This window comes from Pezoporus occidentalis, unplaced genomic scaffold (genome assembly GCF_034315485.1).
Source record: "Pezoporus occidentalis ecotype Australia unplaced genomic scaffold, CSIRO_AGI_Poc_V1 ctg35, whole genome shotgun sequence".
In the NCBI taxonomy this organism is placed as follows: domain Eukaryota; kingdom Metazoa; phylum Chordata; class Aves; order Psittaciformes; family Psittacidae; genus Pezoporus; species Pezoporus occidentalis.
In genome coordinates, this window is record NW_026915483.1 from 2,962,606 (window position 1) to 3,250,963 (window position 288,358).

Genomic DNA, 288,358 nt, shown 5'->3' on the forward strand with positions numbered 1-288,358 from the left:
ATGAGAGCAGCTCTCCAGAGACAGGAGTGTTCCCTTTCTCCTCTAGCACATTGATCAAGTCCAGCATGTGCTTTTGGGTTAGTTTCAGAGAGGAGGGATGGTTCCCCTGGCCATAACGAACATTCCTGTGTCCTTCACTCACATAGAGGCTCAGGCTGGCCAACCTCACTCTATCAAGGTCCCGCTGGAGGAAACAGAAATGCATTAACTCACTGCCTGGCAGTTTCCAGCCCTTCATAAGACCAGGTTTCTGCTTCAAATAATGTCAAGGACTAATTACAATAAATCCATAAACAATATTTTCTCCCTTTCATGTATATTTCAAAAGCCCTTCCTGAATTTAGGGTTCAATCCAGCAAGTTCCTGAAGGGTAAACAAAGTCCTAGGAGGGTAAACTATTTATCTAAGGTCACCCATAGTGGCACTCACAGAATGAGAGATAAAACAAAGCGGTTCAGACCACCCGTATACCCCCACTGAAAGAAAACTGCAGTAACTCTGTTTTATCATTCATCAACTCAAAAAGCTATAAACACAAACTCATCCAAGGCATCAGCTCCTTTTGACTGATTCCAGCCCAGTGCCATTTCACATAGCTGCAGTGTGAAATCTAGTGATTTCATATTGGCTATGCCGCACTTGGGAAGACAATAACATTAATTTTTATTGTAACAAACAGTCTTAATTAAACTTGCAAAATAAATACATAGTAGTGCAGCCCTTTTCTGTGCTGGAGCTTGGCATTCATCTTTATTATTGTTATTAAGTGCTAGGAGATGAGAACATTTTGATGAGTAATAACGGCGCATACCCAATCAATGCATATCTAAAATATATGTTTACAAAAGGCAGTGGCACGAAAGTATGACTTGTGTTGTTATGGCCAGCTAGATTAATGCCAGTAATTCATCATGTGCCGTGGGGATTAGAGAGATGAATAAGAATACTTGTCATGGCTCTCTGGCAAGCAGGCAGCAGTGCCTGGTCTGTATCCCAACCTCTCTGCTCCCACATTTCATCCTCAGAGTCATGAGGCGACGTTCAAAGATGAAATATGCCCCAAACTTTGCTGTTTATGGTCACTTACAGTAATTGTTTCACAGGGAATAAAAAACAGGAATAAATCCTACATTCTTTTTCCTGTTTCTCAGAAGAGATGAAGTCTTAGAAAGTTTCAGCTTTCTCTCCTTTTCCAGTGATTTACAATTGGACAAATGGGAGTTTATATCCCTTTAGTCCAAGTTATTACTGTTAGCAACAGCTCTGAACTTAAGTTAAAGATCTTTAAAATGGAAGTTCAGACAGCCCATGGTGGAGGTCTTGCTCAGAGCTCTGAAGATTCCCCAGGTCCATACATCTGGGGTACATACATCAGTGAGGTACCATCACTGTCACCCAGCTCAAGCTCTTATGTAACAAAGACCTCTGAAACATACCCAGCACTTCCAAGCTTTAACCCAGGGATCTGTGAATGATGCAAAGCATGTCTGAGAAAGAAATCCAGCCTTAACTGAGAGATTACAATGAGCACAGAATTTACCACATACCCCCATAAGCTGCTCCGGAGCTTAATTAACTGTTCATTTACCACAGCCATTGAAGATTGTTCAAATGATTCATTTTAGGCTCAGCTTCACTCAGTTGAACAACCTTGCTGTCCTTAAGATCTGATTTCAGTACTCAGCTCTGCCACCAAATGACTCCTTCCCTGTATGCCTCCATTCCCATCTGCCCCTAACAACACATCCTTTGTCCATCTTGTCTGGTTTGATTATGTCTCACTTCCAGCTAGGGGTTTTCCTGCAGACACACAGCATTAGCATGCTAGCAATCTGCTATCAGGTATGGCTTCTACTTGCTATACAAATATTTGATAACAACTAAAATGCTGGACTTTACGCTAAATTTATTCTCCCCAATAGGCTGGATCATATCCACCCAGCTGTGAGATAACTCAAATCTGGTATGTTAGTTCAGACATATATATTTGACAACTAAAAATATCAATCACAATACATTTGCATTCAAAATTATTTTCATTTCAGTTAACTAATTCAAGAGTCAACCCTCTGAATTTTATTACATACCATCTGAAAGGGCTGGGAGATGGCTATATGCCCTATTAGCTCTACACAAATACTCACCAGCACTTCCCAGCAGCTAAAGGTAGGAGGAGGAGGTGTATGGGAGCTCAAGCTGTGCACACCCAGCACTTCCGAATTTCCATGCTGCCCATGGCTTACACCAAATTTATACAACCATAGCACAGGAAAGTAAGTATCTCCTCTGCAGTCACTCAGTGTATTTTATGTGTATACACTTGCCAGCACCCAGGACTCTGATGAGGGCTTCACCTCACATTGCAACTGGGCTCCCAAACACAAATTCAATTTCAAACCACTAGCAGGAAGTGCCTGTGGCATGTGGTGAGTGGTGGCACAGAGAGAGGTGACCTGTAGGCTTTTCCAAACCCACTGCAAACTGCTCCTGTGTATATGGAGAACATCGTTTAATTATACACAGGTCGCATTGGGTTCAGTGCATGTGTGACACTGCTGGAGACGAGGAGCAAGACCCTCAGGAGTACAGGCTGATGAGGTGTCCTCATGCTGCCCTTCTGAACCCTCACGCACAAGTACAACACACTGACTGATGAGAGCATCTCTTTTTCCTAGTTCTCTGACCTTCCTGCTCAGCAGTGAACTTTCTCCACACATGGGGCTCAATTTAAGGTACAAAAAGGATGTTATCTTTTTCCTCCTCTTCCCTTTATCATAGCCTATTTGGCTTTGCAGTATTGTCATTCAAACACTTGGGCAGTTGGGTCAAGCTATGAGCATACTTAGGCACATCAACCCATGAAACACCTCCTGCAGCTGAAACCTATGGTAGTCATACCATTGCCTGCTCTTTTGAAAAGGAATTAAATCCCCTCATACAAGGGATAAACTGACCTGGCCAACAAGGGTCCTAAAAACATAGCTAAATGTGCTTCTAATGCAGAATGTGTCTCTCAGTGAGAAGACCCACTGCCTGGAAACAGTGATTCATAGTGAAGTTAAAGTCACTGTGCGTTTTATTCTCCCTTGTACCAGTTAATATGAAGCGGTTACACTGATGAATCTCACAAAGAATCTCCTAGCCATGATATTAATCAGTGTAGTTCCATTGAAATGATGGAACTGCACATACTTCTATCAGCTGTGGAGCCAGCCCTATATATTTTCTGGAGAAACAGCAGGATTTAAGACAATAAAGTGGTGTCTAAATGACTGAACCAGAACCAAACCCCAAAATGTAGGGGAAAGGAACGTAAAAACCATGAATCTAAGAATAAAATCATACTTTTTGATACAAACAGGTAATTTCCACTAATTTATGACACTCTTCACTCACTGATATATATGGGAATTTTGCCACAGATATCACTGTCGTCAACCCAGTATGATTGAGTCTCAGAAGAAAACATCAAATCCAACTCAGTCACACCTACATTTTCTTATGGGATCTGTGCATGTATTTTACCCCCCACAGGCATCCTCCCCTAGAAATACACAGTTTACCTGCCTTTGGTATTTTTCATGGTTCATTACTCAGGGTAATTTATGACAAGTTTATGCTGCTACAGTACATCATTTTGTAATTTTCTGCAATAAAACCATTGCACTGACTAGTCTTGATTCTTTATTACATTTGAGGTCACTTGAAAGGGTAATTTCATCTACTGAACATTAAATCCTGCAATAATTCAATACTTTCAAGTTATTTGAAAGCAGGACTCTCCTTCTCTTCTGCTGGATCATGCGGTTAGCTCTGAGTAGCCATTGCTGGAAGAAAATACTGTCATGGTTGCAAAACACACCTTGGTGGCAAAACACACCTTGGTGGCCATCTCTGAAATGCTTAATATAGTTGAAGTAGCTTGTATGGATATGCTGAATGCCTGATCTTTTATAAACAGTGGACAGACTCACATTTATAGAAGGGGCTTTGGGAAGAATGGACCAGACCATGGTCCAATCTCAATGGAATTTCCTTCAGTGGGAGCTAACCAGGATTTTAAGCATTTTTCCGTCATTGTTTGCACAGCTAAACCATTGGAATCCCTTGAGATTCTTTAAACCTGATGAATTTGCTGCTAAAATACTCAAGGAAATGTAGCTGCACAGGAACTGGTTAAGTAATAACACTAGAACAGCTTTAATATTGCACCATATCAGTCACAGAATCACAGAATCACAGAATGGTTTGTGCTGGAAGGAACTTTAAAGCTTATCCAGTTCCAGCCCCCTGCCACAGGCAGGGACACCTTCCACTAGGGCAGGTAGCTCCAAACCCTGTGTAACCTGGCCTTGAGCACTCCCAGGGATGGGGCAGCCACAGCTTCTCTGAGCACCCTGTGCCAGCACCTCAGCACCGTCACAGTAATCAATTTCTTCCCTGTATCTCAGTCTCTCCTCTGTCAGGTTAAAGCCATTCCCCCTTGTCCTGTCCCTACAGGCCCTTGTAAAAAGCCCCTCTCCAGATTTCTTGTCAGTTCCTTTGGGCACTAGAAGGCTGCTATGGCCTAGAATGGATGGTGGAGGCAGTGCCACAGGCTGGCATGCAGCAGGAAAGAGAAGAGGCTCCAGCAGAGACTCCCTGTCCTTTATTGTGCACATCCTAAACAAGAGCTAGTGAGATATTTCTGCCCATCCCTACCTGTTGGCACAGCTTTTCACTACCCTGTGCTGAGAAACCGAGGCTACTTTATTTCAGAGTTCAGCCACATCCAGTTGAGGGAGGAAGATGATAATGAACAGAAAGCTGGAATATCTCCAGTGACTTGCAGAAGAAGCTGTAATACACAGAAACACACTGATTGCAAGGGCTGATGTCTGGCACATGCTGAGGCTGGAAGCTGCCTTATTAAGGAGGTATTTTTTCCCAGTTAGAACCCAGAAGTGGTCTCTCCTCATGCCCTCCTCTAATTCTTCTGTCCTCTAGGATTTTCCACTGCCTGCATTTCTCCATCATTTCTCTTTTTCTTTCTCTACAGTTTAACTCTTTCATTTTCCTACTAACACCTGTAATTCAGTGCCATATCTCTCCAGCCTTTCTTTAGCACAGAGTGAGAGAAGAGAAAGCAGGGTTTTGGCAGGGAATATTTTGGTAGCTCACCTTAGCTGTTTCGTTCCCTGGGTACTTAGCTGTAGAGCTTTTAACAAGGGGCAGGGGTAATTGCAGCAGCTTTCCTATTCAGTAACTTGGGTAGCAAAGAGGTTGGAATAAACAGATGACTTGGATGCTCTGAGAAGTAACAGGCATGACCTCTTCTCTTTGTTTTAACCAGTGCTTTGCTATTTCATCCCTGCACTTGCCCCAGCTGTCAGCCTGTGGCCTCCTGTAGTCTCTGCACAGGAGAACGTGGATGCAAGATTTCATGGGTGATCTTCACTTCTCACCCACAGCTCCTCACTTCAGGGGGAAAAATAGCCTTGAACATGAACTTTTGATTAATGAAAGAAAGAACCCAGGCACTCTCTGCTTGTTTCAGCTGAGTTGTTAGTTATCAAAATAATTTGTGCTCAGTCTAGAGTGATTCTCAGCTTGCTGTAGAAGTCTGCATTGCCGTTTCCTTCTGAATTTCAATTAGGTGTCATTTCCGTGTATTGCCCAATTTTTGCTCAGGATAGATGCCTCTCATAACATACTGAAATTGCTCAATGCAGTGAACTTACTCTCTTTAAGAACTTGAATCATACTAAGTGGCTTTACTTACCATCTGCTTTTTTGAGTTACTTACTCTTCTGCTCATGCTGCCTGCAAGAGCCATTTGTTTCCTTGCCTATAAATTAGTGGTCCAGAAGAAACTGCAGTGTTGTCAACAGATTACTGAAATACAGTTCTGAGAACGGACCTACAAAAGAGGTTGGAAGCAAAACTTAGCACAGAGCCAAACTGTCTGTAATTGGATTTGGAGACCAAAAACATTATAATGAATAGAGTGAAAGAAACAAACAGGATCATTTATTTTACTTGATTATTAACAAAACTCCTCAGTTACATGTGATAATTACTGGCAAAGATTTACATACAGCAAGTGTGCCTGAAAATGTGTAAGCCCATTTCTTTTTAGCAGATCCACTACCCGCATACCAATTACATGACATAAAATGCATTGAGCTTGGAGAAATCCCACAAGGCTTTCAACAGCAAAACCTGCTAGCCTTTCCCTGCTCTGTGCTTGGGATTTCTTGCCGGATGTCCTGATTTAAGCAATGAATACATATTCTCATCAATCTGTCATGTATGTTTACAAAATTATCTCTAGAGAAGCTTATAGGTTAGCCTGGAAATGAGAAGTGACACGAGATCAAGATCTTCAGTCCTCACCCTGGTAACATACTAATGGATCATAATGGGGGATTTTGTGTAAGCAAGGTATGTGGGTACATCTCCATTAAGAGCCTTTCTTATCATCCTGCATTTTAAAAAAGCAAAGTTTAGAGATTTGCTAGAGTTTTCATCCATTAAAATAAAGAATGAAACTCCAGCTTGTTCCTCCGAGACTATACCATCCTAGGGGTTGATTCAAAGGCTACTTATAGAATAGAATTTGCTGAATTCAGAGTTGGACTCCAGTAGGTGAAAAGCCAAAATGCAATAAGGTAGATGCAGGGATGGAAGGAAACAGCCATGCCCGTACGTATATAGAGATTCAACTTTGGAGGAAGTAGGAAGGTGTTTGGTGGGCTGGGTGTTGATATTAAGAGGTTCAGATACAGGAAAATACACATGCTTTGTACTGGCCTCACCTGTTTCTAGGCTGGCCTGACTACCTTATGTAGAAAAAAGCATTAGGACTTTGGCTGTGCAGCACCTGCCAAAAATCCTTTGAGCACCCCTGGTTCTCCTGCAGAGCAGGGAAATGGAGCGGCAAGAGGAAGATGGACATGACAGATGTCCAAGCTTGAGCCACTCAACTCAGCTTTCACATGAAGTATCTGGGTTAGAGAGCCCGTTGCCCAGTTTGCAGCTCTGGGTGTTGCTCCAGCTCCCGAGGCAGTTTGCAGTGACCCAGAAAAGGAAGGTGTTAAGGATACCAGTCCATCTCCTTTCCTCCAGACAGGCATGGCGGGAGAGAACCCCACCGAGCTGTACGTCTAATGCCAATGGGGCTAGGATAGGGGTGGTGAGGGGTAGAGACAGGGTGGTCAATGCTGAAGTTTAAGGGTAGCAGGGAAGTACCTCTTCCTGGAGTGGCAGAGGGCAATACAAGTCAGAAATTGCCCAGTATTTACAATTCCAATACCAGATAGCAAAGGAGATGGCCAGACAAGCAAATCAAAGGAAAATCTTGTCCAATTTTCCTCTTGTTACCTCACTGAATTTAGTGGACTTGCACTAGCTGAGGGGGCAGAACAAGGGAGAGAGCAGCAGGAGAGGAGGATAAAGAGCCACTGTCCCCACTTCTGGAGGTCTTTTCATCTCCAGGGCTAAAGATCACAACCCACTCACAGAAGAACATATGGCCCAAAATTGGATCTGATGCTGTAATTTAGGACTGCCCCCACACAAGTTTCTCAGCCACGTTTATCTCTAGGTCAGGTATTGTGTGTTGCAATGCAACAGCATTACTCATTGTCTGTTACAGAGGGTGTTTTTTACCTACAAATATAGCATAACAATCTATTACTTGACAGCAACATCGTTCCCTCATTACTGTTTATAAAAGCAGAGGAGATAGACATGTATACTGCAGTGTGACTGACTGCATGGACACAAATATCTTCAGAGGGAAGTGAGTCTTTTACTGTTTAGGATGTTAGAGTCCATACCTTAACTCTTCCTAGACCTCAGGAGGGGGACCTAAGATCTCCTGGATCACATATCATTTGGTATGAGCCCTAAGGCTTAAAGCCCTGCCTTCTTTGAAAGTTTACAGTCTCCCTATGTATTAGAATCAACATTTTATGTATTTAGAGGAATGTACTTCAGAGAAGCGATCTGTGAAATCAGAAAGATGAGAACTGGGTACCATCAGGAAGCTAATGCGACAGGCTTGTAACAGCTGAATGACATTTTATAGTTCCAAGACTCTTTGCTGCAGACTTCACTCTTGTGCTGACAACAGTTGACGTGTCCTGCTCTGCCTGAATCTTATCCCAGCCCCTGCAGACAGCCAGTTCTAGTCAGCCTGTAGAACACACGTCTGACCTTTCTGGAGCAGGTATAAAGGCAGATGGACGTGACGTTTGCTGATGATGCTTTTGTCTACTTCATCTAAGTGCCTTAAACATACTGGGCTCGTGTAGCACCTAACTGGAGCTGCTGGCTGAAATGTTTCTTGTGTTGCAGAGATGCTACACTTTCATGCCATACTTTCTTATGATACCCTGGAAGAGATGGAAGTGAAGAAACACAGATAACCTTGGCAACAGAAGGTCCATGCTGGAAAAGGGGAAGGAAGGACACAGTCTACAGTTGCACATCCTCCAAACCTTGCTATGAGGCATTTTACAGCCCCACTGAGTCACAGGCATACCTGCTTAGATGTATTAGCCTGAATCTATTTTCAGCATTTACAGTGCAGTTGCACCTTGGACTGGTGCCTCATGGTGTTCGACATGATATAGGAAACACACAGCCAAGGCTCCAAATGATGGACCCAAACAGCACAGCTATAGGTGGACACAGCATGGTATGGATTGCATGGATTTCACCTCCCAGCCAAACTTTGCTTCTTTTCGAGTTGTTCCATTCCCTCATGCTGCTATCTTTGTCTGTTGGAGAGGCACATCTTGTGCCTTTTCCCCCATCCCATTTTAGTGCTAATACTGCCAGTGGACTGGATTAATGGCACACTATTTTCAAGCCTAGTAGTCCTTGTCACAAAAGTGAGTGAAAGCATACGGTGAAAATGAAGATCTATCAGCCCTGCTGTCTGACTGATGGCTCACTGTGATAGCTAATGCAAAGAAGAGGACAAAAAAAAAAAAAGAAGAAATCCCTTTCTTATTTTAATACCAAGAGCAGTACACAGCCCCTGTATCCATGTTTTTGACACACACTACAGTGAAAATGGCAGCATGCTGGAATGTTATTGTGACTCCATGATGGGCTGTAATTTCACAGCCCTCCGTGGGCACAGCAGACAGTCAGCACTCTGTCTGCAGCTACTTGGGTTAAAAATGCTTGTCACTCATTCTGTATGCTGTATTGTGGCATCACCTAGATGGTATTTCAAGCTCTTTATGCCACACAAGCTATTGTGTATCCAGTTTTCCACTAGTCAATTGGGCAGAAACTCAAAGTGCAGCATGACTTGTTTTCTCAGTCAGTAACTAGCCACACTTGACACATTTATATCTAACACTAGCTGGAAAACAATGCATTGAAATGAAATTCATTGCACGCATCTTCAGCTGCCACACTGCAAGCATGCTCTTCACTGACCTTTTCCTCTGTACCACCTTTCAGGCACACCACAAGGCTCCCTGAGCCTTCACAGGAGCAAAAAGAAGAGTGTACTTGTTTTCTGTACCCCCTGTCAAATCTCGTCTTACTATTTCCTTTTTTTCAAGCCAAAGGCACAGCTGGATACTACACAGTTAAGATGTTGTTATCCTAGGAATCACCTAGGAAAACTTGGTTTATACTTTAGCCCTGCTGGTTCAACTTTTTGTGCATCTTGAACATATTGCCTGTGTGCAGATCCATCCTGGGAGCGGGAACAGCCTTCATGTGAAAAAGGAGCTGTGTGACTAATGTTATACAGGAACAAATACGGCTGTGTGATGCTGGGGTGAAGGATACAGTGCTCTGCTTCCATCCCTCCAGTAAACCAGCTTTGCTCATTAGTGGGAGCCCTTTCCTTGATGGATTTCAGGCCAAGCCTCATGAGCTAAGCACTTTTCCTTTCTACCAACATGTGGAGGAGGAATCATATTCCCCTTCTTTCCAGGGGAATGTCATGGTTACACCTTGGCCCTGCCAAAGCATTGGATACAGGCAGGAGGAGGAGGTGGGGAGTCCAGGGGTTGCCCTCCTGACTTCTGAACTCAGCAGTTTTAGCCCGGGACAAGGCTGGCCCAAGACATCTCCTCCTCCAGCTTTGGCAAAGGCAGTATGAGCCCATCAAGAGTCTGGCCTGATGGGCAGCTATGTAGGACTCACTCTTTCCAATAGGATGGGGCATGAAGCACGAAGCAGCAGTTTGGGTCCCTTTCCAAGGTGGCTGCCCTAACCTTTCAAAGGGATTGCTAATCCTCACTTGATTGTTTCCTGCTTTGAGCAATTTACATAGTTATTAAGTCCAGCCCTCATTCTCTTCACTAAAACATGCAGAGGACAGGGCTGAATAAGAGGTGAAATTTCATTGCTTTGTATTTTGTCTGCCTGTTCCTATCGGTAGGGAGCAGCTACAAAGCCTGGCAACAGTCTGCAGAGAGCCTGAAATGCTCCAAAATTAAAAAGACCCAGGTTCACACTTCTCCTGACTCCTCATTCTCACAGAGAAAATGGGAAAAAAAGAAAGAAGGAAAAGAGAAGATCATTTGTTTGCAGAATATTTCTGTATGTGTGTGTTTTGCAGGTTAATTGGAAAGGGTGTTTCTATGCCAACAAGGGCTGAGAACAGACGGCCAAACTTGGAGAAGCATCCACCCCCAAGCAGGCATTTTGGATGCACAGATCATGTGGGCCAGTGGCTAGCATAGGGAGCAGCCCAGCAAGAGATGGGACCTCTTGACCACAAGTCTCCCTGTCTGCAAGGCTTGTACTTCAGTCTATCCCTGCTCTTATTCATCCTGGCAGATCCAACAAGAAGGTGATCTGAATGCTGACCAGAACAGGCTGCAGAGCAGCTCAACAGCCAAGTCACCAGCAGCTGGAATGGCTGCTCCTCCTCTCCAGCAATAGGAAGGCACCAAGTGTCACTCAGCTGTGTAGCTCTCAGGGACTGTTGTGATGTTTGCCTTGCATAGTGGGTTTTGACTTTAGGATTTAGAAGCAAATGCCATATAAAGGCCTCAAGTCAGTAACACTTTATTAACCTGTGAGGTATTCATATCAAAAGTTATCTGCTCCAACTCTCTGCCTCCAAAGATATTTAAAGTTTGGGGGTGAGCACAGCGTTTTAAAGGGAAATAATTTTAATAAGTGCATATCAAATTTCCAGATAAAGTTAAAAAGAAAACTATGAAAACTTGGCTTCAAACTACTCAAAGAAGGCAGAGAATGTTGAGGTTCTTCGTGACTCATTTTTCACGCAAGAACTATAATTTAAGATGGCTTTCAGGACTGTCTTGGGAGGAAGATCCTGCTCCACACACTTTTGCATTCCGAGACATTTGAAGTGCAGATGGGAAAGGAGGCGGCTTAGGCATGCCTCTGGATGAGAAGCTACAAATAGGCTCTAAATGGAAGCCAAATCATTTCTTACGGATTTCTGGGGTGAGCAACATACTCATGGTGGTAAATGGGTCTCTAGGACATTCAGGACAATCTCTCCTGGCTGAGTTCAGCACCTTTGCACAGGTTTTCAAAGCCAAAAAAGAAGTGTCCTACAAGACCAGCTGAGGTCTTGCAGCTGGACTGACCAACATCTCTTGGATCAGCACCCATTTCCAAACTGTAAGTTGTATGTTAGTGGGAAAAAGAATAACCTTCCTCACTGCAAATTCAGGTGGTGAAAACAGCTTAGAAACGTGCATCGAGTGGGTCCTGTTATAATGCCAGAAAGAAAATCAAACCTTTAGAGTTGCTGAGTGACACATATCCCAGCTAACTACAACCTCACTGCAGCACCACATCACAGCGGCTTGTAGCTGAATTCATTTGAATCATCAAATGAACAGGTTTCACTGTTTGCTTATCCAGGTTTTCCCACACGAACAGGGAAACGGAGTGGGTAGGATCAGGCCATCATAACCTGCAGCCAGCCCCTGCCTTGTATCTGTGCTTCTCAGGCTGCTTTTGGAGCTTGACAATGCTGTGCTTTGCTCAAAGCCATTTCTGTCTTAGCCCATGTTTGCAGTGACTACATCAATTTTTGGTTTTCCCAAGTTAAGATCAAAAGATATCACTTCAGTAAGCTATTTCTTTAAACTAACCTTGGAAATCATTACCAAGAGACAGAACAACTACAAATCTGTACCTTGTTTAACAGCCGAGCCACTTTTCATATGGGGCAATGCAGCACTTTGCTGCTTGCCATGGTCAGTAATGGAAGCCACCGAACAACTCTGCTCCTTCCTTTGATCTGCTGAGGTGCACACGAGCAGGGTCAGCACATTTCACAGCTTTAACACTTGCCAGCAGAGAGTTAATCGGTGCCTTTAATGTTCGTCACAAAACCACCTTTCTAATGCTTGTGTTGTGTGCCTGTGTATCTGTTATTAATCAACACACCTGTGCTGTCTGCACCAAAAAGCTTTGCTAAGGTAACTTTAAAATCATAGTTTCGTTTATTCAAAGCAATGACATAAGCGACACCAGCAAAAACACACTGACTCTATTACAGCCACAAATTATCTCCAGGACCGAGTTAGAGATAAAAGCTTTGCCAGGACAGCAATGCTCCTTAGGGATCCCATTTTTTCATGACATTTCCACGCCAGCAGAAGTCATGTGAAGGAAGCTATGCCAGCATAAAGTTTCTTTTGCCAGCAAAGAAGTGTTGGCCAAAAAAATTAAACACTTCACTCTTACTGCTTTCCCAGGAAGAATTTCTGGTTTAGGCTCAGACGTAACTTGAGCACTGGGGACAGAGTAATCCACTACATTTGAAAAGTCTTCTCTGAAGAAGCAAGGTAGGCAAGGCACCTCCAAGAGCTTTTATTGTGGGCAAGTATGTTCTCTTCACAGTGCCCTGACATCAGGTAGTTTTCTTCTTTGCTTATATAGCCAGAGCCTCTCCACCAGAGCTCTGGACCAAAGAAAATGTTCCCAACAAATAATCCAGGCAATAAGCAACTTGATTTGTGCTTAAGGAAATCACTTGCCAGAGAGCTGTGAGGCAGCTAACACCACCAGCCTCCTCTGGAGCTTTGCTGGCCTTGTTCCCTGCAGTGCGATGGTGCTTAGTGCTGGTTCATAAGCAGCACTGCAGCCAGACTCGGGAGCTGCAGTATCAGCTACAGCAGAGACGAATACAAGAGACACCCTGCCCTACTGCCATAACCTGGACCCTAAGCAAGTGCTGTAGGAACTTCCAAACAATACCTTAACTATGGGATCACACCAGCCAAGATGACCAATTCTTCATCACTGTTTACTTCCAACTTAACACTGTGAGCTCTGCTCGCCTCCATCAGCTCCAGAGCACTGACCAGGGAGGGAGGAGGCAGCCCTCATGTCCTGCTTGAAATTCCTCAGAAACACCGTGGATGTGGTGTCTGTGCTATCTGGATTGTAACTTTTTTGGTTTTGCTATCCTCTAGATGCAGAGCAATAAAATTAGCATTCACATTCAGATTTATAACTCAGTAAAGGCAAGTTTCCTCTAATAAAAACAAGCTCATTTATGAGACCAGATTTCAGGCATGACTTGCAAAAGGGAAAATAACATCCTGTGTAATTCTAATGGCTCACACCTCAGTGGGCAGACACGGCAGATATTTTCCTGCAGCTCTGCTTCTGCTCTGAGCCTTCCCTAATCCGCACAGTGCCTGTGGGTCATTCACAAAGTCCTCTGGTGCCACTCTGAGCTGCTGGCTTGGATCTGCAGGGATCCTAGTCCCACAGTCTCTGCCTATGCACCCTGGGGAAGGGGAACAACTACAGACCCTCCCTCTGCTTCCCATCACACACTGCTAAGCACCCTGGTGCAAGCTTTATGGTTGAGGTGTCAAACAATGACCGCAGAGGCTGAGCAGGGATAAAGCCCCTTATGCTGCTGCATTGTTGTTAGGCCCTCACAGTCATTTAATATTACCAGGCATCACTCCTGGGACTGTGTGTGATGCACACTTGCTGTGGTACATTGTGCCTGGGTACCTCCCCATGAAGTGAGGCATCTTCTTGGCCCCTGTGGGCAAACAAAGTGGAAGGACTGATCCATAACCCACTCATCAAGCAAAATGAAGCAAGAAGAGATGAGTTTAAGCCCTGCTGTTGCACATGTACTCTCTAGAGGCACTAGGGAAAGGGTCGCCTCTGCCTGTTACTGCAGCATTCCTCATGCTCCCTCTGGCTCCCATCGAACAGATCACTCTGAGAGACTTCACCGTTTCACTTCCCATCAAAGTCCTTCTGCTCTCACAATTCTCCCACCCTTCAGCCAGAAGCAGGAGATTCGGGAAGCAGGTGGGAAGGAAGCACCTAAGGGTGGTTGTGGTCTGGCAAGTTGGGGGAACAAGGGGATACCTTAAAGTGTACACCAGGATAGATTTTAGCCTTTGACACAAAGGGTTGTGAATTCTGCATCAGGAAAGCCCAAGACTAAAAGTCTTCCTCTTGCTGTATTTACTCTACCAATAAAATATCTTTATAGCAGCTGGCTGTAATGTAAATCCTCTTTAAGAACTAATGGCTGTTCAGGGGACCATTAACGAAACAGCTCCATTACTAAGGCTTTTGGTCAGAGACTGCTTGTACTTGTACTCCTTACTCTGCAGGGAGGACCGCTCTGTGAGGCTGCATGGAGCTGCTCAGAGACTGCTTTGCTCAGGGCTTTACTGCTGCGCGGCACACTGGCTCCCTGCCCCACACACCAGATAATGGCTGGATTTCAGGGGGGTTCTCTCTCCAAATCAATGTTGCTCATTAGAAAACAGCTGAATTAGGGCCACAGGCTGGTTGCTGGCCATGGAGCTGATTTAGGTCTACCAATAAACCTGACCCCACTGCAGACCATGAGGAAGCTCAGGGCATATGTATGTGTCTAAGCACTGCTCTGAGCCCAAATTCCTTCTTGTGCTGCATCACAGTGCCCTGCTGCATTTATGTGCAGTGGTTGTGATACACTGCTCATCAGCAAACCCCACCTTGGGCAGCCTTTTTATCTGTCAGTTCATGAACCCTGGATGTATTTGCAGGGTCTTTGCAATGTAACACTTTCATGGATGCATTTAAAAGAAAACCCCAAAAATCAGCTATCACCTGAAAGACAGCAATTATTTGCAAAATTATCTCCTTTTGAAGTAGTAATATAATCATTTGCCTCTCTCTGTCCCTGAGGCATCTGCCTTTAATCTAAGACCTTGCAGGCCTTCCAAACAGTGCCTGGCTCTGTGATGCTAAATTCCCAGGATGCTGCACTTGGTGGATGCTCTTTCACACTGACAGAAATGGAGAGGCCCCGCTCCACCTCACCATATTCTGGGATACAACTCAGCTTCTTAGTGCCATATGTGTTGAAAGGTGTGAAAGTGTAAGCACAGGGCAGGCCGAGGAGCATGACAGAAGTGATCAGAGCAGAGAGCCAAACAGTGACCTGCTTGATGTCCTCTGTCTGATTTTGCCCATGTAGGAGGATATAGGGAAAAACAGCCAAAGCACACTGCAGTGACAAGAACCTAGGCCGTTGCACTGATCAAACAGCATTTGCCTCTTTCTTCCAGCACAGCATCATTCCTCAGCCTTTCCTCTGAGCAAGGGATTACCTTGTTGCACACTGGGCCATGCAGCACATTGGCATGGACCTTACCCAAGCCCTCATGTGCATCAGCCCACAAGCATCACCCCTTGATACGGAGAAAACTCCAGGAACAAACTTGCCAACAAAGTTTTCAAGCTGACAAGCAGGCACCCACACCGATCCGCTTCCACAGAAGAGCCCACTCCCCCGACCTCTGCCCCTCGTCCCTCCTCCCACGCTCAAACACAGGAGCTGCCCGAGCTCCCCCTCTTTCCCCCTTGGTTTTCCCCTTTTTTTTTTTTTCACAGCTGCTCACCCTGCTCTGCAGGGGCTGCAGATGCCTGCCTCTGCAACAGCACTTCTGGTTTAACCCCTTCGTAACTCTGAATGTGAATGTGCCACTTGTTGCCAGTGACAGCAATCTCTTCCTCCTTATCAATATCAAATAGGACGGATACAGAGGCTGCTTCTCTCGGGGGTACCTGTGATTCATAATTTTCAACCTATCTTCCTGATTACTGTTTTTTGAACTTTCAACATCTTTCCCCAATATCACAGGCTGAACAACATCTCTTCAGCTTAACTTTCAGTTTTTCCCCGTCCTTTTCCAAAGCCGAAATTAAGGAATCTGGCGGAGCTATATTAATTTTGCATTCAGTCTGTCACTCCGTGTGATTTCTTAAAGTGAAAAACGTATCTGCATACATTACTTCAAGCCATTTTCCTTGCCCCCTCAAAACAACATTAATTGTAACAATGTATTATAGTTCAGAGTTCCATTTTTAGGCCATTTTTCCTGATCTTCCAAAGTATACAAAGGCCACCATCGGTTACAATATTTTACCAATGTTTTCTTATTTACCGAGCCCTCAGGAGACTCTCCAAGCTCTTTCCAGTGTGCCAAAATGCACCCAAAGGACTCTTTTCCAAGATGTCTTCACTCTGCTGATTTTCCATTATCAATCTCACATTCACACAAACACGGGATCCCACAGACACACTCCACACAGTTACAACGCTTGAGACAAAGACAGAAACTAAAATTCAACCAACCAAACAACAGTTAATAACACAGTTATAACATCTTGTCACCAGTACCAAAATCACAAAACCAAGATCATTACTGTAAAAAGCCACAAAATAAGACGAATACCAGTAGAATCAAAAGCAATACACCCTAACCCCTATGACTCAGACCACATTGTAATATTAATAGGGGGTTTCCTTGAACCCTTTATAGTTGACCAGCCTGTCAGTGTCCCAAGAAGAACAAGACCCTTGTGCCCGACCAGCCTGTCTGCGTCCCACTGTGGGACGTACTGGACAGCGCACTGTACTGGAGGGTGATTCGACCAACCTATTCAGGGACCCACGCTGACAGCATCACTGAATCAAATCCCTTATAGGCTGTTGATAGCACACTGGACCCAAAACCATTTCCACAAGACACCCCCTGTGTCTTGTAGGACCCAAACCACAAGATGCCCCCTGCTTAGTTATAACAGTCTGTCACCGATACCAACATCAAAAGACCAAAATCATTAATGTAACAAGCCACAAAATAAATAACAAGAAGAGCCAAAAGCATTTCCACAAGACACCCCCTGCGTCTTGTAGGACCCAAACCACAAGATGCCCCCTGCTTCTTGTGGGTGTATACCAAACAGACGCTAGCAGCCGGGTATACGCCTTTACCTATGAGATTTCCTATATCGATTTACAGAAGGCTTCCAAACCATGCGTACGCTTACCAAACCAATTTACCAAGCCGAGATGCCCCCTGCACCTTACACACTATATAAAAGAATACCTTTTACGAGATGGTCCTTGTCTGCTCCCGCAGCAACCCAAATGAGTCAAGGGGTCCCTCCGGAAAAAATTCCCGAGGGCCCTAGGGAGCCCTGTCCTCAGCGGGTCCTGCAGCCGAGCAGAGAGGGTCCCACCTGGGGTGCCAAACTGATACGGAGAAAACTCCAGGAACAAACTTGCCAACAAAGTTTTCAAGCTGACAAGCAGGTATTCTTTATTGTTGTGCCAGGAGACACAGGGAATAGCTCCTTCTAACGTGTGTCACCCCATTGCCACACAAGCCGTCCTTTTATAGCCACTGGGCATACATACATATTCATGAGGCTACGTATGGATTACATAATTTTCCAGAAAGTTCCCCGCATGTGTACAGAATTGTGGTGGTGGTCTCTGAGGGTCGTTTACTTCTTCCAACAATCTTCACCACTTCTGGCAGCCTTTGAAGCATGCGCAGTAGATGCTCATAGCAGTTTAATTGGTTCGTTAGCACCAGAGGCATAATAATCCTCCTATTCTCCTACTTATCAGTGAGTTTAACTGCAGCCCATCCTGGACACCTGTGGTTCCCAGATACTCCTTATCCCTGTATCCTGGTCTTCTAGACTATTTTTCTTAAACTGTGTCAACTATAACGATTCATCTTGTGAGAATTCTCAGTATGTTCTCTAGCTGTACTCTATTTTTTTTTCTCTATGTATCATGCACCTCAGTAATTTTCCATTGCTACTGTTACAAAGCCATCAAACTTAACATTACTTAAATCTAATTCTAAAGGTTTCTATATTCCATTTTGTGATTTTGTGCCCCCTTGTTTCACCCTGCACAATGCTCACCCTCAGCTCCCCCATCAACATCCAACGGTTTGGGCTGTGCCGGCTGTGCCACGCTCCCTGCCTGGCCGGCAGCCCATACTCATTTGCTTGTGCTAAGCCAAATTAAGCAGATAACTTCTGGCCTTCCACGCTGGTTGCTCCTGTTGCAGTAGTCTGGGTCACTCTGTTCTGCCTAAGGCTTAAATTCTTCAATACCTTTGAGGTCTCCTCACTGGTCTTCAACTCGGCTGGTGCTGGCCAGTGGGTTCAGCAGGTACTGGGAAGGACAGGGGAGGGACAAGATACAGTACAGTCCCCTCAGTTTTTATTTCTATCTTCAGCAGCCACAGATGAGGCTCCCATCACAAGGGTATGGAAGTTTTGGAGCTGTGGGCTGCCAGCCTTTGCAATGCCATGGGCTCCACAAGTAACAGTGGGTTATTTTCCTGGCAACAGCACAGACCGTAAGCCCAGCACCCTGTGATTGCAACCTTTTTCAGAGGCTGGAACCCCATGAAATGGGCTGAGTCTATCACAGAGCTGTGGCTTCAGATTTATGTTTCACAATCTGCTTTCAAGCAGAGACGTTGGCAAAAGGAGCATCCTCCTGCAGGATTCTGGCTGCCTGGCAGGATTTAATCAGTTACGTTCATGAAATCTGCCCCAGCCTGCACCTGCTGACCTTGTCCCCAAGGCTTGCAGCATGTCAGATGAATGCAGGCTCGCAGATCCATCACTATCTTTTCCTAAGAACTGGTATATCATCCATCCAATGAACTCTGATGATCTTCCTCCAATCAGCATGCAGATTCCTGTTAGCATTTCTTAGATAGTCAAAGAGTGTTTTGTGCAAAACCAGAGAAAAGATCTCCCATGGAAGAGGTAAATGAAAAATAGCTGCACCTTTGCACAAAAGCTCTCCTCCACTCCTTGTCTGGTCATTTAAATGGGTAATTACTGTATAGTTTCGACCTTCCTGCTCCTCCATAGGTGTAAAGGAGAAGATGAAAGCCTAGGTTACCCATTATGAACCAACAAGGTCCTTGCTCTGAAGCCTGATGGCCTCACTCCTCCAAGGCCAAATCATCTCAGTGACCACATCAAAAGAAAGAATTGTAATGATGAGCTCAGCCCCAGTGAGAAGACACAGTAAGAGCAACCGCTTTGAAATGGAGCTCTTTCTTTGTGAACAAAAAACATCTTCTGATTTGGCACAAGTGACAAGGAAAATATCCTCTAGGAGAAAAAGTAGAGAAAACATTTCCCTTTAAGCCTGTTAAAATACGAGCGTAAAGGTGGCCATCCAAAGAGTTTTCACTGACTCTTAATCAGATGAGGAGTTTCATGGTCTCATCCGTATTATTCTGTTATTGAGGTATCCGAGATAATTAAAATGAGCCAGCAAAGGGTGGATGGTCACATAAAAGACCTGCTCCAAATGAAAGTCCATTTACTAATGTACGTAAAGATTAGCAGAAAGCACATGGCAAAGCATGCTCCAGGGCTCTGTGGGGTTATTCAGAGGAGGACAGTTTTCACACTAATGCTGGCAATTCTCCCTTTCCAAAACTCATCAGATCTTCACTACAGATCCCTACTTGGTGCATCTACAAATTATCGTGTCTCCTGGCTGAATGTCCCTCCTTGGCTATCAGTGTTTAGGTTTGCTCATGATATGGCTGAACACAGTTGTAATTCCAGCCTGTATTATCTCACGTTGACTGTACTTTAAGTGTTTACTGTAGGGAGTTGTTATTTCCCGTTTTTACAGCCTACCAAAGTTTTCACCTTGATCATTAGAAACCACAGTACACAACAGATGGCTGATTGATGCCAGATCATTTGGCTTTATCACAGCAATCTTTCTGTCTCTCTTTTTTTTTGGGGGGGGGGGGGGGGGGTGGGAGAGTATGTGTGAATTTTTAGCATTTCAAAGGTAAAATTAATTATAAATCCCGCAGTAATTTTGTGACTGAAAATCCCCAACCCCATCGTCAGGAACTGACCTTGGAATTAAACATGTTCCTCCAAAGTTCTGACGTGATAAAATGTTCCTGCATTTCCAGGCTTGGTGAAACTCATCATGTGAGTAGGCAGCCGTGAGATTTTCTGGGTCTGCTTTCCAGGCTTGGCTAATCACATAGCTTTCATAGCAATAAATCACTATTTCAACAAAGGGCGGTCTCTTCGGCAGAGACGTGCGACTTTTACTTACAAAGGTATGGATTATTGTGTTTATTAATAGACATATTCTGCAGCTTTGTCTTGCTTTGTGTACTGCAAGCGGTGACTTGGCCCCATGCCATCAGCACACAAACATTATTAATGAAACCTTATTCTGCCACATCTAGACAGATTATGAACAAACGATGAGGAGGGATTTGCATACAAGCAACTCCATCAGGAGCATGTGAGAGAGGATCATAGCTTCTGGTAAATTAGATATGCCATTTCCTTTGGGGAAAAGATCTGAAATTCAGGTCTAAACTTCAGATCTAAAATACCAGAAATTGTATTATAGACTCAAATGCGGCATGCACTAGCTGCTGGCATTCACCTGGCACTTCATTTTGTCAATGACTGGGGAATGCCAAATTACTTCCAGAGGAGGATTTGAAGGGCTGAGAGAGCCATGCCCACTACAAGGGATGCGCTGGGTTACATTATCGGTGAGCAGGGCCATCCGTGACAGGAGCTGTGCTCTGTCTAGTCCCAAGATACAGAAGTATAGTCTGCAGGACACAGAGAGCAGGGATACAGAGAGCTCACCAGTTTGGTGCTGAAAATACATACAACTGCAGCTATTGATTACAGGCAGTAAATTACTTACTGGAATTAAACCACAATCATTCGTGAGTATCTCCTGATCTCCTAAGGGATAAGGTCTCTGCTTTTCCCAGGTCTCTGGCTTTTCCCAGGGCACTTGTATAAGGGTGGCAGTAGGGTTTATTCACTGCACAGCAAAGCATTCCACTTTGAAGCTTTTGTCTGTGTTTCATGTCAACAGGACATCCCTCACCCACCCTCAAATCTCACTCCTGGTATGGTAACCCCATGTGAAGACATCTGTCTCCACCAGTATTTCTATACTCCAATGCTCTGCTGCAAAAGGGAAACCAGCCAGCATGGCTGATGGTTGTCAGATCCCCCAGATATCTCCATATAGGGGTGCTCTCGGTACCTGTCTCTTTGCAAACACCACCAGTATAAGAAGAACCACTGAATAATTGAATTGTCAGATAATGGTACTCAGCCATGGAAAGGGCTGTACTGAGACTGTGGTTCTGCAGAATAGTCTAAGTGGGAACACAAGCCACATAGAAGATCTTTGTAGCATTGGCCACGTAGGTTTTTCAACGAGATAAGCCTTCTGCGTAGACTAATATGATCCCATTACAGTATCAGGAGGTTTGTATGAACTTACACAGCAAGATGCTGCAATTTCTTTTTAAAAAAGGTTTGAGATATCTTGAAATGCTCAAGTACAGGGAAAGAGGAGCAGCTCAGAGGCACATAATTCAGCTGCAGCATCTCACCTGCCAGAGGCAGAGAACAGCAGTCGAGCAAACACATAACACAGCAGAACCCAGCTTCTGGGGTGGCCACCCCGAAGTGCAGAGCGTGGTCTGATCAATCTTTGAAACACCATTCTCATCATATCTATTATTCATTAGACACCACAGAAAGGGGACTTGCAGTTCTCTGTGGAGCTTAGATTGGCTGACACCATCTCCTAGTACATTACATGAGCACCATCCCCGCCAGGCACACTGCCATGTATCTGATCCCCAACACAGGAGCAGAAAGAAGCATTATGGCTGCAAAAGGATGACACGCTGGGAGGTTTCATTATGCCACATTTGACCTTCCAGGCTTTCCTAATAGATTGTTCTTGTCATCAGGGCCTAACAAAATGCATTGCCTTGCTGGCATTTGCTGCTAGCAGCAATACAAATCTTAGCTCCGCTAGCTTTGTTTGGAGGTCCAGCACTCTGATTTAGAAAGTAACTTCAGAGACCAAAAAGCTTATTTTTTTTTTCCTCCAAAAGATTAGATTTTAAATCCCTTTGCAAGAAGACATTTGCAGCTGAGCAGTCCTTTCAAACTACATTTCTTTCTAGATAGGGAAGAAATTGAAGTGCATTAGAAAATGTCCAACCAGATCAGTATTCTTAAATATTGGTATGCAGGAGGCTGGAAAAGTGCCTTTTCTTCTCTGTGCAGTCCAAGAGAGGCCCTCCAAGGACTTTTGAAGCCCTTGCCCTGCACCTATTGTGTGCTTGTGCATCCAAAACATCCTCTTCATTATTCATCGAAGACTCTCAGCTTTATGTTTTAATTTTCAATTCCATGCCACAGCTAGCTGCTGTTTGTGTCCTGTCTCACCAAAGTTCAGTAGTCAGCAAGAGAGGTCACTTTTTCAATGATGTACTTTAAGTACTATATCACTTCTTGATGCTCCTATTGCTCACAGTTTAATTACACTGAAGATAGCTGTGATAATCTTGAACTAATTCTGTTTTCTGAAGGTCACACAACCCTGTCCTCCTCTCAGTCTCTCATAAACTCTGTCAGACATAAGATCATCCTTGGTTTCCCTCTGAGGTGGCTACATTTCAGAGAAGAGCATATGAGCACCAATATCACTGACAATGATGGAGAATTATCTTTAGTCCAATTATTAAGCCACTGTCTTAAATCCACTCGTCTTTGATCACGTGCAAGCAGAAGCATTGCTGGGGGAATGTCTCTAAAGGCTCTGCAAATATTCATCTTCACCTCCTTCATAAATATATACATATTCTTTCACTCTCAGCCCCTCATTCAAGACCTGGCATGCCATTGAGTAAAAACGCTGTATTTCCTTTACTAGGAAAATCATCTTGGAAGAAATATTGCATCAACTGTGGTTCACTAATGCACAGCCAAAAGCTGTCATTAAGTGATACATCATGCATTAAAAGGTAAAGTTATGGGTTCTAAAACAGTTTTGGTAAAGGAAAATTAAACTTACACTAAATTACCTATGGAAATCACTCACCTAAACACTGACTTAATTCATTACAATTGGTGCCATTGTAGTAAGTACCAGATATATTCATAACTACATGGCATTTATCTTCAGTTAATGACCTGTAGGAAGGTTATTACATAGGTTTCATCCTTTGGTTGCTGTAAATGGAAGTATTCATGGAGCTGGCTTGCAATCTCACTCTCCACCCTGAAGAACAGGTATTGCTGAGCCCTCTTGCAGTGAGACTAAGGTGTGGACCAGCCGGTAGCTCAGCATCCACCCTGTGCTGACATACCCTGCCCAAGGGAATAAGCACCTCATTTCGGTTGCTCTGGCCAGAAGCTATAAGGAGAGGCCAGGAGCTATAAGGCGAGGCTATGACTACTCCACCCTCCTGGTACTGCTGGTATGGGTCCCTTCAGCATGGTGTACTTGGGAAGAGCAGGCCAGGAGCAAGCTTTATCTCAGGTTCATTGATATAACACAAGATTTCTGAGCTATCTGTGAGAAATACAGGACAAACACGTCCTACCCCTAATTAATGGCTAGCTGTAAGTCTACTTCTACTTCCAGAAACAGGAATTAATGCTGACTCTGGTCGCAAATGGGTCCATGAAGGGTCAGAGCAGTGAATAATCAGCCCTTCTCTCTGTTTACAGGCTGGACAAAATAATAACAAGTTAGTAGATTACAGCAGCCCATCCACTTCCCTTGTGGGCATTAGGTTTTACACACAAGTCACTAATCTGGTGCTTTTTACCCATGTTGCTTGTACTGGAGGCAGCTGCATTGCCAAATCCTAGAAGTGTGGTCTTTACTCATAGCCAGGTTTTGGGAGTCATGGTCCAAGAGGTACTGGGCTGAATGCTGTGCAAAACAGCTCATCTTCCATGGCTGCTGCTTTATTCTTGATAGTTAAGTGTTCATGGTTTTCCTAAGCCTCATCAAGGCAGTAGGTGACCCAACAGGCTGAAAGACCTGTTGTTGCTATTCGTTCACCCCCAGGTCTTTCGGTTCTCCTGGGATCTCAGTTCAAGGATGGTGGTTCACATCACCTCTGGTTCCCTTAATCCAATTCTTCCTGTCTCTAACCACAGTTAATGCTTGTAAAGCAGAGAAAGCAGCTGCCTGTCCTGGCAATTAATGGGTTTTCTTTGGCTGGTGTTTTATCTATTGGTCTTTCCTCTCTGGACTAATTTTAGAAGTTGGATTCAGTGCCAGCTTCACAAATGGTCTTTTCATTTTGTAGAGGTGCTTGGCTTTGTTCACCAATAACTTCATTAGAGGTACTCTCCAAATTCCATCTCTGCTTACACAGCCCTCACAATTTTCCTTGTTTTCTCTTTCCATGAGTATATCAGAGCTCAGAGGACCCATGGTGATGGAATGTGGGAACACTGACGAGTCCGTAGGAGGAACAAGGGCTGCAGCACCTGGGAAATTGTTTGCTGAAAGCCTCTTCCAATTGCAGCCACATTAAGAATGTCACCCCTTGATGAAAAATGAGGGTGTTTGGGATGCTGGGAGCTGAGAGGAAGAGAGGGGACAGACGTTTCACAGGCAATACACAACTGGGAGGAGTGGCAGTACACCAGATGGTTGTGCTGCTCTTCAGAGACACCTTGGCAGGCTGCAGAAATGGGCCAACAAATGCAAAGACCCATGCCTGGGAGGAATAACCCCAGGCAGCCAGACATGCTGGGTGCTGACCGGGTGGAAAGCAGCTCTGCAGAGAAGGTCTTGAGGGTCCTGGTGGACACCAAGTTGAACGTGAGCCAGCAGTGTGGCCCTTGGATGATGGACCGAAGCATGTGATACATGAGAATACGTTGAGAGCTGGGACTACTCAGCCTGCAGAAGAGGAGGCTCAGGGGGATCCTATCAGTGTATATAAACACTTAATGGGGAAAGTAAGGAAGACACAACCAGACTCTTCTCAGTAGTGCCTCGTGAAGGAACAAGAGGAAATGGGCCCAGACTGAAATACTGGAAATTCCACTTAAACATAAGAAACAACTTACTGTGAGGGGTGGTTGAACACTGACACAGGTTGCCCAAGGAGACTGTGGTGTCTCCATCCTTGCAGATGTTCAAAGCCCAATGAGACACAGTCCTAGGCAAGCTGCTTTGAGTAGATACTAAGGGGTCTCCAGAGCTGCCTCCCAGCCTCAGCCACTCTAGTTCTGTGACTTGTGCTGTCTCTAAGGCAAAACTTCAACTATTTTCAGCAGGGTAAATTTTGTCTGCAAATGTTTCTGACATTATCTGAATTTCTACTGGTGTTCCTTCTTTCTTTTTAGGAGCAATAACCATCTGTTCCAATCCCCTGAATGAAAGCTTTTACCTCCTATCAGCAGGCATGGTAGGAAAGAAGCAGCAAAGACTGAAAACAGCTTATTGTTTATTAAAGTTTGACTGAGTTTATATCCTTTCTGGAAGTCTGCAGTCTTGTGTATGCTGACTATTCTCCTGGATATCCTTCCTACGGGTTTAAATGGCTCGTTTATTTTTTAACTCCTTAATAAATTCTTGGTCTCAACAAAAACTCGTGGGGGCAAGAAGTACCTGAAAACGTGTTGCATTAATACGGAATATATTCCCTAGAAAAAGTCTGAGTCCTGGTGTGATGGATTGTGCAAAGATTTGCTTGCATTTATCAAAATCTGTGACCTGAGGCCTGGGAATGGAGGAGGGCTGGGATTTGACCAGAATGGTTCTGACCCTTGACAGAAGAGTGAGATCCATAGGGACAGGAGCAGCATTTCATTCCAGCGTCGCTGTTGTTCTGGTTTTATTTAAATTGGAAAGGTGAGAGGGCTTGGAAAGCTGCCAGTGTTCATGCTGTAGTCACTGGTAAAGTAAAATGTGCCTCAAAAAGATATACAGCTCTTCTTCCACAGCTGCATTTGCTTTAAATCTGGAGCTAAACCTCTCCATAGAACAGATACAGGGAGCATGGATTGCACTGATTCCTGCCCTACGTGGTTGGGAGGAGTTTTGGCATCTAACACCAGGCCCAGCCCTGATGCAGGAAGGGGTGGTGAAGGGACTGACTGCTTTGCATGGCTTAATTGCCCAGGGTACTGCAATATGCAGCAGTTTGTTAAATTATGGCTGATGTTCAGCTTTATTTCTTTGTGAGAAATGGCAGCCAGTAATGAAGGAGAGCATTTAGTCAATGGTAATAAATAAAAATAATTTCTCTCTTAAGAAAGAAAAAAACAGGAAAAACAAAGGAGCCAGAGCTGGGCAATCAGCTCTTCTTTTCTTCTTGGATAACATCACCAACAAAAATATCCAGGAGCTTTAAGGAACCACATGCCCACACAGAAGTTTATTGGTGTGACAGAGCAGATTCTTCCTTGACTTGGCTCTTCCATCTTATGCTTAAACCTTAAGCCTATCCTCTGTCAGGCATGCATTATAAAAGAGATTTTAGTTCTCTGCCCACGTAACACTTTCTTCCCTCTTGCTTGAGCCTCCTGCTCTTGGCAAGAGCAGAGTCTCCTACAGAAACAGATGTTTCCTTCTTGCCTATCAAGGACACACCACTGAGGCTGAGGCTTTGCATCCATTCGCTCATACTTCCAAGCCCCACAGATAACCTCTGCATCCTATGGGAGCTCCCTTCTTTCCCTTGGGAAACCCCTGCCCCTTCTGAGCAGCACTGGGAGAAGATGCTAAAGCGAGCAAAGTTTTCCCGGAGTGTACTCAATAGCTTCAAGGCCAGGTTGGACGGGGCTTGGAGCAACCTGCTGCAGTGGAAGGTGTCCCTACCCATGGCAGGGGGTTGGAATTGGATGAGCTTTGAGGTCCCTTCCAGTAGAAACCATTCTGTGATTCTATCTCAAGGCTTTTGCTGTATGTCTGCTCCCATGAAAATCAAACCAGGTTACTGAGATGCCATATGAGCTCTTACTGACTGTACAACAGCAACTTGCAGGGTCTGTTAAGAATAGACCAAATGTCTAGGGATGTTGCTGGCTCTGCCTGGTCCCTGTGTATTTGCTCATTAGTTCGTGTGCTCTTCCCTGCAAGGTTCTGCTATCAGTGTTCGGAAAGATGGTATGTACTAGTTACTACACTTGCCTTCCTCTGTTCTGTGCCTCATTAGTTGCAGCTTTTGGCATGCTGATAAAATGTTATCTCCCAGATAAGCTGAACACACTGTGTGGTTGTCTTGACTAGTGCAGTAACGCTTGGCCTCTGTTTCTATGGGAAATAACAGAGTGGAAAGGATACCTTCTGAGACATGATTAAATTATGTCCTTGGAGTATTGCCTCCACAAGCAGTGGTGTCTGAGTGGGGATCGGAGAATGAGCATCCCACTGCTGCCCTCTTCCCTGCTGGGTACCATCAGCACGTGGCCATCTGATGCAGAAGCACACGTGTGGTGTCCTGACCTGACAGCTGAGCAATGGCAGGGACAGCAGGAGACCTGATTTAATAACCAGGTGTGCTGCCTAAGACTGCAAAAGGCAGGGATCAGCTTGGAAAGGTCATGCTGCAGTGAGCTGTAAGAGACTGACATGGAATGAAGGATCTCCCCCATGCCAAAAGCACAATCATACTTTTGTGACTTGGGGGAATTAAGTTCTCCCTGGGGGCAGCTAATCTTTCTGTGACACTGGGCCACAGCCCACCTTGCATTTGAAAGGATGCCTAGGACTACATGTGGGTTTGTCCAGTACCTGAGAAGTGGGAGTGCCTGGAGTCAGTGAGGATCCAAGCACATCATGGGACACGCTGAGGCTCACCATCCAGCTTTGAAACTATGTTCTTGGTATCTGTATGTACCTGTATGCCAGTAGAGCAGCATAAACCATTTCCTATGAACCCATCATGTGTTTTCTCTGCTGTTCTTGCACGGATTCCCCGGTGCACACACACAACACGTGGGATCTTTTCTGCAAGCCCCTCATACCTGACTGTCAGCATTAATATAGTAGGAAAAGCACCATAACGCTTTTCAGCACTGACAGGAACCAGGCTTGATCCAAGAGAGCACTGTATATATTCAGCAAGGAATTCAGAAAACCAGCTTACCAAGGAGTAAACCAAAAAAGCTCAACATTTAATACCCTTGTCTTTTTGCCTTCTCTCCAGGATATGAATCTAGACCCTTTTGATGTTCTGGGTTTTATTTCATTCAGCTCTCTAGATGATGAAGTGACTGAGATCATCACTCCAACAAGACAAAAATGGCTAATACACAGGTAATGCTACTGCCAGCAAAGGGCCCAACTTGCTCTAAGGCCTCTGAGCAATCTGTGCTTGGTGATCTCTGCAGATGGTTGAAGTGGCTCATCTCCTCTCTAGCAGAAGTGTTTTGTGTTCTCTGTGGGGAGGGTCGGGGAAGAAGAATAACTGCATAAATTACCAGTGGAAGCAATCTCTTCCCTGACAATCTTCCCTGTCTGCTGTGCTCCTAAAGGACCAGTATATGCTGAGTCTGATCAGGCCTGTCTGTTCGTGTCGGGAATTTCAACAAGAGGAGGGAGAGGAGAGACTCTGCTTTCCAACCAGCATAAAAATCTCCTGCAGCAGAGATTGCTTCCAGTGGGCTTAGGCCCTTTACCCCCATTAATCAGAGGAAAAAGTTGCTCCTAGGCATTACCTAGTTACCTTGGACTTTGTTTTCAGAAGTAACAAGACCACAACTACCTCCTGCTGAGCATCTGGCTTATGTTTGAACAAGGCTGATTTTCAGCTGGGACATGCCTGGTTCTGCCTGGATATTGTCTTGCTTTTCCCATGGCCCAGGCAGGGCTAAGTGTGACCATCTTCATATCACACAACCGATGCAACCACAGCACAGCTTCACTCTATTTTCAGTGCATGGGAACAGGCTTATGAAAGCGCCCTTTACAGGTTTCCTGTCCTAATCCAGGGAGAAATCACTCTCATTGTTCACTGAGTTTAAGGAATTGCAGGGGTTTGTACATTCCTCTAAAGAGCTTGCAAGCCCTGCAGAAGCAGTGCCTGTGTTCTCTGCTTTAGCACCTGCAAAAACCACTCAGATCAGCAACTTGCCAGAGCCACAGAATACATAAACCTGGTATTTTTGCATCTGCTTAGTGTGTGCTGTTAGTGGGAACAAGCTGAGTAGGTTCATGTCTTTTTTGCAGGAGAAAGTGGATGACTCAAAATCCTTTCCCTTGTATTTTTAAAAGGAAGCCAAGAGAAGCCATTTCTCTCCCCTGCATAAAAAACATTTGACAGGACCCAAGCTCATTGTTTTCCACATTTTGGGTATAAATCTCTAGAAGCAGTGATTGCAGCTGAGATAAACTACAGCCTATCAACTATTTGGACTGAACTGTGTCCTCCCACAGTGTCAGCTCAGGTAGGACCAAGCATCCTCTTTGGGCTGGGTGTACATGTAAAGCTGTTTTCCTTGGTTCTGATTGGTATTTCCCAGCCCTCACAAGCCATATGGATTTGGGGACTGCCTGGAGAGATGGGATGAGGCAGAAAGGGAGAAAACACCAACGTGGAGTTGTTAACTGTTGTCTGAACGGCTGGAGTATGACTCGAGGTGGGAATGAAACGCCACTCACAACTGCACATGGAGTGAGAAGAGTGTATTAAATCGTCTCCTTTTCCTACTTGGGCACCACCTGCTGGCATGTAATTAAATTAGCATCACCAGGCAGAGAGAAAACTGCACTCCCTGGGAATATGCCAGGGTTTTTCCAGATTATTAAGCAAGGTGGAGAGGAAAGGTTCTGTAATCCCCTTGTGCACTCCCTGTACCGGCATGTAGTCACTGTAAATACATCTCCCTGTACATCCCTTGTGTCTTTAAGAGTGTGGTGGAACACTTTCATGGTGTTTTAATAGAATCATAGAACCACAGAATGGTTTGGGTTGGAAAGGCCTTTAAGATCATCCAGTTGCACCCCCCTGGCTGAGAAATACTGGAGCAGCATACTTGGGCATCCCAGAAGGAGCTGCAGCAAGAGCACAGCCCAGGAGCCAGTGAGTTGATCCCAGCAGGGATCTGCAAGGGGGATATCAGGAGAGGACTGTGGTCACATCCCAAGAGCTGCTGATAGGTTTCTGGGAGCTTTGACTTCACATCTGACACAGATCCAGCTTGCTTTGCAACCCTCAAGCAGCATAAGCTGCCAGAAGGGAAAGGAGATGGGGTGGAAGGAAGGGTGAGAGAGAATGCACATAGGGAGCGAAGCACTAAATAACCATGTCAAGGGTTCAGCCTGGCCAGCTACAGTAATCCAGGGCACTGCAGGACATAGTGTTGGCCCACAGATGAAGACAGGGATGTATCCACAACATGGGGACTAGCAAGCCTTCCTCTTCAGAAGTGTGCTGCTCCCTTTCCCTTGCAGAAAAGGAGGAACAAGTTTGCTGGCTCAGGACTCTTCCCAGGGCAGGTAATACAGCCAATTTATTCCTCCCAGGCACCCAGAGTCATCTGCTGGTGCATATACTGGTAACAGGGTAAGAGACAGCCCGTCGTAGGAAGTGATCATCCCAAGATATTTCCTACTCAGCTTTTGGCTGAGAGCTTCACAGCTGGTCCCAAACATGCTGTTCTGTTCCTCCACATTGACAGAAAAAGGATAACCAGGTCTTGGACTGGGAAGGCTGAGGGGAAATGAGAAGTGACATCCAAAATTCCTCATTGCTTGCAAGATATGTGTACACCACAGGAGAAAACAAGCCAAGAAGAAATCAAATTAAAACCCATGCTTGTGAGAAACTGCCGAGAGTGAAAAACCTCCAAACTATCATTTTTGTTGCAATCTGCTGTTGAAGGCTTGTGGTCTCACTGGACCCCTGGTACTGTGGGAGAGCTGTGTCAGGGGGCTCTCAAAAGGGATGGGGAAAGCCCTGTGAGACATATGGGCAGTTATGGGCATATTTATACAGTATCTGCCCTTATCTGGCTGCAGAAATATGTAACCTCATAAACAGCAGTGGTTTGGGGAGCCTCAGACCTGCTGCAGGTCAGATCTCAGTCCACTTCCTTGGCTACGAGCTGAGAGAGACACAGGAGTAACTTCCCTGAACACAACATGCATATGAAGCTGTCCAGGACAGCAGGAACAAGCTCCCATGGGCCGAGGCAAAGTAAAGACCTCACCCCAGGGTAAAACCCAAGCCTGTCTGCCCAGCCAGCTCCATGGGAGCATGCAGGGGATGCATGCAGAGAGCACACAAAGTAATGATGCTAAGGGTGTAGGGTCAAGCACATCCCTGGCACATGCCAGCCCCATGGTGTGTGTGTTGGGTCCACATCTACGGGGGTCCTGGGCCAAACACAGCCCCTTCCCCAGCGAGCAGGAAGCACTTAGGAGAACTGGAGTCGGTGGAAAAACAACTTGTGGAACTTGGGTTGCTGGCGTTGCATGCTGTTGGGGTGGCCATGGAGAGAAAGGCTATCCTGGACATCAACTTCTTATCCCCAATGCTCCAGCTGGGGTATTCTGGACACAGGGCTCTCAGCAGAGTGTACAGTGCTTTACTCAATTCATTTACTCATCAACTCATTGATAAAGAGCTTGAACAAAAGTTCTGCTTATCAGGGCTTGTTGGCCTTCCCAGACGAGAGAGGAAAACAGCAGCTTCCCCCACATGGAGAGGTGTCACCCTGGACATGGGATTTCCTCAGTGGGCTTCAAAAGCAGCATGGCCTGAGCTAAGCAACTTTGTCTTCCTCATCATATCCAGGGCTCCAGCGCATCGGCTGCCTGGCAAGACCCAGCTGCGTGGGGAAGCAATCATGTCCCATGAGGATGCATGGGGACATGAGCTGCGCCCCATGAAAAGCTTCTCCTCACATCAGATGCTGAGAGATGAAATGTAGTGAGAGATTATGGATGGAATTTCTGTTATTAAAGAATAAAGGTAACTTTGCCAAAAATACTATTTCCTGGAGAATTCTTTGCAAGAAGTAGCAGGTAATAAAGTAAAAATGTTTCCTCCTTATCAGACACAGGAAGGGAAAATCAGGCATTTAAAAGCAACTTCTGGAAAGGCCCCTGCAATGTATAGGATGTGTGGAGCTGCAGGTGGGATTTGTGCAGAGGGAACAGAGTGATCTGAAGTTGAGGAAAGAACTTCCTACAGCTCTGCTTGTGGACAGTGATGGGGCTTTCACTTGGCAGCCCTCTGCCTACTCGGTCATTCCAAGCTGTTTCAGATCCCCATATGGGTAGGAGAAAAATTCTCAAAAGGGTCAGAAAAAGGATTTTTTTCAAACAAACTGGGAATATTTCCTAGATTTCTTCAGCATTCAGAGAAATGTGTGTTTTCATGTGCTCCCTGCAGTAACAACAGCTCTTACAGACACAAAACAACCCTCCCAAAATGCAGCTGTACCAGCATTTAGGATGAAAACTGCACTCACATCCAGAGGAATGTGGAATTCCCCTGGTCACCATAATTTCCTGTGGATCTGAAGGAGATGGTTAAAAAAAAACAAGCAGATGGAAGCACTAAGATGCCATACCCGATAGAGCTGCAATTTCCCTGCCGGATTTGGCTGATGGGGAGTAGTGGGGCTGCCAGTGGGCACTATGTAGAGCTCAGCACTGCCTGACCTGCAGCCCTAGCAGGGGAGCAAACCTTCCTTGCTTTGCATGTAATGACCAGTGCAAGCAGGGGCTGAATGAGCCTCCAAGGCAGCATAGGGAAAAAAATAAGTAAGAAATAAGTGAAAAGGACTTTAAATGTGTTGTGTGAGCAATGAGGCTTTCCCCTGTGCTGGCTCGGTCTGACAATCTCTCCTAGTCCAAGTTTCAAAGAGAGCTTTACACTAGCAAAAATATAGTGAAAGGCTCTCTTTTATATGTTTTTCAAAGCCTATGAAATCAAAAAGCTCTTTGAAGCTCCAGGAGCTCTAGACATTGTCAAAAAACATCTGCTTCTATTTTCCTGCTGTATTTCTCCTTGATGGGAAATTAAACCAATCAAACTTCGGTCATGGAGGAGAGGCAGGATAGCCCTGTGCTGATAGCCCGCGTGCTGGGCTGGGACCCAGCTCTGCAAGTAGGGATTTGTGGCACCTGCACAGACCAACACTGCTGGAATTCCAGAAGCCAGGCTTTGCATCCCCTGCTGCGATGGATGGGGTTTGGTCCAGCTTGCTCAGGATACCTGCTCCAGTTATGTGCTGTCCCCAGGCCCAAAGCCCAGCTCCCCAAAGCCAGCAGCATTTGCTCATCATCCTCCTTCTCTGCATAGAGAAGTCTTTCTGGATAGCTAATGCTGGAGGACACCTTTGCCTTCTCCTTCCCACAGCTCAGTCTCAGGAAGCTTTTCCCTTAATTCAGCCCCATCTGTGATTGAAATGAGAGCTCGATGAACAGCAATGGTGGCCTCAGAGAGGCCACAAAGAGTTGCCTCCATGTCCCTAGCAAGGGAGGAAAATGCTGGCCAGCCCCCAGCCATCACATAGCTCACTTGGAGTTTACAGTGTTGAAGCAAGCTGGAGAGAACATCTGTGGATGTGTCATCTGAAAGCACTTTAATGAGAGGAAGCCCATTTTTCAGTGCTAAAGCAGAAGCTGAGAGGAATATTACAAACTGTGAGCATTGCTTTCTGCTTCTTTCACAGCATGTCTGAACCATCTCATCTGGTGCACTAAGAAGTTAGTTTAGATTTCCTGAAAAACAACCCCAACAACCCCAGGAGTAAGAGCACATCTCCCTTGCTGCTTCTCCTGCAGGTAACTGCTTAATAGGAACATCTCACTGCTGTCAAAGAGAAATAAACCAACCAGGCCTGGAGGTCTTCCTCCCCAACTGTTATCTGCAAGTGCCCACAGCTGCTGCATGTAATTTCTAGCACCCTGACTGCTTATATGACACAGCTACAAAAATATCATCATTGTGAACAACCTCATTGTGTAAGAAAAGAGTATTTACTAAGCTGGAATTGATCCTATAGGGACAGCCAGGGTAGTGCTCTCTGTGCCCCAGGACAGTCAGAGCTCATCCAGCTTCAGTGGTGGCCAGGGCTGGCACCCCTCCATCACCTGGGGTGATGGGGTTCCTTCTGTGCAGATCCTGTTCAATTAAATACCCAGCAAACTGGGCTCAGATGTGCAAGGGGAGAGAGTGCGTAGCTCCTCAAGCTGTTGTTTCTCCACCCACATACTGGGATGAGTAGAAGATGTAATGGAAGGAATTTGCGTCCAGACTGAGAGGGTATGGAGGAGAAGCAAAGAACATCCTCTAGAAGGAAACCATGTTTCAGCAGAGGATAATAGGGAATACCTTATGTAATTCTGGCAAATCTGCTCAGAGGCAATGCTTGGGAAGGCGAGGGGCAAAGCTGGTGTTTCATAGCCTCAGCCAGCCTTCGACCACATGTGAATCCTGAGCTTAATAGCTATTGGAAGGGAAGGGACCACTACAGCTTCACAACTACTGTTCCTCAGCCCTTTTGTCTTTCTGACATCCAGCCCCAGCTTTCAGTGATTCTGATTTCTCAGTGGCAGCCTGATTTTTACTCTTCTCAGAAAACTTCAAATAGCTTCTAACTACAGCTCCAACTGCTGCAGCTGCTGGCTGTGAACTCCCTGGTTCTCCAAGGATACTCGCTCTCATCCTGCTGTGATAGGCAGGGTGGGACTTAAAACCAGAACAGAGCTCTTAGTTCTTCCCTGTGGCTCTTGTGTGCTCCCAGACCCTACACTCGGGTTTCCCTCCTATTGGAGATGGGAGCTGGAGGCTCCTTTCCCAACCAACAGGCAGCACTGATATGCAATACCTGCAGCATAAAAAAATATTTGGGAAATTGGAATGCAGGGGGTGAAAAGACCAGCGTAAAAGTCTGTACTCAGCTTGAGGCTGAAAATCAGTGTGTACCCCATTCACTCACCTGATTTCTCCCCTCCCCATTAGCTCTGAAAGGGTCACCAAACAGCCGCGGCTGAATATTATTTCTGTATGGAGACAGGAAGAGTGACGAATTGGCATTCAAAATGGACACAGCTTTTGGAGCAGGGAAGAAATTTGAGGGAGAGAGACTCGGCTGTGAAAAAGAGAGGTTATAAGATAAAGATTCAACCCCCAAACACACACAGAAACACAAGGGAAATGATTTTAATAGTAAGGCCCAGCAAAAACCAGGATGCCAAATGGGCTGCAATGCAGTGTGAGCTGCATCTAGTGGCCAAGGAAAGTAGTGCTTTTCTTTGAAGGAGCAGTTCAGCTTGGTAGGAAAAGTAATGACCAAGTCTAGAAGTAGAACTAGCACTTCTCTCCTGAGCAGCAAGGACTGGACCCAAGCTACAATCGTCCTGCCTTAGCAGAAATATCAGCTCCCATAACAAGTCTCAGCATTTCAAACAGCACTCGTTTGGAAGGCAACATAGGTGGTCCTCCTGCTGGAGGCAGCAGCTCTTGGAGCCTGAGACCACTGCAGCCACCTTTTGGGGATCGGTCCCAATAAAAACAGGCTGCTGCTGCTGCTGCTGCCTGCACCACTCACAAACAAGGTGTCATAGGCAAAGGATTTGGGGCAGACAGGTAGCAAACACAGTACAAAGCAGAAGAACACATTAGCCAAGACAGCCTGAAGGCCGAAAGCACCAAGTGAGTCTCTGCAGCTTCGTATTCTTCTCAGGCATATATAATCCCTGGTTCACATTATTAGGATCCTGAGTGCTTCCTCCCATAAATCTTGACAGTCTACTGACAACTCAATTTGAAAGCCAAGGTGCTTCCTTGATGCAGAGCTTCTTTCTAAACAGGAGGCAGAGTACATCAACCCACACCACGATTCATTACCCTCAACTCAGAACACACGGCAAGTCAGGGATAAAGCCATGACGTTTTGATTTACACAGTCTAATCAAGGAAAAGGCTATTAACCGAGGGGCAATGGATTGTTAAATAAAATGACAGAAGGAACAATGTCAAAACACTTAGTTCTGACTCCTGGAACACATAATTGCTCTTCTTATCTACCCCAAGTCTTTGCTATGAAAGTTAAAGCAATCCCTCCAGCTCAGATACAACTATAAACACACTGAGGACCTGATCTGGCTACCATTTAAGCATTTAGAGCATGGCAAAGTACCTGAAACTCTGAATAAAGGACTTTCTCAAGAGTACTCAGTAATAGTGAGCTCAGAATTCAAGACCTGGGCACTACCTGCAGCACTATTGCTGCAAAACTTGCAATAAATTGTCCTTGACTGAGAGCAGAGTTAGCCTGGGGGGGGGCACAGACTGGAGGGATGTGCCACAGCAAGTTGCCAGAGTGCAAGAGCAATATCTGTGGTTGTAAATATTACACTTCTGGCACCTCCATCCATTCAAAAGACCATCTGAAAGCTGTGCATCATTGTGAAGAGAAGGGGAGCTGAAACTGAAAAAGCAAGAGAGAAATTCACAGCAGCACGGAAAGCCGTCAAGAGCCATATATCTCTCTATAAATCCACTATAACAACTATATCCCTCTTATAGCACAAATAGAGCAAATGCAGAAAAATCCCAACCCATGGAAAACTTCTTTCGCCACAGCCCCTATTAGGGCTAGCTGTAGGTTGTCCTCCTCTCTCCAGGGCCACCTAACACCTTTCACTACCACCTCTTAGCCCTCATCCCTAATAGAACGATGTTCTCCCTGTGCTGCTCCATCTCAATCCGTGAAGTCCCTTCCCACTCTGGTCCCATCCTGCCTAATATCATTAAAGCCCCTATGCCTCCTCCACAGCATGTGCCCAATTCCTCCCCACCATGACCAAGACAGCATGTGCTGGTACTTGATTTTCCCAGCCTACTACACTCAGGGCAGGAGCTTTCCAAGTGGAGCCAGAAGCTGCCTGCCTAAGCAGTTTTATTTGGCAGGGATCTAATTAAAAGACATGGGGATGGAGATTCAGACAGAGTTCATTGTTCTCTTTGTGCTGGTTTTGGTTGGGGTAGAGTTTGTAGCCCTATAGAGCTTCTAGAAGCACAACAGATCCTCCCTCAGTCCCAATTAACATGGCTTGCTATAACTATTTGTCCAGGCCTTCCCCGCCCCCCCCCCTCCAGTTTTGTGCTTAGCTTACCTGCTTTGCCTTTCCATATTTGTTCCTTATATATGAGGCAGATAGACAGCAGTGCCAAAGAGACCGGGGAGCACTCAACACCAAAGGAATAAATGTGAACACACAGCCCAGAGATGCACACTCACAGAGAGGCATTTCTGAATACCACTTGGCTCTTAAATAACTCACAAGGCTTATCCTGAACTATACTTGCAGCATGGTGAGCAACAGTACATGGAGCAGAAATGGTGCACCTTGTATTTATCTTCTCATGAGCTCTGAGGGCAGGGATTTCAGGCTATCCTGACTCCAGTCTTCACCCCCTGGGTGTTATCTCAGGCTGAAATAGCTCCTATGGCTCTGAACATTCTACACCACCAGCATCTTTTCTTTGAGAACTTGCAAATGATATTACAGTTTCTCCTCTCATTCCTTTTATCAGCTCTCCTACTGGCTGTCTACCTGGCTGCACATCACCTAAGCACTCTGTTGAAGTCCAAACAGGCTCTTTCAGTGCTCTTCTTGCCTAGGCTGGGTTCTAATTGAGCACAGATTACATAAAGAGTCCCTACAATCTGGCCCATTTCACTTAAGGCAATTCTAACCAAGCAATAATTTATGGCATTTTCAAATACAAAATTTAACCATAAAGCAAAAATTTGACAAAACTTTACCATAAACCAAAAAAAACCTCCTGTTTTCCTGCTCTATCCCTTCATCCACTTCTCACCAGCCTGGATCATATTGCTTTCTGAAATCAACAACCATTCCCATTAGTAAGCAGCTAATGTCTGACTCTCTTCTCTTCTACCCTGCCCCCTCCCAGAAAAAATAAGAGCACCCTCTCCTGCCTGCCTTTTAAAGGGATTGTCTTCCCAGGCAAGCCAGTGACTGACTGTTTCCTGGATGATTTGGATCAGCTGAAGAAGGGGGCATCACAGATAAAGCAGAGACTAGTTGCATAAGGAAGGTTTACTAGCCTGAGGGTATAGCAGTTCCTGTTCCAAACTAAAAGCTTTTTGAGTTGAGGAGCTGATGTTACACTATGCTGCTCCTAGAGCACAGCAATGGGATAAGCTGGAAATAAATAGGTGAGCTTTTGTTTTATTTTTGCTCTCAAAGGTCAAATTACAGCAAAGCTCTGTTTGTTGCAGTGATTAGTTTTCAGGATGAAGGAGCTGTTGCTCCTTGCACAGTAAGTTGATTTTATGCCTTTTCTGAGTACTTTTGTTTTATTTGAAAGACTGTCCCTGCTCCAATAGGCTGCTAAAAGCCATGCCTGCAATTTAAGTTGTGGGTTGTGAATGATTGATTATGCAAGGCAATTTTGTTTCCTAGTTTTTATGGACTTTTGCACACAAAAATCAACACAAATACTGGTCCTGGTGACTTTGGAGTGACCCTGAAACATGAATCCTGGTCATGCCAGACATCCTGCATTGTGTTCAAGGCTCTGAATACAACTCTCTAGGAACTATTTCTGTATCAAGGGAAGCAGGTTTGAGTTAATATAGCAAATGTACATTTGTTTCCTTTGCTTCACAGAGGGATTCTGCTGTCACAGATGGATTAGTGCTCTCTTTCCCCTCGGTATTAGTTCTCTTAAATTATCAGCCCAAGATCTCCCGTTGGTTTTAAGCTCTGAAGTAATCTTCTACTGTACCTAACCTAAACTGCTGTGTGGTTTCTGGGGTCATAGGAAGTGCAGGAGCGGGGACTTGTTTGGGCCTGTGTAACAAGAGCACCAGCAAGTAGAAGAAAGTAGAGGAAAAAAGTCTGCTGATATCAATCCTAGGCTGGGGGAAACAGTCTTTGATTGGCCTCTGGGGTTCCTCTGGTTGCTGAATGTCTATGGCATGGGAAAATGTTGGTGAGAAATCTGTCAAATAAGCTTTTCCCTTGAATCAATAAAACTCCTTTCCTCTGAAAGGGATTTCTTGGCTATTGCCATACAACTAGCATTGAGAGAGAAAAGAGCCATCAAGTTTAGATGCCAACAGTGTCAGTTTAATGCTAGAGGGAAGGACTTGCCTACATGTCAGTCCTGAGCCATTTCTCCCTGTTGTCACATTTCTGGGCTTACCAGAAGTGGCCATTGCTTCTGCCTCTCTTTGCTCAGAAAAGTCTCTTTAACATTGGCTTATGGGAGAGTTTTGCTGCTGTCTGATGCTGCTGTCTTGGCTGCCAATTGGCTTTCTCAGGCCTGAGGTGAGATCTGAGTTCTGCCCCAATTTCCTGCTTACATGCACAGGGAACAGGCAGGGGAATGATCTCCATCCTCTCCCTCACTGCAAAGGAGCAGAGGACTCTGCAACCCAGTAACCTGTCCCTTCCCTGTATTCCTACATCTTTATTGCAGGAGCATTTCAGCTCTTGTCCTGGGGTAGCAAAATTTTTGGCTGATATTACTGAGTAGTTTTAATTTTAAAATGACTTTATCATTTTGAGAAGGGTGATGAGATGTGCTGAGGGTTAGTTTGGATGTCTGAGCTGCAAGAGGAATTTTGAGATTTGATCAGAGTCCACTGGAGAATCTATTTTAAGTATGCTGAAAATGAAAGACAAGTACACCAAAAAGGGTTCAAGAGCATTAATACTTTCAGCCTGAGGCTGTCCAGAGCCCTTAAAATACATTGTGTCGGTTTGAAGAAATAAGGCACCATTATGGCTTTGGCATCAAAAGCAATGTAATGGCTCTTCTTTGCTGTCAGTGGGTTAAAGGCTTTCTCTGAACTTCAGTGTTTTCAGTGGAAGATGTGTATAATGAGCCTGGGATGGGGCAGTCTGTCACAGATCATTCAATATCTGCAACAAAGCAGAGCTGCTTCAACAGTCCCTGAAACAATATTTTTCTAGTTGAAAACGATGTTAACAGCATGTTGAAACTCTTAAGTAGGGGAATGGGAGGATTTTAAGGTGACTTCTCTTGGAAAGGCCAAGAGTTTTCATACGCTTCTCTTTCAAAAGGCAGATCAAAGGAGAGCTGCTCATTGTGTTTTTTTGAAATCGTTTTGGAAAGTGTAATAGAAAGGGAATGGTAATTCAATAGAAGTAAAGAGCTGGAAAAGGTATTTTAGAGGAAAACTAACTTTTTTTTTTGGCACCCTGGAGAGGTTCTACACATGCTCATCACCCTCACACATGGGAAGTATGAAGTGTCTTGAAGCATGGCTGGTTCAGCAGAGCTGTCCCATGAGCCTCTCCAAGGAGAGGTGAAGATGCCCCCAAGGCAGGGAGATTCCATGCCTGATCTGTGCCAGTTCTGTTGAGTATCCCAGGTGTGCTAAGAGCAGAATTAATGTATTACCAATTTTACTGTCTCTCTGGAAGAAAAACACGGAAACCAAACGTATCACTTGAGCTTCCTGTGAGAGCGATTATTAAACCAGCTCAGGGCTTTTCTTCCAAGGTCATAAGCCTAGCTGACTTTCTTATTCTAATTCAAATGGGAAAGTAAGATAGCATGTGGCCTTCAGTCTCTTCTATTTGTACATGTTTCTCAGAAGATTAATTATTTATGATAATGTAATTATAGAAGTGAACAAACAAGTGCATTGTCCATTCTCCTTCCCCCGCAAAGAAGCTGCAGTCTGTCAACAGGACACTAGATGGTAGTCTCGGTTTAGAAACATCTCCACGGGTGTCCAGCATTGCGTTGCAGTGACAGTAAATCGCGGCTGTTTCAGCGGGGTTTGCTCTTTGCAACACGAGATTTGAGGTGAAGCAGTTGTGATGTTGAAACGTTATTGAAAGCAGTTCTTTGCAGTTAGGTTCAGAGGCTGGTAAGCAATTCGCAGCTGATCTCCAGAGAAAGAGATTTCTCCTCTGATAATTTTGCAATTAACCACTACTGATCTACCTGAAAGCCAGTGAAATCTCTATGATGGTGTGAGCACAAGTTGTGATCAAAAGCGAAACTCGGTCTCTAGGGTATCTCAACGACTGGAGTAAATTGAACATGGAAAACATTTTCCCCCTTATCCCCCTTACTTTGGAGCAGATGTGTGAGCAAGTGTCACCTGAGACCATGGAATTGTGCTACCTTGCACGCTATTACATGAAGTTGTCCTAATTCACTTTTGGGGTGGACAGACTGTGACCCATGAAGTCATGCAAATTTTATCCTAAATTACTATGTTGTTATCTTCTACTTTGCATAAACCATGAAATACTGACTTGCATTCTTTGCTAGGGCTCCAATATGCTTTTAGATCAAGCCTGTTCTTTGAAGGAGGTGGGCTAGAAACTTTAATTTGTATCTTCCCCAGTCAAGCCCCAACACCCTGTAATACACTCCCCTTTACCTGCTTCTCTTCCCTGAGAAGTCAGAATTGTTAAGGCTTATTTTACAGTTACTGCAGATACATTTATAAAAAATAAAATCCACATATGCCATCAAACTGTCAAGAATAGAATACGAAAGAATTCAATAGCAGCACTGAAGCAGAAGATACTTAGTTGGCTTCATTTCCCACTGACCAATATTCAGGCTATTTTAGAAGTGCCAGCTGGGGATGGAGATTCTTCCAGCTTTCCCTGAATCAAAGGAAGGATTCCCTTTGGCACCAGTGAGGTTAAGACTCTCAGCCATGTTCCTGCTTGCTTTGTTCGTTTATGTTTCAGTGTGAGATTAATAAAAAATGCATGTGGGATGTGGAAATAGCAGGTTTTAATTATTAGGTATCACAGATTGAGAAATTAATTCAATTCTCACTGCTGAGGGACTGGGAATGGAATGCAAGAAAAAATCAGGCATATGTTACTCCTGATACAACCCTTTTGGTTTCTACAAATTGCAAACTAGTATTGATTTTTATATATAAGCTATGAACAAAAAGGAATTACAAAACTCCTCAGCAGCCTGAAAAGCCAATATCGACCAAGCTCAAATGGCATTTCGGAGAGCGATGCTTAGCTGATGAAAATAAATAGCACTAAAATAGCTTCTCACTTGTAATTTTTATCTAATATTGTATCAGGTCTGTAATCCTTTGGAAGTGTCATCTAATGCATCACTGGTGACTGCAGAGATGTGTGCAATTAATAAAGAAGATGCCTGGATGTGGAATAGCTATCCACCTCCAATCTTCTTGATAGGTTTCAGTTTGATGTATGATATTCTTCTGATGAAAGTACAAAATCTATTAGCTCACAAAGTGAGTCTCATTCTTGAGTTCCAGCAAAAGAAGTCCTTTGCTCAAGGCCCACTTTCATACCATCAATTTGTCTTTGTCCCAGCATGCATCTTCAGCTGTGAAACTATGTGGTCATGCCATAATTCTTCTAACAAGAGTGGACGTGGGGTTGAAAATGTGGATTAGAATCAAATCTGGCTTAGTATTTTGCTACCTTTTAATACCTGCAGCAGAGGAAGGGAGTAACACGAAGCAGAGGGGTGTGAATGGACAGGCTGCACATGAAGGGAATTCTAGCAGGAAGGAGAGTAGCGCATGGGTATGGGATGACTCAGATCCTGTGGGATCAGTCTGTTCAAACATGCAGATACGACTTCCTACTATCATCCTGGTGCCAGTAGAAAAGAGCCTGTGGAGTAGGCATTAGGTCTCTGAATGCATCTAATGTTCTGCTTAAACCAGTCCCAGGTCTCCCTCAGGTTCAGCAGAAAGTGAGACCCAGATCCTTGCCTTCCCAGAGCACTCTTCAAAATGCTGGATTCTTTCCTTTCACGGGAATTTCAAGTAATCCTCAGTTCCTTCAGTAACCTCCAGTACTGAGATGAGAGATCCTACTAGGCAAGTGCTGATGTCATTTTTAGGCTCAAGAGGATATCTGTTTGTACAACCTCTCCAAGTATATAAGCTCCTACTAAGTACGGAAGGTTGTTGCTTGCAGTAGGACATGGGTGTTTCAAGTTCAACACACACTTTGTCAGTCTGAAGCTTGAATCTACCTGTGGCCAATGGCAACAAGAGCAGCCCCATCCCTTAGGTTAGAAATATAACTGTTTGACTGGTTTGAAATTAAACTGAGAAGCAGGAGTTGTATATGACCAGATAAGGAAGGACTTCAGGAAGCCTTTCTCTTTATCTTCATATCCAAGATGAACTTTGATAAACTTGGATTAAAAAAAAAACAAGCAAAATTTTCCTTCCTCTTTGGACTTGCAAATGAAGCTAAACTTTTACAATCAAATCTGATTTGAGTTTGCTTTCAGCTGAAAAGTTCACCACAGACTTAAAAGACTAAAGCCAGGATTGTAATTGCATATTGTGGACTGCCCCTGCTGAAAAAGTTTTCCTGATTTCAGAGCAAAATCCTACTTAGTGAGAGGGGGTTTTGTACTAAATGAATGGTTAGAAATGCAAAAGTTGATGTTTCTCATTCAAATGCAGGAAGGATATTGGTTCAGATCCCTCCTCCCTCCTTTGAAATACTATTTACCTACATCAGAGCTAATAAGGTTAATGTGTTAGATATTCCCTCCAGTGTAAATTGTATTGGTGGGAAGAATACTGCCTGAATAGAGTCCTCCAGCTCTCTTCAGTTGCTTTCAATGTGTCAAATTAATTTTGCCACATGGGTAATAAAAGCTGTGCTTCTGTGTATTTCTGTAAACATCGTATGATTTAGAAAGTGTTTATAATTTCTTTCAACAATGAAACTTAAACTGTGCACAGTCCAATACCAGCGAGTAATTTCAGAAGCGACTGAGGCATGTAATTGAGTTTGTCAGAGTAATTGTATTTTGGAATAGATAGTGGTGTGGGGATTTTTTAGTAGTTAGACTCTTGTATTTAGTATGCTGATTAATTCTATTAGAGGAGTTAATTAGACTTAGAAGGTGGGGGTGTGAAGGGATACAAATCACTTTAAGGCTCTGCATTTAACTCAGAGTTGATGACTCTGTGCATAGGGAAGGGCTGCCTCTCCCTGCTTTGGACTCAAGTGTGTGATTAGAGCTCATCAGTGCAGCCCCGCGCCTGCTGACAAGGACGGGCGATGATTATGGATGCAATTCTCTTTCAAGTGTGAACCTCCGAACTGAGGTACTGCCAGGGTACCTGCAGAGTTGACCAGACCAAAAAATAAGCTCCTGTGCATACTCCATAATAATAATTACAATATCTGTGTTTCTGGCACAGCCTTCCCATATTGTTTCCTGTAAAGAATAAAAGGCAATAAGGAATAAACAGGCACCGCTTAAGGGCACTCTCTGGCTTTGCAGACTTCAGAAGAACTTGGGCCCAAGTCTTAGCATGAGAGATTGATTTTTCTCCTGTGAAAAAAAGAAAGACTTGGATGCTGGAGGTGCGGCAGCTGCAATATCAGCCCTGGAAGCACTTGAGCTGGGAGCTGAATGCAGGTCTGCTGACATCTCCCAGCAGGAGCTGGCACATCTTGCTCACAGGCAGCTGCACGGCCCCTGCCTGCACCAGAACAGTAGATGATCTGTAGAGGAGCTGGCTTGTCTAGAAGAGGCAGATGACCTTGCAGCTACACTAAAGAGAATCTGTAGCTCTGACCCAGAGCCTGTGCTCATGGAAGTTATGAACTATTTTAGCAGAGCATCACTAGCCCTGGGATGCAAATGGAGGACTGAAAGACAGTAATTCTTCCTATCTGTTAGCTGGGTGCTGTGCACAAAGAAGTAAAGCCGTAAGAGTGACTGTGGAAGACCTGACATGGCTCTTAGTCTTCTGCATCTTGGTCCATGTACTTCTGGAAAAGGAGTCTCAGTCTGAATAGACATGAATGAACATGAGCCAGCAGTGTGCAGTCGCAGCCCAGAAAGCCAACCGTATCAAAAGGAGCGTGACCATCAGGCCGAAGGAGGTGATCCTGCCCCTCTACTCTGCTCTCGTGAGACCTCACTTGGAGTATTGTGTGCAGTTTTGGTGTACTCAACACAAAAAGGACATGGAACTGTTGGAGCAAGTCCAGCGAAGGGCCACGAGGATGATCAGGGGACTGGAGCACCTCCCATATGAAGACAGGCTGAGGAAGTTGGGGCTGTTCAGCCTGGAGAAGGCTGCGTGGAGACCTCATAGCAGCCTTCCAGTATCTGAAGGGGACCTATAAGAATGCTGGGAATGGACTCTTCATTAGGGACTGTAGTAACAGGACAAGGGGTAACGGGTTAAAACTTAAAAAGGGGAAGTTTAGATTGGATATAAGGAAGAAATTCTTTCCTGTTAGGGTGGTGAGGCACTGGAATGGGTTGCCCAGGGAAGTTGTGAATACTCCATCCCTGGCAGTGCTCAAGGCCAGGTTGAACAGAGCCTTGGACAGCATTGTCTAATGTGAGGTGTCCCTGCCCATGGCAGGGGGGGTGGGACTAGATGATCTTAAGGTCCTTTCCAACCCTAACTATTCTCCGATTCTATGATTCTAAGGAAGGATATTGCAAAAGGGAGCAGCAGTCAGGACTACACACAGTCCACGTCAACAGGATGAAGGAATCACGATGCTGTCAGGGAATTGTTCCCAGGCTGCCTGGTCAGGCCACTATAGCACTCTCAGTAAAAATTCCTCTTATCTTCCAACTTCTTCCATGTACAGATAAAGTAGCCTGGTCAGTACAGGGAATATTTTAATAAGATTCAGAGTGGTAACATCTGGCAAATTCGCATGTCATATGCTTCTTATTCTCTGCACACAAACAGCCTATGTTCTCATGCTTTTGTGTTTCTCTTGGATAATGCCTTTTCTGCAAGAGAATACAAATGATAGGTTATCTGCTGGGAATGGCAATGGGGCTCACGATGGCATGATGCAAAGAAATGAACAGAAACTTTCACTGTTGGGAAACTTCACATCGGAAACCAGCTCCGATAAACCCACTGACAAGAGAAGAGCTGGAAATTCTCTCTTGCTGCAAAACAGAAGGAAAAGGAAAAGGGCCCTGGAAAGTCACAGGAAGGTGAACAAGAATTTCTTGTCATCAGTCCCCTTCCGCTGTTCCTGGGAAAGACCTCTCTGCTGCCTCTCAACGAAGGGTTGTGCTCCACAGTGTCAAAACAGAGAAGATGTCTTGCAGCCAGGAGAAGAGACTGAAGTATCTGGGTATTCAGTGGCTATTAAAGCAATAGTTCAAGGCTTTGGGTGTCTACAGATGCAAATACATGCCTCCAGGGATAGTCTAAAATGCCAAAAAAAAGTTAAGTCTCTGTAGCTGACAGGATTTATGAACCTGAAAATGTTTAGGTGGGTGCAAAGCCCCAGTCCCATTCCCTCCTCTTCTGGAGCTGCTCTTTCACCTCCCTCCAGGAGCATCCCTGTGGGTTAGACCTGTAATTGGTGACTCAAATACTAGAAACTGGAAAAGGAAGACTGAGGTTAGGCAGCCTTCCTCCCTTGCTGTTGACCTCCACTTTAGGGATAGGGCAGCACACACATCCTGTCTCTGGTATGGATTTAGGGATGGGACTCTTTGTGGAGCAGTTGCCTCCATCCATTCTATTGCTGTCCCTGGCCCTGCAGAAGGGGAAAATGAAGCTCGACTTGATGTGATCTTACAGGACACAGGCAGCATTCTGAAGCGGTTCCAAAAAGGGGTGTGCAGGAGCTTTGGGGCAGGCAAAGTATCCCAGCGGAAAGTCCTTACGCAAGTCTGTACTCCCTTTGGCTCTTTGCTCCCTCTCCCTACTCTGTCATAAATGTACTTTGGTTTCTCTGTCCATCTCCGAGTAGCCAAAACAGACTGAAAAAGACTTTTCTTTGAATTAAATGATACTAAAAATGAATTATATGAAGTACAGAGTGCCAAACACATAGCATGCTTTTTTAAAGCAAGCTATTATTTGCACAGTTTACACTTAGAGAATAGCTGTAGTTTACATGCTAAAGTTCAGCAGTTCAAAGAGCCCTTGAGCTCCTTTCTTCAGTAGCACCTCCCAATAGGTGGATCGTTTTGGCCACAGTGGCTGCTCTATATGTCAATGCAAGCACTTCCTATCAGCCATTGCTCCCTGGGAGCTAGAGAGGGAATTTAGCTGATAAAAACTCTGAGCTGAGCAAACAGTTGGCAACGAACTGATTTCTCTAAAATATTGCTCCTTGTCTGTACAAAACCAATTGCAATTTATTTCTGCCAAGAGGCTGCTGGAGTTGAGCAGCAGATCTTGGGTCATTCTTGAGCTGGAGCCACACACCTCTCCCAGGAGCCAAGGCTACTGCATGGCACTGCTGGACCACAGCATTGGGATAAAGGATCCATCCATCCCGATGGAACAAGAAGGGGTCCAAAAGCTGTCCAAAACCATGAAATTCAAGGAAATCCAATTTTAATTGAGTCTTTTCCTTAGAAAGGTCCAGCAAAACAGTCCAAGGGGTCATGCTAGGCCTCCACCAGGATGACCTTGGTGTACTAATGGTCTGTACTGGTTAGAAGGGGAGGGTCAGAGGATTCAGCACTGATGTCCATTCCTTCTCCTAGGAGAGGACAGCCCACCCCATGTTTCATTAACACTGGCTGCAGCCTTTGGAAGAGACCAGATCTGTTAATCCTCTCCTATAAAAAGGAAGGCACTAAATCACCAGAATGACTCAAGCAATTCAGTGGCTGAAGGAACCCAGTGTCCTGCTTCCAGGCACTCTGGAAACGTCAGGGACGTTCCACTGGGACCATTTGGAAAGGCACAACTGTTTAGGAGTTTAGGACCATCCTGTTGCAAAGTTTTTCTTAATTCTGCTTCCTGAGTCAACTAAGTCATTGCAGCAGCCCATAAAATGAGCTGAGAACAGATGTGAGTGATTCCAGTGTCAGGGGATTGGACTGTAACCACAAATGCAGGCATAATTAAGATTTTCCTCCATTTCTCTTATGTGCTAAATGGGAAGATTAGATTAACTCAGCTGTGCTGTAGGACTAAGTGCAGGGAGTCTCTGGAACACGTGCTCACATGGAAAAGATCACTATGTTGCCACTGGATCATTATTTCACTTATTTTACCCAGAAGTTAAAATATATGTTCTCTGTCCTCCCCAGCCCTTTCATCTTCAGTAGTCCAGGCAGCCAATAAGGCACAATAAATGAGGAGCATCAGAAAGTTGTACAGTTTAAGGCTTTCTATCATTATTCAAAATCCATATCATCATTAATCACTTCTTTTTCTTAATGAATTTGGGGACTGGTGTTTCTGCTGCTAAGTACTCAGAGGAGTTATTAAATTTCTGGCTGTCTGGTTCCCCCATCTGTTTCCATAAAAATTTACTGCAATTAGTATTTCAGCAAAGTTTCTAAAACCTGCCAGATTTCCTAAGAACAGAGAACACTACTGTAAATGTGAGGGGGAGCTTCTGGTGTCTGAGGAGCAAAAAATGATCTAAAATGCATATTAAACAACCCTTCCCTGTAGTTTGCAGGAGGGTTAAAGCAGGAAAAAAGGGAGACAGACAAAATGAGGAGAGGCTGGAAAAACTGTTGCCTGTCCAGATCCAGCTGTCCACTGCTGGCTTGATATCAGGGTAATATTTAATTCTTTTTCATCCTTCTGAAGTAGGCAGCTCTAGAAGCACATGCAGCAGCCAGGGAAGTGGGCAGAGGGCTGCAGCAGAGCTGCTGAGTATGCAGAGGTGGGGCACCAGGCAATGGGGGGGCTGCTGAAGCTGAGTACCAGTCCTGGGCACAGGACTCTGCTTCCTTGAGTAAGGGCCTTGAATTTTACCATAATGAAGCTGTGGCCAAGAGCATTGTGCCTTATTCCTGGCAGAAATAAACTGCAGAACATAAGCCTGTGCTTCCCCAAGAATATGGCAGGAGTATGCGAGTATCAAATGTTCAAGGAGGCTGGTGATGACCTGCAGAAGGACCATTGTCACACCTATCTAATGCATGGAAACCACACTGCTCTCTGATGCACTGGTGTGATCTCAAGGAAGTCCCTTTGCTCTGCATTAATTTCACAGCTCTGCATCTGTTTGCAATAAAATGGGATAAACAAGATTTGGATGGACAAAGGGCTGTGTTTTGTTCCTATTCTTTCAATTAACAGGCCCCTCCTGCCACAATAGGCTCCTATGGTGCATCACAGACTCTCGGGTGCCATGTGCCCACAGAACTGAAATTCCCCCTCCGGATGGCCTCCCTGACCCCACTATGTACCTGCTTAGGCACAAATTACAGAGATTCCCGAGTATTTATTTTCACTGTATTGATGCCAGGGTAATTTTTTGCAGCTGATAAATTTCAATCTGCTTTTAAGAACAGTGGGATGGGCTGGTTGTTTCTCAGGAAGAGCTGTAGGGTGTTGTCCGAGCTGAAGCAAAATTCACATCCAAGGAGAGCTGACTGACTGGAAAGGGTTGGTTTGGATGTGCCTGAATTGCCCAGGAGAAAGATGATAAACAGAATGAAGAGAGCAATGGCTTTAATAAATAAACTGGAACATGTGTGCAACTGATACCACCAGGGGCTGATACATGCCAAGAAGTCTGTTTTTAACATCTGCTCTTCAGCAGCCTTAATTTGTTATGACCAGATCAATACATCTTCTGCTGCTGGTGTCAGACATCCTTTAGCAGCTAGAGACTGGGAGAGGAAATACACACAAACATTTAGACATGTCTACAGATACACAGATATACAGCTAGAGGCATTTTTGTACATGTGCATTGTACCAGTGGAAGGTTTAATAATATGAAATCGATTCAAAATACTGCTTAAGTAGCCCTGACAAAGAGGACCTACAGTGGCTGATACTCATTCCCTATGATCTCTCTTTTGTTGCAGAGTATAAACTAGAGGATTGCTGTGTTGTTGGCAGCTCATATCCCACTCAGTGCATCCAAAGATGCAATATGTTCTTTATCATACTGTAATTCAAAAACTTCTCATCTTTTGCCAAGGCACTGCAAATGCTGAGGGAAGCAAGTGAGGTGCTGTAGGCATAATGGTCATTTTTAAAAGTACTCTTGCTACTCTTTACAGAGAAAGAGAGAAGGGAACAATTAAGGAGATAGAAACAGCTGAATAAAAACCCAGTGGCTAACAACCTGCTCTGGAGCTGGCAGAGTCAGTATGGACACAACTATCTATTCTCCTCTGGTATAGGGTATTGCACCAGTAGTGCTTGGGAAAAGCAGAGTGTGGCTTGTTCCTCAGCTTCCCCAGCTCGCCCTTCAGCCACAGCAGAAACCAGGCTTGGGAGAAGGTACAAGACCACAAACAAGCTGGAAACAGGGTTGAATTAAGGGATGGGACCACAGACACCCATTGTTCGGGTGCAGTCAGATGCTTCATCTGCCTGTGCTATGTTTTTCTGCTAAGCCCACCTTTTTCACTTGCAGTGGAGATGCTGGGGAGCACCTGCAGTGTTTTCTGGCAAGAAAGAAAGGACACAAGAAAACAAATCTCTTTTTTTCACTCAACTTACTCTGCAAGCTCAGGGGGACTTCACTGAAGGACGTAGCATGAAGATTAATGTTTGGCTTGCGGCATTAAGCAGAACTTGTTCATTTAAGACGGGACAGTGGCTTGGAACAATAGGAGGTTGTGACCTCTATGATGCAGGAGCAGTTCTTCTGGCAGAAGGTGATAAATAAGAGTCGCAGAGTGTATTTGAAAGCTTTGCACTGCACAATACGAAAAATGCTTGCTATGACCCCAAGAACCTTTACATCCAGAGACCTCTTGGGCACACGTGGGAAATGAGGTCTCGTTATAAATGCTGCCATCAGTAGGTTGTATGGGGATAGCAGTAACTCTAAAGGCATGCCTCATTTACTGCAGATGTCAGATTTTTCCCTCAGGATTGTTCCAAAGCACCTGATTTAATGATGCACCTAATTCAGTGATGGACATGGACTTGGAAAATGAGGAACTTCCTCCTTTTGTGTTTGTTTAGCCAATTACCAGAACATCAGCTGGAAATGGTGGATTTCAAATCACTTTTGTTTCTGTCTAGACAGCAGGGTTCTTTTGGAAACCCAGGTACTCTGCTGGGTATAACTGCTCACAGTCCAGTCTTTGCTATATTACAGCTGAAATATGTAGCCATGGCTCCTGCTTCTTCCAGGAATCAGAATCAAAGTTTTCAGGATCAGTTCCTAGGACAGCAAACTGGCTTGCTTTTGGCTTCATGAACATCACAGGCTTTGGAGGAAAGGTGGTCAGCCAGCTCTGGTGGGGACATTATTATCACCAGCTGTCAAAAGACTCCACTTATGTGATCATGTCCTGATCTGAAACAAGAAGTGATCCTTGATGAGCACAACAAAAATTAAAACTCAGGACTGATAACCCAACAGATTATTGTAAAAATCATTAAGTTAGGACCAGGAAACCACGGAGCTGCCTTAAAATCAAAGGAGGCTGAGAAATATAATACATCCAGCTTCTTTCTATTTTTGCCTGCAGAGCTCTGAGCTTTTCACTTAAATGAAAACTAAATGAAATGAAGGCTACTCTGACATTGCTTATACCTGGGGACTGAGGCAGTTCAGAACACAATCTGCAACAATTGGTGTTGCATAAGATCTGTAATAAATTTGCTGGAGTTGGGATCTCCACTTTGATCTCAGTCACTATGCTGCTGTGGGCAGAGGTGTGGGAATGGGCAGGTGGGTGCTTCCCACCTGCAACCACCACTGGCAGTCTGATGAAGGGGAGCTGAGCACCTGAAGGCAGTCACTGATGCTGAGCCATTGTCACATCCTCAGCTGCAACACCCAAACCTCACCCCAAGTGATGTACTTGCAGCCAAGGAAACTTTGACTTGAAGCCTGGTGATGTTCTGGTTCCACATGCACTGCAGTGCTCTCCAACATTTATCCCTTCTCCCTCCCCTGGAATCGCACTTCCTGTAAGCTCGAGTGTGCTTTCCTGCTGGTGAGGGTTACGTGAGGACTTTGTGCCTTCCAGCGAGAGCCAACACACCTCCTGAGAGCAGGCAGGAAAAGATGTCCCTGGCCAGGAAGCTTTACTCATGACTTGATGCCCTTAAGTGGCTTCTCCAACCTAGCTGATTCGATGATTCTATGTCCCTCTGATCTGTTTGCACGAACAGGGAGCCTGCACAGGACAGCACCAGGACCATGCTGCAGACGTGGGTTGAGGAAACACCCCCCCAAGCGACTTCACGAATGTTTTTCCCTCAGAAATGCCTTTTTTTCCTCAGTGGACGTAGGTTTGCTCTGAGAGGCCGCGAGAACAGAAAAAGCCATGGGAGCAACTGCCTCCAAGAGCCCCTCGGGGGCAGCTCTCTTCCCGCCTCTCCCGGAGCGGCACAGCTGCTACTGTTCAGCGATTTACCCACTAATCAACGCTCAGCAACAACGTATTAACTGATTAACGCCGACTGCTAATTAACGCGCGGTTTCCACACCGCTCTACAGCGAGGCTGAAGGAACCGCCCCCACTCACGTTAGCGGTGCCGCTTTCCGCCGCGCGCAAGCGCCGTGACGACACGGTCCCGCCTGACCGCGGGTCAGGGGCAGCAACATGGCTGCGCCCGTGTGCGCGTCCGGGGCGCGTCCGGAGCAGGGGATCTAGCCCCGTTCCGCGGCGGGGGGGTAGCCGGTTCGTGCTGCGCTGTGTGCCCGCCCCGTACCGCCACCCCTGCATGGAGCCGCGGGAGTCCTGGGCGGCCTTGGCGGTGAGTGAGCGGGGTCCGGGCCTGCCCGTTGCCAAGGAGACGCGGCGGCCTCAGGTGCCGGTGCCTTGGTTCGTCTCGGCTGTCTGCGTGCACGGTCCTTTGTGAATCATTTCTCCCCCTAAAAGTTACTTCTCGATGTTTTCACCCGGTAGCATCACATGTAAGGGGTCCCCATAGGTAAGGACCTCCTTGGAATTACCCAGTGACTGCTGTGGGTTCTGTGTGGAAAATCATGGGTGGGGTGCCCTTAGCTAGTGTGAGGAGAGCTGCTGACCTGTGCCTGTTGGGAGGGTTCAGATCCCTGCCAGCTGCAAGGCTCAATGCATTTGAATTAGGTCCTGGTCTTGCTTAATTGCTTTGATGGAGTTAAGTTTAAGGGTATGTTCAACTCCTGGTAAAGGTTTTTCAGCTGTTCTATGTTTAATAATGCTGCTGTTACAGAAAGGTGGGGGAAAAGGTGCATTCAGCTGTCTTGCTATCTAAAAATCTTTACTGTTTTCTCCAGATGGTGTAAGCCCCCAGGTATTGCTGGCCTCTGGTAGGGGCTCTATTACCTGTTTCATGAATTTAAATAACATTTGAGATACAGAACTTTGAAAATGAAAGAAGTGATTAGTAATTTTTGATTCGTGTTTTAACAGATGGCTAGATTAAATCTGATCAATGTTATTTTGAGCAGATAAGGATTTTGATGACAAAAATGCGAAAAAAAAATCAATGCATGTAAAGTAGCCAACTAGATTAAAAGAGTAATTAACTTATTGATTCAAAGTTTAGTAGTGAATAGTGAGCATCTCTGTGAATCTTCTGTTGGTCCTGAAGAGAACCCAATCAAACACATGTGATTTGTTTTCAGGCAGTTAAAAACCTGCACAGCTGTTTCTTGTGTGCTGCTCTATATGGGGTAGACTTCAGACTCTGTTTTCTGTTCTGAATTATAATCATTAATCATAATAGGTTAATGGTAACTGTTCATACTTTTTTCTTTTGAAATGAGTTTTCATACTTCTTTTAGTCTCCTCCTCCTGTTTTTGACAAATAGGTTTTTTCTATAGCTATGTCCTGGGGAAACTAAAGAAAGTCAACTAGAAACAGAGACAATGGAAAAGGATGGCTTTAGCTGAAACTGATTTTTTAGGGTTTGGTTATAAGAGTTGCTGTGGGTGAAAACTTTCCATTTTTTCTTAGACCTTTGAAAACATCTTTTTTTTAATACGACTTTTTTCCTCTATGGACTTTTGACAGCAAAAGAAAAATAAAGCAGTTTTACTTCAGGCTTTGCTCAACAAATGAAATGAGGCCTGATAGTTTAAATGAAGAAGTTTGCTAGAAAAAATGGGAAAGTGCTTTCTAGAGATGCTTAGGGTGAAGCAGAATTGCTTCTGTATTTCCCTGATCTTATCACGCAACTTCATAGAGGTTTTGATCATTCTGTGCTGTCCTATATTGGTAAGTGGCATTCACTGTCTTGTTTCTATGTTTAAGGTGTTAAGTGTTACTTTGTACTATCTGAAACACTGAAATTGTTTTGAAAATACCTTAAAAATGGTTTTTAAAGCTGTAATATCTATTACTTTCTCTCTTGTTGAAGCCTCCTTGTTATAGCTATAAAGCTATTGAGATCTGTGTAAGTCTGTCAGTTTATAAATTGACCTCAGAAGGGATCCAGTCAGTTGTGCTTTGCTTTAGGCTTGCCTCAGTTATCACATAAGCACCACAGCTTCACACCTATGAATATTAATGCACTTTACTCTATGGTTTTGTCTTGAAGGCTGGTGGAGTTGCTGGTGTCTGTGTTGACTTGATCCTTTTTCCTTTGGATACTGTAAAAACAAGACTGCAGAGTCCTCAAGGCTTTAGGAAGGCTGGTGGTTTTCGTGGCATCTATGCTGGTGTTCCTTCTACTGCTATAGGATCATTTCCAAATGGTAAATTTTCTTTGGCTTATTCTTTGTTGTCCTTAAGTAGGAACTGTTATAGTTTAGGACATTTGTGCTCATTGCTTCCTCTCCTGCAGGTGATTTTTAGATTCTGTGAGTCCACGTCCACCTGTGAAGAGCAGTTGCTAGAATTGCACAGTTGAACAAGCTCTTTCAGCAAGCCTGGAATGAAGGTTGCTGCATGTTTAGTCAGAAAAGCAACCCTTACTCCTTGGAATCATTCCTTACTATCCTTACTTACAGGGGTACCCTGAAGCATTTTTGGGTGTCAAAGAGGGCTTGAGTCTTGATAGCCCTTTTGTCATGACCCGCTCTGTCAGACCATTTGGAATGATTCGAAATTCAAAGTGTTTGAGTACTGGAGGTCTTTGAGCTCATTGCCCTGGGGATGCTCTGCTTGTCTTTTTCTCCTGGAAACAACTACACCACTTAAAATGATAAGACATCAGGAAAACTTTTGAAAATGAAGCTTTTAAAAAAGTAAATGCTTGTAGTCCCTGCAGAGAAAAAAGCATCTAAGTCTTTGTAGGGAGGGATAAATGAACAACAGGCTATGCTGTCAGTAGTGAATGTTAGGAAAACTTTGCTAACAAATCCACTGATACCTTCAGATGTTTGATGTCCTTCATAAGGTGATACAAAAAAATTCAGTTCTTTATCTTGTCTGCTCTGTTATCTCCTTCTGAGGTGATAAGCATCTTTTGATTAACCGAAAGCAATTCACAGAGCCCTTCTTCACAATTAAAATCTGTTCCCCTGCAAGACATGTCAGTTTTCTCATGATTTACATCTTCAGAATCTGAACTGTGGTTTTATCTTTCCAAGTATGAGTGAGAACTTATCTTTTGGAGCAGGAGTAACCCTTAAGGTGCAAATGCCTTTGTAGCTGACTTTTGCAGTGAATAAACATGGCTGGTATTGCTGTGCTCTATTTATTTTTGTATGTTTCTTGTTCACTGAACAGGACTTTTACAAGTCCTTCAGAAACTTGGAAGAATGGGTTTTTTGGAGCTAGGGTGCGAAATATGAAACTGACAATAGCTAGGAAGAAGTTATTAATAACTGCTACTGAAACAGTTTTACACATTGCAGGGTAGAGACTTATGTCATGTGCCATGATGATTTTTGGGTTAGTTATTTTTTTCCCCCTTTTCAATTTACTGATTGTTCCCCTTCACATACATAAAGACCATCTAATTCAATCTAACAATCTCCTCTCTACCCTTCCTACCTAGGAATGGTACCTTCCCCTGCCCCCCCCCAACCTACTGGACATTCATGACTAATTCATAACACATCTTTCCTTATCTCTGTACTAAGAATGGCCTTAAAGTCCTGGCATCTTTGATATTAATAGGAGATTTTCCAGTGATAACCAGAAGCTTAAACTTCTGCAGGAATTATCCTATAGACTTCATTGGTACCATTTTGGGGGAAGAAATCCTGCTTTGAACTACATGTGCAGAATAATGAGTGACAAAATCCAGCTCTAAATGTTTTTTGTGTTGTTTTTTTTTTTGTGCTAGTTTGGTGCTGGAAGAGCAGTTGAATGACTGCATGTGTTCTTGAATTTCAGCTGCTGCGTTTTTTGTCACCTATGAGAATGTGAAATCCATGCTGCACCATGGCTCTGCATCCTGCTTGGCTCCAGCAACACACATGGTGGCTGCCTCCCTCGCAGAAGTGGTAAGAAAGGTCATATATTGTGTCTGTGGGAAGAAGGTCCTATATTGTGTCTGTGGGAGGAGATGAAATCATTCAGTTATGAAACCTCAGGTTTCGTGTCATATCTTACTTTTTGAGTGTTGACCATCTTTATACTCGTGAAAGTCCTCGTAAAAATTACTTATGTTTTTTAATGAAGTGTTGGCACTTGTAAGGATTGTTTCAAAGTGAATAAATGAGTTAGTAGCACTTCTAACAAGAGCCAGTATGTGACACTCCATTTTGTGTTCTAGAATTTGGTGTTCTAGCAAAGTCTATTTGGATTGTAGCAAGTGTTGAAAGAGAGCACTTCTCAATGTCATCAAATGATGATGGTTCCTGTGTGATCCAGACCCAAACATATCTGTAGGTGAATAGTGAAGGTGCTTTATCTTAGAAGCTTGTATATGGTGTTTTTAATAACTGTTCCTGAGGTTATTTGCAAACAGAAAGAGCATGGTTGCTTTGGATTATCTGAATAAAATATATTCCAGGTTCACCAAAATCCCTCAGAGGGATCTGTGCCATTTTAACTTAGCACAAGGTGACTTGTTATAGCAGCATGGCCTAGCCACTTCCCACAGGAAGCAGTTCAGCTCTCCTTGCTCTCTGTGGGTTCAGCTTTGATTCCCAAGTAATTTTTATTCTTCTGTGGAAATGAAATGATTCTGATTAAATTGAATGGGACTTAGCCACGGAACTTAATTTAACACACCAAGCACATGAAGATAGGTGAATATAGCACCCTGTAACCACTCTGGTAGTGGTTATAGGTGGGAGTAGATAGAAGGTGATTTAAGGCTGTGTGGAATATGTTTTGTGTTGCTGCCTCAGATAGGGTTTTTTTTTCTATCTTGGTTAGAGCCTGTGCTGTCAGGCCATGATTTCTAACTTCAAGCAATGCACAGAACTTGCTTCCGTAGAAATTCTCTAAAAGCTGTTAGAAATAAGTGTGAAGTTCTTCATCACTATGGCAATGCATAGCCCTGATAAATTTGTTAGCCTGATATCTCATGGACCAGCAGATCCAAGAGGGGTTCTAAGCTTCTCAAGTGCTGTTTCAGAATCAAGTGAAATAACAGATGGGCTCATAACGAGGTACCAGTGCTCTGTGATAAAATCCACTGAAAAACAAGTCTCTTCTTTCACAAGTGGGTTATTTATAATATACTGCCTCTGCCTGTGAGGTTTTGGTGGGAAAATTATAACTGGATGTGACTTATCAGCAGTTGGCTGCAGATGACTCCTCACATGATTACAGAACCTGTTGCCTGTTTTCTTCCAAGGTGGTCTGTGGTCCTGTGAGCATCACAGCTCAGGCACTTACTCCTTTCATTTTCAAGCTGATAAATGGAGATGCAGCAGAGTTAAAGGAGTTGGTCAGAGCTGTCTTAGATGCTTGGCTCTTGCTACTGTATGGCCAGGGAAATTCATAGTGATAGCCATTGAAATGACTTTATGGTATGGAAACTGCAATGCCGTAACAGCTATTATTCAGTTAATAAGATTTTGCTTTTTGCTAGGTTTTCTGCTCCTCTTGGTGTGATGGGAGAACTAAGCTGTAAAATAATTGAGATGGGGATTTAGAGATTTGCTACAATAAACCTGTAATAAAAATAGCATAAAGCAAGATCTTCTCACATTTGTTTTATATGAAATCTTAGATGACTCATATAAATAAACCGTTCCAAATTGGATCAGGGTGAAAGTTATAACTATGGTTTTATTGATTAGTTATTAAGTTTTAATCAGGGCATAACCTCTGGGACTATTTTGTCAGTAGTTTCTTTTAAGATGTACTCTTCCTCTTTTGTACACTTTACTAATTACAATGATATAAACTGCTGTTAAATAATAAGCCAAAGACTGTGTCATGTTAGGATTCTCAAGGCATCCCTTTGCATTTCCAAACCGTCCTTTTACAAAAAAGGAGAAATTAAGATTTGGGGCGAGAAACTGATGTTTGATTTCCAGGTTTGCTGTTCCTTCACTGGTGAGCATAAATGAGTTAGGTTTTTGTGCATCAATAAAATGTGGGTATTACTAACCTTAGAGGTATGTTCATGCTGACTAATCTGTGTTTTGAATGTGGCTCAGTAAAAATAATAGGTGAAAAGGAAACAATACAAAGGTTGCATCAAGATGTATTAAAATACATGGGAGGAATCAGTAAAATGGCAGCTCTTAGTTTTTGTTACAGCCACTTTTCTGTGTTGTTTACAGCCTGTGTAAAATCATGGAAAACATGCATTTGATGCAATTTCTGAGTTCTAGGCTAGGAGGCACAAAACCAAGCCATAAAAAGCAGTGCCTGCAGTGGGCTTTTTTCCCCCCCTTCTAGGCAAGGGGAACATAGAAGGTGAATCTCATCTCCCAGAATGAGATAAGGAGAAGTACATGCAAAGTCTGACCCTGTTAAACATGATTTTTTTTTTTTTTCCCCTATAACTGAATCTTGCTGTATAGGGACTCTGAATATCCCATAATGCGTGAAAGCTTATTTACAAAGGCACAGAAACTGTGGAGGGCAGTTATATGGTATCTCATCAAGGAAGAAGGTTGAAGTATACATGAGTTATTAAGGGTGGGGAAAACCCTTATTTACCACTTGTGTAACTGAAATCTGGAGATAGGAAACACACTTGCTGCATCCAGGGCTTTGGATTTTCATCTTGACTCTACATTACCCTGCATGTTTAGTCTGCCTGTATCTTTACTGTGAGCTGCCAAGTGTGCATGGAAAACATGATATCATAGGGAGTGGAAAGGAAAACCAGATGTTCTAAAACTTTACTTTTAATATTCTAAGGCAGTGTAAGTAACTCTGAGAAGGAGCAGTGTATTTAACCTCCTGGTGTGCATTTTAATAGGAACTGGGTGCGTCTTGCAGATCCAGAGTTAACTGTACAGCTCCAGATTGATTTATATGGAATTTATATCAGCTTAATATGACAGTGTATACTATTAATTAAAAGAAACCTTGATAAAGAGAAGTCTCCCTCAGGGCCTTTCCACCAGCCTCCCGCAGACATGGTTTCATGGGAGAAGTTTAGGATTGTCCCAGTTTGACCGATGAGGTTTCCTTCATAAGTGCCAAAGTGGTTGGATTCAGCACAGTTAATTTTATATCCCACTGGCTTTTCCATGGAGGTGAGAATAAAGTCGTTTGGATCATGTCCTAGAGAAGGCTGACAACAGCATTTTCCAGTTAATGTTTAGGTATTGTTATGGTTACGATCTGAGCTTTGCAAGATATTTAGTGAAAGTTTCGAGCTGTTGCTTGTAAATATCAGGATCGCTCTTAACTTTCTGATGAAAAAAGTTTCTTTTTGATTGGCTATATTTGGTGATTTTTGTCTTGTTTTACTTTGACCTCCAGCTCAACTTGTGAGGGAAGGTTGGGGAGAATTGAAAACCAGGATGTGAGGTAGATGTCCTGTCCCTTTGGCAGCTAGTGGTGATGATCAGGTTCTTGAAGTTGATTATGTGAAGTTGTTGAGCTGCTTTTGTCCTTGGGTAAAACTCCAGAGTACATTAGGAATACAGCAGTAGGGATGTGTTGACGCTGTGCAGAGCATCCCCAAGGCTGCCAGATCCCAGGTTGCTTGTAGTAAAGCGTTGTGTCTACAGAGCATGCCGTAGTACCAGAGAGAGTAACTCAAATCCTGAAAGCTGCCTGGTCATATTAGTGCCACGATGCCTGCATTTGTCCTGTTACGTTTTTAAGATCATGTAGCCATGACACTTTAAGTTCCTCACCTGGCTTGTGTTCGTTCTGTTTCAGTGTCTCAGCAGTGTGGTCTCTTGAGTTGTAGAAATGCTGGACAAGCTCATGAGTCTAGAAAGGTGTTTCTGGTCTGACTGCAAGAATGCCAAAACTTGGGCTTTGCTGGAGCACGAAGATTATGAGAAAGGATGGAACCCTTGTCTGTGTTCTGAGAGAGCTCTCAAGGGTTAGCTAGGGACTGCTCCCTTAGAAGATGATGGGTTTGGTTTTCCTCAGCAAGAAGGAGTTTGGCATAGCCTCACGCTGTTCTTCACAATTTGAGGAAGGATGGATGGTGAAACAGTTTAACTTGAAACTCCCAACCGTTTGTCACTTAAATGGGGAGAGGGGATGATGCAGCTCCGCAGGGCAAGGTGAGGACAGGTATTTCAAGGTGAAATTCCAAGCTCACTTGTGTATTCCTGTGTGTTGCCACTTAAGATACTTTAGTGATACGAGCAAAGTGTGTGGTTCATCTGTGATTAGCATCTGACCGTCAGTATTAATAACTTGGGAATTTTTTTATCTGCTGTTGCGATGTGTCGAGTAAGAAAGCTTCTTAATGCAGGAATTATCTTTCTGGTGAATTCAGCTAGATTTCTCTACTAGTCCTAACTTGATTTTTAGAAGCAAGCCTAAATGCAAGCAAGTTTACAAATCATGGTTCTGTAGAATGACATTTTGAGTGTGCTTTTAATTCAAATAAAGTGCATGTAGTCTATTAGATACGATGGGCAACGTTGCATTTTCTATCGCTCTCTGTTTAAGAATGATCCCCTTCCCTCTGCCTTGGCAATATCTTTTTGAAGCTGTTAACTAGTTTTGCTTTAATAGAACAAAAAAACTCTCCAGAGTTGTATTGGTATGAATTCTGTGAGTAACTGGCTAGATCAGAGAAGGAAGTTGCTATTAATGCCCATTCTGAGGACAAGGCAGTAGCATGAGTTGGGCAAATTCAGAGTAATATCCTGAGGGAATCTCCAGCAGGATAATTGGTCAGGGCTTTACAGCATTGTAAGCCCAAGAAGATCGTGTGCTGCAACAAAGAAATGATTTAGTACTTGCAGTGTCTAGACTTTGCAATAATGGCTTTGAATTTTTCACTATCCTTTTTCTAAGAACTGAACTAATAAATAGACAAAACTGTTTAAAACCAAAAGCTGTGTTTTCTACTTTGCATCTTACCTGCTTTCAACCAGTGGGCTGACGATAGTATTCGAAGTAGTGTCCAAAGTCTGACGCAGTCAAAGTTTGTAAGCTCTTTTATAGTACTTCATCTCTTTTCTTGCTGTTTACCTTGATCAGTGTCTGTCATTTTTCTGTGACTGTGTCTTCTGTGCTGTGTGTGCCTCGGTACCTATAGGCACCGGGAAGAGGAACATGCTGACCCTAGCAAGATGAGCAGTGGTGGGGAGTTGCAGCAGTGTAGGTGGTCTTTTGAATACATCATGGTGATTTGAACTATTCATAAATGAAGGTAGGTGAGGTGAGGTCTGCAGTACAGATGCTGTAGGATGTTTGCCAAATCCTTGTGCAGAAGCATAGTTGAGCAGTGGTTGGAAGATGGTTGTGAAGGTGTGACTGCTGTCATTAAGAGCTAGTGAAGAAGGAGCATAGTTAGAGTGAGTGGAAACTCCAGTCAGAGCTGCAGCTGAAAATTGGTTGTAAATAAAGATGAATGGAACCATGAATCCACAAATACTGCCAACAAAGTCATCATACAATTAAAGGCTGAAACAGCAAATTAAGAACTGTCAAACACCTCACCAGCCAGCCACACCGAGCTTCTCTTTATGCTCCATGTTATCTGCATATATTGAATATTCTTCATCAGCTGCTTTTGTGTTACCTGCTCAGTTCAGGGCTTAGAGGACATGCTATTCTGCAGTAAAGAGTAGAAGCTTGATGGTTGCCACCTCTCTTCTTTTGACCCTAGAGCTGATATCCTTCAGCTGATACAGAAATATCTGCATGTATGTATGTCTGTAGAGGAGCTAATTTGGGTTAAAGAGTGTAAGTGAGGAAAAAAAAATAATGTAGAAGTGTTTCCTGCTGGGTTTCCTGGCTTGCAACACACTCTGCCAGAGTCAGCTTTGGAAATGTCTGAGATAGCTTAAGGTAAATTTATTCGAAAGTAAGGTTCTGCAGAAGGTTTGTTGGGAATAACAGTTTCTGAATAGCTCCATATGTGGACAAGCCTGTAATTCTTTAAGTCAAAAGGCTGTAGGAAAGAGTAAGGGATCAATTAGAGGAAAATACTTGATAAAAAACAATGTAGTTGAAATTTCCGTGTTCTGGGCCAATGTAACCCCAAGAGACTGAGCAAATAGTAAAATACCAGTCATCTTTCAACAGGAGACTTAATGTGTTTGCAAAAAATATTGCCTGTGTTCTCTTGCCTGGAGTCTCATTAATGTTTGTGCTCTTGTAACACAGCCTGACCCCACTTGGCTCCTTGGAAGCAGTTTTATGCTGGATGGGCTGCACCATGCTACTTTTGCTGAAAGAACAGTTTGGCTGGTGGATATGATTAGTTTCTTAAGCCTTTAAAAATAAGTTTAACAGACTCTCAGCAGTGAAAGAGTTGCTGGGAGAGATTGGATTGGGCAGAAAATTCTGGAGATTGAATTAAGAGTCTGCTCTTTGGCTTTAAGCCTTTCTGTGTTTAAATGTAGTAGTAATTTATGATTCAAGCATCGACCAGGTTATGGAAGACTTTTTACGGAAGACTTACAAAGCTATTCAACTGTCTGATTTTTGCAACTTGAGTTTAAACCAATGCTTGTGACTGTACCAAGGAACTTCAGAATCTGTGGGACACTTATTTTGTGCTGGTGTACAAAAGAGATGTGCACAACGGTAGGTCTCTTTAGGTAAGTTTTAGATTGTAAAACTCTACATGGATTAAACTTTGAAAGACCAATTTAGTTATTCAAAGCGCAGAAACTTGCAAAACACTTGCAGTGAGAAGGACTTCTATAAAGAAGTGTTTAGTGTCAGCTTTGTCACCTTCAGAAACTTTCCCTGTTCTTTGCCTGTTACCTGATGTAATTGGGGTAGTAGTTTCTCCTTTCTGTAAGAAGAACCCGGCACAAATACCCACTGCTTGAGGACTGGAGTTTTCCAAGGCGTATCTGATGTGGCTAATGGAGAGGTAGGCAGGAAACCCACAGCAGGAGTTGTAGAGCACGTAGCTGGGCGATTAAAGAGCCACACACGTGAAAGGAATTGGAGAGGGGCAGAAGCCCATGCTGAGAGGGCTGCTGAAGTGATGGACAAGGAGCCAGCTGAGCACTTCTGTGGGGTGCATATGTTCAGACAAGATGGTCATGTGAAGGGAGAAGTGTATGGTGGTGCAGGTGATGCTCTGGAGCAGGAAGAAGGGAGCCCTGGAAAGCAGTAATAAGGAGTTAAGTTTGACAATGACAGGATGAGCTGGCACTCTACAAGACAATTCTGCAGATGCCAGGTAAATACATCTAAGGTGGAAACTTAGAGGAGGTTGAAAATGTTTGTGCAGGAGCTCTGGTTTTCTGAGTGCTTGCAACATTTCAGTCCCTGTGAATGGTCTCATCTCTGAAATAGTATGTTTTCAGGTTCTAGGAAATGCTGAGATCTGAGGGATCTTGCTGGCTGAGATTATTCTTTGAAGAATGTTTCCTGCCAGCATACAGGAGAACTGCAGCTAAATTAATGAAGGACCTATTGTGCCCATCAGAAGAAAAGATGGGACAAGGAGCCTGGCATTGTTCAGACTTTCCCATCCAGAGCCCATTAATCAAAACTTATTCTCTCCATGGGTCTTACATTAGGAGTGGAGTCACCTGTTCATGACCCCAGCAGCTTTGCACAGGACTGAATTTAACTGTGATGTGCGTAAGTGTGGGAGGGGAAAATAAGATTAGCATATTCAGAGGTTTTATTTGGAACATGAACTCTTTTTCTGGGGCTGGCACTTAAAGCAGAAACAGATAGTGGACAGTGCATATACTGGGCAGTTTCTGTCCTCTCTGGAGACAATTTCCTCCTTAAAGTAGGTGTTAATGCTTCAATTCTCCACTTTGGTTGTGCTTTACCAGGTAGTACAACCTGATGACAAGCACAAGTGAAAGGACTTGTTCACAATTTAATTTGTGACCCACAGCAAACTACAGACTGCAGAAACTTATGCTTTTATTCTGTTTTGGTCAAAAGGGCAGCAGTTATTTAGGTGAAGGTTTACTGGTGTTTGAACTGATAATGGTCTGGACTGAAGCAGTTCAGGCTTCTCTGTTTAAAAAAAATATGAAACCAAATGACAGATGTATTTCATGTTTCTCCACTGTTCTGTTAGTATTCCTGGTAATGGAAAGGGTGAAGCCATTCATCTACAGCTCCATCCCATGTTCCTCACCCGCCACACTGTCTAATAGTCTCAATCCAAGAGTTGTGACCAGAGTTTAGAAACAGTTATTGGGAGGATGAAATACTTTGCTAATCTCATAAAATTGCATTAAAGAAGTTCTTTCCCCCCACTTCTCTGAGAGGGGAATCTCAGTAAGATCTGAAGTACTGAAGAGATCTCCAAACAGAGCTTAGAGAGGCATGGAAAGCTGCAGTACTGAATTCTAAGTTTGTTGAGAGCCTCTGACTTGAAGGGAAATTTCCCATTCTTTTTCAGGATCCAAAGGAAATCAGTGCAGTTTAAGATCTCTTAATTTTAGACACACCTATTGTTTTAATCATTCACTTATCTGAGGAATGGAAAAGGACATTTTTCATGGTTTAGATTAAAAACAGTAACTTCCTACTTGGAAGGGAGTATCTGACGAGAAAATTGAGATGCTCAGACAGTCATTTATTAACCTATTCTGGGAAGAAGCATTTTTTAATATAAAAAGCTGCAGCCAAACAGAAAACCACCTAACCAAACCTGAGCTATAAGGTAGCTTTTGTCTGCAGGAGTATGACTAATAATATCTTGGTTGCATCTTCTCTTTGAATGGGGTTTTAGAGTTACTCTGTTTTTCTTGCTCTTTCTACATTATCTTGGAGCAGAAAATCCTGACCTTCAGGAATGGGGTGAGCAATTAGATGTTTGTTACCAGATTGACTGCAGCCTAAAGATGCATCCTTTGGTAAGTCATAGCCTCTTTGGTGTAATTTTTCTGCAGCAGCTTTTTCTCCCAAGTGGTTACTGCTTATCTTGCACAGGTATTGCGAGGTTTAGCTCCCTGGATACAAAGTCATATAGTGTCATAAACTAGATTCTTACTTGATTAAGAAAAAACTTACACAAATGACATTTAAGAGTAACTTTCCCCAGGTATGTTCCTTTAGTTCTGTATTAAGTATTAAATTATATGGCGAACATCAGTTAAAGCTTCCCAGCCTGCTTAGACAGATAAAGTCATTAAAACTAACCTCCTGCTTGGGAAATTTAAAATTTAAGTCCTTTAGAAGGTATTCTGAAGGGTTTAAAGCTGTAACAGAGAAGTTTCCTGGAGCTTAACACATTTCTGTACCTAGTTTCCAAAGTAGGCTTAGCAGTGCAAGCCAGAGATTTGCTCAGAGTCACCAAATGCAGGTTCCTAAATCACCAGCCACTAATGTATTTCGGAACCATTCTTTGTCCCCAGACTCTACTCTCTTGCTTTTAGCAGAATGGCTAATGACTAAGTGGGGAAAAAACCTTGGTCTTGATCCTCACCCAAACCCAGGCTAGTGCAAAGAACAGATCAGCTCATCAGCCAGGAGCATCAGGTGCCAGCATCTTAACAAAGTGGCTTCTTAATATTTGCCCTTCAGTGGTGTGTCTTAAAAGCATGGGTAATATCTCTCTTACTAAAGGTAAGTGTTTAGACCATATGATTATGGGAGCTTTTAAGATCTATGGGTCAAATCATTAACTGTGCAAGGTGCTGCTAGTCTGCATAAGGAAATGCTTTCTCAAGCTGCTTTTGGAGGTCCAAAGCTGTCAATAGTGTTGTACCAGCTGTGTACCCAGTGCTGAGAACTTGCTGTGCATCAACCCAAGTTAAGTACCCAACATAAACCCTTAACAGCAACTAGAACACCTCCTCTGTTGTTTTTCAAGTGCTTCTGGATACAGCTCATGTGTAGATCATGCCTGCAAGGTTAGTGCTTGAACTGTGGTGTAGGTGCCTAAAAACAGATGCACGTTATCTTTGATTCTCTACTAAATCCTACAAAACCAGTCATGTAGGGAATGGTTAGCCTGGAGCACAAAGGGTGGAATCTGAATGGGGTATGTTAACATTTAGATAATAATACAGCTTTGAAGACCAGGAGGTATTGTGCTCCTTTCTGAAGATGTTGTCTTACGTTTGTCTTTGCCTAAAGGACAGCATATATTGGATAGGGGAGCAAGGACCTGCTGGTGAGCTACAAGTGGTGTCATGGTGGCTTGTAGATAAGTTCTTACTCCAGAATTTGCAGTGGCAATGCAATGGGATCTTCCTAGTCCAACCAGACTGTGTCTTGTGTTATTGTCTAAAGGAAGATGTTTGGTAGCCTTGTGCTGATGGCTTACGTGAGTATTGCCTCCTTCTGAACAGCTGCTCTAGCTTTAAGTAGGATTGGCAGCTATCATAAGGTAGTGGTTGAAGATAAGGTGTTTCCAATAAACTTAGATGAGCCCATGCAAGAGGCTTTGTGCAGGTTCCTGGTGCTGTTTGCAGCAGGTCTTGTTTTCTGTTAGCTGTGGCCACATAGGAACAGGTTACAGATATACTGAAACAGTTTAAATCGCTATATATGAAGAGTATTTGTGTTGCCTTAAAGGCACTGGTCACTCATCACAGCGAGTCAAGAAAGACATTGGTCAGAACAACCAGGAAAATCTAGTCTCAGTATGAATCCAACCAGGAGATGGCAGCATTGATGCATGCAAAGAGTATTTCAAAGTTAAAATGCTTCCCTGAACCAACAGGAAAAATTAGTATCCTTCAGTTGGAAGATGTGCTGGTTTAGCATTACATAGGTAAATATTAATAAAATAGGCCTAGTTTTAGCTTTTGTCCCTAATGGGCTAATGCAAGTCAGTAAATTAAAAATGCACTTCAGTTGGCATCTAAATACTGGAGCCACATTTGAGCTGGTAATGATTTAACACAGGATTTTGAAATTCAATGCTCATGATCAGAAGTGGTTATGGCATTAAAAGGCTGGAAAGTTAACAGATGCTAGTGTTGTCATTTCTGCATACCTGCTCTGTAAAGTAATTGTAGATTTGCTTAAAGCTGTAAAATTGGCTTTTGTTAAAGCTTAAATCTAAAAATCCTTGAGCCTTTTGTTTCAGTGTTACTATTTTCCTGACCTTATGGCATGTATACATGTGCACTGACATGGGGAGAGTCTGATAACTGGTATATTGGGTTACCTGACCTGGTAAATAAGGAAAGAGCTTGGCCCGGGGGGTCTTGATTCTGTCTTTCTGCTCCCATTAACAGAAGGGAATGAGCATGGTCCCTATCAACAGGGTGCTGTTGTCTGATGCTTTCATGTCAGGCAAGGTAGCTGAGGGCACACTGCTGTGCCCTCTCCATGGCTGGCTCTACAGATGTTTGACAGAGCTAATTTGTCACAGGGTCATCCCCGGATCTGGTGGGATGCGCCAGGAATGGCCTGAGTTTGAGAGGCTGTATTGTGCTCTCCTGTGGCAAGCAACAGGCTGCATTTATGTGAAGAGCCAAGAGATATAAAAGCAATTTCTTCCTGGGCTTTTGGTGACCAGGGAGGTGAATGGGCCTCCACTGTGCAAGGTCGCATTATTGTCTGTCCTCCACATCTATTTGTCCAGTAGTTGATGCAGCTAAAAAGCATGTATGTGGTTGGTGACTGCAGAGCATCTGCACAATTACATTTCACCCTCGCTTGTTCAATTTACTTATAGCTTCCAGATTAAGTATGAATTCTCTTGGTGCAGTGTTATCATACTGGTGCTGCTTGACCGTATTTAGCTAAGAAATCAAACTGTGGAGACGTGTATTATGTTCTAACTTTGTCAGCATTGCCTGGAAGGTGCTGCAGTGATTGAGATCTGGGCACAATGAATTTGAGACTTTTCTGAACCCATCTGTCCCAGGTTGTTACTGTCTTTAAAATCTTGTGGGCTAATAGATAGGTGTGAACCTAATCTTGCATGCTTCCCTTTAGAGACCTGTGTTCGACATCAAAAGACTGCTGGGATTGTTAGTGATGGTAAGGTATGAATGTAGGAACAAATCAGGTAACACATTGTACATTCAGGTGCACAGTGAAAATGTCACTGTTCTGTCTGATGTTAGCAGTTGCAGCTTGTGGCTTTTTGTGTACCAGAAGTGCCCCATGGAGCCAATCTGACAGCGCAGCCCGGGTGACACGAGCCTCTATTTCCTTTCATAACAGCACAATGTAATCACTCTTTTTGTTCTTGTGCAGCCACAGGCTCCCTTGTAAGCACAAATTCAAATGGGAGAAACATCAAAGTTAATTTGAAATGAAATGCACCCCAAGTAGTCTGGGGGAAATGGAGACATTACTTTGAGGCCACCCTTCTCCTGCCAAAACTGCAGCACCCCAGATGTCAGAAAGCCATGCTGCGCTCTTTGTCTGGTCTTGATTGACTGGATTGTTTTCATCCGAGCCTTTTTAAAGCTTTCCTCCTGCCTCCATGTTTTTTAAGGAATAAAAAGCTAATATAAGGACATGGAGTGTTATGAAGCATGAAGTTCTATAAATATTTATGCTGAACTATCAAAAAAACTTGACAGTTCTTATTTTCTTGACAGATTGGGGTCACTTGTTATTTTTGACCCTGAGAATTGAAGAGCACATGGAGTTAGATCTGTTTGTAATGACTTTGGATATTGTTGTCTGGTAAACTTGTAGGAATGTAACAGGATAACAGACTTTTTTTTTTGTGGTCTGTCTGTGAAAATGGAACTTAAGCCTTGGGCTGTGTTACCCACAAATCATTGCTCAAATTACTGTTTCTGTGCAATGTGGCAGTGAATTCCTGAACTTCCTTTGGCACATGCGAGTTTGAGGTAGCAGATGGGTTTATCACTTCACATGGACAGCTTTCACTTGGGTTGCCCTTGGCTTGAAGTACTCGGTGATCATCTTTGTCTCTAGGAACCACAGTGTGTTCCTGAGGCCAGCACAGGATGGGAACAAGGAAGGCTAAATATCTGGCTTATAGTGTCCCCAGTGTTTTGCCACCAGTCCCAGCACTGCTTTAAGTATTTCTCAGGCCAACTGAAGACAAACTCCTGTTAAAAGTGCCAGTAAACAGGTCTTTCCTGGAAAGAGGAGAGGTTTGTAACTCTTGAGGATCCTTATTGAACATTATGCGCACACAAGCTTAATTCCTGCCTGAAGCTGAAGTGGCAGGTGAACATTTTAAAGCCAGGTCTGGCTTTTTCAGCAAAGCTGGAGCTTTGTGGCAACAGCCATGTTATTACATCCAGCTGCAGGGGCCTTTCTTGCCTGCAAATCCCTTGTGTAGGAAAGGATCACTCCGATGGTTCACACTGAATGAAATCTAATGTGTTTTAAGGTAAATCTTGAATATATTGTGTGCGTCCGTGTCTCTTGAGGTCAGTCACTAGGGGGCACAAAGGAACTACCTAGGAAAGAAGTTTATTCTTCCAAGTCCTGCGTTTCCAGTTTACCTCTCTGAAAGGGGGGCGGGTGGGGGGGAATTCCTGTGGCAGCCAAAAGACAGGATAGCTTCAAAATTCTGGTTTCATTGTTATTTTTTCCCCACTCAAATCTATTTCTGGTTTGGAAGTTAAAATCTTCAAGGGGACTTCCACTTTTCTATAAGCACATTTTGTGTTCAGAAGGTACGTAGCTCTCAGAGCAAACGCGTGAGCTGCTCATCAAGAGCTGTTAAGTACAGCTGGTGTAATTCCTTGAAGTTATTTCCTCGTTTCTCAGTTTTCTGTGCTTGGAACCATCTCCAAATGTGTTGGCTATATAAAGAGTAAGGCAGCAAAAGGAATTGTTCTCTGAACTTGTGGGTCTTTTGCAGGTTGCCTGCCTCATACGGGTTCCATCCGAGGTAGTCAAACAAAGGGCCCAGGTTTCTCCTTCCTCGAGTACCCTCCAGATTCTCTCCCGCACCTTGTATCATGAGGTGAGTTCAGAGCAAGTCACTTCATTCTTTCCACTCAGTTCCATACATGTCCAGAACCATTCCTGCAACTTTATTCCAGTTCTGTGTTCTCCCAGCACTTTCCTATCTCTTCTTCTGTTAAAAGTGATTGGCATGTTAAGTTGAAGGAAACCAAACCCCCACCTTCCCCATGTGCATGCACTTACATGCACACTCTAAACAACTCTTTCCCCTTCTTTTTATATGAAATATCTACACTAAAAAATAAATTTAAAAAGGGGATTTAGCTTTCCTGTTTCCAAAGCTCTGCATGTGTTTATCATGGAATGGTTTGGGTTGGAAGGGACCTTAAAGCTCATCCAATTCCAACCCCCTGCCACAGGCAGGGATGCCTTCCACTAGACCAGGTTGCTTCAAACCCCGTCCAACCTGGTCTTGAGCACTGCCAGGGATGGGGCAGCCACAGCTTCTTTGGGCACCCTGTGCCAGTGCCTCAGCACCCTCACAGGGAAGAACCTCTTCCTTATGTCTAATCTAAATCTACCCTCTACATGTCCTTGTAAAAAGTCCCTCTCCAGATTTCTTGGATGCCCCCTTGTATTTATGCCATGTTATGGGAAAACAGAAGATCAAGTCTCTGTATCTAGAGTTTGCTGAATGGTTTCCAGTTTTTGTAGCTGGCTTTAGAGGGGGTGTCCTCAAGGCACCATTTCAGAGAGGCTCTGTAGGAGCTCTGGAAATGAGTGCTTATCCAGTATTTGTAGCTTTTGAAAAATAAGGGCTTTTGTTATCTTTTCTGTAGTTATACTGATCCTTCCTGTAGAAACTGTTCACCATTGTTTTTACTGAGTCTCACAAGGGGTATTTTTCAAGTTTATTCCGTAAGAGAAAGTGGCTCCTGAAAATACTGTGGGGAAAATATTATACATATTTCTGTGTGTAAAGGCCAGGAAAAGGAAGCCATAAATATGACCTTTAAATGATCCACTTGATTTTTATTTGCTTGTAAATAAAAACTGTTGTGATAACCCTGCACAAGAGGGTCACTGAAACTTCTTGCTTGAAGAATGGATTGGTCATTCTGCTCTAAAAGCTGGTGCTCTCAAAACTGTATGGTTTTCCCCTTCTTTATAGCTGGCAGAGAGCCTTAGGTTTTGCCAAACACTTGAATAAACTGCCCTATAAGATAATTAATATAATCTTACATACTTATAAAATTGTAATGGTTTTTAATGTTATCAGCTAGTTAAAAATATAAAATGTCTCAATAAAAGCTCTGAATCAAGACTAAATGTGGTCAGGGAAAGTTGTCATCCAATGAGTTCATTTTTGCATGGGCTATTCAAACAGAATGGGGATAGTGCATACTTTTAGACCAAAGTTTTGGGCAAGTAGAGTTTGAAGTAATGTATTTCTGTATCTTCTTGTCATTTTAATTTTAAATGTAAGGCATATCCTCTTTTCCATAACTGTTTATTATGAACAGTGGCTAAATGATCTTTGAAATGAACATAAACCCCTCTGGTACTGTGAGTCATGGAATGCGGTATGCAATGCTATAATCAATATAGTCAATTTGCAAGAAGTTCAGGTCTGACATTCAGGCTACAATGTTTGCGTCATAATTACTGATAAACTGTGGTCTTTGGCAAACTAATTCCCTATAGCTAATGCTTTCTTTTGTTGGCTTACAGGGTATTCAAGGACTTTATCGGGGTTACAAAAGCACAGTATTAAGAGAGGTAAAACACTTATTTTTCTCTTTTAATTGATTCCTTTGTGTCACTTTGTTTTCTAACACCAGATAGTACGATTGAGATCAGCTGCTCTAACCATAAGCTCTAAATCCTAGGGTGTTTCATTCTAGGTAAGTTACTAGTTTGTGATCGAAATAGAATACTGATAATGTGCACTAAGAAAACTTATGATACATGCAAAAAGTTGTCTACCACCCTGTGTCTCAGTTCTATTGCTGAATTGTGAAAGGATGGAAATGTGTATGTTAACATGATGAAAACCATGAAGTAAAATACTGGAAACTTCCTCCAGTGCTGTGATTGCATCATTTGCAGTATGCATGCCAACAACGGTGAACTGGTGGCATCAGGCCAAGTTTGGCACAGACAGATTTAGGCATTCTTTAAATATATTTGTCAGCAGATGCCAAAAGATTATCTGTCCTCTGCTATACAGAGAGGATTGTGCTCTCTTTTTAAATGGGTGAAAGCAATGCATTTAGTCATCCAGGCTGTGGATGTGATACGGCATTACTTAACTCTAAATCAGAATACTTCACTGCTGGAAAAAAAACGATGGAGCTAAAAATATTTTGGCCTGCTTGGCAGAAAATAGCTCCTAAACTAAAGTCTCTTCATAAATGTACTGTGAATTACAGGATTAGTGTCATGGAAGTGTTTGATGTGCTGTGTAAACTGGGGGCAGATTATAAGAGGTTGAAAAACACACTGATGAGCTCCTAGTCTAAAACTGCTTCAGAATTGCAGCCCATTTGGTGCACCATTAGCACCTCAAATAAAGAGATAAGGTTCAATTCCTATGAAAACATAAGAGCTTTTGTCCAGGAAGGTTCTTAAGTACTCTGTTCCATGTGCTGTGTGTGGGTTTGTCCTCTCCTTATGTAACTTGCTGAATAAACGTTTGGATCTTTGTTGCTTTCCTGTTTTAAACACAGGATCAGGTCTTTTGGCTGTGTTGCATTGATATTAAAGCCAATTGCAGAGGCTTTTCAAGCCTCCATTCAATAGCTCTGCTTTTAAAAGCCTTTCTTCAAGCTGAAAGCTGCTTTTAGGACAGTTACGCTAGCCGGCTCTTGTTACAGTTGTGGTATAAGAATGGGTATTACCTAAAATAAATACCAAATATAGAGTTCCTTAAAATGCTGACACATAATAATGGACTGAGTCTAATTTTGGCAGGTCTGAGTGTTTAAAAAATCACTTATTTGTGCAGAGATGATACCTGCTTTTCTGAAATGCAAACCCCACCATAGCTTTGTCCTGTACTGATTTTCTGGCTCACTAAACATGGTATTCACTCAGATGTCATTTGCAGACGGGCAAAAAAAGGCCAACAAATGATTTTGATTTCTCTGAGGGTTTCTGAATAAATGAATAAATTTGGATCCCATTGCATACAGATTTTGCATACTAACAGGTAGATAAAACACATGGTTACCACTGGGTGCTGTTCTCCTTAAAATCTGTTTTGACACATGTCGGGGTGGTAATTCGTTTGCAGACCATATTCATGGCACAGTGTATGACCCTGCTGAGAGAACTTTGTTTACTCAAAATGGCAGCACTTTGCTGGAAATTTAATGGGCGTCCTCTCCATTATGTATATTCATAAAAGATCTTTCAGAACTGATTTCAGTTGAAATATTGCTTTTTGGGAGAAACTGTCCAATCAAATGAGAAGTAAATGAAATGTGCTTTCTCTTCCAAATGAATCAAATCAATGGTGATGTTTAAAAGAAAAACATCATCTTTGAATTTAACACTGTCAAGGCTGTTGTCTTTTTCTGACACTAAATGTTGTAAAGTAATGTCCACTTGAGTCAGAACCTGCACCTGGAACTGTTGTAAAGCCTGACACTTAAACTTGGTGTTTTCCCTTCTCTTTAGGGACACTTCTTCCTTTAAGGAAAGTCTTTATTTTCAGATAAAAATCTGTATTAATTCATTATTGGACACATCCAGGTGGCTGCATAGTGTATATAAACTGATACTTAATTCCAGCTGACTTCTATACGTATGGACTTTGTTCACATGCTTTGGTTCTTCACTTACACAAACCCCTTTGTTTAGTTACACAGGAGTGGGGTTTTTGAATAGAGGGGCTTCAATGCATAATTTCTCATGGAAGAGGCTGGGAATATTGATGCTTTTCAGATGATGATATTCTTGCACTGCCAAAATTCTTGAGCCAGAATTTGAGGAAGGTTAATTTTAGTTGCTGCTTTGAGATAAAATTTTGCATATTACCTAAAGCAGTGCCTGGCCAGAGATGTGCTTGCCAATTGTTTGGGCTTAAGTGAAAGTCAGTCTCTTATAAATGGAGTGAATGTTGAAACCTTGTCTTTATAGCATAGCAGATCTTTTCAAGACAGCCTTATTCTGCTCCATGTAATTTGCATTAGCTGCTGTGCTGCTTCTGTTCTGGTGCAAGGTAGTTGCTTCATCCTCACTCTTTCACTTATCCTTCTGTTTTCTCATCAGAATAATCTCTGTACAGATGAATACTGGAAGAAAAAGAAAATGGGTATATGTGTAATGTTTTTGGAAATAGCTTGGTTAACCTCAGTGCTTGGAAGTTTTGCCTGACTCTTTCAGCTACCTCCTTTTTGGTGCTTCTTCTCTCACATTGCCATTACATTTTGGTCTTTACATCTTTCTTTGATGCAGTTACACTAAACTAATCTGAAAATCAAAGGGGAAGTGAGGTACAGTGCCTCGCTCTGTTGGCAGTAGTAGCCCAAAAGAGACATCTGTGCTCCAAGAGGAAAGCTTTTGTGATAAAGCACAAAGCGGGAGCGTGGTTATTAGGTTGCTAAATGAGACTTTGAATAAATCGGAGGCTGTGAAATGATGTGGAATTCCCATGATGTCATTTCCAAAGCAAATCCAAGTGAGAATTATCCTTCCCTATGGGTGTAGTGTACCAGTGTGCATTGGTGTGGAAACTGCTTCCTGCTACTAAAAGCTGTCAATGAACAGGTAAATTTATTCATTTTTTCCACAAAAGAGACAAGTTCATTTGTAAAATCTCATAACAAGGCAGGAGCAGCCTATAAATCCATTATAAATCCTCTAGTATTTCTTAATAGGAACACAGCTCTGCTGCTGAGGTCTTGTATAAGCAAGTGGAGCCAGATTTTTAATTCCTGCATAATTCATTTTATTAACTATGACCAAGTAGAACATCTGTTAAAATTCCATAATGTTCAGTTCATGGGAAAAAGAGAGAAACCCCTGAGTTCCCATTGGAGCATTTCCATTCCCATTAATGCTACAGGACTCTAGCAGATGTCTTAAAAGATGTTATGAATGACAGGACAACATAAAAGAAAAGGAAATGCCTTGTCCAGTTTTCCTGTGTAAACTAGCTTGCTGTAGAATGAGTTATTTCACCCTCTGCGTGTCTGTGTGCAGGTTGTGGCTTTGCACAAGAAGTGCCACGTTTAGCTGTAGTGTCCCTTCTGTTGGGAGTTACCATAGTGAGTGAGTCCTGAGTGGGTGTTCTGTGTGGTTTTAATCTGATTTGTTACTTTTGTAAAGTACTGCAAATGGACTGGGCCCTAACCCAGAAATAGGTTGAAAAGGAGCTAAAATTAATATTGAACCCTTCCTTAAAGACAAAGGGGATGGAAGATGACTGGCTCTTTATACTTCACAGATGTCTTGAAATGAGACTAAGACTTCTACAAACATGGAATAGTTTGGGTTGGGAGGGACCTTAAGGATCATCCAGTTCAAGCCCCCATGGACAGGGACACCTCACACTAGATCAAGTTGCTCAAAGCCCCATCCAACCTGGCTTTCAAATCACAGTCCAGTGTCAGTCTTTGTGCAGGTAGCCCTAAGTAAGCCTGTCCTCTATGTTGCCTCATGGACTGTTTGGAGGCAGTTCAGGCTCTATGTGCAATGGCCTCTGTTCAGGTAGAGGTGGTATTGATGCTTTACTTGACAATGTTTTTTCAGAGCTCTGAACTTGAAAGGAACTACCGATAAATCTGAAGCCACTCTTTTACAGCATGCTGGTGCTCTTACTTGCAGAGAGGTAACCTAGTTATCACTTTGGGAGTCCTAGTGTTTTAAGTTAGTACAGTTGTGGGTAGCTTTGGGTTTTTCCTATTGGTTTGGGTGTTTTTTTTCCCCTTCAGTGTATGCATGTTAGAGCCCTAAGTGGATAAAGGCAGCTGCTGCTACCCTGGGGTGGAGAGAGCACTCCATGCTACATTAATTTTGGGGAGGAGAAGGACAGCTAGTTAAAAGTATGTTGTGGCATTCATGAGTGGCAGCAGTGTGATGAGCAGGCAACAAATTCGGGCTCTTGCCATTCTCAGAAAGCCAGGAATTAATAATGCCTCTGAGGAGGCGGAGATACTGTTTGTTGTATGGATGCCTGACTAGTGTCCTGACATAATGTGTCTATCAAAAGGGGTATGGAGGATATGCAGTGCAGCCTGTGCAGGAAAAAATACCTACAAAAAAACCTTCTTAAATGACTTACTAGCTGGGAGATGGAATCTAAAGCAACTAGCAGCCAAATGGGCCTTAAAGGCTCACCTGCTGCTTATTCCTAAATGTAAAGGGTCAGTGCACAAAGGATGCTGAGAAGGTTTAGTGTAAAACTGAAACCCAGCTGAGACCTGTTGCCCCTGCTGAGGGAGGGAGGGGATGTGTGAGCTTGAGGAGGAACAGTCTGCAAACAAGGAGCCTCACTTGTTTATCCACCAGAGGTAGTTCTGCATGCTTTCCTTTTGTTAGGACATCTTCACATAAATATCCTGTTCTCCTAGCTGTTAGAGCCTTTTATTAAGTTTATCTCTGTTGCTGTAGGACAGAAAGAATGTTATTAATACATTCTTTTACTTACGCAATTAAAACTTTGATCTCCTAGTTGCCTCTATTACAGAGCAGATGTCGATAGAAACAGGCAAATGGGACACTATGTTAATACAGTACTTGAAAAAAGAAACTTCCTCTTCAATGAAATATGTGCAGGAGCTGTGTTTTGTTACATTCTGGAAAACTGAGCTGGTTTTATTTTGTGATTCTAGATAGGTTTAACCAGGAATTTGCCGTGCAGGATTGTAGCTCTGGGGTGTTGACTTGTATTGAGCAACCAGCATTTCTCTGGCTTGGGTGTTTCCACGTAGAACAAGTCTCATGAAAGGGATAGGGACTGTAAAATGAATTAACTAGCTAGTCCCTGCCATGTGGAAGGTTGTGCAGAAGTTACGTGACATGATTAATGGAAGGGAAGTTAAAAAATAAGTCTCTGCTTCCCCCTACTCCTAACCACTACTCTGTCTTGGAAACCTTGTATCAGCTCTTGTAGCGCTTGTGCGCTTGTATCCTTCTGGTTATCTACATTCAAGAAATTTGAATCTTGAAAGGTGTATAAGGGTTCACAGTAGTTCTTGTGGGATAAAAACAGGAGACAAGTCTGTGCTCTGGGATAAGGGCTCAGGCACAGCCTAACTCATGAGCTGGAATGCTGAAAAATGGACAAAAGGAATAACTGTCCTTTGCTGTTGCAGGTTATGCTTATTACTATCCCAGCATCTGTATGGAGAAGGTACTTGGAAATTGGACATCTCAAAAAGCACTTAGAAATGGCTTTTGCAGACCACAAAACACTCTGGGTTTTCTAATATACCAGCTGTGGGAAACAGGTTTTGTGAAATGCTTGAGTAGCAAATAAACTGGCCAGGGTGGACAGAGACCTAAAGCAAATTCCTTGCTTGGGAAGTTTGTGGAGTTGGTGGTGTCTTCATTTATTTACTTTATCAAGCATGTGCAATGATCTCAGACTTTTCCAGCTGAATTACCTCTCTGAGGCTAGGTGCAGTACCATATATACTGGTTAGAAGCAGAATGCAGCCATCCTTGCTGCCATCGATTTGCAGTTTACCGATGGAGCATACAATTATTGCATCTGTCTGATATCAGTGATCTCTTCAGATGAAAAGAATTTCCTATAGGCAGAGTGTTTCTGTAGTTTGAAAACTCCAGCCTTGCATGTAAGGTCTTTGAACAGAAAAAAAAACACTTTGAAAACTATGTGTGCTAAAAACAGCCTCTGTGATTTGATAATACAGATTCTTTCCAAATGAATGTGTGTGCAAGCAGAGTCTTGCAGGAAGTGTATTCTACCACATGCTTGAAATAGAGACACTATTTCCATACATTCTCTAAGCAGCTTACTAAAGCATTTTTGCAAGTGATGTTTTCTGCAGCATTCATAGTGTAGGAATGTGTTTTGTGGGTCAGTAGCAACACTGTGGGCAAGGACAAGTTGGGAAGAAGAAAATGCTTAATTTTGTTCTGGTTTTCTTCATGCTGTGATAATTGTGTTTTTGTTGGTTTGCTTGTTTGCTGCTTTTTATAATCTTAATAACATAACTCTGTTCTTTACATTGCTTCACAATGGTGTGAAGAGCACACTCCATGTGCTCTCTCCAGTGGAGAATGAATTTCTTCACTTTCTTTCCCCATGCAAATAGAATTATCTGGGACAAAGGATCAGGAAGTGTTTGCAAACACATAAAAGCATCCCTTTCCCTGATGAGAAGGTGGGACTGTACCAAGAGGGAGGACAGGCACCAAGAGATGAGTCCTCATTGTAAAAGGAGGAGAAAAGGCTTAAAATATTAAAAGTAGTAAGTACCACATAAGTGATTATAAGGTGTATTAAAAAAGCTATCTGGTAGTGTCATGCAATAAATAACAGCTTTAAAGCTTTCCAGGGCAAACTGAGGATATTAGAGTTAATGGAATAACTTTGAATCTTCAGTCATTGCAGCCTGAGAGCATGACAGTGAAGTCACTAATGGGATAAGACAGTTGTGCCTACTTCTGTAAAATTTAGCTGACCTGAATACTTGAGACTTGTTGAAAAGCAAAACTGAAAGAATCAAACAAAAATTTGTGGGATCTTTGGCTGAGTGGTGGCTTTTACTTTTAATTCCCCAGCCACATTCCACTATGGGCAACTGTATTTTGTCTGTCCCAACTCTTCCTGTAGTTCTCAGTGGGAGACAAGATTTCCTGTTAGTAAGCTGTGGTCATCCTGCTGATGGCTGCAATGTTGCTGGGCTCTATCTGGTGGAGACTGTGTTTCATATGTGGGTGAAGCAATTTCTGTGTGTCTGTGCTGAAGTAGGTGGGTTTCTAATGCTAAAACCTGATGTGCATGCCGCTTACCTGCTTACATAAAATCTCTACAAAGACATAGGGATGTATGTACATGTAAAATATGGTATTGTTTTAATAATACTTTGTCAAGGGGTTAGGACTCTGAAGCAACTAGTCTTATAAATGTGATTGATCTGGAAGAACAAGCAATTTAGCAATTTCTTCAAGTACAGGACTGTCTTTCAAGGATGAAATTCTTGTGTGAAGTAGTCCAAACATTGATTTTTACAGTGAAATACTTCCACCAGCAGAATCACACTGCTGTCAGTCTTAATGGCAATTATCTCAAGCTGCTATTACCCAGTTTCTCTATGTCTGCTAAAAACCAGAAGCACAGTTAAAAGAATCAGCAATCCAAAATCAAAAGCTGTTTGCCAAAATTCCTTGTATGATGTTATCTCGACCAGCAGTTCTGCTTTAACACAAAGACCCCAGTGTCTGCTCTGTCTGCTCAAGAGAAGATGCACTTCAGAACCCAAGGACATAATGGGAGTTCTGGGGAGCAGGGCTGGCATGGGACCAGGAGCCTGGGTTGTCTGCTTCCTGCTTGTCCTTGAACTTGGCAGTGACCAAGAGCCTTTACCACTTGTGAGTCTCTGGCTACTGACTGAGTGGTGGCTTGCTTTATCTTTTATCAGAAAGATGGTGTTTTCAGAAAGATGTTTTTGTGTTCTGTAGCTTGTTGCAACAGTTCAGCAAGAGGGAGGTCTGAGGGCACAGACATGAGTTCTAGTGATTTGCTTGGGGGAATTCTCGCCTTTCTGTTGCAGGGTCAGCCCCTCTGTAGCTTAAAGTAGCAGGAAGCAGTGAGCTTTGAGCTGGAGTTCAAAGGAGGCCCTGATGTGTACCAGCTTCTGGTTCTGGTACAGGGTGAAGAACCTCTGGCAGTGGGGTGAGGCAGGCAGCCAAGGAAAATCTCTTCTTATATTATCGCAGCGCTGATTGTAAGGATCTGTTGCCCATACTCTCGATATGAAGTTTCAGGCACATACCCATAATCATAGAATTGTAGAATAATTAGGGTTGGATAATAACGTGCCCGTCAGCAGTGCTAGTTTTAATGGACATCTTAGTGCTTGAATTGCTGCTTGTTCAGGTTTTTGAAGGCAGTAGTGATCATGATCTTCCATCTGCAGGTACAACAGCAGATCTGGAGGGATGTAGCTAAAGCACGTAGGAAAAAAGAAACAGATTTTAGTCTAGGCTGTTGCTGCTGAAACTATGCCTTAATTTGACCATAAATAATTCCACCCAACCCTAACATGTCACTAGATTTTTTTATATATATGTCTGTATATTTACTCATGTATATACTTTCTTTTTTACTTGCTTACATTACATATAATGTTTATATATGAAAGTAGGCATCTGAGAAATATGAAACTGAAAAGTTGAATCTCTAATTCAAAGTTTATGGTGAAGGTGTGAAAAAGAAAACAGATCTGTGGCAGAGAGCTTGTGTAATTTATCGCAGTTATGTTGATGTTTGGAAGCATGGCTAGAGAGGCACTTGGGAGACTTTGCTACAAGAACAGTTCTTCCAAGTGCTCAATACAGGTAATCATTTTTCTTGAAACACTATCTTACCATGATTTTATGGGAAGTAGGAATCGATTCCACTGCTTTGAATGTAGAAGTGATTAACCAAAACGGGCATGTAGGTCTTCAGAATATTTTACTGGCTGGTTAAGGGAAAAGAAGTTAATTTTGGGCACGGGAACTCTAGTTTCTAATTTAAAACAAAACTGAATCGGAGCACAGTGACCTTCCGTTTCTTCCTTGCTGTGGGCATACAAACTTGAGTACTGCAAGCTGTTATACACTAGAGGGCACACCATGCCTGCACTTGCTGCAATACCAGCCCAAGAAAATGCCTATCACAAGGGATCTAATCTCAGGATGACCTGTGGATGTTGAAATTGACTTTGCTTTGCAACTGGGTTGAGAGGCAGGATTAAAGGAAACATCAAATTTGAAATGTTATTAATTTTGACTCTGGGGACTAGTCCCATTGAATTTCCTGGGACTAACTTGTATGAGTAAATGGAGTGGATTTAGTATGTATGATTTTAGGTGTTCCTATCTTTTGACTTTGATATGAGTTGATTAAGGTCTATAGGTCTAGCATTCCCCTTGTATTCCTGCCCAGTGGAATAATGCCTGTGTGATCATAAAGAGAAAGGAGGAGATTGTATGATCATGACACCCTAGTGCCCATACTGAGATATGAAGTTACTTAAGTAAGTTTTATGAGTTCTGAGGTTATGCAGTAAGCTATTTTACATTTTATCATCAGGTTTTGCTGAGATTACATATTTTCTTTGTTTATCTATTGTTAACAAGAATATAATAAGATTTATAATCTTTGGGATAATCCCCATGTGGTGTGCACCTTAATTTTAGAACCCCGTGTTGCTTTGTATGCTGTTAGAAATACATGGTGGGGGATGGAGCAAGAGGGACTGATGGCAACATGATTTTCATTATGTTTACAGAAATGTAGGCAAAGCAGGTCTGGTGTGTATGCTGCAGATGGAAATGGTGTTATTAAACCAGGCTCTTATCTCATTTTTAGTTTTCTGTTAATTTTATAGAAGCCAGTAAAGTTTAAGCTCTGCAGATTTTCTTTTTATGCTGCTTGAATATGTGAAAACTGTGTTCTTGCTTTTCAAAGCCAGCAGGTCCAGCTACAATAAAGTAGAGCTTGGCCTGAACATTTTGGCATCACAGCACAGATACAGCAATGCCAAGGCCGCTCTGCCAGATCCAACTATCCCAGGCTTGAATCTTTCCCAGTTAAGGATGCTAGTGATGCACACTATGTGACAGGGATTAATTTGTTGTGAGTAAACTGAGGCATCGCAATGCTCTTTCAGACAGAACAAACCCCCCAAAAAGAGAAACAAGAAAGAAATAAGGCAGGATGCTACCCGTGCTTTCCCATGGGAAAAGTACCTTGTGTTCCGTGTTTACATTTGACATTGTACAGTCTCTTCACATGAAAGAGAAGAGCAAATAAAGAAGTATCCATGCATATCCGAATAAATAATGTGCTCACACCTCAGTGGGAGGTTATCTGCTCCCTTCTTGCTTTTGCTGATATGAACTCCTGAAGTGCAGTAAAACATTTTAGGAGTCTCATGAAATACAAGGCCATAAGGTGCTTAACTGAGACATGTCTTGCTGACTTTAATGTACTGAATGCCAAATAAAGCAAAACTTGGCCCAGTATGAATTTTGCCACTGGCTACATACCTCACAAGGTTGGGGTGGACGGTTATTGCCCTTCTCCAGCCCTCCCAGCATTTTGCCTTCTGGCCTGTACAGCTGCGCTGCTGCTATGCTTTCTATTTCTGGAAATGACCCATGCAGTTAGGTCAGTTTGTTTTAGCCTTGCTCCTTGTTGCTGAAGTAGAATAGCACATTTTCCTTAACTGCATGAAAGCTGGGGTAGACAATCGTGATAAATATGATTAATGGGCCTCTCTGCTCTGCAGCTGAAGGCTTCCTGAGATTCTGTGTCAACTGCGCTACAGCTCCCCAAACCAATCTTTAGATAGAAAGTGTTCCTCAGCTTCAATTATCTTGATGGTAGTTTTAGTAAGGCTCTTGTTACAGGAAAGTCTTTGCAATTGAAGTAGGAGGCTGCAGAGGTAATATTGACAAGAAAAGCAATAAATATGGGTGAATTTGGATTTTTTTCCATTCTGCTCTGTTACCTTGAAGTTTCTTAGCTATGTTTCCGAGGACTGAAGTTAACTCTGAGTTTAGGCTAGGTTAATTCCATGCCCTGCTCAGCAGTATAGTAGCTATGCTAGGGGCTAGTAGCAAGTGATGGTGACTTTGAGTCAATTATAACTTGTCAGTACATGGGATATATTTGTAGGTTACTATTCTTTTTGTTTCTGGTTAAGTGACTCAAATACAGTATTCATAGAACTCGACAGAAAATATCTTGTGTTGTCACATTTTTCAGAAGGAAAAACAAATATTATCTTGATGAAAAGCGTTATTTGGAAGCTCCAACAATTACCCGACTGCTCCCTTCAGAAATGGAATTAAAGAATATGGGGGGGGAGGAAATCCCCACATCGATGGGAGTGATAATAAGATGTGATTGGCATCAGAGAACATTAAGTTGCACCTTTCTGTTAATCAGGAAACATATTTGTGAGGGTAGTCTGAATTGTCCTCCAAACTGAGAGGCCAGGCTTCTGCCCTGCTGTGGGAATTGCTGCTGCAGCACGGGCTGCTGAATCTATCCGGCTTTCCTGGGGAGTGCTCCGCAGTTGTCATGGCAGGAGCACATCAGCATTCTCAATAATTGAGTACAAGTCTTAATAGCAAATAATCCTCTTGAAGTTGTTCCTCCCTCCACTGCAATCAAAGGAGAGCTTTGTTAAGGCATTAACTAGCAAATGAGCTGCTAAATACTGGTAATAACCTATTTCCCATAGATTGCTTTTTAATTATAGCCTAAGCTGTGTCCTGAAATCACTGCTTAGGCAAACCAATGTTTATGGTCACTTCCAACCACTGTGTGTAATTGGCAGCAAAGTGACTTTTAAAGTCTTTACTGATATTAGAACACTCTTTGCTTATATATTTCTGCCTGCAGACATAATTCTGTCAGTGTTTCTCTTCTTTGTTGTTGGAGTTTAGTTTAAATGTGCTATGAAATTGTTTTAGTTCTACTTCCATGTACAATATGTCCTCATTAGATTTTTAGATAGCATAGATATTTTTCCACTTAATTGTTACAAGAAACTTCCTATGAAGGAGGAGGAATTAACCACTTTATTTTTATATCTATTGGTTACTGCAAACTATTTATTTTGCTAATCTGTTGCAGCAGCCATTTAGAAAACTAAATTATGTTTGTTTTTTTCAGGAAGTGAGTATTTTTTTGTCTATTCATTGCTTTTTTTCCTCCCCAGACTTCAATAAAGGCTGCATGTCTTCCAATATATCATTCTGCTTCCCTTCAAACCTGACTTTTTTATAAGGCAGCACAGCCGTCGCCATTGGCAAGCATTAAGCTTGATAATTAGTTCAATATAGTGACCAATCCTGTGAATTATGAGTTCAAAGCAACATATGGACATGGATGAAATCAGATTTTGGCATTTCTCACTTAGATTGTTTCAGGACACTGCTGGAGCTTCTTTGATCTGTAAATAACAACTGCAGTTCAGGGCCTTACTTAAAATACATCAAACGCATTCATGACTTGTGCTTTTACATGTAGACATCGCTTCTAGTTACGATTTTGAATCAGATTAATAAAGCTCTTCATGTTTTGAGTTCTTGTGGAGAAAGCTTCCAAAGATAGTTCTTTTCATTCTTCACATTTTAGGAGAAGCAGCATACATTTCTCTGTCTTAATGTGCACCCCAGACTGAATCAACAGATGCTTTATGAAGCCAAAAGTCACTACCTCCTGTGTTGCAGATCCTCTACATGATGGCAGTGGGTGTCTTCCTTGACTCTTTTAGCAGTATAAAACAAGTGAACCGAAGGTATATTTTCACTACACTGTGCAGTAACTTCAGTAACTCCTTTCCTTGCTGTAGCTTGCCCATAGCAGCCTTTTTCCTAGTTCTGACGTTTGCCATGCTTTGAATTATGCTGTGCCGTATACCAGACAGTAGCTGGAGATAGCCAGGCAAGCTCTATTTGCTGCTCCTTAAAGATATACACAGGTGCTGACCTAGTTCAAGAAGCATCATTGCTTTTCAGTAGCTCACTACCCTGGGCTTATCAGTTAGTTATAAAAGGACTATATGATTTCTTGGTAGCAAAGGAGTGTGGGTGTTTTACCATCAGCTTTCCAGCTGGGTAACTCCATTGCTTCTAATTTAACTCCCAGTGTTTTGCTTATTCAGCATTCAGCAGTAGCGCAGTGGGGTTTTTCTGGTGTATAGTGTAATTACCCGAGTTCTGCACAACCACTTAAGAGCTGTTTTCATAGTGTTCTTGGGTCTACTGAGTTAAAGTTCTTGCCCTATACAACCTCTAATATACAGCTATGAACTTGGTGAAAATTCACAGGAACTCTCCACCACCCACAAAAACCCTATCAGCTTGAAAGTCAGCTGAAAGAAAAGCTTCTTTTCCAAGCAGCCCTGTCCCGTTTCTGTCTGTAGTCCCTTGATAAGATGCCAGATACCTCACACTTGGAGCACTTATTTGTGGGTGGCATATTGGAGAACACGAGCAGGCATGTTAGATTTTATCTGACAGGATCAGACCTATGTCCTGTCCAGTATGTTGTCTGTCCTTGGGACTGGATGTGAAATCCTCAGGGAAGTTGGGAGGTAGGAAAGGTGCCCTGTTGTGTTTCAGGCTCACAGCTGGTAGCTGTTGAAAGGCAAGCATTCAACCTTCCTCAGTGAGTCCTTGTCCAGGACCCCTAACAACAATGACTGTAGAAGTAGGTACTACAAATCCTAAACCTTTACATTAACCCTCTTAAATGCATGTAGCTGGCTTAGATTTCTTTCACCACTGACAGATATTTTTTTGGGGGGCAGCTTCTATTTGCCTAGAAAAACAAATACTTCTTACTTATTCCCCATTTATCTTTTCTTTCAAGAATTTCCTCCACAGCACCTTTCTTTATTTCAGTATCCTGCTGTAAAACATCATCTTACACAGATAAACTTTTACCTCTGTGGGCCGAATCATGCTCCTGTTGGTGTTTTCTGATGCTGACTTCCCTCTCAACAGAATTGTGGGCTGATAAGTTGGGCCTCAGTGCAAGTCCATGTATCTCCCAGACCGGTGTGGCAGAGGCTTCTCCAGAGTGGTTGCATGGTGGTCCCTTACCTTTGTTGCAAGATCTTTTGAAGGCTGCCATTTGTTGTCTGGAAAGTAATAACCAGAAGAAGAGCTAACAAAACTATGGGCTTTGTTAGATAGTTCAGAAAGAGTAATTCTCACCATGAGGATTCTTTGCAGCTTTGGAACAACTTCTTCCGACACCTGCCATGCTTGGAAGAGGATTTCAGTTCTGTGTTGGAGTAGGTAAAAAAGCTGTATGCATCCAAAGAACCCTGAGGTGTGTAGATGTAGTGTAATAAGAGAGAAAGAGTTGACGTCAAAATGTAACTGGAGCTGTTGTGAAAAAGAAACCAGTAGAGGACAAGGAAAGGCTGAGGAGTGGCAACAGCAAAAACACTGAGGTGTAATGAAAGGACTTGTATTTAGGTCCAGATTTGGACAAAACCTGACAATGGGAGGAAGAGTTTTCAACCGATTTGGTGCTTTCTTATCTTGACTGATTTCCCAGTGCTCATGGGGAAAGGGGCATACTCATTGAAATGGAGTGTACTCATGGACACCTGAGGGGTTTTGTCACATACTCTGCCTGGCTGGAAGGCCTTGTGTTTTGCATAGGGAACACCCTGCAGAAAGGAAATGGGTAGAGCATGTCTTTTTCAACGTGAGAAACACTGGGGGATGCTTTCAGGGGGATGTCTTTTTCTTGCTGGTTCTAAAGGCCTTTGGTTTCTTTACTGGCTTTTGAAACTGAAGAGAGAATGCTACTGCAGGGACCATCTGTCTTTGTGGTTTTAATTATGTCAGAAGGTTTGAAAGGCTCTGCCTCTTGGAAGATAAATGATTCAGTGAATTTTTATTCTTTAGCTTGAGTAGTTTGTATCATTGAGCTACTTAATTTGTACTTTGCTCAGCTTGTTTGTTTAATCTGAATTCTGGCTTGACCAGTTGGGAAGGGACGGGCCCACAGGGCTTGGAATTGGCTAAAAAGGATAGGATGAAGAGCAAAAGGACAGTGAGGTCTGCTCTGAGAAGGTGAAAGAGTTGCCTCTGTGAGGGCTTTGGGACTGAATCTCAGCAGGATTTTTATTGTAAATTAATATCTGAAGCTTCTGGGATTTGTTAGATTCTGAAGAACATTATTCCTTTTTCATTTGTCTCTAGTATTTGTATCAAAACTGTATCCCATAAGATTATATTTTATGAATGTTTTTAGTTATTCTTTTTTTATCCTCAATTTATTTACCCATTTTGGTGCTCTGAAACACATGTGTGTTTGCTATGAGTGCTAATCCTTCATCTTAATGAGCAGGAATTTTGTTTTGGATTCTTAGCTCTTTCACCAGTGCTCTTGATTGTTTTTTTGCTCTGGTTGTAGATCTAGCGATGTGTTTAATGTGTTCATTTTGAGTTTTAGATAGTTTAGAAATGCCTATTCTGAATATTTAATGGTACTAAAATGTAGTTTGTGAAAGAATGTAATTAGAAACTAAGCCCAGGAATTTCTGTGGCAGGGCAGGCACTTCTGGCCTCAACTGTCCTTGACTGGAAGAAGAATAAAACGGTGCCTCTACAAATCACTGAAGCATTCCCTACCCTGATGTTATGATACATGTCTTATGGTCTGTTGAGAGACAATATGAATGTGCCTGGTGGAGAAATGTTCTCTGGATAAACTTGGATGTTACTGTGTCTTCTCCCTGTGCCTTTTATGATCCGCATCTCTCAGACTGATGTGAATATGTCAAATATGAGCTGCTTTTGAAAAAAACAGACGTATGTCTACATCTAATGAGCATGGAAAAAATGTGAAGTAAATGCTATGGAGAAGTTTCAAATGCTAGCCAGCAAAAGAGCTCTGATGGGTTTGTTTTCATTCCCCTACTTTTTTGAGCCTATTTCAGGATTGTTGATGTTTCATTTGGAATTTTAGATGGGCGTTTGAAGGAGGCAGTGTATTTGTGTGATTTAAGATGGCCTCTGTGCATGGTGACTGAGAGCAAACTTTGCCTAGATATTCCAGATGTCTGGAAGAGAAAGTAAATGAGGGAAAACAATTTGAGTCAGGAAGAAATAGTTAAACATTTGGGGTTGGCAAACCATGGGGAGAGAACTCTGCCCATGATCCTATAGTGCCATGCTGTGTTCAGAGTAGTGAAAAGCAAGATGCGAAAGATCTTTCATCCTTTGTTTTACTCTGAAGCAATATGTTGCACAGATCCACGGGTGAGGTGAACATAAATTGTGCTCTTGGAAGTTATCCGACCAGTAACTTAACCTCTGACTCATGGCCGCATGGTACAATATTACAAATGTAGTCTCCAAGGAAGGATGAACACATTTCCTAAGCCATTGGGCACAAACAAAACCTTCAAAATCAGTCAAGGATACCTCCTTGTTCCACCGCTCCCTCACCCCTCATGCCATGGGATGTATTTATTGTGGCTATTGCAAGGAGAATTCAATCTGTCCATTTTGTTCTGTTCTCAGAGTGACTAAAAGCACCCTTCCTTGTTTTATCTAGGTTGTGTTTAGTTCTGTGTCCTTTTAAAACTTTCCAGACCACCAAGTGTGATGACTCTCAGTAAGCGTATGAATATCCATGGCTTGACAAACTCACCTCTTTGGTTAATTTACTTCAACAGAAGGGAATATAAAGAAGGAAAATCAAAAGCATGGTTTTCTTGACAGTCCCAGCAGTTTAGGAATTAACTAATTCAGGCCACAGGAATCCTGTGTATTATGAAGGGACCAGGAAGGAATGTGTCCTCTCACCTATAAATTCACTTTATCTTCATGCTCCCCAAAACCCACCAGCCATGCAGAGCTCCCACTAACAGTGAGGAAGGAGCTTACTACTTCCAGAAACTAATAAGGCTGCTTAAGTGCTTAAATCTGGTTTAGCTCTTTAACTGTGAAGTATGTTAGCTGGAAATGTCTCTTGTGTGTGGAAGGGAACTATTCCCATTACTAAATTTCCTTTCTCTGGAATTTCCCCCCCATTTTTAATTAAAAAAGGGAGCAGAGCTGGGTAATACTGGTAGGAAGAAGCCAACTCAAGAACCCAATAGCAATTTTGTCCTAAGTAGCTGGAATATCTTGCTTGGGTACTGGGGCAGACACTGAAACGTGCTACCACTTGCTGAGGTTAATGTTTGATCTCTCAGTCCCCTTGGAAATGATGATCTTAAACTGGGATGGCCTAGAACAACTTGAAGTATTTATTTTCCCAAGGCCCCTGAACTGCCAACACAGGGAATACTTTTACTGTAACAAAATACTGTGTATTTAAAAAGAATTCCTTCTTTCTGTGGAGAAATGTGACCTTGATTAAATTATTTCTATTTTTAATCAACTTGAAGGTCCCTGGAACTTCTAAAGTGCTCAGCAGCTGTTCCTCAGATGTCTGCTGGCCTGTTGGCCTCACAGATTTCCCCATCTCCTCGGGAGCACTAAGGACTCCGAACACATCCTAAACAGGCAGAGATAATGTTTTGTTGCCAAAAAAGACTTAAGTGATGCCCTGAGCTTGGGAAGGGACTCTTTAAATGGTCTCCAGAGCTTCCTCACAGGGGTTGTATGTTGGAGAACCCTCTTAAAGAGCGCTTCAGTTTCAATAGCTGTATACTGATCCCCAAACACTGGATCTTCTTTCTGCTGCCAATCTTTCTTTTGTGCACTGTATTTCCTTTGGGAGCAGAATACAGGCAGAATCTCTTAGGCTCTTGCTTTTCTCTTTAATCCAGCACCACAAATCAGAAATCCTTGGGTTTTAAGCGGCTTCACCATTTATTTACACAGGTCTGCGGTGGCTTTTTGTTTTCTTTGTTGTTTCATTTGTGGTTCCCCCCTTGCTGTGTTTTGGATGGTTCTGTTTTCTGTAGGGTATTCTGACGTGCTGTTTAGCTGCCTGTGTACTGCTTTCTCTTGCATTCACCTCGTCATGTCTGAGCATGATGCAACGCATGACCGGTATCCTGTGCTCAAGGCCATAGTGCGTTTTCTTTACCATCCAGACATTGTGTAGTTGCAGCTGCTGGAAGGCAAAACCCAACGATGCCAGTGAAGTCTGGATCAGAACCATGGTATTAATAATTGGCAAAGGTACCGAGTTTTACTGTACTAACCAACTATTGTCATTTATCATGTCTTAGGTACCCATTGAAAACACATGGGCTGCAGTCCAAATACCTGTGGAGATTAACAAGTTGAAGGTTTAGTTCAGGGCACTTCTGAAACCACTCAGGTATTAAAAATGAGGAATTCTTCTTGGTACAAAATGTTCTCAAACTTCCTCAGCACAGATGTCCTTTCAGTAGTTGTTATGGATAGTCTGTAAGTAACCAAAGCATGATGCAGGTCAGAGGTACCACTTTCCTTTTCCTGGTAGATATGAGACTTTAATTGGAGATTTAGGCATGGAATTTTGTTTCTGTGATCAGAATTCCATAGTTTATTATAGTGAAATTCCTGAAATAGCAAATAAATTAAAAGAAAGAAAGAACTCTGTAAGGGAGGATCAGGGAAATCAGGGAGTTTAAAACCAAGATATTAGAATTGCATGGTGTTGTATGTGCATTGGGTTGTAATGGCCTTTACCCGTCATGAATCGGACTTGCAAATGCTCTGTGCAGAGGTGGAGTTTTGCTGTTTGTGGTTTGTTTTCAGTTAGTTGTATCCATACTAGATAACTGTTACAGGTACCTGAACAGTCTTAGAAATCATTTGAGATGTCTGGTACTTGGACGCTTTTCAGGTTTTATGTAGCTCTATCAATGTTATTTCTACCAGGTGATCTTATTTCTCACCACAAGCACTAATATTCAACTCTCTCAAAGGTGTTTCTGTAATTAAATTTATAGTGCAGCTTAATAACAGTTCAGAGAGCATTACACTCCCTATGTATCTGAGTTCTATTTGAAAATGGATACCCAGCTACCGTCTGGATTGAAACAGTAAAACTGGATAGCATTTTGTGACCCTACAGCTTTTCTCTTCAATCACATCTTAACGTTCCATTCTACTGGAACAGAAAAGATTTTGTACAAGAGTGATTTGAAGTATTTTAGTGCAGTAAAGACATATCACAGTAAAATAGAACTGTTGGCATTTCTGTGTATTAAGAGCTGTTCTGCTCTCCAAGCTCCTGTTAACTTAAGTGTGAACTGCTTGAACAAGATGCTTGCGGGGTCAGGCTGCTTCCAGTCATCTAGATGAAAGATATCCTGGTTTCTTTACTTGATGAAGCATGTTGCATTAACAGGAAGTTACTAGTACCTTGTCTCTCCGCTTCTTGTATTTTTCCATGAGAATGATCAGGAGATAAAAGAAGTTTGTTGCCTAACAGAGAAATGATCAAATGGTCCTTTGACAGTAAAGAAATGACATTAGAAAATCCTATTGACCAAAAGGATTTTGCAGATTTTGATAACTGAAATGTCATGAATATGGGCACAGTGCAGATGCCACAGCTTGAATAAACTTTCTGATCCAGGATACAGGTGTACCTTTGGATGAAAGAATGCAGAATTGAGATTACTTCCGTTTTAGCATGAGCTATACCCCAATATATCCTTTAATGCCTGTGCTTACTCTAACAGAAAACTTAATTACTAGTGCCTATAAAGAGCAGGTGGTATCTCCTGAATGTGTTTTAATATGAGAAGGTATTGAGCATAGATTGAGACTGTGTATATTTTAAATCAGCTGTGTCTGTAAATTCCATTTCAGTGTTACTTGTGCTTTGAAGAACTTAAGATATTTAATATGTCTGCAGACATCCCATAAATTCTTATTCGCCCCACCTGCCTCCCAGTGCTAAGTTCCTGCTGTTACGAGTAGAGCTTTGATGAATATTTAGATTGCACTATAAAGTTCTTTCCTTCAAAGGTATGGCTTTTCCTCATGGAGAAAGCTTTGTTTCTGTTCAGAAACACACAGGACAACAGGATTGTTTTATGTCCACAGTTCAACAGTGTTGCAAGTGGGGTGGGAAGGAATGGCTCTTCCTAGAGCGGCACAGAGATGCAAATACAGTTTCCTGTTATCCCACAAGCTTGCTCAAGTTTGGTATATCCTTAGGATTTTTGGTACTAAAGCCATCTCTTTCCCTAGTTCTGAAATGATTGTAATAGTCATCATCTTGATGGGTATTATTCTGTGCTTGCTACATGCTTCTTCATCTTGAGACCTTCCTTCCCATGCCCCCTCCACGTTTCCAACCGTACATCAGAAGTATCACAAGTCTCACTCATAGGAACCTGGCTGGGCTGTCTTTGATTCTCTCTTCAAGAATCAGCTATTTAGAGTGAGATAAAGGTTTACATGTGCAGCTGTATGAAATTACAGCTCCCTTTTCTGAAAGGGGATGTTTACTGCCTCATTAATACCAGTTAAAAGTCCTGCTTTTATAGCAATATATTAATAGGAGCAAGGTGGAAATGTTAGTGGAAAGCTGAGGTCTGAGGTTTTCATTAGTGCTTTTGAGTGTTGTTACTGTCCTTATAAAGCTACAAATAAGCCAGTGTTCTTGTGAGAAATGTGTGCCCCTTATCTGGCCAGATGGTTTATAGAGCATTAGATTTATCATTTATCATTTTCCTTGTCTTTATTCATAAATGACCTCATTGTGAAGCTGTCTGGTAGACAGTTGTTTGATCAGAGTTGGCTTTGAGAGGTTTTCCCTAGAACTTCCTGGAAGACCTCATCATTTAATGGTTTAATTTTATCTTGAAACATTTGGGTTCTGTGGAAAATCTCCTGTGTGTCCTCTTTAAGAGGAAAGTCAGGATCTTGCAGCTACTAAAAATGTTTGTGTTACAGTGTCAGGATCTGACTTTATACAGTCCTGACAGAGGACTCAACAACAAACCTGGATCATGTACATGCTGTGTTTGGCTTCAAAGCAAAATTGGAGATCTATGGACATAATATGAACGCCCCTTGTGTTGCTGGGGAATAAGATCCATAGGTGACATGTATTTTGATGGAAAACGCTTATCCAGAAGTTTTTCCCTTCAGGGTATTTGTGCTTCTGAATGCAACAGTAATCATTAATGGGAAGAGGTTGTGCGTTCAGGTCGGTGTCACATGTGTTATCATTGCACATCTGAGCTGGCACGTTATGTTTGGGTCCTTCAGCCACAGCTGTAATATGAATAATCCTCACAAACCCAAAGCAAAGCCTTACTGTTTTACTGGCTGTCCTCTCAGCAAAGGTCATCTTTGAGCTGATGACCTCTTGGTCCAGTGGACAAGATGAAGGGCTACCATTTTTTCCAGATGTCAGATCCAGAAAGATTGAGTGCGGTGCCTGAGGTTATGTTCCTAACTTCCTATGCAGTTGGGGAATTCTCCTTATTACTGGAGCAGTTTCAGAAGTGGAAGACTACCCTACTGCTTCACTTAAGGGCTTTTTGTTATGAACTAACAGTCGAGCACACATGTGGCATTTTGCAAGGTGCTGAGGGCTGAAACTGCCACACTGGTTGACTTTGCTATTGATCTACTTGGAAATTCAGTGTACATATGTGGTGACTTCTCTCCTGCTCACTTTAGAGCTCCAGAATAACATAGGCCTGTAGCTCAAGCTTCTGCACCACAGCCTGCCTCAGACTACAGAGGCTTGCACAGACTCTTAGGGTTGTACTTGTTTCCCACAATTTTCTGCGTGTTTGTCTCTAAACGAACCATGAAATGATTCAGTGCCTGCATGTGGTTTTAATAGCAAGCGCATGTGGGCAAATGAGAAACTACAGAACGTTCAACTGGAAGTTTCCAGCAGACGCTACGGGTTAAAATCGAAGTAGGTTTGTAGTTTGTAGTACAGTGTTTGTCAGGGTTGGTTAATGGGTTATATGACATTTTAGATGAGACTTCTTTCTATAAGTTTGTAACAACTGTTGAGTTGTGGAAACCTCCACACTTAATCAAGGGCAGATTATGAGCAGCAAGCTCCGGTCTGATCTTCAGTGGGATCTGATTGTTCTTCTGGGAAGTTTATGTGGTGGTGTTGGGTTTTGGCTTATTTGTTTTGCTGCTGCTGTTGTTGTTGGTTGTTGGGTTTGTTGGTTTTTTTTCAAGCAAGAGTGTGCCACAAGTAGCTTTCTGGTCTTGCTTTAGCTGAGAGTTTTGTAAAGGGCTTACATTTTTTAAGTCACACTAGTCATCTACATCTTGAAAACTGCATCTTCTGGCTTCAGCTGTTCTTTTCAGAGCCCAGAGCATGTGTTCAGCTCTGATGTTCCATGGGAAAGGAGACTGTGACATCCCACTAGCACAAAATAAGAAGAAATTGATAGATAATAGGAATCTCTCTTAGACTATCCTGCTTCTGTATTTTCTTTTGCTCCCAAACTTAAAGGGTTAATGTTAGTTTAGACTTAACCAGCTTTTGCTGATGAAATACGCAGTGAGAAATGCCTTTGGCAGTCTTTGAGCTTCATGTCCTTGTGTGTGAAAGGGAGGAAGAGCATTGGGCAAGCCACAGGGAGGAAAAATGATAAATAAATACAAGTACTTGAGTATTGTCTGCAAAGGAGACAAGAAAAATCTGTTCCTGTGCCTGTGATGAGAAGGCAAAGAAGTAATGACTGAAATTGCTCTGGGGAACTATCCAACAACGGAGCACCTGAGCTGATCATCTGTGCGGTCCATCCATCAGGAGGGGCTGTTAAAACAGGTCAGACAAACATGTTGGGAACAGGCCCTGCCCTTGGTCAGCAGCTTCTGTATCTTGTTTTCCCCATAGTGCTGTAATTCCCAGGAAAGACAGGTGTAGCTGTTAAGAGGAGGTGAACAAGAAATCCAAGGGTGCAGTGCTACTCTGTGACTGAAACACTTTGGGTATTGTGTAGAATAAGAGACTTAAGTGAAACAGGTAGATAAAGACTATAAAGCGTATTAAACTGTGTTTCTCCACTTGTGTTACTGGAAGAGTTGTTTTTCTATAGAGAACTTTTTCACTGTCAAAATGATGTGTCAGGGAGGTGGTGTGGAGAAGTACCTGAACTTGGTGCATGGGTGCTGGGCTGCATTGATTTCTTCTTGCTGTGATATTTGGGCACCAAATTGGGTTGGTGTATATATATGTATAGATCTTCTTGCTGCACTGTGAAGAGTCTGCTGGAAGCTCTGGTCAGTGCAGGGGTCTGAAATGACAGCAAGGAAACTATGATAAAATTTGGTATGTAAGTGGACCCAAACCTGGGCAGTTTATGGAACTTCTCACAAAGCAAGGGCTATAGTTTTGAGGCAAACATTTGCATGTTCTAGAGAGAAAATGCACTTCTCTGAAGCACAAACATCTCAAGGTGCTGTAGTTATAACACCTGTATGCAGCTATTTTATCTCTGGGCTCATCGGGCTTTAGGAGTGGAGCCATATCTTAAAGGAGCTGTCACAGCAATCCTTGTTTGCCTCCAAGGTGTCTCCTGAAGTGCTCCTGCAGGTAATAAATCACCCAATAAAACACACTCTTTGACAGTAGGTGGAATTTGGAAATTAATTTGCACCCCTTAAATGAGGCTTCTCAAACTATAATTATCATGAAAGGAAGAAATGAACTGTTTCAGGTGTACAAATGATTTATTTATGAAGAATAAACTGTCATCAAGGTGGCACTTAAGCTTGCAATGCCTCTGCTGCCTTTCTTTTAAGTGAATTAAGCAATGATATTTGCCTTCCTTCCCCTAGTTGCAGGTCCTGGGGTAAATCTCCAGTTGGTTGTGAAATATTTGGTACAAAAGTGGCCTGCAATAAAATTATAGCAGCCTCTGGCATGTTCTCTTTCTCTAGTGTGTGAGCACCATCATTCCCTGCTCAATGCCTTATCCCTAGAAGAGTCTCTGGTCTCCGCTGGGGACACTACAGACCTTGTGCAGCCCAGTTGGCCATTCGGATTTCTCATTTTCTCTTCAAGTGGTGGATTTTGTGTGCTGGGTGTTGGTAGCATCAGGAAATAGGGGAGGAAGTTCAACTAGTTAGCTGGACTGCATATGGTGTAAGTTACCTGGAATAACAGGAGATCCAAGATAGCCGGTTCTCTTCTTAATAATACAGATTTAAAGATGCCTGAGAGATCTATTTTTGAAGGCTTTGAGGGCAACATTTTTTAAATGCAGGGAAATGTGAGAATAGCAACATTCTAAAAGTGAATCATTTACAGAAATATTTACCTTCAAAATTGAGCAAGCACCCTGCTAAAAACATGGTACCAATGTGTGTCTGACCTGGGCACCAGAGCACCTGAATGCTTACAGCAGCCATGTGGGTAAAGGGGACATGGGCTTCATGGCAGCTCTCACTGCAGAATTGCCACTAACCACTGTTCTAGTTGCTGCATCTGAAATGTATTAGCTGCTGACACTGTAATTTGTTGGCTTCAAAGAGCATGTGGTGTGCCGATAGAGCGTATGCAGTTTGTGTGACATGGAAGAAAATTGCCTCATTATTACATATTAATATTGCATTATTAGTGCATTTATTTCTGAGGAAGCCCAAGAGGGTTTCTATTCATTTATGTCGGACTCCAAAGCGCAGCTTCTGGGAAGGGCTGTGCCTGATTATTTCCCCCCATGCGTGTTTGCCTGTTTAACTTGTTTGTGAAGTTGACTTGAAGAAGGGACGAGGGTGCTTAGCACCACTGGTTGATTCAAAACTCCTTTGCACACAGTAAAAAGCTTTTTCAGCTAAAGCCCCTTGAGAAAAAAACAGAGTAAAATAACTTACAGTGCTCTTCTAATTTACATTTCAGTAATGTATCCTACACCAGAAGTGACTTTTGCTGGAAAGCATCACAAACACAAACAAACTAGGCTGTCATTCAAACACACCCCACTTTGTATGATGCTATTAGATTGGAAACGCCATATTTCAGTTATGGGAACTGACAGTTTACAAACAACTCATGTGAGCAAAACGTACTTGTGAGTCTTTTCGCTCAGGTTGGAATAACACTATGCAGAATGCTTTTAATATAAACTAATACCTTTCTCCTCCCGTCTTCTCCAAAGCTTCACCACAAAGTATTTTTACTGGATTGCAGAGGGTTTTTTTTTTTTTTTTTTCTGGAAATATTTTTCATAAAAACCAAGTGGCAAAAATTAAACACTCTGGAATGCAGCTGAAGGGGCAGCCCAACTACCCGGAGCATGTCCTGGTTTGCTTGAAATATGGTTGCCCTTTACAAGCACTCAATTCATCTTGAGGCCAATTTTAACAGCGCGCAGCACAGAAATGACTGTTATGACATGCCCTGAACCAGCTCCAGTTCAGCTTGTGTAAATTCTACATGTGGGGTGCTTTTGGAGCTGACAGGTGGAATTTTATTGTGATTGTATTTAACTATTCCGCCACACTAAAGGCTTTTGTCATTTATCTTACCGAGGTGCTACGTGTTGCAAAGCAAAGGCAGGAGTTCTTTATTTTAACCAACAAAAAGTTGGGTTTTTTTGTGTCTTTTTTAAATTTATTCATTTCCAATCAGTACATCTTGTAAAGACTTCCTCAGGGTAGGATCTTCTCAGTGCTCACCTACTCTTTCCAAATGGGTACTTTCCAGCTGGTCTGTAGGCACAGGGCATCATCGTCTTTTCTGGGATGAATCTCCATCAGGGACTGTAGTGATAGGACCAAGGGATAATGAGTTTAAACTTAAACAGGGCAAGTTCAGGTTAGATATAAGGAAGAAGTTCTTTACTGTGAGGGTGCCAAGGCATTGGAACAGGTGGCCCAAAGAAGTGGTGAATGCTCCATCCCTCACGGTGTTCAAGGCCAGGTTGGACAGAGTCTTGGGCAACATGGTCTAATGCGAGGTGTCCCTGCCCATGGCATGGGGTTGGAACTGGATGATCTTAAGGTCCTTTCCAACCCTAACCATTCTGCGATTCTGTGACTGCTGCTGGTGGTGGAAATAGCTCATCCTTGGTTTAAGCCTGAGAGTAAAGTCAGCCAATGTTGTCTGTTCCTTAGGCTGTGCTCAGAGATCCTCTTCTGTCTGCGCTGCTGAGAGGTTACATTCCCTAGTTGCTAATTGTCATCTTTAACCTGGCTTATTTGGCATGAAGTGGGGATGGAGCAGTTATGTGAGAAGCCAGACCAGTGCTTGGAAGGTACAGGGACAGTAATGGAGGGCTCACCATGTCTGTCAGCATTTCAGCATGAATTTTGGAACCTCCTTTCCACCCCAGATTAGTTCTAGGCCTAAGGCACTGATAATATTCACTGTAGGACTTCCAAATAAAGTCAGATCATTTACTGGTGTCATGTCAGCTGAGCTTTTAAAATGGTATGTGTGACTGCAGAATCATAACACGGTTCTGCAGGTTTCTGAGTGCTTTTCATGATGCCAAAGACCAATACCAGCCTTTGGTGGTACTATTTAAAGAAAGGTGGTGATGATATTATATCTATCTGCTGATTGAAAGGCACAGTTAATTTTTGCTCTTGTATGAATTTCACAGATGTTGGTTGTTTTGTCTGAAGTGTTCTATTACTACTTGTGCTGAGATAAAAATTGTGGTTTAAGTGAAGAAAGCATTCTGGCACAAATCAGAAAATCCCAGGGAAGACAGATGAAAAATGTGATTAAAATGCCTTGAGGTTGAGACATTGCAGGAATTGTGATGTTTGGTTTAAGGCACCTGGCTATGTTATACGCTGCTAACACCAGTCTGTGCCTTTTCAGCCCAAAACGTTACAAACATTACACTGGGAAAGGCATTTGGTTTGAGATCAGCTTGTTCCTTGTATTGGGCAATAGCATTGCTTGCTTTCCTTTTCTCTTTGGTTTTTAATTTGCTTCCTAATTTCTCTTTACGTACTGCCTGTTGCTCAGTTCTTTGAGTCCCACTGTGATCAGTGCAACCTCAGGGACACCATGGCTTTGATTAGGTTCAGTATTTCGGTGTGTTTTTTCTTCAGATGCTGCCTTGCATTTTTGTTAAACTAATTTGAACACTACATCTCAGTCTTGGGGCAAAAGGATGCATTATAGGTTCTATGAGTAGCACTGAATAAGGCTTACAAGTGCTACAGGTAAGGGGGGGGGGGGGGGGGGGGGGACGGGGGACGGATGGACGGACGGACCTAAAGGCAGGTTTCTCAAGCAGATACTAAAATACTGTCTTCAAAGGTAAAAGTTCTGAAGATTCCTCATGGTTAGGGAATGTCTGGCTATTTCCCCAACCAACATTTTTGTGTTTGATTTTCTTTCCCCTCAAGTAATGCCTGCTAGCATGAAAATTATTTCATTGCTGATTTTTCTTTTTCCCAGCTGGAAAATAATTGGGAAGACTGTGGTTCAAATCATATCTGTGTAAATGCCACCTACTGCTGTGTAGCACAGACAAAAGGCCATACCAGGCAACACAACTTTAGCCATTGCACTGTGAGCTTTATGAACCTACCTATGACAGCAGGGAACTGGCAAATCTGCCCCTTGGCTGTGATGGGCATTTGACGTGGCTGCAAAACCAATGAGGAAAAGAAATCATCTCAATGGAAACTTCTGGATGCGAAATGTCCTTTAAATGAATTAAAGCTATAAGATCAGCATTTCCCATCCCTTTCCCTCTGGAGGCCGCGCTGCAGTGGGCGTGCAATTTGGCTTTCTCTGTTTGGTGTCAATGTTTTCCACAGAAGTAAGGTTTCTTAAAGGAACCATCAGTGCAGCAGATGCTGTGCTCAGACCTGCTGCGTGAGAGGGGAGTGTGCTGGAAATGCTGGGATCTGATCCCATTGTGGGGCCCTGGCAGTTATGTTGACTGCTTGGATTTTTCTGCCTCTAGTGGTGATGCTGAAACGTGTTGTTGAAGCTGCGGTTGTATTGTTACCTTGGTTTATCCTCTATTGGGTGTTTGAGGCCACTTTGGGTTCTTTATTGTATATCTAAAGTAACCACAGACAAGTTTAGTCTATTTCCTTTGGCTCTTCCCTCCATTCACCATGTCAGTTGCTGCCCTAAATTAGCAGAAAACTTTGGGTGTCAGTTCAACAAAACACTTTGGCCCAGCTCCAACTGTGGAAGAGCTTTTAGAGAGATGGAAAGTTGGGAGCATAAAGAAGAGTATAGAAACTAAGGACTTGTTTGAGTCTGGTCTTTTAGATAAGTTTTTAAAGCGTAATGTTCCTATTCAGCAATATGGAAAGCTAATGTCATTCATGGTTTAACCCCAGCTGGCAACACAGCCACTTGTTACTTCCCCACAGTGGGATGGGGCAAGAATCAGAAGAGTTTAAGTGGGAAAACTTCTGTGTTGAGATAAAGGCAGTTTAATGCGTAAAGCAAAAGCTGTGCATGCAAGCAAAACAAAGGAATTCATTCACTTCCCATCTGCAGGTGGGTGTTCAGCCGTGTCTAGGAAAGCAGGGCTACATAGTGGCTACTTGGGAAGACAAATGCCATCACCCCAAACATCCTTCCCTTCCTTCTTCTCCCAGCTCTATATGCTGAGTATGATGCCATATGGTGTGGAATATCCCTTGTATCAGTTGGGGTGAGCTTTTCCGGCTGTGTTGCCTTCCAACTCCTTGTGCATTCCCAGCCTACCTATGGGTGGGGTGAGGAGCATAAAAGTCCTTGACTCTGTGTAAGCTCTGCTCAGCAATCACAAAAACATCCTGAATTATCAAGGCTGTTTCCAGCACAAATCATCATCCAGCATAAAAACATCACCCCGTGCTAGATACAATGAAGAAAATTAACTCTACCCCAGCCAAAACCAGCCTGGCTAAGGATGTGCTTAAGTGCTTTGCCAAGCAGGGAGGGGATGATTTATACTGGTAAAGTAGAAACTCAATAGTGTTGACTTTGCTGATCACAGCTATAACCAGGATTTCATAGAACAAGAGTTAGTTGCTGTTGTGCTCTGTGGCTCAGCTCCCATCAGGCTCTGAAGATAGCCCAAACCTATAGCTGGGATGTGTGAACAGCCATGCAGGATGAGCAAGTGAAGAAAAGAAGGGTTTGTGTGTATGTCGGATGTTCCAGTTTAGTTCTTGCCCACCAAAGCACCCTTCTGGATCCTGTTCCCATGCTCTTGTAGTTTCACGCACTTTCCTCACATCCAAGCTGGGTAACTGAGTGTGAGAAATTGTTTTGGTTTAGCTTTATGGTTTAACACTGTGGTTATGACAGACCCTCAAGGCAGACGGAAATGAGGTGGTTGCATGAAGACATGCAAATGAATTTAAAGGCTTATGGTGAAAGCATCTTTTCCACAAATGAATTGAAACAAATCATAAAGAGCCATGGCTTTTATTTCTACAGGTCTTACAATGGTTGTGCTGTTGTGCAGGCAGGGCTAGACTCCTTTAAGGATGCCTAAGGAAGCAAACCCTCCCTGTTCTCTGCACTCTGGGTTTGCAGATGCAGCTAGCCTCTCTGAAGCTTTTCCCAGCTTGCTGACAGGCAGGAAGTTGGGGATGCAGGCAGTGGAATGGCTTTCCCTGGGGCTCAGTAGCAATGGACAAGTCTGCAGGTCCTCACCTGGGAGAGCAGTGAGTCCCTTGTGGCCCTGCAGTGCCTGACCCGACATGGTACGGCTGCTACCTTCAGTGGTGAGGGGGGAAAGAAATGCACCATTAGGAGCAGAGTAGCTCTCCAGCCGCATAGGCAGGGAGGTCTGCTGTGTCCAGGGGGCTTCCTGTTTAAATAGTTAAGAATCTGCAGAACTGGTTAAGCCATCAAAAAACTATAGAGGGTACAGAAAAGACTTTAAAGGAAGCATCCTTCCTGTGTTGGTATGTGTATTGTCTGACTGTTCATTTGGGTTCGATCAAACTCTTGTTGTGATTTTTTTCAGCTACCTTTAGTGAGTTTTAGATTAGGTATTTTGTAATGTACAATTAGATTAAAGTTTGTAGGACTGTAGCTGCAGTCCAGGAAAGCTTGTGCTTTAATACATGAAAGCAAGGGAGAACATTGTCATAAGGTAGTATGCCTCCGAGTGGAACATAAGCAAGTCATTTCACTTGGTGGCTTCTGCAAGACCATGGCTTGTGCTTGGGCTGAATAAATGCTACTGTTTATTAAAAAAATAGAGGTAGATGAGGGAGAGAAAATAGTCCAGTCTTATTTCAGGCACACAGGATAGTCATACTGTTCAGTACAGGACTTAGGGACATATTTGACTGCTGCTCTATAAAGAGGTGGAAAATTACACGTGTTTTAGTGCTTTGCAGACCTAACTCCTATTCAGCTAACACCAATGGAGATCAGATGTGATGAACTCCTTCAAAGAGTCTGTGAGGATAAGTCCTTTAACTCCTCCTGTACTGACTGTTGTTTAGGCCTGTATGTCAGACACCTCACCTTGGCCTGCTGCAGCTTCCCCTGTGTGTTGTTCCAGTGGCACCCATTGGAGCATGGCCCATGAGGCTGTGAGCACCTTCCAGGGCAAAGCTCTTTCTTCTTTTACCTGTGCTGTGCAGTGCAGATGCAATCCCCAATAGCTGAAAACAGCCGTCACAGAAGCAAGCTTAGCAATGCCCCATTTTGTGAGATGCTCGTAAAAGCTTGAATGTGTATACACAGAAGTGTGTGGTTTTGTGTGTAAGATGTGTAAAACACCTTTACATGAATAACCTTTCCTAAATCTGACATTAATCTGCATTTTTTCTGTCTGCCACATGATGGAGGTACTGGTGTGAGATACATAAACAGTGCTGCATGGTCACACACTTCAAAAAGAGAAGTTCCAATTTAGTGATTTATAGGAGTAGTTCTGTTGATGTCGGTTTTGCCCTGGCTTTGATGGAGTAATTTTCTCACAGTATCTGTGGGGTGTTTAGTTTAAAGCAATGTTTGGTTGTCTTTTTTCCTCCACAAAAGGCAAGAATACCCTTACCAGGTAATCAGGGCTATCAATGCAGTGAAATACCAATGTTTGTATTTCGGAAGACGTTCAAGAGGATTTGCTTAGCTTACATTAACTTTATTGGGAATTTAAGTGGTACTTAAATGTTCTTGGCTTGGGCTCAGGTACAGCTTCTGTAAAAGCAGGGAATTTGAAGCCATTCAAGAAGTTAAAAAGAGCACATCCTAGATCCTGCTCTCAGCAGGGGTCTGTGCATCCTGGGAAGGATGTGGTAATATCCAAATTAGTTGATCCTTTGTGTTGTATGCTAGAACCTTGCATCTGCTCTCTCCTCTTTCCTCCATCTTGACCATTCTGGGTCATGATCCAGAAGCTGTCCAACCCACATGTGCAGAATTCCCAGTGCTTTCAATGAACTCTGGATCAGGACCATATGCAAAGGCAGAGATGGATTTCCCTATGACAGTTTTTCTAGTGACGCTCAGAAATCTCCTGGTAAGAGATGAGTTTATTTTGTTACAGTGAGAGCTGCTCTGTTATACTTGTAATCATAATGTAGTAACAGGACATTTGTAACAGAACTGCTGAGGGTTGAGATACATCCAGGAAGGGAGAAACACATGTTTCTTGTGGCTGTTACTCCCAGGACAAGAGTTCCTCTGCTGATGTCAGTGTGATTACAGCTGCAGTGTTGTCAAGTTTCTCTGATTGAATATTTGCTGGATGAAGCAATACTCTCGCTCTTCTCTATAGATCCACCTGCTTTGTGAATCAAGCATGCTACTTGTCTAATTCCTTGTATCCCCTGCAAAATCCTCATTTGAAGAACTGTTCAACTCTGTGATACTCCAAATCTATCAGTCCAGCACGTACCTATACATTTGATTTGTTTGATTACAGGTTAAAAGCTTGTATTTAGAGGCTGTCTCTCAATAGGGGCCTTCAAAAGGTATTTTAAAAATTATACTTCTATTTAGAATGCTAAATGTATGTAAAATGTACATTAAAATGCCTTCAGAGTTAGTGAGCTGACGTGCCATTTGAGTGGCAGCGCATAACCACGCGTGTGTGTCTGCACCCACGTCCTGATGTAATAGCTTCTCCAAATGTTGAACTTTTTCCTCACAAGACTTCTTCCAGCAATGCTGCACTCCACGCTCCAGGGTTCTGCTCCTGTCTTTTTTTCATGAGAACAAAGATTAGCCCTTCATGGTCCTAAACTCAATGCATGTGCATGACTTAAAGGCATTACCTACCAATAAATAGGAGATTAGCTGCGGCTTGTGTATTTCCTGATCAGTTCAGGTTTTTTCAGATGGCTCGTTGTTATCCCGTTTCCTTTAACGATGGGACACTTTAATGAGTTTGCCATCTGACATACATCTGCTTCCTGTTAAACAATACCTTCATTCTTCTACAACTGCTAAACTCATCTTTTAGCCTACAAGATTTTTATCTGTGCCTTGCAAGCAGCATGTACAAATCAGTGTCAGCATATTCATTTTCTTGTTGGGGATTTTTCTGGGCATGTTGTTTTCAAGGATGAACGGCAAAACAGGCGTCTCCTTCAGTGCTTCTTTGTTGGAATATGGGTGAACATGGATATTATTTGCCTAATTAGGGGCTGATTGGTCTAGCTTGTGCATAAAGTCCAATAAGATCAGATTTTGTGGCTAACATACCATTCCTAATAGTTATTCTGTCCTCTCAGTAAAGGGCCTGGTGCAAAAGTGGGGTGTGTGTGTGTGTGTGAGAGAGATTTTGAATACTGTTTCTTTGAGGAAAGAGCCGTTAATAGGTCAGTGATGGTCTGTCTCACGCGTGGGCAAAGTTAAGGCTCTGTGATCATCAGGCTCTCTTAAATCAATCCAGCCTGCATTGAGTTTGTGCATCTGCCTCAGTGCTTCTATTTTCCCCATGTTTTGGGAACACACAGTCATGCCAGATCTCTGACTGTGTCTTTCCCCTTCACTGCTCAACATTGCCCCTCTAGAAAAACTTCTTTCTTTTCTTTTTTTCTTGTTATAAAACCTTTTTCTAGAGGAGGGAAAACTGGATAGAATTTTCCTTGTATTTATCTGTCTCTATACAACCTTTGTATGCTGCTTTTATAACAAGCATGCAGTGCTTTCTACAATCCTGTTGCATGTGCAGTTCTGCCACACAGGTCCAAAGGACATCTATGAGAATGGTTTGTAACCAAATTAAGCAACCCTGTGGGGCACATAGTATTTTGTCTCTGAAAGGAATTTACTTCCATTCACATGTGCCAAGTGACCAATGGAAATACTCTGGGTTTAGAGCTGGGGAAACAGGAAGCAAGGTGCAAATGTTTATTTGAGGATCAGTGAATCAGAGTAACAAACATTATTCAGGAATTCTGTGTTTCTCCCTGCTTATAGGTTGTAGTTGTCTCCCAGCTCACACAGGGTTAATGTTACTTGCTTAGAAATGACGGAATTGCTGATAACTTCAGGTAGCTGCTGGTGCATGATCTGAAGCTTTTGTTTTAATGATGCTCTTGGTTTCTACCAGTTTAAATGCCATTCATTTGCCTCTGGCAGTGCTGTAGAGCCAAGGTTCAACACTGAAGAACTGTGGAAAGTTTTTATTGCAAATGCAACTTGATGGTTTAGCTGTGCTGACCCAACTTCCCAGGGGCTTCCACCCCTCTTTGGCTTCATGCAGTCTTACAGGAAGGTGCTGTATGTGAACTTGGTCTTTCACTGTGTCTCTTAAGGAATGGAGCCAAGAGATCTTCTCTGGTCGTTGCTGTACCAGTGTTGTCATACTTGACTGAAGAGGTTTGTTTCTAGTTACATCAGTGTTTATTAACAAAGACCTCCATCATTTATTTAACATATAAACTTGTTTGTTCTTTCACCACACTCACACCTTCCATCTCTCGGAACACAGCTGAGGGCTTTGACAGTCTTTCATTCATGTTAAGATTACAAATTACCTTTGTTAGGTTCCTTGTGGAATCTGCAGTTTATCAAGGAGGTCCTGGGATGTAGTATTCATTGAAGCTATGCAACAAAATAAGTCTACTTTGTCAGTTTTGGTGCATACAATCAATGATGGCAGTACTGAGCTCTTCTACATCTTCACTGTCAGTCAGAACTGCAGAAGGGTACAGGTCTTCCTAACAGTGCCGATTGCTGTGACCTCTGACGTGACCAGGGAGAAGTTTACCTCATTTCACACTGTCTTTTCAAATCCTGCCATAGGAAAAGTATATTTATAGCTGGAACACCAGTTTATTATAATCCAGATGTACTGGGCAAGTGTGTAAAGAGTTTTAGGACAAAGCACTGAATCAGATTTACTGTGATTATTAATGGAAATGTTTTGGTGCTAACTGCAGTGTGCAGACAGCGTTGTTTTATTCTGCTGTAACGTGAACCTATTTGAGAGAACCATCTTTTATAAAGAAGCTGACTTTAAAAAAAAGAACTGTGAAAGGGACTTCAGTAAAGGGAAGATTGTTTTCCTGAAGTTTGTGGTTTATGTATCCTTGGAAAACAGTATGTTCTTTGATACTCAGAAGTGGGTTATTAGATATTTTTTTGTAATTGTAATGGAGAAGGCGCAGTTTGGCATCTGCAGCTCAGTCACTGTGGTGGAGTACTCCTTATAAATACAGGCTTCAACATGACAGTGTCTCTGTGAGCCTTGTCAAAAACCATGCAACTGATAGGTTAGGTGCAAGCTTGAGAACCACTCCATGACTGCAGTTCAAGAACTGATGTTCTTGTCATTAGCCTTTGTGATACTTGTACTCTCAAAATTCTCTTCATAGCTGTTGGCTTTCCTCCCATTGCTGTTAATATAGGGAACAGTGGAGGAATGGGGAGAGCTGTTCCTGGGATGGAGGCACAGTTGCAGGGGCACAGATTGCTCTTACAAGGTGCGCCTGTTCCTCCTCTCACTGTTTATGCCAGTCTCTCCTGCAGTATTTACTCTAACATTTGTAAAAACAGATAGCTGTTTTGGAGAGCAAAGCCTGCTGAACTGGAGACAGGGAAAACCTGAATAAACAAACATGTGCCACAGATTAGTAAGAACATCTGTAGGTTTTATATTGTTTTGAGAACACATACCACATAGTTTTTTCATTTCTTATGCTTTTCTAGTTTCTCTCTTTCTGTCTCTCTCTCTTCTTTTTAAATATATTGCTAATAAAGATTGGAGGTAGAAAGCACAGCTGGACTCTGCATGACATGCCACTGTTTAATTTCTAGCTTGGAGGATGAGAAGAAGAGTAGTTTTATTGTATCCTAGAAGAGAATAAAGCCACATGCAAATTCCAGACGTGGACATCTGTTTCCTCTTTGTGTGAAAGAATTCTCATATTTGGAAGGGAATCCCAGTTCTGAAGGGGCTGATGAGTTGGTTTGGTTGGGTTTTTTTTTCCTTTTGGTTCTCCCTCCCCCTCTTTGCCACTCCTTCAGCATCCTCTCCTTGCTCCCTGGCTGCTGCATTTCCTTTGGGACAATGTCAGCTTGCAGTTTAGCATCAGATAGCGAATGGGTGAATTTTGAGTTTCATTAGAATGTGTTGTAGCTACAATGAGTATTATTAAGCTCTGCTGTAAATTGCTTTTACTTAATTAAAAAGTACGTGATTGTAGGACTTTTGCTCTGTCATCCATCTTCAGGTTGGTGTTTTCATAGAGTGAGATGTGTGTGTCTGTTGCTCTGGCTATGAAGTGAGACTCTTGGTAGAAGCAGCTTATTAAAATGACTCTTTAAAATTCCTGTATCAGGGGAATTAAGCAGATCTGTAGAAATAAGAACCTGCAACATTCATTACATTAAGTTAGGCATCAGGTGCTGAGGACTACAGGGACCACAATAAATGAGAATGTCACTAACCTAGAAAACATTTCAGAGCAACAATTTACAGCACTCTGGGGGCTTTAAACTTCTTTCTTTTTTTGGTGTAAGAGCTGACTGTGTTGAACAAACAGCACAGTTATATAACATTAGGCCAGGCATGAGAACTGGTACTCTCTGTCTATTTTATATTAACATCGAATGAGAGGGTGGTGGAGCTCGCCAGGGTTTCATATTTGCTGGCACAGAGTTACCCACATGTGCGGACCACATTTTTATTGTTGTCTTACCCTATTTCAGGCATAAATATTGCTGTCTGGCAGGGTGTGATTCTGTTCATTGCTGAAAAGCTTTCCTTTTACGAAGCAAAGTACGAAAAGGAATAAAATGCTGTAAATGTTCAAATTAAGAAGTGTCTCCAGCCTGGGAGATTTTGTCACCTCTGTCGTGGTAGAGGAATAAAGGGCAATTAGCCATCTAAAGGCTTTGTTGGATGAGCTACCCTTGCAGAGCTATTTAATTTTTGCATATATTAATCCTGCCTTTGGGTGTGGATTGCTTAGTCTGGTCTCTGAGAGAAACAAGGTTTATGCAAACGGGTTGTATGCCCACATGAATGCATGGCAGCCTGTGCAGCCCTTGGACACTCTGGCTACAGAAATGGGGTGGAAAAGCAGAAGCAGCAAAGAGAAGTTCCTCTGAGTTTCTTGAAGAGAAGAATGTGAGAGGAGAACAAAGATGATAAAGGTGTTTGGGAAAGGCTTGCAGTTGGAACTGAACTTTCAACAGGGGCTGTGGAATGTTGAGGGGAAATGTGATGGAGTTCCCCATCTCGAAAAGATCGATGACCACAGCTTGGAAATTATTTGGCTTCAGTGAATCTGATGACAAAACCTGGAGGAAGCCAGATTCCCTTCCATTCCAGTACCCATGAAATTGCTTGTGTGGGTTTCGCTTTTAAATCAGGATGTTGTCAAACAGGCTGCAATGGATAACTGTAAAAAATGGAGGACATCTCCTTAGTATCATCTTAGTGCATGCAAAGGTGCTGCTCTGCATGTTTTTGTTGGCGAAGCTTCCCAGTTTGTTTGCTTTTTTCAGGTTTAGGGATGTTTAGGCCCTTATCCTGCAGGCATCCTAGAGAGGACGGAGTCCCGTGGCTGTGCAGATCCCACTGTCATACATCCATGCTATTCCCAGGCATTTTGGAAGCCTGTGCATAGCAGCAGCTCCTGGGGCACACGGGGAAAAGTGAAACAGATAATCCCCATCCAGGTCGGGTCCCTGCTGAGCAGGACATGGAAAGCAAGCACCAGGAACACCGAAAATCAAACAGTGGTCGAGAACAAATTTCCTCTCTGATTGAAATGCTTCGAGCTGGGAGATAAAAAGGGGTTTATGTCAAAAGCTTCCCTTGTTGTCTTGTTAACAGCTGCAGAATTTTACCACTCCTTCATGAGCATAGGAAAGCGAAACTTGGAGGCTGTGTTTGAAAGCTTGTTTTGTTTGGTGTACAGCTGGATACAGAGCGTTTCCTTTTCTCTCTTTTAACAAATTTGAAGCAAATGTAGTGGGTATTGTTTCCTTTTTCCCTGTTTTTTGGCCTAGATAATAGATTATGCTGCTTTTCATTTTACATGGCAAAGAAATCATGCCATTTAACTCCAATTCAACAATGATGCAGCAGCATGTGGATATATATATATCTTCTCATAAATATATTACCACACATTACTGTCAAATAGCTGGGCTTTTTCACCCAGTATTAAAAGGAAAATTTAATTGCTACAGTAGAGTTTCAAGGCCCTGATAAATAAGAGCCATGTCTGACCTTTATTGTGGGGCTCAGAGCTGCCACCAGGGATATTGCTCATTGCTCAAGATGACAAACTTCCTCTGAGATTTCAGTTTGTCAGCTCAATGTACAGCAGTGACATTGATTTCTTCTCACTGCCATTTCCTGCCCGAATAGATAACAAATGTTCTGTGGCAGGTGCCTGTCAAGCTTCGTTTTGCCTGGCAAATTAACCTAATAGACTCATTTATTAATCATTAGTTGCAACACAGTGAGGCAGACAGGACTCTTTAGCTCTTGTGATGTTTAATGGATGTACCATTGTAAATTCCTTTGTGTAGTGTGAATTTGGGTTTAATAAGCAGTTTGTCTCTCTGTAGTGAATGTTTTTAACCTGACATTACTCACAAAGATCAAAGATTTATGTATTAGTTAAATGTGACCCATGTTGAGCATCTACTCCATGGCAAAAGGTGCGTAAGTGCTCTCTGAGACTGATAAAATGATGCACAAACTGCAAATCAGCCTAAGGGGGAAACTGACCCAACATGCATAGTGTCTGGGGAAGAAAGTTAAAAGTAGGAGAAGCAAATAGATACTTGGAAGAAGATTTGAAACCGGGGCTTGACCGGCTGTTGAAGTGGAGAAGTTAACTGCAGATGAATTTAGGAAGGGGCAAAGCAGACCTGCACATACATCTGTAGGGCAACTCTAGCACAGTACTATTTTCCTAGGGACCCCTATCTCCAAGATGTCTTGAGATAGATTGTTGGGCTGGAGATGGCAGGGGTGGCGCCAGAGAAAGATACTGGACATGGCTTGTCATAGTGGTGATGGAGGAGGAAGATACAGAAGAACTTAGTGGAGAGAATGGAGGAGGGAGGAAGAAATTATAAGGGAAGGTATAATCTTGGAAAGCGATGTCTCTTGTTGCAAAGAATCACTCTGTTTATGGTGAAAACTGACTTACTCCGTATGTTTGCCCTGCAGAGCCTACAGAGCTGACAGCAATGTGTGTTTGCTTTTTCCCCGCCACATGTCAAGAGTTGGTTAAGAGTGTTAAGCTGGTCATGAGGTGTTTATCAGGGCAAAATCTACAAAGTAGGCACAGGCATTGCTGGGGACACATGGCAATAAGAATAAACCTAGGCAGAGATACAGGCTGTTGCTAGACAGAAGAACCTCTCATTATACGTGGGGAGACAAGAACCATCAAGCTTCTCCTTTGAGTTTATTTGACTGTGGTAGCTCTTCACATCCTGCTTTTAACTCTCAAGGGGGCTTTTTAACATGAGATTACTCGGAGAAAGCTTCCGCAGCTGATGCTCAACTGCAAAGCGTTGGTTGGAGCACAACTGTTCTCAGCTCAGCCTTTGTGAGAGTGTCTGTTGCTGAAGATGTATTTTTACCAAGCTGTGACCGTGGTCTTTGGAACATGTTTCTTGAACCATCCCTATGGCTTCCTTGGCTAAGCGTCAAACCAGGAATGTCCCTGCACTAGATCATACTGCTTATTGCTCTTGTAGGCCACCCTGGTAACAATACATTAACCTCTCAGCGGGGAATGTGATAAACAAAGTAAAACTGCTTTAGTGAAACCAGTCATTTAATGGCAACGTACATTAAGTGTCCGTAAAGATTTGTAAATGTAATAAGCTGCAGTTCTCTGAGTGAACAGTAACTGTTCTTAATTTAGCCAGTGGAGGAACATGCCAACCTCATTTGCTTTTCTAACATTACGTTGTTTTTTCTTTTCCCACCTCTCCAGATTCCTTTCTCTCTGGTACAATTTCCCCTCTGGGAGTCCTTAAAGGTAAGTTCTCTTTAATGAGAGAAATAAAAGTTATACATTTTGCAAAGGCTTTCCATGGTAACTTATCTAACTTGGTTATCCCAATTATGGGCAGGTCCAAGAATCAGTATGGACTAACCTACCTATGCCAGAATAACTGAAAAATAACAGGGAATATGTAACCATAGATGTGTAGCATGCAGTCTAAATTTTACTCCCCAACATACCAGAAATCTAATCTATTTTTTTTTTAGTGTTTTATTCTTCAAAGTAATTAGGAAATTGCAATTGATACAGAGAAAACTGATGGTGTTTTGCAGACACAGAAAGACTATGTCACTAACAGGCTGTTGGCTGCATATACTTCATTTAAAGGTCATTTAAAGAAGCTATCAGTAGATGATACTCTAATAGCACAGTGTTTCAGAATGCTGCACTGTGTCCTCCCACCAGCTGGTTACTCTGTTTATCATGGACAGAGTCAACGTCTAGATTGAGCACAAGGTTGGATTTCAAGACATGGCATTTCTTCATCCCTCTGTTTTTGCTTTAACTCACTGCAGAAGGTGAAAGAAAAGCTTCTTCATGTGCTTTGAGATCTGGATTGGAAACATGGACAATTATTGCAGGTTACTGAAGGCATTGTAGCAAAATCAAATATTTGTAGGAGAGGACCTGAAAATAACTTTCTTCATGTTAAGGGTACTGGACTTCTGAGCAAGCTGGCCACTGACGCCCAAATTGGGCAGTAGTGCTGGAAGGGTGGGATCCTGTGATGATCTCCCTTGTCCCTTGCTGCTTCCATTTGGTTAGGAGGACTTATATTATCCTTGGGACAATAGCTTGTCCTCTCACTGTAAGTGGCTTGGGTTGTTCTGAGGGGACAAACCCACAGTGTGAATGTTGCATCTGGAGACTTCAATGAGTCAGATACAAAGGGGAGTCCACTGGCAGAAGGAGCATGAAATCCTACAAGAGCTTTCACAGAACTGAGCTGTGTTCATAGAGGATTCTGTAGGTTCTTCATGAGCTCAGCCTGATGTGGTGTCTGTGTATTGTCCCATTGCACAGGGCAGCTTTGTCTGCCTTATTAGGAATCTCTTTCCCTGCCAGTGTGCAGGAATGGCTTTGTGTAAACTCTTCAGCAGGGATGCTGGCCTGACCTGCTAATTGTTAGTGCAGCAGGAGTGTTTGGGAGCAAGAGGTGACAGTGCTTAAAAAGTGCCGTGTTCTTGCCAAAGCCACATAAGCCAGCAACGTTGTGTGGTTGTTTGCAGACTGTAAAGTTGGTTTAACTAATGTCCACGTAGCTGTGACAATAAAATGTATTGTTTAGATTGCAGGCTTTAAAGAAGACAGTTTGAATTTAGCTGGCTACAGGAGTGAGTCACTTAGGATGAGACATCATGTTTAATCTAAAGAGCTCAGTGCAGATCTGAAGAGAAACAAAACCAGGTCAGTTTGTTCCACAAACCCATTGCAATATATTCTGACTGTGGAACCAAGAGCAGATAACTGCAAAGATCAGTCTTATGTGCTCCAGTCGCCTTGGCTCTGCACATGGAGAGAGCTCAAGGTTTGTCACATCAAAGCCAGGCAATGAAAGCAGGATATGTTTTGTTTATCTGAATGGAGCTCTTAAAAATTGCCCTGACAGTACAACAAAGGGCAAAAACCACTATGATCCAGCAGACTGGATGTGGCCAAGTAGCATCGATAGGAGTATTATGCAGGCTAGGGTTACTCATTGGTGCAGGAAAGGAGCATGAAGAGATGGCAGTTAAGAAGAGGTAGGAGTCCTAAGGACAAGAGAAAAATGATACAAAGCCTGAACATGGAGAAGTTATTGAGATGGTGTCTGAGGATTCTACACTGTGTTAATGGGATTACTTGAGAAAGAAAATGCTGGAGCAGTTGTGTATGGTGTGTGGGTCATCTCGCAGAGCAGATCAGAACAAGTGCCATAGCTCTGTCATTTTTAAAACCATTAGTACTAAGTTACATAAGATGATGGAAGATAGACTCAGTCTTGTAATTCCCTGAACAACCTAATCACCATAAAAATCAGGAAAATTATTTTTCCATTGTAAAGGACATGGAAGAAGAAGTTTCCTTTTTCTTTCCATACATGGCTGCAGCTGGCAGAAGGTTGTTAAGCTTAAAGAAGCTTAATAAAGGTTTGATGTAGGTATCAAATCGGGTGTTTATCCCATTTTTTCTGTCTGCTTTGTTCCAAGCTGCTCTGGTTATTCATTATGCTTCCAGCAGATTTTAGCCACAGTTTACGTGCAGAGTTTTGTTCTGTGTGTGAATGTAGACCAGCTGTCCCATGTGAGAGTAAACTTACATATCGTACACTAAACTAGGTTAGAAGAAGAGAGCATTGTATGAATGATTGACCTATACGGTTACGTATGCTAAGGGTGCTGGCAAAGAGGGTACTGCAGTGATTAGCAAGAAACAGATACTGCTTCAATTATAAGCCGTCCTGCCAGTTACTCAGGTGAGCACACAATTTAGAAGCAGTTCATAGGCTTCTTTCTTAGTTTACAATGAATTAAGAGGCAACAGTAAAGAAACGATGGCGTAGGTAGCACCCACTGCTCTAATGCATGCTTCATGTCCTTTCTTTTGCTGGTTTTTCATTTTTCTATACTTTGTTTTAGATTATTGATATAAACCAAAGGGGAGAAGGAAACTGCGATGTTGTATTGAATTTCAGGACAGGCATTGTAATTCTGTGCTAGGCTGAGTTAGTGTTGCTCTTCTCTGTCTTTTTAGCCCAAGCCTTATAGCAAAACCAAGTTTGAATTCATCTTAGAGTTCAAGAAAAGAGGGGCATTTCAAAGCCCATTCACTCTTCGCTACACCAGCCCTTGGAGGAGCACCATGGCTAATGACCACAGGGGCTGTTTGATCTGATTTAGGTTCTTTTAGGGCTAATCCTTCTGATTCCATCTCAAAGCCAGCTGGCCATGGAGAAAAGCAGCAGAACACAGATGTGGTGTGCTTCCCAAAAGCCTGCAAAGCACGCTGCCTTCCATATTAGTTCAAGTTTTGCAATAATGTTGTAAGACACAGTCCCCTTGTATTCTGCCCTGGAATTTCCAGGGTGCCTCTGTAATTTGCTTTGGAAATATTGTATGTGTGTTCTTCATTGTGGGAATTTCATATTACAGGCTGTGTATTTGGCATGAAATTGTTGTGGGTTACAGAGAGTCTAGCACAGCTCTCCTGCTTTCACCCCGCTGCCCCATGTGTGTAGTCTCCACTGTGGTGACTGTAGAACTGTGGAGCTCATCCCTTCTCTATTATCTTCTGTTCAGGCATTTTATTCAGCACTTGTGATCATCATATCGTAATACCTACCAACTATAAGTGATTTATCATCTGTTTCATGTTGTGCTTTAATACATGTTTTTTCTTTTAGACCTGAGAAAAAGACAACTTTGATTTCTACTGTGGAAATACCACAGAAATACAGGGCATCAGTGGTTCTTTTTCAGCAAAATAGTGCTTAACCCCCTCTTCCCTCAAAATCAAGAGCCTCTGGTTAGGTTTAAGTCCAGAAGCATCTTGTCAAAAATGCCTGCATCTTATGGCTAGTGGGAAGGGTCAGCTCCCTCAGAGAACAGAGCTGTGTGTAAGGTAAACCTGTCCCAGGTGAAACAAGACTCATTCCTCTTGGGTTTTATATTTCTGCGTGTTGGCTGTGCTTCAGAGCCTCTGAGAGTTACTCAAATGCAGCTGTACATGGAGAATGGTCTCTTTATAGACCAAATGTATTGTATGTCTGGAGAAAAGGCTTTGGTAGCCAGTGAGGAGGGAAGGAGCAGGTGGGATAGGAGGACATAGGTCTCAAATGAGTAGACTTGAAAAACAAGGGGATTGTTGGTTGGTTGGTTGTTTTTTAAAGGAAAACAAACCTACTATCCTGGGACCCTTTTATTTTCCATTAGACGTGTCTGATTCTGGGGTGGGACACTTGGGTGGTGCTAAGACTGTAACATCAGGGTCAGGCTGACTTCTCCCTGCAGATTGTGTGTGCCTGTGAGTCCTGGGAGGGCTGGCACAGACTGTGCTACTCTGCTGGCTCAGGACCTGCAAGGAAAGATTAAAAACCTTGGACTAGCCATGCTCGGGCTGATGGTCTGGCTCTTCTGGTACTATGTGGGGCCAGGATTTCCTTCTTTGTCTTGGTGTTGGGCAAAACCTAAAGCTCAAAGACTTTCTGCAGCTATAGTGAGCCCATGTGGTTTTCTGTCACTGGCTTTAGCAATTAGATAGTTTTCTCAAATCTGTGAATCTCGCAAATTAACAGGTGTTTTACAAGGAAATACTCGGTTGGACCTTGAGAGGCAACAGCCAGAGACAGGGAGCTTATATACAATGGGATTTTGTAATGACTGTGGTGGCATGTGGTAGTGCTGTAAGATGCTGAACAAGCAGTGACATGCTTCAGTGGCTTCAGGAGAGTACACACAGGCATGTTTCCACCCTGTAAAATAAACTGGGCATTGTAGTTAAGACAATGGGGAGAGTCCAGCCATTCCTGTGTGAGACTGAGCAGTATCAGAAGGTTGGTTGGGTCAGAACAGAAGTTTCCTGTGTTCCTAAACTGGTTTCTGCCCACACAATGGAGAGCAGGCTTGGGATTGGTCTTACATTTCCTTAGGTCCCTTGTTTTCTGTCCAGGTTCAGTTGTCACCCCAGGAACAAGGCACTTGCTTTGAGAGGAACAGAGTTTAGGAAATCTGCTGTTGGACTGATCTGCATGAAGACATTGGCATGTGGACTCATTTGCTTGGTTGTCTTGGTTCCTCTCCCCAGAGAGCTCAATTTTGAGGGGCTGGTATAGGCAGTAGAGGGTGTGAACAGGTCTGGTTAGAAGTGGGCTTAGCCTTGCTTGTAGTTGTCAGTGCAGACATACCTTTGAGATGTATTTTGAAGCATGCTGTGCAAAGACTGCTTGGTGGGTTTCTGTGGGGAGTGGAGGCTCTAATCTTGTTTGGAGCTCATTGCACCTGAGCTTTAAAGTTAGTAAGAATGAAAAGTTTACAGAATGCTTCTGCCTGGGCAGCTGGGGCTCTCAACAGTAATACGTGTTTATAACTCCACCATTGAAACAATAAACCACATGCTATTTCCCTCCTAAAATTTACAATCAAATCTGTTGCTGTTTAACAGGAGAAGTAGAAAATTAGAGGAATGTAGCCAAACTGGGCCTAAAATGGCTCTTTCCCTCCGCTATAGGTAGGTGACAGCTTTCCTTTTTTTCCTGGAGATGCAGCCTAGTATTTCCTTCTGCTGCGCTCAGCTACGTGTAAGGCAAGAGTAAATGAAACCCAGGCCCAGCTTTAAACCCATTTCCTTGCAGGCAGTGTAGTAAGTGTTCTACCATACCTCACTCCTTCTTTGAGTAACGAGCGGGCTGATTTAGGGATTAAGTCCTAATGGTTAAATAACGCTAACGTGTCTGCCATTCGCTTAGGTGCTCTATCAGGAAAACACATTTCCAGGCGTGATGTAACTTGCGGCCAGCGTGGCCTGTGCATGCCATTAGCATAACGGCTGCATTTTCCTCACAAAAGAACAATGTCCCCAACAGCTGTTCAGCAAACAGCCCTCGCTTTATTAGTGCCACAATAAGTGTCATTCACACAGCCTTGAAGCGCAGTCAAAGGAATGCTGTATGCCATCTGCACCAAAGAGCAAGAAACAAATGCAATCCTTACTTACAGCACTGCAGGCACGTTTGAGAAAGTCAGATGGGCTTGGCTCATCAATGCAGCATTTAAAACGGCAGAAGTAAACCAGACGCACACAGTCTTGGAGATACAGAGCCAGATTGTGATGCTCTTGGTCATGCCTAGACCACAAGCAGTTCTCTAGAAGTTGCTGAGGTTGCCAATGACATCTGGGGATGTTTGGTACAGTATAGAAGTAATCAGTGTGAAGGGCTCGCTGTTTGATTCGGACACTTGCTTCTTGCTGGAGAACCTTAAAAAGCTCATGATCCTTCCATGTAATTTATTCATGCAAGCCTGCATGAAGCACAGATTTATTAGCAGGTAGTGGCAGTGCAGATGCTCAAAGAAAGCCATTCTAACTTCAAAGTGATTTTTCAGAAGTACGTTTGCCTCCCCAGGCACATATATGGCCCTTCATGCCATGGAAACTGAGTGTTGCCGGCATATTATGTTCTGCCTTTACCATGGGAACACTGTTTCGAAGACATTTTATTTAACCAGGCTTTTAGCACATCCATTTTGATTTACATCCAAATGGGTCACAGGCATCAATGCAGTATTATGTGGGGAGAAAAAGGGAATGAAATGCTTTTAACATGAAAAATATGCTGTTGCATGTAGGCCAACTTTTGTTCTCTTTCAATTTACCTAGGATTTGGGTGGGTTTAATTCTAGGGCCAAATTCAGGACTGGCTTAAGTGAGCACAACTCCATTAGTGCAATTGGGGTCTCAATGCTTTTGTCAACAGTGAACTTAGATCATTGAATTTTTCCCATGTTTGGGCGTGCATGTTTCCTGCAAGATAATATACACATGTACGAGCACATATGCCGCACATATGTGCATAGAAATTCACTGGGGAGGACATTTGGCTCTATGCTCTGTTTGATTTTACATATAGAAACAGCGATCAGCTCACAAAGTTTTTGCTTCTCCTCTAGCTAACGTGCCATGCATCTGTAAGGCTCAGCCATGCAGAATGCCACGTTGGAAGCAAAATACCTAGTAGCAAAGGCAAATGTGAAAATTGCTTTTCTTTCTTCGGTCTGCAGGATTGCACATGCACACAAATCCGTGTGATTAATTTGGAGAGATTTTTCCTCCCCTCTGTTATCACGAAGTTGAACACGGCCTCGAACAGAGGGTTATGTGGAAATACTGCAGATGCTTATTGTTGGAGTGAATTGTAATATTTACTCAGCTGCAGGCCTCAAGTTTAGTGTATGCCATGAGTTCTGCTTGCATCTTAGTGCCTGCAGAATAGCAAGGCCAAGGCAGAGATATCTCATTCTCTGCGATGCTTCATATAGTGTTTGGGGTGTTGGTCCTGTCATCAGGTTTGAGAGAGAGGCAAGTGCTGTGCATTCCCAATATATAATAGAATATATCTGAATATATCCTGAATACGGACCAAGACCCAACTAGATTGAAAAGCCTTTGGTATATCCTAGGAGTGACTTTTCCAATGCACTTTCTGCTCAGCAAAATGAGCTTCCTTGTATTCTCAGTATCAAAAGAGCTAAATAACATTTGTAGTGAGAAGCAGAGGACACAGGCCTATGGGGCAGCATGAAATGGGATCGTCAGGAAGAAAAGTAAGGCTCTGCCCACATATAAAACTTGACCCTTCTCTGTGAACATTATCCCTGTGAATAATTGGAAATCTGCATTCAGGCTTCCTGCTGTGTCCCATCCCTTGAGGACGCACCCTCTGGATTGCTTTACATGGTGCAGCGATGCACAGCGAGATTTACATATATATCACATAAAAGTGTTTACAATAAAAATTAGCATGTGATTGAGCTGGGAAGCTGCAGAGGGCCCCAACTGTACGAGTTTCCATGCACTTCAGCCAGAAGATTTATTTCCAATTTGTTATTCATAAGGGAAGAGCGAGAGGTTGGGATGGGGTCCTTTGAAGTGGAAAACAAAGTCTTCTATTCAGCCTTCAGCTTAATAGAATACACATGACACAGGCTTGGCATGGCGGCCCGCTTTCATGTAATGTGCTCCTTGTCATTTTGCTTTCCTAGGCAGTGAATACTAGTGGGAATGGGTATTGCCTTGGAAAAGTCTCATTATCTCCTGCACCCTTCTGCAGGAGGAGCCCAGTGTAAGCAGGTAGGAGCCATTTGGTGATCCAATTGTTGTGGTTGTGTTGCTTATAATTCCCAGTTTATTATTCCCAGTTTCATATTGCAAGAGCATATATAGAGAAAGCAGTGTAGTTGTAGGGCTTCTGCAGGCACTACATGGGGGCTTCTGCCCTGGGTGGAGGCCCTGAGCAGGGAGCTGTCACCTGGAGTGGAAGCTCTTCTCAATCTGTGCAGCATCTAGGATGGCAGAGCATTATCTATTGCAGTATCACTGCAAGTAACCAGCAATTCTGTCCAAAGTCAGTGCTCTGTGGAAGACTGTTTGTGAATCCTGTATTTCTTTCCAGGAGCAAGGCTCTAGTTTTACAGTGGTCAAGCCTCTAATAGCTTCTGTGCTTTGCTCTGTGTTAGGAGTATTAAAACCATGCTTGATGCAACACAAAGATGAGCATTTGTGAAGAACTTACAAGCCCGATTTACCACAAAGCCCTGTCGATAAGTGGGTCTGTGGGCTCTGAGAGAAAACACGTGTGGCCTTCAGCTCATCAGCTTGGCCCATAGCATGGGTGTGGTTAGAAAGAGTTTGGACTAGAGTCCTGCCTGTCCTCTTGGCCTTGTGACACTTGTTCCTCTCAGCTTCCTTTTGGATGATGTCCTCATGCCCTGCTTCTCTCTCGCTCTTCTGCATGTTCAGGTTTGGAGCTTGGGTGAATCACCGAAATTGGAGATGGAAAGAAATGCATGAAGTCATCTCATCCTGCCCTTGCCAACACAGGATTATTCCCCACAGTACAGTCTCGAGTGCCTTCTCCAGTCTATTTTTAAGTGACTCAAAGGAGAGGGCTTTCCTCTCCTCCCTGGGGAGGCTGGCCCCGCTCTTCAGTAGACCTCACTGTTGGGGAATTTTCTTCCTGTTCTCCAGCCTCAATTCTCCTTTTCCCTAATTTAATTGAACTGTTCCTGGCTCCACCCTTCTACACAATTTTCCATATTGCATGACTGCTGCAAATACCTGTTGTCAATTTGCAGGCAATAACAGGAATTCATCACCATTTGCCTGGCTTGGCAAAGGCTCTCTGTGCAGAGCTGTACTGGGAAGCCAGCCTTTATCAGAAACTAGATTTCAGAGCTACATGTCAAGAATTAAGACTGACCTTTTCCTACTTCTTTGGACAATGCCATTAACATAAAACCCCGTCATGACTGAGAATTAGTCTGGGCTTCTCGCAGAGCCATGAATGTGTGTATTAATGTGCTGGTTTTCCTCCCAGTCCTCCAGCAGATCTTTCATAGTGATTTTTTGCACTACAGAAGTAGCAGTTCTGAGTTCTCAGGTTTAGTTGTAGGTGTAGACATGCGTGGAGAACACTTAATGTGAAAATACACTAATTCTGTTTGTATCAAGTGGCTCCAGGAGTTAAATTCTAAACCATGACCTTCAAATTGAGGCTTTTTAAGCACTTGAAGTGTTTTGAAAGTGGATTTTGAGGGTTGGATTTATGCTTTGACAATACAGAAGTGCTTCAGAAGGAAGCACCTTTTGTCTTGGGAAGATGTGTCCTTCATCCAGCAAGACTGAGCTACAAGAAAGCTGTGTGTCCAAAGAGTGTAAATTATTCTAGAAAAACATCTTATGGGTTTGAATAATTATGAATCCCTATTTATTTGCTTACAAGATGAAAATCAGTTTCTGCTGTGGGTGACAGCAGAATAGAAACCCATACTGCAAACACCCAGAAAAGCGTGGCTAGCATTAAAGAGACTGAAATCCCTTTAGTGCTTTCGTACAGCAGAGCTGCAGCTATTTAGCTGTGGCAGGATACCAAACAACATTGTGGCTGGCCATTGTTGCTTGAACAGTTTGATTTTTAAAACATTCAACTGAAATACAACCACCAGCCAAGTTGGAAGAGGCGAGTCACAGGGACAGCACGTTAAATGAAGAGTCAGCAAATGAAGGCAATGAGTTCTCATACCCCAGTGGAAAATGCCTGTATTGCAGACCCAGGAGCCTGAGAGCAGCATCGCAGCCTAGCACAGCTACAGGGCTGCTTGTAAGGAAGTTTTATAGCATAGAAGTAATATGGCTTTAAAAAGAATGAGATAGTGCCACAGCTATAAAATGAGATGACTGACTTCTCTGTGGTAGGCCTGAGAAGGGCTGTGAATCCCACTGCTTTTTGCTCAGCACTGGTCCTCACATCATAAACCAGAAATCTCTCCTCCAGAGAACTTCCAGTGTTAAGCATGTCAGGAGATGGGAGGGAGGTGGTGGAGTGGAGCGGAGGAGGAGAGAACGAAGTGGCATAATAGAAACCATCCTAGCACACATCAGCTTTTGTTGCTGATACTGATCGGACACATCAGACTGCTGTGATTCTTGATAGGTGTTTTTTAGAAGGCACTGCTCTTGGTGGTGGTTTTAAATGTGCATGTTTAAATGATGCTGTGAGTTAATGGATTAGAGCATGGTGTGTGGGAGCAGCAGGGAGGAGAAGGGTGTGTGGTCCCTAGTGACGCCAAGTGAAAAACAGACACACCTGCTTTGGGATGTAATGGGAGTGATAAGAGTAATTTCTTAATGATGGGGGGTTTTGGGGAGTGTGAGGGGAAGCGTTGGTTTAAGAAATGTAGGGGCAAACAGGACATGTCTCACTGTGCTGAGTACTGTTCATTTTAAATGGGAGTGTTTCGTACATCTGGGCTGAACTGATACTGGTTCTTGCATGCTAACCCCTCCCCCCCCCCCCCCCCCCCCAGTGTTTTGCTTTGCACTGTTTTATCTGCCAAAAAGACAATAAATTCACAACATATTTGCAAAGCTGCATGGCCACAGGCTTAAATACATACATATGAAATCCCTGAAAGCAATTTGCTTCAAGCCTTCCTCGGTTCCAGACATCTTTCTAACTCCATCTGCTCGTTCAAGTACACAAGTTCCTTGGGAAAAATCACTTATTACATCACTGAAAAATGCCACAAAAATAGCCTTTCACTTAAGTTCCCATCCTCGGAGTTAACTCGCATGGGGATCAGATAGATTCAAACGTTTAATAACTTTTTATTTTCCTTTCTCTTTAAACACAGGATCTCTGGTCATGGAAGCAGGGTCACGTGGTGGATTCTTGGCAGTCAGCAGTCTGTGGAGCTTTTGCAGGTGCAAAGGATTATATGTTACACTGGGAAAGACTAAAGAAGAAAGGGGAAAAATGTGCAAATCTATTAAGTACAGCAGAACAACATTCCTTTGTAATTCAAGTTTGTTTAGAAGAAAACGGATCCAGTTGTTGTTTGGAAATAGAAAAGTCAGCAAAGGAAAGGGGGGGGGGGAGGGCTCAAACAGGGTGTCTGTTTGAAAGACAAGCAATTTGTTTTTGACAAATTTTAGTTCTTTAAGAACCAGGGGCCTGTCACTCAGGCTTTGTCATCATTTCAAAGTTGATTTGTAAAATCCTCATCCAGGAGAAACTTTTGCTTGGGTGGGGGTTTGTGCAGCTGTTTGCACCGAGCACTTCCCCAGGGGTTGAAGTGATTGCAGCGAGAGGCCATGATTCACCATTCATGTGACAGCTCTGACAGCCATGTAGATTAACTAGAGCCAGGAGAGCAGAGGCTAGTGCTGCACAGCCCGCAGGCTAAAGCCTTCCACAGCAGAAAGGGGGGGGAACCCAACAACGCAGGACGAAACATCTGGGCAATCTCCAGACACTAGGACAAGAATAAAGAGTGGCAGAACACAATACTGCACTATTTATTACCAAACAAGCCAGAAGTTAATTGAATTCTTCAGTAGGCTTCTTGCTTGATTTTAGCCTACTGTAGTTGTTTCAAAAAGAAAGCAATTAATGACTCATCAGTAGAGCTGACAAGTTGAGGGAGGAGAGATGCAACTGTCTAATAGAAAAAACAGATTAGTAAAGAGATGGATAGCCCAAGCTTTTCCCCAAGGAGCTAAAATACATTTTGAGATTCCAAACCAGTAACAGAGTCTGTGGAAAAAAAATAAATCCTGTTTAAAAAGGAATTATAGCATTTCTGGAAATAGAGACTATCAAAAGCAAAGCTTGTTCTTTGCTAACTTGTAAAATTAGAGCCATTACATCGTATGTAAGGGTTTTTTAAACAAATTCTGTTAGGGGAATTGCAGTATTAATAGCAGCAGGATTCCAGCAGAGATTTCCTTTTGATGGGTGCTGTAACTGCATGACTGAGAGAAGAAAGCATGGCTGTAGCTGCACATGGTTTAATAGATCCTACCCATGAGCTGTGTTGGAATGGTTTAAGTAGAATTGATTCCATTATGGGACAAAGGGGGTATTTTAGGTAACCTCTTGTGGTCTTGTCCAGCTGTATTTTTTATGTTTGTGTGATAGGAAAGGAGTTTTATTCTGCTCAAAATCTGGTCTACTGTTGGGTTTTACACTGACTTCAGATCAGTGCAGATGGAATCAGAGTGATTGAAACAGGTCGCTCATTTTTGGTTTGAAACTAAACAAGCTATCAGACTAAAAATGCTTTAGAATGCAATCTGTGTGTCTGCAGGTGTGATGGGGATCATTAATTTAGCTCTGTTGATTTCTTTACAGTCAGATTGATACAAAAACTGTGTTCAGGCATGTTCAGAGAGCTTGAAAGGTTATCTGATTTACCCAAGGCCTTGCAGAGTAATTTCCTGAAGTCCAATTTGGTGCCTCAATGGGAAATCGAGCCTAGTGCCCCCACTTCCTTTTCTGTATGTCTGATTCTGACCGGTTATGCTTGGACTTGCTGCTATTTGGTGGATGTTCAGTAATGTCTGCTCACTTTCTAGCAGAAATATTACAAGAAGGAGCTTCCAGAGGCATGGTTGTGCATAAACACTTTGCTGTCCTTTGGCAGATGCTGGGGAAACCTGACACTGCTGGAGGAGACACTGGGTCCTCCTGGAGCAGCACAGAGACTTCCAGGTCCATGGTGGTGGTAGATGAAACAGTTTAGCCTAGGTGTCTTTATGGGCTCTACTCCTCAGGCACAAATCTTTGTAGAGCCGGAGTGCTATTTTATAGATCATGTTGTAATTGATGATAAATATTCTCTGGGTTGTCCTTCCAGCTTCACTTCCTCCGGCTTCAATTCCTCCAGCTTGGTTTTCCTTCTCTGTTCTTTTTTCCCCATTCTTCTCTCTTCGCACTATTTTAAACTTCTTTTCTCATGTGTTCTTTTGAGGATCTGCCTCAAAACTCATGAGGTTCAACTCTTCAGAACCTTCCCCTTCCATCTCCATTGCCTCGCTCTGCAGGCATGTAACAGACAGGCCCTGTGTTGATGTAATCTGGTACCACATCCATTCAATTTCACTGCAAACATTTAGCCTTCTTGCTGAGTGGAGGCAGTGGAAGAATAATTTCCTGCTTTCTGAAGAATGGAATGGATTCCATGGTTAAAAGTCAACTACCTACACAGAGCTTCAAATGAGGGAAGAAAAACTAGACCAAACTGTTTATCCCTTTCTTTCCACCTCAAAGCCTCACTAGTACCCTGTGAATAAAATAAGATTGATGTGTGCATCTGAATGATTTAAAATCATCATGTTCTAAACCTTAGAAGAAGATTGTCCAAACCCCAATTTTTAAATTAAGAGATGCTGTCAAATGCCAACATGGTAGGAGTGGGATAGTGAAATCACACAGAATTGCTTTTCTCCTGTGTTCTTTGCTGGAATTCAGTGCTTTCTAAAAATATGTTAGAGGTCTTGAGGGGCAGAGTAATGCCTGTAAACCTGAAAGAAAAGTCCTGTTTGGCTTCCCTTTATGGCACACACATACGTGTGTGTCTGTGTGTGCTGGTTGGTTCCTAGCTAAATCATCATTGATTATTTGGCGAAGACAGAACAAAGCACAACAATATATTGGATTCCATCCCCAGTGCCTGTGAAATGGCAGTGATTTGAGCCAAAGTGCTGTGAGAGGCCCAACTCTTCCTTGTTGAGTGCACATGTGTAAGATCTGTGTGTGATCCATGGGTTTTTTATAGAAACCTAATAGGCATGAGCATAAATATGAGATTTTGAATCCTCTCTGTCTCATCTGTTAATAATTTAATCCCTGGAGGCTGTGTCCAACTCTGTGTTCATCTCTGGTGTCTTAACTAGAGGAGATGTTTGCACCAGTTGGGGAGTGAGAGAAGGTGATGCCTGAGCAGCTGGTTGAGAGGAGCCCAAGGGTAGACTTTAAGCCTGAGGTTACATTTGAACCAAACCTTGCCTCATGTTTGGACATCAGCCCACATTTGGGCACAGGCTTTAGCAGGCTGCAATCAAAGGAAGGAGGCATTCCCCATGCTGTGAGCAGGCCAGGCATGATTGTGGTTGCATTCCGTGCTCTAGTCTTCTCTGAGCTTATGCTGCTGGGCTGGACTCCTGCACCCCAGCCCCACATAATACAGTACAGGCCATCCCAGAACAGCTTTCTGGATAGGTTTTAGGTGTCCTCCATGGAAGTGGGCTGGTGGCAATGGAATTCTGCTGTTGGGTATTTGCTGTTTGGAAAGGAAAGTACTGCCTCATACCAATGAGGTGATCTCCAACTTGTCAAAGAACCTGAGTGTCCATTTAATGACATTGAAAATTGCCTCTATTAAAGACACCTTCTTCTCCCTACTGTAAAAAATAGTGTGGCTTAACATTAATAATTAATGCTCTGTGGTGACAAAGTCACCAAGAATGGAGGAGCAAGTCTAGTGAATAATAGAGCAGTAACGAAAGCTTTTTGCACATTAAGAGGGAAGACTTCCCATCACTTTTGTTCTGACCTAATCGGCTCTGACAAGATTACACACTGTGTCTAAAAGCCTCTTTAGCTCTATAGCTCTGCATGGATGTTTGACTGGTTCTCAAGATTTCCTGATAGTGTCTGCTTGGACCATGTCTCTAACCCTGAATTGGTTAAATCACGGGAGGGGCAGTGCTTTCCCTCTTAGCATTTCTGTTGAAATCCAAAAAGGTTCTTGGGTCGCTTTGCTCTTTTGTTGGCAGGTGTTGTTCCCACAGCAAGAAAAGGCCAGAATAAACTTCCTCTTCACAAAAAATAACATACTATCAATAGAATAAAGGTTTAAATATGAACTGATTGATTGAAGAGTTCTGAAAAATACCATTTGTGGACTTGGAAATCAGTCAGTGTAAGAGGTTGCTGTGAGGTTTAGTGTTGGAACTGAGTGTGTGACTTAGTTTTTCAACCTGGATTTGGGATTCAATCCTGAATCAGTGCTGGCTAATCTTCAGATGTTGGGTCAGAAAATAGCAATGAAGACAGGCAATAATACAGCTTAACTTGGACTTTTATTTTTTTTTCCTAAGGTGAGCGAATTCATCAAGGACATTAATCAAGCGCAAGTGTCTGTCTTAAAACAAGCTTGACTTGCCGAGCTGGGCTGGTGTTGCAGAAGAGAGTGCCAGGGATGTGGCCAGAAAACAGAAACGCAGAATCAGGAGGAGCCTCTGTGGTGGCCAGAAGGGTTCCCTGGACCCTTTAGAAGGGCTGAGGGAAAGCTGTAATGGTACAAGAAGATTATATAGTGGCTGAAGAAGAACTTCTTCCCTTCATAGGGTCTTACTTGAGGAGTGTGTCAAGGAATCTGTGAAACATTCTCCTGTAGCAGCAGCAGATCCTGCAGGCAGCCACCTTATTGCGAGGACCTAGGGTTATGTATTGTTCTCAGGTGAAGTATTTCACTCTGTTCTGATGCGTCTCAAGTTTTATTTGCATATGACAGCTAAAAAGGTGGGAAGTGCCAGCTTGAACCGAGGGGAATATTAGGACTTCTTATTGGGAATACAGGTAAATCATTCTCTGCAGATGTCTGTCACTAGCATGTCTGTCAAGAGCTGCTCACTGGGGAAATGTGAGTAGCAGAGAGATTTTCTGTTTAACACCCTGAGCTTGGTAAAGTTTAGCTGCTAGCTGATACGTGAATGTACACAGTGTCCATTGTACTTCTTGGGAGACAGGTGATGAATTTTCCACTACTATGTGAAGTTTTATTTTCCCAATAAGGCAGTTTGTCACTCTGCTGGAAGTGTTAACAAGGCAAGGGACTTCTGCTGTGTGTAAATCCATCTTTGTGCCTACTTGCTGAGCCCAAGTCATCATGAGACCCTGCTAGGGCAAGGGAGAAAGGAGCCTTCTCCAGGAGTGAACTGGTGGCTGTGTCTGGATGCAGACTGCCTGCACAGATGCTGTTTCCTCTGTCAGCTCTGTAGAGAAGCTGGAATGATGAGGAGTGTAAGGCTGGATGTGTCTGGGCCTTTCTTGTCTGATACCTGATACTTTGATATTGGCTTTTCCCAGTGGCTGATTAGTTGAGCCGATTCCAGCCTTACGTGACAGTTCTTGGAGATTTTAGTGGCAGCAGGAATAGACTAAAGGTGTTGGTCCTGACTGTGCATTAGTGCAGTGTACACCCCTCCTATTTTGAATGAGTAGGCTCTGGCTGGACTAGTTTGTATCTGTTGTATTAACCTGATGATTGCAAAAGAGTCATGGTTTAAGCTCTTTTACTGTAGAGTAGCTGGGACTGAGCAGTACTTCACTAGTGCTAGAGCCTGTTCTTGGGTACCTGTGTACTAACACTGAAGAAGTCACTCTAAAATTACGTTGGACTTTTAGGGTTAAGGCTGGAGCTAATTCATTTTGTCAGGCTCACTGCCTTCAGTAAAATGCTATTCCCAACAAAAGCTAGTTTTAATCTTGTGGTTTTGTCAAACATATACAAACTTACATGTAATTTAGCCACTATCCTGCTGCTGGTTGTGCTTATGAAGTCCTTTATTCTTGCTGTTGTCATTCTAAATCAATTGGTAATTTTGTACCAAATACTTCTCAGTGATGGAAAATGAAATGTTAGTAACAGGAGTCTGACAGATCCAGACGTTAGCTGAGGAAAAATGCAAACTGATAAGTCTTGATTAAAACATTCAGATAAGAATATCTTATTGGGATAAATTGTGTTTGTTCTAATCACTCCATCAGCCAAGACTGAAGCTTCTGCCAATAAGAAACTGTTAGGAACGAATGTATGGAAAAGATTACTGGGATCTGATATGAGAAATGTTAGTCTGACTGAAGTGTGATTGTCGCCTCTATAGCTGAGTGACATGTTGAGATTTATTTGCTTAATACAGACCTGACAACCATGCAGTTCATTGTTTAATTTTATCTGGGTCTGTGGGCAAAGGAAGGGCTTCTGCATCCAGGCTTATAAAGCTACTCTTTTCCATGGAGATTATTTTTACTGTTCTAAAAATACATGAGTACCAGTTTCTCTCCAGCCCATTCTCTCAAAGCCTTTGGGTCACTTACTCAAAAACTGGCTCACAGTAAAAAGATTTTTGACCTTAAAGAAGGTCCAAGAAAGGCTGGAATTTAGTTCAGCTTGCTCATAGTTTCTGCTTTGGCTCCTTGAATACATCCCATTTTTCCTGCTTTTTAGTGAGGTGTCACTGCTTGAAAGCTTCCGGTGGAGTGAACTGGATGGGCTGAGCTGATGTGAGCAGGAGCTGCTCCTAAAGCAGGCTTTTGGGGCTGTTGGCTAGCTCTGCTTGCCTGCTGTCCCTGTTTGAGATCCAGGGGACTGCACATGTACCTTACTGCATCTCCTCAACTGTCGTGAGATGTTCCTTAATGAACTGTAAGAAGTCAATGCAGGGTGCCAGCTGGCCCAACCTCCTGTCTGACATAAGGCAGGGTTTAGTTCGTTAAAGCAAAGGGCGCTGAGAGAGGGAGATGCAGGTAGGAACAGAAGCCAGAAGGGAAGATGGACTTTTTTCATTACTTTACATCTTTTAAAAGAAATGCTTTTCCTTTCTCCCATTCCAAGAAAAAAGAGATCAATTTTTCTACATTCCATAAAGCTTGGAACAGAAAATAGATTATTTTTAGCTTATTCCCTGGGTACTGTGTAGGCTTCAGTCTTTGGAGTCACTTTGCTCCCTGCTGAAGCAGATAGAGGATTTATGCAAGCTCCAGAGAAAAAACAGGAGGAAGAAGAAAAAGAGATTTCAGAATAAGTTTCTCATCTCTTCCCCCTCCGTTTCTTTCTTCACTTACTGCTGGGCTGCTCCTGCATTTTAAATGTTTCCTTCACTTTGGCTCTTCCTTATCATGAATTATTTGAAATATTGTGAACAGACGAGGGAGAGAGAGATTAGAGTTAATTTCAGGATAGGGAAATAAGGCAAAAGGAATAAGATCCTGGGAGAAAAAGCAGCAAAGCTGGTCCCTAGATATAGCACAAGAGGCCAGGCTGTAGGTACAGGGTTGACATAGGGAAACACACACAGGTTTGTGCCTGAGCCATGCAGATGGATAAGCTGAAGATTTCTGGCTTTCAGGAAGAAAGCCACAGCTGAGCTGGCTACTCCAATTGAGAGTAATGAGCTCCAAGGGTGAAGTCTGGGAGTAATTAGAGGACAAAAATGCCTGTGAGAGGAAAACAGTACTTGTGGCAGCAGACTTCTGTCCGTTTCCAAAGACCCTTGAGCATCTTCACATTGTTGTTACCCAAAATGGAGTTGGTTTCATTTGTTGGAGATGAGCTCCATCAAAAACATTGACTTATCTTTTATCCTTGAAACAAGAGTCCCAGGTCTAACAGGTGAAGTCCAGATCCAGTCCATCTGTATGTTGTGGATAGCCTAGTCTGAAGCATGTGTGTTTCAGATGCAGAGCATCTTTCCTCTTTCTATCTGGCATTTGAATGGTCAGACTTTAATTCTTAAGGCAGAACACAGTGTGATGACCTTGTTTTCCTATCTCTGCAAATGAGTAAGCAGGTTCTTCCTTTCAAACTTGTCTGTAGATGTTGAAAGTGGAATCCATTATCCTTAGGACCTTCATATATTTGTATTTGTACAGAGTCCAAAACAAAAGGACAGTAATCTCAATGGGGATGTTTGGATTTACAGTTAACCGGTATAGAGCTGTTTCCTTAAGTCAACACACAAGAATAAAACACTCTGTGTACAGACCTTCAACAAACATACCTGGACTGTGACGTGAGGAAACATTCTGCAGGCATTAATAACGGAGCAGCAGTGTTGACCACAGCCATGGGAATTATAGGCAGTGTGGCATTCCTATTCACCCAACAATGTCTCACTTGTGTTTGGTGTTTTCATTTGCTCAGGTGGATTTGCAGCTGCAGTCACCACACCTCTCGATGTAGCAAAGACCAGAATTATGTTGGCAAAGGTAAGAATGGAGGAGGCCAGTGGACATGCAGGTGAATGGCTTGGGTAGTTTCTCTATGGTCATTACAGAATGGAATCCAGCATCTATTACTGTTTTCTGTTCTTGTCCTCAAAGGCAGGATTAGATGTGAACAGGTACTGCATACAGAACTGATGAAATTGTTGCTTCTTTCCTCAGATTGCTCTTCTGGTCCTTTCCCTGTCTGAGAAGGGCTTGTGCTTGTGCACTTCAGAGCCTCATGTGTTGTCTTTAGGAGAAAATCCTTGCAGAGTCAGACACTCAAAGCTGAACTGCCCATCAGGGATTTATTCTGCTGTTGGTTTGACAGTTGTTGGGCTTCAGAGTGCAAGGAGGGCTTGGCACTGGATTTTCTGTCCTAAAATTTGAAGCCATAGAGATTGTGATGGCTTCCATCTGCCAACCAGGGCAGAAGGAGGATTGCTTTTATCATCAGTAAGTTTAGTAAGAGTCACATGCATCTGCAGTGGGGTGTATCTCATTGCTGGGTGTTCTACCTGCTGCAGCTTCTTTGCCTTTGGACAGTATGGGTGATAGAACTGTAAGAACTGGGTTTCATTTATGTCTGCTGCTATCGTGAGCAACCAGGTCAACACTGGTAAGAGAATGATGATGCTTTAGGGTGTTCTGAGCCCCAAACAGCATCTTTGTATTAGTCATCTCACACTAACTAGATCATGCATGTAATTTAATTGTCTGTAATACTGCTGTTTGTCCTCTGTTATGCACTCAAGGCTATTTTCACATGCAATACACTACTCATGTTGTTGTGTTGGGTTTTTTTTTCAAGGCAATCTCAAGGATGCTGTCCTCTTGCAGTGACCAGCAAAGTTACTTCTTGGTGCTTTGAGTGTGTTTCTGTTAATGTCTTACTCCAGTGTCAGTTGCTGGACATAGAGTTGAGTGTAGTGCAGAAGGGACTGAATAGCTGGTTCTGATCTAATGAGCTCTGTGACCTTGGCATGATCATTCGGTTCTTCCATGCCTCGGTTTCCCTTTCTGCCCTTTGCCTCGTTCCTGGAGACTGTGCCTGGTCATTAGGATGTCTCTAGTACCTGTAATGTGGCACTAACCATAGTCAGGGAGCTCAGTAAATAACTAAACCTCTCTGCCAACAGTTTCCAATCTGTCTCTTTCTGTGGTGCAGGCTGGTTCCAGCAATGCTAGTGGGAATGTTCTGGCTGCACTTGGTAGCATCTGGAGGACACAAGGTTTGTCGGGGTAAGGACATGATGTATCTCAGGTGGTGTATCTGTGTGTGTCAGCAGGTGGGATGGTCTGCTTATATTTAAATGATTGATTGATGGCTTGGCTTTGCAAACGAAGATTTGGGAAGGGCTTTACCCACGCTTACTACAACCGTGATGAGGACTAAAAGGGCAATGTGGGATAGGCAACTCCTGTTGGAAGAAAGACTGCTTGGTCATTCAGGATGTTTCCGAACAAGACTGTTACTCTAATACGGAATAGACTTTCAATTACATGGTCAGGGAGCTGCTGTGGGGTAACTAATAACAAGTCCCTCTAGGGAAGTCTCGTGTCCTCGCCTTAGCACTGGCTGGGAGCAATGTCCGTGGAATTGCATGGAAAATGGGCATATATCCATGGTACAGTCTCCAAGCTTAGCTCCAGACTTTGAAGGCAAGTGTGGTTTTGTGTTTGACAGCCTGTGGTGGGCTTTTCTCCATGAATGTGTGCAGCTGTGGTTTGTACCCGGTTAAACTTCAGGCATGTGTATCTTCTGGCAGTGAGTACCACAGTTTCATCTTGAAGTGTGTGAATCACCCCTCCTGAGATGTCAGGGAAGGCCAGTGCCGGAGCCACGTGTCCCTTGTGGACAGTCTTTTCCTCCTTCTGGCATTTTCCTACTGATTGCAAACACCAGCAAGGTCTCCTCTGTTCCTTTGTATTTGCTGTTCTTACTGGAAGCATGGTGGGAGCAGGCAATGCCAGTGTGGTGCCATAGAAACATAGAATGGTTTGGGATGGAAGGGACCTTAAATATCATCCAGTTCCAACCCCCTGCCATGGGTAGGGACACCCCCTCCATGTCCCTTTGAAACTGAGGTTATTGGAAGCTTTCCTTGAGACTTTTTGCTGTAATTTCTCATGGGTTGTTAATCCACTTGATGTGGCCGATGCTTTCAGTTGCTGCTTTAACATGTGTAAGCTGTCGCTCTCAGCAGCGTGCACATCGCAGCCTGGCGGGGGACAGCTTTCTCTTCACATGTGATCTCCGCTTGACCACCTCATAAAAGTCGAATTCTCTTTCTACACATGTGGAAAATAAAACAAATTGCAGGAAGTTCCTGAACACGGATTGCAGGAAGGCGCCCAGCTGTGCGCCCAGCAGGGCTCAGGTTTGCTCTTTGAGGTGGCGAGGTGATGTGGCAGTGGATGAGTTTTGGGTCCTACATGGCTTGATGGACTCTAGGGCATGTTTTGAACATAGGAAGAAGTGAGGCCACATCTTCTGCTAATGGCAGAAGGGTGTGAGGAGGCATGGATTTGGCTGGAGAAACCTTCCCCTTTTCCCCAGGGGAAAAATGAATATGTGTGTTTGTGTTCTTTTTAGGGTGTTTCAGCAGTGCCCTTTTCTAAACAACCCAAAATTAAGCTCTGCCTAAAGATGGCACCAGTGGAGTCAGACCAAAGGGAACACAATTCAATTGAAATCAAAACAATAAGCTAGTCTGGAGCAGAAGTAACATGGAGAGGAGGCCAAGCTGTGTCAGCTGCAAGGAAAAGGAAGAAAGTCTTGGGAAAAATAAACGCAGAGGCTGCCATGCCTGCTGCCAATTATGAATCTATTAATCAAAACCAATAAAAATGTCGGGCTTTTTTGGCCAGTTGCATGAAATGATTTATGGCTCCTCTTAATAAATCTCGTACTTGAAGAGGAGGAATTCTGAGGGCAGAAAGACGTGTTGCTTATTGCCACCTTATTAAAACCAGAGCACAGGCCTCGGCTTCCTGGTCTTGCACCTAGTAAATCCCTCTGCTTCATGCCAAGAAATTGCACATCCCTTTCTGTGCAGGGAGAGCCAGACCTGTGGCAGGAGGTGCGATAGGGGTGAGGTGAGCGAATCCGTGTGCCTCTTCGCTCTTGCCAATCGTGTGGATGAGCTGTTCACACGAGAGCAGGTTTACATCTTGCTCTTCATGCAAGGAGGACATGGTGGTGTTTGGAACCTGTTCATGAAGCTCCATGAGAAAGACAAGGGTTATTTGAATGAGAAATCTGGTGCAGTGGCACATCCCAGCTTGTGTGTAGTTGGTGATTTACACAAGGTGTCCTGTTCCTCAGATTAGCTTCCCAGTTGGAGCAGACATGGAATGGCTGGTGTGAACCACACCGCTTTCCAGACCCAATGTGAGTGGTGAAAGCAGTTTCTGTGCCTGGGGCTTGCAGCTCTGTGAAACACAGGCTGTATGAGGGAGCGAGCTCAGTGCAGGGCTGTACTTGGTGTTTCTCAGCATGGCCATTGGTTCGGAGTGTAACACAGAGGTTTTGTGGCCGAGCACACAGCGCCTTTTCCAGTGTGGGACATGCTGTGTCCAGGCTCTGCAGTGTCTGTCCAAAGGAGTAACTTTAGGAATCCTGGTTTGTTTCTATTGAGAAAGAATTTGCTTTTGGTTGCTGAGTTGTCACCCAAACCCATTGCCTTTGGCCGCTGGGACTGTTGGGGTGGGAACCCTGGAAGGCATGCACATGGTTGAAGCGGAAGGGAAAATCCAGGCAGAGAGAGAAGAGTGGCAGGGTGCTAGGGGCAATCTGTACAAACAGCAGATACCAATAGACAGATCTGTGTCCACCAGAGCAGTGTCTGATGGGGCCAGCAGAAATGATCTCGGCTTACCTCACCTGCTGATGAGGGCAGGTGGGGACCAGTTTGGATCAGGCCTGCAGCTATCTCTGGATTCAGGACAGCCCTGGAGCTATTCCGTGCTACCCTCCTGCAGAAGGGAAAGCATTGATTGGAGAGGCCGCAGGTGGAGGTGGGAAACTGGGGCGAGAAGGGCTGGGATTCTTGGAAGTGATGGTTAGTAACAGAGGTTGCCAGGGATGCAGCTTCTGGGTAACTCAGTTATCTGCCCCTGTTTGTGTAATAGCTGTGTCTCGAGTGGGCTGTTCTGTAGATGAATGTCTGCCCCTCCTGTAATGAGGGCTGCTGGATTCAGCAGAAGGATGGTGAGCGTTCCGAGAGCAATGCTGCACCGTAGGATTTACCCTATCAGCACTCTGTCCGTACATGCCTTGTACAAATTACCTTGTTTTAAAGCTGTCATTATGGTAATAGACCCAATTGCTGTCTAGTAAAGCCATAAAATGTTTCCATGTGCCTCTGTGCTCCAGGCTGCTGAGCAAAGCTCATTATAGCAAAACCCAGCCAGTGGATTTGGATTCCCCGGTGCAGCAGGACTAACGTGGTGTGGGGAAGCAAATTGCTCCCTGGGAGTACCTCCATCTCCATCTCACTGGGAATTGCACCTTGTCCCATGGTGGACATGCTCCCAGCAGGCACCATACCAAGGACAGCGTCCTGGGAGCTCAGCCACATTGGGCTGTGAAGGGTTCCTGCTGCTCAGGCGTAGATCAGTGAGGGGATGCCAGACGGATTCAAGCCTAATGTTTAATCCTTGCTTGCAACAAGGGAAGCCTGTAATCTTCTGGGAGGATACACTGGCCTGTCCCAAAGTTGTTAAACCAGCTAGATGTGTTGAGCCAATTGGCTTTGCCAGGGCTTCCTGTTAACTTCCAAGAACTACTAGGATCAGGTACCTAAAACTTGTGATGGCTGAACGCTTGCAGCCATTCCTGCTGGTCCCTGTTGTGTGTGATGGGAATGAGCTGCTGCGGTGAGCAGGGCTGTGTGTGTCATGGGAAGCTCCTGGTAGGGAGAGGGGTTCCCTCTGACAAGGCTGCATGAGGGCAGTGGGAGGTGGGATGCTTGCAGCCCTGCGTGGGGATGTGTCTGAGCTGCTCTTTCTGTGCATGGCCCACAGCCTCCAGCACCTGAGGAGTGAGGTTAAAAACCACAGTGCTCTGTTAGGGAAGTCCAGACAGGTTCATCCAGTGAGCGTGGGGTGGGACTGAAGACAACAGCAAGAGAGAGTTTGTGTTGGCTTTGTCTCCTGAAGCCCCAGCAGCATCCAGGCAGCATCCTCTCTCCTCTCATCTGCTCAAACAGCCTTTGCCTTCAGCTTGTTTGCAGGTGTTGTCCCACGGATGGCAGGAATCAGCCTGGGAGGCTTCATCTTCCTGGGGACATATGAGAAGACTCGGCAGCTGCTGCTCTGACACAGGCATGTCCTGCTGGAGAGGATGCTGAGGAGTTCACCCATGGATACAGCTTTCTTCCCGCAGCCCCTTACCCGTGCTGCAGCAGCTGTTGAGCTGCTTTCACTGCTACAGAAGAGTAAATCCTCCAATAATCCAACTTCCCAAATGAGGAATTTTCCTGCATGGAAAGCAAGTGAGGTCACTGCGAGAGTCCTGCCAAAATAGTGGTGTTTGGGGAGGGGTATCAACAGCCAATTACAGTGGCTGAGAGCACTGCTGTGAGAACTCTTGCAGGGAGAGGGGTTTGTGAGCATGGAGGCTGAAATAAAGCGAGTTTTCATCATTCAGTGGCACCTGCCTCGTAACGCGGGGAGGGGTTTGGTGGTGGGGAAGGGGCTGATGGAGTTACAGTTCTGAGAGTGCTCCAGGTTGGGAGAGCTCTTTGTAAAAGACAATAATCCATTTGTTTCTGATTTGAGCTGTGTTTTGTGGAAGTTTATATTCCTGTTGATACCTACAGGTGCTCAGCAATCATTCCTGTGTGGGAGCCAGTGCAGCTTCATTAATTGGACTCGCATTTCTCCAGTAAAAGCATGGGCTTATAGTATTTTACAGCTCTGCTTGTGCAGAGACGTGCAGCTCAGCCTTCTTCCTCCCACAGCAGCTGAGGAGCAGAAGGCTGGAAAAGCAGAACCTCAGGAGGGAGACCAGGAAGGTTGGGCTGGGAGAACGCACAGGTTCTCCTGCTGGTGTATGGACAGATCCTGAGGGCTCTCAGGGGGATGCTGGCAGGCAAAGAAAACCTCTGCTGCTGCTCTCATGTTAGGAAATGGTGCAGGGACAAGCTCAGGGAAAAGCCTTGTTGAAATTACTCAGTTATCACCAGGGTCTGGGGTGGGAGCCCCAGGTTTACACCAGCAGCCAGCTTCTGCAGTGAGGACGATTATAATGAGCTTTCTTTGCAAGAGAAGGAAGGGTTGAGAGTGAATGTTACTGGAAAGGGCAAGCATTAGTAGAGCATAAATACAGAACACTTTGTATTCCTGTTTTTCTGGCTGTTTGCTGTTTGAATCCATATTTGTTACTCATCTACCAAAACATCATAGGTACTACCGTGTATGTTAACGCTTGACACAGGAAGTCTATATTGAAGAGAGCATCTTTGGCATGCACTGAACGCCCTCCTCATGCTGCACCGGTGCGGTGGGATCTGAGGGACTGGGTCCAGCAGCTCACGAGTGTTCCCTGGGCTCAGCCGAGGGGCTCCCTGGGCATTGGGATGCTGGGGGGAGCTGTGTGCTGGGACATGGTGCAGTGTGACCGTGGTCGGGCTTGTGCAGCACTGGCCTCAGACTGGCGGTGAATGCAGCTTCCAGGTCATCCCAATGCTCTTGTGTTACCTGAACTCATAGCGGTGGTGCCGTGCTGTGACTGGGAGGCTGTTCTCATCAGCAGGAAGATGTACAGAGGCAGCGAGAGAGAACAAATACCAAACCAGGTTAGTGCATGACCAGAGGGTGCCGTGCCCCTGCACAGACACGGGCTGCTGCTCAGGCTCAATGTCCGGGCTTACTAAGGCTGGGTGGTTTATTGCACTGTCCTCCCGTGACATAGTGATAAGCCATTTTTTTGTGGCCAAAACTGAGAAAATTATTGGCAAATGTCATGGTTTAAGCCCAGCTGTAAATCAGAACCACGCAGCCGCTCTCTCACTTCCACCTTTCCTCCCCCCCACTCCTGGAGGGATGGGGAGGAGAATCAAAAGAATGTAACTCCCACAGGTTGAGATAAGAACAGTTCAGTAACTAAGGTATAACACAAATCACTGCTGCTACCACCAGTAATAATAATGATAAGGGAAATAACAAGGGAAGAGAATACAACTGCTCACCACCTGCTGACCAATACCCAGTGTGACCTGAGCAGTGATCTAGCCCTTCCAGGTAACTGCTCCCAGTTCTATATCCTGGGCATGACGTGCTGTGGTATGTAATACCCCTTTGGCTAGTTTGGGTCAGTGTCCTGTCTCTGCTTCCTCCCAGCTTCCCCTCCTCCCTGCAGAGCATGAGACTCAGAAAGTCCTTGGTCATAGTAAACATGACTTAGCAGCAACTAAAACCACTGGTGTTATCAGTGCTGTTCCCAGGCCGAAAGTCAAAACCACAGCACTGCACCAGCTGCTAAGAAGGAGAAAAATGACTGCTACTGCTGAACCCAGGACAGCAAACCAGTAAAACATAAGAACAAAGGGTGTACTTCTTAATTCCCCATTAAAATGGGGAGTTTCAGCCAAGGCCAATATTGGCTGGTTAATTCTGCTCAGTTTCATGGCAAGGTGCAGCAGCGCTGCCTGCCACTGGTAAGGTTGTGTCTTCTGTGAACTTTTATATACATATATATATATATATATATATATACACACATATATATATATACATATATATACACATATATATATACACACATATATATATACACATATATATATATATACATATATATATATATACACACACATATATATATATACACACACACATATATATATATATATATATATATATATATAAAATAAACTTAAACAAACCAGGTTAGATTTAAGGAAGAAGTTCTTTACTGTGAGGGTGGTGAGGCACTGGCACAGGTTGCCCAAAGAAGTGGTGAATGCTCCATCCCTGGCAGTGTTCAAGGCCAGGTTGGACAGAGCCCTGGGCAACATGGTCTGGTGGGAGGTGTCCCTGGCATGGGGGTTGGAACTGGATTATTTTAAGGTCCTTTCCAACCAAACCATTCTGTGATTGTGTGTTTAGTTTTTCCCCTGCTTCCTGTTTGCCTGAAGTCTTAGCAGTGTTTTGAAATTGTTTTATATGAAATGGTTTATTTCAAATTTACCAAAACTTGACAAATTAATTTGAGGCAGTTACCGGGATAATGCAGAACAACAGAATGTGAATCTCGGCCCAGGCACTGTCCTCTTGAAGGCTCCCTCTAAACTCATACATGTGTTAAAGGGTATCAGAGTAGTTTCAGAAAATCCCAGACTGGTTTGGGTTGAAGGGACCTTAAAGCTCATCCAGTTCCAACCCCCTGCCATGGGCAGGGACACCTCACACTGGACCGGGTTGCTCCTTAAACACGGGCCAGGAATGGGGCAGCCACAGCTTCTCTGGGCACCCTGTGCCAGTGCCTCAGCACCCTCACAGGGAAATCTGCTTTATACCCAAAATTACAATTTGGAGCAGGAAATACTGGTTTTTAATTTAAAACCCCCCACATAAACAACATAAAAGAAGAATTCCAGCTTATCTCTAAAGCTACCTCTGGAATTTCCATGCAGGGTGAGGTTTAGGTTAGACTTAGGGCAAACCAGAGGTGTTCACAGCTGCAGCCACAGCCGGTGCTATCCCAGCCCTGTTTCTCTTCCATCTTTAATGCACACAGCTCATCTGGTCATCTCAGTGCCAAGATAAGACACCTTGCCACCTACTTAAGCAAGCTGATATATTAGACCTGTATTTCTTATGAAGTCTTTATTGTATCTTTCACCCCAGCCCCCAAATTCCACCCCATACACCAGTTCAGGTGGCCAGCATCTTGTGCTGATCTACAGTATCTCACAGTAGAGTCTTGGGTCTGATTTCAGGTGTTTTGTCAGAGAAAGACAGAAAAGAGTATAGCAACAGATTAGACTTTTATTGTATTTTCAACCCAAACTCCCAAATGCTCACTCTCAACCAAACAGCTGTAATATTATAAATGAACCTTTATTAAAGACACTTCAATGCCATTTGTTAGACACTTCAATATCTTACATGTTTGTCAATGTACAACATTGTACCAAATTTTTCTAATAAATAAATAACTTTGTACACAAAAGTAATACTTCCTCTTTCACATTGCCTCTTAGAAGCAGCAAATTCACATATTTAGTGGAAGTCAGAAAATTAGGCAGTTAACTTGATTCAGAAACATTACTTTCCAATGTTAATGTGACAAATATGCTTGGTATCTGCAATGGTGATGACATTTCCACCAGCAAAACGAGCTCAGTAAATCATTCCCATCTTTCCCAATCATTCCCAATGTTTGCACCTTGCAAGTGGGCTCCGCAGCGCAGTTTGCCCTCTGGTAAAGGGGAAATGATGCTGGGTTCGTAATTCCCAAACATCCATTTCCTTTGCTTTGAATCAACTTGGCACTCACCATCATCAGCCACCTGCCCCAAAGTGCAAACATGTCAATAGTCAGGGACTGATAAAGACAGGTACCTGGCTGAGTTATGCCTCGCTGCCTCAAGGTCAGGTTCAGCTGGTCCACACTGAATCCACCAGCACAGGCAGAGCTGAAAGTGATGGAACTGAACAGCAAATGAAATGTATCTGCCCTTACCTATGATGCCTGTTTTGAGCTTCACCAAACTAGCAGAGGTGGATTTCCACCACTTGGCTTCAGTGGAACTGGTGTTTGAGTTGTTCCTAAGGGAAAAAGTAGTAACACCCCCCACTAATAAACCTTCCCCCAAAGTAGTCATCACCAGAGTTAGCAACCTTATGTTAGCAGAACTCAAATTACAAATAACTGGGAGTTCTCCATCCACGGGTACCAACAGAGAGCAGCCTTTCTGTAAGTACAGAGCGTCATCCTGAAGTCAGAAGTGACAAAGATCTGTGTGACCAATGCGGGTAGTTCTTTTTTCCCCCCTATTCACGGACAGACTTAAAAGACCACATAAAAATACTTGGGACACTGCCATTTAACAGAGCCCTTTCAACCATAACTATACAGTTTCCCTTCTGAATGAGTGTATTTCTGAGCAGGCCAGGGCTGCTACACAAGGCAGCCTAATTCATTTGAAGCGGATATTTTCATATAGGGAGTCTGGCTGCGGGTTGGGTTAATGGTGTTCAATGAGAAAATGTAATATTGTGTTGCAGGAAAGAGAAGTATCAGATGAATTAAGGGTACAGCTGTCAGCTCAGGAGCGTGAGTTTAGCTTTGTTGTCAAAACAGCTCTATGGTTTCAAACCCCCTCCAGAACAGATGGATTTCTTTTGGGTGTGAAAATGCATTTACTGGCACAGGCTCTTCCTTCCAAACAGGGCCAAGCTCCATCATTCCATGTACCTTCCAGAGGCAAAGCTGTGTCCAGCTGCAAAGGGAAGTGGCTGTGTTAGGGCTGGAGGTGCCCAGTGTATTAGGGGCAGATAACGCCTCTGCTGCGAGGTGCTTTGAGCAGTGCAGTGCCTGTGACCACCCCACATTTACTCTGTGCGTTACTGCTTTTGTGCTGGTGCTCTCCAGTCACAAATGCCTTTGCTTGGTTGTTTTGGGGCTCTGCGCTGTTGGTGGATTATTTAGTGCCTCTTGTGTGGTCTGCTCAAACGTCACAGTTCAAACACTTAATTTCTCTGCTGTTTGGAAAACAAAAATGGAATTTAACTTCTTCCACCACCAGGACTACATCAGGTTGCTATGTAATCCCTCACCACACATTTTTTTCCCTAGAAACTTCATTTGAAACAGTTGAAAATCTCCATTCTAAATGTAAGTGCAATAAATTTCAGAGGGGAAGGAAATTTGTGCTAAGTTAACCCAATTGATAACATGACTTAAAGGAACTTCCATTGAAAAGAGGGCAATCCCTTTGGAACAGTTCTGCTTATGCATTTAAGGCACCAGAATTATTTTCTCTCACAAAGTTTTAACAGCAACCTGATATTGAAAACAATATTGCCAAAATGGTAAATTTTCACTCAGTTTTCCATGCACTAAAGATTAAAATAGCCTCTGTAAAAGATATATATATATATATTTATATATATATATTTATATATGAAAACTCTTATGTACAACTGTATCAAATACTTTTCTCTTTACACAATAATCCCTTGCATTTATGTGCTTCATATGCAAGTCAACTTTTGAACACTTCATACTTCTCAGGGAAGTTTTAAACTATGTACAAACAGATGACGCTCGAACAGGAGTTTGTTCCCCATACAAGCTTGTTTCTCATACCTCAGGTGTTTGTTTGCCTCTGACAGGTCATCAGTTCAAGATTTGAGGTAGTAGCCTCTATACTCTGTGCAAAAGAAATATTAAAAAAGGGAAAAATAATAAACTAGTGTGTGTGTTAATCTGTGTCCTCTCAGTCCAGCGCTCTATGGGGTGGCTTCAGCTCAGGATGGGAGTCGCAGGGCTCGGGTGCGTCGCCGTTGGACAGGAGGGGCTGGTTCACTCCTGCTTCGCTCTGCAAATCCAGTAGTGTTGGGGGGATCTCCGGAAGCACGTTCAGTTGCTTTAGTGACCCTCCTGCTGGGGAAGCCCTCACCAAGTTAAGGTTGTTGAGCTCTGAAAGCTTTGCTGCTGCTTGTGAAGAGCCTGTGAAACAAGCCAGGGAAGCAGTGTGGTTAGGTGGTGCTCGGCCTCCAGCACACCCCATAAACCAACCCTGCCACTGTCATTCCCAAAGAAGCAGTAAATGCTCTATCCCTGGCAGTGTTCAAGGCCAGCTCCGACAGAGCCGTGGCTGACACGGCCTAATGTGAGGTGTCCCTGCCCATGGTGGGGGGGTGGAAGTGGATGATCTTAAGGTCCTTTCCAACCCAAACCGTTCTATGATTTATGCCCTTGAGCCAGCAAAAATGCTGATGGGAGAAAACAGGGCTCTGCTAAAACCCAGATGGAATTACACTGCACGAGGGGGGAAAGAGACATCCCCAAGGGATCACATACCCTGTTTGTCTCCAAGCAGCGGGCTGGTGGTGCTCACAGGTCTTATTCTATCGTGGTTGCTGGGGTAGAGGGTCCCGTCTGTGTCCATCCTCTTGCCACTGGCAATCCCGTTGCACGGCTGAGGATGAAGAAGGCTGGTGCCTGCACCCCGCTTCCTATTGCGCTCCTTGCTGCTCAGTGCGTTTGGGCAGGTGCTCTCCAGAGTCTTAAGGCTCTCGGAGTAGTACTCAGCCTCCTTGGGGTAAATGTGGACATTGGTGCTGTCTGTGCTGCCGCTGCAGTCCGTGCACACAACGGGCAGCCCATAGCCTGGAAGGGAGAGCAGCAACAAACACATTAAGCAGGTGGAAGCTGTCAGCTCCGAGGCACAGCTTGCAGAAGGGAAGGAAAGGCAGCTCTGTTTAGGCAGTGGGGGAATCTCTCTCACTAATACACACCTTTCTTGGATTTATATAGGGGCTAGAAGTACCTGCATCTATCAGAACTCCAGCTATAACTAAAGGTAGTTCCAATTAATAGATTTGGTTTGTTGGGTTTTATTTTACTCCAAAAAAAAATTGTGACTTGCTTTAAAATAAAGTTTTAGGTTTATGTTTTTATTTCCTTTATGTATTTATCTCCCTTTCCAGACTTTCTAAGGGTAGGAACAGAAAGTGGAACTTCCCTGTACCTGCTTTAAAACAGAGTTACCTTTCTTAGTTTGTGCTGCTGCTTTACAGGGATCACTGTCAACTCACGCAGTTATCCTAAGATATGTTATTGCTGTCAGTGGCATTAGCAGATGAACAGAGCTCAAAGCAGGAAGGAGTTTCTAACTGTTGAAAGTTAATTTCCTCAGTGCACTCCACAACTTTCCATTATTAAACTTTACAGTTTCTCCTGGAGAGAAAATGTGCTTCACTGGCTGTTTCCCTCTGGTTATTACAATACAGCATGAGAACAGAAAACACAGTCACAAATAGAACAGTGCAAGTGTAACACCCAAGAAACTGGCAAAGAGCAGAGGCAGGTGTAGTGCCCAAAATAACCTGTAAGTTTTGCGAATGAAAAGCCAAAGCTGAGCTCTGGAGCTGACAGAGCCTTTAGAAAGCATGGAACATTTTAACACCTTCAGCTTGAAAGTGCTCTCACATTTTAGGAATAGCTCAACTCAAATACCGATCAGCCAGCTGCAAGGAGCAGCAACTGTGAGCTTCAGTCTGCCTCTTTCTGACAGTTCCTCCAATTCAAGCTACCCAAGCTCCATACAGGATCAAAGAGAGCAGGAGAAAAGTAAATTTACTGTGCTCACACCTGAGAACAATCTCTTGTTTTAACGCTGTCTGACTTGGAGGGCTTTCTGATCTGTACAAACACCAAATACCTTTCCAGATTAATGGGGTTTAGTACCTGTCTTATCTGGAACAAGGATTCCATCAGCCATGTCTTCGGTTTTCCAAGTGTCTTTATTATAGCCGATGCACAGCTTTGGCTGTCTGCAACCTACAGCAGGAGCTTCAACATCTGGACACCTTCCAGCATCGGTCTGACACATACCTGTAACAAACGAACCATCTGGCTAAAGATTACAACCATCTGCTCAGTTAAATGACTCTGTTAAGTCTTATTTCTACTGTAAAAGCTGTGAAAGGGGGGAAAAACAGCACTAGAGATAATAGATAATTTTAAGGTAATGTTTAACAGAACTAATGCTGTACAGGCTGAGGAGAATCTTTGTTTAGAAGAGCTGCTGAGCTGCTCCTTCCCAACATGCTGCCTTTAACTGCTGTAAAACCCCAACATTTAATTTCTAAGCCTGAAGGCAGGGCCAGGCAATGCTAATGTATTTTCTAGTAGAGCTTAACTAGGAGTAACGCTGGTGCCAAAAAGCTAATCCAAAATTAGCAGAAAAATAAGTCCTTAGGGCCTGAGCGAGCAGTTTCTGAAGCTGCCTGCTTGTAGGGACGCTGTTATTACCGGGAGAGCACAGCTTCGTGCAGTGAGAGATACATCCTCGTTCTGCATAAATGCAGTAGCTGGAGAATTACATTCTGCAGATCTCCCAGATAACCCCTAACAAGCCCAGAAGTACTCTGTACTGTGATTTCTACCTCCTCCCATCAAGTTCAGATGTTACAGAAGGAACAATAGAAGCGGTTCTCACCGTTGCTGTCGACGTGCCCGTTGGGCTGTTGGTTATCGACTCTGATGACCGCTTCCTGCCGGTCAGAAAGAGTCCCTTGTGAAGACAAGTAGCTTGGCACGTCAGGAGGCACAATAGTCTCATCTAGAGCAATGGGAGCACAGAAATATCAGTTCCCACTAAGAGATAAAAGCTTCTGTTTTCAAAGGCATGTAAAATCACATTTTAAAGAGGGATCTGGGACCAGATCTGTAACTGGCTTTCTCTGTAGATGCAATGGAAACCAAACTGCCTAAAATACTCCATTCCCCTCAGAAGCCCCACTCCTGGTTTTTCAAAGCTTAATAGTGCTGATAAAGCCATTCCGAGTGTTTGCATTTGGCATGGCCAGTACAAGGTAGGTGGAGGTGGAACTGTCTCTTCAGAACAAGTAAATCCTTCCTTTTTACCTTGAAATTCAGAGTACCTTGTGCAACTCAAGCCCTCTGTTTCCCAAAGTCATGGGTAAAAGACTTGTGGAGAGCACTTTGATTCACTTAAGCAGGCAAGTAAGGCTGAGCCCCTTGGCTATCCTTGCTTTCTCCATTTTACATTAGGCAATTTCAGTTTCCCAAGCGAAACTCAATGATGCCAGGCATGAAGCTCTAGATTTTCAGGAATTATGGTTCTTCCATACTTCTGTTCAGAGGCTGCCTCCCATTGAGGGCAGGAGAGTTTATTCTCACTGCAACACCTATGTCAGCACCAAATTATCCCCTCTGAATTATCAGGAGGAAGCAATAAAATGAGAGGGATACCTCTCATCAGCACGGCTAAACAGCTCCTCCAGGCAGCATGGAAAAAGGGATTCCAGCTTCAAAGTCGTCTTCAAGTTTTGAATACAAAGTCTTTGAAAATACAGATTCCCAAGAAGACAGGCAGGTTCCCAGCATATGGACATAATCCAGACTGTCTCAAGAGTTATCATTTATGGCCATGGAAAAATCAATGTAGCAAAGAAATGGCTGAAACCACTGCCAAGTGGAACAGATCTTTCTGAAGAGCAAGCCAAGGGCAGAAATGCAGCTCTGAACATGCTTCGACAGCAAGTGAAAGCTGGTTCCAGCTTCCTGAGCCAACAGAACCACCAAGATAAGCCAGTTGCTTTCCCAGTGTGATTGCACAGCTACCTGATCCAGCCTCAGTGGTAAGCCAGACAGCACAAAAGGTCAGAGGAAGCCTTAACAGGAATCTAGAGGTACCTGTGTTGGTGACACTGTATTCTTCACTCTTCTTCCTGGTTTGGTAGATGATGCAAACCCAGACCAGAGATGTCAGCACGATGCTGCACACCACAGCAATGGTGATGATCCCCACAGTGGTGCGGTCCTTCCTACAGCCCAGAGACTGCAGGATGCTCACATGGCTGTGAGCGCGCTCGGTCCCCAGTGTGTTGGACATCTCACAGGTATACTTCCCAGCATCTTCCAAGACAACATTCCTCACGATCAGCAGCTGGTTGCCAGAGGTGAAGTGATGCCTTTCTGTCACAACCAAGGGCTGGTCACCTTTCAGCCAGGTAATGCGGGGAGGTGGGCTCCCTGTGGCTTTGCACTGAAGAGCCACAGTCTCACCTACAGACACCACATGGTCTTCCAGTGGATGAATCAAAGATGGTGTCTCTGCAGGAGAATAAACACAGGCATTAATTCATGGGCACAGTGTAACAACAGGTTTCTTTTAGCAGTACTTAACCTGATGCTCCTGCAGACAAATACAAAGCAACACATGCGCAGCCACGTGCCCAGGAGCATGGCAGCTGTAAACCACAGCATATCTAACAATCACCACTAAGGCCCTTCCATCACCAGTTGGGGTTAGGTATTTTTCATTAGTTAACTACAACATAAAAGAACAAAACAAGGCCAAACTTAAACAGGGCAAGTTCAGGTTGGATATAAGGAAGAAGTTCTTTACTGTGAGGCTGGTGAGGCACTGGAACAGGTTACCCATCCTTGGTAGTGTTCAAGGCCAGGCTGGACAGAGCCTTGGGCAACACGGTCTAGTGTGAGGCATCCCTGCCCATGGCAGGGGGTTGGAACTGGATGATCTTAAGGTCCTTTCCAACCCAAACCATTCCACGATTCAATGCAGAGTGCTGCCTCTTTACCCCTTTGCTATATCTGCAACTGCTGAAGAGGATGAACATCAATCCCTTCCAGTTCCCACTTCCACACCAGTTGGTCTCCTGGAGCACTGACCCAGTACAGTGAGGGTGGCGTTGGCAAGCACAGAGCCTGCAGAGTTCTGTGCCGTGCAGCTGTAGACACCCATGTCTTCTATCTTCACGTCCGTGATGAAGAAGACATCGTCGTCAGGCATGACGTGCATGCGGCGCTCGCGGGCCGCGGGGAAGTCCGTGCCCCCATCCTTCTGCCAGGCGATCTGCGGCGTGGGGTGTCCTTCGGCCGCGCACTCCAGCCGGGCCGTGGTCCCCGTGCGGCTCGTGATGTCGTGGGGAGTTTTGATAAATGAGGGCAGCACTGATGGAGAGACACAGGACAAAGGGATGAGCAATTCCGTGGGGAAAACACCAGCTTCTGGGCAACGGTTTTCCTTCGTGGCCATGATAATTACCAATAGGCAAGGGCTGGTTTTACAGTATAGATCTAAACTGCTGGGGGCTACAGCACATAGCTGTCTGCGGTGCCCAAGACCACCACCCCCACCCCCCTCAGGGTCATTAGAGCTGAGATCAAAGCTGATTTTCTTCTGCCATTAACCTGGAAAGAAACCCCATCATCTCTCCTACAAAGAACTTTCAATCACTACAGCCCCTCTTCTTTGTACCCTTTGGTATTTTCATTTTGCCATTCCATTAGGCAAAGACTCTACCAGAACAGCCAAAGAGAAGCAGCTAAAGCCATTAAGAATGTGCTGAAGTGCTTGGCTGGATGGCAGCCATCACAAGCCCAGCATCTGGTCCTCACGTGGCATTTCTCAGCATCCACTGAGATGCAAACAGCTGTGTGAAGGGGTTAAGAGCTCCACACCATCGGGAATGGACCCTCGGGAGTCCAAAAGCGGGTGTGAGAGAACTGTACCAGCTCAGGCTGAGGAATGCAACAAGAAAGCAGCTTCCTACTCACCATTAACAGTGAGTCGGGCCTTGTTGGAGTACGTAGAGCCAAAGTGGTTGGTGATGATACACTGGTAACGCCCCTCGTGGGCAAAGGTGACGTGGCGGAGGTGCAGGATGGTGGTGTACTCCATCACCTCGCCATCCTTTGCCCGCACGTGGGCAAAGTTCTCGATCTCAGCGTTGTACAGCATCTCGTTGTCTTTCTTCCATGCAAACATCATGGGGGAGCTGCTACTGCTGGCGGCCGAGCAAGTGAATCGGATGTCCTTCCCAAGGACAGCCACTGTTGTCTCGGGCTGGATGATGATCTGTGGCTTGGGGAAGTCATCTGAAAGAACAGAGCACTGTCAAGCATTGATGGTGCAGTCACCATCCCCAGGGGTACTTAAAAGACAGGCAGATGTGGCACTTAGCGACACGGTTTAGTGGCTGACTTGGCAGTGCTGGGTTAACGGTTGGACTCAATGATCGTAAAGGTGTCTTCCAACCCAAACGACACTGTGATTCCAATCAGCACATACTGTCAAAGCAGAAGCAGCTGTATTTGCCTGTCACCCATCTGGGGTGGAAAGCTTTGCACACTCTGTCTCTGCCCTGAAGATTGTTGGTTTTAGCAAGGTTCCAAGCAGATTCATTTATTAGATTTCTACAAATGGTGTAATTTAATATTTGACTAAAGCTTAATTAAGCAGCCAGGCCTCTGGAAGCAGGAGTACTAGTGCCTGGAGGACTTGGCAGGCGCTGGAGAAGCAAAGCTGTCTTCGCTTTGTGATGTTGCTGTGGCAATGGAGCCTTCACAATCTCTTCTTCCAGAGGAACACCACAAGCCTCCCAGACGCGCTCAGACAGAGGCCACCTAAGCAGAGCCCTGCCATTCTGGGATCAAGAGGGATACGAGACAACACCTGGAACAAAGCTTCTGCTCCATGTTCAATGCCAGTCATGCATTCCACTTGGTTAAACAGTGTTTTCAAAGGCTCAGTTTTCCTTCATCAAACAGCCATGTGCAGCTCCACCCAGGATCCACACTGGTTGGCTCCACAGCACACACAGGGTATGGCTCACCAAACCTGGCCTTTATATTCCCCAAAAGCTGGATGCATGAGCAGCAGCACTGTGGCCTCCTCTGATCACTTACACTTCTTTATGAGAGAGGTAGCAGAGGTTTGTGTGTGCTGGGTATTAACTAAAACTGCTTTGGAACCACAGCTCAGGTGCAGAGCCAACTGCAGTGTTTGGGTGGGAGAACAGCAGTAGGTGCTGGTTAGAACTAAAACCAACCATAGGAGAAAAGAAAATAAAAGAAGATTATAATGTCAGCTGTTAGGTTCATGTTAATGCTTTACTGGTCCAAAAAGGAGCTATGATGGACAGATTCTCCTCCAGTTTTTCTAGCCCTTTGTTATCTCCAACAAGGAGAAAATACGAGTGCAGAACACAAAGCCACAGAAGCAGCTCAGAACACTGCAGAGTGCAAAAGTTACAGCTGCAGTCTTGGTAGTATCACACCAAGGGAAACCTCTGTGCAGCCCCATCTGGAACTGGAACAAGCATTAGTCCCTTTTGATTGAATACTCCGGGAGCGCTGTAAGGAATACCCTGATGCAAGCAATGGGCTGTGTGGTTTTGGTGGGAAATAAATTGTAGCCAATGACAAATTTCTAAAGTGCAGGCTTGGGCTTGCTTTGATCCCAAGGAATAACAAACCAAAACAGAATCCCTCCCGGAATAACACACCAGTAGGCAAAGAAAATGCTTCCCAAGTGAGTCCTACCCCTGGTACAACCTCAGAACACAGAGGCAGCACTTACCACACACAAAACTTTCTGGCAGGATGGCAAAAATGCTCTTGCTTTTCAGTGACTCAGGATGGGCGCAGGTGGCCACCACAAAGGATTGCAGCTCCTTCTCCACTAACCACTGGGGCAACCATTTCAGCTGGCAATCGCAGAGGAAGCTGTCGCTGTTTATGTGGCTGCAGGGGAACAGAACCAACACAAGCCTGCTGTGAGTCCTCACAGCCTTTTCATGTTAAGACACATTCCTCCCTCCCCTCCCAGCATGGGTGGAAGGAAGAAAAGGACTGGAGGGTTGTCCTCGAGGCACTAATGATGTTAAATGCACACCACATTTAAACAGCATTTCATCTCCGCACGGAGCATCCCATTCCTGCTCTCCAGTGACACTCCCTAGTGCCTTATATTTATTAATCAATTTCCAGAGCGATCCCCAGGAAGAGATGAGCAATGCCAGCCCCGGCTGAAGTGAGAGAAACTAAGGCAGGTCATCTACAAAGGAGACACGCAGCAGAGGCACAAGTCAACAGTACTGCTCCCACTTCTCCTATCTAATTACCACTCATGCTCCTTCTCCACCTCTGAGGTTTGAGCATACTTGGTGAGGACTGAATTGAGGACGTGGTTACTGAACAGTCATACTGAACACAGCAGGATATTAAGAGCACAGTACAATCCCAGCACTGCGCTGTTAAGAAGATGCAAGTCTCCGATTTGTCTACCCGATAACCTCAGGAAATCCTGTAGTCTGAAACTAGCCAGGAAAGGGGAAAGAACTGGACTGGAGAGGGAGGGAACGAGGGAACACAGGGATGTGATTCTCCAAAGTTGTTCACTTTGCTCTTCTACAAAGGTGTACAGATGGCATAAACATGATGGCATAAACACTGCTCATAGCTGGGAAAGCTCAGAGAGACCCTTAGTATTTAAGACACCAGTACAATGCATTCTGCATGTATATGCCCATATCTGACACCCTCTCCATGGTATAAAGGTTCCTTCACAATATGTGAGATCCCACAAGTTCTTCTCTAACAAGATTAATCTTTCACCTCAATTTTGCTTCAAGAGCCACTGCAAAAGATAAGGTGGTTAAACAAACACTGGACATGCAATGTTTGTCTTATTCATTCCCAAGTCACTGGTATTAAATGTCACTGCTAATAGCGACCATCAGATTCCCATTTCCAACATCAGGAAGAAGAATCTGAACCTGCCCAAATACCAAATCAGTGATTTCTTGTTCCACAGCCACTGCACTACTCCAGTGTAGCAATGCACTCATGGTGGATTAAATATTTATGGAGAAGAAGAGAACAGGAAACCAGGCAAGACAGGGAACAGTGTCTGATAACAGTGCAGAGCCCCGGCCTGGAGCCTGGAGCACAAGCAGCAGCTCTGATAACACATCCGTATTTTTACACCAGAAGGCTGGATGACAAGTGCATCCAGTTCAAATGGTGCTTATCACTGAAATGTCAGTGCTGGCTGTGAACCCTAAACACAGGTACAGCAAAGGAGCAGAGGGGCCACTGGGAACTAAATCAGTGGCACTGTGAGAAGGAGAGATGGCCAACAGGACCAGGGCCGGACTTCCTGAGCGGAGATGAATAATTGCACAGACGCAAACGTGCTGGAAGAACCTGTTCAATGATCTAATTTCACTCACTATTAAACGTAAGATGTTCCCGTGACATCTATCTACTTGTGTGTAAAAATACCCTGCAAAGTGGCTAACTCCCCAGTGGAAACAATGTTCTACTTCTCACGTCCAGGGCAAGAAGGATCCCTGCACGTTAATGGTGTGCACAGTGCAGTTACTTACAGCTGCCGCAGGCTCTTCATCTTGGCAAAGGCATCTGCTTGAATGGAGCGGATGGCATTATCCCCGAGGTTCCTGCACAACACAACCAAAGGCAATGTGAACAAAAGGGGTGCTATGCTTATTGCAAAGGCTCTCCAGATTTAAGCAATGACTCCAGCACCAAGTAATTTAGCAGCTCTCTTAAGGCCATATGCACTTGTAGTTCATAGAAATGGTTTTCCACAAAACACTTCAATGTTGAGTATTGCTGAACAATAGACAACCAACAAAAATGATGGGAATGAATCACTAAGTCATTCCATACCCCAGCTTCTCACTACACTTCCTCAGCCTCAGCTACCTCCATCTTCCACAGCTCAGAAATTCCTCAGGCCCCTCGATAACCAAAGATAGTCAGGAATGTCGTATTCCAGGCTAGACCTTCAGCAAACATAAAGAAAGCAAATACTTGCACTAAACGGCATCTGAAAAGTTATTTGAAAGTGACATTTCTGCTGTGTCTGAAAACCACTGCAATGTTTCCAAAAGAAGGTGTTCTTAAAGGCTTCCCTCACAACCACTGCTGACTGAAAAACTCACTTGTCTTCTGAAAAAGGACAGTGTCAGATTTAGGGCTCAAGTGCAGGACAGACAAGCATTGCTTGCAGAGGAAATCTCAGTAGAGTATTAAAGTAAGGGAACCTTTTATCTGGGAATGTATCCCCCAAGCCAGGCAGCCCTAACCCTTCAGTATGCTCTCAATGGTCATCACATTTCATACCATCAACAGCCAATAAAACATCTAGAGCAATATCACATATACTTTAACTTGGCTTCATTCAGAAAGGAGATTATCCCTGAATTACTGCTGGAGTCATCAGCCTTGGGACACAGGAAAGAAATGACATCCTGGTAGCCAAAATGTGCTTCCTGCAAATCACTGTAATGCAGTTGTGCTGAATGGGAACGTTCAGTGCCCGCACCATAAACAGTCATGTGCAAGAAGTGTCACTGCCAGAGAGCCTAGGGTCAGGAGGGAGTCGGGGCAATGGAGGAGAAGAGGGCTACATCTGCAATTGAGTATTTTCAGTGCTAACAGCCTACAATGCGCAAGTCAGGGGGATATTTATCCAGGAACAAATCACAAAATTAAGAGCACGCAGATTTGCCATATGTTCTGTAACTTTGTTCCTGGCACAAAAAAAGGCCAAAGTTGAGGCAGACTTATAATGAGAAGGAAGCAGGTGGCCCCCACAAATGGACTGGCTTCTCAGTTTACAAAGACACTATTAAATTGCTAGCAGATCTCTCAAGCAGCTCCTTTTGGCAGACCCCCCTTTCCCAAGCTCTGCGGCATGGTGGGTTACTCACAGGTGCTCCAGGGCCTCCAACCCTGAGAACGCTTTCTTGGCCACGGACTTGATCTTGTTTCCAAACAGAGTTCTGCAGTTTCCAAACATCCAGTGCCAGATAAACAGAAAGAAAATTGGGGGGGCAGAAAAAGAGAAGGGACACAATTAGTGGGGCTTTATCTGATATATGCGCTCAGTGTAAATCCTGGGAAATCTGAACTGTGTAGGGATTAAGAGGGCTGAAGTACACTCGCTTTCCCGCGCCTGAAATTAAACCCTTTTATCTGTATTTGAATTTAATAGTGATGACAGCACAAAAGGGAATGTGCCGTATCATGTAAAAAGGCAGGTTTGCTCCAGTGCTTGGAAGCCAGCTTGCTGAGTAACAGAAGGTCCCCTCTATTCTTCGGAGGCTGGCTGCGGACAGGATTAAGTGCAATGACAGTTTAACAAGGTTTTGGTCTCTCCCTGCAACACTTTTCATTTCTGACTTCTTCCCAGATAGTAAAAGAGTGGTAATTTATTCACTGCTGCTTGGCCTGAACGGACATCACACACCAGGGCTGAGGGCTGGCTCTTGGCTGCATGTTTACACAGCAGCTCACTGAAATGACTGCTGACTTCCTTCCTTGGCTTATTATAAATACAATACCAGAGTAATAGAATCATAGAATGGCTTGGGTTGGAAAGGACCTTAAGATCATCAAGATCCAACCCCCTGCCATGGGCAGAGACACCTCACACTAGACCATGTCGCACAAAGCTCTGTCCAGCCTGGCCTTGAACACCGCCAGGGATGGAGCATTCACCACTTCTTTGGGCAACCCATTCCAGTGCTTCACCACCCTCACAGTAAAGAACTTCTTCCTTATATCTGACCTGATAATAATATATACAATGATATATACAATAATAAATAGCCAAGTGGAAGCCAGAAGGAAGAAAAGTTACTGTACAGAGCTGCAGAGCGTGCTTGCTTGCATCTGTGACCAGGGAGCATTCCTCTGAATCAGCACAGTGCTACGCAGCAGCACAAGCGGACTTACCAGCAGGCAAAAGCCAGCTGGAACCATCACAGGCAGCTGCTATCTGCAGAGTAACAGTTCTCTATAAATATTGACCAGTGGTGATTGGCCAAGGGCAGGACCTGTGCAAAATGGACAGTGTCCTCACCTGCTTTAATAAAACATCAACCAATGTCATCAATCAGGACATGCTTCTTCTCTAAGGTTTGGCTTTCAGGTGCATGCTTTTATCATCCACATGGTGTCCAGTGCAAGTCACTGCTAACACCTCAGGTTAAAACCTGCACATCTGGTGCTGCATTTGATTTGAGCTTTCCTTCAAAACTTTTCCTTCGAGTCCAACCTACATCCACAACCCTAAAAGGCTCTAAAACTATGATGGTGCCTCCACTTGCTACTGGCTGGGATACAAGATGAAGCATGTGCAGCCCTTACATGAGCAAATACATTTGCAGGAGCTTGTTGGGGCTTTCCACAAAGCACCCTTCCAATGTCAGGGTAATTTGGTGTCTCAACACTGGCACCCAGAAAGCCCAAATTCTGTGTGGATGAAGCAGTGGATGCCACAATGGGTAGAAAGGAAAACTAGGGCTTGTCACACCATAGGACAGTGAGGACTGAGACTGTTTCACAGTCTGCCCTTGCAGCCTCTTGCCTCTGGAGGGAATTTGGGTGCCTGGCACTGGGCATCACTATGACCCTGAGTAGGTCCTCACAAAACCAATCACACTGACGGTGGTATCATCAGACGAGCCACCACTCTAATGACTGAGTAGACAGAAAACTCCCATCTCCACACAAAAGGTCTATAGCCCCAGAATCACTAATGTTGTACATCTAGAGCAAAACACAACCAAAAGCTTTGGCTTCAGCCAAAGCCATGTCCCAGCCTCTATGGTGAGGCACACTTGAAGCTCTCTCCTACAGGCAGAATCCTATTTACTGCATCAGAGTTTGGCTTTTTGGTTCGGATGAAATATCCTAAGCACCAAAAGGCTGTGTGCAATCATGTGTGTACCATCATTTGCTAAAAATGATGTTGTATTAACGAAGGCTTTGAAATATCCATTAAAATGATTACTATAGTAAATAATTTACTATATGCAAACGCTGGGTGGTGCCTGCATCCATACACACTAATTTCTGGAGCCATATTCCTAAATGAGGGTGTCGTGCTGAGCCTGGGTTTGGTAACTGGAGATTTCTATTTCTTGTTTACGGTGGGTTCCTGAGTTTGAAAATCAGATACCAATTATATCTGTCCATTTATCCATGCAGAGATAAGCAGGATGTCTGCGGATGTGACTACACAATGTAGACACCACTTGTCTACAAGGTGCGTACAGTTTGATGGCTCCATGCATGAGAAACACACAAGACACTGTTAACAAAGCCATGCCCCAGCGAACTCATTAAAATCATGATACCTTTCAAATTTCAACTCCCACTCTGGAATGGTTTGAACCCAGCGGCCCCCTTCAAAGGGCTGTGGCAGGCTGGAATGCAAAGGCAGTGGTATGCAGCTCCACAATTAGCCTGCTGCAGCCCAGGAACGCTCCTCTGCTGTGGGCAGAGCTGGGCACAAGCCTGCTCTCCCAGTGACTGCGTAAGTGTAATTACACGCTAGGCACACAGCAGTTCATTAGAAAGCAGCATGTTCTCCTCCAGCCAGTTTTGCACCTGCAGGAAGAGCTCAGGCACTGAGTAAGCCATCAACAAACCGGCTACATTTAGCAGCTTGAAGCATTAGGGAACCTGTCCTTCCCTGGCGATTCCACTGCTGCTTTTTCTGCTTCGGTGCCTCCCGACTCCCTCTTTCTTGAAGCAACATTTTAATTTAGCTGTGCTCTCCATCCCGGGGAGCTTCATATATAATGCAGGGAAGGCTGAAGTGACTGGCCTCCCCACCTCTCAGTTTAACACCTTCATTTCAGCCAACAGCCCTCTCTGCACTAAATCCTTTCAGAGGCTAATCTGTGCCATATCAAAGGGGAACGGCTTTTAAGGCAATCTCCACAGAGCTGAGGTGATTATTAATTCATTGGAAGGTCTCCTCTGAAGTGCCCATTTATTTTCTCTGTGCTAATGCTAATGCTAAAGGTGGCTGACAGTTTAAACAGGGGCCCTAAATCACACAGTGAAATGTTTGCTGTAAAGGCTGGTATTTACCAGGAAGAAGGATACTCACTTCAGCCTTAAGAGTTTGGGATTTACATGCAGATGAGCTAAACTAGACCTGAGCAGATCCCTTTAAAAGTGACTACTCTCGTGTCCCCAAAACTCAAGTGTCCCCAAAACACCTCAAGAAATACAATGAAGTAATTCTCGTATTCTAAGGGTTTTTCTAGCCTTACACTCTGCCTGATAATGAACAATCCCAGCACCCTGTCTGGCCCACAGCAGGTTTGCTCTGTTAGATAATCAAACCAACTAAATGATCTTAAGGTCCTTTCCAGCCCTAACTATTCTATGATTCACTCCTGTCTGCTCAAGACCAACCTGATCCACACGCTCTTCCAAGCTATGAAATCTGCTGCTACCGCCCCCACAAACCATGTCCTTCCCTGTGCCCAGCCAGACTCGGGACTGACTGAACATGTATGTGCAACGAAGGACAGGAAACATGAATAAAGATGCAAACCCAACTTCTTTAGACTTGATCAAGCCCTTAGTGCATCCTTTGCTACCAGCAGAGAAAACCTGCCCTCTCTGGAGCTGTACCTTGTTCCAGATGACAAACACAGATCATATCAAGCCATGGCTGTTTCACTGGGGAGCTCCAGCTTCTGCCCAGAGCTCCAAGCACACAACCTGCACAACCCCGTGGCTGCCCCTGCTCCTTTCCTTCCTCCTCCTGCTCCTTGCAGTACCTCCTGGCCCCTGCCTGACCCCCGCAACAGCTCATCAGTGCTCATTGCTCAGGGTTGCTGAGTCAATCCTTTTGCTGAACTCTTTCCCCCAGTGTTCTCTCCTCTGGCTTTTTCACCTCTCCCCTATTATCTGCACCAGCATTTCTAACACATCTCAGTGGCTTGGGATCGCCACTTTTGCTCCCATGTCAGTGCCACACTGAAGGGATGCCCTACAGCGCACGTCCCACCAGGAGAGCTCTGTCTATCTGCTCCTTTCCTCTACCTTCTTTCCTTGCCAAATCAGCACTACAGGCTCACAATCTTATAGCCTGCAAATCCCTCTGGGAGCCTGTGCTCCCACTACCCTTCTAGCTACTCACATGGCTTCACTGCCTTCTTCAAACCAGAAACTTCAGCAACAGCAGCCAAGGATTCTCCTACCCAACACATCTGCTCCTCTGCCTTTTTTCCAGCAACTCGTGGGAAGATTTCCCAACTCCACGTGCACAGCAATTCCTACTGGCCTCTTGCTCTCCCACAATTCTTTTACTTCCTTGCCTGACTCTCCATGCCCAAAGTCCTCTGCCTTCTGCCTCACTTGCAGCTACAACTTAGCTCCCCTCTCCTTGGATCCAGGCACTCCCCTCAGCAATGATCAAATGCCACCTATGTCTGTGACTCCAAATTCCCCAGGAATCCTGCCCTGGCTCTTCCCACTCCCCCAGGAGTCTCTAATGAGAGCATGACAATATACCGCCTGCCAGGATTCATTCTAGCCATCTGCTATCCATCGAGGTACTTTTACTGCACCTCTGGCTGTGCCATCTCGGCATCAGAGACAGCGTGATAGGGGGGTGCTGAGAACTTAAACAAAAGCAAGAGGTAATGATTAGAGACTCTTGATTTGTCACAAGCCATCAGAGACTTCTCTGACAGGGCTGATTTACAGAGCTGATTTCAAATGGAACACGAACAAGTACAGAGCAATGTGAAAATACTTGCGAAAGCCAAGCGAGCTATAAACATTTGCAAGGCGCATGCTTGCCTTAGGTTTCTTTTTATCTCTATAAGAGCCTGTGCCCCATGGTGCCTTTTATTGTCGCTGCACATGGAAGCAAGCCCAAAAGATCACTCTCAGAGTATCCCACAGAAACGAATCCTGTTTCAATCCTCTGTTGTAACAGGAAGTGGGGTGATTTTTCTCTTCTGTTTATTGTTACTTGCTGCATCAATCAGTGCTTCGCTGAAGACTGCGAGGGGTCTTTTCTGTTGCTGTTTAGTTTTAGAAGGAACAGTTGTGCTGAATCTGACAGATGAAAACAACTTAAGATTCTCTCTCCTGTGTCTCTGAACTACAGTATGTGGCACTGGCTGTTCACTGCTTTAAAAGGACTACAATGGCTTCGTATCTGGTTAGAAACACAAGTGCTTGATAACCACATCTGCACTCTTGCAGAGAGCCTGCAAAATTACTAAAGCTCAGATTTTCTGATGGGTTTTATCTTGTTGCAAAGGGATGAGGGCTGCATCGGAGGGGAGAGGCCCACACACAACACAACTGCTTTGCACAACTTCAAACCCAGGGATACTCACAGTTTGCTCAGGTTTTCTAGGCCTGTAAAGGCTCCGTTGGTATCTTCTATTGTGCCCGAGATGTCATTGTGGTCCAGTTCCCTGGGGAGAGGACAAGAGAGAGCTCATCATCAATGTCTCAGTCCCAGGCTCACCAGTTAAAACAAAAGGAAGAAAGATTGAGAATGCTACAGCAAAGAGCTTCCCTTTTCCTCCTGTCAGTTACCAGAAAAAGCAGAGTCCTGCAGCAAAGCAGCACTAACCAGTTGTCCTGCACTGATCCATGCTGAGATGGTGCATTCCAAAGAGAATTTTGGCTTTTTCCTAGCTAAAACCCTGTTTCTGAGACAGCAGCAGCGGCACAATAGCTGCTTTTTAACAAGTAGGGTTCAGTTCTTTTCTGATTCTGTGCATTCGAACAGAAGGAGGAAAGAATATACAAAGTCCCCAAAACTAAATGAAACAGCTGTATTTAAACATTACTATCATGAATTGAGATAATTTTGGCTATTCCAATGTGTTGGTTTATAGAGGAAGATGATTTGGTGTATTTTCTATATAAAGCTGCATTTTTTTCTGGCAATGAACTTGAAAGCTCAACAAGGGAAAGCACCATCACACACCCCCACACACACATTCCCCCCCCCCCCCCAGGAATCTGACTCTCTGTATAACCACTTTAAACAAAAAAGAAAGAGTAAGAATTCCTTTTTCAGAATGAGCTTCTTTTGGCTTTCAAACTGACCATCAATTACACGAGTCAAAGAGGTCTGAAGAAAAACAAGCACCCAGAACAAACACAGAGATCCACAAAAGCTGTTTAAACAGTCTAAAAATCCTTCCCTCCCAGCTTTAATTCCAGCAAGCAATGAACACCCAGCAACACAGACAGAAATTCATCATTTCTAGTGTGAAGTACAAAGAAAGGAAGAAAAAATAAATAGGCTTTGTTGGTTTTGTTACATCACTCGGATTGAAAACCCAGCAAAACCCCACAATAAAAGTAAACTTCACCACCCAGATAACCCCCGTGAACCCTCAGCTACTCCTTTTGCACCTTTTGAAGATCATTATCAGAACATTTCCAGTTTAAAATAAGAAGATCAAAAAAGAAGAAACAAACCCCCTGCATTTTGCACCATGCCAGACATGGGCATCATAGAGCAGCTTCTGGGCTGTGCAGCACCAATACAGAGTAACCCACAGGAGAACAGAAAAGGAAGAACTCCCCCAGTTTCAGCATTGGCAGAGATGGGGCTCAGATTCCTGCTCTCCGTACCTAAGCTACTGCAGACTCTGCTTGTTTCCCAGCTTTGGTGTGAGAACTAAAGATGTGAAAGGAGATGGCCAAAAGCCACAATTCCTGCATCTCAGCTGGCTTCAGCATGAGACCCAACTCTCATGTCCCTGGGGAACCCTGGTCTCACTGTGGATGTCAGGGTGATCTATGCCAAAGGAATGGATAAAACTCGACATCCCCATGGGGTATGGGTGCACATAATGCTGTGGTGGCCTAAGAGACAAGTCCAAGAGAGACTCTTTGATGTGCTGACATTTTCAGCACCACCCGAGCGGGGCAGGAGCAAATGCATCTTCCTGGAGCTAAGTTTCTGTATTTCCCCTGTGGTTGTCAAGCCAATGACTGTTGTTCTGTTTGGTTTACAGGGGCAAATCCCTTCTCAGACTTTTCTCCTCTTCAGTTCCACCACGGGCTACTGGTCTTTGGGCCAACAAACCCTTTCCCATGGCAGAAACAGACAAGTGGGAACAGGCTGTAGAAGCTCCCTGACACACACTTTTATTAACTGACTACCACACATTGTCTTTTCTTGAGAAAGGAAAAGAAAATGGGACTGCTTGTTCATCCAGAGGCAACTCAAAGGTTTAGTGCTCGAAAGGAGGAATAAAAACCTTTTTAACAAATGAGTGAAAATAGAGAGAAGAGAAAAAAGAGTGGGGTATTTTGGCCTGGTTCTCTTTGTATTCAAACTCCTCTCCCAGCCCTGTTGCCAATTTCCTATTCTTTCTGGCTGGCTGAGCTTGAATGCTCGCAGCCTTGTTAATCATTGTGCTGCAAGGTCTCCGGGCCTGACCTCTATTTGAATAGCTCCACATTTCAGCAGTTTCACACCCACCAAAGGCTCCCCAACAATAGCCCATAATTAAAGCATGCTCGGGTCTTTTTCACCAGGTGCAGGACCCAATAGGCCTTTCTCTTTATTAAATTAGAGCTCACTCACACACTCCCCTCCTCTCCGCCTCCCCCCTCTGCCCTAGACATGAAAGAGTCTCCACATTCACTGCAGAGCAAAGAGAACTACCAGCTCCCCTTCCCCTCCATTTTTCTTTGGAAACCTTTAGTTCCGGTCTTGACAGCTGCCTCAGAGAGCTCCCTTTCTGAATGCCCAGTGCCTGAAAGGCTTTGGCTTCAGTTTAAGAAAAGGGGGGGAATAAAAAGCAAACAAAACCCAAACTCACTTTCCAGTCACTTCCTTCACTGTGAACTTCAATAAAGGAAAGAGTAAGATGCAAAATGTACTGCAAAGAGGGGAGACCTCTCTATTCCCATTTCTTTTTAATCACTCAGGCCACAATGGGCTTCTGAAAAGGAACAGAAGTATTGGGGTTTCTTTTCTCTTTTGAAGAAAGAATTGAATCAGGCTGAACTCAACCAGCCTGGGAGCGCGGAGGGTGCTGTAATGCAGACTGTGAGAACTTTGAGGTGTGCCAGTTGAAGGTGCTGAGCTCACAGCCCCTGCAGGACAGCAGCCATCAGCTCAGCAGCTACAAATAAGGGGGAATGAGGCAACACAGCTGCAGGAATGGACAATTATTAGTATCGGACTCCCCATCTTCTGATGTTTCTAAGGCAAGCCCAGATCTTCTTCAATCTACTGTTGGGTTTAACGGTGTGTAATAGTACAGTTCTACAGCTGCCATACCAGAGGAGGTCAGACTGATCTAATGGTCTCTACCAGCCCAAGTATCTCAGAAGCTGGTATCCAGTCAAGCAAGCTCCTTTCCAAGTATTACTTTGTGTCAATGACTTTAAAAGTCTCTAGGCAATGGCCACAGCCAACGATGGATGGATCATCTGGCAATTCAGTATTAGGGCACATGAAACTTTTCTTCTGATACCATGGCGACTACCTTTTTGTTGTTCAGGGGTTACCATGAAAATCAGATCCACAGAACATTTCATGACCCAAGTGAGCCCAATTCTGCACCAAAGAGAAAGAAAGACAGAAAGATTACTCTCATGGTACCTGCAACAGCTTCTTGCTCCCTTGGTTGAAAAGACTGCTCTGTCAGTGGTAGGAATCATTCCCTATTCCTCCTGAGCACAGAATGACCCAACCATAGAAATGGTCCATTTCTATGAATTTGATGAAGTTCAATTAAATAGCAAGAGAAATGCCACTGTCAGCTGAAGGTCTGAAACCTCAGGGGGTTTTGCTCAGTTGGGCTAGATTCCATCTCACGGGCACCCAAAGCAATTGCAAAGCAGAAGAGTTTGGCAGAACGTGAACTGTGGAGGGAAGGTATGTGTTAGCTGACAGAGTGACTTACAGGACACGCAGGTTTTTGAGTCCCTTGAAAGCACCTTCAGCAATGTGATTGATGGAATTGTGGCTCAGTCGTAGCACGTGCAGTCCCCCAAGGTCTGCCAAGCTTCCCTCATCCAGCCTGGTGAGGTTGTTGTAAGAGAGTATTCTGAGGGGAAAAAAACAACAACAGCCCTTGTCAATCCAACTGGTATTTGCCAAACTCCTGCACCAAGCAATGCCTGCCTCCCACAGCCACCTTACAGGAGGCAATATGTACTGGGTGAATACATAACAGCTTGATTAGGAAATACAGAATCACAGAATCATAGAATAGTTAGGGTTGGGAAGGACCTTAAGATCATCTAGTTCCAACCCCCCTGCCATAGGCAGGGACACCTCACATTAACCATCTCACCCAAGGCTCTGTCCATCCCTGCCCTGAACACCAGCAGGAATGAAGCATTCACAACTTCCCTGGGCAACCCATTCCAGTGCCTGACTGCCCTCACAGTAAAGAACTTCCTCCTCGTATCCAATCTTAACTTCCCCTGTTTAGGTTTTAACCCATTGCCCCTTGTCCTATCACTATAGTCCCTAATGAAGAGTCCCTCCCCAGCATCCCTACAGCCCCCCATCAGATACATGGCTGCAGTCTGCAAATATTCCCACAAGATATCTGTGGGCCAGCTTGGATAACCATATGGGAAGAGGGGGCATTTCGTAGCCAGCTATAGGGAAGTCTTCTACACAGGCAATAGAGGCTCCTCCAGCAGCAAATGAGAGCAATAACCTAATGCACATGCTGTCAGGTATAGCAGGGACAAGCCACTATTACGTCTGGGAGCACCACGCCTTCTCAGACCCCAAGCGGATAGGTAACACTCGACATCAGTCCTGGTTGTGCTCAATCCTCACTCCCATTTGGACTCTCTCTAAGGCCGACAGGAAAAAGCCCCCCCACGCCCTGCAAGATGCAGAGTGACGTCAAACAGATGCACTCTGAAGTTCACATGGGCTCTTGGCAGGGCCCAGGACTTCTGCATTCAGGAGGTGTCTTATCGTTCTGCACTTGTGGACAGCAAGTCCCGGGTGCCTGCGTGTGGGTGTCCCCACAGCCTGCTCCACCCCAGGCAAGAACCAAAAGCTTTTCACCACAAGGCAATTGAATGCTCCCTTTCATGCGAAGGAAAGAGGCACCCCTTGTAAACCAGCCACCTTCCCTCATGCTCCCCTTTGTCAAGGAGTGTACGGCCTGCTTGAAATCATCTTCACTTACGAGTGACTCATACTGGAGGGTTGGTTTTGTTCCTGCTTTCCATCCCTTCCCCTTGTCTGGATTATCTCTGGGTTTTGGAGATTATTTAAATGCTTACTCCTGTTGTAGTTTGGCAACTGGTGGGAATAAAGCTGGTTTCCTCTTGTAGCCAGGGTGCAGATGAGGCTTCTTGAGATTTGACACAGAGGGCAGGCCCTAGGAAGCTAAAACCCATGGCAGACACCTCACACTATGCAACCATCTTCTATGCAAGCAGTACAGCTGCAGCACTGGCGACAGTGAAGGCCAGCATGGCTCATCAAATGGGGCACCAGCAGGCAGTCACTGGTCAGTGATCTTCAGCCTGAAGCATTCACCCACAGCTCCCTGCTGCAAGTATATTCCTCCTGATCTCTGGATGTCACTGCAGCTGGGTAAGCCCTGCAGGGCTGCTGGCAGATGAGTGTGACCAGCAACAGCCTTACCTTTAAGTTGCCTGCATACTGAAGGTATAAAAAGTGGCATTCAATTACCTGCTGCTACTCACATTTTCTCAAGCTTCCCTCTTTACAAAGGGCAGCTGCATTGGATTTTTTCCCTCAGTCACCTGAGAGGACAAGTTACTTCAGAAGATGTGAGGATCTGGGCTGCTAACCTTCAGAAAGTGGAGTTATGCAGCTTTGAACAAGCACTGAAATCCCTCATTGTACAGGCAACACGAAAAAAAGCCTCAACTGAATTCCAGACCTCCGAATTCCTCTTCTAGTACCACATGTTAACAAGGCTGCTTAAAAAAGGGTCTATGGCTGGTGTGAAAGTCAGTGCAAAGCCAGAAGCTAAGTCAAAACAGACAATCGGAGCACTGACAGTCATTTACCTGGGAAATGAGCTGTCTTTTAGCTGGGTGAGTGAGCAGAGGACAAGCTTCAGAATCATCACTGATTAATGAACTTGCAGAAGCTATGGGACAAATACTTTCATTCCTAAAGAAGCTGCAGTGTTAGCTATGAGGAACTGGCATCCGGTCAAAATTACATCCTCACCTGAGATGAAACAATTTTGCTTAAATAAAAAAGTGTTCAAAAGGAATCCTAAGCCTTGCTGAAGTAAAAATAGTTGCTTTTGATTCTACACAGAAGAGCTCCTGCCACAACTGATGAAGGCATGTTCCCCTCTGTTCATTCTGACAGCACCTCAAGAAGGATGGATGGACAGCAGCAGTATGTAGAGGGCTCTCTCAATGACTGCAACCAGATGGAAGGTTTCAGGAGCTAACACACCTGACAGTGGCTCCCTTCAACATGGAAGGGTTCTGCTTCCTGCCACGGGACAGGCCAGTTTGTATGTTTCCCTCCTCAGCAGTTTGGACTATCTGGGTTGAGAAGTGAGTGCTGCTTCCCCTACCTCATCATCTCTGTACCAGTGAGAAATCATGGGAACAAACAAGTGGGAACGTTTGCCTTCACAGCCCTTTTGGCCTGGTGAGGAAGCAGGATGGCAGCACACAGAGCAGCATGCCAAAACTGGGACATAAAGGAGTTCACCTTTTCTCAAATATAAAACTATTGTGCAGCTGGAGCTCCCGCTGCCAGGCAGCTCTGGACCAGGCACATCTAACACATTTCATCCCCATTGACCGAACTGTAAATATAAAGTGAAAAGAAAGACCCAGCAGCCAAGACATCATTTACCTCTGATGAAATCCTATGCTCCCACTGTGGATTTTTCCATGATGTTGATGCCCTAGCACCTGACTGGTGAATACAATCAGCCTTTTATCCTGCCCTTAGCAAGGCAAAACCTCTCTTTCCTTGTAAGCTTTTACATCAGACCAGAGCCTTGGGGTCACATTTTCTCCCAGCATCTGAAGGAGATACAACTCTTCCTTCAGATGACCACCTCCTTCCTTAGCACAGATAAGCAAGGGTCTGGCCACCTCTCTTTGAACTTTGAAGTTCATTACCTGTACAATCAAAGAGTGTTTTCTGGTAACTGAAACCCAGTAGAGCCTTAGTAATAGTGAAGGTGAGCACGGATCTTTTAATAAGGAACAAAATGTACACATTCAAAGACTTGAACAGAGGCAGCCTAGATCTATCTAGTCCTTCCTTTCCTCACCCTTCAATTTCAGAGCAGACCTCTCCTACAAGTGTTCCCTGGCTGTGGGAGTTTCAGTTAGGAGTATCTGATGCCTCCCTGCAGCAGCTTTACCCTAAAGGCAACACCTGCAAGAGCCTGTACTATTTTGCAGGGATCTGTGCTAACACCTACCTAATCACCTTCCCAATCTCAGCCCATGTCGTCTCTGGCCTCAAACTCCAGCACAATCCTGTTTGTCAGGCTGAACATGCCCCTGTGGCTCCTACCACCTCACACCACCAGGCATTTTCCACATCTACCCTATCCTGCACCAGCCCAGGTGAGTGCTACACTGGGTTTCTGCAGTTACTGCAGAGGATAGCCTCTAAGCCAGGACTGCTCACTGTTAGCACTGCTTGTTGGTAAATGATCCCAATCCATACCTAACAAATACAGAATGTCAGCAAGACAGTCAACCTCTAACCTAAACCTTGAAGGTTTGCAAAGACAGTGTCAGGTAGTAAAGACAAGCATGGTTCTCTCTAAACAGCTCTGACATAAGCTCTGCAAGATGCAGATGGGACTTACCCATCCCATCTGAACCTAGGCTGAAATAAGGCTTCAACACAGACACCAGATAGGAGGTGCCCAAGAAAGCTCCCATAGCTATGCTGCTAACACAGTAGTCACCTGAATTTGGTATTCCAGGGATACAACTGCAAGTGCCTTATGAAGGAAGATTCTCCCTTTATGATGCTTTAGATTCAAGCAGACCACAGGCATAGTGCTGATTCTGATCTGCTGCCTTTAGGATTTCTCTATTGACGCTGCCCTAACCTAGTAAAACATCACTTGAGGATCTGCATGTGAAGGAACAGTTCTCCCTTGTCTACAACACCGTGCCAAGTAAAGGAGCCCTTTAGGCACAGGCAGTTTCACAGCAATTTGGAAAATTAGGCAATTAAACAAGCACATGAGTATTTAACTAAAGGGAAAAAAAAATTACTTTCTTGTGCCCCAAAAAATCACCTGCCTGGCTACCAAATGAATTCTACAGTTTCTACGCTTAGAAGAATGACATGTGCCATGTCCATCTATCTCTGAATCCACATCCCAAAAGATTAGGGACTCCCAGCTGGGTAGGCTGATACCGACCAGCCTTCAAGCGTGAGTCCGGACCAAGGCCTCTGAAAGCAGGAAGCTGTTTTACTGTACTGCTTTTTGGTGGATAGGGCAACCCCTAACAATGTTTAACAAGAGATTTCCGAGCACCAAGCAGACTGAATTGCAGTTCAGCTAACCACATGTGTCAAGTTCTCCAAAGAAAAAAGTGAATCTTTCCACAGGCCCACCAAGGGGATGACAGCTACTTCTGTAAATACTGCAAGCATCCATGTGTGCCTCTTCAAAAAGGCATTAAGCAGTGCCACAGACCCAAAAGACACCCTTGCTGTGCTGTCCTCAGCAGCGAGGCTTTCTTTCATTTATCAAAGAGACTGTATTCACAGCTGGAAATCTCAGGAGAGCAAAGTCAATGGATTTACTTTTCAACAACTGAGCCTTACAGGAAGGGTAAAGTGTAAACAGGAGAAACAAGGAGAACTGCCTTAAAGGGCCAAACCTCTGCTGGTTAAAACCATGATTGCTCTTTGTAAATACAGAGGATAAAGCAAAGCTTCCTTCAGGCTGTGCCGTCATTATATGGCAGGCTGTGCATGTCTTGTAACTAGCTAGTTAGAAAGTGTTGGCAAGCTGCAGCTCACAAGCTCTCCAGGTCCTTTGGCACTGTATACTTTTAGTGGGTTCTAATCTTTGTTGCCAGTGCAAACCTATTTTAATCAGGTCCTCTGAAGGTCACAGCACCATGAACAGTAAGGGCATCACTTAACAGGCCACAGTTCCTGCATTTCTACAGGTTGATACTGTGAGAGCTGTTAAGCCACATGATTGGGAAAAATCCTGTTTCCCCTTTCCTACCTATGTTACATTAGCATCAAACTCTGCCCAACCAACAACAGAAACCATCTTACAGCTCGTGCAGCTTCTGACAGAAGCTCCATCCATCGGGGTTGATGCGGGATATGGAGTTGTTACTGAGGTGAAGCTGGTGCAGAGATGAAAGGCCATAGAGAGAGCCACTGTTTACTTCTGTCAGGCTGTTATACTCCAGGTGGCTGTGGAGACAAAAACCACAAGGAATTGACACGTAAGCACTGGCCAAATACTGAACAATTTCCAACAAGAACTGGAATTTTAGCTATTCCCACGCATCTTTCTACAAATCCATGTGGATATATGCATGTGTGAGCAACTCTTGTGCAAGTGAAGAACAGGAATTCAAGGAAAACACAAAGAAAACGCCCAGAATGGGCTGGGGCTGCAGAGGTATGTTCCACTGCAAGTAAACTAGGCTTAAAGCATCCCATTCAAGTTTGTGTTTGCGGAGTCTCAGTTGTGTGACAGCAGCATCCAGAAACATGCTGCCTTGATCACTTGTGACCACACAAACACACTTGAAAGTAACTCATGTTGGAAGTTTCAAGCATTTCTCTGCAATGACTGTTCAATTTATTCTCTCATATGGAAAGAACACATCACTGAGATAGGCCAGCTTGGTTTGTGGGTATCCCAAGAGGCAGAATAATCAGGTCTGCAACACAGAGTTTCCATTTACCACTCCAAATTCGCAGAAGCCATGTGAACTTTTATTTAAAGACCAGTTGAGATCCTACTGAATGTTCAAAGCAAAGAAATACTGCCACAGCTTGAAAAACAGGACTCCTTTACTGAACCTGGTAAAGCAATGAGCTTCAGTAAAATGGGGATTAATGAAACAGAAGCTGCTGTCAGAGCTCTGTGCACAAATGTTCTCTGATAAGTGAAGGACATGATAAGAGAAATCTAGGCTGCTTAAGGGAAAAAAGCCCATTTCCCCCACTTACAGAACTTGCATCTTGGCTAGACCCCAGAAAGCCCCATCAGTCAACTTGCTTATGTTGTTGCGCTGGAGTTTCAGGACTTCCAAGCTGTCCAGTCCCTGGAACGTCAGGCCTTCGATCAGGCGGATGCGATTCCGGTTCAGCTCCCTAAAATCACCAGGGCCATAAAAGTTTATTAAATCCCAGTTCTTTGTCACAAAAGCATTTGTGCAGCATACAATGGGGACAGCAATGCCAACAGCTCCTCTGTCAGCAGTTCCCAAGAGACAGCAGAAGCACACAGGAAACTTTCAATTCCAGAGCTAGGCAGGGAAGTCAGCTGGGTGTGATCCCTTAAACAAACTTGCCCTGGGACAGACTTGCACTATACAGAAATCACACAGTGCAGCAATCCCTCTTCATCCCTCCTCTCTCTGCATTTCTTTTAAGCCATTTATCCTTTTCATCAATGAAAAGGATGAATTCACTTCATCTTCTCTCAGGCAGAGACACCATTAGAAGCACAGAGTTAAACATCAGCATTATTTTCCTTACAACACATGGGACTTCTAATTGCCCAGTTAAAAACGTGCTCTGAAACAAGCGGGTGCCCTGAGAACTGTAAGCCCAAGAGGAAATGTTATGGCTAAGTTTGAAAGGAAAGCTTTCAGTTCCCCTGAAAGATTTCATGTTCTTCCTATTATAAGACACTAATAAAGAGTGAAACAAGTTGTTTCCAATAATAAGGCAGCCTCAGTATTTTGTATATACAAAGACCTCCAATTTGGTTCATTTCTTTCCTCCCTGGGTGAGGATGGGGTCCTAAATTTTGGGAATACCTTTTGTCTGAACAGCACTGTGAACATCTTCACAACACCTCTACCAACTATATCAAAGAATCCTATGGACTGCTAGACCCAGACAGACCAGTTCCCTAAATTCAGAGGAAAACTTAACACAATGCACTAAAAGCCGAAGACAGAGCTTTTAAACCAGATACCTTTCTGCACATACAAGATTAACCTAAGGGTGGTTCCCTCTTCAGTGTTTATGTGGAAGAAAACAGTGGAGGTTACAACATCAGAACTTGTATTGGAAAAGATGAGGAAGCTGTAGAAACTTTAAGCTTGCTTCGTAACTGCCTAAACAAACAATGTTGAACTTGCACTCAAGTGTAATTAAAGTCAAGCGATTAAAATCTTACAGGCCTAAAGACTCTTGCCTTACTTCACTTCCTAGGCTATAGCAAAATATGCTTTGCCAGGAAATGTGAATTCTACAACACACCAAGTCTGTATAGCTTGCATTTCATTCATGTTTTAGGGTTAAACAACAAGCTGTGAGGTTGTCTTTAAGAATGCCAATTACTCCAACTTCCAGTGAAAACTATGATCCCAAACAGATTGAGTTGACTCTCATTTTGCACAGGATGCAGAGGGTTACAAGCTCTCAGTCAATGGACGGTAACTTCTAACTGAGAGGCAACAGACTTTAAGATGCATTTGCTACTGCGTCACACTGCGCAGTCCCAAACTAGCTATAAATCTTACATATATGCAAGCATAAATGCACACTCATTCCTTAGGCATGCCTTGACTTAAGGATTTGTCTTTCAATCAAGAGGCTGCCATTTAGAGGCGTGAGTTCCAGCAGCTTTTGTGGACTTTGTTAACAGAGAGAGGTTGACCTGTTCCCTATCAAATTTGAAGGATAAACTGCAACATGCCTCAGGCTGGGCCCGTTTCTCCACCAGGAGCAGAAGGGAAAAGCTAAACCCGTTAGTGCTATTTTACACATAAAGCATATTTATAGCTGCAGATGTCTATGCATCCCCACGCAGCTCCTGCCATATGGACCACAGGCAGGACAACAACAATGCGTGTGTTAACTCATCTAAAGTGCTATTTTCTCTGCCCAAATATATCACAGTTTAACAACCCTCCATCACTGATTTTTTACCACCACATAAAGATATGTGTGGTCTTAAACTAACACAGTAGCTGAGCTCTGTCACTCGCAATACAAACATCTTCCAAACCTCTCTTGTGCCACAGACACCAGCAGCTTTCAAGGGAATGGGTTTGTCTTGCACTGTTAAGTGCACAAGATGCTGATGTCTGCTGCAGCATACCTCCCTTCATAACGGATCAGAACAGCCTGAAAAGGCAATATTTACAAGACAAAAAGGACCCTCTCCTAACGTGTTGCACTAGGTGCTGGCAGAGGACTACTGCATAGTGTATTCTAAGTTTTATAGATAGCAGGTGAGGAAGGGTGACATTTGCTGTGTATATCCTCAGGGATATTTTCTCTCCATAAAGTGTGTCTGAGCTTAATTACAGTGGGCATTTCTACTCACAGTTGTATTAGCCTGGGTAGCCTGAATGCCTTGACAGGAAGCTGAGTGATCCTGTTTTTACTCAGACGAAGTGTTAGCAGGGACCGTGACAGACTATCAAAAGCACCAGGCTCCAGGGTGCTGATTCTGTTGCTCCCCAGGTACCTGCAATAAATCACAGCAGAAAAATGAACAGTTCAGTCAGAAATCTTTTATCAGCATTTCATTGGTCTCCAGACAGGCTGGTGAAATCACAGAGACAGCTCTGGATCACTTGGATTTCTGGCTGCACAAAGAGCACAGTGCCCTTCCCATGTGTCAGAGAAGTGCTGTGCACTTCCCAAGAGCTCCTTGATATCCTCTTATTTCAGCAAGGCAATCCGGAGTGGAAGCCAGAAACTGGAGAATATTCCAGTGCAGGATGGCTCTATTCATTCTGCATTTTCTCCGCAGCATCTGCCCCAGTGCTCTTTCTTACTTAGCCTTAGCCACAGAAGCTGCTTTTACAGGACAACAGGAAAACATCAGTCACAACACCGTTCTCTGTATCCTCTTACAACCAGGGGCAGAAATTTAGGTGCAAACTTTAATGCAAGCAGATTATCTGTCTGCACCTCTTCAAAGGTACCTAAACCAGATTATTTTATGTTTCCCTGAATAAGGAAGGTGTTACTCTGCTTAACCCCCAGTTTTCCTCAACCAACCAATGAGCGATTTCTGGTTTTAACATTCAGTAGTCACTTTGATGACGAAATACTCATTCCCCCTTCCCTCCTCCCCTCGGATCCTCCAGAGCATCTGATCTGAGAAACAGCATATACACTTGCCATTGGGACAGAGACATAACAGGCCTGCTGCAAACAGTTCTTCTGGTTTTGTAGGTGTGAAGACAACCACACCTGAAGGATGCAGGATACCTTTTCTGTGTTGCACCACTGCCATGCAACATAATGAATAATAACCTGTATTCTTTACAGATCCATCAGAAACCAAAAAGACAGAGCTCAAAAACCAACCTGACAGTAGGGACAAAGTGCTGCCTTCTAGTTGTCCTTTGCACTTAGAAACGTGAGGAACAACCCCGTACTTTGCGTGTTCATTCCCTCTCTTTTTAAAGGTTTGAGGCCCTTTCCTCTGCTGAGGTAACTCAACAAAAGCTGTTCCCAACAAGAAAAACTCACAGCTCCTTTATGTGAAGTCCCTGTGGAAAGCAGCCGTTTCGGATTTCTGTGATGTCATTGAAACTCAGGTCCAACGTTTCCAGGGAAACGTAGGGCTTCAGCTGACTTGCTTCAATGCTGCGGATCCTGTTGTGATGCCTGAAACAGAGCGGAGAAAGAGAGACAAGTTAGTTCTCTTAGAGGAACAGAAAGAATACCCAAGGTTGCAGCAGGCCCAGAGGCCAGCCTCTCAGTCCCTACACTCAGAGTAATGGTGCTTCTTCAATAGCTGTCCAAGGAGAAACCCACACCAGAGGGATCTTCCTTCATCCCCGTGCTGCTCCTCACAGATATTTGCAAGCCTCCAGACGCTTCTGTTATAGCACAAGACCTTTTTCTTCTACAGAACTATTGACTCCATCAGTTTTAATATCAGAATCCCACAAAACTGCCCTTTCAGAACAGATTTGTTATACGCAGGGCTGGATTATAAACCTGCAGGCAAGGGGGGCTCATCAATGGTTTAAGCAGCCTGCCAATGCTATACACAGAGAATGGAATTTTCCAAGCGGGAAACAGGTGAGTAAGTATGATCTCAGCAAGTTACAAAATATTGTTTCCTCACTTCCTATGGATCTTTCCAAAAGCTCACAGCTTTAGACTATATTACAAGGGGTTGTAATGCACAGGAACACTGTGAGAGGGCTTGCAAATGATTCCTCATCTTTTGCTAGCTTTGTTACCATAGGAAAACTCCACAGTGCCAATACTGTGCCCAAGCACCAAGCTCGGACCCTCTAACAATCGCCTGTGTTTGCTGTTTTACCAGCCACAGCCTGAAGGATTCAACCTAACGGCTTCCTTTAGAGAAGGCACCACAAGCTGCCCTTAGGATTTCCACAGCCATCAAACAGTCAAGTACCTCTTAGACCCTATCTGTACTCAACAAGGTCTAAGTAAGAAAACCCTGAGTCCTTTCCTTGGACTCCTTTCTGGCCTGAATCAGCCAAGAGAACAGTAATCAATTAGAAAAATACATTGTGCATTAGTCACAAGTAGCAGAGCACATGCCTGGTGTGAATCTAGACCAGTCATTGATATTACTGGCAAGGCTGTGAGTGAGGCACTCCAAACAGGGATGCTCACTAGACACTTGAGAACTTGCTGAATAATAACAGATAGCAGAGAGAGCTCAGACAAGAACTGTGCCTTAATCCGTCTGGCTACCTACTGAGAAGACAGAGGAGAAGACAGCAGCCAGTGAGAGCACTCTTGAATGCAAACCGGGACAACCCAGCTCTCACAACACAGCTCTCTGAAACTGATGGATGAGCTGACCACAGCCTTCCAGGCACTGAAGCTGCTGTCTTCTGCAGTCTCACTCCCACTTCAAGCTCTCCCAGAGGTTCAGACAAGTCTCTTGAGAAGAAAACCCCTCCCCTCAAAATACCAGCAGCACATGGCAAGGGACCTGCTCCCCACACTGGGATCTGCTCCTTTACCCTCCCTGTAATTAAAACCAGATTGTTTCACCACATTTGCTGGCATCTGTAATAGCAAAAGGGTAAAAACTGCATCCCCAGAACAATTTGCTTTCTGGAGACTCACCCTTTAAACAGCCAGCAATTCATCCTCACTTATACGGGCAAAGCATTCACAGAAACACTGCTTTGATTAAAGAGTTTAAATGCTACTTCATTAATTCATCATAGGCTCATAAAAGGACAAATTTTATACCACTATAGCAATATGCTGCTAATACGATGCAAAAGGTACCAAATTAAAGGGAAGTCATAACTCACGTCCCCAAACTCGTTATTCCACGGGTTACAGGCAAACAGGTCTCTACAGCCACTAACTGCATAAAAGGCAACGATATGACTACTATCCAAATGACCAATATTCATTTACAGCTAGGAATGAAAACTCAATTTTCACATCCATGCACATAATAGGACTGAGGACCAGTGAATTTAACTCTTACTTCACTCTTACTTGAATTCAACTCTTACTTTAATTTTACTCGTACGAGTAAAATACAGGGAAATTCACCCAGAATTTTGTGACCTCCATAAACTCAGCACATGGACGAGGGGGATTTCCTTTCCCCAAGGACTAGTTTCTTTTGCAATGAACTTGATCAGTAGCATCAGCAAGTTCAAAAGTTTTAATCTCTTCCCTTCCCAAAAGAATAAAACCTGTGTGACCCTGATTCGGGAAAACAGCTCCACAGACATAAGTGAAAACAAACCCCAAGCATGTTTTCTGGAGCTCTCCTGAAGCAGGGGCTGCGAGTTAAACTCTGATCTCGTCTAGGCCATGAGGGCCGAGATGAATCTGGCTGTAAATTAGAAGGAAATGAACGTTTCTACACATGAATGTGGAGAATCTATAGATTACCTGACAATGCCTGTGCAAGGGGACTGAGAGCATTTAGACATGAAGCACTCTTCAGAAGGCAATGTTATTTTTTAGAGTATTAATATTTCTGTGCTTTAGTTGGTCAATGCATATCCAATCTGCCAGATCTCCCTGCTGTCCCAGAAGAAAGGACAGGAAAGAACTCTTGTTTGAGCTATATTCACAGTTTCCAGGTGATTTCTGTCCATTTGCCTTGATTTCCACATGCTACAGCTGGCAGATTAGATGGATGCATTGTTTCACACAGGAAAGAAACAGGCTCCTTTCTCTCCCTCTGTCTCCTTCAAACATGGGCCGACTCCAAATGGAACTCTCAGCTCCAAACACCATCCCCAGCCAGTCCCAGCTGGGGAATGTCAGACAGTTCGCTGCAAAGCACTGCACCCTCTCAAGCACTGCACTTCAAACAAAACCAGCCAGGCTGACTTTTCCTATACACAGCATGTGATATGAACACAACATCATCCAAACCTTTTACTAGCTTGATTACATTTTCTTTTTCGTTCTTTGCAGTAACAGCTGAAATGGGATTTAACCTTTCCTGTTATCACTTGGAACTTTCCAGCTCGCCTGCCTCTGTGCCCAGTCTCACTGCAAGGGTGTTTTACAGAAAAGACCAGTGATGTTCTGCCTTTGCCTCTCCCCTTTAGCAGTGACTGGAAAAGGGCTGGATTTTTCCCAAACAGCTCCTTAGTTTACACTTTGTTGGCTTCAAAGCTGGCAGATCAGATTTTAGGACCAATTGCTGAGACCAGGCTTTAAAGCACCAATTATTGGTGCTTCAACAACCAATTTGGCTCCAGGTGTCTCCTCCTCTCCCCTCTCCTTAGGTGTCACAGCCTGGAAACAGCTTCCCCCATCTCACTTCAACCAGTGTTACCTCAAGAGTATATGATGACAGGGCTTCAATGCAAGATTGTGCAATTAGAGCCTGGAGCAGGAGCCAAGTCTCTTGGTTTCTATTCCCAGCTCTGGCACTGACTCATCTGCCTTGGGCAAGCTTCTTAACCCCTCTCTACCTCTAGTTTACCAACTGTATATGGGAATGCACTACAGGATTAGGAAGATGCAGGACTGCCTTCAACAAGGACTAAGAATTTGGAGTGAAAACAGTTCAAGTGACAAAGAAATCACAGCAACCAAGGAGCCCATCGCAGTCCATTTGGGTTTGCTCATGAATATGGAAGGATCTGGCTATGAAAGTTGAACTCCACGGTGCAAACCCAACCTCATTCCCAGAGCCACCTCATACTGTAACATCTTAGGGACAAACCAAGGTAGCTCAAAGTCAGCAATGGATTATACTGTCATACTCTGAGGTGCGTATGTATGGCACTTGTTGAGGAACTGCTTGACCTTCATGTCGGCAATAACTACAGAAGGAGAGAGAAGAGCTGAAGGAAGCTCCCTGCCGTCCAGCCACCACTGCTTAACCCTCCTGCACCAGGGTTCAACATGCCCAGGTAGCACAGCCTCTCAGCACTGCTCTTGAACAGACCCCTCAGGATTACAGGAGATTGGGATTAACCTCAACCAGCTCCACGAGGACCACATCAGGAAGCTCTGCCATGAGACAGAAAAACAAGCAGAATGTTCCAGTGAAGCCAAAGCATGTTTGGGTTTGCTCTGAGTCAGGAGGGAGCCGAACAGGATGGCAGGAAAACAACAGGTGGCACAAAGTCAAAAGCTTGCAGCATTTCCAGGAATCTCGTATTTTAGAGGTAAAGTTACACTTTAATCCCTGTGGGTTTCCCCACTCGAAGAGTCTTTGTGAATATTTGTTTGATAAACAGGCTGTGAAACATTTTCCACTAGACCTAATCGGAGAAGAATTCACCTTCCTCTTCGCAGCAAGCCTGTCCTTTGGAGAGCACTGATCAGTGTAATGCAGACCGTGGCTTCAAACTCCTCGTGTGAAATCTCTGCAGAGAGCAGCACAAACACACTTCTCCTCTTGTTGTCCAAGCCACATTCACTTCCCTTCAGCAGCTGCCCCTCAGAAAGCTGACAGTGGAAAATCAAAGCAAGCAGACCCTTGGATGGGAATGCGCGAGGGGGCTTTGGTTGGGCTGATTCAAATGCAATCAGCACAAAACCTCCTGGTTTAGACAAAGCTTGAATTAAAGCTCCCTTGACTGCTGGGTGTCTGCAGCGCAAGTGTTTGGTGTGAAGTGAGGGTAAAGGCAGGGAGAAGTCACATGCCTGGCCTTCATGTCGTGTCAGCTTACAGATCTGGCTGGGCTCACACAAGAAAGAAAGAGGCAAGCCGTAATGCAGCAAACCTATTAAACCAACACCTGTTAGAGGCATCAGGAATAAAATCAAGCTTCAAAAGAGAGGTTCGCACCTCGGGTAGGGTTCTATTCATATGCCAGCACATTTTCAGCATTAGCATACAAAGGAGATCACAAGACTAGAAACAGTGAGATTAAAAAGTTCAGGCTTTGGTTAATATTTCCATACGGGGAAAGTATCAGAGAAACTAAATGCTGGAGCCAGAAAGAGTTATGGGGTTTGCTGCTGAAGGAGAGGTAAGGTTTGGTGTCAGATGCAGGCTATGCAAAGGGAGGGAGATCAAAGGCACTGTAACAGGAGATGGATCACATACAGTGTGACTAAGCCATGCCTGGAATTACCTGCCCTACTCCTCCTTCACCTTCTCAGTACAGAAAAGATGGGATCTAATACTGATCCTCCTAGAAATGCTAAAGAAGATTCAAGGCACGGGTTCCTGAACTCTCACCTTAAATGATCTACTAGCTGATTTTAGCCCATCACTCACTACACACACACACAAACAAATGATAAAAGACTGTTCTATTCTTGAATAGAACGCAGCACCTGAGCAATCTTCCTGACAAGGATGACGAGGAGCTGACAATGTGGCAGATGTGTTTGTTTTTACAATAGCAGCAACAGAAATGTTTGTGTGTTCTGGTCACCTTATTACAGTCAATAACTGAAGATCTGTCCCAAGTCCTTCTTATTAATGTAAGAAAAAAGCCAAGATGAGAATGCCATTAGGACCTGGACATCAGCTTTGACTCAAAGATCGTACAGTTTATCAATACAGAACTTCTTCTATTACTTTAATATTTTACTTCAGAAAAAAAAGACTTTTATTCCAGAAAAGTTCCTCTTCTGTACTACAACTTGTGAAAGAGCTGCCTTGGAATAGTGAAGCAGATGGCTGCAGCAGCAGATGAAGTAAACATGCAGATGACATCCTGGAAATCCATGGCACACCATCCTCTGCTACTCCGCATGAGACCTTCCCCGAAGGGCTGAAGTGCCCAGAATCCAAAAGCTCTCACACTTCCCAACTGCTCTGGGAAAGGCTCACTAGCTGCCTGACACTTGGCATTGTCATGTCAGCCTTGCCAGGATAATCCGTGAGGCTCAAGATTTCATGCCATTACAAGAAGGTATTTTTTTGTCCAACACAACATGTATCTGCTTATGGGAGCAGCCCCACTGCCCTTGCAAAGTAAGGCTGCATGGGTTATCACTTGGGCAGGAAGCAAGGATGCATGAAAGCAGCCCACGCTTCTCTCAGATGCTCTGAATCACTCTTTCCCCCCAAGGAGTCCTGGTGGATTCCCAGGCTGCCACAGATAAAGCTCTGTTTGTTCAGGTGCAGGCTGCATGCACAAGAGCAGAGCAGTGACAGGCACTGCAGTTTAGGGTCAGCCACAAAAAAAAACAACAAAACCCACCCACATACCACCAAGAAACCCCAACATTGCATGATTTTTACAGGCATCCTCACGTTTTCTTAATGGTTTACATGCTCTGTCTTAAGCTGCATGTCAGGAACTTCCCTCTCCCTAGCACCCCTTCAGAAAAAGGCCTAAGATGCAGAGAACAAAATCCATGGCCATTTTACACTGTTTTTCACTTGAAGTCATCATATCTAAGCAAAAAGCAAGAAGAAGCTGATGGAACTATTCCAACTATCACACACTAGATGGTAGAAAGTCTACAGACATTTCTCCATTTGCTGTACATCAGCTTCAAAACAGATCTATTTCAAGGGGGCTTTCATCAGGTCATGTTCTCACCCTCTGTTGTTAGTTTAGGATGGATAAGCATGAAGCAAACTACCCACAGCTATATATGCAAGCTGAGACAGACAGGAGCTTCAAAACCAAATTTTCTTTCTTCCTTTTTGAAAGCAACCTTTCATAGTGAAGTAACTACACCTCCTGTTCCAGGTCACTGATGTTTAGAGTCAGAAAGCAATGTGGGAGATAAGAATTGCTAATTCATCCCTTTGGACCCGGGAGCAGCAGCCACCTGCAAGTCAAGTCCATGACACTGCAAAGGGCTATGTTATGAGCTCCTTATTCCCACAAGCAAACTATTATTCATACAAATAGTTCTACTGCAGTCAACAGGACTATTCATGTGAGACCAGCGTGACTCAAGGGCTGTGTTTTCCCTATCTATTAAAGACTGCTCTATGGCCACCCACAGGACTAAACTCATCTGCCTCTCACACCAATGGACTGCAACCATTGACCCTGGTGCAGTCCAAGTGTGGCCTCAGAGCATCTTTGTGCCCTGGGTACCTAATCACAGGCAGATGTTCTCCTGCCAGGCACACTCTCAGAGCTCTTTCATAAGGCAGCCACATGGATAAGAGTTAGGCAAAGATCATGCATACTTCTTAGAAACTGACTTTCATAGCAGCTGGACATAAGCAAGAGCTTGGATTTGATGAACTAAGGCCTTTTGTTGAGTTCAGTATGAACTGCATGAAGGAAAGCCTTTCTTCTGATGTAACCAGAAATGCCACATCCAGTGAGATACATATTCTCTTAGGGTATTTCTGCACTAGCAGGAAACTTCCTGACTTGTTAGATGACCTTATGCTGTGTGTTAGATGCACTGAGGTACGTGATGTAGTTTTTAAAAGCTCTCTCCCTCACTTTGATCTGCATTTACTCTCACCAGACTTTTCTGACTTGCCACCATATGATTTTGGATATTTTTTTGCAATACAAAACTTCCTAAGCCTTCAGCATTCAATTCCATTAACAGAGCGAAACATGCAGGACGGGCAGGAGAAGAAGTTAGTCATCTTTAAAACAGAGGCTGTCTTATCTCATCAGAAAATTACACAACCTGTTATGACATCAAAGCAAATTAAGATTTCTGAAGACAAGACAGTCTCTGTTATGGGCACAGCTCCCCCCATCAGCAACAGGGTGGTTCCAAGAGGACCAGAGTTTCTGCTCTGTTCTGGTTACACAGGATGTTTTAAGATTGTACCCCGCAGAGGCTTTTTAAATGACGTATTCACAAAGGGCACAGATGCATTAGAAAGCCCGTGCAAAGCATCTTCCATTGTCTGTCACGTGCCCTCTTTAAGGAGCTTCCCTGAACTTTTATGAACTCAATACCAGAACACAACCTCATCACCATGTGTGAGGCTCTACCACAGAACATCTCAGCAATTACCTTCAGGGTCACTGTGTGCATCCCTCAATGGGATGAGGCACCTGCTGCGCTCAGGGCAGGCACCTCTAGCAAGGGCTGCCCAGCATATAATGCAGTTTGGCCAGTTCTCTGGTACAAGGGAGGGAGAGGACCCCTAAGTCATGGAGTACAATCAGTGCCGGTTTTGAAACAGCCAGTTTATGGATACTCTGAGCCATGCTAGTCTTTCACCCCCCTTCTCTTCCACTTCTCAGCCCAAACCACTGCTTTTGCCACCCTCCATCTTCACACATTCCCTGACCTCAGTCTGGAGCAAGCACGGAGAAAGGCTGCAAAGGAGAGGAGATGCCCTGCTGAGTGCTGGGCTCTGCCAAGAAGGAAGAGAACTGTCCCACGGGAACAGATGGAAGAGAGTCATATAAGGTAAATGGCAGTTTTCACACAAGAATGCAGGAAACCACATGGCTCTGTGCCAGCTGTCTGAATGGGGTCGTGGGGCTCAGCAGAGCCTCTTTAAAGGCCAAGCTGCATCAGTATTTGAAAGGGGTCATTCAGTTGCTGGCAGATGACAGTCAGGTCAGCGTTTCTACATCTTACATCTTTGGTCTGTTATTCTCTTGCTCTGCCATTGGCTTTTCCTCTTGCACTTTTACCTCAAGGGCTTTCTTCTGCTGATGACACATGCCAGCCAAACTCAATTTTTTATCACAAATTAAATGCATAAGCCAGGCCTTGAAGCCAAGAGCCCTGATTCACCCCCACCAGTTTGCTGCTCAGATGAGTTCCTGCTCTCCCCAGCCCCACAACTGCATAGCACTCAGCACAAGGAGTCACTCCATGTCAGGACTGCTGCCTCGTGCCCCAACATCCTTATCAGTGCCCTCAAAGATGAGTCAGGTTTGTGACGAGGAAGAACAGACATTAAGAATCAGATCCAGCTCATTTTAAGAGGCCCAGAGCAGGGGCTGGGGCAACTATCCTGTCCCACTCCCCAGCACAGACAGCAGCAGCCGCTTTTCATTTTCATTGCAGGCAAATTTTGTGCTTCTAATAAACACTTTCATTTGAAAGGCAAAAGAGCCCTGGATCACAGAGCATGTAGGCACTTTTATCCTTAAATCCTGATGCTGATTTTAGTTTCTCTTTGTGTAATAAATGATCAAAGTAAAGAAGATCCGCCACAGCCTAGTGAATGCATGTGTTTTGTGGGTGGCTTTGTTTTGCTTTTGTCTCTCCACAGGAGTGAGTAGGAGAAAATACACAAGCGGAGAAGCAATTTAAGTGCAAACCAAATGTAATGACTCTGCCCGTGTTGCTGCAACTTTAACGCAAGCTGTGATTGCAAGCAGGCTCCTTGATAGGATACACTGCGTCTGAAAGCCATGATCTGACACAGGTTTTTCTCACCTTTGACAGGAGTACAATGAAGATAGGTGGATTTACACAAGAGCTCTGTAACTGTGGTGGCAAGGCAGGTAAATAAAGGACAACATGCTTGAGTACATCTACTCTCCAGACCACTGAAGTCTCGAAATCCCATGGAACTTGCAGCAGAAGCTGCTAAGAGACTTGCCTCTTGAAGGCAGCAGTCTGAGAAACACATTTTTGACTGGCCAGTCAAACTCCTGTTAACACTTTAGAGATGTAGATAGGCTGCTGGTTAGTCTGCTCCAACATGACACACACTTGTGCTTTGTTGAAAGGGCTTATCTGTCTTGTCAGCAAGGTCACCAGAACAGGGATAGCCTCTGGGCAGACTTCACTGCTCAGCTGAGGCTGTTGAGCCTGCAAGAAGGAATAGCTCTGAAGTGGAAAAGCAGTGGTCAAGTTTGCAGAGAAAATAGCTGCTCTTCACAAGTCTGGGTATCCTGTTATTAATAAAACGTGTCAAGTAGGAAGGGTGGCCTCAGGAAACTGCAGAACAAGGCGTCAGAAGACCCAGGGAACAGAGAACTGGAGCTCCGAAGTAGAATTCTTACTATGCTGTGCCAGGCTGGTGTAAAACGCTACTTGTTCAAACTTCCTTAGAGCAGATCTTATAAACTCAGTGGCAAGCATTTACCACCACTTAGCAAATAAGTTCTTCAAGCATCTTTAAAAAGACCATTTACTGCTTCAGTTCGTCTTATTTTGAAAAAGAGGACAACTGTCTCAAGAACATACACCGGAGGGGAAAATAAAACTAGTCCTCAGTAAGAACACCGAAAGGTTTTCCTTTTCCAGGGCACCTGAAGGAAGACAAAGTCCAGTGCCTTTCCCCTGGTCGTTTACACTCATCACCCCTCTGTTCAGCAACTGCTCCCGTGCAGCCCGTATACTGCAGATCTGCAGTATATGGACCAGACAGAAGATAGTTTAAGTCTTAAACCAATGAGCCATTTAGAGATTCTTTCTTCTGCCACCAATTCTTCCCCTCTCCCCAACTTATTTTTCTCTGCTCAGCTCTGACCACTAAACCAGTTGCCCTTTCACTCGCACGCCCCTGCACTCCTATTGCATTTTCCAGCTGCCGTTGCTATTTTCCCTGATGTGCAATTGAACATTAAATGGTTTGACAGGCAGAACATGTACTCACCCAACCACTTATTCCCAATCAATATTCACGTGGAATTGCTGTTAACAAGCAAGAGTTATGCACACACTTGGAAGGGAGGGAGGCCTCTTAAGTGAGCACTTCATCTAAAGGTATGATTGATCTCTCTACCATCTACCCTAACCAGAAATCAGAGTTTTCCCCCACATACCTCCCTGTTTCCAGAAGAGTAAGGTCATAACCTAGACACAGCAGGATCACATTTTAGCAAACGCTTGTTTATACTAGTGTTTCTTTACTCTGAATTGTACACTATTCCTGCTGGTGCCAGTGGAAGCAATGATGGAAGAGCTGAGCATCCTACCGAGCAGCAGGTGAATGGCAAAACTGATGTTTTACTCACTGGGCTTTGAACCACATGGGCAGGATGCGTTTTTTAACACCTCTGCTGAAACAGTTTTAGCCTTGTTATATATAGAGGCACTAAAAGACACTGTCTGTTCTCAAACCTGCCAGGACACTTGAGGGTAAACAAAATAGAGATATTTTCGTAAGTGCTTTATGGCACCACACTTTTAAATAAAAACCATAATTCTGCCCCTACCCCACTCTTACTCCTCACTGGGCATCTATCTGATGCTCTGAGCAAGCACCACAGGTCTAACTAACAGGGTAATCTGAGGACCGATAATGAGGACTGAGCAGCTCAGTAGTAAGGAAAGCACAGACGCAGTAACACATATTGACAGCTTCTTGATTTTGTGCTATTTTGTTACAAAACCGAATCCAAGCTTTCAGAGAGAAAAAAAGCATAGAGAACTCTACCCAGAGATTATTTAACTTGCCTTACTGCAGCTGAAACTCTGCTTTTACTCACCTCTGAGCAAACTAAATTGCCATTACGAGCAGTTTTCAGGCAGGAAACTCCAATATGCTGATAAAACTTTCAACTCAGCAAGCTATTTCTGTTTGAAATCTGCTCTGCCCGTGAAGACTAACAAAGGAATTGCTTTTGTAGACATGTGCTTTATTTGCCATATGCCATTAAATGAGACAGTCAATCTACCACAGATATTAATAGTAGCAAGTTTGGGCTATTCTAAGGCTCAAATATGAGGCTATTTTCCGTATTGACCTTAAACAAAAGATCATGGTTGCAAATAACCCTAACAACTAATCTAGGCTTGATCTGCAAGAGGGACAGAACTTGGAAACCAACTTGTGCATTGTACATGAAACCACCTGCCCTTGGAAAACACACCAGAAAATGCTTTACATTCATGAGTTCCATCTGTCCTGGGGCAATACCTGCTCTTCTGATGAAGCAAGCCTATCCAAACAGGAGTTTATTTTGTCTTGGGGTGTAATGAATACGTGGAGGACACAAAAAAGACACTGTTCCAGTACTGCAACTCCTGATCTTGTGCTCCAACCCACAGGACCCCTTGTGGTCCTCTCCTTCGTCCAGAACAAATACAAACCTAGCATGGCCTGCTAAGCAGCATACAGATCCAGAGCAGACCTAGCCCAGCTCAAAGCAATTCTCTACTTGCAGAAGCAGATGCCAAGGCTTCACAAAACTTATCCTCACTAGTAAATACATAATAAAGTAGCCTCAAGGGGTAATTGGTATTCCATGAGCTGCCACCAACTTTCACTATCTTTTTCCTCTGGCCAATTTCCACACTGCTCTGTACATGCCCAGATTGTTTTCTGATGCTCTTCTATTGAGTTTGATAGCTACGTGCTTTACTGCTCTCGCTTTTCTAGAAGAAAGGATTACTCATTTCCCTGGAATAGCCTCAGATCTTTTGCCATTTCCATGCACTCACATTGTATCTGAAAGCTTGAAGAGGACATGCAAATGATTAGAATCATTCCAACAGAGAGGTCAAAACAGCATTTCTTCTGCTGCTTGGGAGCACATGATTAATGAGAATTTCCTCCACTGGGAAACGCTCTTGCAGTCTTTGGCCTCAAAAACTAGCAAGACTTTACTCACTAGAGCCTTACTATGGACTCTGAGCAAAACAAACAGGAGGTGGGTTTCAGAATATCTTATGCCTGTACATTGCATGCATACTGAAGAGCCTGACTGCCAGCATTCTTTCTAGTCACTTTTCCATACCAATATATTCACGTTCAAAAATAGAAGCTGAGTAGCGTAGCCTGTAGCATGGACCAAATCCCCTCAGAAAGCAACGCTCAATCCAGCATCAGAAGGGAATTGCCCGAGTAAACAGCAGACAATTGGCCCTTGTAGATACTACAGTGCATATAAGAACTGATGCAAGCAGGGACAGGGGGTGCATCTGCTCCCACTGATGGATCTACACCTGCATATACACACTCCAGAGAAAGTTTTCCTTGTGCAAGTAATGATGAAGCATGGGAGGCAGAGAAGCTGTCTGAGCTGCCCAAGACACATCCTGAACACAAGAAGAGCCTGCTGACTTCAACCGGACCCCGCACACGGCTGCATCTGAGTCATCTGGATTTTGTGCTTATGAGTACAAAACCACTTGCTGTGACCCAGATGGAATTAACAGAGTATTCTCCTTATTTCTAATTGTTAGATCATCCTTTCTTAACTTCAGCAAAGATGACTTGCAGACTAAGCCTCTTGGGGATCAAGGCAGTTGTTTTGTTTGTACAGCATTAGCACAGCAGGATCCCAGGCCACAAATGGCCTCCAAGGCTACCTCTACACTGTTGTACTAGCTCCAACCTCAATTCTTCATTTAAGACCAAACTTCCCAACTATCAACACCGCCTACACAGAGGTTCATACTCTGGCCTCGTCAGGAACATGAAGTGAGCTCACACCTCGTGTAGAAACCAGCTCAGGCTTGAGCTATGCTCCATAAACAGTACAGATGCAGCAGTTTTGAGCTCTTTCCTCTAACAAGGACCACGCTGCCCCAAACCACGTTTGAGCTCATCACTCCGTTCAAGCAGATTTAGCACGTTCCCTGCCACTCCCAGCTTTCCAATTCTCCATGTACTTGGTTTTCAAATTTTACATGATATATTTTGCCTGTGGCACAGTAGATCACTTACCCTTCTCCCATTAGCCCTCTCTGTTTAATTACAGTTTAATGTGAATTGATCTTCACATTAATGAGCCTGTAAAGAAGATTGATTTTCTTCAAGAGACTTTTATGCTCCGTTTGGCAGCAGAGTAGTCCTATTGATTTCACTCTCCCCAGTAAATATGCTGCAGTGTCACTGCATCCTCTGTGAATCACCTAATCCTATTTCACACTCTTTTGCTCCAAAAATCCCTATTCTGACTTCCTTGTTATCTGTGCTTATTGAGAGCAAGATCATGGGGCCAAAGCATCTCAAGCAGCTTTGACTGTTGCTAATATACAGCTGACTGCCGTGGGTCACTATCCCCTTTGTTCCTAAATGGTCCGGGGCTTAAAAGACTTATGAGTGAAAGAAACTAATGTTATTTTTAAGTGTTTAAACTCTTAACTTCCTTAATTCCCAGCCAGCTAAGGATGCAGGGCAGTGTGCTCTGTTTACCATGCTTGCTTCAGGTCTGGTTAGCAAGCTTTCCACTGAGCTCTACAGCTACGGAGCAGCCTGTGCTGGCATGCCTGCACCGGCAGATGCTGACTGTATCAGGCTGGTCAGCTTGGAGTCAGGGCAGAGGACAAAGATCCATCATTGTTATCCCATGTAGACATCCCAAATGCCCCTCAAGATGCATTGACCCACATGCAGCTAGATGAAGCAGTGGCAGACAAGCCCTAGCGTATGGGCTGAGCTTGTGCCCACACAGAACTGACTGCAGCTCAAGTCCTCCTCTTTACCTGGCTTGCTAGCAAGACTGAGACTCTCCACACAAGTTATTGAGGAGCTTGGATAGAGACTCAGTTCTGCTGGAAATAAATGGTTTCTTCTACCTTCCCCTTCCCCACCACATCAGGTAAAAGTCTCCTCAAGAACCTACAGAGTTAATAATGCACTTGAGTTGCAGGAGAAAGGAACATTGGGAAGGGAAATCCTCAGCCAAGAGCATGTCAGTGAAAACATCCTGCCATCAACTCCCAAGTGTCCAAGTCTAGGAACTGTAGCTAAATTACAAATGCTGTGGGAATTTCAGGCAAGATTCTCCTCTCAGCTACTCCGATGTAATTTCGGAATGAATCCAGACTCGGTCTCTCCCCTCCCAGCTGAATTTCCTGGCTTTTGTTTGCACTAACAGATGTTTGCATTTAATGTCTGTCTTTATTTGGTAACCCGTACGTAAGATTATTTTTCCCTTCTGTTCTATTAAAAGCCTTATCAAGTCCCTTATGTTCGCTCTTGTCGAGATGGACAACTTTGGCAGCATTTTCAATGTGCAAGGGAAATAAACTGACTCTTCAAGGAATAATTAAGCCGAACTAAACTTCATGACAGTATAATAGGGCATAGCATGTTTGCTACATATGTCTGCATCCATCTGCAGCCTGAAACACCCAAAGATTTGTAAAGAACCTTGAGAACTATCTGTCCAACAGATTCCCACATGCTTACATATACGCATAACTGGCCCATGGTCCACACATATGTGGGGGTCACGACTGGGGTGATGGAGACAGGTATGGGAAACCCCTAAACAGCCACCAAGCTCATTAAAAGAAACCTTCTTGGAAAAGGAGAAAAAGTCTCTTCCCTACTTTAGGACGAGTAGGATATGAAGTAACTCATTCAAAGGGGTTGTTTTGAGTGACAAATATACAACCCTTGGTTTTATAATACATGTGCAGCCCTTTGGAAATACTCAACCACATGCAATATACAAGACCTACTTCAGAGGTTTGTGAGGTAAACACACTTCACACATTTCTAAACACTGAGAAAAAAAGAGGAAATGTATTTATTTTTCTTTAGCAGTAAGAATACACTGTAACACTATACACTTAAACCAGTCTCTCAGTACACAGTCTTCATTATGAGTCTTCACCCTGGGTTTGGTTTGGCAGCCTCCCCAGTTATTACTTCACAGGTTTGAAGGCCAGAAGAAACCAGTATGACCATATTATCTGATTCTTTACATCACACGCAGCCAAAGAACTTTACCCAACAATTTGCTTATCAAGCCCATTAACCCAGAGCTGAACTGAAGGACCATCTTTTAAGAAGCAATCCGATTGATTTAAAGACTCCCAAGGACAGAGAAAGCTTCACTTCCTCAGCAAATCATTGCAATGCAAGTTAGCAGCATCGATTAAAGCAGGTACATTAAAACAGCTTGCAGATTATTTTTACCTCTGATAAAAATTAAAAGGAAATGCAAGGGGGGAAGTGGCATTCTCTGAAACAAGCTAAACAAAGAGATCCTTCTTGCGGAGGTATGACAGCAGCATTACAAATCCCACTATCAGAGTTATTTATGTGTAGCAGCTGAGGAGAGCACTACAGATTTCTGGAAAGTGATCCTAAGCAGCTCTGTTTAGAATACCGTCCTTTTATCATTTGCCTTTGTACCTTTCCTCTTCCTTCTGCATCACTCTTAAATTTCAGAAGAGCTGTAAATCTACTGCCTTCCACCAGTCAGTATTCCTCCTTTCCAAACTGCTTACTTCATTTCAGGCATAAAAACCCCAAAGCTCCGGCAATTTGGGCCTTTGCCAATAGCTAAATTAATAGCAAAAATAACAACAGGGGCTTGTGAAACTCAGATCATTTATAGACTTCGTGAGAAAGAAAAGCCAATTTGGGGGGCCTAAAACTATATCCTGGATGGTAAACTGTGCGCAAGCTATCCCACCCATAAATCAGAGTTCTGGAGTTCTTTTTGAGTCCCAGTGCATAGCACACTGGGTTACGCCACAGCCTGGTGAGCTCAGTTCAAGTGGCAGGCAGATGGCCTCTCATGTCAGGGGATCGTGCCTTAAACAAGGGACCCTGCTCAGGAGGGAGCTGCCACCCTGCTCCGCAGCCAGCAGCCCCCAAATCACGCATCCAGGCTTCACATGTGGTCACGCGAGCAGCGAGAGGCAGCGTCAGGAGGCAGGAATCAAACAGGATGGTTTCACACCGACTGCACACGACTTATTTGACAGGTCTGGTAAGTGCTGAGACACAAGCCACCCCTCCACCCAGGAGGTGAAGTGGTTACTTATGCATTTAATAGAGACAACACTTGCTAGATCCAGTGCTTGTGATAGCAGAGGAGCACTTTGGCTCTTCACGAGCTCCGCAGGAACGCTGTATACCCAAGAACCAGATGAAAGGAGCCGTATCTCAAACAAAAGTTCAACTCACTTCACACCAGGAGTGAGTTCCGGACAGCAATTTGAAGCTAAGATCCTTAACCTGAATTAAGTCAGTGAGGGAGTTTGTCTGCTTTGCATATTTTAACATTGCCTAATGGAAGAGCAGGAACAGTGCCAGTTCATTTCACCCAATTCTGTCCTTCATTTAAGGAACAGGAATGTACTTTCAGTGCTTCAGAGCAAATCAAAGCCTTTTGAGCATGAGAGGCCAGTCACCTGGTAGTATGGACATGGGCATCTTCCACTATAAGGAGAGGCAAATCCATGGCAAATATGACACTGCAAGGCCATGCACACTGGAAGCCATCACCTGAACTGCTCGAACACTTTGCTGGAGTCCATATTAGCTATAACCACTTCCCCTTCCCAGGAACTTGGGAGGTATCATGTATACCTCAGCAAAATTCCTTCTCGGTGTGTATTACAAGCAGACACATGCAAAAGTAATTCTAGAAATCCAAATTCTTAAGGTGTAAGTAGTTTGATATTATAATGTCTTTATTGCCTTCTGCAGCATCCTTAAGAACCTCGGCGCAGATACATAAGGGCTCTCAGGTGTCTAACACTTTGTGGGCACCTAAACTACTAAAGAGTTAGGAACTTCAAAGCTTCTGCAGATATACCCTTACAATCACCAATCACCCTCTCAAAAGGAGGGAAAAAAAAGTTGAAAGAGACCATAAAAATGGGTCTGGAATGAGTTCCCCGAAGGATTAAAATGTGAATGGCTTTAAGAGAAGAGATCAGAACAAGACCATGTTAAAAAAACTCCACAATAATAAAGGTAAAATTATACACTGTTTTAACAGCACGAGTATGACATAATGGTTGAAACTCAAAGGCAGATGAGAAAAAAAGTGATTTTACTCAATATGCAGTAACCTGGGGAATTTCCTGATATAACTTATGACATGTTACCACTGACCATAAGGACAGCAGCAACTGAGCCCAACCTCACGCAAGTAACACAACTCTGCATGTTCCTTCATTGAGGTGCCCACAAACCTGACAATGAAATCTGAAGAATCAACAGAAGCGGGTGTGACACACACAAAACCCTCCATCAATGGCACCTAAACCTACCCCATAAACCACCCAAAGCCAGAAGAGCAGCAGTGACTTACAGGTGGAGGGATTGGACGCTGGAAGCAGCGGGTCCCAGGGAGGGAATGGTGGTCAGCTCATTGTTGTCCAGTCGCCTGCAACAAACACAAATTAGTTGTTGAAGCAAGCAGCCTAAAACCGAGCACACAGAAGCAGGGGATGGCTTCAGCACTTCCTTATCCAACCCCCGTGACTCCCCAGGAATGCTGATGTTTTGGCATCAAGGGGTTTGTCTCGATCTCCCCAATGGTCCCACCTTATCCTCCAAACCCAACCATTTAATGAAGGAAAAGCACCATAACTGGTCCCACAGGATCTTCTTCACAAAACCAAGGCTTTTTATCCCCCCTTCCACTCATTTCTTTAAGCAAAGCCACCAAGGATGGTCCTTATGCCACTCCAGCTCGAGTGTCCACAGTCATCACGGAGCCAAGCCTAAGACAGGAGACTGCACCCATGGCCATCCTCAGGACGATGAGTTTAACTCCCTCTCCACAAAGCAGCCTTTACTTGCCCCTCCATGCCAGGCCAGGGTGCCATGGCCATGCAGAATGGTGGTCTCAGTCCTTCTCCCCACACCATGCAAATCCTACAAGGGCAGTCCCACAAAGCCACAAACACACACATAAAACCCACTGTGGGCACAGCAATGCCATCAAATGCAGGTGACCCACTCCAGCCAGGGAGCACCATGCAGCCCCCCCTGGGGCTAATGGCAAATGCAGACAGAGCCCTGCTGCTGGAAACTGTGGTATAAGAATGTCTCCTTCAATGGCCTAATGTTTGAAGTGTTTTTCTGACTGAAAACAGATCCTCACCATGTGACCGGCTCTTCCTTGGTTTAAAGAGCCCTTGTTTGTATGGTGAATTAGTCAATTAATTACTGTAACAGTCGCTTGTCTGGCTGCTTGAGAATTACCTAATTTCTCAGCCATCTTGCTCCCCACTGCCACATGCCGAAGTGATTAAAGCTGAGCAGGGCAGCACACGGCAGCTCCACAGGACCCCAACCACCTCTGATCAGCAACTGCTTGAGGCAAAGCCTCACTGGGTCTCCCGACACTGCCTTTAAACCATTCCCTTCTGCTCTGACCACCACTGGGTGCAAGAAGCAGAGCATCCCCACAGCAGGCAGGGGACCACAGTGCAGTTAAGACACAGCATGAGTCAGGCAATCCTAGATTATGGTGATTCTTTATTTCTTTCCTTTACAATGATTTTTGGAAGGTGGCAGATGGCAGTAGTACATCCATCCCAGAACTTCTTTCTGACTTCTCCGAGAGCAGGCAAGGGATTTGATTTCATGAGGAGCTCCAGGCACTTCCCAGATAAAAGCTCTCCTCAGGCTCAGCTCTGCCTCTGACATTATACCCATACCTTAAAATGTAAGGCAGAAAAACAAAGCCAGATGCATTGCAATGCAGCATGGAGCTCCACTTTGCAACTAAAAGCTCATCATTGCTCCTATTACGGCAAGGATATAGGGCTTTCAAAGATAAAAAGCTAGCTGGAAAGAGCATTATATTGCTTATATCTGTGCCGTGTTTTCATTAACATCCAACTGAGCATCTTTTGAAACAAGATGGGAGGAGGATAGGTGGGCTTATGCTCCCCTAGCCTGGGTCAGCTCTGCTTAAGCAGCTCCAGTGCCAACCGGCATCTAACTGGTCAACCCCTCCTCTGACATAAGTGTGATTTTCATCTATCAGCCTCCTGTCAGGCCAGAAGTGGTTTTCCCACCTCATTTTCTCTCCTCGTTCACATGCACCAGGTGTCAATACAGAGCCAACAGCTAACTCAGTGTTTGCCTTGACTTCCCTCCCATCTTGTCCTTCTCCCATATAAAGGAGCAAAAAGGAGGGGAGGGCAAAAACCAGCCAAAACAGAACAGCCAGGCTCAACAAATTTAAACTTTCAGCCTCCTTCCTCCTCCCCATCCCTCCCCTTTGACGACACAAACCCGCTGCCTTTGGATGCTGAGGCAGAGGAGGAGGGGGGCCACCCATATAAAATATTTACGGTCCAGTTGCCAGCCTGGTGTCAAGCTGAAATGGAGCCTGCTCAAAAACAGCACAGCTCTCCAAAGCCTTCAGTGAAAGGCACTTTAGCAAATAAAAGGTGAGTTGTTTGGGGAGGAATTTCAGCACAGTTACTACTTCTCTGTTACAAATGGGCTTGGAAAACCTGAGAGCTGTGCAGCCATTGCTTTCATGGATCCTGTGATCCATATGACCTGAGGAAGCTCCAGACAGGACCACAAGGTCTGCCTAAAAGCAGCACCCTCCATCCCACCCTTTCAGTCAAGGGATGGGAATGGACAGACCGCGGGGGTTGTTATTAAAGGGGGAGCACTGGTGACCTGAAGTAATGTCCCACCCCAGCCCTACCACTTGAGCCTCCATCAGTACAAAGCTACTTATTTCAGAGCATGTGGGTTTCATATCGCTTTGAACCACTAAATTTCATCCCACAGACTTAATTATCCAACGGGAAAAAGCTTCTCAAGCCTTCACCCCACCCAGGGAACAGGAAAAATGTGGGGTAAATATGTAACTTTATTACAATCTCAGTAAAGCAAAACCAAAGCACCCAAGATAAGCTATGGAGTTTAAACCTTTTGGTCTGCAGACATTTTCTTAAAATCAAGGGAAAACAAAAGGTTTTCAAAATGTACCACACTTATTATTCACACGCAGAGAGACAGAGAACTTTGAGCCTTATCTGTAAGGCTCAGGAACTACAGGCACCATGTTGGTAGCATCATGGGAGGTTTCAGGTTTTGTCAATGCATCTATTATTTGGGGCAATGTCTTCCCCTGAGGGTGACTTGGTTTGCCCAGCACAGCGCACACAGCAAAACACCAACTTGCTCTCAGGACATGCTACAGCATGATACTTGTTTCATGACTGTTTGTAAAGTGCTTAATAAAAAAACCCACTCTCAGAGAGGAGATGCTCGGGCAGTACAGATGTGGTTCTCTTTGTGAAATGCAGTTTATTTCAGTGGTCTGTGGTTTAGCTGTTATTCAAAAGCAACCAAGATTGGTAGATAGGGCTTTTAATAGAGCTTCTCCCTCACACTTTCCAGAGCCTGCCTTCCAGGCTCTGCTCCAGACCTCTGCCTCCCTCCCAGTCTCCCATTTCTGACTGCTCCCTTTTCCCTCCTAACTCACTCCTCTGCTCTCTCCCTTTTACCTAACCCTGACACAGCAAGCAGCTCTTATCTGCACTATTACTTTGCAGGCTGCATCACTTACATATCCCAAACCCTTCTTTTAGTGGCTGTTCCATGCAGGGCTTGTCCTGCTCTATACATGTGCAGCACTTTGCACAGGGAGCTCCCTGCCTAAGGAATCAGAACCCCTCCCCATTTCCCAGCCCACGCTCCCTGAAGTCACATGCCTTCAGGCATTTCCACAAATAAAAGCTATTGCTAAGCCACAATCATGTCAGGATAATTCTAAAGGCTCATGGGATCAAGGCTGCAATTCTCTTCTTTAAGCACAGAGCAATTTAAGGCTTTCCACAGTTTAAACTTTAGAAAACAGATCCTGTAGGCAGGGTTTCACTGACCTGCATCACTTTCTCTCCCCTCCCTGACTGCTCTCATGACGAACTGATTTCAGAGCAGTGTAGTCACTCCTTGCTTGATCATGGTCCCTACTTACTATTAGTGTAAACAGGGAAGCTAGGGGCGAGATGCTACATGGTCCCCATGTTCCAATCCTGTAGACATCAGCCAGGCAGAACTGCCATAGCAAACCCTTTTGCCTATTTAAGAACAGCAGGATCTGGCCCCTCCACAAGCCTCAGAGCCAACACTTTAATGAAAACAAACAGAGGACAAGAGAAAATGCATGATATACACAGAGCAAAGTATTGTTTCAGAAAGGAAATGTTTTTTCAGTTTCCCATGAGGCATCAGTAGCTCTTCAAACAGAGCCCAAACCTCAAGTATGCCAGCGATTCACCATTCAAACACGAGCTCATTACCTCAACCCACCACTTGCAATTTCAGTCACTTTCAGTTTTCAAACCCCAAAATCAGAGCTCCAGGAACCACTGACAGGCACAGCTCCTCTGCAAGTGTAAGTGCTGAGCAAAGATCAAGGGCCAGGAAATCCTGCAATTCCCTAAACAAGGTTTCTTTATCAGCAAGGAGGGTCTGGCAAAGCCACAGGGACCATCACCAGCTCCTTCTCTTCCTCCACCAAAGGACAAGACAACTCTGTTGTTTTAGCCTCACCTAGCAGGCTTCAAACAGAACTTGTTCTGGTTCCAAAAAGGAGCACAAATGTCAGAGAGGAGGAGACACAGTTAAGTGCTTTGTTATCCACTACACTACACCTTTGTTTCCTGGGAGATTTGGGTTAGGTTGGCATCAGGTATCACAATCCAGGCTGTTCTGCCTTGCTTCAGGGTTATCCTTTCAGCAAGGAGCTTTGTGTGTATGTTCAGGTGTGTTAGCTGAGCATTGCATAAGACTGATGGAGGTAAACTCCAATGATTTCCAGTAACAGCCATGCTGTTTTGACTGGGGTGTTGTGTTCTGCCGTTTACTTTAGAAACCCCCAGCACAGGTACAATGTGGAGTAAATGAAACACTACACACCAAGTCAGATCTGCTCGTTCAAGTTAACTGAAGGAAGGCACTCTCTTAGGAAATTACATACCATTTGCTCCTGGCACACAAAGTGCCCTGGCAAAACACGGGTTTAAATGATTTGAAAGAATACTTACACTTCCTCCAGGTCCAACAGCTCTGCAAAGGCAGAAGGATCAATCTCCGTCAACTTGTTGTAGCTCAGGTTTCTGTTAAAGAAGAGACAGCAAGATCAGCATAGCACAGTTACCATGCTCACAAAAACACAGACTTAATTATTCTGGATTGCACTGGGAGGGTGCGGTTTGATTTGTTTTAAACAAGAGCACTTGAACACGGCAGGGCAGCACTTTTCTGTTCAATACGTGAATGAGTTAAGTTCCATGCTCAGAATGTTATCTAGCTCTCCCTAAGCTTTTTCCTCTCTTGCATTAGTGTGGTTTTAATTTGTCTTTATAGTGCACAATTACATTTATTATTCTTCTATTGGTTATTCACAACCACAAGACTAATCACAGATGAATAGGATATTTCCTGACAAATTAGAGTCTGAACTGAAGCAATCAGCAAACCTTCTGCTAAATATTTTATAGCTGTATTCACACAGTATTTTCACAGACCGCTGTGTTACATATAAAATAAATACACACAGGTACGCACACTTACTAGGTATAAACATAAAATATAGCGTACATTTTCTACCCAGATATTTTAAATCACTACATGTTTTTTTAATCAGTGATTAAAGCTACTCATGTAGCAGTACACACTTTGGTCCTTGACAACGTGACACAACTGACAATATAAATCCAGATCGTATTATAGCACTTCACTGATGGATGGCAAACAGGTTGTGTTGTATTATCTGAAAACAGCCTGGTGGGAGAGCAGAACTGTTCTGTGGGACATCCCCCCCGATTTGAAACACAGCCAGACCTCAATGTGCCTCTGGAAGAGATGCACTGCAAGGACTGCTAGCAACAGCAAGCACAAAATAATGCAAATAAAGAACCAGCTCACAGAATCATAGAATGGGTTGGGTTGAAAGGGACCTTCAAGATCATCTAGTTCCAGCTCCCCTACCACAGGCAGGGACAGCCTCCACTAGACCAGGCTGCTCCAAGCCCTGTCCAACCTGGCCTTGAACACTGCCACGGATGGGGCAGCCACAGCTTCTCTGGGCACCCTGTGCCAGCACCTGAGCACCTCCACAGGGAAGAACTTCTGCCTAAGAACTCATCTCGGTCTCCCCTCTGGCAGGTTAAAGCCATTCCCCTTGTCCTGTCCCTATAGGCCCTGGTCCAAAGCCCCTCATCAGGTTTCTTGCAGCCCCTTTAGGGGCTCTAAGATCTCCCCAAGACCTTCTCTTCTCCAGGCTGAACTAAACCCAACTCTCTCAGCCTGTCTCCAAGGGAGATGTGCTTTAGCCTTCTGACCATCTTCATGGCTCTCCCCTGAACTCATTCTAAAAGGTCCACATTCTTCTTGTGCTGGGGGCACCAGAGCTGGACTCCAAAAACCACAAGTAAGACCTTTGGCATGCTCTGCTGTAGCATCATACAGCACAACCGCAAAGTCTCCCCTCCAAGATATGCAGTATCAGCACACCACACACGACAGGTCAAACCTGCAGCTATGGGCTTACCAGGAGAGAACAGCTCAATTAAAACCAAGTGACTAATGATGTGGAAATTAACAAATGGCCTAATTAACATGATGTATGCAGTGTTGCATGTTCCTGTGAGCGCGTAATCTAAAGAGGGAGGAGGCAAATTGATGGGTGGTAGCAGAGGAACAACCACAGTAAGTTGTAAGGAAATTGTGAGGGGGACCTACTTTCATTTCACCCTGCTCCACACCCTGCTCCAGGATATTATCCTGGGTAAAATTCAACCCTCCTGTCTCCTCTGCAGGGAGGTTACACCCTCTTACTGCACCTCTGAACACAACCCAAAAGATTCACAGCTTGATTTCAGATAAGCCCTCAAACACTCAGCTGCTCATTCAAACCACCAAGCCAGTCTGACTAGAAAACCAGCCAATCTTCCCTGCGCTGTACGTTTTGTGTTGTTTTAAAGCTGCGTCCACAGAACCCAAGCAGGTCTGGAGGCCACACAGGTAAACAGGACCTAAATCGCCAAGGCACATAATGAACTTTTGCCCATGGTAAAGAGGACACAAGACCCATAAAAAAGGGCAGCTGCCAGAAGAGCATAGGTGAACACCTTCTGTTTGAATTGCTTGTGCTAACCCACTGCACTTCATGGTACTGCAAAGACAAATCCATTCCCACAACAACCTTACAAATACCAAGACTTGGAAGACCACAAAGCTTACCAACTTTGCATGATGAGCAGGAAGCAATAAACACCTCTTCCAAGTTAAAAAGCAGTTATTGATCACCTGCCCTCCTTATAATACACTTATGGGAAGTCCTCAAAAGCATTCCCTGCACATGGGAACCATTTCATAGTTCTCCCTCACACGCAGTTCCCCATCATCTCAGAGCAGCCAGCTCTGAAGGCAGCTCCTTGCATCTTGCCTGACATGTTCGATTTGATGCCAATACCTGATGTGAAAGAAGGCTCCATAAATCAACAACACAGGCTGGCTCTAAGAAGAACCTAGACCTGAAGCTACACAGGACTGTAAAACCTAACCAAGCATCTAGCTTTAAAATATACTGTCCTGTAAGGCCCTACTGTCTTTTAAAAGACTCAAGAGACCTTTAAATCAATACCAGCCTACAGCAGATATCCATTTCACTATGAACTCAAAGGCATTTATCTAAATAAAAGTCAAACTGCAGTTTAAACTCAGAGTGCGTCTGAAAGCCAAGTCCATACTCACAGCACAATTATGAATTAAAGTGCAATTTGCCCATAGATTACATTACTATTTTTTAAACCACACAGCAAGATCAGGTTGGAGCTTGCCCCTGCCTGATGCACAGACAAAAAAAAGAGAAAACACAACCGGCAATGTCCTATAGGCTCAATACAATAAAGATAAAGTTGACACAGAAATACTAGTGACAAACCGTAAGGGGAAAATACAGCCAGACATGACCGTGCATGAAACCACCTGTTTTCATTTCTATGCCTTCTATTGCTCCGAATCTTTGCATTTCTTAAGGTAACATATTTATCCTCAAAACATTCCTCTGCAATAAGCTAAGAAGCTATTCTATGAATCAAGCACTGAAAATCACAGGCACAAACTGATCATCCTTACCCCCATCCAAGGGACCAGATCCCTGGCTTAACCAGGGCTTAAGCTGATATGAACCTCAAAAGTTCACAAGTGAAAGAACAAATGTCTTGGTGAATGAAAGGATTTCATGGCCACAGTTTCAACATCATCAAGACTTTCTGATTATTGTTGCTGCCATTCATGAAGTTGGAACATCAAAGTCACTGCACAAGTAGCTGGCTCGTCAGAAGGCACAGGTGAACTACACCTTGTATGCCAAAGTCTCCAGTTCTCCCCATGCTACCCACTTTAACTGCCACAAACACACAATACACATAAAATCAGACAGGGAAATGAAAGGTAGAAATACAGAGTCAGTGTAAAATAAGCAGGAGATGAAGTCAATCATATACACCAAAATAAACAGTTTACTCCATTTCTGAGACCAGATGTATTTCAACTGATGTTAAAATGCCCAAGAATTTCTAGCCTGAAGCATTAGTAATCAAAGAATGTGTTTCCCAGAACGTGGATCCCCTCACCAGACAGTATTTGGCATGCTAGTCACAGAATTCAAATAGGAGAACGAACCAACATGCTCCAATACATAAATCATTGGGACTGGGAGTCAGGAAACCTCTGTCTATTCCTGTCTCTGTTAATCTCCTGCTGGGTGACCGGGTCATGTCACATCGCCTCTCCAGAGCTTTTGTTTCCACAGCCACCCTTTGTCTGTCTTGTCTATTTAGACTGTAAATAAAATTGAGGTAGGTATTGTCTTGGATTGCCTGATGCCGATGAAATGAGGCCTCAGTCTTGGTTGGGCTCCAGTAATGCAAATAAAGAGAACTCAAAACTTGAGGTCATGGGTACATATGAGACACTCCCTCACCACCAAGCATGGGTCCCAAATGTACAGCAGTGCACAAAGCACTGCAGGAGCTGTAACATCTCCATCAGCTCAGCCTCATCAAGCTGAGCAGACTAGCAATGCAGACTGGTTGGAGATGCCAAGCTCGGGGGCACAGCTGTCTCATTGCTGAAAACTGTCACATTCCTGCTCTCCCATAGCACTGAACACATCACTTCTCAAGAAGCCTCTTGCTCTGATGGCATGCAGTAGTGCAATGGATCACTGAGCACATCTTTCTGCCATCAGTATTCTAAAATGCCTTCAAAGAGCCCTCAAAACTCAAAGCAAAACCTATCCTTTCCTGAATCAGAAGTCCTCTAAAACACCTGAGCTATGTCAAATACTGGGCATCTCTTCAACATGGCAGTTTCTAAAGCATCATCTACAATGCTTTATGCCGGTCCCAAGAGACCTTGTCTTTGTGTGGTCTGCTTATTTCCTGACACCTGCATCTCCATATGGAGTCAGCCAAACCCAAGTGTGGACATACCCACACAGAAAGCAGACTGCCCCGTGTCCTGCCTGCTTCCCTCCATGGGTACATGTTTCCACTGAATTACTCATGGGAGGGTATTTTGATCTATCCAAGGCAACTGTGGAAAGAAAACAGAATTCAGACAGCCAACAGAAATCCTGGACAAGAGCCTGTGCTGTAAGTCCAGGGATGCATCTTACAAAGGTCAAAAGCTTCTACAAATGGCAGAGAAGACAGAGCCACCAACTTGAGTGGGCTCAAATGTTCAGATTGTTTTTTTCCCTGTTGAATAGAGACGCTGCTCTGAAGTTTGTGGGTCTTTTCAAACTTTATTTTCACTTAATGGTATGAGACATACTCTGCACATTATTTATCCATTGCACACTTCAAGTCTTCCTTGTATTGGCTAATCCAACAATGTAGGGTTTTTCCCCCTCCAGTCAGTAAGATGACTGTGATCAGGAACTGAGGACTTTTTAAATCAATATGGGAGGGCCCTGTTCTATTCATCCATTCCAGACTGAATAAGAGAGCAGGGTTTGCCTTCAGTGCACATAGCGAAAATGGCACTGTGGATCACTGAACAGTGCAGAGACTAAAAAGAACACCTTGTTAAATAACCAAGTACACAGCCTGCCTTGAAACCATGTCCTGAAAGTAATGATGCTGTCACAAAGGGTTCTGCTTGCCAGCAAGGAAGGATCAATAAGCTCTTTGAACCATGAGATGCCAATCCTGCCTCCTTGGGCAAGGAGCAGGGTAGAGCAGGAGTTCACATAGAAGTTAAGGCTCTGTTTGGGAACTTAATCAGCACAGAGAGGAGTCACCTCTCTTAAAAACAGAGGTGCTTGGCTGGCTTGATAGACAAAGGAATGGAGACACAGGCAGCTCCTGGTCTGTGCTCACCATGATGATGGCTGAATTCTGTTTAGCAAGGTGAAGGTTTCCGACCCTTACATCAAAACCATTTATCTGTCAGTGCAGAAGATTATGTCAAAAGCGTTTCTCCACCTTTTGATGACAGGCATTGGATAAAACGAGGATGGCTCAAAGTTCTGCCACTGCCAACTGTGGCTTTCATTAAACACTTTGTCAACCATTGTCATAACACAACTTTTCATTGCTCCTGCACAAAAGGGAGCCGAGGGCCCAGAACAATCGAGCCCTGCAATAGAAATTCCTTTGGCTAATCTGTCGAAAGATAGCTGCCTAGTCTGCAGCTTACTGAATAGGCACCATCCTCTTCCCACATGTTTGTGGATGGCTTTACAGCACAGGAATGGAGGCCCCATGCACACTTGATTGGGTATGAAAAGCATGGCTTCAGCTGAATTAGCTTGGGGATGGGGGCCAGGAAAACAAGAGGGGGAACACACTGCCCATGCTAAAAGTATACAGCTGTGCAGAAAAGCAAGCACACACAAATTTCTCTTTTGAACAAGCTCATGAGCTCCCAGAGAGATGGCAGAGTCCTTGTATGGAGTGACATGTGAGGCTTAACACTGAAGTACAAAGACATCAAAAGGGACTGCAAGGATTCGGGTGGTTGTACGCATGTAAGGATGGAAAGAAGCAGCTTTAGTCTATTTTTTCATCCTTGTGCACAGGACAAGCCCAAAAATCTACTTCCATAAGGCAAGAAAGAGTAGCCAAACAGCTACTGCAGCTACTGCCAGCTACACCTGCACTGCACAGCAACACCTTCCCTTAAAGGGGAATTTTCCAGCTTCCACTAAACAAATGGCCACCAAATGGAGTTGTGTAAGCCACCACAGTGATGAGAGTCAAGAGGAGCTTTCACATGCTGGACACATAGTCCTTATTTACTTTCTGAAGGATTTCTTGTAGATTCATTCGAAGTGGCTCAGGCACTGCAAGAAGATGAAGCCTGGACTTAGAGGAATCACCCACCCAACCCAACACAGCCATTCCTGAGTTTCCTTTAAATCTGGCCTGCTAAACTGACAGAAAACTCACAGATTCTTATACCCCTCAGGTGCCTCATCACCCTCACCTCTGTTCCACTGCTCCCAAACTCAGTGTCACAAGCCTATGGTCAGCAAGGACAAAGAACAGCAGTACGTCCTTGCTGAAGGGTGCACTGAAGGGCTCTGCACCCACAGTACATCCTGTGTTTAAGCCAGCCTCGAGCATGAGCTCGCACACTGCTGAGCAATACTTGGGACTGACTGGGCTGTGCAGCTTCTGGGATGCTCAACTTCTGGGGTGCCCGTGGCTGAGACAAGCCAAACTCCTCATGATTTTACAGTGCACCCTGATGAGCTCTGCTCTACCCAGCTTACAAGAGAAGGCACACTGCTGGGGCACAGAAGTTTCTCACATGAAGCATCAGCAAGAGCTGCCTCATAAAAGGAAGCAAGATCCACAAAACACAGGGCAGCAAAAGTGAATGTTCCTTACTGTTCTGTGTGCTTTGGAGAGAAGAAGGGGACCCTATAGGGCACTGGAATGACAAGTCGCACCCACGTGGGTAAAGCTGTGCCCCATCACTGAGCAGTCCTGCTAGCAGCTAAGCGAATGTGCTCACTCAGGCTTTACTTATGCCCTAGCTCAAATTAGCAGCAGCAGCATCATATTAGCCTGGGTTAATAGCCTGCTCATATAAGGGGCTTTATGTGCAGAAAGGAGTCAACCTAAGGGCAACCCTCAAGCCATAATATGAGCTAATTTGACAGTGAAGACAAACTTTGAGAGGTCATCCAGACACCAAGAAAACTGCACCATGAATCACTCTCAGTCATGACCAACAATACTGTCTAAAGGAAATTCCTGTGGCATGATCACCGAAGAATCAATACCATGCTGATTCTAGCAGATGCATGCAGTCATTAATGCAAAGAACATTAATTAAAACCTCATCACTGAGAAGCATTGTGCTGGAGTACAACTTAAACATGTGATAGATATGGTTCAAAGAGTTAGGGAATTAGCTTCAAGTAACTCTCAGGCATGTATTCTCAGCCCTGGCTCTTCCTCCTCCTCTGCCATTTCTGCCCTCACAACTGTTCCTGCTCACTAGCACAAAGATCTCATCTGGTACATAAGGGTAAAGGTACTACCAGAGCTGGTCTGCTCACGTAGGGCTGCAAATGTAGGCATCTCCATCACTGCTGGCTCCCTGGCTCAAACAGGCAGCACAAGAGAGCGACCACACTCTGGCTGAGGAAGGGCACAGAAGTGTTGCAGCAGCATTGGGTAAGGCTACATTAATGCTGGAGGCTCCTACATCTCCTACAAACAAGGAGCTTTCAGAGGCTTTACTTGTCTCTTTCAAAAAGGGCAGTGTCAGATTATTTTAGGTCCTGTTCAGTTTACACAAATGTGTTTTGACAAAAGCTAGGATCCCATTTCCTGCTATTTTAATAACCTTAGCAAAACTAAAGTGCAGTTCTTTGCTGCCTTTTTCTTATTTTGCTTGGAAAACCATCTCCTCCAAACACCTCGATTTTTTAAATTTTTTCTTAAAGAAAGATTAGCTTCAGATTAATCTACATAATCACACACAGCTGCAAACACACAACATATATGCAAAGCACTCTGGTAACTCCGGTGCTTACAGACATCTTGCTATACCTCTGCAGCATCAGGAAAAGTGTAAGGATACTCATTTTACCAAAGGTTGATCCTGGTCCACCCAACAGTTGTTCTCTCAGCATTTCAACTGCTCCATGCTCCAAAAAGAATAAAAATGAGATTTCAATAAGTGAAGTAATTTGAAAGCCATCCAATGGCCTCAGCCCTTCCTGCAGCCAGCAGGGACCCAAACCAACTGAGGATGGCTGGACAAAGCAAGCATGAATGACAAGGTATTCAACAAGGCTTTCTCTGCTTCTGAAGATACTAGCAACACTTAGCTCACAGATACTGAGACCATAAACTCTCCCATCAGGACTGCATGTTCCTCCTCTCCCAAAAGGCAGCATTGTATGCAGGGAACAGGGATGCTGAAAGGCTTAAAGCAGGCGAGATGTAATTGCAGCAATTTCACTTTATTTGCTGCTTCTGTTAAGCTGCACCGCCTGAAGGAGGCTGATCCTCCCCAAAACACACTGAGCCATCAGCTGCAAGGATCGCCTCAAAGCACAAAGATGTTTCAAAGAGGGCACGGGCATCAAATAACTACTGAATTAACATAGAGCAACCCTGGTTTGCCACCTGCAACAGGTAAGGAGCTGGAAGGAAAAACAGGATGTGGAAGACTGGTTTTTAACCCACAAATAAAACTCTTCCCTTCATCCTCCCAAATACCCACAGGGTTTGTTCTGTGTTTATTTAATCAAAGTGCTGCCTGCTGTTGTGAGAAAGCCATACCCTAAAACCAAACCCCTGCACATTGTTTGCTCCACTGCATGAACAAACTCACCTTCCAATTTGATGGCAAATTCTGCCTCCACAAGGCAAAGCACACTATGTCTCAGAGTGCTGAAACAAGGGCTGGAGGCCTAATTCAAGCAAAATGCCTATGAAACAAATTGCTACTGCTTCCATCACCACTGTGTTTCTCCAGTAAATCAATAAAGGCCATGACTTCTTTACTAACATTTTCAAATAGGGCTCCCCGCTGTGTATTCAACACACTAAACCAATTTATTGAGGATTAACAACTATATAATTCACCACCACGTCCACCTTAGAACAACTGCTAAGCCTCCATCAACTGATAACAAGAGCTACACTGATAAATCACCTCTAAGTTCAATTTAGAGTTTCAAAACCTGCTGCTTCTGCAAAGCAAATATTTCCATCTCAGAGTTGTGCAATTTTTCACAAGTACTCGCAGCAGATAAACCACGTTAAACCTTTGGCTTGTTTGGATGCTTGGAAAGACCCAGGGCTGTGTGTTTAACTGCTGGCAACCCAACCCTGCCACCACATGACTTTGCAAAATCCAGCTGTGGGTTACGAGTTGAGTGCTGAAGGAAAAGGGAGATAATCCAGGCTCCCCAGACACTGTTCAGAAGCTTTCACAAGAAAACATCCTAGGTCAACAACCATTCAATAGTATCCAATAACCCATATTTTAAGATATGCTTTCTTCTAAAACACTCAACTGTGATGTGCTCTGCTCTCTTTGGGGATGAAAGTGGTTTCAGTCATGTCTGAAAGCACTTCTGGTAAGCTCAGAGAGCTTCACTAGCCAAGAAGGCGTTTTTCCACTGCTTCAACACCACAGTTCATCAGAAACACCAAGTAAATACATCACCTGGCCCACCTCTGACAGTACCACCATGTTCACATACACACAGCTCCAATGGCAGCACAGGGCACAGCACCACATGTCCATGCTGGAGCAAAGGTTGGTCAATCATTAACGGCAGGGAGAAGGGCAGGCAGCCTGCTCCCATGCTGTTTGCTCAGCGCTTCATTCTCTACTGATTCTTCCCATTAACAGTTAATTGGGAAGGACGGATCTCCCCCAAAAAGCACACTCACTTGGAAGCGGCACAAAGGAATTTTGTGCGCTGGTTAAAACTAGTCAGGCAAAGAGATGAGGCAAAAGGTACTGGGAAAACAGCATGCAGGTTTGTCTTGCAGCTCAGCCGTGGGGATCACCAGCTTGCTCTCATCTCTCTCTCACCTAATGCTGCTTTTAACACCAGAGAGGGGCTGCAGCACCTCCCACCCTCATACAGCAGAACACTGGAAAAGCAAAGAGGCATCTCCCATTCTCTGTCGACCCAGGCTGACTGCACTACACCATTATCACCAGTGGCTGCTGCTCACCCAGTACATCTGCTGCATCATCATCTATGAGATATCTCAGCAACTATGTTGACTTGAAGCTCTGTCCCATTTGATGTGCTGCAAAGAAGGTGACGCTGCCCATGGCAGGGGGGGTGGAACTAGATGAGCTTTAAGATCCCTTCAAACCCGAACTATTGTATGATTCTAAATGACCAGAGCCAAAGCAGCTACCCCAAGCACTGGTCATCCCTCCTGTCTCTGGCCCCCTTCTTCCCACCTGGTGGCAATAACTACTCTCACATAATCCCCAGAGAATCAGCAGCTTTCCACAGTGGAAATAATCCCTTTCTGATCCTAGCAGCAATCTGAGTGGAATTACATTGGACTTCTTGCTATGTTCACCATAAAAAAAAAAAAAAAAACAACAACAAAAAAAAACCCCACACTCAAGCAAGGACATTCCCTTCAGTTTTCAATGCTGTAGTCTGAAGTTGAGAGGTTGACCAAACCCTAAGACCTTGTGCATGGAAAGGAATGACACATACAACCTCAAAGCACCAGCTAACGGTTCATGCTGGCAGCACTGCATGATGCTGTGCCAGCTCTAATCCCCCAGAGGTGTGAAAAAACATGGGGCAGACAGCTCTCCATTTGCAGGTTAAAAATAGTTCTTTATTACAAAGAACAGCATTTTAAGGGGAAAACATACACATTTTAAGCTAAAAAAATCCCTAAGCTGGCCATCCTTCGCAGGAGGTGTGTGGTTTACACAGGCATCCACACTCTCTCCTTTCAAGTAATCAATGTCCAATCATAATGCACTTTCATTCCCAGCACTTTTGCATTGTCAATAAAGCACCAAGCAATTTAATGGATTTCTAACCCCAAATTGGAAGCTGTACTGCATCCAACTGATTCAATTTTTTCAGTCTTAGAGGAAGCCCTGGAACAAAACGCCAGAAATAAAACCACACACATTGATAACATTACAGAAATAGATACACCAAGAAGCAAATGTTCTGTCCCTTTTATCTGATCTCCAACCTGTTTTAACTGACCTTCAAAGATGGAAAAGCTACATTTAAAAGACATTTCCACCTAGATCAACAGAAATAAAAGCCAAGCTATATAGAATGCTTTTGCTGCAAAACAAGGCAAATAAATTTACTTTTCACTTGACAATGAAAAGCCAGAAGAGACTTTCAATTTAATTTACTCCATATTTTAGGTCCTAAACAAACCATTTTCCTCAATAAGCTTGTTTCTCTGCACATGGTGCAAGAACAGCAGAGATGGCTTCCTTTGCCCTCGTATTATCACAAACTATAGCACCCAACAGCTGTATTACCACCTTTGCCTTTGGTGTGATAGGGGAGTTACCAAAAGTGATCCACAGTGCACTTCCTGCTGGCAGGAGAAAGCCATCAGGTTACTGTTTGACACTCTCCTCACATTGATTCTACGTGTAAATGATCACTGCAATTACAATAAGCATGACCTAGAATATAACATTCCTCCAGAAGACACTCTTCATTTTACAATGTGCTATATAGAAAGCTGTATTCCTGCCTCAGTGCTATGAGCAGGGCCATCTATCAGAACAGGCATTCATACTTTCTTGGCATAACTCCTGTAGTAGTGCTGTTTACTGCTGGGATAGCCACGGGATACCAGCAAGGATTTCAAAGCAGATGAAGCTGGTGCTTATGTCTCTGCCAAAAGAATGCCACAAAGAAGTCAAGGGGATGGTTAAATCTCTTGCTGCTTTCCATTACATGCCAGTCTTCACATTCCTTACATACAGCAGGATGTCACAAATAAGCATATATTCTTGCTCAGATAACTTGCACATGTTCATGACTTTCACTATGAATTTATAGATGCATGTGCAGCGACAAACACAAGCACATACACATCTATACCTGCAAAGGCAGTACACCTACAGTGATGTATACAGGCAGACAGGCTTTCTGAGGAGAGTTTGGGATAGCTGTACATATAGCTTATGAAGGAGTTGTGAAGAGCGCTAGTAAAAATCTTTATTGCACTCTGCCCCAGCACATAATGCTGCATATTTTACAGAAGCACTATTATTAAACATGTTTGAGAGCTTTACAGTTTTTATTGGTGCTATTTTTCAACTCCTTCCACTTACAAAGCCAGACTTCTTTATTAGCACAACTCAAACTGCAGAGAGACACAAAGAGAAAGGAACAGTTATAGCCAATAACATTTAGGAAATCCTTCACATGAGCTTACTCTTCCTCAGTCAGGTACCTCAGGACTTCCCAGGATTACAACACAGTCCCTGTTTCCAGTGGCTGCAGCTTTTTACTCTTCAGGTCTGTCGTGGTTTAAGCCCAGCCCGTCACTCAGAAACCACGCAGCTGTCCACTCACTCCCTCCCCATCGAAAGAATGTAACTCCCATGGGTTGAGATAAGAACAGTTCAGTAACTAAGGTATAACACAAACCACTGACTGCTGCTACCACCAATAATAATAATGATAAGCAAAATAACAAGGGGAGAGAATACAACCACTACCAGCTGTCGACTGATACCCAGCCTGACCAAGCAGTGAACCAGCCCTTCCGGGTAACTGCCCCCAGTTTACATCCTGGGCATGACATGCTGTGACATGGAATACCTCTTTGGTCAGTTTGGGTCAGGTGTCCTCTCTCTGCTTCCTCCCAGCTTCCCCTCCTCCCTGGCAGAGCATGAGACTCACAAAGTCCTTGGTCAGAGTAAACATTACTGAGCAGTAACTAAAAACATTGGTGTTATCAGCGCTGTTCCCAGGCTGAAAGTCAAAATCACAGCACTGCACCAGCTGCTAAGAAGGAGAAAAACAACTGCTACTGCTGAACCCAGGACAAGGTCTCTAAAGAGCAAAGCAAAGGTGAATCAGACAATCAATGAGGCTAGGCTTGCTCCTGCTCCCTACACTCCTTGTTGGGGCACTTGAGCTGAGCTCAAACCCTGCATTAGCATCACTCAGGCACTAAAGCTGAGCAAACGTTTCGCCTTCAGATCAGGAAGGTATTTTTTCCATCTACTTCAAAGGGATGTACTTCACTGGATGGATGCCTTGATTTATTATTCAGTGAACTCCCTCAGATTTGTGCAATTTCTCAGCTAAAAGCACAGCTAATTCAAAGGAGAGTGGACGTTATTAAAGTTGAATCAAAGAACAAACTTTTTCTATAGATTTTTATCCTTTCTAAATTGTACAGGGATGAGAAGGGGAACATTCCTCTGTTCTTTTGCTGTAAGAAGCAATTAAGAATTCGCTCTCTTACAAAACTGTTGGATTCAGAGGTATTTGGATAAGCCCATTCCTTCTTTTAACTATTACTGGAGTACTGCTCGGCTCTGCATCTGAGATCAGATCTTCTGTTGTAACTGTCTTAGTTTGTACCCACTAGCTGTGTACATGCCAGTGGATGTTCTAGCACCAGCTTCAAGCACAGGGCAGCCCTTCACCTGAACAATGGCTGCATGAACAACAAATTCTGCAGAGGAATGCGAAAAGGCAGACAGATCCTTCCCTCTTGCTTCAAGCCCATTTCAGACATAACCCAACGTAGATGCCACTTTAAAATCATCTGATGGCCTCTTAAAGGAAGTCCCATAATGAAACTCCATGTGGGTGGCCACCCAGCTGTACTGATCATAGAAAAAGGTAACACTACAGTCAGGCCAGGAACAGAAACACCCCATTCACTCTTTCGACTGGTCCTCATAAGCTCACAGGCCCTGTGCCAAAGAGCTCACTACTCACACTGAGTCTCCCATGGGGAAAAAAATCACCTTGGCTCTTCACCAGCACCCAACACCTTGCACTCCAAAAGGTGGTTATCTCAAAAATGTAAGTGCACAAGTTGCTCCCAAGGTTTGTTATTGTATGGGGAGGGCTACAAGTGTGCTCATGGCTTGGAGAATTCTAACTGTGACCTTTGGGGAGTAGATAAATTAACTTCTGTGAAGAGAATAAGGAGAAATGTCACCATTACAAGGCAATCAGGAAAAAGAGAACTCTTAGGGCTCATGGAAAGCAACAACGGCAGTGTTCACGGCCAGACTGGACAGCGTTTTGGGGGACATGGTCTAGCGTGGGCATCCTTGCCCAGGGAAGGGGGGTTGAAACCAGATGTTCTTAAGGTCCTTTCTAAACCAAACCGTTCTATGATTCTAAGAGAAGACAGCAATGGAAAAAGAAGTGCAGCACTTCAGGCACCAAAGATGAAGTCCTGAGCTGAACCACGATGGAGAACCCAAGACACCGCACAAGTGGGGTCAGGGGAGAGATTAAAGAGGACAAGTCCAAGGACACCAGAGGGTAAGAGCATATCATATGCTTGAAAAAACACAGAAAAGAAACACCCATGCATATCCCTACCACACGTGTGAAGCCACAAAGAGGAGATATTTTCTCTCCTCCGGGGAGATCACAACTTGGCTGTTGGCTGCAGTCTTCTCAGTCCTTCCTAACACCAGGCACTGTCAGAAGCAGGACCCTGTGTCAGAGAAGCCACCAACCCATAGCAGTGTGGGAGCACATGCTATTGTACTCTCTATTCCAAGCCTGCCTTGGCTACAGCCACATTAAACAACACATTTTCCTCAATTTGTCACAGTAAGCGAGGTATGAAATAAAAACATTCTCAATCTTCCAAACACACAAACTCCCCCCCAAAGCCTTCTGCAAACCAATGAAAACCATGTAAAAATAAATTGTAGTGCATTTTATAGGGGAAAATAACTGTGCCGCAACTGGAAACACATAATCTAGCTTTTCTCTAACAGAGCCTACAGGAAATGGCCCTGCAAAAGTTAACCAAGTGATACTGAACTTTCTCCAGAGTGTTGTATAGGAAATAACACTGCAGAAACGACAGCTTGATTTAACCTTCTGTCCAGACTGTGCTACAAAGCCATACTACAGAGGTATCTGGCTGATGCTAACAACCCTCTGGTGCATTCTCTAGAGCTGCAGCAGAGAAAGCAGGTTATCTCACACATGCTCAGCAAAGCACCCTCACCACGGCACATAGCCCAGGCAGCCAGCTGCTGATGGAAAATAACATTTTACAGTTTTCCCTTTCTCTGGCTGGCAGTTGGGGTTTATGCAGGGATTTAAGAATGTGAAAAGGCAAGGGCTGTCCTGTGGCGCAAAGAGTAGGCACATGCATCCCTTGCATTCAGACCAAGGTGTCCTATCTCTAACAAATGGACGGATGCTCCGACACCTCAACGTGATACCACAGTATTTCTGGGTGAAACCCCCTCTAGCATCACATTTCTCAGCTCCACTCACTGAGCTTCTTCCCCTTTACTCACCACCTCCACCACTGCAAGAGGGGCTGCTTCATGCACCAGTGAAGGATCACTTACTCCAAAGGCATCTCAGGAACAACACGTCTGCCAAGAAATCTGGTGTCAATATTTGCCTGGAGCTCTTCAATCACAATTACACATGCTGAACCAGGCTACCCTCCATCCTTTCTTCCCTGCTGTCCACATGCTCTGGTGTGGAGAAGGTAGTGTTACAAAGGCCTGAAACAAGTCAGGTTTTCAGCCTTCATTTCTTTTAGTCACGAAGGAGGTGGCTTACATATATATTATATATATACATCTATTCTATCTAGTGAATCCCCAGTATCTCAGTCTTTGCTTTTAATAAAACACACTGTATGGGAAAGGAAAAGGTAAAGAAATCAAGGTTTTCCCACATTCCCACAAAGCTTGGGTTCCTATGTAATTGCTTAAACAAGGACAAGCTTCAAGAGCTTCATCAAGTTAACCAGTGGGAAACCACTTGGGGGGGGGGGATTTTCACAGCAAATTTGACCCTACAACCACCACTGCAAGGCACAAAACTCCCACAAACACAGGGGCAAGAGCCAAAAGATCCATCTAGAGCAAGGACATAACCCTCTGTTCAGGAGGCTCACAATAAAACGCCATCATGGAATGACACTGATTTCAGTATACCAAATGGGCTGCTGGGAGGGCAGCCAATACCCAGCAATACTGCAGTGAGCCTCAGGAATTGGCCCCAAGCTTACATCAAGTCACGTGAATCCAATTGCATAAACTGTACCTTTTCCACAAACACCTTCTCTGGGATAAAGGTTCTCATTTTACTCCACGTAAAAACACTCTCCACAGGTTTATAAGCTTTAATTGCCATGCAAGCACATAAAAAGTGCTCAAATAAGTCTATTTAATGGTTACACATTAACTATCATACACCTCCAGGCTTGTGTTATCCACTTATTTGCTAGATCAATAAACTGCTTGTAAGCAAACTTTTTTAAAGTGTTGCTGCTGCTGCAAATGTTCCATTCCTGTTTAGCAGTAACTTCATGGAATTAATTGGAAACTCCTACCTATATGTGAAGTTTTCTGCTAGGGAAAAAGCAAGCTGCTTTTCAGCACAAAGAATCAAACCCATGTATTCAATATTTGGACACTGGCCCACAAGGTAATGCAAAAGAAGTGCAACTCTGGGCTGGGAAGGACTGGGGTGAAGAATTATGTGTGCATGTGCATGCCTACAGAGACAGAGCTGCTCTAAACCCAAGGAGATAAGGTCTTTAGGAAGTGCTGTAAGCCTGGACAGCCAGGAACAGGGAAGCTGTTTGCATGAGGATGACAAACAGCATTAGCAAGAGGTTTTAGGGAAGTATACACTCAAAATACTCTTACTGGCAATTAAAGTGAAGTGCATCGTCCTCTGTAAAACCACTCCTTTGCCATTCATCTGCAGTCCTACATTCACCCCATGGCACCGAGACAGGCCCGTGGCACAGGAGGTAAGGAGGTGGCTGCCTGCATGTGGGCAACAGCAATGGATGGGGCAGCATCACATAAAACCTTGCCACAAGGCACCTTTGTCTGTTAAACAAGCCACTCAAGAACAGCTCTGCCAGGCTGCTCACAAAAGCAGGATGTCTGCAATGCTCCGTGGAGGAGGGTAGGAAGCATTTTACCACTGTCCTAAAAGGGGCATCAGCAACCTGGTGCAGCTCGACTGCTCTCTTATAGCAAGAGCACATTAAATACCTGCTCAGTTTCACCTGGGGCATTTACAGATGCCATCAGCCCCACGGACACATGCCGTTGGCAGCAGGGGCAGGAGGCTGAGTCCTGCACCCCCTGCCTCCTGCGGCATGAGGGAGAGGATGAGCAAGACTGAGCCAAGCAGCCTGAGAGTGATTAAGTGTTGATCAAATCCAACTACTCCTTCCATAAAGTCTCTGGTACGCCCAACCAGCTTCAACAGTCTCTGCGTTTTGCTGTGAAATCCCTGTGATATTTATGACAAGTCTGCAAGCAGCTGCTTTGACACTTTTTGGTTTCCTCCTTAACAGAAATGCAGAGCCTAAAGCTTCAGAGATGCACTCTGACAACCCAGTGTGCTTCTCTGAGCACTCTCAGTGTGTGCAAAGGTGTGTGCATCCTTTTAAAGACGGGTAACAGCACTGCTTTCTCCCTAACCACCTCCCCTTTCCCCATGGCAAAAACACATCCCTTCTCCCACACTGGCCATTCTCTTCCCAGCCCATCCGCAGACCCACTTCCATGGAGGGCAGACAGACAGCAAGCAGTTCGCACCTCCCCACCATAAACCTGCCCAAAGCAATTACCGGCCCTGCTCCAGCTGGGAACACATTGCTGCCTGGTTTATGGCAGCGGAGCCCCAAGGGCAGCAGGCCCCAGGTATGCACTGAGAGAAGCTAAAACCCCATGACAGCAAAGGAAACTCCAAGGCAGGGGGGCTCTCACTGCCTGCCCACCCCCTGTGCCCATTAAGAAAACTAATCCCCATCGTAAAAGCCGGAGCACAGGCTGTATTTCAGGCTAAATAATAATGGGAGGCCTCTATAAATAAGGAATCACTATTCAGAGGGAGGGGGGATTCTAAAAGGTTATTTAGATTAAAAACAAGCTGCACAAACAAATAAACCTTGCTGCTTCCCACCCACCCCCCCACCCCGAGCCACCGCAGCCCCACAACACTGCCTGTTTTGCACGTGTTATCTGCAGGCTGCAGGCTAGGCGATTACCCAGCCACGCTGTTTCACAATCTGCTATCTCCAAACACTGCGCTACACCTACACGTCAGGGATTAAACAAACATTTCCTCCTCCTCCTTCTTCAGGGTTTTCCTCCCCAGGTCTACAGCTCAGCTCCAAAGTCCAGCTGGGCAGCAGGCATGGGGCTGAGGTGTAACTGTGGGCTTAGAGGGCTCGGCGCGCTCCTCATCACCGCCAAGAGCACCCATGGGATGGCTGGTGGTCATGACAGGGCACACCAACCCCGTAGCACTAGGATAAGCAAGGGGAAAGATGGGGATGCAAGATCCACTGCAGCTTTCCATGAAAAACAGCCCAGACAGCAGGAGAGGGGTTCTGTGAAACCCCAAGCATCCCTTCCACTGCTCCACTAAGTACACCAAATCTCTCACTTTATCATGAAGAAATGGGGGGAAACTCATTTGTAGCCTTGCTCCCAAGGAAGACAAGGCTCCAAACATACATCATCCCAACAGTCTAAAACTGGGATGAGATCAAGGAGCAGGAAGGGTGAGCAAGCTCCCCTTCCCAGGGGCAGGCAAGTGGCCAGGGGCCAACACACAGCACCTGCCCTTGGCCGGGATGGCCTGCACCCATTGCTTTGGTACACAGGCAGCCCACGTGCCCCCAAAATATAACAAGGACAGCTGAGGTGGGGAAGGAAGGTGACACTAAAACACAGTGCAGAGATAACAGGAACACTCTGCACAAGTCAATTAAAGCCTCTGTCAGCCCTGGAGACAGAAATCCTCAGGAAATCAGATTCCATTTGCCTGTTTCCACACTGATTACTGGTGATTATGTGTAACTGCAGCAGGAAAAGGTGATGAAAAGTCTTTTCAATCTGCCATATTACCAAACAGGTTTATGTCACAAATTTGGGGGTGATCTGCCTTAGAAAACACTGGAATAGCAGGAACCAGCAAAGTGAGAGCATGAGATAAACCAAGGGGCTGAACATTGGAGAACCAAGTCAGGGTGGCTGAATTTGTGTGGTTGCTGCTATTTAATGGCAATACCTCGTTAAAATTTGGGATAAAGGAAGCTTTTGTTAAGGACCTGCTCTTTCCCTCCCTCCCATACCTTCCCTCAGGGCTTGGAGATCACATAAAACACACATCCCCAAGCTCCTCAAGGGAGTTTTTTTCCCCAGCAAAGCCAAGGCTGACAAGACTTGACATTCCTGAGATGTTTAAATGGGGGGAGAGAGGGAGAAACAACAACATTTCTTTCCAAACCCACTTTCTGCGTTGGAGACAAGCAAAAATTGGGCTGGGGCCAATTAAAAAGATCATTTGCGAGATCATCTTCAATACTCCCAATGTTCCTGATGGAAAACTCCTAGGCTGCAACGTGGACACAAGCCCCCACACTGAATACTGCACATTCCTGGAGGGAGCTGTGGAGCATAAAGACATAATCGAGGCGATTGACACCACCGTGATTGCTGGTCTGTGCCCGAGTGCCCCATGGGGATATGCCACTACTGGCGTTCACCCGCTGCAGGTCTTGGACTCTTCAGAACCAGCCTCCCCTTCCAAGCAGGCAGGGAGCCTTTAAACACATCCCAGGGACTTGGTAATGAGCTTGGAATTAAGAAGCCTGGATAATGAAGAGGTAAGAGCCAAGATATCCAATTTCTGCCAAATACCAGGAAAAACACCCCGCTATCAGTAGCCATTAATTCATGTGCAGCCCATTTTGTAGCTTTTTCCAGGCTGGGTTTCACTTGCCCAATGCTGCCAGACAAAACTGGGCAAGGAGGAGGAGGGTACAGACAAGAGCACTACAGCTTGCAATAAAACCCACTGAAGGCAATACAAACCAGATGCGGACAGTAACTCCATGTGCTCCAAGAGGCATTACAGCTTTATATGCCAGGCACAGCACTTGGGAGCAAACACACTTGAGATCAGGGAACATTTCAACAGGTGCAGAAGAGGGTTAATGGGAACCCACTGAGCTCTACCAGCCAATTATTCTTTTTTGGTTTATTAACACAGAAATTTGGGCAAAGAGGACACCACAGCGCTCCACTTGTGCAATAAACTCCTTTCACCAACATCACTTCACACTTTCTAGAGTGCAAAGTTCACGCAGATATTGCTGGCTTTCTCACTCACTGCTTTTTGGCACTGTCCTGCCTGCTTGGCTGTTCATTAATATGCAATCAGTACATTAAAGGCTTGGTTCCACAGTCCCAGCTAGGCTGTAACAGCCTTTTCCAGCCACTGCTGTCTTGCGGAGCACAGAAGTGCAAATGTGTTTAGGTGCTCTCAAATACTCAAAAGCAGCCCCAAACCCTATATTCCTACCAACTGGGTTTTACAAAACAAGGAATTATCACTATCAATGGAAATAGTGCCTAGAGAAAAACTTGGAAGTTATAGTGAATTTACTCTCATTATGCCTTACTCCTTTGTGCACCAGTTATACCACGAAGTTTTTGCACAGTTACATACTGACTAATAGCCACACAGCAAAGACTACCCAAATGCACTGGGAATGAGAATGTTTCCACTATTTCTATTTGTATGATGGCTCATGGGATGCTGTGAAGTCTCCCCCCACAGAAAACCCAGCTACCCTCTAATCTTCCAGATCTGAGCAGGAAGCAGCACAGCTCCGCCTCATTTACCGTCACCACAGTTGCATGGAAAACCATGCCACCACAGATCAAAATCTGCTGCCCTGCTTTCCAAACTGGCACAGGAAAACTTATCCCAGCCTCACTTAATACATTATGAAATCCTGTCTTATTTTTCTTCCCTGGGAGACTAAACATCGGCAGCTAGTTCAATATAAAACTAAGTACATGCTCAAAACACAGAGCAAACAGTTTAATTGTAAGGAGTACTAAAAAAACCCACTCCAGTTGTTTCAGGTCATTTTAAGCCAGAGTAATAAGCTCTGTCTCAATTTTTCAAGGATTGCTTATGATGGAGATGAGCCCAACTGGAAAATCAAAATCAAGAATCCCTGAACTCTGAAGGAAGGTTTATCTGAGTTTGGGTCCGTGTCTATGCAGAATGCAGCACAGCCAAATAACATTTTTCCATTACATTCAATCACTATTACGTTGTGTTCTCCCCTCTACAAGCAACAAGGTCACATCAGATTTTCTCCAGGAGGCCCCAGTCCCATAAATTGTTAAAGATCTGGATTTACATTTGTGGGATTACAGGAGATGAGCCAAATGTGCACATGCTGGAGGGAGAGGGGACAACGCAGCACTTGAGAACTGGAGAGTATTTTTCATTTATAAATAGTTTACATTTTTTGGATCCAGTGGCAGACAACCCGCTCAGTCTGTACTGCAACCAAAGACATATCATGTGCGAGCACTAACCACAGGGTAACAGAGAGAATAAACAACAGACAGGCAGCCATATGCAAAGAGGCTAGTGCTTTTGGTAGGGCAGGCAGATTAAAAGGAAAAGAAACACCAAATTCAGCAACCCTCATGCAGCTGAAGGACCTACTACATTTGAGAGGGACCTGTTTTCCCAAGCTAGGCTACAGAAGTAATCTCCATAGGGAAGCCAGCTCCCTGCTCTCAGCTGTGGCAGTGGTTTTAGCATCTCTCTGACCACAGCCACAGCACTAACAGAGACCAACTCAGGTACCTGCAGCAAGGAGGGACAGTGATGTCCAGATGATCATACATACATAGCACAGAGAATGGGGTGGCATCTGAGTCCCAGGACAACGCCGTGGGTTAATGTGCACAGCAGCAGTTCAAATTCTGATGCAGGACAGACCTGATGCACTCTTCTAAATTATATATAGGCAATAACTACAAGAAACAGGAATCAGAAACACACTCTGCATCCTGCAACCATGTACCATGTCTTCACACCCCATGAGATTACATTTGCAAACAGTTTTTACCCAGCATCAAGCAGGTGTTGATCTAGCTGAGGATGTCTCTGCTCATTGCAGGAGGGGTGGATGAGATTACCTTTGAAGGCCCCTCCCAACCCAACCCATGCTATGATTCTAAGTGCCTAAAGTCTGCTGGGCTCTTTCAGAAGCCTACAGCCTCATAGACTTCACCAAGAGAACCAAATGAGCTGGATTACAAACCTCCTATATCAGCCTTTGCTTTCACACCAAATAAAGCTAAAATGAATGCTGACATCTACCTTATCGACGCCTTTACATCAAACAATATCCTATATCCCACAGAAAAGACATGTCTTAAAAGGAAGTGAGACAACCCTGTGCTCGCCAAGCAGAGAAACCTGGACTTAGAGCATCTCTATGGAGATCAGCCTGCCAAGAACAATTTGATGTGTTTTATTACCACAAGGAATTCCACAAGTATGCTGGTAACTTCAGAGCCTCAGAGTGGGTTCCTAGGTAGGAAAAAGAGAATCTTTAACACACACTTTCTGGGTTTTGCAAACATTTACCAGATGGAAGAGAATTCACAGACATTTCATCTGCTGTGACAAGTGTGTAGACACTGAATCTAGCAGAAGAGGCTGAGCACCCATCTCTGCCATGAGTGAAAGCCAATGGCCAGATACGCCTGGCTGAACAAAGGCTTGGTTTCAATTATATTTCGGATTCCTCTAACAATAACTGCGTGGCATCTGGCACCAACACATCTGAGCCTTTGAAGTGGTTCTTGACTTCAACAGGGAAAAGGGGGAGGGTAAAAAAGGGAATCAATCAGCAATTGTGGTCTGAGTCAAACCTCTTCTCAGAGGAGAAAATGTTCATACCACAAACCCCCAGCACACCAGAAGTGTGCTAGCAAAAACAGAACACCCAACATAAACCCCATATTGGGGTCAAACTAGCAATGGATCTGCACTTTCACCTTCAAAAACAAGGTTATGAGATACATGGGTCAATGGTCCCAGACTCAAGAGCCTTCCTGCCTCTCAACACCTCCCCATGACTGCCTTGGGTGGTGTGACACTCCACATCCCCTTCCCGGTCACTCGTGCCTATAATAAAATGCTCACGGGAAGAGATATCCAATGCCTAAACCCTAACCCAGCAACAGTTAAACCAGAACAGGAAGGCAGCGAGCAACCCTTGCCCTCACATTACCCATTCAAAGTGCCACTGCTGGCTACCCACCCCCAGGGAAGACAGCACATTCACTTCCATATTTCTGGGCAAAGGCAGCAGCTCCCACTGAGCTCTTCCACAAAAACTCATCATAAATAGATATTTGGAACATTTACAACAGACCAGAACAGCAACACATGGGTGCTGTGGGGTGTAAACTATGGGGTGATGGTGACCACAAGACTTAACCACCTCTGGATGTGCCCAGGAGAGCATCCCCAGGATGCTTAAGCAGGTACGCAAGCTGCCATACACCCCTGCTTCACTTTCACTTAAGTCCACCTTTAGATGTCTAAGCCCCTTTTCAGCTCTAACCTTAAACGACATCGCAAGGATCACCAGGGAAGTCAGTGCAACAAACCTCAAAGTGCATATCTTCTTTATCTGGTTTGCCCACATGAGCACAGCTGTGGTTCAACAGCAACAAGGTGGCAGAGCTCACCAGTTCCCAAACCGAGGATGGTGGTTTTGATCAGAATGATGCTCATTTAAAGAGGGATAAAAATGCCTCATTCATTTCCCTGCCTCCCCCTTTCCTCCCCTCCAAGCTGTGCCCAAGTCCTACCAACTCTTTTTGATAGGCCAGGCAATTTCTGGAAGCATCTTCTGGCTCGAAACATTCCCAGAATTTCAAGAATCTGCTCCACAAATCTTGAGGCTGCTTTGTTCAGGAATGCTGACATGTGGGCAAAGGGAAACCAAAACCTTCCCTTGAATGCTGCACAGAGCTTTAAAGCCTGCCCAAGAAGAAGAATGCAAGAGTCAAAAACCCTGACGGAAGTGTGGGTTTTCTGCTGCATTTCAAGCATCGCCCCAACACGCTCTTCCAGCACGGGAAAGCGGCTGTGCCAGGACAGCCTGCGTGCCTAGCGCGGCTGATGGCCTCCATGTGCTCCCCTCAAAGCAGGGCTGGAGTTAAGAATGAATAAATAAAACAGACTTTCAGATCAAGTTTTCTTGGCCTTCACAGAGATGATCACACTGTGAATAAAAGCTCTGGGCTCAGAGTCGCTTCTCCCCAGACAGGATCCACCCACTTCCCAATGCCTCCCCATCCACAAGAACCAAAGGGCAAGCATGCTCTTGGTCTTCTGCTTGCACAGCTCCCAGGACAATACTTGAAACAGACACTGCATGCCACAAAACTGAGAAAACTAGACCTCTAGCTTACCATAAAGCCTAATACTTACCTTAGGTGAGACAGATCTTCGCTGCTGTACTTACAGGACCATTTTCAAGCCAAGGAACCCTCCCCAGACCAGCAATCTGCCAGTGCCTTCCAAAGTAAGGCCCAGCTCCTGCTGTGACACCACTGGCCACATATCAGCTTGTCATTTATTCCTGCCCTGAACCCCATTGAGGCCCAACAGACATCATGACATGAGGGCTGGAGGAATGCTTTTGACTGCTGACTGCAAGACACCAGCATCACAGCATTGCCCAATGCAGAATGAGGGTGGAAAGCAACCACTGCAGCAGGCTGGGCATGGGTCAAACAGATGCATGCTGCCCCTAAAACACCATCAAATATGACAAACACTCCCAAAGGGAATATGGTTGGTTTACATGGGCTTGAAAACACGCAGTGGAGGTGCCAGAGAACACTGAAGAGCCAGCACAGGGAGAAGTGCCGGAGAGCTCCTTCCTGGCTTGTCCTCCGCATTTGCTCCATGTAGACCCACACCTAAGCAGGCACCCTGGAACCCCTTATCCCACACCACCGAAGTGCCAGGAGAAGGAGCAGCTCTGCTCCTCAAAGACAGGCACAGCCAGGTGGCTCCAAAGCCATCCCAACAAGCCAGGAAGGATTCTGCATTTCAAACCTAAAAGCAGGAAAACCATCAAAAGGCATTTCAACTGTGACAGACCATAAACTCCCCGAAACATTTCAAAGCACGTTTTCAATCCACTCCCAATCCCACCCCAGTCCCGTGAGTGCTGCTGCTGTTATTGTCTATCACAGTAAGGAAACTGCTTTCCCAGGGGTTGGAATGTTTCCTGCCACCAGCTGCAAAGGGCACAGGGAGCCAAATGGAAGGGGATGAAGCAGCCCAAGGAGACAGTGGATCAAGGAGAGCTTTGAGGGATGATGCATCCTGCAACAGCAAGGCAGAGCCTTTTATAACTGGAGGTCAGAATTACTCAGGAAGCCATAGAGGAAGCAATTGGAAATTGTTGGACAGGGAAACTTCCCCATTCTATTTCCAAATGCGCAGGCCCGTAAGTCTGCACTGAATTCCTCCTCTTTTAGCCATGCCTCTCACGAACAAAGCAACATTAACTAGCACGCAGCCCCAAAAGTGTCCAGCTGCAACCTCCTCCTCCCCCAAAAGAGGTGGATTTGTGTTGTTTTGTTGTTTTGACTTTAAAGAAACAGTCTGGCAAGCCTAAGTGGCTTAATCACACACAGCGAGCCCCACGCTGGCATTACGACTTGCTCACGGGGTGCCTGAAAACCTCGCCTAGGAGCTGGCTCCAGCATCCGCAGCTGGACAGTGAAGCCAACAAAGTAAACAGCAGTAATGGGAGCCCAGCCAGCACCAGGGCTGCTGAAAGGGACCCAGACCTGAGGATGGGGTGGGCAAGGGGGTGTTGGAATAAACCTTCTGCAGTCTGAATGAGAGCCTGGGAGAGACAGAGGGATGCAGCACATCCATGTCCCTGCCAGCTGAAAGGACAGCTTGCCAGGCTCTTGTTAAGCAGACCACAAAGTGGTAGTACTTGAGACACAAGTGCTAGGAGCCATGAGAAAGAAGCGCTGTAGTAAACAGCTCAGGCTGTGATTTGGCATCTCCCAGGGATGCTGCCCAGCTGCATGGTTCTGCCTTCTCCCCACACTGCTATGAAGACTAGACACCACGAGCCCCTGGCAGCCATCCATGCCCTGCTCCAGTGCTGCCAGGGCGATGCAAGCACACAGGGCCACTGCTTCCCACCAGCTCAATGCCCATCAGGCCGCAAAGGCACCTTCTTCCTGGAAACTGCTCCAAGAGAGGAGCAGAGAGCCACCAAAACCAATCCCCAGTTTGCTGCTTTGGCCGAGACACTCTCCCCTACCACATGGGTGACACCACTTCATACATAAAGGACCATGCTGGTCCCCAAAGAGGCCAGGGTTTGGGTGCTGCCTCCACGGCACCTCCTGCTCACAGGAATGACACACAGGGTAACCCAGGACCAAACCCTCCACTCCTGCCTATGGATATTAACCAGTGACAGCACCATCCTAGTAAGACTCTAAACTATTCCTTCATCAACTTCCTGGTCCTGCACAGTGCTTGGCAGAGCTGTGTTTCACAACTGGGTCTCCATTATTCACTCTTCCTGCAGGGAAGGTTTAATAGCACTGCTCTCCCCCACGGAAATTCTTTGATGTCTCATATGGGATCAACTCACGCTGCTTCCCTTCCCTTGGTGGGCATACAGCCACTCTCCCCAGCCTGCTGCCTATGAATGTGGTAGGCATTTCAAATTGGAGTTCACTCCTTAAACTGAAGCTGGCCAACAGCATCAAAAGCTCTGGGGGAGAAAACAGACACATGCACCATCAACATAGCCTCCTATCTCAGGAAACCTGGTAAAAAGCAGTACCTGTCTCAGAGACTATTAAACCAGGGAGGAGCAAAGCCAACCGCTGTTTTAAGTAGAATGTAAAAGCCAAACACACCCTGTCAGATCTGTACAGCTTTCTTGTCCAAGCAGATTAACTCAAAGGCCAGGATATGTCTCTGCTGATAAGGATGAAAACACAGCTCCTGGAAGGGGTTCAGCTCACCAAGAAGTCAAAACCCAAGCAACCTCACTTGGGGAGCTGGACTGAGCCCCATGGAGATAAACAGATGCATTTCCTAGAACTGCAGGAGCTGAAGTTTATCCTACTGTAAAAGGAAGAGCTCATTCATCTGCTCTTCTGAGCCATCATCCAAAGCCCTTAACTCCATCGATCTCAACAGCTTTTGGACGGTCACTGTCTCAATAACAAGGTTGGAAAGCAGGAAAGAGGATACATAAGAGGTTTACAACCAACTCTCACAAAAGCTTCCAAATCACACACTATATCTTATTTACTGATTTAATGCAGAATGTGTGCCCTACTCCAGGTGTTTGAAAGCCAGGAATTCTGACTTAGACTTGTTTAAGGGGGAAGAAAGGAGGAACAGAGTTGTTTATAAACTAACAGACAGGAACAGCACAAAAATATGCTTAGCAAAGGAAAAGTGGAAAGTATTATGACACCTTTCAAAATAAAACATCATATGGTTTGTTTAAATCTCCTGAAACAGAAGAAATTACCCCATTCTGCCAAAGCAAATGAAATACAACTGTGGACGTGACTCTGAGCCCCGGCTCAGGAGACAAGAGGTTTATGGCAAGTTACAGGGATAGACAGCATGGGATGCTCTCCTGGCTCACCAGAAAGGCCAGACCACCTCGTGTGAGCAGTACAGGCATTTCTGCACTGCCCATGCCATTGCCAGATGAAATAAGTGGGTATGAGAGAAGGGGAATGTCCAGGTGCCACACAGATGATCAAAAGACACCTCCTCACCCTCTGCAAATGACAGGGAGGACACTACTGGCATGGGCCATGCACATTCCCTGCCATACTCCCCATCCCCATATCCCCCCAGGGCTGCAAAGGAGGAAATCCCATGGCTCCATGCACCTTCCTGCTCCAACTCAAACCAACCTCCTGGTGCTGGGTAAAGAGCCAAATTCAGGTTATTTGCTCACAGGCTGGGCTGCTGCAGCAACAGCCCATGCTGCTGGAGGATATTTATTTAGGTCTGTGCTAAAGGAAGGCTTCTGGTGCCTTTTCACAGCTCAAGAACGGATGGACTGCAGCTGAACAAGATACAGCAGAAAGCAAGCAAAGGCTGCTGAGGGCTGCTCCCCAGGCAGCGGTGGTGCAGAGCTAGCTCCAGCCTCCCCCCGCATGCAGCAGAGGAAGGAGAGGCACCAATGTTTGGACAACTGGAACACATTTAGGGGGTGATTTTTCACAGGGCCTCCAGCCAGGCTGTTTCCTACAATAGCCATTTTATTACCCATGATAGAACACACAGACCAACAGCTCCCCCCATCCATGAGGTCTCCCACCACCTCACTTCTATGGGGATATCACCCACATGTCCCACCAACTGGGCACCTCCAGCATCGCATCCTTAACATGAGAAGAAGACAGTGCCCAGGAAACCTGCTATCTCCATCAGATTATCTCCCACTAAGCCCTGGACACATTCAGTTCAGCACCTTCAACCCCGGTACCCATCCGGATCAGTGATCAAACAGAACTAGCCAAGTGCCACGCACAACGCAAGCACCAGCCCGCTGGCCAGCCGGCAGTTCTGACAAGTATGTTTTAGATGATAGATAACATAAAAACCTGTGTTTATATTGGCACACAGCAGGCTAAAACAGGCTTTAAGTGCAGTTATAAAACAGCCCAGTCTACGCTGGCTAGGCAAAAGGTGTTTTGAACTCACGGGGCAGTAGCTGGAGGTTCATTAGTAGCTGGTGCTGGTAGATTCTCCAGGGAGCATAAGTATTCACAGCACTGAAAGACAATGGGGTGTCACCCTGGAACATGCCCACCCCAAAAGCACAGGCTTTGGGTAACCAGGGAGAGGCACATAGGTGGAGAGGATGAATCTATGTCCCTGTGCGTGGGGAAGCAGGAAACAGCACAGTCCCAACTTTGCACCTCTCAGTTCCTTCTTGCACCAGAGGGCTTGTCCTATCTTACTGCAGGGAGCAAGAAACCTGCCAGCTGGAGGAGGTGCTCCAGGAAAAAAGCATCTTAATTCAAGATTTCACAGCCAAATTATCACTGAACTCAGTGGATGCTTTCTAACCCAAAAGGATTAATCTAAAATCAGGTGCTTTCAATAGAAGGGCTCTGATACTTCTGCTGAAATCCATGCAAAGGCACCGTAAAACACAGAACTGCCACAAGCGCATATAACCATCCTGCCTGCACGTCCAGCACGGTTCACATTAAAAACTAGGCAGATGGCTCCAGTTTGAGACCCATCCTTCAATTCCTACTCAAACCAAAAATACAACCACGTAGAAGTGAGCCACGCTCCTGGAACTGGATGCCACACGTCATCAGGTCTTGATGTGATGCGAGGTGCTCCCAAAATAGCAGGGCCAGCTCCTAGACTTCTCCAAAATTATATGGTTGTGGCTTGAGAGACAACACGCTGAAAATATAATGAGAGAGCATAACCTACTACATGTGTTGTGGTCCTGCTCTGAAGCTGGAAGAGGCCAGGGTTGAAGGACTCCAGGACTTGGTTAACTATTAATGGATGACTCAGCTGTAACAGTAATGGGTATTTCGTGTTGTGCATTAGCACAACGGCATCCTGGTCCTTGACTTGGGCCCCCGTGCACAGCAGGGAGAAAACCCAGCTTTGTACCACATCACTTAATAGCTGGACACACCAGGAAACAGGTAAGAGGGTTTATTCACCCTCTGTTTCTTCCTGCAGCCTCACACTCTGCTCCTTCCTTCACAGGCCACTGACAACCAGCAAGGGACCTCAGGAGACCACCAGTGGGTGCCCAAGCTTGCACCAAACCACAATCCAGCCCAAGGGGCTGTGTTTATTCACTATTACTCAAAGCCATCCTTATGTTAATCCACCCCCCTCACCCTGAAGGAGGTGCTAATTCCTGCCCAGTCCTGGTCCTGCAGAACTGATGAACCTGGAGCCTGGATTCTCTGCAGATGGCTCTTCCCAGCAGCATTAGCCTAAATTATCTCTGCTCCATTCATCCACATGACCCCATCCAGCTCAGCATTGCAAAACAAGGGAGTCACACTGGGTGATTAGGTTAGCAGCACAAAATGATTATGTTAAAAGCTGATGAGCTGAGCTAACTCAATCTAAGGTGTCTCCAGGGGCAGCCAATGTGATCAATTAAAAGCCCTGTAGCCCTAACAGAGATCCTGGGCGCAGACAATACTGCCAGGGACAATACACAAGTTCTTATCAGAGCTGGCCACTGAGGAATGAAAGCCATCATCCCATTTCACAGCTACTCAAACTTCAAGACACAACTTTAATCCCTCTTCGGGGGATCAAAGCAATCAGAACCCAAAGGCAGGCACTGCTTAGGCATGGCCAGGTCCTCAGCAATTCCCAGCTGCTCTTTAGAGCCAGTGGGAGCTGTATTTACATGTATATTCATGAGCCCAGCGGGACCATGGAGTCAGGAGTTTCTCCATCACCTGGGGAGCACCTCAACGTGAAGCCACCCTGAACCCTTCCAGCACACTCTGTTATAGACGTATACAAAGGAGAATCCCTCTTGGAATTCCCTGCACCAGGAGGGGCTCAAACCAACTAAACCCCATCCCAAAGTGCTGCTGCATCTACCTAAATCCCCACTGGAGACAAGACTTCAGCACCAGTTTAAGCAGGGAAGTGAAATCTCACCCATGCTCAAGAAAGCATTTAAGTACCTCAAGTGCTTTATTGAAGCGCCTGGGCTCCCAAACAGATCAGTTTACCACCTCTAGCCTCTCAATGCCAGCAATCAACCTCACATTCACTCTTTAAACTCCAAGTAGGAACTCCTGCAAGGCTCAGCCACCCCAAGCCTCGCAGCCACACAACTGCAAAGCAGTTTGCACTGGCAAAGAAAAGAAATACTAAGCTGTATCTAACATAGAAATGGTTGATTTTCCTATAGAACAATTGATGGTGTGTTCGATTCCTGGGCTGCCTACTGAGATGCTAGTTCCCCTGCCCTGGGAATTTTCGCTCTCCTGCTCCTCCTCCCCCAGCTCCCAGACCATCCATTCTCCCCTTTTCAAACTGCACCCATTGTAAATGGCACTGAATATTAACACAGCCCATTGAGCACTTGCTTCTTTTGTATGGGACCCCTGCGTTTCAAATTGCAGTCACTGCAGAGAGGAAAAGCCTCGAAGTGATTAAATGCCATGAAGTTTCTCAAAAGAAGAGAAGAATATGCAGAGGCTGAGGGGGTCCTAGAACCTTTCACTTGAAGCCAGGAGCTTCTGCAAGAGCCAGAAAAGCTTCTTGGTAGGGACATTTTACCCCATTCAGGCTTCATTATGAATCTCGCATGTATTTCCAGTGCTAGTCTGATTGAGATAATTTCTGCCCCAGCTGTGGCTCAGTCAGGAATTAAGACGAGCAACTCAAGACAGCAATTGCAAAGGGCTTGCTGTTAACTGCTGTCCTCCAGTTTAAGCACTAATAAATATCACTGCATGCTGAGGGCAATCAGCAAATCCACAGACACATGCTCACATAGGAAGGGTGCAAGCACACGCATTTATCTGTGCTTAAGCAGCAGGCCTGCAGAGGCACTGCTTTGCAATGACAGGCTTTGCTGTTACCCCACCAGGGCCAGGCACACAGCAGATGGAGACCTTCCAAAGCAGCCCACTTCTGAGGACGATGCTCCAGGAAGCACCAAACCCAAGCGTATTACAAGCTGAGCAGGATTGCTTTCACAAGCCCCACCATCGCCCATCAACATCGGGCAGAAAACCTTCCCTGGACCACCACCCAGGAGGGAGCCGCTGCTTTACATTCCCTTTCCCCAGGAGGAGGACCAGCCACCTGCAGCCATCCCCATCGGGCTCTCCCAAGCCCCCCAGGCAGGCAGCACACGGTGAGGGCTCTGCAGCTGCATGAGCCCAGGGTGACGATTACTTAATCTTTGTTCCATTATTTCAGCAGGGCTGGAAGCAAGGCATGCAGGGGAGGAACTGCCAGCAGCATTCCCCCCTCCCAGCGCTGTCAGCAGGACCGTCCCCCCGCAGCCTGCTCTTCCAGCATCTGCAGAGGCACAGCAGTTACTCCACAGACAGAGCAACTATGTCCACCTCCATAGAGCACCATGCACGCAGGCAGTGGTACAGCAAGCTCTGCAGAGCCCCATTCCACCAAGCAAGCAAAGAAGCTACGCTTATGCGAGAACAGATCAGAGACCTGGCACACTAAAAGCCCAGTTCAGCAGGAAATTTAAGTTAACAGGCAACTTTGAACAGTTTCATTGCCTTTGACAAAATCTTTGTGTACGCTTGAGCACAGCAAGAATCTGTTCCCGACTCCTAGTTCAAATGTGCTTCCACGCTCTAAAACCACTGACAGGCACCCACAGGATTCTCAGAAGCATCCACTTTGCCCACTCTCTGCATACAACAGCAGCACCATATAATGGCCAATATTCACAGAACTGCTGCCTCGGGACAGCTTATCCATATAACCAAACCCCAGAGGATCCCCAGGAAACAAAAAGCAGTGCCCAGCCCTGTTCTACCCCAGGCACTGGAGGACTCTGCCTTGTTTCCAGACATGCCAGGCACACATTGATCCATAGGCAGAAGGGTCCATGCAACAGATGCCCAGTATCCCTGAAAATTCCCTCTAGTCATTTGGGTCAGAAACACACAGCACATGTTTAAAATTAACAACTTCTACTACTCCAGGATACACCAGCAATGAATCAGCTACCCAACTGCGCTTCCACAGCCCCAAAGCCTTCTCATCATTAAAGTCTGTACATAAAATACTATGGCTCCATCATTAAAAAGGAAGAAAAAACCCTCTCACATACACGATGCCTGGAAGAAATGCCTCTTCTATCACTCCTCAAAAATTAAGAGGCATGGAGAGACAGGGTGCAGGGGATGTCCCAATTCACCAACACTGCTGGATCCCTGCATGTGGCTTTTCCAGGCACAAAGTGTTTTGTACTTAAGCTCAGCTCTAAGGTTTACACCATGTATTACACACTAATGTAAAGACAAATTTCAGACAAACACAAAGCATCTCCAGCATCTTCAAAGTGAGATACTCCAAAGGAGTCCTGCACAGCAACTGCCCTGCAGAGCTGGATTCTCCCGGCATTCCCAGACGGACCAGGGACTTTTCACAGCAGGGTAAGGACAGTATGGGGCATGCTGGAGTTTTGCAACGTGCCCTACTTATACACGCTCAGCCAGCAAGTCCCACACACTTCAACTGGCACACAGTATTGAGCTGCCTAACATCTGTGCACACTGCATTAACTGTGAGCAACCACAGCACTCCAGCCCTTCTGTGCATCAGTTATGTCTTCTGCAAGCTAGGGAGAAGAATTACAACTGCAAGCTCTGCTGCCAATAGAGAAATAACAATAGTTTCCAAAGATCCCAATGCTTTTCCTCAGCACTCATAGTCCTGTTGACAAAATACACGGCTGTTCGGAGCCCTCCCCAAGGCACCCAGCCACATTTCTAACCCTACAAACAAAAGCTTTATCTCCAACACACTGAAAACTGACCCCAAGCACTGCTTCAGCTCTTCATTAGGAATAAGAGATAAACTGCTAAGAAGGGGTTTTTCAATAGCACTTTAATGAAGTTAAAGCACAGCTACTGAAATCAGGAATTATCTTGTCTCTTATTAGTGATCGAACATGCCCAAGCTTATCATCCCAGGGGGAGACACAGCCTGCCCAGAAGTGATGGGATAAGGGACATGCAGCCCAGACATCACCCATCTCACCCTTCTTTATGGCCATGGGACCTGCACCCGCAACCTGTGCTCCTCCATCAACCCAGGGCCACCACGAACCTTCATGTTTCCCTTCTGTTTCTTTAAAAGGGCATGTTGCACAGAGATAACTTTACTCCAGCACATGGTGCTTTTATAGAGGACATTAAACAACTCCTAAAACAATAGGTTAGCAATTCTCTGCACCAAAGTTTAGCATTTATGATCCTATCAAGCATGACAAACATGTTTCAACTTTGTGCCCCTAAACTGAAATAAGCAATTCAAGTGATTTTTAGCAATTAGAAACATTACTTTAAAAACGAAAGCATCTGCAATAGCTTAAATGCCTGCTTTTGCTTACTAGTTATGGAGAAGGAAAAACACCCTATTTTTACATTATCACCTATGAAAACTATCACAAATTGCCACTTTAACTAATATTTTGTTAGTTTAGAATTCAAAGTTACCAACCGTATTCTGTCCAAGTGGCTCAAGCTCAACACCCCACAGGTGCATAGCAGCAGATTCATACGTGCTATTACTTCACCAATAAAATTTAAACTGAACTCGCAACACTCAGAAATCTGTTCCATATGAAAGAGACACTCCTGGGTATTAGCACTCCCAAAAAACCCACACGAAGTAATGTCTTCAGGCTGGGCTATTAACGCATTTCTCTGCATGAACAGAGATACACAGTCCTATTTTAAGAGGTCCACGGGAATGCTGGAATTATGCTAAGGCTAAAAACTTGCTCCAAAATGTGCCCAAAGGCTGAAGGAAGGCTCCTTCAGAGCACACAGCAACAGGTGAATGGGATGAGTCAGGATTTTAACACCAGCCACACGTTCCTCTCAGTAGACACCTGATAATTTCATGTACAACAAGGCATTCCTGCAGCCAAAAGTGAATAGTACTGGGTGACAAACCTCTAATAATTTTTCTTAATAAGGAGCTGGATTATCTCCAGCAACACTTCAGTGACCGTTCTCTCTCTGGCAGAGCTGAAGAGTATCTATTACAACCGGGAGTTTTATGGATTCAATAATCTATAAATCTGTTCAGACAGCAGAAGGGCCCAGCAACAGAAGCACCAAAAAGTCGTTTTCCCATCTCCCTTTCTGGATCCCTATTTCCCCGAAGTTAGCTGTGAGTTGGACACTTACTTTTACAAGTTTATGAGCACACAGACACAGCCCTCCTGCACTGTCACTGTCGAATGAATTAAGCTGTCAAAGCTGAGCACACTTCCACCCCCCGATCTCCTGTGCTTCAAGCGCCTGATGCTGCGCTATGGATCCCAGGTCAGAGCAGTGGTCACACAACCGGAGCGTTACCCGATGCGCGTTAAGAGAAACGGCAACCGCGCTGTCCTGTACTGGGGCAGGTACCTGAACACTTTCAAACACGCTTCTAGGGAATAAAAGCACCGTACTAACCACCAGGTGCTGGGCTATAAGCTCAACTGCCATCCCGACATACGATACACCACAGGTTAATAACTTCCATAGACAAGTGCCAAGGGAATCACAGCTCCGATCGGAAAACAGCGCCGGGTTTTTCTTGAGACACCCAAAGCCTACAGCTGTTTCTGCTCACGGCCGCTGCCTCCCCGGCTCTCACACCTCACCAGCTGGGAGCTCCAGAGCAGGGAGAGCCGAGCGCTGCAGTCCGCGTTCGGGTGCCAAGCCGGGTGGTCGAGCAGTGACCAGCCGCTATCTCCGCTGACCGACAGATCAGCCTCCCTCCAGCTATTCCTCCTCCGCGACACCCAACAGAGGGGCCGGAGCGCAGAGCTGGGCCGAGAGCCCCGAGCACGGTACCGCCGGCCGCTCTGCCTCCATCCCCGCCGCCGTGGGACACCGGATCACGACATAAGTTTCGCACCTCCCAAACAGCAAATCTCAGCTTTGCGGCCGTTCTGTTCAGCCTTGCCTGTTTGTCTCCCAAGCTCTTCGGTGCTGCCCGAAGCCCCCATTCACCTCCCCGGTCCCCGCCGGTACTCACACGTGCCGCGGCCAGCGGGGCAGGTCCCGGGGCACGGCGGGCAGCGCCAGCCCCCCGCAGCTCAGCAGCTCCCCGCCGCAGGCGCAGCCCAGCAGCGAGCCCAGCAGCAGCAGCAGCGCCGCCGCCCCGCCGCCCGCCCGTGACGGCACCGCCATTTTGTATCCGGCACCGGAGAAGGTCCGAGGCGGGAGAAGGCGGCAGCAGCGGCCCCGGCGCGGAGCGCAGCGGTAACGCCGCGGGGCCCCGTAACCGCTCAGCGCCGTTCCGCCGCCCGCACCATCGCCTCGGCCGGCGGCGGCGTGGGGCGCTCACGGCACCGGCATCCACCCGCCGGCGAGCGGGCGGGCGGGCTCCGCCGGGCGGGTCGGGTCCGCGTCCCCGAAGCGCCTCCTCCTCCTTCACGCCGCACAGCTCCGGCCCCGCGGCCGCTGGAGCTCCGTGTCCTCGGTGCGCTCCCCGGGGCTGAGGGCCGCTGCCGCCGCGCCGCTCCCCCAGCGCTGCCGTGCCGCTGCCCGCCCCGCCGCTCCCTGCCCGGCCCGAGCGCCGCTCGCCGCGGACCCACGTTGGCGACACCGCAACATGTAGCCGCGCCGCCCCCTGCGCGCTCGCCCATTGGTTGGCAGGCGGCCTCCGGCGGGCCCGCGCCCGCTGCCATTGGTCAGAACCTGTCATCCCAGCTCTGCCGCGGGGAAAGCGATTTAAACCTCTCCCTCCTGCAGATGCAGATGACCTGCTGCAAGACGAGAGTACACCGCGATGTGCCCTTCTCCAGAACCCAAAGGTGTCCTCCCACACACCTGTCGCAGGAGTGGATTAATTATCCACGCGTGTTTCAGACTAAAGTGGTGAGATTTGCTGCCCAAACCTACTCCTGTTTTTGAAAGCCCAGCAAACAGCAGATGCAAGGAAGCAAGCAGTCCAGCACGGGTCGAAGCATGACTCATTAGATAGCTGCAGCAAGATCATTACGGGCAAAATTAATGTTAGAGCATTGATACACTCTAAAGACTGAATTTAGACCTTAGTGGACAGCATCCAACTGGCTTTGGTCAAGTTTGGATGTGGTCCACATAGCATTTAGGGAGGAAGCTCTTGGTGGGCTCAGTGAGGCGACAGCAGAGTTTAACCCCTAAGGCATCAGCCTAACTTTACACTGGGAATTATATGCAAAGAAGGGGTGTGATATTTTAGGGACAGAAAGACATACCACAGCCTGATCCTGCTTCAACTACCTTTGATTAGGTTTCTGTCCTTCTGCTGCAGTTCTCTCCCTGGTGCAGGGCCAGAGCAGTATTCCCTTTTGGTAACAGGATGGGACATTGCACCACAATGATCATGCTGCTCATCATCCAAGAATTGCGTATCTTCATAGAAAATTGCATGCACAAAGGGAATCACGCTCAGGTTTGTTTGGTGGTACGCAAGCTGCACAAACATACTGCCTCCTGAAAGGCAGCAAACCTGGGTTGGTGTCATCTGCAGAACAGGTCACACCAGCTGAATAGGAATCTGGGTCTGATGTTAAAAACATCAAAACTATGTCTTTAGTTCTTCCATGTCAGAAACACAAAGCACTTTCATGGAGCAGATTTCTCTTGCCCAGTAGGGCAAATAAAAAACTTTTGGTTCTTTCCTGGCGTTTCCCAATTTGACAACCGAACTTTTTAATTAATTTTAGTAATTAAACATATTTTAATTATTCTTGTGCCCCACGACCTCAAACCGCACTGATTTCATCTCACCCATTCAGTGGAGGACACTCGCCTTGCACCACACAATTGCCGTTACAGTGCCTATGCCCAAAGACCCTGCCCTGTGACAAGGGTGAGAAGCTGGCCATTTGGTTTCCCATAGAGAGAGACCTGAAAGCCTTAGATAACCTTTATAAAACAGAAATCTAGAAGCAGCTCTCCTAGACACTGGGCTGTGCACTGGAAACAATTGAATGAGGGCAGTTGCTAGGAAATAAGACTTTCTCCCTCCTATCTGAGTCAATCCTTTTGCTAGGGAGAAGTTTGTGTACAGCATGGAGGATGTTTCTTCCTCAAACCTCATTAAACCTAATTAAGTAGCTTACAAAAGTATTTATGAAAACAAATTTTAGAGTGGCAAAGGCATGCCAACAAGGAAGATACTTCTAATTCTGCCGGTGTCTTTTTGTGGATTTGGAGATGGTCCAGAAGTGCACACTTGGAAGGTAATTGCTGACAGCATGCAGAATCCATCAAGCTATAATTAACACTCTACTATTATTCTAATTGCCTCACTCAAGCTCCTGTGTTTTTTAATTGTAGAGCAATTTGCCAATAGAGAATTTAATTGCAATACGCGTTTCATGCATTTTGGGACAAAGTACCATTATTTCCACTTCAGCAAAGATTCTCCTCAGTTTTTAATGCTTTATTCTTTTCTAGGATTAATTTTTTTTTCTTTTTGCCCAATAAAGGGATTTGATTGCAACCTCTTGTGAAATTAGTAATGATATAACACACAGGAGTGCCTGGAGGCTTCAGTTTGGATCACGACTATTAAGCTAGGAGCTGTACATACATGTAGCAAGACACAGCCCTGAGGAGCTTGAAATCTAAACAGAGAAGACAAACCGAGGTGAGAACAGAAGAGTTATCCCTGTCTTACAGCGGGGGAACTGGAGCCCCAGTGGCTCACCTTAGGTGACCCTGCGTACCTGGGGCGCAGCCAGGATTCACACGAGCCCCAAGCACAGGGCACCCTTCGTCTTTAACATCTCATTATTTTCTGTCTCCTGGCTCCTGCAGAAAGTATATCTGTAATTTGATTGCAAGCTAGAGGTTCCAAATAACTTCTAACCTAGGTGGTTTTGGATGGATCTCCAGTCAATTTCCATGGAGTCCTTGGATTTCAGAACAAGTCCCAGCACTGAACAGGAGTCCTAGCAAGGCTGCAGAGCACCCCAGAAGATGTGACACACTGGATGGAAAATCATAGTTGTAAGGGATGTATTTGACTTCTCCAGGGGCAGGCTGAAGATTGGAGGCAGTGCAACAGGAAAGGATGAGGATGTGCCTTAGCTTATGTTGACCACCTTTGCATTTGACAATCTTCCTTTGCTTCAGCTTGCTGCTTCTATCTGAAGGGCCACAAATCTTGTAACAATATTTATCTTCTTCTCATAACAGTCATTACACTTTTGACCCAACACTGATAGCACTGAGACATGCAAGATGTCTGATACTCATGGTCACAATTCCTTATACTGTCATCCTGGTGCACTGAGGTGTCAATCCATATTGTGATAATGACAAATGCTCAGAAAGGTTAGAGGGTGTGTTGTAGGGACAGTATACAAGATCACAGTGATTATTCAACACCGCAACAGCCACATTTGTATATAGCTAACAGTGGTCTTTAGGATTAGACGCTCAAGGCAAGCTGCATGGTTTGGCTTCCAGCATCCAAGTTGCAAGAGATGGTTTCTCTGGTATGACCAGATCAACCAAAGCATCAGCATTCCAGGGATTTATTAGTTGATCTGGTTACACCAGATCTGCAAGGACAATTTTATGGCATCTTGCCACCCAAAGCTGGTCTTTGTATGTCTTGGATCCCAATCCTGCTCCACAGAGCTCATTTTGTTGGAACAACCTGCGAGATGTATGACGCGATCCGAAAGTGCCTACCAGCAACAACTAACGATAACATCGCTTCTCACTGTGATAATGGGTGAAGCCAATTCAGCTTTGCGGGAGGCAGCATATGACAGTGAGAATTAAAGGAAGAGATGATCACATCAAGCTTCAATACAGGGTCACTCACAGTGCTGACATGAAAGTTTAGCTTGGGCTCAGACTCTTCAGAGTTTGCCTTGCAATGACACATAAGCCTTCTCTCTTAAAATTAGAGAGCGATGCTTGAACCCTGTCCTGCAGGAACGTAGAGTCTTTGATCAAGCCCAGATCATGCTTCATAATTGTGAAAGTTCACTCAAGTAGCTGCTGTCATTTCTTTTTTCACAGGCAAGGAGTCAAATTGCTTTCCCAGCCTGGGACGGGCACAGGCAGCTAGCAAAAGATGGTGCAAATTGCTAGATCCAATTAACTAAATCCATGTTCTGTCACAACACTGCCACCTCTGATCCTTTTGTTTTTCCCTCCCAAAAGACTTGTTTTAAAACTTTGGTATAAACATATGTGTATTTATGTCATCCTTTTAAAAGCAGACTATCAGAAAAGCATGGCAGTCATTTATGGTCGGAGAGCAAGTGGCTGTTAGCACTAGAATATCACCTGCCATTTGGATGGGCAAAATGCATGATAAGAGAGAAGGTTTGAAGGTAAACCTGTAGTACCTGTGTAATTGAGTGTAAGCCTGGCGCTTACATTCAATTGCTTAAAAACATGTTGTTGTAGACAAGGCCATGGACTAATTCAAGAGTAGGAAGAAAGCTGGTAGACCTGAAGTCTGAATGCTGTCTGCTTGGATCACACATTTCTGCATGACATTACACTCCCCTAGCCATGCTGGAGATCCAAAATCCAGAAGTTTCCCCAAGCCCAGGTTGATATTTGGCCCCATGTAGGAGCTGGCAGGTATTAGGGTTTGCTCTTCAGATCTGGGCTTGGAATCAGATCTGTGACAAGCTTCCGACAACAAGAGCAGAGCTGGAGTCACAGCTATTCCCGACAGTGACTAGCACTAATAGTGTTTATGCTATGAAGAGCTCTATTAACTGGCATAATAACTATAATTATGTGGTGCAACTTCTTTTCCTTGCTTTCACCTCTAGGCTGAGATGGAAGCGTGAAGTTCTTGCAGCCCCAAAGGAACGTGTTAGATTAAATCATGCAAGTGGAACCACCTGCCCCTGCTCAGAGGATAATGGAAGATTTAGGAATACAGGAGGAGGAGTTTAACTTCCCTTTCAGAAAGGGATGCTTTAAATTGAGACTATTTCTTCACTCTGGACAAGCCTCCTCTAGGAAGAGGAGAAGTTTAAGGTGCATCTGAAAGTAGTAAATGCTTTATTTTACTGCAAACCCTTACTTCAATGTAAGTGGGAAAATGAGCAACCAGCTTGCTTAATAAAATTAATGTAAAAGTAAACTGTTTAAAGTAAAAGTAATGCAAAGTAAAAGTGTTTCCAGAGTAAAGCTTGTATTTCCTTGCTGATGGCTGTTGACTTCCAGTTACTTTCATAGCAAACAAAGGTAACTACCAAAAATAACAACCCATACCTCTCTGTGGGCTTGGATGGCTGGTAAGGAAAAACCCAAGCGAAGCAAGTACAGGGTGCCCTCTCAAAAAGTAGCCAAGCTGAGTATTTATTTAGTAGCTTACTGTCAAGACTTCATACTGCAGAGGAAGGGCACCATCAGCAAGGGTGGTCTCTGCCTGGCAGTATTTTCAAGGCAAGTTTAGCTGAAAGTTGCACAAGTTATGGCTGTTCTCAAAGGTCTAAATCCCATATAACAATTAAAGGAAGATGACTGCAGAATGACCACAACAGCCAGACTTTGGGATGATCTGGCAAACAAGCACTTCCTTGCAGGTCAGAGCTAGTTTGTTCTAACTGTTGTACTTGATCATTATCCATACTGGAAATGGGGCAAGATACTTTGTGACAGCTTTTATTGGTACTGCCTCTGTGATTACCATGGGTTATTACGACCAAACGGACTCTTCTTGCTTCATCTGGCTGGAAGATACTCAGATTTGTCTGCTGCTTCATCATACTTTGATCCCTTGTTTAGGAAAGAAATCTGTTCCCTCACTCTTGAGTGCCTCGTTCTTGGCTAGGGACTGAATGGCAGGCTGATATTTCTGTTTGGCCCTTGAAGCCAACTATTAACCACACTTCTTGTCCTGCTGGTACCACCCAGGAGTGCATCAATAGTGCAATACAAATGGCACAGCATCATTATACAAAGAACAAAAATATGTGGCAGGGCCCTGCTGTGGCTTAGAGGCCCCGAAAAGAATCTCTCAAAACATCTTAGACATCTGCCATGTGTAAAATCTCATGATTGTTCTTCAAATTCTTCTGTGGATGCATCAGCCTCTCCTCCCCTTCTCTGTCTCACCCTAATGCATGTGCTTCTGACCATCAGTGTGTGACACAAGGCTTATTTTCCCCCACAGTTATTCTATTTATTCAATACCTGAGGTTATTACCCTCTGGTTTGAGACATCCTAAATCACTTCCATAGAATGCAGTTGGGATGACATGAAGGATTATGACTTCATGTGGAAATAAGGAGGAGCAGATGAAGACTTAATAGACACAGAACCTGGTTTATGCCAATGGCATAACTAATTAGAAACAGGGTGGGGAAACAAGTAGATGGGAGCTTTCTCAAAGTCATTTTAGAGCTTGCCATGGCATATGAAAGAGTTTCTAGCACTGTCACACCAGCACTGCAGTAGTTGGACAGCTTTGTTCATAAATGCATTGGTGGATGTTTGGGATTTATATGAGCTCTGTGTGCCTACAGCAACACCCGTTTCATACATGCATTCTCCATCTCCCACAAGATGTGAGCAACCACAGGAAGTTGCAGGGATGTAGGACGACTTTTTCTGTTCTATCCCAAGAGGATTACATTCCTTTTGCCTTTGCAATGAGGTTTCCATCAACTTGGCAGTAAGGCATGCTGCGATTCAAGAGCTCATGCAGGAGTAATGGGTTTGAATCCGGTACCAGCTCGTGCTCTGGAGGCAGCACTGTTTGAAGGGGCACAAGATGCCTCATGCTCCCTGCCATCCAGCTTTAAAAAAGGAAAAGCACCACAGTATGATGTAATCTGCCTTGTGGGTTAGAGAAAACTGCATAGAGTGTTTAGCCTCACAACTGTGCTGCTCCAGATGGGAGCTAAATTCCACCAGGCTTTCTTTTTTCTTTAGCTTCTATATTGTTCTCAAAGAAGGCTATATTAGTCCCTTTCCATCTCACTTAGCCAGAGCCTTTTTATTGTAGCTACCCTGGACAATAGCATCATCGATTCTATTTTGGAAGCTCCATAACCAGACACCTTGAAGATATCAACCAGCCATCCCTGCCTCCTCACCTAGCTAGGATAACATCACCTATTGGCAGGGCATTAAGAGAGGGTTCTAAGGGCAGATTAGAGAACAGACACCCTCCAACAGAAACCCCAAGGTGAGAAGGTGGAAGAAGGGAAAAATGTCACTTTTGCTTCCTGCTTACCCCATTCTCTTGAAGAGGTCTTTGTAGTCACTGAGTCCAACTGGCAAAAACACAGTAAATAGTCATAGTCATATCCCCCGAGCACAGGCTGGCTGAGAGTAGAAAGGGAAGCTGAACTCCTTCCCTTCAACACCATCTGATAACACACTAGAACGCAGGCTCTACTATCCCTTCTTTTAGAAACAGGACTATCTGCAGTAAAGATAAGGTCTGCTCTCCCCTACATTCATGGGTTTTATGTGTCTCTGCATGTGGTGGTTCCCCGGATGGGAATACCCATATGGGCTGCACCTGAGAAAAATCAGGTGTGACTTATCAACTGCCAATCAGGCACCAGGCTTTTGTCCTGTGAAGGATGTAAAATGGCAGCTAATGGGTGCTATTTTTTTCATGTGGTGACTTTGCTGGCTATTTTGCTAGAAGCATCAGAGCTGCACTTCAGGTGATTCCTTGTTCCTAGCCCTAGGATTTCCCCTTGCTTCAGGTGGAAGGGAATGCCTCTGTTTTGTTTTTGAGTGCACAGTAGAGCCTTGTGGTATTTGAAATATCTGTGGTGGTCCCAGGCTGCAACATGAGGGGTAAGTGAATGAGAACTGCCTCTCTTGTTGAATGATGTTTTATTAAGTGCTATTTTGTTTGGGTTTTTTATTTCCAGTTTGGCTAGTAATGGCTGGGTGACTTTATCTGAGCTACTGTATTGTTTGAACTGGTGTCTTTGAGTGAAGTGTTGGGATTTGAGATACCTCCTTTGCTTCTGCACTGAGCCTAGTCTTGGGTGCACTCGGGAGGGGTTGCTGGTTCCAACGCACATGGCATTTTCAGGCGGTTTCCATAAGGACTGATGGTTTTCCTTGCCTCTTTTGCTGATGGCTTTGAGACTGGAGTGGTAATTCTCCTAAATGTCTTCCTTTGGCCTCTGTACAGAAGGCAAACAGGCAGAATACAATACAGAGAGGAGGTCTATATGTACCACGATGCACGGAGGTAATGCAAAGCTTAAACTGGCTTGTCTCTGAGATGTCCAGATCGCATGGGTTCTGACAGTTTCCTTGCATATGGCAGCCTGCAGGTGATTAGAATCCTCTAATAGATCATCCATAATTTAATAAAGGTTAGCTCGCTGTATTAATGTAAGGCAACACGTTGGAAAAAGTCATTAATCACAGCAAGTCCTGATGGCTGCTGAGCCTGCACCTGTGAAGCTGGAGCCTTGGGAAATAGTATTTTGAGCAATCTGCATGGCTTTGACAGAATGCCTGTAAGTTTTTCCCATTACATCATTATTGGGGCCAACAAAAAGGCTATCTGGGTTGCTCAAGGAAGTGTATTGTGGAAAACAATCCTACTTTGATGACTGATCCAGGCATTTATTTAGGCAAAGCAGAAGCAGTTGCATTGGCTCATTTGATCTGTGCTGTTAATAAGAGACAGCTCAGTTCATGCTTTTGCTGTACTTGCTCTTGCTTGCGTAAGTTCTGAGGTGTCTTTTTCCTAATGAACAGAACTGTCTACCCCTTCACGTAGCAATCATGCCAGTGTCACAATTTTAATTAGCACTCACATTTTCCAGATTGGATTTGCTCCAAAAATCTGTCTCGTAAGAATTTACCCAGGTTTGAGAAGTCACTCAATATAATACAGAACAGCGAAAAACATACAGGTATACAGCAAGATATAAAAGATGGGATACAGTGTGTAATGCATGGGGTAAAAATAAAACTACTTTGTTTCTCATACTGCACATTGCTTTTACACCAGGAATATGTCAGTACCCTTTTGCAGCAAGGATGCAAAAGTTACTGGTTCCCTGAAAGGGAAGGAAATCTGTTACACAAATCACACTGGTCCCTGGGGCTGCAGCTGGAACACCCTGCAAACCATTTACTTTCTTTTTTAACATTCATTCTCTGTTAACATTTCTCATATGTTAGTGCCTGTTATTAAAGGCTCGATCAATGGTTTGAGCGAAGAACTTCCAGAAATGGCCGATTCACCTCTTTCGTATCAGATTCTGTAATTTTCTGCGTTATTTGTGTAGGTGTTTATTAAATAAACTGACCTGAAACAAATTAGTGGGGCTTTCAACAATGAAAATAAAAGGTGAAACTTATGGGGGGAAGTGGATGTGTTCTCCTCAGGTCTATGTAATGTGATAAAAAATGGTGTAACTGCAGAATTCTTCTGCATCATAGCAGTTTTATCCTGGTTTAGATCTCTTCTAAGGGTTAATATTTGTTACCCCCCCAAAGCTGTGTGAGAGGAACGGGTTTTCAGCTGTACCCTGCTGGCACGAAGGGTCACAGTAACTAGCAGGGCATTGTTGATTGGGACTGCAAGAACCTACAATGAGGGGAAATCTGCTCCACTCTCAGCTAAGGTAAAGCCACTGGCAATAAGTATTTCCTCCGAAGCTGGTCTTTAAAAGACTCAGAAAGACTTGGCCATAAACACTTGTGCATAAAAAGCAGTAAACTGGATGTCCACCTCTGAAGTCACAGGTACACCAGCGCCCCAGGCAGCTCCAACGGGAGCTGGCTCCATTCCTCCTCCTCCTGCAACAGGTCAAACTAACTGTGGGCACTGAAGTCTTTCAGAGAAAGCTCCAAAACCCAGACCCTCAGCACACCTTTCCAGGGCATAGCTCCAGCTGATGGGCTGGTTTGTATGCCTCTTCTCCTGAAGCATTGCCAACCATAATGGGAAGGACCATAAAACTCGTGTCCAGGCAGCTGGAACTTGTGTCTTGTGGGATAATGGATGGTGCAGACTTGCACTGTTGTGGATTTGATCCAAAATGACTGTCTAGCTTGGAGGGATGCTGAAGGAATACATGGAGGGGAGTCATCATTCCCCCACCACGTCCTTCAGCAGAACAGTCTTTCCCATCTGCTACCCTTAGCTGCTGGATAATTCATCTGCTTTGTGGTATCTAGTTTTGGCTAGGAATGGCACATCAACATCTCTTCCTAGTTCTTGGAATTCATTTTCCACAACCATTATAGGGTGTGGCTTTTTATTTTTCAGCAAAAGGGTTTTTTAACTAGTTTTTTACCTCAAAACCCTACTTCAGTATGAAGCTGGAGGAAGGCAGAGCTGTGTGCGTGCCTGTATATAGCCTGCATGCACCAGACCCTGCAGCTACTCATTCCTCCTTGCGCAGGCAGCTGTGAGCGTGACAATAGCATTTGGATATCATCCCATTTCCTCCCCCCTTAAACCTGAACGTTGTCTTCCAGGTGTTACAGGCGTTTTTGAAGTCAAAACACTTGCCAACTCCAATTAAACTTGTGGTTTGCAGACAAATTGGGAACCGTCCGGAGAGGAAGCTGGTGGGAGAATGGCTTTGTACATGTGCCGGGCTCCAGGAAAGTTGGGTTTCCATAGGTTTCCTGCAAATAGGCAGCAGGACAGAGAAGAGAATGTCAGTGCTCTGTCTCTGGTAAAGAAGATAAATGCACAGCGGCATTGCATCTGCAATGAAGGACTAACAGCAGGGACTTGCTCTTGGTTAGGTAGGGTGAGATCCTGTTGGAGATTGCCAAATTGGAGAACTCTGGTTTCATTTGTCCAGCTCATGGTCCAAAAACACAGTCTAAAGTGCCACCTCTCTTGGTGTCCTGCCTACAGTGGTTGGCTGCAGTGGGCTGGAATTAGGCTTTCCGTGAGCACAGACTGCTTATCTTCTGGGGTACCCCTATATTCTTCTTCCTTCTTTCCCTCTCTATTTTGGCTGCTGCAGTCATCGATCCTTCCTTCTCCCTTGTCTTGTACTACTACCTTATTCTCTGTAGGATCTGGTCAGAAGAGGGCTCATTTACTCTCTCCTCTGAACAAATTGCTGCTGGACATTTGATGTCTCCTTTAATGCAAAGCATTTCATCAAGCAAAGAGGTAGCTTGAGGCCATTTGTAATGCACTCCTTTAAAATGGAGTGGGAAATAGTTTTCCCAAATGGGGAATATTTTAGAGACCTTTGAAAGGCGTAATTCTTAGATTGCATAGTGGCCATGTTTAAGCACTTGGGTTTTGTTCAGGGGGTAAAGGAGGGCTGTATTTAGATCCCTTTCTTACTTTGGGAATGCACTCGTTTTGAACAGCAACATAAGGACCTTCAATTTTGGCACTTGCCTGAAATGGGATGCTTCACCTGGATTGAAAAAATGGGTCAAAATGGCCCCAGAGCTGAGCATTTTCTGCAAATAAAGAAGTTGGCTTTGACAGTCTTTTTGTCTGTGGGAAAATACTGAATAATGAGGAAACTGCTCATCAGTTTTACCACTTGATGCTATTGGAGAGGCCTTTCACAGCTTAAAAAGAAATATCGCTGCTTTTTCTTACATCTGCTCTGCCAGCCAAAGTGGAACCTGGGAGCAAAGTCAGACACAAAACCAGGAGGAAACAGACCTTATTGAGGGTGCCTTTTGCAGTACATCTCGCTGTCCTGTTTTAGTGATCTTTCCAATGTGGCTGGCTGCATTACAAACACATCCATGGATAACGTGTCCCTGGTGTTGCAATGATGTTTCTCCTCAGCATCCTGGTGGTTCAGCTTGGGGGATTTCCAGTCCTCTTGCTGAAGTTACTTGCTGTTCTCTGCCTGAAGGCACTAGAAGCACCTCCCAAAGACTAGCCATGGCCTTGTGCCATAACCTTTTAGGTTTTGCTTGCTGTACCCTGCCTGCCAGGTGTTGCTTTCTTTTACTGCCCCTACTGCCGCCATAAAAGCACCAGACACTGGTGTCTCTGAAAGCCCTAGCATCAACGGTGCTGTGGCAGAACAGCACAACTTGATTGCTGTGGTGCATGTGAGGCTACAGAGGATTGCAGAATAGTGCCAAGTGGTGTTTTAAAAGCACCACACTTGCAGAAGAATGTGTTCCTTGTAGGAAACGCTTCTGGGCCAGGCACCACTGGGGTGTTTTGGAGGGCAGAGCTGGAGACACCGAGGGAGGTCTGTGGCTCTCTGATGGCTGGAAATGAGCCCATGTCTCACTTCCTCCTCGCCAGTGAGACTTTGGCTTAGCAGTTCCCAATGTTAGTGGCCATATGGTGTCCTGGGTGGCCAGGCAGCATCTGAGCTTCCAGAATCAGCTGCTTTGAGTGGCCCCAAGTCCCCCGTATGAGCCAGAGCTGTGCTCTGCTGTTCACCCATCACCATTACAAGGACATATAGGTCTTGGTGTGGTGATACTTCTGCCTCCTGGAAGCGCCTCTTTTCTCCTGCACCCTTCTTCCTGAGTGCGTTCCTGCTTTTCCTTTTGACTGTTCCTCCATCCTGCACCTCCCCCCCGTTCCATCTGGTTTCTATCTGGACTAAACAGATGTTTTTCCACTTCTTAAATGTCCTGTGCGCTCACCTCACCGCTGTCTAACAGCCATTGTTCATTCCTCTTTCCCTAGGTGTAAAACTTGGGAAGCTGGAGGGGCTGGGGGAAAACCACCTCCTTATGATACCTTGGTGTGCATTTAGTACTGAATGAAGGGATGAGAGAAACCTCTCCCAGTTACTTGCCTTGCAGCCTAGAACCTTGTTACTCCTTCCAGGTCCCTCTTTCCATTGCCAGCATATACAGAGGATCAGACCTGTGATTTATGCCAGGGCAGTGTGTATAATATTCTCGCTTTCATGTTACAAATGTTTAACAAATCCATAAGGTATCAAAAGAACTTGCAGAGGAGATCTGCTAAGAAGGGCTTGCGGATAAACCTTTTGGACTTGGCTGGAAAGCAGACATACACAGTTTATTGCTTCCCCCCTGCTGCAGAGTGACAATAGGTTAATTGCAGGTTTTTCCTTAAAATAAAAGTTCCTTGCTTGGCAATTCAATCAAGTGGTATCTGTCACGGGGAGGTCTCCTGAAGGATTTATTCCCATTTTAAGTAATGTTTCGGAGGTGCATGCTCCATATGGAATACATTAGATAGACAGCAGCAAGGTTTGCTGGCATGCTCGCGAGGCTGGGGAAGGTATGTGTCCTGTGGGCACTGGGGTTCAGCAGCAGGGATCTTCCATGGTTCAGCAGAGGTCTGTTTTCCCCTTGATCTCTTTGTCTCCTTTTCCCCTTACATAGCAATGAAGGTCTTTGAGGGAGGGTTTTCCCAGCCTCCCCCATGGAGGGACTGGAGCATCACAGCAGAGGAGCTGTGCCCTTTGCCGGGTGCTTGGCGGAATAAGGACCCCATGTCCTTGACGCCAGTGACCATCGGGCAGAAATCCCTGTGCAGATCCCAGCTCAGGACCTTGCAGGGCCTGCTGGGGTTGCAGAGATGCTCTGAGATACCTTGGGGTCCCTGAGATGGTGGCAAAGCACTGCTGGTGGCTCTGGCAATGGCAGTGCCCAGCTCCTGCGCAGGGGAGGTTGAGGATGGGGCTGAGGTGAACAACTGTTTCTTCTCTTGGAAGAAAACAATTCCCGTCTGTGATGGGAACTGGATGACCGAGTGAAATAATGTCATTTGGAAGCTGCTCTCTGTTTAGCTTTTGTATTTATTTATTTTTTAGTTGGCTGGACTTTTCCTTCTGTAAAAACAGCCACCAGAGATAGGATAAGTGAGCAAAACACTTGCAGGGCAAGCGCCTGCCAGGCTCGGAGCAGGGTGTCGCAGCCCGCTGCCACCAGGAGCTGCCAGCAGATCGGGAGGTGGGTGCTGGCCCCCAGCCGCTGTGGCAGCCGCTCCTGCTTTGCTTTAGGTTATGGAAACTGTCCTCCTTAGAGACCGTATCTGTGAGTGCTGGCATTTTCCACGCTGCCTGCCAAGGGGGGCTGTGCACTGTGGAGCAGGGATTGAGAGCCAGTGTGCGCTCTCGCACCGGCCGCGGCACTCACTGCAGCACATCCTGCTCTCCTGGGCAACTGCGCTTTGCCACGCACCAGCCCTGGGACCAGAGCACCCACATTACTGCCGGTGCCTGGCTGCAAAGGGTGCTGTGTTCTGCTGCAGATGAGGTGGGAAAGGTCCCTGTGGTGTTCTTGGAGGAGCAGCAGGGACTGGGAATCGCTTTTGCTGTGTGTTTGCTTTCATAGATGCCCCCTATACCATCCATGATGAGATGAATGCACCCGCTCCAAGTAGGCATGAGCACTGTTAGAGGGGCTTGGAAACATGAAATGATGAACAGCTTGGAGCAAAAAACCAACCAAGCATAAAGAAACAACCTGAAAACTTGAGGCCATTTTAATCTAGATCTACCTGTTAATACAGCCATAGCTTTGCAGCTTCATGCACCTTGACACTACATCACCATGCTGTGTCTGGTCGTGAAGTCTGCAGGTTTCCTGCTCTCTGGAGCTGTGAGCATTGGGGCATGTTCCCTCCAACTGCTGCCAGCCTCCCCTGTGCACACCAGGGGAAGCTCCATAATGTGGGGGGTAAAGGGAAAAGAGCCCAAAGTAGGGTTTCAGTTGCTTCTATGAGAGTATCTTGTAATAACAGATTAAAAACAGCCCTTTGTCCAGGGAGAGCTGAGTCTCTGATAGGGCATCTCAGCACTGCACCTACATGAGGTCTTGTTGGAGATGGGACCCTTCTCTGTGTGAGGTCAGTGCCCTGTGACACCAGCACTGCCAATAGCGAGAAAGAAGCTTAGTTTTCCATGAAACCTATAACCCCAACTTCTGACCTTCAAGTTTTCGGCCAGAGCTTTGGTATTTCATGTTCCCCAACCCAGTGAAAGATGAAACTCATCACGGAGCGGACAGGGTGCAGCAGGCGCGTTACTAATGGGATGTGGAAGTGCCATATGGTCCTGAAAAATCACTGTCAGCGAGACAGCATCGAGGAGCCCCCCCTTGGAGGGGAAGGGGGGAGAGAAGCAATTAATCATCTTCCCCTCCTAATACGTATGTGAGCTCTCCTAACGACCAGAGCTCTCGTTGCAGGAGCAGCACTTCAAAGTGCCCTGCAGCCCAGCAGATGCATAGGGCATTGCTGAGCACAGCCTGCATCCCTCTGGGTTACAGTATGTGCTTCTGAAAGCACAGAGAACCAGTGACAAACGTGATGGGGTGGCTGTAAATGATTCCTTGGGACAGTGATACTATAGTTTACAGGGCTGTGCAACTCGCAGCATCCCTGGCTCATCCTGACACTGGTCTCTGTCTGTGGGGCTACGGGGGAAAGTGTGTTCCTGTGGGTTTCCAGCTGGAGAGATTTAATTTCTCTTTGAATGCTTGAGGGATCTGCAAAGCAAGGGAGATTTAACCCTTGTGAACACCTGACATTGGCTTCACAGGGCCTGAGTCCCTGTCAGATTGGCTGTGCAAGTGCGATGCTCAGTAAACATATAAAACATATAAAAAAACCTGTTTATTCAGGCTTTCCTTACCTTAACAGACTTCCCTTTGTCCTAAGCACCTTTATTTCACACATTTCCCGTTGCAGCAGTCTGCAGTACCGTTCTCTGGCCACAGACAGGCTCGTACATCCCTTTCCACTGTTTTAAGTGTAAACTTGGTGTGACACTGGAAGTGTCTCAAGCAAATTGTGTTTCAGCTTGTCCCTACTCCCATTGTCTGTGGCTACAATTCTACTTCCAACCTCACAGCACTTAATATATCACTGCCTGTGTAGAGACCAGGAGGTGCTTTCCCGAGCCCTGTTTGCCAGGCTATGGAGATTTTGACCATTCAGTGGGAAGCTGCAGCTGGATCTGTCCCTGCCCAGTGCTGGCAGTTGCTGTTTGCTTGGGGCAAGCCTGCAATTTGCAGAGGAGTTAATGCATCCAAGTCCATTATCTCTGGGGCAGAGGGATTTGTACCTCACTGCATCCACTGGTTGAGGAGGCAAAGAGCAGAGTGCACAGTGATGCTGCTGCTGTAGGTGGGTGGGCAGCTTCTATGCAAATACAACCGAGTGAGGAGTAGTGGCACTGCAAAGAGGGCACTGGAGGAATAGGCCCTTTGTATCCCTGTTTTCTCTGCTTTCTGCTTTGTCTCCATCTCCAAGAAGGGTCTTGGAAGCAGCTTCCAGTTTGTCCTTTTATCTGTGTCAACCATGGCTCTCTCCGCAAGGTTCATCCGAGCACTAGCACTGCTGCCACAGCCTCTCCATGCTACTGCAGGAGCTGTGGTGCTTCATGTGGGGTATCCAGAATAAAGAAGTCAAACCAAGCTGTCCTTGGCTCATGTTTAGCTCTGGTTAGGCGAGCAGGCTTTGCAAATCCTGTGGTCTGAGCAAGCTTCCACTTGTATTTCCACATACGGCATCATCCCGAGCTGTAACATAAAGCAGATCCCAGAGAGGTTTGCGTGTGGGAAGACCTCTGCCCAAGCAGAGATCAGCCACCAGTGTCCTCCTTGTCATCTGGGCATATATTGCAGCATGAAGTGGTGAAGACCTGGATGTGAATGTGTGTGGCTTGTTGCTTAACCATAAAACCCAATACCCAACCTGGGGTATGATTTTTGCTGGAGGTTTTTCAGGTGTCTGAGCCTGCAGGTGTGTGTGTATGTACATGTGCTTCTCCCTCTTGTCCACTGTCAGCCCCAAAAGTTCAATTCCCTTTTCCCACAAACTCTGCCTCCCTCCTGTGCCCAGCACTGCAGAATCAGTGCTTTTGATTTCCTTTATCCATCCTGGTGTATCTGTGGAGAGAAAAACATCCCTCTGATGAGTGCAGTCATGTCGTCAGTCACAGGGAGGGCCCAAGAGCAGCCAAGCTGGAAATGACTGATGCTCTGAATGGGTACTGGAGACCTCCCGCTCACTGCGGGTAAGGACACACAAGGCTTGTCTGAATGTGCAGGGTTTCCGTTGGGAATGAGCAGCAGCAGTTACATATCCAGTAATCTCTGGCAATCCGCTGTATCCTAAAAATGTGATTTCATTAAAGCTGTTTTCTGAAGCATTCTTACGTCCCAATGAGGGGAAGTGGGCCATTGAACCAGCTGTGGGGTTTTTTTGCTAGTTTGCTATACTGGAGTTTTCAGCTCTGCTGCTCAGTTTGCCAACTGCTGTTCTTTCTGATGCTACCCAGTTGTTTTGCATGGCCTTGAAGTGGTTTCCCAGCTATTTGAACTCCCTAAATGACAATGCTTCATTATTGTCTGACGGAGAAGTGGAATCTTCTGTTTATATGTAAAGGTTCTCCTCCTTCCCCCCCTACCTCCCTCAACATATGCAAAGGAACTGCAGAAACTGGAACCAGATAAAAAGAAGAAAATGGGCTTTTAAAGCAAATTCTGAAGTGTAAAGATGTGAAGGCCACTAAGAAACCATTGCCTTGCGCTTTCTCCCACACTGTGATTCATTTGGTCCAATCCATCATTGATTCAACATGCTCATCCACCAGAGCCTTCAAAGACAACTGTGCATCTGCTTTAGCCATTCATCAAGGAGAAGCACAAAAGAGAAGGGCAAAGGAAAATGTATTGCCAGCTCCCTTTGGTGCTGTTTAATGGGTGTGAAAAAAGGACAGTGGAGGAGCTTGGTTAATGAAAGCCAGGACAGCTGAGGAATTGCCCCCGGGACATATATTTCTCAGCCCAGGTATGGACCTTGCTAAATCTGATTCTGCAGAGGAACTTCAAACACTGAGCAGGAGAGCCAAAATGAGGTCAACATTCAATAGAGTAATCCAGTGCAGGTGGATGCTCTTCCCCAGATGTGGCCCCTGGCCTTGCATGGACACCCTGGATCAGGCAGCTCTGTTGTGTCTTTAATTTCCCTAATAAAAACCACAGTATTTCCAGGGAGATGGTGTTCTGCTGCTCCCAAAAGCTCCCATAGCCTGACTTCAGGAGATGGCCTTGTTTGTTTCCTTCAATTAATAAATTCAAGCAGCAAAATGCAAAGAAAGGCTTTTTTGGGGCTGCTCCTTCAGCTGCAGTGCTGCATGCAAATAGCTTATCTGCTGATGGTGAGCCTCTGCAGCATGGTCCTTGGCTCCCCAGGAGTATTGACCCAGATGTCGAGCTGTGTGCACATAACCCTGGTATATGGATCTGCTGCGAGCACTTGGGGTACCTGGGCTCGCTGATGGCACGGCCATCTGCTCCATGCTCTGCTCTGCAGGGGATGTGTATGACTGAGCAACCCCCAAAGCATCAGCATCACTTCTGACCAACCCAAGCATGTGATGGCCTCCAGGGGAAGTTTCTTGTCTTAACACAACCTGGATGGTGTTTTGTTGAGGTTGCTAGGCTTGTTCCTCATGTCATCTGTGACCCTGCTGAGCTGTCTAGTGATGAAGTGAGGGATGTTTTACCTCATGTGTTTCTGTTTATGTTCTTGCCTTCTCACATTGTTCTCCTCCTCACTCTTCTTCACCCCTCATGGCCCTCCCTCATTCTGTGTCCCTCCTTCTCACAACCCTTGCCTGTGCAGAATAGAAGAGAAAGAGACGGCTGTGTTTTTAGGAACAGGTTTGACCCTTGTTTGTCACCTTAAACTGAGAATGCTGGAAGGAAAATATTCTTTTTGCAGTTCCCTAAGTCTGAAGGAAAAAAATAAAAGGAAAATAAGACATTAACCTGCAGGAGTATCATGCCATCTGACTGCACAGCACCACGCCTTCCCAAACACGTGTTCAGACAATTCCAGTTGAGAACACTAAGTGCTACAGTAGATGAGACATGGTCTCCATCTCTCCATTTGCCCAAGTGGAGTCATGCCTGTGCAAGTGGGAGGTGGTGGGTGCTCGGGGGGCCTCAGTGTTTCTGATGCTGAAGCCAAAGTGCCACCAATCACACAATTCACGGACGAATTCAAGGCCAGGTTGGACGAAGGCCTTGGGTGACATGGTTTAGTGTGAAGTGTCCCTGCCCATGGCAGGGGGTTGGAACTGGGTGATCTTAAGGTCTTTTCCAACCCTAACTCTTCTATGATTCTATGATCTATGATTCTATGACTAGAGCTGACCTTGTGTAGCATCTCCTTTCCCAAAGGGAGCTATGTACCTGAGATGTGACTGTGCCCTCCTTGGCAAGGCCAGGAGTTAATACAGACAGGATGTATTTTTTCCCTCTGCATCCTTGAAGCTCACCCAGAATTCCTGGGCCAGCCAACCCTCTGTTAGCAGAGCACAATTATTTGTCCTTCTTTAGTGCAAGTTTATCTTGGTGGAGGAAGGTTGTTATGAGTTGCACAGAGGAAGAAGGACACTCTGTACGATACCACGGGGAAGACTCTTGGGCAACTTATTGGCTGGTATGGAACAGCAAATGATAGAACACGTCTTGCAGTTAATTATCTCACTCCTGGGGGAGGCTGAGGCCTCCTCCTGTGTTCTCACGTGATATTATTTATCACTGATACGATGTTCTTTTCAATCAAAGATGCTTAGCCTGAAGTTTTGGGAAGACTGCTTCCAAGTAGTTGAGCAACAATTTGTTCTCGGAATAAACCAATTTGCAGCTGGGGCCTGAAATGCTTTGAAGAAGATGAGTTTATACTTGCAGACATTCTGCTTTGTGCTTATCTTGATTTAGCCTTACAGATCTTAGTCCAGATTTATAGCTGAGTGCAGCCTTTTTTTCAGCTTCAGGATGGGGGGGGGAAAGATCCGTGCTTCCCAACTGCATGTGAATGGGCGAGTTCTTGTCCAAAACCCTTCCCTTATGAATTATACAGAGCTTCTGGACTGGTGTAATGCACTGGCCAAAAGCTCATTTCTGTGTATCCCATGCTGCAGGATATAGATGGAAGCTGGTATGAATTATTAATCTTTGCGCTTCAGTTCTGTAAATTGGAGAGTTGGGAGGTTACAATCTCTCTGGGAAAAGGTTGTGAACTCTGGACAAGAAGCTTATAGAAGTACTGTGAGCTTTTTCATTGGAGTGCATCTATCCCAGAAGCCCTGCTGTATCTGTATTTATGTGGTTCATCTTTCAGGCCAACTGTATAGACTTTGTCGGTCTGTGTGAGGCAGGTTGGGATTTGCTTTTCCTGGCTGTCTCCCTTATTAATACCCTTGCTTTAACTTTTTGCTCTCTTGAATTCCCTTGATTTCAGTCAGTTCTGGAGCTTTAAAACTAAAGCCTGGGAGATCCCTGCTCATTTCCTTGCAGCTCAAATCAAATACAGCAACCCCTCTCTTCAAGTTCATAATTGTTATGGAAATGTTATAAGTCATTCTTGGGAGGTTTGAGTTTGCTCTTGAAGAAAGCAGGACAATGTATGCCGCTAAATGAGTGTACTCATGTTAAAAGGCTCTTGATGGGGATCCAGGGCAGTGAAGTCACATAGCCCTAGCCTGGGTGCGGTCAGAATTGTGAGAAGAACATCGGGTTTAGATAAAACAGTGTTTTAGTATTATTGCTCTTTTATAGAAAGTTAGTAGCGTGGATGTTGACCTTATGTTTGGCAAAAGTAGACTACCCAGCACATGTATGCAAGGCAGATGGAGAATGCGATTTAATTAAAAAAGAAAATATTATGATATTCCGAGAACAAAGTGGTAAAGTCTTCTGGCTGTGCAGGAATTTCTTTTGAGAAATAGAAAGGCATTGAAAGGCTGGACCGGGAAGTGATGGGGTTTGAAATGTCCTTCTCTGGTGGGGAGGAAGAAGGATGATCCCAGGGTATCTGCTGGCAGCAGGGTTATCAGTTACTCATGGAGCAGCAATGGCTGGAGAGCTTCCAAGCACATTTTTCCATAGGGGGGTGCCAGCCTGCTGGAGCTGAGGGTTTGATTGCAGCGATAGGGCCATGGCTCCCTGCCCGCCCGAGCCGGCTGTGCTGGCATCCCATGGCCCCACCTGCGCCTGTGTTTGCCCTGGGGCCCCCGAGCCCCCCAGTGCTGTGCCAGAGCCTTGCACCCATAAACCTCAAAGCACCAGGTGATGCTGGTGCTGGTGCTCCCAGGTGGGGAGCTGAGCTCTGAGAGTGGGGAAGTCCTTCACCCACCAGTGTTCCGTGCATCTGGGTTTCCCTCCATCCCTCGGGGACACTTACTAAAGCCCTGGAGCCTGGGATTGCTGGATCCCAGCTCCTCAGTGATGAGAAGTGAAGCCCTTTGAAGTGCTGCTGCAGCGAGTCTGGTTCTTGGACTCAGGGAAGCTCCACGGGAGGACAGCTGTGGTGTTCTCTCCCGGTGGGAAAGGCATGACCCTGAATTCCTGTGGGTTGGGAGAGGGCAACAGAAACCTTGGCTTGCTCTGCTGATGGCTCTGCTCGCTGCCTGCACCCCACCCAGACATGAACATACAGCTGCTCCCCAGCCCCATGGAAGTCAGGGGGAAGCCAAAGGGTCTATGTGGTGCAGCTGCAGATTGCACTGGGCAAATAAACCAGCAGTGGCTTTCCTGAAGGAAAGGGTTCCAGCTGTAGGATCCTCACTACCCACGACTGATGCCTTTCCAGGGACTTGAGTGAATTGCTGAGTGAGCAGGATTCTGGAAATTGGGCAATAAGGGGCTTTTGTGTGGGTTTAAAAGCCTCCAGATAGATAGACACCTGCTTCTGAAAGTAAATGCCAAGGGCAGCAGTTGGGAAAGGAGTGGGAAGGTATGGCTGAAAAGGTGATAGTCCCGGGGGCAGGTACAAGGGTGACCTTCTTGCCTACCCAAGAGGGTCTGCGGTGGGTGACAGAGATACTTCAGCTCAGGGAGGACCTCACTCTCCATGGGGAGATGCTTGCATAAAGGTATCAGCTCCACTTATAGCATCAGCCTCTGGGCAGCAGCGTGGCTTGTGCCACAGGATCCAGCCTTTGGAGACCTGGTGAGCATCACCCACCTCTTGAATGACCACAGAGAGACACTGAGAGCACAAGTACAGCCTCCAACCCTGGTCCTCTAATCCATCATCCAGTCCTGTCCCCAGGCAACACCTGTAAGCCTTCTGCCCTGGCTCTGGGGGGACTGGGACAAGCAGGTCTGGCTGCAGCCTCCAGCTCTTCATTTGTGAATAGATACTTTGCTGTTACAGTAATGCTTAGTTAGTTTAGGTGAAGTATTTCTACAGCTGCTCTGGGGAGTCATGCTGCTTTATGCTGAATGTTCGTTCTTGGCTGCTCACAGCTGCAGAGGTCTATTGGTCAGGGACAATGCCAAGGACAGGTTCTGCTGCATGATAAGGCACAGGTGTAAAGGCTGTCCCTGCTCTGGGGTTCATTCCAAAGGCCAGCTGCTTTTCAAGACCACTTGAATGCAGCTTACACAAGACAAGTGATCAGTACCTATCTGTGCTAGCAAAGCAGGTCATAAGCTGTAGGTTACCTAAGCCATTTTGAAAGAAAAAGGGTACCTATCCACTTCTTGGATATAGATGTCTTTTAATTTACTTGTCTTCTGCCCAGTCCCACCGTGGCAGAATGGGTTTTCCTGCCATGATTATATAGCACTAAATCCTTGCTTCTTATCCAGGCTTTGAATGACTAAGTTGGGTCAAGGTGGATCAACCTGAGATGATGTTGGTTCAGGTCCCAAGTTGGGCCATGGTCTGAAGTGTGCTGTGAACCCAAGATGATTGTGGTCCATGTCCCAAGCTGGGCCATGTCTCCAAGTGTGCTGCAGGCCCAGCATCATCTCAGATGTTGCAAAGCTTTGCAGGTCTGCAGGGTCCACGTCATGGTTGAACCCAGCATCATCTCAGGTCTATGGCATGCTGGATCTACATCATACTAAAATAAGCCCCCCTGTGATAGGAGCCCTTACGTGAGCTATCACACAATCTGTTTATAGCTCAGGATTGTCTTTGACTTTTAAACACTGCAGCGAGGAGTAAACGCAGCGAGCCCAATGTGGGCTTTGTTATGACATTCTGTTGCAGGCAGGAGGCAAGCTCCGGCTCCAATAACAAACACCCAGTGTTATGACACTTTTACCTTTCCAACTATTTATGTAAGCACAAATATTTTATTTTAAGGTTTGAGACACGCCGTTAACATAAAGCAGTCTCATTCCTTCCAATATGGCCTGGTTTTCACTTGGGGAGCTGTTGTTTAATGAAAAGGTTAATTGTGTTTTATAGGGCTCTCTTGCCTGCCTACCAGTTTCTGGCTTGGAAGGAGGCAAGGTGCAGCTCCTGGCGCTTGTGCCAAGCTGTGGAATGTGAATACAGGGAGTTCCTGGGAGGAAGACAAAATGCAGGACAGAAAGTGGCTCAGAAATCAAGGGGTTTGGTGGTACACATCCACTTAGGGGCTGCAAAACTCATTTCAAGTGGACTGATTTCCAACCAGGCTACCCCATGACAACACCCTGTGCAGTGGAAGATGAGAAGGGAGTGTCGAAGGACATGAACTGCTTTTCACTCGGCAGTAAACACACTCAGCCTTTCCCTTCCATAGCTGCACCAAGTTAAACCCTGCGTGTGTTTCCCTCTCCTGAGATTGAATTAATTAACTTGAAATTTCTTCTTAACTGCACATAATGATCGAGCAGAAGGAACTGAGAGTTTAATCTTGACTTGTCAGCAAATTCCTCCTCCTGCAGCTGAAGGAGAAGCAGCCATGCACTTGCATAATGCCCTGGTGCGGCCGCCGGACTGTTTTGATTAAATGGATTCTGGGGGTTTAGGAAAACGACAAATTTTATAGCTATGGTGCGCTTTGCAAAAGTGATGTAAAACATCATAAAGCTGCCAAACCACCACTGTGGTGCAGGGACTCCTGCTGGCCTCCTCTGCAGCACTGACTGTCAGCCCCAGAAAAGGCTGTTAAGAAAATATCCGAGATGGAGTTGGTAGGAGGGTACAGGGGGAGGTTTGCACACTGCAGACTTCATTCTCTCTCTGTGAACATTTAATGTCTCTCCATCCGTGCCACTTAGAATCTGTGTCTGAATTTGGCCCAGTGTTTGAATTAGGCACTTGTGAGCCAAGTGTTTCCCTGCAGTGGCATCACTTGCGGCATCAGTAATGGCATCGTAACTGCTCTTTCCCTCTTCCATTTCAAAAGAGACTTAACACCAGCCCTGTATCACATTACTGGCTATTTCTGCCTTCAGATTGCATTGGAGATGGATCCAGGGGAAAGTTGCTATCTAAGCAAGTGTTTTCTGACCAGCTCTTTAGAAGAAGGTGCTATTGGCCCAAAACCTCATGCAGGGAGTCATCTCCTGCTTTATGTCCACCCCATGTTGCTCCTGGCTGCTCCCCACAAACAGTTGTACCTAGCCCAAGCTGCCCTAAAGGGTGAACCTGTGCCTGGATGTCTCCATCAGGGTGGCAGAGGGTCCTCCGCTCAATCTGTGCCCCTTTCACACTGAATTAGGCTGGCAGACCTTGCTTGGTTTGTTCACCTGGTGCCCTGCAGTAGCAACAGGCTGGAATATGTAGTCATGATGGTGTCTGAGTGTCAGCTTTTGTCCGCTCCCCTGTTGCAAAACCCCACGGGCTTTGGGGCTGGATGGAGGCGGCAGGAACCGTACACCCTCCGCCGTGTCCGAGTGCTTAGGGAATGCTCCCTCTTTTGGCAAATTCCGATATCTGTTCCTGGGAAATGCTGCTCAGAGTTTCTGAAGGATAATAAAACACGAACTCCTGAAATCAAACAGATTGCATTACCATTAGAGCCACCCTTTCTTGTGGCCGGTGCCAGATGGGTGTGCTGTGTACAACCGATGATTTTAATGGCCAGGACCTGAGCATTTCCACATCCTAGGCCGTGAAGGAGAGTCAAATTCAGAGCAGAAGGGGAGAAAATTAAGCCTGTTCACTGCCAAGAAGCAGCAGGAGGACAGGCATACACAGAAATGATGCTCTGGTCAGCACTGCCACCAGACCGTTTGACTCTTTCCTTCTTTATTATTTTTAACTCCTTTTTTCACCCTTCTTCTTTCACTGGCACAAACCATGCTGCCAACAGCATCAGGGCAAAGTGTTCAGTGGAACTGAATAAAGCTTTTGCTGCATGACTCAGCTAGAAGAGTTTTGTATGCTGGGAAGTACACATATCCATGGTAGGACACATGGACCTGGGGTTATGCGTTCTGCAGCCTATCCGTGGTTCCAGGCATGCTATTAGACCCAGCACCACCTCAGGTCCATGGCACACTTAGATCTAGCATTGGGCCAAGCATGCTGCACACCCAGCATCATCTCAGATGGGAACACACTCTGGTGTGGGAAAGCTGTGCTCTGAATAAGGCCCCTGCTTGAATCTGGTGGAAAAATTTAAAATCCAAATACTGCTAAATGCCTCTAATGTATAGATGTAAGTTCTCTGAGCCTGAAGGTTTAATTGATATTTTTTCTTCAAATAATGGACTAAAGTTGAGTAATTTAAGCTATTTTACAGCAAAGGCAATTGAGTAATTGCTAATGGCTTTCAGCTGAATGTATTTAAACTCAGGTCACAAATCTGAGCTGATTTAAAGACCAAGGGGCATTCCTTTCTCTTAAAAAAGAGTTAGATAACAATGGTAATTACAAGTTGGGATTCAGAGGAAAACTGAGATTTGACTATAAACCTTGGCAAAGCAAGAGGAAAAGAACTGACTTGGTGAAGAAAAATAGTGACCAACTATCCCATGGAGTGCTTGAGAGGAGAAAACCAAGAGAACAGAGGCCTTCACATTAGATATTTGACTTGTTTTTACATGTGCATTAAAGGGTGAAAATAGAAGGGGTTTTTAGCTGGGTGTCACGCTGTGGAGGTCGTACTGGTGCAAGATTTCCTGGGCCATGGCTGCGTCTTGCATCTATTCACAGGCTGGAAGATGATCTGATGTGGGGTGATGGACATCTAGTCTAGGTCACGCTTAGATTGAAAAGCTGGACCAGATGATCCTTGAGGTCCCTTCCAAGCTGGTATTCTGTGATGGGCACCTCGGCTGGAAGATCCCATGGGGACATTATGGCATGCAGAGCAGTGCAGAGTGGCAGGGGAGCACTGCCATGGGCTGCAAGCCTAGGGATGGTGATAGGGTGAAGCTTTACAATAACTCCTAAGCTAAGGAGAAACACATACCCCCAAATATTTGTGTGGGCGTTCCTGGAGCAGATCAGCCCCATGCCCTTCCGAAGAACAACTTATTGATATTTGAGACAAGCTGGGACTCCTGCCCCGCGTTGCTGTTGGGGCAAGTCGTTGTATTTGTTCGTTTGCCTGCCATTGGCTCAGGAATGCGTTGGCTTTGAGAGCTGGCAGGTGTCTGTCCTCACATTGCTGCATGTGTGCCATTGAGGCAGCATTAGACCATGGTGCTGTGCACTGCCACATCTGCTGCCTGCTGTGCCAGATGTGCTGCCTGGCCTCGCCTCTGCCATGGGGGACTCATCCTGCTGCTGGGGAAGGCGTTAAAGCTTTGCAGCAGGCAGATCTTTGCACAGCATCCCTAAAACTGCTCTATGTAGTAATTCCAAGACGTGGTACATGTGCCCAGCCTGGGGCCTGATAATTCAGGATGAGGTTGCATGAAACTGCCTTTTGCTGTCCTCTGGACTGGTTTTGCTGTGGTAGTTCTTGAGTAATGGGAGAAGGAGAAGAGAAATTGCTCATCAGCTTTCTTCAAGTCATAGAAAGTGGATTCCTTTGTCTTCTTTTTTGTCTCCTTTTAAGGTATCTTGTACAGGCTTTCTAGAGGAAGCTTTTTTCTTGCCTCACTGTTTGTTTGGCTTCTCTAAACTCCTCCTTGTCCAGCATCCTCCAGGGATGGAGTGTCCTGTAGCAGAGCAGCACATCCCTGCTTATCTCCATATTGCTCCCTGCGATGGGGTTTCACTGATGTGTGTTGTTCACCATGCGTGTTCAGCTGAGGTCATCCCTGCTGCTTCAATGCTGTCGGTCCCTTCCTGCCCCATGCAGTGAGGTGAGCACCTTCCAGCGTGTACAGCTTTGCCTCTATCAGCACTGAACTTTGGTTGCTATTGCTTTGTTTGCGTAAGGTGATAGTCCTGCCTCTGGACCATGGCTGTTTAGGAGCTTTTACACATCACAGCCTGCCTTCTGCTGTAATTTGTCTCTTTCCTTCTGCCAGCCACCAAGTGTGGCATGTGGAGGTATGATCTGCTAACACAAAGCTGAGTTGAACTTTAAGTCAGAATTACTCAGGATGAGCTGTGGGTAGTTTTGCTATGACTTCTGGGCCTGTGACTTATTTTTGGCAGTTCAGTAATGCTCATGAAGCATTCTTGCAGCCCTTCATTGCAGTTATCATGGGCTTTCTTCAACCTTTATGGCTCTTGGCAAAAGACCCTTCCTCACTCGATCCCATTTGTTCAGTGTCCTCAGCTGAGGCATCCTTTGTCAAGGTCTTGTTTCTTGCAGATTCCCTTCTGGAATACTCCTGCTCTCCATCAGACTTTGTCAGTCTTCATCCTGATGTCACCAGAGCAGCTCCTCATCTGCAGTCATGGCTACTCTTCATTTTCCTTCCCTGTTACTTGTTCCCCAGGACTCTGAAGGCATAAGACAAGGAGAAACCAAAGACCAAAGCAGCCAGTGAACTTTTAACATCCCATTGCCTTGAGAAAGGCGCTTGGTCTTGCACTTTACTGTTTTCTTTGCTGTCACCCAACTTTCCACCACACTCTAACATGGGAACAGTTAAGCAGCATAAATAGCAAACAGGTTCACGTGCTTAAGCGCTTCCAGATGCCTGAGCAGGTAATGCTTTGAAATGTCTCTTAAATGAGTGCTGAGTTTTGACCTGCAGGATAAGTGCTGGCTGGCATGACACAAATAATACCGATTCTGAAAATTAGTCCAAATTATCCCCACCAGCCGTAATGGTGGTAACAGCTCAGAGACCTGCACCTTAATGAAACCATTTCCTGCTGTAGAGCCCTGCAGTTACTGTCACTGACTTGTACCTTGAATTACCATGTCTTTGCTAATTGTTCATGCTTCTTCATCTAGGTCTAAGCACAGAACTGGGTTTTAATCTATTATTTGTTCATACATCCGTGCTCCAGCCGTGTCCGTTCTCTGTGTCCTCTCATGCTGGATATGAGCTAACTGCTGCATGTTAAGTATTGCTCATACAGAGCTTTTTCCTTTGGTATGCTTTCCTCATGCAGCTGGTCTCTGCAGGATAGAGGTGTCCATTTCCCCACCCCTCCCTCTGATTGCAAATCTCTTTTTGAGGAGAATGGTGCTTGTCTTGCTGCAAGAGCAGCACTACCAGAGGAGTAATATATTTAGTTCAGTGGTGCTCAGATACCTCCGTTACGACTGTAGGTTCCTGCTGTCCAAACAGCTTAGATGGCCCCAGTGCATTTAGGAAAATAATTAGGACAGGGTGTGTTCTGTGGTCTTTCAGGAAGAAAATTCTTTGGAACTGCTCACACTTGAACATAGCCTGTAAATCAGAGCAGATCAAACTCCAGATTTGAGCATACCGGTGTGAGGATATACATTTTGTCTGTGAAATAGGGGAGAGGAGGTGGAATTGAAAACCTGGATCAGACTCCTGGATACTCTGGGAACACTTCTCATCCTTTAGAAATCTTGGCATCACACCCTGCTTCCTTCCAAATCCAATGAGCTCATGAGAGACTATTTCTATAGAAATTTGCATTATCTACATGCTGCAAAAATTTATCTGTGTGTTTCTTTTGGTGATTTTTTTGCTGCTGAGAATGAATATTGCATCTTCCACAGGAGAGAAATTAATGGGCAAAACCCCTAAGGTCTGTGTGTGGTATAAAGCAGTGAGCCAGACCATACACTGTAGTATTGCACAGCATGATCAAATGGTATTTCTAGTAACTGTTTACAAATGCTTGCTTCTTAGAAAATGTCTTCTATATGTGGGCAAGGAATTAAACTCCTAGTTTAAAACTATTATGAGAGAGAGAACTTTGTGCTGAGTGATAACAAACAATTTTAGAGCCCTTTCTTCCCTGGGTGTTAATATTTAAAGCTTAATACTAAAGTAAAATGCTAAAGGAATTACTCTCCCTTTGCTGCATTCTGTCTGCTCCCACTTTTTCCTCCAATAGCTGTAGGAGACCTTTCCTAATCTTTCCAATTAGGTCGGTATTTCCTGTAAGGCTAACACAGAAGGGTAAGGAAGGAGTGTAAAGCGAGGAAAGACATCTGTCAACTATTGGAAATACTTTCAGTGTTAGAAATTGAAGGGAGCCCACACTGAAGCCAGATGATCTGGCGAGAAGAACAATTGCAACGTTGGCTTGAAAAGAATGTGGGTGATTTGTTATAGCTGTCCTCACAGTAGGCACCTGGTTGTCATGTTCATATGAGAATACCTTGGAGATATGCTAAACACATATCCTGTTCCCACCAGGAGTGCTGAAGGGCCAGAACAGGCAAGGTTTGACTTGCATTTTCTGGAAGACATAAATTATGTTTAAATCTCCATCTTTCCAAATCTTTCTCATTCCTCTCTGCTGTCCCACGACTAATTTAAAGCAAGCTGTGAAGAGTCTGTGTGCTGCATAGGGAATTGAAAGTGTGTTTTACCAACTATGGAAACTCCTGGTTGACCCTTTTTGGGGGTGAGGCTGTGTGCAGAAAGTTTGTAATGGTCTGGGTTTGACTAAGAGCTTTATGTAATAGGTCAGTGGAGACCCAATTTGGTAACACTGCAGTAAAAGTATGAAACACTTTCTGGGGGAAGAGACCCAGCACTTCAGCTGATTATAAGCTTTTGGATTGTTATTTGCTTCTTTTACTTTTTGGTTTATTCTGAAGTTTGGAAATGGCTCTAGCATAGCCCCAAACCAAGCTGGAACAACAGCTTAGCTTTGTGAGCCAAGCACGTTCTAACAGGAGAATGGGTCTGCAGATTCCCAGGGCTGTCCCACTTCTCCATCCCTCTCACCCAACCCAAAGTAAATTAGTTGTAGATGCAGAGAGAAGAATAAGCTTCATCCTTCTGAGAGGCAGAAAATGTGATTTCACTGTGATAGTTTCTACACCACTGGGTGTCTTCCTCCTTTCTCTCATCTGATCAAAGACTAGCTTTTCAGCAGTCCCTCACCATCCCATCTGCAAAAAGAGGCCTATACATTAGTCAGGACATGGCCCCATCGGGTTGACCTTACACTCTTGTATTCTCCTGCACTTCACTGTGCCAGGCTCCGGGAAACCAGAATAAACCCCTGTGTATAGCCGGAGTAGTTTCAAGGGCAGAGAGTATCACAAGATCAACAACTGGAAGTTTACATTTCATGAATCACAGGATCACAGTCACCCTGCCAATGAGCCCGATAACTCTTACTCCAAACTGGCCTGCCAGTGAAGATGTCAAGGGATGAAAACTGCGTTAGCAGCTCCTTTGTTATCTTTGTGCTTAGTCATGATGCTTGGATTGGACTATGTTCATTTCTGCCACTAATTCACACCAGTTCTTCCTCCCTAAATGGCAGTGGATGTTACTGTGGGGTGAGAAAAGGAGAACTGTGGAGGTCATTGCTGCATGTTTAGGTCCATCATGGATCTCATGGAAAAAGAGCAGCCTTGCCTGAGGGAGGGAGCCCAGCAGCTCCCAAGGCACCCAGCTTGAGAGTATGAACCCATCCAGGTTCTGATCCTGAAAGCATTCCATCTCTGTAGCTGTGTCCTCCCCTGCTGGCTTTAGCACAGATTGATCTATTTTAAATAGAAATCTCTAATGAAAACTGTTGAATATATTCTCCTTCAAAGGGTCAGACCTTGTGTCATCTGGGCTTTTTCCCTCTTGAGTCGTGTCATTCTGACATTTAATAGGGATGGACCCAGCACGGGCAGGAATTGGTGCAAGGCTAAAGTCAATGCACTGTGGGTTTTCCTGCACTTTCACATGCTTGGAAAAGACCATCATGAGCAACAGACTGTCCAACTGCATCATTTATTTTATTAAATGAAAGAAGAACATTGCCTTCTTTCAGCCCATTGACCACTGCTGGTTATGCTGATCCATGCTGTTTGGCAGGACATCCTGGCCATGACCACTTCCAGCCCCTGCCTCCATCCTCAGGGTTTACACTCTTCCCTTGCACATCTCCCGAGCCCAGCTTCATGACATGTGCTATTTGCAGAAAACGGTTGTCAAGGCCAGGTGGTTGAAAGTAAAAATGCCAACAGATCTGCCTTTTGTAACCGTGCGAGCAGCCTGTTGCAATTAGTCACAGCCGGAGCTGCAGCACATCTGTGCCGTCAGCCGGCCAGAGAGCCATCGATACCGCGTGCTCCCACTGCGCCCGCCACACATGGGAGCTGTGCTGCTAACGCCTGATCTCCAGGGCTGAAGTCATTCCCAGAGCCTTTTCCTCCTCCTCCTGTTCATAAACCTCTGCCCAAATTTAGCCACGAGCCTCCTAAATGCATACACATTTGTGTGTCCTGAGTTTCAGATGCCTGCGATGGAGCATCCCAAAACAAACCCGGGTAATTTCAATGTTGGCATTTGTTATAGAAGAATCTGTAGTTGGCTGTTCTGAAAACTCTTTTACTTTTCCACGTAATTGAGCAAGGGTTGTGATTTCCAAGGCCTTTTGGGGAGTGAGGTACCTAGCTGTCATTGGAGGTTTTATTAAATTTGGGCCCAACTCCCATTTCCTGCTTGGAAAACTGCAAAGCACAATTCCAATCTGGCTCTCTGCTGTTGTACATCTGTCTATTGGAAAACACCGAATCATTTGGTGACATTAATGTATGTCCCTGGTGCTGAGCAGGAGTCATCTGTTCCTGCTTTCTGTGTGACACCCAGCACCAAAAGCCTTTGGGGACAGTACCCCAGTGAGCATGGCACATGGGGCTGAGAAGGCAAAGCTGTGCCTCCAACCCTCCGCTTCCCATCGGGAGTTGCCTTTGATGCACATCCAAAACTATGGCTTGAATTGGCTTCTTCGGATCCATCGTGCTTAACTGCTCTGTCAACATGCCCCACTGTACAAATACATAAACAGTTTGCATGTCTGTCCTCGAGCCAAAGGTCTCGTGTTTCTTCACATCCTACCTCTGATAACTTCTCCCAACATGCCATAACTGGTGCCTGTGCTCACCCTGTCCTGCTTTCCCGCTCCCATCTGTGGGCACATAGTCCCTGCTCAGCTTGGGAATTGCTGCCTCTTCTCCTGAAGCAGGAAAACATTAGGTTTTTATTCCCCCACACTTAAAACAGAGTTTCCCATGAGTTTGACCAAGTTTTCTTGCACTACCACCAGCAATGGACCCAACAGTCCATGCTTGGGTAGGAAACAACAGAGCAGCGCTCTGGTTTTGCCTGTTTCATAGCACATTTGGTGCTGACTTCCAGGCATTTTGCACATAATTCCCTGCTTGTGTGAAAGCCCAACATTGTGCCGGGAGGACATGAACACAGAACCTTTGTGCTCAGGGTATTATGCTTTCCCTGTGCACATGCTCTCTGCTCACACATGCCGTCTGGCCAGCCCTTGTAGCTGCGTCTCTTGCATACCACGCTTTCCTATGGAATTTGGACTCAAATGTGAAAATTCTCCGGCACACAATAAAAGTGGCATTTCCATGCCCTTTAGCACATCAGTCTTTTCTTGTGAATAGAACCCTGAGTTCTTTGGCTTTTGCCGTATGGAACAATTGATCCCTTCAGTTCACTTGCCAACAGTAATCGGTTTCTTCTAGCCATAAATTTTAGCCATTCTTCCCCCCCCCCCCCTTTTTAGGGGGCATAGAAGGGAATAAAGTAATAAAAAGAGACAGCCATAAAGTAGGCAGCTGTTACCAGTCAAATCTTGGTCTGAGAAAGAAGCATAGCAAACACCAGCCTGACTTCTACCTGTTGCTGTCTGCTGATGTTTAGCTATTGGGACAGGTTGCTCTGCAATGGATTCCACTTCCAATGTTCCTGCTTTCTCTAGAATGACTGGCCATGTGGAGTCTTGCTGCATTTAAATTAAAGGAATAAGCAATTTCAAGCACCTTGTGGGCTTTAGGGGTTGTTGAAGAAAGATTGGTGAGAGAGTCTAAGTGGGCAAAGCAGTATGGAGACAATAGTTTTGTTATGATGGGATTTTTGGATGCATCACTCTTCTATTTGGTGTCAGTATTTGTTTGTCTGTTCTTTGCCTTGCATCGACAAACTCACTGTGCATTTTACCAGGGCTTTCCTTTTCTGTGTGTTCAGTATCTATTTCTCACGGAGGACATCGGTGCTCCTTGCTCTGGTTCATCACAGTGAGCTGCTGGTTTCATGCTGGGTGGCACTGGAGAGGCTCTCCAAAGCACCACAGCATCCTAATACCAACCCAGCCTGCAACCTCCCTCTTTCCTCTCCCCATTGCCGTCCTGGGGACCACATGTGTGTTTTGCTTTCCTCCTGTCTGCAGCTGAAGCAAAAAGGGATGGGAAATGCCAAAGAAAACAGTTCCCTTTCTCCCCCTGAAGACGGTTGCAGAGCTTACTATATAGGTCTTGCTTTCTCCTAAAGCTAGAGTGTATCTTGAGGATAGGTTTAGTTGATGTATGTCCTGGAGGAAGATTTTCTACCCATATGGCCCAGTACAGTGCAAGTCATTTCGCACTGCTCTTGTGGTTTACAGTGAACTGAGCACCTGCCTCTTCTGGGTTGGGAAGGGGAGAGCAGCTTCGGAATTGCTGATAGAATTGTTCTGAAGAGGAACTCGATCCTGCTCAGTTTCCTTCCTCCGCCTGCTCACTGCTCTGTGCTGCTGGTATCAGAGGAGGAGAGTGGGAGCCTCTGCTATGGGATCTTATTAGAGGAAACATGGCAGATTTAGGGTCTCATCCTTTGGAATTACAAAAGCAAAGCTCCTGTAGCTCTGGGAGGGAGGAACGTGTTCATTGGGACCAACCTGTGCCTCCGCAGCTGCTGCTGCTGCTCCAGTGACAACCGGGAGGCATTAAATGTACGTATGTTGGGGTCTGGGCATGCTGGGTGAAACCCCTCCTGCAGAATGAGTTTCTCCTTCCCCTGCGGCTGTGGGGCTGCAGACATTTGCTTTCTCCCCAGCAGGATTTTGATTCTGAGGAAGTCCTTCCAACGCTGATGTCATCGGGCACAGACCTGCCAGATTTGCTGACCTTTCCGACATGCTCCCCACATACACATCTCCTGGGTACTCTGTGAGATGATGTGTGCTGTGGCCAAAGGCGGTGGGGCTGCTGGCTCTTGAGCAGGGTGCTTGGGAGAGACAGCCCCAAACCTCACACTTCAGCTGCCCCCTGCCTGGATAAACCCCTCCCACTGAAACCACTTTGTTTTCCTAATAACACTACAACTACATCTTGATTTTGGAGAGGGCTCAGATTCCGTTCCGCCATTCCCAGTGAGGATATATGTATTCTAAACCCCCTAGATTTGGCAGAGTCAGCCCTTTCCAGCACTGTCCCTGTTGGATTCGTGCATCATGTGCCAACATCCAACTGCAGTTCAGGTACAGCATAACCTTGTTTCTGCCAGTTCAGTATGAGGCATTAAAAGGTTTTCTTGATCTTGGATGAACCAGGACCACCAAAGAAGGCTGTCATCATGAGATATGTCATCAGCTGCTTTCTCTTGAGGAGATATCCATTTCAGTGCCTTGTGTAACCATACAAGACCAGGTTGGACAGGGATTTGAGCAACCTGCTCTAGTGGAAGGTGTCCCTGCCCATGGCAGGGGGTTGGAACTGGGTGAGCTTTAAGATGCCTTCCAACCCAAACCATTCTAAGATGAGTCTTATTTTCACTTTAAATACTGCACTGGTGTTTGTAGTAATGTTGCATGTCCCCTAAACTCCCCATTGGAGAGCAATGTGCATCACCAGCCATACTTAGAAGAGGTGGATGGATCTTGAACACAAATGTGAAGCAGCTGGACCAGCCAGCACAAGGAACATGTCTGAAAAGCATTACCTAAGGCTGGACACATGTTTAAGTCATTGTGGTTGTCAAAAAAAGGTTGCGTTTTTTCTGTGGGCATTTCATGCACAAAAGTGGAATGTGAGACCCTGTTTCAGATCTTGACAGGTTGGTGCCAGCTTGATTGAGAGATGGGTTTCCACCTTCAGACGCACAAAGCTTGGAGCATGTTTCTGAAGTCAGATGGGCTTTTATTTGTCTCTGCCTGTGCGTGAGGCTGCAGGGGCTGCCTTCTGACTGTGTGAGAAGGGACCCCCTCAGATGGATCTCCAAACTGCTGCTGGCACCCAGGGAAGATTAACAAACTCGAGGGAAGGCCAGAAATAATATATAGCGCTCACATTCTGGTCATGATCAGTTAAAAAAAATAAATACACATAACTGCCAGGCTGCCACAACTGAACACAGTTGTATTATCTGCTCCGCTTTCTGATTTATTTGTTAAAGGACGCAGAGCACTTATGCTCTATACCACTCATAGTTGCCCTTTCATGAGCAGCAGAAATGCTTACGCATTCCAGTAGTTAAATGATGCAATATCCAGGTGGATATTTAATGGCCCATGACAAATCTGGAATGACACAGCAGACACCATAAATATCTTCACTCGAACACATAGAACAAAACCTTTTTTATGAAAGCTGTTCCCAGTTTTTTCTTCCATGTGCTGCCCATATTTTAAAAATATCCTTTAAAACCAGCCTGGGGAATCGTCCCTGTCCTCCCTGGTTCCTGCTAAGTGCTTCAAGAAGAAGAGCCTGTGGTAATGCAAGCAATGGAGCTCGCTCCTATCAAACAGATACTTCTTGGCATTTCTGTTACACTCATATTAAACCTTCCAGAAGTTCATTCATGCGAATGTGCCCTATTTGTTCAGTGAATCTCCCAAGGCATTTGCACATATAATGTCTTTACATAATCCTGGAGAGTTTCTTAAGCATTGCTTCTTATAGGTAAATGGTGTCTTGGTTAGGGCACATTGCAGGATGTCAGTATTGGCAGTCACTCATGGCTCTGCGGTAGGTGGTTCCGTGCCACCAGTGTCCTTCAGCAGGGAGATGTCCTGTAGATGCGAGACAGACCTGAGCAGTGCCCAATGTGATGTGCCTGAGCATCTTCTCTGGGTCTTGTTATCGTCATGTTACATATAACACACTGCAAAGGGGCAGATGAATCATTGAAGAGGACACATTTATTTTTACAATAAGGCTTTGAAAGGTCTGGACCTCTTGTGAATTGAGTCTGAAGTTGTTGGATCTTTAATTTTTCTACTACAGGTTTCTTAAAATCCTCATGCTTCATTTTGTCATCCTTCAGATTTAAGTGTGTTTTAGGCCAGATTTAAAAGGAAATTTCAAATACAGAAAAAGTAGTCTGAGTAACCCCAAAGTGAAACAGACTTTTATTTTGAATCAAGAAAAATAGTGTTACGTGTTGAAGACTTTACTCGAAGTCTTTCAAAGGGTAGGGAGGAGAGGTGAATGTTTTTCTGAAACATTCCTTTTAGTTTAAGATTAATAGGTATTTTTAAGTTATTTCATTAGTTACTCATTGACTCAAAGCCTCTTGATTTTCTTAGCTCCATTACCAACAAAGTGGTGTGGAATCCTCGGTTTGATACTTAGCTTATGGAGATGTTATTTCTGAGTGCATGGTACCCCGCAGCATTGGCATGAACAGACAACAGTGGGGTCATTAACAAATACACCTGAAAACCCTGATCTTAAATAGCCAAAACCTGCAGGGGCAGGTTGGAGCTGGCAGATCCTGCTGGCCACAGTTGCCAGGGCAGTGCTGCTATAGCCACAGGGACTCTGCTGAAGAGATGTTGTGTCAGTCCCTTTAATACAGCTTGCACACTGGAGTCCCAGGGAACAGAAGAAGGTTTTGGCACTGCTTTATGTAGGATTTGATCCCTTGTGAAGTGTATGGCAGAGCCCATATGTAACCATTCCTAAACAGGCTATAAAAATTCAGAAGATTGTATCTATTGCTTCTGTCCTTGCTTATGGGCCTTTTTTGTGTACTTTCTTCCAAAACATTTAGAAAGCAGTAGGATTTCATTACTGATACATGTGTGCCTTGGAGGCAGCTATTGGGTGTAGTGGAAATATCATCATCTCTTAAAGAGTGTCTTGCACAATAATGTACTAACTAATCTGTTAGGTTTAACAACACATGCTGGTATGAGGTACCTCGGAGCCTTTTTTCAAGAGAGGCAAGTCTAAAATGCAGCACGTGCAGCTTAATGGACTATACGTAACAATCCTCACGCCCACACGTCTCCTCTCTCAAAATGCTCTTTATTATTTTAAATGCATCCTTTATTCATAAGCAGTGAAGACCTTGTCAATTTGTCATGATCTCTATACCCTACTGTCCCTCCAGTTAAATCTTTGTTATAGGCTGATTTTTATCTGTTCTTAGCCACTTATCCTTTCCGGTATTTTGCAGTCACTTTTACTGATAGTTGTGTGTTTATTTCTGTTTAATCTCTAGTGTCAAAGCACTAGAAATCTCTCTTGGTTTTGAGTTATGGGATACTTGTCTCTACCACAAATTAATGATGTAATCACAGCTGCATCTCAAACTAGCCTGCCTGAAAATGCCTCTGCAGTGCTCTCCAGGCATCACCACAATGCATCTGCCCTGTGAAAAAGCCCATACTAAGGCCAAGCATCAATAGGAATGTCTCGCAAATGCACATGTGGACACAGGCAATTGCTTCATCCAGCAAGGGTCTAGTGAATGGACGCACTCTAGGTCCTTGGTGGGGTGCTGGATTTGTCCCATGAGTGGGTCTGTCTTATGGGGAAAACAACCTGGCCACTGCTGCGCCTTTACAACACCAGTGCTTTCCATCTTATGGCTTTGAACTTGGTAACTCCTCTCTCGTCTGACAAGCTTTAATATTTCACTCTATTGTATGGAAATATTAGTGATGAAACAGTGAGGATTCTGTTTTCTTTTCCCTTCAACATAGACAAAACAACAATGTTTTCCATGAGCTCATTCTACTAAACAGGAGACACATTTCAAGTGATGTTTTCCCCCCAAAATCTAGACTGAAGCAGATGCTCACTTGGAAAATTTAAGACCCAATAGCTGAATTTTGGCAGCAGCAGCTGAAAACCCAGGGTCTTGTTATAGACAGTGTCTGACAACTGTAACCACTGAAAACGACTACGTAAAATAAACCTGTGGAACTCATTTAGCATGCAGGGAAGGCTGTGCAAATTAATGAATGGGGAACAATATCTTCAGGCGTGTGGTTTTCTCCTTGCTTTTGGACTGTATAGAGTCTCCCACTGGCCACTGGGGCTGGGGGCCACTGGGGCAGCCCAGCTGCAACAGAGCCACACTCTTGTTATCCAGGAGAGCATTAGCAGAGATTACAGTGATGCACGGCCCTGGCCTTGGCTTGGCCAGCATCCCGTTTACTCCACCTCTGCTGCTCGCTTCCCCTCATCTCCCTTAAAAATGTTCTCTCCCATAAAACCATCCAGGAGTACAGATGTGAGGTCATTTGTGTGTGCGGTCTGCTGCAAGGGCAGGCTGGGCACAAGCAGAACCTGACCCAGCTGGGAGAGCCCCTCTGGAATGCAGTTTGATCCCAACCTGTCCCATTTGAGCACATCTAGGAGAGACGCTCAGACTTCTCAGGCCCCTCTGGAACAGTGTAAAGGCACCAAGAACTGTGGCCAGGCCTAATCTAAGAGATGTTTTGTGTTTGTTTCCCCAGCTTCACTGATGACTTCCTCTGCTTGTCTTGCTGTTTTCCTTCTCTCCCCTCTCCCTGTTAGTAACAGCACAGCCCCTTCCTGGGGCTTGTTTGCCTGGCTGGGAAGACTTGAATTTCCATTAGTAATGTCTGTCACGTGTTTGTCAGGTCCCATACACAATTCTCCCTTTGTATTCCCAAAGTGTTAAATTGCATTTATTATACAGGACACCAAGAGAAAATTGGCCAAGCAGCTAATGGATAATTGTATTTTTTACATTTCCCCCTTTTTCTTCCTGCAGAAGAGATTTGTTTGGTGGAAAGACCTCTGTGTTTTCATCCAGTTTTTCTCCTGCTGTGGCAGAGCTGTGCTCTCATTCAATTTTTATCTTTTATGGCAATGAATTTAGAGGGTTTTTGGCCATGAACTCCTTTGTTCTGTCTTTGCCCTGATTAGCCCATATTTGCTTTTCCTTCTCTTCCTGCAAGAACATCTTTTCCTACAAAACCTTCATGCATTTATCTTTAAGGCATTTATTTGTAAACCACTACCAGGCCTTTGTACTTCATCCAAAGACAAAAGCTCTGGTATCCCCAGGAGATGTTTGCAATCAGACTGCAAAATAGAGTCACGTACGTGCTGGGTGTTTGCACACAGGTTAGGATCCCTGGGTTGTATTTGGGACCATGGAGCAGATGCCAAAAGAAAAAATCTAAGGATAAAGCAAGAGTGCCCTGATGCCACCCTCGGCATCATTTTGATTCATGGCAATCAAAAGGTTGTGTTGCCTCTTGGTATTTAATGTTTGTGTTTCTAATCCTAGTTTAAGCACTGTGCTTAGTAACATTTGTCTATGTGGTGGCTCCCAAAGACTTCTGTAAGTGGCTTTTTTATTTTCATTAGCAAAATATTTTTGGGTTCCATAAAACATTTTCCTTAAAAAAACAAACAGAATAAATCTTGGTAATCTATCAAATTTAGTGCTGTGTAAGTCACAGCATTTCCCAAGCCAACCCCATTGTTTTGGGCTCTGCTCAGCCTCTTTGACAGCTTCTCTGAGCAATGGGAGTTTCATGGGTGCAGGGATCTTTGAGGGCAAAAGTGCATGTCCCAAGACTGTGACTTCTCCATGCAGGAGTGAGTCTGTGTGTCCAAAGCATCCCTGCAGTGGAGGCACACAATTCTACACAAAATTCACACAAAATTCTACAGCACTTTGCTGGATTTTTTCCAAGAATAAAAGGTTTTTCCAGGTGCTCTTCATATGTCCTGAATGGAAGGTGCCATTGTTATTCGCAATGTTTTGGGTCTTCCTTGGGTGCCAATGCTGCTCACTGCACCGCCTAGGGACCACTCTTCTCAAGGGCTCGATCATGCAACTGTAGAGACCATTCCTGCATCCTGATGCTCACATCTTCCTGCTGTAAAGAAAGAGCCAGCCCAAGGGGATAGTATCTGCCCCTCTGCACCTTGTGGTGTCTCCTGGATAGGGATATTGTCAGTGGGAGACAAAACCATTTTCTGGTACATGCACACCCCAGACAGCTCTTTACAGGATTTTTTTCCTAGGCTGGGATTGATTTCTTCTTGATGCATTAGGTTGTATTTCATTCCCAAGCAAAATTCCTTTTTTGACTCTTCCCTCCTTGTCTCTTTTTTCTCCTTAAAGAAATTTTTGGGTGAATTTTTGGAGTGGTTTCTCTGCTGGTTTCATTACCAATAACATTGAATAAATAAACTGACCCTTGCCACAGCCAAAATCTTGGCACACCTCCTCTACCTTTCCCTGTGGCTTCGCATGCTCAGCACCACGCTTCCCATGGCTGTAGGTCTGTGGTCTCCATCTGAGTGACTGGTTGGGCTTGTCCCATGGCTGGAGCTATGGAAGCCTCAAATGCTGCCTATGGAGATCTGTGTGTTGGGGTACAAGCAGGAGGTAGCTCCGCTCATCCAGCCGAGCCCACAGGACCTGAGGTGGCTCAGGAGTGCTCTGCATCCATCTGTCCATCTGCAGCCAGGGCCTCGGCTGCAATGTGGAGCTGGAAAACCTCTGCTCCCAGCGTTTGGGCAAGAGCCTGTTTTAGAGGGTTGCCTGGGTGCCTTTAGCAGTGGTGGTTGTTTTCCAACCCAAAGCAAACCATCAGGGCAGCAGATGATGTTTACTTCATGTGACATAATGCTCAAGTCAAATATTATTTAATAGTGCTTGCTTTCATGTCCTGACAACTCTGAAACTGCCTCTGTGTGACAAAAAGCTGTCGAACAACTTTCTGCAGCTTTGTCTTGTTTTGTGTGCACAGTGAATATTTGTCTTTTCTTTGGCCAAGTCAGACTGATCCCAGAACAACTACATCAGGTCAGACTGAAGCCATTTGCATTTGGCTTTATTAGCACAAGTCACATCCCACAAAGGAGACTGGAAAAAGGCTCCGGTGGGTTTTGGACTGAATTTAACATCAGCTATAGCACTGGAGGAAGTGGCAAGGATCAGTAAATCATCATCATCATCAATGGATGGCAGGGTAAAAAGCTTGGATTATGACCCAGAAAAGTGTCAGTTCTTCTCAATTGTGTTCAGGAATTTGGGCTCCTACTGACATCCTTCACTAGGCATTGCTGCCCTTATGCCACATTGGGACTATGTAAATGTGTGGTGCAGATGAGCACTGCTGGCACCTTGTACCTGGGAAAGGCCACCACTTCTTCAGTGTGCCCAGCTTCAAGCAGGCTGATGACCGGTGTTCTGGTGGCTGCCCAAGCCTCTCCTCTCTTTGCTTCTTCTCCAAGCAGAGGGAATTCTGCCCTGTGGTTGCTGCCAGACTTTGCTTCTGTGAAATAATACAATAAAGCTTTTGTGGGTCTGTGTGAGCCCCAGCAAGCTCCAAGCAGGAGCTGTGATAATTGTAACCAAGCATCATCTTTGGGACCAACCCCAAAAACCGTCCCCACATCCATTTAGGAGAACATTGAGGTGCTGGTGTCTAGACTTTCTTGCAGCAGTAGCTACTTTACTAAGCTCCTGTAAACCTAACTTTAATGAGGAAATGGCACATTTTAGGGACACGACCTGGTGTCTTGCAGTATCACAAACTGATTGAATTTTAAGAGCCTTTCCTGCTATAGCTTTGTGGATCCAACAAACCGAATGCTCTGGCAGTGTGGTAGCTGCGATGTAGTAAATGTGCTATTTCATTTTTATGGTGTGCTTAGACACATTTTATTGTCACGTTCACTGCAGAAGGTAAATAGTATCTGTCTTGGTGAAGATGTTTCTTTGGAGATGGTATTTCAGGTGACTGAAGCTGACAGAGAGAAATGTGCCTGTTTTTTTGCCCACAACAGGCTTTCTCTTCCAGAGCTAGCAAGGCTCCCACAAATAAAGTAGAAATATCCTAAGATTTTGTTAAAACTCTTGCTGATGAGAGAAAATATCATTAGTGGCGCGTCTGTAGCAGCACCCAGAGGACGTGGCTGAGCTCAGGCTCCCTGCCCTGTACCAGGAGCTCCCCAAATCTGACCCGGTTTTGCAGGGAAAGACAGTGCCCCACTTGCTGTTTGGTCTTTAGCAGAGGAGTCAGTGGATCTGAAATGATTTGGACAGGTTGGTGTTTGGCCTGAGTTTTGAGACTGGATGGGTAAAGCATATCAAGGGTGACTGGCGGATCCTTCTTGGATGGACGGTTGTGTTTAGGGTGTTTGCAGGCTGTGTGAAGTGTTGCAAAGCATTTGGAGTAAATTAGTGCTGCTCCTAATTTATCAGTGAAGGGTTGATAACAGCTGTTTGAAGAGCAAAGCTTTTCCCCTTCCCCACAACTGGCTGCAATACTGATGGGACGAATCCAAAATGCTGGTGATGGCTGAATGCCACCCAAATGTCATGAATATTCACAGAGATCTTCGTATTAATTTGCCTGAGTGGTTATTGCACCCTTTGTATCCACTTTTCACTGATACTCAGTCCATCAGGTTTTACAGCAGCAGCACACAAGCATTGAAACCAGGACGTCATTGGTATGAGTATTTGTAGACATTGAGCTTTACATTCCCCATGCAGAGAAAAACAAAAAGGCAGAAGAAAAAGGGGGGGAAAAATGCAATGGGAAATATTCAGGTCATTGTTTAATAACAGGAAAATTGGGCTGCAGTTCTTAGAGCTGAAGTTGGTTTTGTTATGGGCCTGGATGCTGGGATGCTAAGTATAAATAGGGCAATAGCCACCGAGTCCAAGTAATACTTAGTTTGGTCTTTGCAAAGCAGCATCACTGTGCTGTTGGGGTGAGTTGTCTCTGTGTTTTAATTACCACATAAAACTTGCTGGACATCCCAAGCACAGCCCTCTGAGCAGCTTCTCAGATTTGAAAACATCCAGGAGCGTTACATGTGTACAAACATTAAATCAGTTTTAGAGTTGCAAAGAATCTGTGTGCTCTGGAGTCCTATTAAGCCCTCTCTGTTTTCTTCAGCAGTGACTGTGTGTGGTAGTCCAGGAAAATAAACTCCAGCCCATTAAAATAGCCTTTGCTAAGAGTATTGGCCCTATAGAGCCTACTTTATCATAATAAAGTCGCACTTACAGCCGATACAGATCTGAAGTCGCTAATGCTGATGTGTTTGGAAGCAAGATGTTTGGTCTGTTTTATGGATTTTATTGTTCTAAGATGATTGATGTCGCAAAAGGCTTAATCATGCTGTCAGCAATAAATGGAGAAAGGACACAACACATCCCGAGTCATGGAGCTGGGTCTCCTGACTTGCAGCTGCGCGCCTCCTTTGCGCGGCCACCCTGCCTTCTCCAAAGCACTGGACTATGGTCAAACACTGTGCCGTTTCCCAGCCCAGCAGCAAGCCAAAAGCCCACAGGAAGGAGAGGGATGTCTATCAGCAACTCTGGTGGGCTCTGCTTCAAGAGCTTCGAACCTTGTGGGATTTTCAAACGCGGTATTTCCAACCCCAGACGCTATCCCAGGCTCCACTTGGGGCTTCTGCAGACACGTTGTAGCCGATTCGGTTTAACATTTAGATTGGAGACAGACGGCGTGGCTTAATCCAGAAAAGATGGAGACAGAGGCTTTTTAGAAAGGACTGTTTATTAAAGCTCCCTCTCTGATTTAATGTCATGAGGGGCATTTTAACAAGACAGAGAAGGTTGGGTACCAAAAAGTACCATTCATTCACAACAGGGTGCAAATCACCACAGAGGACCTGATGTGCCCATTCCCGGAGCTTGGTGTGCTGGTTCTGGCACGACACCTGGTTTAGCTCCACTTCCCTGGCATGCAAACCGCAGTGTCCAGTTGGCACTGAGGGGCATCTCTTGCTTTCCTTGCTCCCTGCCTGCTTTTATAGGGCAGCATTTTTCTGCCACTTCTGGCTGCAAGACAAGCTTTGTCTGAACAAGCAGGAGGGAGACTTCTTTGGCAGTTTTCCGTCTCTTCTCTCGTTTCCCCTGGTGTTTTGGCTCTTCCTCTCCTCTCTGTTTATTCCCCCAGGAGCCCAGACACTAGCAGAGCTGCTGAGACTCCAGCGAGAGTGCAGCAGTCACAAACATGCAGTCACATTTCACTTTGCAGAGAGGGGAAGAAAAGCAGACGCCAGTGCAGGGAGCTGCCCTGGAGGTGGTGTCACTGGTACAGATGCAGTCAGACCTACATTGGCATCATTTGTCCCACAGCTGGGGTTGCTTTAGATGCCACCAGCAGTGGAGAGCACTGTGTCAGCCACTCACAAACCCAGCCAGAACAGGCCAGGCTGGTGGGGTGAAGCTCAGCATCAAACTACATCTTCTCACTTGGAGAATTGCAGGACTAATGTGGGAGCAAGTCTGCCCTGCAAGGGAGCATTTGTAAAGTGCCTTTAATCCCTGCCTTGTCTCTGAGTGCCTTTCCTGTAAGGAATTCACATTTCAGATGCTTACAGGAGAAGATGGGGTCTGGATGCTAGCAGGTTTGGCTAATTCAAGCAAAGGCTTTGGATCCTCACCCAGAATAACTAGAAGCTGGAGGTGCAGTGGTGTGTTGCTGCCTCTCCCCTGACACAGCAGGAGATGAGGATGTTTACTTCTCCACTGTTCAGTCACAGCTCTCAAGACAGCTCTTTGGCTGACACAAGGCGTACCCAGGAGCAAGAGCTGTTTGTTGGCTTACCCCAGCCCAGGATCTGCCTGTCCCACCTTCTTCTGCAGCTTTTGAAATATTTACTTTTCTTCTTATCTGCAGCTACCCCTAAAGCATTGCAGTGAAACTCCCAGTTTTCCCGAAACAGTTTGCACAGCAATAGGGATCCCCATGACCCTGCCTGCATCTGTCTTTCCCTGTCCTCAGCATGGGGCCTGCAAGGGAAGGGGGATGCTGGTGGGCTGAACCCTGCCTTTGGAATCCTTCCTCTTTCCCAAGCCTGGGATGAATAATGACAGCCAAACCCCTCTGGTTTTCTAAAAAGAGCTTTTTTTGGCTTTTGAAGGACATTTTATGAGCTCCTTTGTGATGGTAGGAGACTGGATTCAGAGGTCTTCCAGTGCTCCATCCTTAAACCCAAAGGTTGTAATTTAAGCATTTTTACCCAGTCAGCCTGGTGTCCTGTGCTGAAAAGAAACTCAGAATCAGTAATGACAATAATCTTCTCACCTTAGCACCCACTGTGGGAATGGGGCTGACTTGACTGTCTGATTTATCCCCACCAAGTGCTCTTTTCAGCAGCACTACCGCAATGAGGCCAGCAGCCTCCACAGAGGTTGGCTATGCTCTTGGAGACACCCCAGCAGGACAGATCTGAATCTAAAGCCTCTGTGCCAGATGTGTGGGAGCCCACATCCAGCCCTGACAGCTCTGCCATCCATCAGTGCATCACAGGAATGGCTTTAAACCTTGGCTTTATATGCCAGAGCTGCCAGCTCACCTGCCACAGGATCCTCCTTGCACCTCCTCAGGGAGCATTTGTTAAGTTCAAAAACTTAAACATGGGAAATTCAGGTTGGAGATGAGGAAGAAGTTCTTTACTGTGAGGGTCGTGAGGCACTGGAATGGGTTGCCCAGAGATGTGGTAAATACTCCATCCCTAGCAGCGTTCAAGACCAGGTTGCATGGAGTCTTGGGTGACGGTTTAGTGTGAGGTGTCCCTGCCCATGGCAGGGGGTTGGAACTGGATGATCTTAAGGTCCTTTCCACCCCAAACCATTCCACGATTCTATGATTCTATTTAGCTGAGCCAACTTGTATGTGTGACCTCACATCTGGCAGGATGAGTGATGGTGGGGAGGGCCATCTCCCCTTCCTCAAGTGAAGTAGATGTACAGAGCAGCTTTCAGTGAGGTCCAGCTCCTCACGGGATGGCCGGTGGGGAGGTTTGTCTTCTCAACAAACCACCTACAAGCTTTTCCTATGCACTGCATGGGTCTGGGTTCAAGTCTCCATGCTTTGAAGGGCAGGACCACACAGCAAGTCCAGCTGGCTGATGAGGGACACTGCTAATTGTCTGTGTCTGCTTGGGTGTCCAGCCACTGCTTGGCAGAAGCCACCCGTGCACGCTGAGCAAGGTGGGCTGCATATACACTGCAGGACATGGCAAGGGCATGTCTGTTTGTGGTGACTTGTGCTGTAAATGGCTCTATAAATAACCAAGGAATTACCTTGCTATTTATTTCAGGAAGATACACTGAACTAAACAGAGCGCGGCACCCAGGGGTTGCTTTGTTTGTTGATAAAGTTGGTCTCCATGCAGCACGCGGGCTCTGCCAGGTTGGAAACCCCAGCAGTATTTTGGTGACACAGAGTTACTAAGCTACTGTCAAACCTCCCTGAGAAGGCGATCAGATTACCCCCCTGAGCACAGCGCGCTTGTTTGACTCTCAGCTCTTCATTGAGCCCGTTCTTACATTTTATGGCAAGGTTGTGCAATGTCTTTATCAAAGTCCTACTTAGTTTCAGAGATGGCTGAAATCAAGTTGCTCTTCCCTTCCTCCTGGAGATGCTGTGCTGATAACGCTCCTCCTGACAGCACCCATGGCAGGAGGTGGGACTGGGATGCTGGAGGAGCCTTTTCTTTAGGAAACCCACCCCAGCCCAGCCTGGCTCCCTGTCCTGGCTGCGGTCACCCTGCTGCGGTGGCTTTGTATGAGGCAGGAGGACCAGGCTTGGCTGAGGGTTGTTTTGTTTGTTCTCCTCTCCGTGATCTGACTCCTTGACAATCCCTGTGAAAGCGCCTTGGGGTTAGAAAAGTCTGAAAATGTGTTTGTTTCAAATACCTGGCTGGGCTTTTTCTTAGGCAGAGTTCCCAGCGCAGGTGTGAACTTTCTGGGTGCTGGTTGCAATGCAGAGTGAAGGAAGCGCTCCCATATTCTGCCTGGGTTTCACAATGCTCCAGCTCACTTTGTTGTTTTTTCCTGGCTTATGGCCTTTAGCAATGCTTAAGGTTTATTCTTTACCTATTCTTTTAGCGCTTACAAAACACCCTCCCTCTGCTCCCTCCCAGCCCCAAGACACATTTGGATGGAGATGGGGAGCCATGAGAAGCCATGGTCCCTTGGTGGCTTTGTCCCCACACTGTGGGGGCTCCTTCCCCTGGGGCTCTCTCTGGAGCTATTTGGTCAGGTTGGGCCCTTGCAGGACCACAGCATACAAGGGGGAAAAGGTTTCCTCCAGCTCTGCTAGAAGGTGATAACTCACTGAACTCCCAAGCTGGCGCTTTGCCTGAATCAACGCTGCGGTGTGTGTGTGAGGTGCATTTCTCTCTTAAAGAGGGGGCAGAAGTGTGCCTTGTTTGCTTTGACTTTCTTTTTCCTCTCCCCAGTTTGATGGAACAATTGAAGGGTTTGTTGAAATAGGACTTGAAAAGTCAGACAAGCATTTTCTTGACGTGCAAAGGGGTCTGTGGTGTTCCTGTCAAAACACAGCTCAAGGGAAGGGACGCGGTGCTCGGAGTTAACGCTGTGTTTCTTTAGAAAACAATAGTGTAAAAAACCCCCGACCAGTACAAGTTCTGGCAGCAGAGCAAATGGCCATAAACAAGCAGAAAATGAGAAGGTTTGTAATTCTCAAAGGATCAGGTCTGCTGGGGTTGCAGCAAGCAAGGAGACCAGTGAGGGTGGGAGAGTTTCAAGGGAGCTTGTGATGCTTTGGACAATATGCCTGTGTGGTGTATGGACCGGTGATATGAGGACTTATAAGGTGCTCAGGGGGGTAGGAGCTCTTGGTTCTTGTCTCTCATTTAATAATAAGACTATTTTTGTACTTAGACAAACATTCTGGTGAGAGCAGCAGCTGAGTCCCAGGTTTTTCCCAACTGCAATTAGTATTGCAAGCTCCTTAGCTCCCTCAGCTCACAGTGGTAGAACCATCCGAGCAAACACTGCGGCCTAAGGCAATTTGCAGCTTGCTTTCCCCTGCAGCTCCAGTTATTCAGGGACCATTTCAGCCAAGTGCTTGGTCTTGTGAGGAAGGTTTTGGTGGTTCAGTGGCTGCATTCCCCCACCTGAAGGCTGGCGTTGGGTATGAGCGCTCTCCTGATGAGGGGCTTGATTACGTGAGACTGTCATTTATTGCCACATAAACTAATGAGGTGAAAGCAAACCAGTAAAGCTTCCTCAAAGCTACCGCTTTTAAATGTGAGAGGATAAAATCCCAAAGCTCCCTATCAACTTGAAATGCAAATATATATTTCTCCCTATTTTTGCATCGATGAGGGCTAAGACAAGGGCCTGGTCCTGCTCCTGTGGGCAGAATTGACCCTTTAAAAGAGTTGTATAAAAAAGGTAGTTTTCTTGACAGAATTTTGATCCTTATTTTGTCCTGATTTATTTAATCCCATATGAAATGCTGGGGAAAAAACACAAACCCTCAAAGCTCGCACTTTGTGTCCACTGAGCCCCTTATGTCTACCTGCTGGCTTTGCTTCACTGGCTTTACATAGGAGACCTGGTTTCCTAAGGCACTGCCCTAAGACACCAGTGGATATTTCGATTTGACAAGAAAAAATTATCAAGTCTTAATACATTTTCTAACGTGAGAGTGGGCATCTGGGGTTGCTGCAGCTCTTGGTGTATCATGGGCTCTGGTGCAATAGGAAAAGAGGATTGAATCAGCAACAGCAACAGCCCTTACCCTGCAGCCCTCCCGTCCCAGAACTCCTGCTAAGGGATTTGTAGGCTACAGAGGATTTCAGTGCCTTGGGGCATGTGGGAAGGTGGGGAGAGGGACCTGCTAATCTACTGGAAAGGAGATTTCCTGTAAAATCTCTAATGCAATCAACACACCAATACAGTGCAAGGCAGGGGTTGTGATGGGCCTTTGCTGAAATAGCCTGGTTAGGAGGAGCAATGCAATATAGCAGCTGCTGTGGCATCCCCCTTTGGCCTCACTGGTGCGGAGTGTCTGGTGAGAAGAAGGTATATGGCCAGGGTTAGGTTCTATGTGCTACAGGCTCCTTGCAGTCCTCAAAGTTGGATCATGCTTTACTTTCTGCAGCAATATGCAAGGTCTGTCTGTGCCTTCCAGTGACTCTCTTTGTTCCAGCCTCAAAGCTGCTGGGAATATTAGCCTGTTTTACAGATTTAAGAAACTGAGGCAGCACCAGATAAATGGCTTCAGTGGGGAAAGCCGACCCCTGACATGTAGCCCCTCAGCTACTGCTTCTGCTGGTCTTTGGGGATAAGCTTAAAGTATTTTGAGCTCTTATTAAAGGCTCCTTTGAAAAAGAACCAATTATAGCTCTTAGCATCATTTCCTTGCTCAAGTGTGACCCAGAACTTGTAAGTACTCCCATTTGCTATCTGTACTTCATTTCAACGTCAATAATAATTCCTGCTTTTAATTTGATGCTGATTGATCGTGAAAGTGCGTGTAAGCCGTATGGCACCATGTGTACAGTTTTACACCATCCCCGTTTTCCAGCAGTCATATTAAACAATTCCTGTAGCTCCAGACATGCTTAAGGGACAGCTAAAGAGTGGCATTTGTTCTGATTATCTTATTAATGCTTTATTCAATCAAGAGAAATTACAGCCAACACGTAGCAGACCAAACGTGTACGAACAAGACTGCCCAAGCTCAGATGAGGGCGGGCAGGCAGGCCGGGAGGAGGAGCATTTGGTAGGGTTTTACACATCTGCTTTCCAAAAAACAAATGTTATCTTTGTCAGCAAGGCCTGAGAAACCCTCACCGAAGGCAAAAGAGTTTGCTTGGACTTGCCCTTTCCTGGGTTTTCCTGAATGTAGCAGGAACCATTGTGTGAGCAATGGGTTGTGCAGTTTGGGATGGAAGCTTGGGGATGGAGTGAGTGAGGAGTCCTCAGTTTCAGCCTCACCAGCCGTAACTCACAGCCTTCCTGGCTTTGGCATTGTGTGAGACTGAGGTGCCAGTTGGGCTCTGGCTGTGAGCAGGGATGTGTGCAGCATCCCCAAAGTACAAGGACTGAGTGAAGTCACCCTAGGAGCTGCTGCATGGACCAGGCTGCAATTCCCAGTCAGCACAGAGCGGTGCTATGGCTGCCCAGGCTTTAATTGCAGTGAACGTTTTTTGCAATGCTTTATCCAAACCAGGCTAATCTTAAAACTGGGAGGATGCATTTTGTCTGGCTGAGCTCAAAATCAGGAATTCCAAGTTTCCTCAAAATCTGACAAAGGGGAGAGTCATTTCCCACTCAACAGATGGAAACAACTACTCCCATAGCTATGGGCTGGGTGTGCAACCTGGGCACTTCTGAAATCAAGCTTGGCCTTTTTCCTCCCAGTGTGCCCACCAATGTACAAACCACAGGTGCTTAATATGTACAGCCTCCATTTATTCAGGTTTGAAATATGAAATGGCAAAGAGGCAGACAGATCATGACAAATACCAATATTCATTGTAATCTCATTCCTGGCTATGTCTGGAGACTTTTATCATAGCCAGGCATCTGAGAAAAGCAATTCATATTTAAAAGATTAATTCCTTAAAGGTAAACTGCACAGTCAAAATGAAAACCAGGTTAAGGGGAGAAATCTGGGCTGGATGCCTCACTCAGACTGGGGTCGAGGCATGTGAATCTGGTTTCAGCCTGAGGTTTGCAGAGATGTCTTAGGGATATAGTGCTCAGTTCCTATTCATTTCAAAAGCTGTTGATCCCTCACATCCTACATGTGGCATTTTCCTGTTTGGATGAATGCTGCTTGAGTTAGTTAATTATATAAAAATCGTGTTTTTCATAAAGAGCTCCAGGTAGGTAAAAAGGAGACTATGTTGTATCCTAATAACTGGAATGCCGGTTGTTTATTTCCTGCAATATTCAACTTAAAATCTACTAAACTTTAAAGGAAAATAACCCCTATCAGTTTAATTCTTTTCCCAGTTAAAACCCACACCCCCTTAAAAAGAACAATGATTAATCCAGTAGGGAATTTGCCCTTGCTGGCATAAAGTGGGGACAAACAATTACGTGAGACTATTGCTAGTAAAATTGCACCCATCTGAAACAAATATTAGAAGTGTCTTCTGACACAGGGGGAAATGAACAGAAATACAGAGAGCATGGGCTAAAATAGTCCAGGGGTTGGTTCAGAGTCCCTAACCCTGTTTAATTTATTTTGGAAATAGAAATTTCTCCTCTTTCTGCAAGAAAATACACTGTTTCTCTATGAAATTTGGACTGGTTTTATGAGTACTTGGTACTCTAAAATATCACTTGAAATCCCCCATTTTTAGTGCAGTGTAAATCTGCAGCAATCTATTTGACCTCAGTCACATGAAAACCAGCAGGATTTAGCTTCTATATAGATTTTTTGCCACATTAGAGGAGTACAGAAATAGATTTTAATTATATTTTAAAGAGAAATGGTTAAAATCAGAATTGATTGAAACATTTGCTTTCTGGTAGGAGCAAGGAGTCTTTTGAGGTCTCTTAGGCGAGCTTCAAAACCACCTCAAAGTTGCATGATCGAAGCTTTGTTTTCAATTATTCATTTGTTTTCAATATCTGAAGGTCATACAACAGGCTGGGATAAGGAATGCAGCTGTCATTAAAAATTTACTTACTTTTTGTACTCCAATTAAACTTACAGATAATAGCAGATAAAAACAACCATGCAATTGCTTTCCTGACGAAGGCACTGATTTATTGATACCGAACTTGGCTTCAGTGTACTTACACCAGGGATAAGTGTGTCTGCAAAGGTTTGCTTCCATTTTAGGAAGAAAAAAATTGACAGCTGTAAAAACAGCAGGACGTGATACTGTCCTTAATGAGGATTTTTCTTGGCAGCATGGTATATACATCTTACAAGACTATGACATGCCTCATTCCCTCCAAAGACATGGTCAGCTAATACTAGTATGTTTAATTAGGGATTCAGTCCTCTCCACTCCATTTGTAGTCAATGAAAAAGGGAGGGGAGCAGGATCAGGGATGGGGAAGGGAATGGAGGAGTCCAAAGACTGGATCTCTACTGCATTACAAAGGATCTGTGAATTTTGCTACCTTAAAAACAAGATCTTCCCTGAGAAGTCACCTCCCGCTCAGTTTGCTAGACCTGCAGGCTGGTGTTTCAACACAGCTCATTGGGGTATCAGTAGGAAGAAAGGTATCAAAATAGTAAGTGTTTTTGGAAAACCAGCCATGTAACTTTGGCATTTGAACAATACGTCCTTTTACAGAAGAAAGAGGAGACGCTGCAGCGACTCAATATGTCCTGCATGTATCTTAGACATACAGGCCAGTAGTACCTAGAACAACTGCCGAAGTAATTGGGATGCAGCTATAATGCAACTTCTTTTATTATATGTGATCTAAAAAAGAAATGGGATCCAGCTTTGTACACCAGCTTCTTCTGTCTGAGTCAGGACTAGATTTATAATGTATGTACTCAGCTACAGCCACCTCCTACATTCTTTGACATAGAAAATTAGATAGCTATACCAAAGCAAACTTTAATCACTGGTGATCAAACCTGAATTATACTCAGTATCTTTGCAAAGGTCTGTGGATGTATTAAAACTGCTTCTAACGTGGACAAAAATTAAACAAACCAATAATAAAACCACTGAGGATTGCATTTGGAAGCTACTATAAAGAAGAAATCATGGTTTATGAAGATCAAGAAGAGAGTGTTGTGTATAGAAATTAAAGAAGGAATTCATTTTTCTATTAATGTCTCAAGGATCAGAATTTCCCAGAAAAACACAGCAATTTTACATGGAAATAGATCACAACAAAGATGGTTGCACTCTTATCCCTAAGGCTCTCCTCTTCTATGTGTTCTCTATCTCTTGTTGTGGTATTGTTTGTTTTGTCCCTCTCAAAACTGTATCTAAGCTTATCAGTAATATTAGGGATTGATCTTGAGCATTGGATCAAAGGGATCATTCTACTGCGAGATTTCTTGCTAGGGAGCTTAGACTTCTGAATAGCAGTTATCCATCCCCATCTACAGTCTCTGCTCTCAGAGGGAATTCAGAAACACTAGGTAATTTGGTAAGTGATTCAGCGTAAAGCAGGTGACTCTTTTGGTTAAGAATGCAAGAAGTAACTCAGAATCTGCTTAGGGATGGTCACAGGACACGATTGTTGCCCTTTAGGTTTTCTCCAAAGAGGACTGTCTTGAATATCCCACAGGCTTTGGTGGGAATTTCAGAAACATTGCTAATAACAGTAAAGATAAGAGTATGCCATTACATGTTTGGGTTTTTTTGAGAGCAGGTTTGCTGACACTATAGGCAAAATGTGCTGTGCAGCACATTACTATTGGAGGCCTGCAGACATGCAGATTGTGATAGGAACTATGCAGATAACAAGGTCCCATGAGTTCAGTGGATTGTGTCATTCTTACTGGACTAAACTTTCATCCCCTTTTTTAATGCTACTCGAGGGTGTTCTTTAGAAGCTTTGAAATTCTTGAAACATCAAAGAAGTTATCTTCATGGTGCTTTCAGGAAGACTGATGGCACTGGCTTGCTGTCATCACACTGTCATCTTGTCTAAAGTGGCTGAATTAGAATACATTAAAGCTCTGGTTTGACTGAGGAAAGGCTTCAATCTATGCTTCTAAGGACAAACTCCTGTTATAAGCCTGTAAAATGACTAAGATAGATGAGGAAGGCTTAGGTTTGAACCAATCTTTAGGTCTTCCTTTAAGTCTGACTGGTATGACTACGTGCAATGACTAAGAGCATTCGATCTAAGCTATGAAGACAGCTGCAGCAGAAGATGGCTCTTAAATCTTCTCTGGATGCCTGTGTGTACGTGTGTGTCTATCAGTCAACTCTGTCTTGCTCAGCATCCAGCCAAGCAACCTTCTAGGCAAAGCTTAGTGAACTATTTTCAGCAAATCTGATTGGAATTTGATGAGTAGTTTCAGCTGAGGTGCTGTATCAAGTGAATTTTGTAAGGATTTGAAGTGCTCGCTAGTAAGTTTTGAACCAAGAAATTCCACTTTGTTATTTGTTACTTTTCAACAGTGTGTCAAGCACTAAATGGAGCGATGGGCAGTTTTGGCTCTTCATTTTAATATATTTCATAGACAGTAATGCCCAAGATAAATATGCCATTCCCACACTGCCATTTAAAGAATACCAGTATGAGTGTTATCATGCCATGGTCAAAACCTTAAAGTGTCAAGAATAACGGTTTAAGAAACATGAGCTCTGAAATAAGAAGAGATCCAAACCACAGCTGAGATGAAGTCTGGGAGAACCTGGTTTTGGGATCGCTCCTTACCAGGACATTTGAGTGTTCTCATTGAGCTGAACGATGTCTGGGGAAGGCTGCTGGGATTGTCTTTCCATTTTCATGGGAGATTTTCCATGCCCAGCCTTTCTTCTTCATATCACTGCCTTGCAAGCTCATAAGATCCATGCAACCCACTAAACTAAGGGCCCTTTGCCAGAGGGTTGCAGCTGAGAGAAGACTAATGCAGCATCCTTAAGCCTAATGCAGTATTTGCCTAGGAAGTGCTCAACTCAGTTTTTAATACAGACATAAGCAAGAGAAATTCAAGGATTCTTCCTATGCAGTTAGAATTTTTATGTGGGTTTTCTGAAATTTGAATAACCTCTGGTCTGTACTATTTCTTTTCTTTCTGCTGATAAGCATTGTATTAATGCAGGGAATATTTCACTATCCGTAGACTGTTTAATTTCCCATATAGACAGGATGTTAAGAACAGCATTCTTTCTTCTTGGATATTCACCAAAACAGCCTGAGATCTAGATGCTTACCAGTTTAGGTAAAAAGATGAGGAGTTTTGGTTTTTCTCCATTACATTTTAGTGAGATGAAAAGTTCTCAACTGACTTTAAAGAAAGAATAATTATAGAAGGCAGCCTACAAGCATAAGTGCTAGAAGTTAATTGAATGGATACAATTACATCTTAAAACCACCTTTATCTTACTGCAATGTTAACATTAGTGTAATTTTTTGTTCCCTTTCTGGGAGGCAATGTCACACTAAGCTGATATGGGTATGATTAGATAAATGTTACTCTAACATGTATGCCGCCTTAGTGGCTCTGTGTGCACATTTAAATGATTGAGTTCTCCTTCCTATTAGAAAATATCCTTTTACACTTTAGGTAACATAAAAGGACACAGCAGAAGTATCCTGTCCTTGGGAAATGCAGTTAAAAGCATTTGGAAAGTTGGAATATATCAGAATGAGTAGGTCTGAATGGGTAGTGCAGCTGGTGCACGGAAAACCCTTTTCCCACAGAAAAATGGAAGAAGGTCCTGCTGGAAAACAATACGGACACGTTTTGTTTTCAGTTGCTGAACTGTAAATTTCCTAGAATTTTTGGGTGGTATCAGGTTGTAAATCCGATCTTCTGCAGAGGGGATCCTTTCCTGGTGGTCACGTATGTGAGCACTACCCCAACCCAAAGGAATCACATCCAAGCCACTTGTACATAGTTACAGGATAGTACTAGAAGGTGATCGTTATTAAACCGAGCAGCAAAACTTCTTCCAATCCTTCCCCCCCATTCCCTACCCATGCATTCAAAATAACTCTGTTCTCACGTGAAAAAGACTAGGAATCTGGAAAGCTGATACCAAGTTTCAAAGCCTTTATTTTTTTGCTGCTATTGTGGTTGTCTAGTTACTGTTTCAACAGGAAGGTGTTTAATCAATGCAAGGCAAAAGGCAGAGAAACGAGCTGGTGATTTCCAGAAGGAGAAAATGTCGGGCTGATTAGAGTGTTTCTTTCTCAGGATGGAGTAGACAATACAAAGCATGTGATAACACGCTCGAGATATGCCTCAGATCCCCACCAGCAGCCCTGTGAATGAATGGCACATTTCCTATCACAGCTTTCGCAGTCCGAGGCCGATAAGAAATGTCTAGTGCAGGAGAGCGTGTTTGTGCAAGATCCTTGAATACACCTTTGGAAAGCCTCAATCTTCTCTCAGGCAACAAAAACATGGGAAGTTCAATGAGAAGAAGCAGTTCCCTTTGGATTTTTAGCTTGTAAACTTGCAGGTTTATTTGATTTTGTTTTTCATATTAGATAGTTGTATTCTCTAGCTCATACGATGGAAGGACAGGAAGAAAGAGAATATTTCCATTAGGTTTTGATCTGGAGAAGTGAAATGTTTGCTCTCCAAGTGGGTACAATATCCTTTTTGTGCTTTAAAATTTGATTGACACTGGCAAAAGGGACATATTATGCACATAGCGCACGTAGCCCTCCATATCCTGCTTGATGTGTGAGCTGAAGTCGTTAATCTCGCCCATTTCCTCTGCTCAGTGCTGTGTGCCAAGATGTTCAGAAATAACCAGTGATTTGGGATGCCTTAGCTATTGGGTGTCCAGCTGAAGAAACTTCTAAAGGTCTTGGTTTTCAGCAAGCTTTGAATAGCTGTCCTCTGGAAATGAGGTTTGTAAAACGTCTGTTGGCAAGCAACTGGAGTCGGGGCTTGGAGGTCTTCATGGAGCAGACGTTTTCACAGTTGCAGCTTGGGTTTGGTGCAACATTACTGGCATCCTAAGACAGTCTTTTGGAGTCAATGCTGCCATGAAGGCAACAGGGTTGGGCTTCAACTGTTACCTACTGTGTTGTGCTGCTTTAGTTTTCCTCAGGCTGGTACTGAGAAAAGGGCAGGTTTTCCCCTTGGGATAAATATTTGTGATCTTTAAATGTAAAACAAGGGAAAAAAATACCTTTCTTTGGTATCCCAATGTCATGTTCAGTACGATTCAGAGCAGGTATGCTGCGCTGTGATTGACCTTCAAGCTATAAGTTTTAGAGATAGAGAAGTGATGCCTCTGCTAACTATTAAATTTGCAAACCACAAGGTTAATAGAAATGTCAAATTCATCCTGTTCTAACTGGTGTTACCAGTACCAGCTCCTATCCTATCCTATCCTATCCTATCCTATCCTATCCTATCCTATCCTATCCTATCCTATCCTATCCTATCTCATCTCTTCCCACTCCATTCTCTCCCTGTCCTTATCTCTACAGCCTCACAGCAGCTTCTAGAAGTGCTGGTTGGAGACATTTTACAGCTGAACTTTAAGGTCAAAACAGCGGAGAATAAACACCCCATGGAACAGAACCAGCATGTACCAGCTTGTCTTAGTGGTACAAAGCCGAATAATACCTGGGTAAACACAGCAAAAGCAGCTATTGACAAATCAGCCACTCAGGAACCCAGTGACCTCTGAAATGCTGGAGACCTGCCAGAGTCCAGCAGTGGCAAAGAATATGATGAACCACATATGTTTGAGAGTGAAGATGAGGGGAGAGATATAAATTACATCCGGATGTTGCAGTGTCCTAGAGCTAACACCTCTGTTATCTACAGTGGTATGTATATAGCATACAATTACACATATTTAATCTCAGGAATAAATATGTCAGGGGAAAGCCAGTTTTCATCTTTCTGCTTCCAAGGTTTTTCTCATTCTCTTAAAAATGAAATAATGCAAAATAATAACAATAAAATCTGCTCTTCAGGATGTTTGCAGCCAGTTTGGCAGGTTCAGAAGATAATCCTTCACACCTTTTGGCTTTAAATAAATCACCCTTTGTTTAGAGAAGAAAAAAAGCAGCCTTAACTCCTTTTCTTCCTTTGAGGAAGGAGGCTATGCAATACCTCCCAGCTATGTAAATGACGTGGTCACCATGCAAACATATCTCCCAGTTGGGCAGGTGGCTAAACATACTTTCTTCCATCTTGGGGAACACAGGAACAGGGTTTGTCCATTCTGCATGAATTGAAATAGCCAGCCTAGTAATCCTTTGCAAACTCTTTGTAAAGGCAGAGAAAGGGTGCTTATTCATGCAAATAAGCACTATTGGGTTTGCTTACAGAGGTAGCAGTTTGTGCTAATGATCTCATGTAACACGGAGGCCTTGGATTTTTCCTTTCCAGACTTTCCACTGTCCTCCTCCCCCCGAAAGCTGTCTCGCAGGTAGGGTTACTCATGAGGGTTAGAGACAGGCTGGTGATGCATGGCTGGTAGCAATTGCTCCTGTGAATATTGAACGCCTGCAACATGAGCTGGGTCATGATCCCCACTGGAGAGCCTGGAGTTCTTTCCTCCCAGCAGCGATGGACGGGGGGAACAATCTGAAATGTTGGAAGATGCAGAGTCTTGCATACATTTTTCAGGGAATAATATCTGGTTTTGGGGTGGGTATTTTTAATCTTATCCCTGCCTTCAGCGGGAAAAAGTAAGATGCTTCTATATTCAAACCGCAAAGTTTTGGTCCTGGGCAGACGCATGGCATACCTTCAAATATCTGAAGGGGGCCTACAGGGGTGATGGAGACTCTTCATCAGGGACTCTAGTAATAGAACAAGGGGTAATGGGTTTAAACCAAAACAGGGGAAGTTCAGGTTAGATATAAGGAAGAAGTTCTTCATTGTGAGGGTGGTGAGGGGCTGGCACAGGGTGCCCGGAGAAGTGGTGAATGCTCCATCCCTGGCAGTGCTCAAGGACAGGTTGGACAGAGCCTTGGGATACATGGTCTACTGTGAGGTGTCCCTGCCCATGGCAGGGGGTTGGAACTGGATGATGTTAAGGTCCCTTCCAACCCTAACTATTCTATGATTCTGTGATGATGACAGTAATGACTATGAATAAGGTTCTTGATAAGGACAACTATGAAAAGAGGAGGAGGCTCTGCCTTGGTCCAGCTGAAGTTTCTGAAAG

The 288,358-nt window shown here is 44.7% G+C and overlaps 2 protein-coding genes and 1 long non-coding RNA gene across 12 annotated transcripts; 1 reads left to right on the plus strand and 2 right to left on the minus strand.

The window, feature by feature from the left end:
• Positions 1-49,525: 49,525 nt before the first annotated feature.
• LOC134169577 (uncharacterized) lies at positions 49,526-50,673 on the minus strand. Its single transcript, XR_009966929.1, has 2 exons — positions 50,548-50,673; positions 49,526-49,703 (listed from the first exon to the last, which is right to left on the minus strand). It is a non-coding gene; the product is annotated as an uncharacterized LOC134169577 (long non-coding RNA).
• Positions 50,674-52,539: 1,866 nt separating this feature from the next.
• SLC25A26 (solute carrier family 25 member 26) lies at positions 52,540-135,963 on the plus strand. 5 transcript variants are annotated; one of them, XM_062630283.1, is made up of 10 exons: positions 52,542-52,767; positions 54,539-54,695; positions 56,284-56,393; positions 70,196-70,300; positions 71,974-72,021; positions 111,220-111,264; positions 122,178-122,247; positions 130,254-130,318; positions 131,484-131,557; positions 135,542-135,963. In XM_062630283.1, the coding sequence occupies exons 1-10, from the start codon at positions 52,735-52,737 to the stop codon at positions 135,636-135,638; spliced, it is 804 nt and encodes a 267-aa protein (XP_062486267.1). In that variant the 5' UTR covers positions 52,542-52,734; the 3' UTR covers positions 135,639-135,963. The 5 variants fall into 5 exon arrangements, with proteins under 5 accessions (XP_062486270.1, XP_062486271.1, XP_062486268.1 ...); XM_062630286.1 differs by lacking the exon at positions 131,484-131,557 and having other exon boundaries at positions 52,540-52,767; XM_062630284.1 differs by lacking the exon at positions 111,220-111,264 and having other exon boundaries at positions 52,541-52,767.
• A 3,329-nt stretch (positions 135,964-139,292) lies between these two features.
• LRIG1 (leucine rich repeats and immunoglobulin like domains 1) lies at positions 139,293-229,858 on the minus strand. Of its 6 annotated transcripts, XR_009966934.1 has the most exons (20): positions 201,838-202,111; positions 193,813-193,884; positions 189,093-189,167; positions 171,319-171,456; positions 170,159-170,302; positions 167,824-167,967; positions 166,912-167,055; positions 161,570-161,713; positions 158,021-158,101; positions 152,570-152,641; positions 151,220-151,291; positions 149,410-149,573; positions 147,606-147,926; positions 146,718-146,999; positions 145,719-146,138; positions 144,499-144,621; positions 143,745-143,909; positions 142,356-142,664; positions 141,639-142,001; positions 139,293-141,031 (listed from the first exon to the last, which is right to left on the minus strand). XR_009966934.1 is itself a non-coding variant. In XM_062630274.1 (19 exons), the coding sequence occupies exons 1-19, from the start codon at positions 229,817-229,819 to the stop codon at positions 141,769-141,771; spliced, it is 3,258 nt and encodes a 1,085-aa protein (XP_062486258.1). In that variant the 5' UTR covers positions 229,820-229,858; the 3' UTR covers positions 139,293-141,768. The 6 variants fall into 6 exon arrangements, 5 of the variants coding, with proteins under 5 accessions (XP_062486258.1, XP_062486259.1, XP_062486255.1 ...); XM_062630274.1 differs by lacking the exon at positions 201,838-202,111 and adding an exon at positions 229,665-229,858 and having other exon boundaries at positions 139,293-142,001; XM_062630275.1 differs by lacking the exon at positions 201,838-202,111 and adding an exon at positions 209,357-209,559 and having other exon boundaries at positions 139,293-142,001.
• Between the last annotated feature and the right edge of the window lie 58,500 nt (positions 229,859-288,358).

What these genes read in the sequence shown, in the direction of transcription:
- SLC25A26 (XM_062630283.1), top strand. Translation starts at nt 52,735, where the DNA reads ATGGAGCCGCGGGAGTCCTGGGCGGCCTTGGCG. An exon ending in AAAGCACAGTATTAAGAGAG is followed by an intron (nt 72,022 to 111,219) that starts GTAAAACACTTA and finishes CCACCTCTCCAG; the next exon opens with ATTCCTTTCTCTCTGGTACA. An exon ending in AGGACACAAGGTTTGTCGGG is followed by an intron (nt 131,558 to 135,541) that starts GTAAGGACATGA and finishes CTTTGCCTTCAG; the next exon opens with CTTGTTTGCAGGTGTTGTCC.
- LRIG1 (XM_062630274.1), bottom strand. Translation starts at nt 229,819, where the DNA reads ATGGCGGTGCCGTCACGGGCGGGCGGCGGGGCGGCGGCGCTGCTGCTG. An exon ending in TGTCAGAAGCTGCACGAGCT is followed by an intron (nt 161,714 to 166,911) that starts GTAAGATGGTTT and finishes TTTTCCCCTCAG; the next exon opens with AATACTCTCTTACAACAACC. An exon ending in GCTGCTTGGAGACAAACAGG is followed by an intron (nt 142,002 to 142,355) that starts GTATGTGATCCC and finishes CTTGTTTCACAG; the next exon opens with GCTCTTCACAAGCAGCAGCA.